Source organism: Chiloscyllium punctatum, chromosome 30 (genome assembly GCF_047496795.1).
Source record: "Chiloscyllium punctatum isolate Juve2018m chromosome 30, sChiPun1.3, whole genome shotgun sequence".
NCBI classification, from domain to species: Eukaryota; Metazoa; Chordata; class Chondrichthyes; order Orectolobiformes; family Hemiscylliidae; genus Chiloscyllium; species Chiloscyllium punctatum.
In genome coordinates, this window is record NC_092768.1 from 13,125,648 (window position 1) to 13,345,166 (window position 219,519).

Genomic DNA, 219,519 nt, shown 5'->3' on the forward strand with positions numbered 1-219,519 from the left:
TTCAAACTTCCAGCTCACTAACTGTCTCCTTGACTTGTCTGGACTTGTCCGACCTGCCTATCTTCTTTTCCATCTATCCACTCCACCCTCTCCTCCTTGACCTATCACCTTCATCTCCTCCCCCACTCACCCATTGTATACTATGCTACTCTCTCCCCACCCCCACCTTCCTCTAGCTTATCTCTCCACGCTTCAGGCTCACTGCCTTTATTCCTGATGAAGGGCTTTTGCCCGAAACGTCGATTTCACTGCTCGTTGGATGCTGCCTGAACTGCTGTGCTCTTCCAGCACCACTAATCCAGTATTAGCCAAAGGTCTATCAACCTTCATCTCAATCACTGTCTGGGGAGAAGAGTACTGTACATTCACACTCCAAAGAGAAACGAAATCTCCTCATCTTGAGTAGAAGACCACATATTTTTAGTGTTGCCCCAATCTCACCTGCAAATGGGAAACACCCTTTTTGGCAGCCACTTGGCCCTCAGCACTTCATATGCTTCAATAGGATTGCTTCTCCTTTTTCTAAACTCTTGAGATACTCTGGGTCTGGATTCAATGGAGGAGGGAGAATCTAATTGAAACTTACAGAATACTGAGAGGCCTGGGTAGAGTGGACCTGGAGAAGATGTTTCTATTGAGAGGCCTGGACCAGAGCGTACAGCCTCAGAGTGAAGGAATGGCCCTTTAGAACTGAGATGAAGAGGAATTTCTTCAGCCAGAGGGTGGGGAATCTGTGGAAATCATTGCCGTAGTGGGCTGTGGAGGCCAGGTCATTGAGTGAATTTATGACAGATAGGTTCTTGGCAAGTGAGGGTGGAGGGGGTCCAAGGGTTATGTGGAGAAGGCAGGAGAGTGGGGTTGAAAAATGTATCAGCCCTGAATGAATGGTGGAGTGGACTTGATGGGTCGAATAGCCTAAGTCTGCTCCTATATCTTATCTTCTCATAGATTGCTGCCACTATCCTCTTTTAGGGCAGGATCCCCAGGGCCCATTGGCCTGGAATGCTTGAAGAAAATCACTTGCTGGTCCAATGGGAAGAGGAGGTTTAGTTGAGTTGTATGTCAGCGAGCTGTTGACAAGGCTCCCTGTGCTCTGAGATATTGGGATCGAGCCTGTGAGGATGTCAGGGGCCACTCCCTCCCAGATCCCGATCCACTCTCCTGTCGAGTCCACCTGACATTATCACCATAGGTGCTGCTTATTGTACACCTCGGTATTATCCCTTTCAGACCCTCACACAGTACTCTCCAGGCAAGAAAACAACTTGGATTTATTAATCACTTCTGCTTGTCACCCTGAGGTTTTGGTACTGCCTGAAAGTCGAAATATTCTACAAAAATAAAAGACAGGAGCGGGAATAGACTACTTGGCCTTTGGAGCCTGCTCTGCCATTTTATAAGATAATGGCTAATCTGTATGTTAGCAGCCAGCCCCATTTCCTATCCTCCCACGATAATCTTTGACCTCTTGTTAGCCAAAGATCTATCGACCTCTGTCTTAATCACTCTCTGGAGAAAAGAGTACTTCACATTCACACTCCAAAGAGAAATAAAAAGTCTCCTCATCTTGAGTGGAAGACCTCTTATTTTTAGTGTCACCCCAGCCTTGCCTGCAAATGGTAAACACCCTTTTTGGCAGCCATCTTGGCCCTCAGCACCTTATGTTTCAATAAGATCGCTTCTCTATTTTCTAAACTCTTGAAATACCATGCAGAATTTGGAGCTTCATGTTTGACCAGTCTCAACTAAGAGGCCTAAACTCTTAACTTCCTGTCATGCTTTTGGAAGCATATCACACTACTAATGTAACCTTACCCCAAGAGTGGTTAATGATCAACCATACTGCTGGGGGCCTGGAGTCACATGTAAGCACAGCACTTAGTGACCCAGAAAGGTTTTTTTCCCAAGACTACGGCTTGTTAGACTCCTAATTCCAGATTATAATTGAATTTATATTCCACCATCTACCATGGCAGGATTCAAAGCCACGTCTACCGAACATGACCTGGGTCACTGGATTAATACTCCAGTGACTGGTGTAATAGACTAATAGTCTAATTAACACCCTTTGGCCATTACCTTCCCCCAACAATGACAAACTTGCAGGATTGATGGAGAGGCCAGATTCCACCTACAAAAGTCAGAGTTTTGGTTGAGTCAGGAGAGTGAGCCAGTTTTCCAGAGATGGGATTAATTTTCAACCTTGGGTTGGGGGAATCTGCACCATGCTGGAAAATCAAACTTTGTCATTCAGCAGAATTGCTTCCAGCTCTGGGTCACACACCCAGGGTTTTCCCAGTGAGGATGAGGAAGCTCGATAATGTGGGACAGCTTGAAAAGGCTGGGATTAGAGAAGGTTAGGATTTATTAAATACACAAAATGATTCCCATCTTTTTTTTTAAGATTAGATTACCTACAGTGTGGAAACAGGCCCTTCGGCCCAACAAGTCCACACCGCCCCGCCGAAGCGTAACCCACCCATACATCTACATCTACCCCTTACCTACACTACGGGCAATTTACCCTGGCCAATTCACCTGACCTGCACATCTTTGGACTGTGGGAGGAAACCGGAGCACCCGGAGGAAACCCACGCAGACACGGGGAGAACGTGCAAACTCCACACAGTCAGTCGCCTGAGGCGGGAATTGAACCCGGGTCTCTGGCGCTGTGAGGCAGCAGTGCTAACCACTGTGCCACCGTGCCGCCCTTAGATCTGTTGAAGGATCAAGAAGCAGAAGACACTCATTTGCAAAAGGACAGAAGGTGACATGTAGTATTATTGTTTAAGCCTATAGTGGAACACACTGCTCGGAGATTTTCATCATGCAATTGGAATTAGCCATAGGGAGATGGTGGTCAGCTGGGATTGGCTAAATGGTTTTTGCAGAGAGCTGCCTTGATGGGCTGAATGGCCTGCTATGCTATATGGATTCTCAACAATGCTAACCTTAGCTGGTTTCACCCAGTATAGGGAATGGCAGCCGAAAGCAGACCCAGCTCATTGAAGCAGTTTTGCTGAACTGAACAGCCAATTCAACAACAGATCTTCAGATCAATTTAAGCTGCTGGGCACAGACACCACTGGCAAATTCTGCCTTTATTTGTACCGTAGCTTATTTGGCAGTGGGAAAGAGGAAGGAGCGGTGGTGGACAAGCAGCATCACACTTAGTGAGGATACTTCCTTGGTCTGGATCCAAGTGAAGTTATAATCCAAACTCTACTAAGTTCTGAGATACAAACCAGTTATTGGGGGGTAGATTAAAACAATTTTCCAACCATCTATCTCCTAAAGTGATCTAATCATCTCAGCCATGAAAATGCTCATCAGAAATACAAGATGCTACTTTAACAGATCTTTTTGCTGATTGTGTTAGAAGTATCAAAACATATGACCTTGCAAAATTTATTACAATTTGCCATTTTCTGCAGATTCACCAATTCTTTAGTAGTTGGGCTCTCCCCAAAAGCCAGCCTGCTCTCTTTATAACTCTGTGGTTTCCACGACAGAGGCAAACATTCAGAAATAAAACATATAAACTGTCAAACAAGGTGCAATGTGACTCTCAGATCAACAGTCTGTTGTGCCCTTGTTCAAGAAGAGCAGTAGAGATGACCCAGGTAATTATAGACCAGTGACCCTTACTTCTGTTATAGCAAAGGTTTTGGAAAGGATTATAAGAGGTGAGATTTATAATCATCTAGCAAGCAACAATTTGATTTCAGATAATCGACATGGTTTTGTCAAGGGCAGGTCGTGTCTCACAAACCTCATTGAGTTTTTTTGAAAAGGTGACCAAGCATGTAGATGAGGGTAGAGTAGTTGACAAGGTATACATGGACTTCAGTAAAGGTTCCACATGGTAGTCTGTTGGAGAAAAATGCAGAGGTATAGGATTGAGGGTAACTTAGCAGTTTGGATTAGAAACTGGCTTTCTGAAAGGAAGCAGCAAATGGTGGTTGATGGAAAATATTTAGCCTGGAGTCTGAGTACTAGTGGTGTGCCACAAAGATCTGTTTTTGGACCAATGCAGTTTGTCATTTTTATAAATGACTTAGACACAGGCATAGGTGGATGAATTAGTAAATTTGCAGATGCCACTGACGTCAGTGGAGTAGTGGACAGTTTGGAAGATTGCAGAAGACTTAGATAAACTGCAGGATTGGGCTGAGAGGTAGCAAATGCAGTTCAATGCAGCTAAATATGAGTGATTCACTTTGGGAAGAATAACAGGAAAGCAGACTACTGAATCAATTGAAAGGTGCTTGGTAGTGTGGATATGCAGAGGGATCTTGTCCATGTACATAGATCCCTGAAAGTTACCACCCAGGTGGCAAGTGTGTTAGGTTCCATTTGTAGAGGGATTGAGTTCTGGAGCCACAATATCATGCTGCAACTATACAAAAACACTAGTGCAGCCACACTTGGAATATAGTGTGCAGTTCTGGTTGCCTTATTTCAGGAAGGATGTGGAAGCATTGGAAAAGGTGCAGACGAGATTTATTAAGATGCTGCCTGGTCTGGAGGGAGGATCTTATGAGGAAAGGCTGAGAGACTCTGATCTGTTCTCATTGGAAAGAAAGTGGCTAAGAGAGGATTTGATACAGACATACAAGATGATCAGAGGGTTAGATAGGGTAGACCGTGAAAGTCTTTCCTAGGGTGATAATGTCAGCTTGTGGCATAACTACAAATTGAGGGGTGACAGATTTAAGACAAATGTCAGAGGCAGATTCTTTACGCAGAGTGTGGTAAGGGCATGGAATGTTCTACCTGCTAATGTAGTCAACTCAGCCACATTAGGGAGATTTAAACAATCCTTAGATAAGCACTTAAATGATTTTGGGATAGCATTGGGGGAAGAGCTGAGAATAGTTCACAGACCAGCACAACATAGAGGGCTGAAGGGCCTGTTCTGTGCTGTATTGTTCTATGCTCTAAACTAACAAACCAGCTCTCCCTGCAGGCAGAATTACCTCAGCATCACATGTAACAGCAGCTGCCTTGTGCAGGCAGAGGGCACATGGGGTAAGAGATGGCTTAGGGATCACCCAGGCAATGGTGGAGATATCAGCATATTTACAATATCCAGGGAAAGATCAATCCAATGAAATCTGCATTCACTGGAGTTTAGGCAGAAGAGAGGGGGATTGAAATGTCTAAAATCTTAAGGCGGCTGAGTAAACAAAGTGTAGGGAGGATATTTCCACTAGAACCAAGTCAGGGACAGGCTGAAGATAGACTGTAGGGCATGTAGCATTGAGATGGGGGACAGACCACTAAAGTAACCATACGTGTGATTTTAAGGTGTATTTTGTCCTGGATTTTACAGCAGATATTCTGAGCAATCTACCAGTCACTGCACTAAGCAGCGTGAGGCCAGTGTTTTTGATGAAATTTGAAATCACTCCCACCTGCTACACACTCAAAACTTAGTATTCGATGTTTTTTCCCCTTCTTGGATTGCACGTGAGATAATTTATGTTCTGAGTTTTCCTTTTGCTAAGGATGTTACTATATTGAAACAGTTAATGTGTAATAAGGACTGTATCTATTATTCGGTTACATTTTTCCAGTAGAGTTGTTATTCCAACCCTGGTTTTTGTTGTATTTTAATTATATTGGACAAAAAAAAAAGTGTTTTGCTTTCAACTCAGTAGTTTGACCAATTAAATTGTGTTTGGAGTGCAGTAACTTACATTTATCTTTAAGATAAAAGTTGGGTCTGGAATATTTTAAGGGTGTCAATAGAGATGGGGGTGCAGGATATTTCTTCAGAGGGTTGACAGCTTGTGGAATTCATTGGAACACAAGGCTGGGTCACTGAACAGATAAACGCAAGATTCATTAAAAAGTTTTAGATTTAAGGCATCAAGGGGTCGGAGGGAAAAAAAAACAGGAAAATGTGACATTCAGATGAGAGCCAAATGCTCTAGTATGTTCATGATGGTGGCTTTTATGGGGAAAAAAGAACATGAAAACATGAAGACCACTGGCAATATGTGGTCTGTGGATGGGATAACCATAGTGGAACATTCTTACACCAATTAGCATAGTAAAGTTAAGGCTGAAAGGTCACTAGCAAGATAACACAAGTAATAAAGCAAGTTTTTCTGTTAAGTGTTATTATGACAGGATTAGGACCATAAATATTTGGGGCATTGACATGAAGATATCTAATTAGTAATTAGTAGAGTCAGCTTGAGACAGGAATAGATGGAATAGCTAAATATCTATCATGACAGGTTAGTCTGGAATGGACGATCACTGTAGCAGAGCTGATAATATCTAATCATGACATAAGGAAAACATTAAGTAGGGTCTGGAATGAAAGACCATTAGCACAAAGTATCTAACCGTGACATTAGAATAACATTAAGTAGAATGTACAACTAAAGAGATATTGGGAACTAACATCACTGGTTTATTGTGTAGCTAGAGTGAGGTACTTTAATATGGTTGGACATGCTGATAAGCTAACAGAATAATGATAAAAAAATGTTTATCATGAGGTTCAGGGGCATTTGAGAATCTGCTTTCTCAGTCACGGTGTTTTGTGTGCAAATAAAAGACCTACTTCTTGAGGAAGTCTGCATCTCCTGGTGATTCTCTATTTTCTCCACAACACATTCTGGTCAGGAATAGGATTTACAGAGTTTTATAATCTATCCTCAAAACATTCAAAAAGTGGTGGTGAATCTTGAACCACTGGGAGCTGGAAGAGCCAATTGACCAATCTGTTGGGGTCATGCCCCAGAGGGTAGTTTAGAGGCAATGCCAATGCAGAGAGGGAATCATGACATTGAGGGAGCAGGGAAAGTTTTCCCCTTTCAAATGCAGGGAAGGTTTTTTGAAAAAAAATCACCCCACAATCCACAAAAGTTCTCATGACTACACAGTTTCCCAGCCTTCAGATCCGTGATGAAGGCCATCGCCCCACAGAAATGTAGACGACTAAAAAAAAAAAACAAAGACAGCAATATATCGCAAAGAAAACTGGTTTTATTTGTCAGTTAAGAAACAGGCCGGCTTTATACTTTTCAATATGAAAAAAAAACAAAAAAAAGAGAAAGGTACGATTCATTTAAAAAAAAACAGTAAAAAGGACACTGACAGCAGCAAATGCAAACAAAAAAAAAACCTTAAAAACCAGAAAGACAGAGCGAATACTCGGTAAGCAGCAGCATGGAAAAACAATCAAGAACATCTATGTCACAATCCTTCAAAAGGTTTATTCAAGGCTCAACAGGAAAAGGGACAGTTGCACGCCACCCCCTCAGCCATCAGGGAACAGAAATACCCTTCCCAATAACAACTCGTGACAAGTCGAGCAAAAAGTGGAACTTTATAGTGGATTGTTCTCACCCTCTCAAGAGTTCCTCAGCTAGGAGGGCTGGATTGGCTGTGTGGAATTAACTCATCCCTGCTCCTCACTGCTGGCTCAGCTATTCTGATTATTTAAAACCAAAAATTAAAAAAAATTTGTGGGAAAATCCCCAAACAGGGCACATGGAAAGGTAGTGAAGGAGGATTATACTTGGACAACACAAACTCAACCGGACAGTTTGAAGGAGCAGTTGAAAGATAAGAAACACCAAAAACATACGGTTTTACTGCATCATGGATTTAGCGATCTCACAGACAAGTTGGTAACGGAGAGGGAAAAGTAGCTTTTCTATACAGCTAGGATAAGTCCTTTTAGGGAGTGAAGGGTTTTCGGGCATATTGAAATTGAATATATCATTTTTGAGACTGTGGCACTGAATTATCGTGTATATCCTTGTTTTCCAGCTCAGCATCACTGGGCATCCATGCAGAGGGCACAATTTCCATAGTACATCACCCAGCTGGGTGGTACATAGAGAACCACACACACAGAAACCTGGTTTCAGACCACAAAGCTACTCCTAAAAATAAAGATGTGGAAAAGTCATTTTCTAAAATCCCACTTACTTGGGAAAAGGTTATGCCTCTGATAAATTTCACCTATTTTCAATGCTTCAACCAGCACAGTCCAACTTGACTTTTTATAAATTGGCTGAGGGTAGAGGCACTACCACTGCAGAGACCCTCCTCCCCCACCACCAGATTTCAACATGCTGCTACTAATTTGCATCATCTGACCCCCTCAAGCAACATGCAATTAGCTCCATTCATCCAGGCTGGCAGGCCCACCACTGAGACAATTGATACCAGTGTCTCCAATCCTTAGTTTCCATCCATTCCAAATGTTCCTCATCTCCCTGCTGGTCAACTTCTCTCACCTACCCCCTCCTCCCCAACTTCAATCAAGTGCGCCTACCAATGCTTTGAACACAAAATGAAAAACAAAATTCACATTACCACACTCCAAGACAACTGCAGCCTGTTTCGATTTCAAAACATGCAAATGGGATTCAGGGAAAAGATCTGTTCAGATGTGATGACACTGTGCTTTAGTTTGGGGACTGATATGTCGGACGCTGTGATTACAATGGCATTTGCCAGCACGGGGGTGGAAGTGGGGGTGGGGGTGGGGTGGTAAGGGGCAAAATGAAAGTTTCCTTTGAACTTGAGTCCTGTGGAACTGGAGGGCCCACGGACCTCGCCTGTTTGAAAACGCAAATTTTTTTTCCTCGCTATTGTGTTTTTAAAAAGGATGTTTTATGTACACAAAGGGCGGGTCGAGTCAAGGGCACTCAGGCCTCGTCTTGCTCGATCTCCTCCTCGAACTCTCCCTCCTCCTCAGCGGTGGCATCCTGGTACTGTTGGTACTCAGAGACCAGGTCGTTCATGTTGCTCTCTGCCTCAGTGAACTCCATCTCGTCCATACCCTCGCCTGTGTACCAGTGCAGGAAGGCCTTGCGCCGGAACATGGCAGTGAACTGCTCAGAGATGCGCTTGAAGAGCTCCTGTATGGCTGTGCTGTTGCCGATGAAGGTGACGGCCATCTTGAGGCCACGGGGTGGAATATCACAGACAGCTGTCTTGACATTGTTGGGGATCCACTCCACAAAGTAGCTGCTGTTCTTGTTCTGCACGTTCAGCATCTGCTCGTCCACCTCCTTCATGGACATGCGGCCCCGGAAGACTGCTGCCACCGTCAGATAGCGCCCATGGCGTGGGTCGCAGGCTGCCATCATATTCTTGGCATCGAAGACCTGCTGGGTGAGCTCGGGCACTGTTAGGGCCCGGTACTGCTGGCTCCCACGGCTGGTGAGGGGGGCAAAGCCAGGCATGAAGAAGTGGAGGCGGGGGAAGGGCACCATGTTGACTGCCAGCTTACGCAGGTCAGCGTTGAGCTGGCCTGGGAAGCGGAGGCAGGTGGTGACACCGCTCATGGTAGCTGAGACCAGGTGGTTCAGGTCGCCATAGGTGGGGGTGGTCAGCTTCAGTGTGCGGAAACAGATATCATACAGCGCCTCGTTATCAATGCAATAGGTCTCGTCCGTGTTCTCTACCAGCTGGTGCACCGACAGGGTGGCATTGTAGGGTTCCACCACCGTGTCTGACACCTTGGGCGAGGGCACCACACTGAAGGTGTTCATGATTCGGTCTGGGTACTCCTCACGGATCTTGCTGATGAGCAGGGTGCCCATACCCGAGCCTGTGCCCCCACCCAGTGAGTGGGTCAGCTGGAAACCCTGGAGGCAATCGCAACTCTCTGCCTCCTTCCTCACTACGTCCAGCACGGAGTCCACCAGCTCTGCCCCTTCTGTGTAATGCCCCTTGGCCCAGTTGTTACCTGCGCCACTCTGGCCTAGAAAACACAAAAAAGTAATGGGGTGAATGAGACAAGCAATTACACACCACCCTGCCCGCCCGCCCATCAGATGGCACAGCCCTGCACCCAGAGGGCAATCTAGAATCCAGACCGTGGCCAAACATTTAATACAAAGAAGGGAAACCAGGCTCCACACTCCAGTGAAATGAATGATGGGATCAGATTGATGCTCCATTTACCATATGCCCAAGATCCAGGCAATGCTGACCCAAAATTTAACAATTAGCTCCCCACTTTTCAATGCGTGAATTACCAGATAACTCCCTGATGGTGAGCAAAGGCAAGGCTAGACTGCACCTGACTCAATGCCCTGCTCCCTGGTTTCACTTGAAGGACACCCCATTGCTGCATAGTCCCTGTGGTGGATCACAAGCCAATGCTCTGGGGATGCTCCAGCCTCAGTAACATTGAGAGAACAGTATCGCACAAAAGCGGAGATTCCCAAAATAGGAATGAGGGAATTTTTGCTACCACCCCCTTCCAAAACATACATCTCATTCAGGAAAACTGCAAGCAGCTTGTACTTACCAAACACAAAGTTATCCGGTCGGAAGATCTGCCCAAATGGTCCGGAGCGAACAGAGTCCATGGTGCCAGGCTCCAGGTCCACCAGGATGGCACGGGGAACATATTTACCCCCTGCAAAGGAAGAGGGGACAGACTTGTTGGGAAAAAACCTTCAACTGCAAATTGCACCCTTTCCCATTTGGTGGATGAACAGAAGTATAATGGAGATGGGGGCCCACACCAAAAGGGGTCCCCATTACCACAACAGAACTGACAGCAATCTCAATTCAGTGATGGATGTGTTAAACATGATGTTCCTGTATCACTAGCAGCAGCTTTTCACAATGAGTACACCATGGGAGAGACGGAATCTACTCCCCAGTAGGAGACCCTGCTTCACCCTCCTCCCATGCTGACAGGAATGCACCAGTGCCAGGCAGGGCAACAGCTTCTGGTCAATTGCAGAAGAGCTCCCGGTTTCCTTCTCTGCCCCCTCCACACCAAAACAAGTATTCCCCAGGGAGACAGTAAGATACGGAGGGCAAGGAGAGAATGGAGGGGAAGTACCAGTCTGCTAGGTGATGCCCCTCCCTGCTCCACACAAGGTGCCAGGCCAGTACCTGATGCCTCGTTGTAGTAGACATTAATACGATCCAGCTGCAGGTCACTGTCACCATGGTAGGTACCAGTTGGGTCAATGCCATGCTCATCACTGATGACTTCCCAGAACTGTGGAGGAGAGCAGAAACAGCAGTTACAGTACAGCCTGCCTTCTTCATTTGCATCTTCCTTTGTGCACAGGAAAGAAAGTGCATATCCGTTTCTCAGAAATCAGAGTCAACTGGCCCAGCTTCAGTTTAAACAAGGCCCTGCAGTTAACTGGTGCATTCTCCAGCACAGCAACTCGACTAACCAGAGTCCACTTGCCACCCATTCTAATCAAGATATAACTCCATGTTACCCTGGGGCCCTTGCAAACATTCTGACAATTGCAAAATGAGTAGGCTTCAATAAAGTGCCTTATTTAATTAAAGGTCACCCTGGGCCCCAGCAATGAACAGGGTCAAAAATGGCACAATTTCTCAGGCTCACCACATGAGAATCACTGCTAAAATTGCAGAAACAAAGGAACAGCACAATGGGCTACAACAAGGAGCATTCATACTCGTTGCCACATCCTGGCGTTTTAAAATAAAAAAATCAGGATTTGAAATTGGAGAGACAGCAGATAATTCCCCAGTCACAAGAGAGTAACGGGCATCACTCCAAACACAGGCACCAGTCAGACACTGCACTGTGCCAGCACTGAACACTGGCATTCAGTGGACCAGGGGAAAAACATCAAGCCTGAGAAACAGACAAAGGAATTGCAGTGCATTGAAATACCCAATGAGTGCCAGACTGATATAGAGGCTGATGCAGGTTTATTAATAGACCATTACATTATTTTCAAACACGACAATACAATGGACGCAATCTCAGGCACACAAAGCAACACCTCCTTTCTCCTTCACCCACAGTCAGTCTCCCAGCAATTTGTGCACCCATTCGCGAACAATCACAGTTCCTGTCTTTCTTGCTGAAAATTCCCTCGATAACATTTTGTAGAAAAGGAAAATCAGAACCCCCAGATCCCCCCACCAACCCCATTTAAGGCACAGAAGGGAGGGGGGGGGGGGGGGAAAGAAGCAAAATATCCTTGGTAACAGGGCGTTGCCAAGGAACATATTCCCACACAGAACACTGAACAGAGCTCCTAGAATGGAAATCAGAAGCTGGGAGCAGATAGAAGATTCCAGAAGGAGAGCTTAATCTCAGACAAAGATCACACAACCGAGGTGCGGAAATGCAGTGAACGTGCAGATTTGATGGGAGGAAATAATTGGATTTTTACTTCGTGTGGAGAGAATCCATTCAAGCGACTAGCATGGGAAAAGCTATGTGCAGAATGTGGGGAAAATAAAATCTGAAGTATGCCAGTGAGCCAAACGAAATATCCAGAACACCTCCTCCCCCCCCCCCCGACTATTTTTCTGTATGAAAACACATTGCTCATAGAATGAAGGATGAGCTCACTTGCCCACCGCACCAATCCCACTGTCTAGACAGCCAGCGTTATGGGAGCATGGCTGCCCGACTCTTGTGGTCTGCTGCAGCAGTTTAACTCAAAACAGCCACATTGGCAAAGGTTTGGGGAAGATAGCTTGAAAATTCAGCAGCTGATTTGAGGTAGCATTAGCATGTAGAGTGTAGTAGCAGGGACACACACACACACACACGGGAACATTTGCAGCAAGCTCCAGACAAGTTGCCCCACCCCAACCAGTCCCTTGCTTCCCCGTCAGACTGAGTGACAAAAGAACAGACAAAAGAGAAAAATCGCATCCATTCAGCTGGTTACTGCATTCCTGCACAAGGAATCAGCAGGGCAAAATCCCAACAAAAGTGATAGGAGAAATAAAATGAACCGCGTTCAAGACATATATTGTTTCTTTGTAACCCCTCAGAGATGAGTACCCTAATTAAACTGCTGAGGGGATGGTTTCAAAGCTATGACTCAATCACATTAGCTCAGAAATAAGACCCAGACAACATGACTGGCTGAGGCTGTGTGAAATTGCTGCATTTGAACAAAGGCGGAGAGCACATGAGACAATCCGGCTTTGTTCCTGTCTGCTTCCCTTCCCAGTCCTTGTCTCCTCGGTGGCCCAGGTTCCCTCAGGCTAGCTACTTTGCAAATCTCGCACACTTTAGAGCTGACCTCAAGCCAGGAACCTTGGGATGCACACAGAAAAGGATGCTAGAGATATTCAGCAGGTTTGGAGACAGACACTGCCTTAAACCTGAATTCCCTTTCCTCTACCCCAGCCTTCCTGACACACTATTTTGCTGTAGACATTTAAGGGGTTTTTAAACATGGCAAGCCTCCCTTCCTGAGGTAACACGTCCAAGTTACAGGATGTACCAAAGTACATCCATATGCCATTTTTCAGGACATACCAGCCTCCCACATTTTATCTTCTACACAAGATCAGCTCTCTGATCTCTTAAGAGTTCATGCTTGACCCTTCACCTCCCCAAAGTGTGGCCCCTGGTCACCAAAAGGAGGAATCTGATTTTCTTCTTGCTCATCACATCCCTCTCCAGCCACCCAACAAATCTCTGAACTGCCGAGGCAGATATAAAGCATAAACCTAAATCTCTCATGTAGTCAGACTCACTGGGATTAGAATGGACGGAAGTGTGATGGCCTGCATGGACATGCAGGGTCTCTGGCCCTGCTGTTAAAAAACTAACTGGGTAGCAACTAGCTCCATGAGCTGCAGATGGTCTGTCACCCGTGCCAGCTCATGAGCATTGAGTCCTGCCATCCCAGGGTTGAGATCTGCCAACTTGGCAGAGAACAGGCACAGGCCTAGTCCTCTGTTGGATAGGATTGTCTTCTTGATACTAGAAAACGTGACGACTGTGCAAAAGCCTTCTGCTTCACCAAACAAAGACACAGTCATCACAGTGAAGGGACAGAGAGGGAGGGAAGAAGAGGCAGAAGTGTACAGATTAAGGAGAGATACTCTTTAATCAATGGTCTGCCCTTTAAAAGGATTGAAAATGGTTCAAACACCACAACGCAACAATCTGGTAGCTTTACTGAAAAGACAAGGAATTACCGTGTAAGCAGTTTTAATTGAAGACAAATCTTTATGGTATTAATTATAGCAAAATCATTTCTGCATCTGTAAGAATTCAGGAGTGTGAGTATGAGAAAGAGGGGGAGACAGCCACACACTGATCTCAGTCTTCTCAAATTAAAAAGTCATAATTTCCATAAAAAGGACAGCCTTTCAATGAGTGTGCCAACTACGGATACTGTTTCCAGGATTACCACTGTCTCTTATCAGAAAGAGATTTCACACAGGGGCGGTCTGGCTCACTCACTTCAAGCACCATCTGTTTGAACCAAAGGGGTCACATTCAGTCCAAGATAATGAAAGGTCTGCACTGTGAGGGGCTACTGACCAATTCAGTCACCACCATTACCATATTCCTAAAAGGAATATGCCCAAAACGTCAATTCTCCTGCTCCTTTAATGCTGCGCTTTTCCAGCAACACATTTTTCAGCTCTAATCTCCAGCATCTGCAGTCCGCACTTTCTCCATATCCCCCCAAACCCAAGCAGCCAATGTCACAGGACCCATGTTGGAATGATTGTTTCAGATATTTTATCCAAACCAGGTCTCTCTCCCCACCTTTCTTCCCCCCCCCAAAGTGGTCAACATCCAAATGGTGCCCATTGACTCACCAACCATGCAGCCCGTAGAATCAGAATTTCACAGCACAAGAGGCTGCTTGGCCCATCATGTCCAACAGTTTGTTTTCATTGCCCTGTCTACAAAATTAGTACCAAATCAATAGACATGAGACCAGGGTGACTTGCCAGACTTGACAGTTATTCCTACTATACACTGCTGAAAGAGAAGGCATTGTGTTGTAGAGAATCATCTTTCAACCACCAGGACCAAGAATACAAAATCTCAGGGATAAAATAACAGTAAAGGAAAACAGAGTAAAGCATAATTGAAAGAATGTGAAATTGCAAAGCTTTCACTCAAAGTTGATAATTACCCAATAGTGAAAGGCATATATAATAGCAGAACCCTCAAACCAACCCACAACTATTGGATTGGAATCAAAACCATAAAAAGAAATGTGTGAGACATAGTTTTTCTTAAAAAAAAGCAAAGAATTCTGTGTAGTGCAAAGATTAGATTAGACATAAATGGAAAAGATGTCACACATTTGATCATGAAACCAGACAACGGTCAAGTGAGTTGGAACAATTTGGAAAAGTTAAAGGGAAATTGGAATAGTGCAAGGCAATGGGATACATGCGGAATACAAAGTGTAAGATTACCCACAATGGGAGTTTGCATATTGTTAATTACACTGTTAACCTCTTCACAAAAGGTGCTACTACATAAGTTATTTGCATGTCTTAGTCCAGGATGTGGTTACTGATCCAGTCTATTGATGTAACTGAATGGTGTGCCAATGGCCTATTGATGAGCAGTGAATGGTGATTAATTGCCCCATTTATCTGTGGCGCATAGACCATTTTATCCTGTTATATACTGTATCGCTTCAGTACTTTATTATTTCCACCTTGCTGCTGACCTACAGAAAACAAATCATAACGAGACCACCGCCCCCCCTCCCATTCCCTGTCAATGCGATTTCTCTTGCATGCCGTCGGGGGTGTGGAGAGAACGCCCTCTCTAATAGTATTAGACTCCACCGTACCTTTGGCATGTGGACACAAGCCTGTAAAACACAGCCGAGCTACATTTGAATAATGCCCTCAGCAGAGGTCACAGGATTACAAATTAGACAGAAGCCTCAAACAGTCTTTTTAATAAAAACTCGTACTGAAACGGTGCTGGGGGACGAACAAAAAAGATCATCGCAGTCAGTGGATTCTGAAAGAGGATCAATCCACTCTGTTCTGCATGTACCAAGTCCTCGTAGCAGCCTCACATTAAGAGAAGAAATGGGTGGGCAGGTCACCTCAGAAGTGGGAAAACCATGTGGTCCCTCACATCTCAAGAGTGTTTACAACAGCAGCAGCACAGGGCAGACAGCACCTTATAAACCCTTCCCCCAGCCATGAACACAACCCAGGCTACCCTCATGTGAACAGGTGAGGAAAAGGATCAGATGCGGAATTTCCGCTGTACAATGTTGCAAACAGCACTTTTCAAGTAAATCCTGCTGATATTTTGAAGCGACCGGGGAGACATCAAACTAAACATTAACTTTTAAAAGCGTGTTCAATAGAAGATGGATTAGTGTGTAATTTAGCTACTGCACCTTGCACTGAAATAGGCGAGAGGGTGAATTTTTATTTTAAAAAAAATCACTTGGCAAGCATTCCTGGAGGGATACTCACGCATTCCTCACAAACACGGAATGGGGACTAGATACTGGACAAACAGTGAGCAAAATTATGTCTACACGTGGGGAATGGTGACTAAACGGACTTTCCTCTCAGTATTCCTCAACCGCCAGTATTGAGGCGACGGGCCGAACAGCCTCCGATAAACTGCACGCATGCCCCTCCGGTGAAGCGGGGAAGATTATGAGGTTGAAATTAAAAACAATCCACTGGGGAGATTAGAATGACGCAGAGCTGGCGATGAAATGAGGTCACTGTTACAGTGTAGCAGGAGATGGAAACCTGGAGCAGAATCTGTCCCAGAAGAGTCCAGCAACCCCCCAGCGCAAATTTCCACAAGTAGCTGAAGGCAAGATATCCCTATGATATACAGATATTTTCTATCTAGATTGAATAGACACTTAGGATCCCAGCTTCTGGGATTGCAGGAGACAGGTCCCAGAATTGAACCTAGCCCGAGAAATCCTGTGTTTCCTTTTGTTACCATTGAACCGTACGATTACAGATGTAACTTTCTGAATTCAGGATTGTATCTCAGTGACTCCCAATTCCCCACACAAAGCTCAATAAACCTTACTGGATGAAGAGGCCAGGGCTGCTCTCTAACCACGAGACACTAGAAAGGGGTGGGGAAGTCAAAGGGCGGGGGAATGAACATTTTCAAAAGAATTTTGAATTCAAAAAAGTGCGAAAGGGCCGTTTGGCGCCTCTCCTCCCGCAGCCCATTGGCTAGCGCTGGTTTTGGCGCCTCTACAATTTCCCTCCAACCGCTCCGCCCAATAGGAGCTCGGTTCACGGCAGTTAGACTAAAAGCTCAGATCCCTTCAGGAATCCAGTCTACAGAGACCAACTGTGATGGATTCCGACAACTGACCCCATTCCCACCCCCCAACCCCCCCGAGACCCTCCTTATTCCCAACCTTCTAGACCCTCAAACAAAAAGTTTCTTCCCTGATCAATCTTCCCCACCCCATCTGAATTCCAGGATCGATTAAACATTAAAACTTTTCACTTTTGGGGTAAAAAAATCAGAGTAGATATTTAAGATTTCCCTTTGTAACAATCCTGAACAGCAACTTGCTCAACCCGTTACTTCTAGATAACGGAGTGCAACATTGTACAATCACATTACAGCGCCTTACCCACTCAGCAGGTTCAATGCAGTGTTAAAACCGGTCGCCGACTAACAACTTAATTCTAAAATAAGCCTTCCTCCCTTGCAGCTCACCATTAATCTCACAAATATCTTTTACACAGCCCGTTCCCCCCTTCCTTTTACTGGATTTAGGCCCTAATAAAATGCAACGTGGAAGATTTAAGAGAACAAAATGTCGAGTGTGGGTCAAAAATGAACATCTCTTCTAACATGCGAATTTAAAAATGATACGGCAAATTGCATTTCCAAAGGACCCCCTGCCTAATCCCTCTAAGAGCATGTGGACACGTCGGTGATAGCATTGACCTGCACGGACTTCCAAATTCCTGCAGCATTTCCACCTCACCAACGCACACGGAGCTCAATCGAAAACAATATTCGGGTTAAGACATTTGCTGAAAAGAAAAATAATCATTGATCGATCTGGAGCCTCTTGCTGAAATGATCGAGATTACATTACCCCCACCCCACCCCACCCCCTCCAGACCAAAGCACGAGTCCGTTTATCGGAACCCAACAAGTCCCGTTGGAAATTGAACATAAATTACAAGAATAAAACCTCCAGATTTTGACTTGGCTTTTTACCTTGGCCCCGATTTGATTGCCACACTGCCCAGCTTGTACGTGCACAATCTCCCTCATTGTCAGACTTTTTTTTTAAAAATCACACAAGAAGAAACCCGAATAAAGACCAGCACACACTTCTCCACAGTGTAACTGCACTGGCAATGTAACTCCAGGCGTCTCGCAACAAAGCTTATAAAGGGGGTGGTGCCGCCACCGCCAGCTCCCCCGTCCTATTGGACGGTGAGCACACGTGGCCCTGGGACTGGCCTGCCATTGGACACGAAATGTTGCAGTAATTAACCAGTGACGTCACGCAGGAGCCGCATGGAAAGATTCTGGGAGTTGGAGTTCCGTTCCACTGTAAGGCCAAAAGCAGCAAGTCATCTCTCTCTGCAAACAGAGATCTCTCAATTCATCAGGGCCTTAGAGTATCCCAGAGAGCACTGGAGGGAGGGTCATTGAATGCGGCTGAGGCCCACTCCAACAGATTTTCATTCTTTCCATTGTGGGAGGTCTGGGATCCCTGGGAAGGCACCTTGGAAAGGTTCATTTACCTACTCTCCCATGGACTCAGCTGTCTTGCCCAGCAGTATCATTGGGATGGTTAAGAGCTGACCATATTGCTGTGGGTCTGGAGGCCTGACCAGGCAAGGACAGCAGATTTCCATCCCTACACCGGATTAGGAATCCAAATGGGGTTTTACACTTGTATGAACAAATTGCTGCAGATGCTGGAATCTGTACTGAAAACAACAAATGCTGGTGATCAGGCAGCATCCATGGAGAGAGAGGAAGCTAATGTTTCGAGACCAGGTGACTCTTCATCAGAGCTGAGTTCATCAGAGTTTTTACAGTTTCTGCTTTGCCCAGTTTCTGTCTCACTTTCACACTCTGCTCCTCCCAGGACTTAGCAAATGCCCCAGCCCCTCCGAACCATCTTCCCAGCACCTTCAGGTAATCTGTCCTAAAAGTGAAGGGAGTAAAGGATCAGTTGGCCCAGTTCCCAAAGAACATGGCCTCACACTTGCCTCGATTTCTCTTGGCTCCTGAGGCTAGTTCAAAATGGTCACACATGCTCCTGAGTTTGTCCACTGACAGTGGATCTGAGCAGAAAACAGTGACCTTATCCATGTACAGGGAGGCTTTGAACTGCAGGTTCCTGCTGCCTGGAATAGTCACCCCTTTTAGGCTCACATCCTTCCTGATGGACTCACCAAAGGGCTCTATACAACACACAAACAAGGCAGGAGAGAGTGGGCAGCACTGCCTGACTCCGGATCTGATCAGGAAGCTTTCTGATTCCCAGCCTGCACTAGCAATGTTGGTGAAGAGCAGTCGGATCCAATTGCAGATCCCCTCCCCAGAGCCCATTTTGGACAGCACAACCCACACGTAGGTGTACAATACCCTGTCCTGCTCCAGGCTGATGAGGCAGGCATCCACCCCCCCTGTCCTGCACATTGGCGATTGTATCGCTGAGCAGCACGAGACTCTCAGAGATTGTCCTGCTCATTACAGCACAGATTTGAATCACTGATCCCAGAGCAGACCTGACCCAGTTGATGATGACCTTAGAGAGGATTTTTTAATCTGCATTCAGCAATGAGCCAATTTCTAATTCCCTCCATCTACCCGTTCTACTTGTAGATGAGGGTGTCTTTTCTCATGGATTCACTCACGGTACCTGCCAGAAGCATATTGCAGTCCCACAGAGCCAAATACAACTCGGACAGTAAGCCATCACTTCCTGGAATTTTATTCTTTTCAAAGGACTGGTGAGCCTTGGTCAGCTCATCCATAGATAACTGCTTGTCCAGCCTCTCCTGCGTACTGTCCTCTAAGACCTCCGTGATACAAGACAGAAATGACTGGGAGGCCGTGCTGTCAGTGGGCTTTGTGTCATACAGACTGGCATAGAAGGATTTGCTGATCCTCGGGATGTCAGACTGAGATGGTGTTACTGAGCCATCTTCTTCCTTCAGGCTGCTGAGCACAGAGCTCTCCTTGTGCACCTTCTGGAAGAAGAAACGCAAACACGCCTCATTCTGCCCTCCAGTGGGAACCCTGGACTGGAAGATTATCTTGGAGGCCTCCAAGGCAAAGAGCAAGGCTTGCTGGCCCTTCACCTCCTGGAGATCCTCTGTGATATCCACCCCCATTGTCTGCAGCAGGAACAGGTTCTACATGGTGTTCTGAAGTTTGGACAGTTTTGCTCACCTCCCTCTCACCTTCTGAACACCTTTGAGGATAAAGAACCTCTTGATGTTCCCTTTTTCTGTTTCCCACCTGTTCGATGGAGACTCAAAGAGGGGCTTCATGGTTCGCCAACCTGTGTAATCCCTTTTGAGCTCCTCAATGTATTCTGAGGTGAACAGTTTCACATTCAGCTTCCATGTCACCCTGTAGGTGACAGTTGGCCAGCAGGAAGCAATGGTCAGAAAAGAACATCCCTCCCTTCGCCACCAAAACCCCAGATCATCCATCCGCATCAATGATGCAGTTGAAGTCTCCAGCTAGAATGACCAGCCTGAGCATAGCCAGCAGCAGGGGAAGCTGCTGCAGGAGAACCAGCCATGTCAGGAGATACAGTACATGGTATTAATCTCAGGGAAGCACTTGAATCATAGAATCCCTACAGTGTGGAAACAAGCCCAACAAGTCCACACCAACCCTCCGAAGAGTAACCCACCCTTTACCCTACATTTACCCCTGACTAACTTACCAAACCTACACATCCCTGAACACGATTTAACATGGCCAACCCGCCTAACCTGCATATCTTTAGACTGTGGGAGGAAACCCACACAGACATGGGGAGAATGTGGAAACTCTACACAGTAACCAGAGGCTGGAATTGAACCCAGGTGCCTGGCACTGAGGCAGCAGTGCTAACCATTGAGCCTCTGTGCTGTTTCTGTACGTTCTGTTTATTCCAAATTTTAAACCAAAAGCAACCCACCCATCTCCCATGTTCATGGGATCCCAAGACCCCATTTCAAAAAGCAAGGAAGTTTCTTCTGGTGGCTTGCCCAATATTTACCCCTCAATCAACATCTCTCTCTCTCTCACTCTCACTCACACAAGAATCAGAATATCTAGCTTGAGCTCTCTACATTAACACTCTCATTGATTCCTGAAACATTTGAGTTTATAGTTTTTGTCAAATGCACTGTATAAATGTCAGTCTTTTTCTCAGCTTATCTGAAATTTTGACAGGACTGATCACACATCCTCCTCTAACACCTCCCTCCCTCTGTCATCATGATCCACCTGCTTGAGACTTTATTGGTTGGGTTCAGTTCTTGGATGTTGAATTCTAACCAGGGAGACAGAGGTCATTACATTCTTTGGCTCCTACAACAATATCTATGGTGTTTCCTTGGAGTTCCATGCTCACCTCTTGCACGACCATTTCCAATCCTTCCTAATTCTCATCCACGTACCCCACTCCTGGTGACACCTCCCAATGTCACTGTATGTGCTTTCCCAGCCAAGCCCCAGTTCTGCCTCCTCTCCCTCGACTCCTCAACCCTCAAAGTTGTCAGACATCCAGTCACAGAGTCATACAGCTTAGAAACAGACCCTTCTAGTCCAACCAGTCTATGCCGACCATAATCACAAACTGAACTAGTCCCATCTGCCTGCACTTGGCCCATATTCCTCCAAGCCTTTCTTATTCATTAATTTATTTCAGTGTCTTTTAAATGCTCTATCTGTACCTGCATCCTCCACTTCTGACAGTTCATTTCACACACGAACCACTTTCTGTGTAAAATAAAATTGCCCCACCTCTACGACTCCAAGTGCCATAATATTAATTAATTAAACTTGTCCACGGGCATCATTGGTAATGCCAGAATTTATTGCCCAGAGGGCATTTTAGAGTCAGCCACACTGCTGTGGGTCTGGAGTCATGTGTAAGCCAGCTAATTTCCCAATGAAGTTATTAGAAAGACAGATGGGTTTAGATGACAGTGGTTACATTGGGCTAGGTTTTAATTAATCAAAAACAGATTTCCACCATCTGCTGCGGTGGGATTTGAACCCATGACCCCAGAACATGAGTGTGGGCTTCTAGATTAAAGGGAAGGGAAATTCTGGAATGTGTTCTCCCCTAAAAATACAGATGGTGAGTCACTTGAGGTTTTCAGGACTGAGTTTGACTTCTGCTCAGGCAGGATTGTGGAAGTAAGGAAGGCGTGCGGAGTTAAGTGTAGATCAACCACAATCAAATTGAGCGTGAGAATGGACTTGAGAGATTGAGTGGACACTCCCTCATTATGTGTACCACATGAGCCAATGTCGTTATGAGACGGGATGATCGATTAATTTTGAATCAATGCAGGAGCTGGTTGTAAACTCGGAACATGTTGAAATCTAAGCAATTGTAGATTGGTCAGACTAAAATGTGTATCTTTAATATTTCCGAATGCTTGGTAAATGAAATAGGTGCATCGCATCCCAGCAAGCCTCTTGGAGTAGGAAGTAAGGTTTCAAAAAGAGAGCAGCTGTTTAAAAATAAATGACCTACATTTTTCTCCCTCTCGGGGAATTGTGAATCACCTCAAATTCTGAAGATTGAGCAGGCAGTGTGAACTGATTCTACTGCTTAAATGATTAATTCCCTTGTTTCATTCTGCAAGGCTGAAACTGCAGAGCATCTCACTGTCAGGACTGAGCACCAGGGACTGGCACTGAGTGGGCAGCATTGAAGTGAGAGGGACAAAGGCAATGTGAGAGGTCGGGCAAAGATTATACAAAATGTAGGACCAGTCGGAGCTGGAATTACTGAAGGGCTCCACTCACAGAAGCTAAAATTTGCAGATGGTCAAGAAACCAGACGAGGCCATTAAACCCCTCATGACATTTCTGGTCCTCTTTAAGAGCAATTCAGTGTCCTGCCCTCATCTTTTCCCCATTGCCCTGCAATGTTATTTTCAGATAATGATCTTATTTCCTTTTGAGTGTCATGATCTAATGTCCCCTTTGTACAACCCAATCGAGTCCAGGGCATTACACAGATTCTGTGGCCACTCCCAGTTCAGCTTCCTACTATCTCTGCACTGGTCAGGAATCAGTGAAGCTCCTTCTTACAGGCAGTTACAAGACCCCACGTCAATCAATTTCAGAGTTCACCGTTCAACGTCAAAATGACTCCTACTAGTTGCATGTCCCCAGTCTGCCCCAATTGTAAAGGCTGGAGGAATGAACTTCCTTAATGGTGCTGTTGTGATGCCATGGTAATATCCCTACCTCCGAGTCAGGAGGCCCAGACTCAAGTGCCATTGCTCCCGAAGTGTGTAATAACAGGTTGGTTAAAAATATCCAATCATGTCCTGTGTTATACAAGTGCCCAGTGCTCTTCTGGTTTGCTATATTGAGTTGTATGACCTGTCTGTCAGTCCTGGCACAGGGGGCTAGTGCCCTTAGCTCTGAGGGACTTGAGCCTAGCGTTCTAGAGTGATACATCTCTGGGGTAATTTTCAGTTGCATCCGCTTGCAGGTGGACCTAAAAGATTCTAGGCTGCTCTGAAGCAGAAAGAAAGTGTAGTTGTACCTGTTATCCTAATCCATATTCAGCTGAGATCACTAATTTAAGTAAAAAGACTACCTAGTCAGCATGCTGATGGTGGGACTTTGCTGTGTGTGAATCAATTGCTATATTCCCTACATTTATTACAGGGCTGTGTAATGTAAGGGGTCTGTTTCCAGAGATCCTGTTCACCCAGCTGCTCAAAACTGGGGTCTCATTAATCTCCAGGGATCATGGTGACTGCTACAGCGTCCTGAGAGCTTCCATGGTGAAGAATCTACCACAATCGCCATCAGTTCAAAGGTCAATCTGTGATGCTTTGCTGCTATAATGTGTTTGAGATTTTGGAGAAGGTTTGTAGCTCAGGTTGCGGATCAGGTTGTCTGCTTGCCCGCTGAGCTGGTGGGTTTGTTCTCAACCATTTCATAACCATGCTCGATAACATCATCAGTGAGCCTCCAGTGAGGCGTTGGGGCTCTGTCCTGCTTGTTATTTATGTGTCTCGATTTGTTGTGGTGGGTGATATCATTTCCGATTCTGGGTCTGAGAGGTTGGTAACTGGGGTCCAAATCGATATGTTTGTTAATGGAGTTCCAGTCTGAATGCCAGGCCTCTAGGAATTCCCGTGCATGTCTTTGTTTAGCGTGTCCCAATCAGACTGGTGTCCCTCTTTATCTGTGTGCATGTATACCAGTGATAGTTGATCATGTCTGTTGGTCGCTAGTTGGTGCTCACTGTCCTGCTGGCTACTCTCCTACCCATTTGTCCAATGTAATGTTTCTTGCAGTCCTTGCAGGGTATTTTGTATATGAATAGGTAAAAACAATGACTGCAGATGCTGGAAACCAGATTCTGGATAAGTGGTGCTGGAAGAGCACAGCAGTTCAGGCAGCATCCGAGGAGCAGTAAAATCGATGTTTCGGGCAAAAGCCCTTCATTAGGAATACAGGCAGAGTGCCTGAAGGGTGGAGAGATAAATGAGAGCAGGGTGGGAGTGGGGAGAAAGTGGCATAGAGTACAATAGGTGAATGGGGGTGGGGATGAAGGTGATAGGTCAGGGAGGAGGGTGGAGTGGATAGGTGGAAAGGAAGATAGGCAGGTAGGGCAGGTCATGGGGACAGTGCTGAGCTGGAAGTTTGGAACTAGGGTAAGATGGGGGAAGGGAAATGAGGAAACTGGTGAAGTCCACATTGATGCCCTGGGGTTGAAGTGTTCCAAGGCAGAAGATGAGGCGTTCTTCCTCCAGGCGTCGGGTGGTCAGGGAGCAGCGGTGAAGGAGGCCCAGGACCTCCATGTCCTCGGCAGAGTGGGAAGGGGAGTGGAAATGTTGGGCCACGGGGCGGTATGGTTGATTGGTGCGGGTGTCCCAGAGATGTTCCCTAAAGAGCTCTGTTAGGAGGCGTCCAGTCTCCCCAATGTAGAGGAGACCGCATCGGGAGCAACGGATACAATAAATGATATTAGTGGATGTGCAGGTAAAACTTTGATGGATGTGGAAGGCTCCTTTAGGGCCTTGGATGGAGGTGAGGGAGGAGGTGTTGGCGCAGGTTTTGCAATTCCTGCGGTGGCAGGGGAAGGTGCCAGGATGGGAGGGTGGGTTGTAGGGTGGGGGGGGCATGGACCTGACCAGGTAGTCACGGAGAGAACGGTCTTTGCGGAAGGCGGAAAGGGGTGGGGAGGGAAATATATACCTGGTGGTGGGGTCTGTTTGGAGGTGGCGGAAATATCGGCAGATGATTTGGTTTATGCGAAGGTTGTAGGGTGGAAGGTGAGCACCAGGGGGGTTCTGTCCTTGTTACAATTGGAGGGGTGGGGTCTGAGGGCGGAGGTGCAGGATGTGGATGAGATGCGTTGGAGGGCATCTTTAACCACGTGGGAAGGGAAATTGCGGGGTCTAAAGAAGGAGGCCTTCTGGTGTGTTCTGTGGTGGAACTGGTCCTCCTGGGAGCAGATACGGCGGAGGCAGAGGAATTGGGAATATGGGATGGCATTTTTGCAGGAGGTAGGGTGGGAAGAGGTGTAATCCAGGTAGCTGTGGGAGTCGGTGGGTTTGTAAAAAACATTGGTGTCAAGTTGGTCGTCATCTGGGTGCTCCGGTTTCCTCCCACAGTCCAAAGATGTGCAGGTCAGGTGAATTGGCCATGCTAAATTGCCCGTAGTGTTAGGTGAAGGGGTCAGTGTAGGGGTATGGCTGGGTTGCACTTCGGCGGGTCGGTGTGGACTTGTTGGGCGGAAGGGCCTGTTTCCACACTGTAAGTCATCTAATCTAATCTAATCTAATCTATTAATGAAGATGGATAGGTCCAGGAGGGAGGTGTCAGAGATGGTCCAGGTAAATTTAAGGAGGAGAAAGTGAGGACTGTAGATGCTGGAGATCAGAGCTGAAAAATGTGTTGCTGGAGAAGCACAGCAGATCAGGCAGCATCCAAGGAGCAGGAGAATCGACATTTTGGGCATAAGACCTTCTTCAGGAATGAGGAAGGTGTGCCAAGCAGGCTAAGATAAAAGGTAGGGAGGAGGGACTTGGGAGAGGGGCATTGGGAATGCGATAGGTGGAAGGAGGTTAAGGTGAGGGTGATAGGCCGGAAAGGGGGTTGGGGCGGAGAGGTCGGGAAGAAGATTGCAGGTCAAGAAGGCCTCCTCCATCGCCAGACCATGGCAACACGACACCTGGAGGAAGAGCGTCTCATCTTCCCCCTAGGAACCCTCCAACCACAACGGATGAATGCAGATTTCTCCAGCTTCCTCGTTTCCCCTCCCCCCACCTTATCTCAGTCCCAGCCCTCAGACTCAGCACTGCCTTCTTGACCTGCAATTGTCTTCCCGACCTCTCCGGCCTATCACCCTCACCTTAACCTCCTTCCACCTATTGCAGTCCCAAAGCCCCTCCCACAAGTCCCTCCTCCCTACCTTTTATCTTAGCCTCCTTGGCACACCTTCCTCATTCCTGAAAAAGGGCTTATGCCCGAAACGTCAATTCTCCTGCTCCTTGGATGCTGCCTGACCTGCTGCGCTTTTCCAGCAACACATTTTTCAGGTAAATTTGAGGTCAGGGTGGAATGTTTTGGTGAAGTTGATGAATTGCTCAACCTCCTTGTGGGAGCACAAGGTGGCACCAATGCAGTCATCAATGTAGCGGAGGAAGAGGTGGGGAGTGGTGCCGGTGTAACTACGGAAGATGGACTGTTCTACGTAGCCAACAAAGAGACAAGTATGACGTTCATTCTGCTGGTTGTTTGTACAGGGACCTTTAAATTCCTCAGGAGCTGTTTCAGTGTAGTGGTAGGTTTCTGGGCTACCATGATGCCTAGGGGCAGGAGTAGTCTGGTCATCATCTCCGAGATGTCTTTGTTGCATAGCAGGGCGGCTAGAGTCTCTTGAAGCGTTGTGTCTTCTTGTTTAGGTCTGTTTTTTAGGAATCGGTGGACTGTGCTTATTGGGTACCCGTTATCCCTAATGCATTGTATAAGTGTTCTTCCTCAGTTTCTCATAGTTCCTGGGGGCTGCAGTGTATTGTGGCTTGTTTAAATAAAGACCTATGCAGCCCCATTTGTGAGTGTTGGGATGATTGCTCCTGTAGTTGAGTATCTGGTCAGTGTGTGTGGCTTTCCTGTAGATGCTGGTCTGCAGCTCTCTATTGGCTTTTCGTTCTACTGTGATGTCCAGGAAGGGGAATCTGTTATTGTTCTCTTCCTCTTTGGTGAACTTTATACCAGTCAGGATGTTGTTTATGTGTTTGTGGGTATGCGTTATGACAGCTGCTAGCGAAAGGCATTATCTTTAGAAACACCGTTCCGAGTGGTTATGGAAATAATGGTGTGCAGTGAGACTGAATGAGCTGGCTGAAAGACTGTCAATAATTTCAATCACCTCAGAAACGTAAAACTTTTGAACATTTTCTATTTTTACTGAGTGTCGCTGACATGTTCTGACACTTTTTTTTTAGATTAGATTCCCTGCAGTGCGGAAACAGGCCCGTCGGCTCAACCAGTCCACACTGACCCTCCGAAGAGTACCCGCCTGGACCCATTTCCCTCTGACTAATGCACCTAACAAAATGGGCAATTTAGCACGGCCGATTCACCTAACCTGCACATCTTTGGACTGTGGGAGGAAACCGGAACACCCAGAGGAAACCCATGCAGACACAGGGAGAATGTGCAAACTCCACACAGACAGTTGCCCGAGACTGGGATTGAACCTGGGACGGTGGTGCTGTGAGGCAGTAGTGCTAACCACTGAGCAACCGTGCCATCCCACTGTTATTACAATAGCCCAGAATTATCTTCTAATTCGCAGTCACATAAAGAAGATACCAATAAATCAGAGACTTATTTGAGTATTTATACAAAACTGCTGACAAAATCAAACCCAACAGGTCTGGCAGTGTCTATGTAGACAGAAACTGAGTGAACATTTCCAGTCCAGAACGACTCTTCAGAAGATGAAGATGGAGTATTGGGAGAACTAGCCATTTGGATACAGAACTGGCTCAAAGGTAGAAGACAGAGGGTGGTAGTGGAAGGTTGCTTTTCAGACTGGAGGCCAGTGACCAGTGGTGTACCAAAAGGATTGCTGCTAGGTCCACTGCTTTTTGTCATTTATATAAATAATCTGGATGTGAACATAGGAGGTAGAGTGAGAAAATTTGCAGATGACACTAATAGTGGAGGTGTAGTGGACAGTGAAGAAGGTTACCTCAGATTACAACAGGATCTTGACCAGATGGGCCAATGGGCTGAGAAGTGGCAGATGGAATTTAATTTAGACAAATGTGAGGTGCTGCATTTTGGGAAAGCAAATCAGAGCAGAAAGTTTACACTTAATGGTAAGGTCCTAGGGAGTGTTGCTGAACAAAGAGACATTTGAATGCAGGTTCATAGTTCCTTGAAAGTGGAGTCACAGGTAGATGGGATAGTGAAGAAGGTATTTGGTATGCTTTCCTTTATTGGTCAGAGTATTGAGTACAGGAGTTAGGAGGTCATGTTGAGGCTGTACAGGACATTGATTAGGCCACTGTTGGAATATTGTGTGAAATTCTGGTGTCCTTCCTATCAAAAGGATGTTGTGAAACTTGTAAGGGTTCAGAAAAGATTAACAAGGATGTTGCCAGGGTTGGAGGGTTTGAGCTATAGGGAGAGGCTGAACAGGCTGGGGCTGTTTTCCCGGGAGCGTCAGAGGCTGAGGGGTGAATTTAAGGAGGTTTATAAAATCATGAGGGGCATAGATAGGATAAATAGACAAATGTATTTTCCCTGGGGTGGGGGAGTCCAGAACTAGAGGGCATAAGTTTAGGGAGAGGGAAAAAATATAAAAGAGACTTATGGGGTAAATTTTTCACACAGAGGGTGGTACATGTGTGGAATGAGCTGCCAGAGGAAGTGGTGGAAGCTGGTACAATTACAGATTTAAAAGGCATCTGGATAGGTATACGAATAGGAAGGGTTTGGAGGGATATGGGCCAGGTTCTGGCAAATGGGACTGGATTAGTTTAGATATCTGGTCGACATGGACTAGTTTGACCGAAGGGTCTGTTTCCGTGCTGTACATCTCTGTGACTCCATGACTCTGTGACTCTAAATGGCACTCGCAGTCCACAAGAACAAAGGGACTGGGTCCCACAGGGATAAGGACCTGGGTACCCCAGGGATAAGGGGACTGAGTCCCACAGGGATAAGGGGACTGAGTCCCACAGGGATAAGGACCTGGGTACCACAGGGATAAGGGGACTGAGTCCCACAGGGATAAGGGGACTGAGTCCCACAGGGATAAGGGACTGGGTCCCACAGGGATAAGGACCTGGGTACCACAGGGATAAGGGGACTGAGTCCCACAGGGATAAGGGGACTGAGTCCCACAGGGATAAGGGACTGTGTCACACAGGGGTAAGGAACTGGGTCCCACAGGGATAAGGGGACTGAGTCCCACAGGGATAAGGGGACTGAGTCCCACAGGGATAAGGGACTGTGTCACACAGGGATAAGGACCTGGGTACCACAGGGATAAGGGGACTGAGTCCCACAGGGATAAGGGGACTGAGTCCCACAGGGATAAGGGACTGGGTCCCACAGGGATAAGGACCTGGGTACCACAGGGATAAGGGGACTGAGTCCCACAGGGATAAGGGGACTGAGTCCCACAGGGATAAGGGACTGTGTCACACAGGGGTAAGGAACTGGGTCCCACAGGGATAAGGGATTGGGTCCCACAGGGATAAGGGGATTGGGTCCGACAGGGATAAGGGGACTGGGTTTGACTGGGATAAGGGGACAAGGTCCCACAGGTATAAAGGGAATGCATCCCATGAGATAAGGTGACTAGGTGCCACAGGGATAAGGACACTTGGTCTGACAGGGATAAGGGACTGAGTCCCACAGGGATAAAGGGACTGGGTCTGACAGAGATCAGAGGACTGCGTCCAGCAGGAATAAGGGACTGGGTCTGTCAGAGATCAGAGGACTGCATCCAGCAGGAATAAGGGACTGGGTCTGACAGAGATCAGAGGACTGCGTCCAGCAGGAATAAGGGGACTGGGTCTGACAGAGATCCGGGGACTGCGTCCAGCAGGAATAAGGGGACTGGGTCTGACAGAGATCAGAGGACTGGGTCCAACAGGAATAAGGGGAGTGGGTCTGACAGAGATCTGGGGACTGGGTCCGATAGGAATAAGAGGACTGGGTCTGATAGTGATCAGGGGACTGGGTCCAACAAGAATCAGGGGACTGGGTCCAACAGGAATCAGGGGACTGGGTCCAACAGGAATAAGGGGAGTGGGTCTGACAGAGATCAGGGGACTGGGTCCAACAGGAATAAGGGGAGTGGGTCTGACAGAGATCTGGGGACTGGGTCCGATAGGAATAAGAGGACTGGGTCTGATAGTGATCAGGGGACTGGGTCTGACAGAGATCAGGGGACTGGGTCTGACAGAGATCAGGGGACTGGGTCTGACAGGGATCAGGGGACTGGGTCAGACAGGGATCAGGGGACTGGGTCCAACAGGAATAAGGGGAGTGGGTCTGACAGAGATCAGGGGACTGGGTCCGATAGGAATAAGGGGACTGGGTCTGACAGAGATCTGGGGACTGGGTCCGATAGGAATAAGAGAACTGGGTCTGATAGTGATTAGGGGACTGGGTCCAACAAGAATCAGGGGACTGGGTCTGACAGAGATCAGGGGACTGGGTCTGACAGAGATCAGGGGACTGGGTCTGACAGATCAGGGGACTGGGTCTGACAGGGATCAGGGGACTGGGTCTGACAGAGATCAGGGGACTGGGTCCAACAGGAATAAGGGACTGGGTCTGACAGAGATCAGGGGACTGGGTCCAACAGGAATAAGGGACTGGGTCTGACAGAGATCAGGGGACTGGGTCCAACAGGAATAAGGGGACTGGGTCTGACAGGGATCAGGGGACTGGGTCTGACAGAGATCAGGGGACTGGGTCTGACAGATCAGGGGACTGGGTCTGACAGAGATCAGGGGACTGGGTCTGACAGAGATCAGGGGACTGGGTCTGACAGGGATCAGGGGAGTAGGTCTGACAGAGATCAGGGGACTGGGTCTGACGGAGATCAGGGGACTGGGTCTGACAAGAAAAGGGGACTGGGTCCAACAGGAATAAGGGACTGGGTCTGACAGGGATCAGGGGACTGAGTCTCACAGGAATAAGGGCACTGGGTCTGACAGGGATCAGGGGACTGAGTCCCACAGGGATAAGGACCTGGGTACCATCTGGATTAGGGATTGGGTCCCACAGGCGTAAGGGGACTGGGTCCCACAGGAATAGGGGGACTGAGTCCCACAGGGATAAGGACCTGGGTACCACAGGGATAGGGGATTGAGTCCCACGGGGATAAGGGGACTGGGTCCCACAGGAATAGAGGTCTGAGTCCCACAGGGATAAGGGCCTGGGTACCACAGGCTACGGATTGAACTTCAGCTGGATCTATGATTCCCTGCAGGATGGGTGTCGTGCTTCAAGTTCTGGGAAGAAATATCCTGGCAATCAATAACCCCAATCAATATCATTAAAGCACATCATCTCTCCAATGTCCACCGTTCTGTGTGTGATCTTTGTATGCTCAAATCCCTGCCATTATCCCACGCTGTAAACAGACCACACCTCAAAAGGTCATTCTCGATTATAGGGAGTTGTTTTTATTAATTCACAGGACGTAGGTATTGCTTGCTGGGCCCAGCACTTACTGCCCCTGTCCCTAGTTGCCCCCTTGAGAAGGTGGGGGTGAGCTGCCTTCTTGAACCGCTACAGTCCACTTGCTTTGGGTTGACCACAGTGCCTTAGGAAGGGAATTCCAAGATTGTGACCCAGCAACACTGATGGAACAGTTATATATTTCCAAGTCAGGATGGGGACTGGCTTGGAGGGGAACTTGCAGGGGGGGGGGTGGGGGGGGTGTTCCCATGTACCTGCTGCCCTTGTCCTTCTTGATCGTAATGGTTTCGAACATGTCTTAATGTGTTACTGCAGTGTATTTCGTAGAAGATGGTGGTTATTGATGCTATTGAGTGTTGGTGGCGGAGGGAGTGGATGTTTGTAGATGTGGTGCCAGTTAAGTGGGGGGCTGGTGTTGAGCTTCTTGAGTGTTGTTGGGGTTTCCCCCATCAGAGCAAGTGGAGAGTATTCCCTCACACTCCTGCTTTGTGCCTTGGAGAGGCAGGAGGGGAGTCAGGAGGGGAGTTACTCACCCCAGTATTCCCAGCCTCTGTCCTGAGGTCCTGTAGGGACAGTATTTATATAGCTGGGCATTGTTCAGTTTCTGGTCAATAGGTAACCCCAGGATTTAACAGTTGGGAATTCAATGATGATAATGCCATTGAATGTTGACGGTAATGGTTAGATTCTCTGTTGTTGAAAACGGACATTGCCTGGCACTTGTGTGGTGCGATTGTTAGTTGACATTTGTCAGCTCAAACCTGAATTGTTAAAAATGTCTTCACTCATGTGGTGAGGGTGTCCCTTTTATTACCCATCCCTAATTGCCCAGAGGGCAGATCAGAATCAACCCCATTGCTGTGAGTCTGGCGTCACGTGTAGGCTTGACCAAGTAAGGATGGCAGTTTCCTTCCCAAAAAGACATTAGTGAACCAGTTGGAATTTTTAATCATTAGACTCTTAACTCCAAATTTTTTACTGAATTCACATTCCACGATCTGCTATGGCAGGATTCAAATGTCGGTCCCAGAACATTACCTGGGTCTCTGGATTAACACTGGAAAAGCGCAGCAGGTCAGGCAGCATCCAAGGAGCAGGAGAATCGATGTTTTGGGCAGGGCTCATGCCCGAAACGTCGATTCTCCTGCTCCTTGAATGCTGCCTGACCTGCTGCGCTTTTCCAGCAACACGTTTTCAGCTCTGATCTCCAGCATCTGCAGTCCTCACTTTCCCCTCTCTGGATTAACAGTCCAGTGATAATACCACTAGGCCATCACCTCCCCAAAGGGCTAGGTCAAGGTACTGCTGCGTTTAGACAAGGATTGATACCAGAAGATGGAGTGGTAGAAGTAGACCATTCAGCCCATCATTGGCTGCTGTGCTATTCTATGAGATGACGGCTGATCCGCTAATCCTCAGCTACACTTAAATACCTTTCTCCCATAATCCTTGATCCCCTTCCTGATTAAAAATGTGTCTATCTCAGCCTTGAATATTTAATGACCCAGCCTGGACAGCGGTTAAAAAAAGTCTAGAGTCACCACCCTCTGTTGAGGGACAAAAATCTTCATCTCTGTCTTAAAATGAGCAAATCTTTACTCAGCAATGATGTCTCTCTCTGGTCCTAGACTATCCCACAGGGGAAACAACCTCTCCACATCTCCCCTGTCAAAGTCCCCTAAAGATCTTCAATGTTTCAATAAAGTGTCCTCTCATTCTTCTAATATTCAATGAGTATAGGTCCCAACCTACTCATCAGACAGTCCCTGCAGTCTCCAGGATTAACCCAGTAAGCTTCAGTATCTGATGAGAGAGGGATGGGATGGGTCCCTGCAGTTCAGGAACTCCTTCGGTATTGAAACAGCTCATTGCCTGGTAAAGTTGTCTGGGGTGGCATGGCGGCTCAGTGGTTAGCACTGCTGCCTCACCGTGACAGGGACCTGGGTTCAATTCCAGCCTCAGACAACTGGCTGTGTGGAGTTTGCACATTCTCCTTGTGTCTGCATGGGTTCCCTCTGGCAGCTCCAGTTTCCTCCCACAGTCCATAGATGTGCAGGTTAGGTGAATTGGCCATGCTAAATTGCCCACAGTGTTCAGGGATGTATAGGTTAAGTGCATTAGTCAGGGGTAAATGTAGAGTAATGGGGAATGGGTTTGGGTGGAATACTCTTCGAATATGGACTTTTAGGTTAGATTCCCTACAATGTGGAAACAGGCCCTTCGGCCCAACAAGTCCACACCGACCCTCCGAAGAGCAACCCACCCAGACCCATTTGCCTACACCTAACAATACGGGCAATTTAGCATGGTCAATTCACCTGACCTGCACATCCTTGGATCGTGGGAGGAAACTAGAGCACCCGAAGGAAACCCACGCAGACATGGGGAGAATGTGCAAACTCCACACAGACAGTTGCCTGAGGTGGGAATTGAACCCGGGTCTCTGGCGCTGTGAGGCAGCAGTGGCTAAACACTGAGCCACCGTTGTTGGGCAAAAGGGCATGTTTCCGTACTATAGGGATTCTATGAATCCCACTTACTACATTTCAGTCCTTTACCCCAGATCTTAGTTCTCAATGTGTCCCTGGGCTGTGGACCCTGAGGCCAGTGGGAATAGCTCCTCCATGTTCAAGCCCCTTTGTCATTTTAAACACCTCAAATTGAAGAAAGGAAGGAGAGCTCCAGTTAAAAATAAAGGAGGCAATGCAGCTCCCCTCCCCCACTCGCTTTGGTCTAACCTTTTCCCTTCGGAACCGAGTGATTCTGCTGTAAGAGTGAGAAGTGAATGTGGGGGCAGGGTGATGAGGAGAGCATGCAGGATTTGGGATTAATTTGAGGAATTTTGCAGGGAAAGAAAAACAGATGGATGAGGATAGAGTCAGAGCTGTAACCCACTGCGAATGTTTCACATCTTAGTACACGCTGTCTCGGAGGCTGTGCAGAAACTGTGTGTGTTTGACTGTGGGTGGTACAGGCTTTTAAAGGGGCAAGGTCTCCCTAAAATAAACCTCTTTGGCAAACTTCAGGCCCCTTCCCGTTGGCAGAGGGCAACATGAGGGTCATTTCAGTTAATACTGACCTCGCTCCCAAGTAACTCAGGCCTGACATTTCTACCCAGATATCTGCATTCAAATCTCAGCCTCCTGACAGTCATTGCTGCACAGCTGCCTGGCTCAATAAGGCATTGAAGCAAGGGTAGGCCATTCCAGCCATCGAAACTGCTCCACCATTCACTGACAGCACAGTTGTACTGATAATCCTCAACTCTACTCCCCGCCTATTCCCCGGAACCCTCGGCCAGTTCTCTGTGGAAAGAATTCCTCAGAGTCATGCCCCATATACGTAGAACATAGACAGTACAGCCCAGGAACAGGCCCTTCAGCCCACCCTGTCTGTGCTGACCATGATGTCATTCTAAATTCAGCCTGGAATCGGATTCCCGGCCTCAGCCTGGACTCGGATTCCCGGCCTCAGCCTGGACTCGGATTCCCGACCTCAGCGTGCATTTGGATTCCCGGCCTCAGTGTGGACTCGGATTCCCGGCCTCAGCCTGGACTCGGATTCCTGGCATCAGCCTGGCCTCGGATTCCCGGCCTTAGGATGGACTCGCATTCCCAGCCTCAGGGTGGACTCAGATTCCCAGCCTCAGCGTGGACTCAGATTCCCGGCCTCAGCCTGGACTCGGATTCCTGGCATCAGCCTGGACTCGGATTCCTGGCCTCAGCCTGGACTCGGATTCTGACTTCAGCGTGGATTTGGATTCCCAGCCTCAGGGTGGACTCGGATTCCCAGCCTCAGCATGGACTCAGATTCCCGGCCTCAGGGTGGACTCGGATTCCCAGCCTCAGCATGGACTCAGATTCCCGGCCTCAGGGTGGACTCGGATTCCCGGCCTCAGCCTGGACTCGGATTCCTGGCCGCAGCCTGGACTCGGATTCCGGCCTCAGCGTGGATTTGGATTCCCAGCCTCAGGGTGGACTCGGATTCCCGGCCTCAGGGTGGACTCGGATTCGTGGCCTCAGCCTGGACTCGGATTCCCGGCCTCAGCCTGGACTCGGATTCCCGGCCTCAGCCTGGACTCGGATTCGTGGCCTCAGCCTGGACTCGGATTCCGGCCTCAGCCTGGACTCGGATTCCCGGCCTCAGCCTGGATTCGGATTCCCAGCCTCAGTGTGGATTTGGATTCCCAGCCTCAGCCTGGACTCGGATTCCCGGCCTCAGGGTGGACTCAGATTCCCGGCCTCAGGGTGGACTCGGATTCCTGGCCTCAGCCTGGACTCGGATTCCGGCCTCAGCGTGGATTTGGATTCCCAGCCTCAGCCTGGACTCAGATTCCCGGCCTCAGTGTGGACCCGAACTCCCAGAACTCTTGGCCTCACTGTGAAACTCTTATTTGTCTACTTTTCTAATTTATTGCTGGACTTTGTATTTCTTCTTTTTCCTGAAGAATTTGTACTTAAGAATCTGTCGCTGGGTACCTTATAGCTGAGTTGGTGCTGTAAGTGTTGACGTGTAAAATTTTCACTGTACTCATGTGACAATAAAGTTAATTCTAACTCTAATCCCACCTGCCTGCATATGGTCCATATCCCTGTATTCCCTGCCTGTTGGACTAAATGCCTCTTCAACACTGTTATAGTATCTGCTTCTACCAGCTCCCCTGGCAGCATGTGTGCAACAAAGGTGCTGCACATATCTCCCTCAAACTTGCCTCCTCTCACCTTAAACCAATGCTCCTGATATTCATGAAGTTCTGGTCGCCACACTATCAGGAGGATGTGGAGGCTTTGGAGAGGGTGCAAAAGAGGTTTCCCAGGATGTTGCCTGGATTGGAACGTGTTAGCCGTATGCGGAAGTTAGACAAACTTGGATTGTTTTCACTAGAGCATCAGAGGCTGAGGGGCAACCTGATTGAAGTATGTAGGATTATAAGAGGCCTGGATAGGGGGTCTGGTGTCCCAGCTGGAAATACCAAACACTTGGGGGGGCAAAGTTTAAAGGAGATGTGCAAGGTGAAATTTTACACTGAGAGTGTTGGGTGCCTTGAAGGTGGCAAAAATAGATAGAGTAGTGACATTACAATGGATTTAGTGGTTATATTTCAAGTGAAAAGCATTGGTGGGAACAGCGAACTGAATCAGAGTGTATTTGGAGGCAGGCAAGTGCAGTTTGCAGATTTACTTTCGGTTTGGTGTGGTTCCTCTGTCCTGAGATCAGTGAATCAGTCACCAGGAGATCCACTTTCCTGGCAGTGGGTAGAACAGTTAGCCACAACCTCGGCCCAGCCTCTGTGCGTTTGCCGTTTATTGAAGTGATTGATGCTGATGTGTTTGTGTGTCGTTTCACAAAAGGCCACGGCCCACTCAAATCCTTTAAACCCTCCCCCCCCCCCTCACCAGCTGCCTCCATTGAGGTAGTTGTCTGATCCCACTGCTGCCTAATCAGATTAGCCTGTCTGACATTATCCCAGCATCCTCCCCCTCGGTTCCTGTTGAAATGCTGATCTCATCACTGACTCAGTCTGCACAACCTGCCTGACTGAAATGTGAGACCAAACACAGCAAAGAGCCCCGTTCAAACACTCAGCATGGCGATCGCTTCCAGGAACAATTAGGTGTTCGCCCACTTCAAAAAATAACGACAGCAGCCATTCCTGAGATTGTACTTTACCCTGTACTCCATCCAACAACAACCTCTACTTACCTAGCACCTTTAAAACACAATACTAAAACATGAGAGAGAGCTTCCACGTCAGATAAAATTTGACATAAGCAGCGATGGGGGCAGGTGACAAATACCTCCATCAGAGATGTGTCTCAACGGAGGACAATAAGATGGAGGAGCAGATCAAGGCCAGTCAGCCCATTCAGTCTGCACCACCATTTAATCATGTTCGATCTGTGAGAGTTCAGGCTGTCTGAGGGAGGGAGTGTGGGGGCTGGCGGAGGGAGGGAGTGTGGGGGCTGGCGGAGGGAGGGAGTGTGGGGGCTGGCGGAGGGAGGGAGTGTGGGGGCTGGCGGAATGAGGGAGTGTGGGGGCTGGCGGAATGAGGGAGTGTGGGGGCTGGCGGAATGAGGGAGTGTGGGGGCTGGCGGAATGAGGGAGTGTGGGGGCTGGCGGAATGAGGGAGTGTGGGGGCTGGCGGAATGAGGGAGTGTGGGGGCTGGAGGAGGGAGTGTGGGGGCTGACGGAGGGAGGGAGTGTGGAAGCTGGCGGAGGGAGGGAGTGTGGGGGCTGGAGGAGGGAGGGAGTGTGGAGGCTGGCGGAGGGAGGGAGTGTGGAGGCTGGCGGAGGGTGGGAGTGTGGAGGCTGGTGGAATGAGGGAGTGTGGAGGCTGGCGGAAGGAGAGAGTGTGGAGGCTGGCAGAGGGATGGAGTGTGGAAGCTGGCGGAGGGAGGGAGTGTTGGGGTTGGCCGAGGGAGGGAGTGTGGAGGCTGGCGGAGGGATGGAGTGTGGAAGCTTGCGGAGGGAGGGAGTGTGGGGGCTGGAGGAGGGAGGGAGTGTTGAGGCTGGCAGAGGGAGGGAGTTTGGAGGCTGGCGGAAGGAGGGAGTGTGGAAGCTGGCAGAGGGAGGGAGTGTGGGGGCTGGTAGAGGGAGGGAGTGTGGAGGCTGGCAGAGGGAGGGAGTGTGGAGGCTGACGGAGGGAGGGAGTGTGGAGGCTGACGGAGGGAGGGAGTGTGGAAGCTGGCGGAGGGAGGGAGTGTGGGGGCTGGAGGAGGGAGGGAGTGTGGAGGCTGGTGGAAGGTGGGAGTGTGGAGGCTGGCAGAGGGAGGGAGTGTGGAAGCTTGCGGAGGGAGGGAGTGTGGAGGCTGGCAGAGGGAGGGAGTGTGGAGGCTGACGGAGGGAGGGAGTGTGGAGGCTGGCGGAGAGAGGGAGTGTGGAGGCTGGCGGAGGGAGGGAGTGTGGGGGCTGGCGGAAGGAGGGAGTGTGGAAGCTGGCGGAGGGAGGGAGTGTGGGGGCTGGAGGAGGGAGGGAGTGTGGAGGCTGGTGGAGGGAGGGAGTGTGGAGGCTGGCGGAGGGATGGAGTGTGGAAGCTGGCGGAGGGATGGAGTGTTGAGGCTGGGGGAGGGAGGGAGTGTTGAGGCTGGGGGAGGGAGGGAGTGTTGAGGCTGGCGGAGGGAGGGAGTGTGGGGGCTGGCCGAGGGAGGGAGTGTGGGGGCTGGCCGAGGGAGGGAGTGTGGGGGCTGGCCGAGGGAGGGAGTGTGGAGGCTGGCCGAGGGAGGGAGTGTGGAAGCTGGCGGAGGGAGGGATTGTGGGGGCTGGAGGAGGGAGGGAGTGTGGAGGCTGGCGGAAGGAGGGAGTGTGGAGGCTGGTGGAGGGATGGACTGTGGAAGCTGGCGGAGGGATGGAGTGTTGGGGCTGGCCGAGGGAGGGAGTGTGGGGGCTGGCCGAGGGAGGGAGTGTGGAAGCTGGCAGAGGAGCGAGTGTGGAGGCTGTCGGAGGGAGGGATTGTGGAGGCTGGCAGAGGGAGGGAGTGTGGGCTGGTGGAGGGCAGGAGTGTGGGGACTGGCAGAGGGTGGGAATGTGGAAGCTGGCAGAGCGAGGGAGTTTGGGGTCTGGTGGAGGGAATGGGGTGAGGAAGCTGGCGGAGGGAAGGAGTGTGGAGGCTGGCAGAGGGAGGGAGTGTGGAGGCTGGTGGAGGGAGGGAGTGTGGAGGCTGAGGGAGGGAGGGAGTGTGGAGGCTGAGGGAGGGAGGGTATGTGGAAGCTGGCGGACGGAGGGAGTTTGGGGTCTGGCAGAGGGAGGTGTGCAGGCTGGGGGAGGGAGGGAGTGTGGGCTGGTGGAGGGAGGGAGTGTGGGGGTTGGCGGAAGAAGAGAGTGTGGAGGCTGGGGGAGGGAGGGAGTGTGGGCTGTTGGAGGGCAGGAGTGTGGGGGCTTGCGGAGGGAGGAAGTGTGGAAGCTGGCAGAGGGAGGGAGTTTGGGGTCTAGCGGAGGGAGGGGGTGAGGAAGCTGGCGGAGGGAGGGAGTGTGGAGGCTGGCGGAGTGAGGGAGTGTGGAAGCTGGTGGAGGGTGGGAGTGTGGAGTCTGGTGGAGGGAGGGAGTGTGGAGGCTGAGGGAGGGAGGGTGTGTGGAAGCTGGCGGACGGAGGGAGTTTGGGGTCTGGCAGAGGGAGGAGATGTGCAGGCAGGGGGAGGCAGGGAGTGTGGGCTGGTGGAGGGAGGGAGTGTGTAGGCTGGCGGAGGGTGGGAGTGTGTAGGCTGGCAGAGGGCGGGAGTGTGGAGGCTGGCAGAGGGAGGGAGTGTGGAGGCTGGCAGAGGGAGGGAGTGTGGAGGCTGGCAGAGGGAGGGAGTGTGGAGGCTGGGGGAGGGAGGGAGTGTGGAGGCTGGCAGTGGGAGGGAGTGTGGAGGCTGGCGGAGGGATGGAGTGTGGAGGCTGGGGGAGGGAGGGAGCGTGGAGGCTGGCGGATGGAGGGTGTGTGGAAGCTGGCGGACGGAGGGAGTTTGGAGGCTGGCAGAGGGAGGGATTGTGGAGGCTGGCGGAGGGAGGGTGTGTGGAAGCTGGCGGACGGAGGGAGTTTGGAGGCTGGCAGAGGGAGGGAGTGTGGAGGCTGGCGGAGGGAGGGTGTGTGGAAGCTGGTGGACGGAGGGAGTTTGGAGGCTGGCAGAGGGAGGGATTGTGGAGGCTGGCGGAGGGAGGGAGTGTGGAGGCTGGCGGAGGGAGGGTGTGTGGAAGCTGGCGGACGGAGGGAGTTTGGAGGCTGGCAGAGGGAGGGATTGTGGAGGCTGGCGGAGGGAGGGAGTGTGGAGGCTGGCGGAGGGAGGGAGTGTGGGGGCTTTCGGAGGGAGGGAGTGTGGAAGCTGGCAGAGGGAGGGAGTTTGGGGTCTGGCGGAGGGAGGGAGTGTGGAGGCTGGGTGAGGGAGGGAGTGTGGAAGCTAGTGGAGGGAGGGAGTGTGGAAGCTGGCGGAGGGAGGGAGTGTGGAGGCTGGCGGAGGAAGGGAGGGAGTGTGGAAGCTGGCAAAGGGAGGGAGTGTGGAGGCTGGTGGAGGGAGGGAGGTAGGGAGGGAGTGTGGAAGCTGGCAGAGGGAGGGAGTGTGGAGGCTGGCGGAGGGAGGGAGTGTGGAGGCTGGCGGAGGGAGGGAGTGTGGAGGCTGGCGGAGGAAGGGAGGGAGTGTGGAGGCTGGCGGAGGGAGGGAGGGAGTGTGGAAGCTGGCAGAGGGAGGGAGTGTGGAAGCTGGTGGAGGGAGGGAGTGTGGAGGCTGACGGAGGGAAGGAGTGTGGATGCTGGCGGAGGGAGGGAGTGTGGAAGCTGGTGGAGGATGGGAGTGTGGAGGCTGGTGGAGGGAGGGAGTGTGAAGGCTGGGGGAGGGAGGGAGTGTGGAGGATGGTGGAGGGAGGGAGTGTGGAAGCTAGTGGAGGGAGGGAGTTTGGGGTCTGGCGGAGGGAGGGGGTGTGGAAGCTGGCGGAGGGAGGGAGTGTGGAGGCTGGGGGAGGGAGGGAGTGTGGAAGCTAGTGGAGGGAGGGAGTGTGGAGGCTGGGGGAGGGAGGGAGTGTGTGGGCTGTTGGAGGGCGGGAGTGTGGAGGATGGTGGAGGGAGGGAGTGTGGAAGCTAGTGGAGGGAGGGAGTTTGGGGTCTGGCGGAGGGAGGGGGTGTGGAAGCTGGTGGAGGGAGGGAGTGTGGAGGCTGGGGGAGGGAGGGAGTGTGGAGGCTGGCGGAGGAAGGGAGGGAGTGTGGAAGCTGGCAGAGGGAGGGAGTGTGGAGGCTGGCGGAGGGAGGGAGGTAGGGAGGGAGTGTGGAAGCTGGCAGAGGGAGGGAGTGTGGAGGCTGGCGGAGGGAGGGAGTGTGGAGGCTGGCGGAGGGAGGGAGGTAGGGAGGGAGTGTGGAAGCTGGCAGAGGGAGGGAGTGTGGAGGCTGGCGGAGGGAGGGAGTGTGGAGGCTGGCGGAGGAAGGGAGGGAGTGTGGAGGCTGGCGGAGGGAGGGAGGTAGGGAGGGAGTGTGGAAGCTGGCAGAGGGATGGAGTGTGGAGGCTGGCGGAGGGAGGGATTGTGGAGGCTGGCGGAGGGAGGGAGTGTGGGGGCTGGCGGAGGGAGGGAGTGTGGGGTCTGGCGGAGGGAGTGGGTGAGGAAGCTGGCGGAGGGAGGGAGTGTGGAGGCTGGCGGAGGGAGGGAGTGTGGAAGCTGGTGGAGGGAGGGAGTGTGGAGGCTGAGGGAGGGAGGGTGTGTGGAAGCTGGCGGACGGAGTGAGTTTGGAGTCTGGCGGAGGGAGGAGGTGTGCAGGCTGGGGGAGGCAGGGAGTGTGGGCTGGTGGAGGGCGGGAGTGTGGGGGCTGGCGGATGGAGGGAGTGTGGGGGTTGGCGGAAGGAGAGAGTGTGGAGGCTGGGGGAGGGAGGGAGTGTGTGGGCTGGCGGAGGGCGGGAGTGTGTAGGCTGGCGGAGGGTGGGAGTGTGTAGGCTGGCGGAGGGCGGGAGTGTGTAGGCTGGCAGAGGGAGGGAGTGTGGAGGCTGGCAGAGGGAGGGAGTGTGGAGGCTGGCAGAGGGAGGGAGTTTGGTGTCTGGTGGAGGAGGAGGTGTGCAGGCTGGGGAGGGAGGGAGTGTGGGCTGGTGGAGGGCGGGAGTGTGGAAGTTGGTGGAGGGAGGGAGTGTGGGGTCTGGCAGAGGGAGAGACTGGGGGCTGGCAGAGGGAGGGAGTGTGGAGGCTGGTGGAAGGAGGGAGTGTAGAAGCTGGCGAAGGGAGGGAGTGTTGAGACTGGTGGAAGGAGGGAGTGTGGATGCTGACGGATGGAGGGTGAGTTGTGGGTGGTGTAGAATGGATGTGTGGAGACTGGCAGAGGGAGGCAGGGTTGAGGCTGGTGAATGGGGTGACTCAGACTCTCTGAAGCTCCCTATCTCTCTCCCCACACTGAAACGCTGAAATGAATCTCTACCCTCTCAAATGGATAATCAAACTGTACTTGCCTTCCTAACCGCCAACTGAACCTACACCTTAACCTGAAGAGAAGCCTGAACTAGGATTCCCCAGCCCCTTTGTGCTTCAGATTTCCAAAGCCTTTCCTTATTTAGAAAATAATCTACACCTCTACATTTCCTACTGAGTTGTGTAACCTTACACTTGTGCACACCGTATTCCATTTGCTGTTTCTTTTCCCACTTGCTGAACCTGTCCAAGTCCTTCTGCAGCCTCCCTGCTTTCTCAACACGATCTGTCTCTGACCATTCCCCTACCACTAGCTCCCCTGCTGTTGTTTGGAGCCCATGTTTCCCTCAATATAGCCACTGTGGATGATTAGCATGATAATAGGCGCTAGGTGAATGTAATTGTGCCTTGCAATACAAAGGAAACTGTGTGACTGAGTCAGTGTGTTTGTGGTGAACGGAGTAAGTGGTTTCACTGAGTAGTTCACAGCTCCTTTGGAAGGTCAGTGTGGCTGTGGTAAACAGAGTAAGTGGTTTCTCTGTGGATTTGTTTTCAATCCCAGGATTCCGAGTGAGCCCTTTCACCCACTCCTTCCATCCTGTTCCCAAGCAAAAGTGAGGACTGCAGATGCTGGAAACCAGAGTTTAGATCAGAGTGGTGCTGGAAAAGCACATCAGGTCAGGTCGCATCCGAGGAGCGGGAAAATCAATGGTCCTGTTCCCAGTCTTGCCCCATTCCCATTGGGGATATTAACCCTTCGAGTTTCTCCCTCCACTCGAAGTAAAACACTGCAGGGGCTGGAATTCTGAAACAAAAACCGGAGATATTCCAGCCTCCCCCCCACGCCGTCCCCCCAGCCCAGGGCCAAGAGAGGCCTACGAGGGAAAGGGGGCAGCTCTGCACTTAGCTACAGGGAATGAATAAGTTCCAGGGTGACACGGGTACCAGTGGGAGTGTGGCAGGAGGCTAGATCACAAACAACAGTGAGACAGATGACAGGAAAGGGGTAGAGTGCTCAGTGGCATAGTGTATAAACAATAATCTCTTCATCAACGTCAGCTTCTTCCTGGCTGTTGTTAGACTGCTGGATGGACTCTCTTGCCTTAAATAATGCTGATCTTGCTCATGTTACCTAGTGCACGGCCTGTGCAATGTAACCTGTATGCCTCAGTCTAAATCTTTAGATCTGTATATTCTTACTTCCTGTGATCTGCCTGTCCTGCTCATAAACAAAGCTTTTCACTTCAGTACGTGTGAGAATCAATCAGTCAATTGAAACGAAGGTGCTGGACATTGACTTCAGGAAGTGAAGTGAAGGACATGTCTGCATCAATGGTGCTGAGTGGGAGATGGTCAAGAGCATCAAGCCCCTGGGAGTGACTACCACCAACGATCTGACTGGTCCATCCACATCAACAAAGCACAACAACATCTCTACTTCCTCAGCAGGTGAAGGAAATTCCACAAGGACTTTTACCAATTTTTATAGATGCATCATAGAGAGCTTCCTATCTGGATGCGTCACAGTGTGGTTTGGCAGGAACGGCAGGTACTTTACTCTAGGGTCTGGGATTTCAAGACCAGGGAGCATATTTTAAAGGTGAGAGGAGAAAGATTTTTAAAAAGACACAAAGAAGATTGATGAGGGCAGAGCAGTAGGTGTGATCTATATGGACTTAAGTAAGCCGTTCGACAAGGTTCCTCATGGGAGACTGATTGGCAAGGTTAGATCTCACAGAATACAGGGAGAATTAACCATGTGGATGCAGAACTGGCTGATGGAATACAGGGAGAACTAGCCATTTGGATACAGAACTGGCTCAAAGGTAGAAGACAGAGGGTGGTGATGGAGGGTTGTTTTTCAGACTGGAGGCCTGTGACCAGTGGAGTGCCACAAGGATCGGTGCTGGATCCTCTACTTTTTGTCATTTACATAAATGATTTGGATGTGAGTATAAGAGGTACAGTTAGTAAGTTTGCAGATGACACCAAAATTGGAGGTGTAGTGGACAGCGAAGAAGGTTACCTCCGATTACAACAGGATCTGGACCAGATGGGCCAATGGGCTGAGCAGTGGCAGATGGAGTTTAATTCAGATAAACACGAGGCGCTGCATTTTGGGAAAGCAAATCTTAGCAGCACTTATACACTTAATGGTAAGGTCCTAGGGACTGTTGCTGAACAGAGAGATCTTGGAGTGCAGGATCATAGCTCCTTGAAAGTGGAGTCACAGGTAGATAGGATAGTGAAGAAGGCATTTGGTATGCTTTCCTTTATTGGTCAGAGTATTGAGTATAGGAGTTGGGAGGTCATGTTGCGGCTGTACAGGACATTGGTTAGGTCACTGTTCGAATATTGCATGCAATTCTGGTCTCCTTCCTATTGGAAACAGGTTGTGAAACTTGAAAGGGTTCAGAAAAGACTTACAAGGATATTGCCAAGGTTGGAGGATTTGAGCAATGGGGAGAGGCTGAACAGGCTGGGGCTATTTACCCTGGAGCACCAAAGGCTGAGGGGTGACCTTATAGAGGTTTACAAAATCATGAGGGGCATGGATAGGATAAATAGGCAAAGTCTTTTCCCTGGGGTCAGGGAGTCCAGAATTAGAGGGCATAGGTTTAGGATGAGAGGGGAAAGATATAAAAGGGACCTAAGGGGCAACCTTTTCATGCAGAGGGTGGTGCGTGTGTGGAATGAGCTGCCAGAGGAAGTGGTGGATCCAATTGCAACATTTAAGAGGCATTTGGATGGGTATATGAATAGGGAGGGTTTGGAGGGATATGGGATGGGTGGTGGCAGGTGGGACTAGATTGGGTTGGGATATCTGGTCAGCATGGACGGATTGGACCGAAGGGTCTGTTTCATGCTGTACATCTCTATGACTCTATAAAGTGTTAGCAGGATAAGGTGGTGGAAGTTATCGGGTAATGTGGGTGCTGGGGGAGGCTGTGTGATGGGAATTTCTTTGGATTAGTAATCTGAAGGCCTGGGCTACTGCTCTGGGTCACCTGAACACATCCGGAATGTGAAGCTGGTTTCAGTAGTGACCATGAAACCATCATCGATTGTTGGTAAAAACAGAAGGAAATCTGCCATTCCTACCTGGTCTGGGCCTACATGTGACTCCAGGCCCACAGTCACATGGTTAACTCTTCACTTCCCTCTGAAATGGCTGAGTAAGCTCCTCAGCTTCAAGGCCTTGAAGGATGACAGGTAGATACTGGCATGGCCACTGATACCCACACCCTGTGAAGAAACAGCCTCAGCAGCTCAGGGTAAGGTCCATTTGGATTTGTTGAGAAACAATATAGTCTCTACCTCAATAGCCTCACACTTATGAGTATTTGTGTGTGTGTGTGTGTGTGTGAGAGAGAGTGTGATGCATATCTGTGTGCCTGTATTTTAGTATGTTCATGCATGTCTGTGTGTGTGTATTTTAGTATGTTTATGCCTGTATGTGATGTGTGACTGTGTGTGTCTGTATTTCTGTATGTGTTTGTGCCTGCATGTGATGTGTGTCTCTGTGTGTGCATAGATGTCTGTTTTGAGTTGTTTTGAGTGGTAAACATTTATATTTCCACTTTGCAAACTGGGTTTCTTTGTATCTGAGTGGAATTAGTTTTGTTTGATAATAAACTATCTTGTATTCATTAAAGAATGTGGTTGATTTTTATTGTTAGATAAACAATAAGCCTGGCCACATCGGGACTCAGGTCGAGCAGTTCAACTGATGTTGTGGCCCAGGCTTGAGGGGGATTAGAGTAAGACAGTGTATTCCTCCCACCCTTGTCAACATCTACATTGAGGAACATATCCAGCTTCTATCCTGTCAGTGTTCCTGAGTCTGTGAAACCCTGTCGATTTGATTGGGGGAGGGGGGTGGGTGTGGCCTTTGCCTTTTAAAGCTCAGGTTTTCCTTTCATTCGCTCTATTTGATGAAAAAAAGCCCCTGGTTATCCCACATTTCTTTACCAGCTTCTTGGTGGTTTAGGGTCTGGCCTACACTTCCATTGGAACAGCCTCCAGTCCCCAGTCAGCTCAGGGGCCTGAATACAGAGACTGACAGAGATTGAGACAGTGATACCTCGAGACTGAAATTTATATTCACTACCACACCCCACCCCTACCCCGTGACAATGCTGCCATCTACTGACAATGAGCAGTATCACACACAACAGCGGCTAAGGTGAGAGGCAGAGAGAATGGTGTAATGTTAACAGCCATGAGCTGGCAGTTGTAGTTAATGCTGTGGTGACAGCGGTTCAAGTCCTACCATGGTATCTCCATGGAATTTGAATTCAATCAATCTCTAATTTAACAACTAATTGTCAGTGATGTTGACCACACAGCTATCATTGAAAACACCCCTCTGGTTTACTGAGGCCCTTCAAAAAAGTACATTTGCTGGCCTAAGTTTGGAGTTTTGAGTTGGCTAAACAAGTGACTCCACTTATTCAAGTGTCAGGCAATGATTATCTCCAACAAGAGAGAATCTGTCCATCACCCATTGCCATCACTGAATCTTCCACTGCCAACATCCTGAGGCTGATCAGGGATAAAGTGTTGCTGGAAAAGCGCAGCAGGTCAGGCAGCATCCAAGGAGCAGGAGAATCAACGTTTTGGGCATGAGCCCTTCTTCAGGAATGAGGAGAGTGTGCCAAGCAGGCTAAGATAAAAGGTAGGAGGAGGGACTTGGGAGAGGGGCATTGGAAATGCGATAGGTGGAAGGAGGTTAAGGTGAGGGGGATAGGTTGGAGTGGGGGTGGGGGCGGAGAGGTCAGGAAGAAGATTGCAGGTTAGGAAGGTGGTACTGAGTTTGAAGGTTGGGACTGAGACAAGATGGGGGGAGGGGAAATGAGGAAACTTGGAGAAATCCGAGTTCATCCCTTGTGGTTGGAGGGTTCCTAGGCGGAAGATGAGGCGCTCTTTCTCCAGCTGTCGTGTTGCTACGGTCTGGTGATGGAGGAGTCCAAGGACCTGCATGTCATTGGTGGAGTGGAAGGGGGAGTTGAAGTGTTGAGCTATGGGGTGGTTGGGTTGGTTGGTCCGAGTATCTCAGAGGTGTTCTCTGAAACGTCCCGCAAGTAGGCGGCCTGTCTCCCCAATATAGAGGAGGCCACATCGGGTGCAGCGGATGCAGTAAATGATGTATGTGGAGGTGCAGGTGAATTTGTGGTGGATATGGAAGGATCCCTTGGGGCCTTGGAGGGAAGTGAGGAGGGAGGTGTGGGTGCAAGTTTTGTATTTCTTGCGGTTGCAGGGGATGGTGCCGGGAGTGGAGGTTGGGTTGGTGGGGGGTGTGGACCTGACGAGGGAATCATGGAGGGAGTGGTCTTTTCGGAACGCTGATAGGGGAGGGAAGGGAAATATATCCCTGGTGGTGGGGTCTATTTGGAGGTGGCGGAAATGACAACGGATGATAGGATGTATATGGAGGTTGGTGGGGTGGTAGGTGAGGACCAGTGAGGTTATGTCCTGGTGGCGATTGGAGGGGCGGGGCTCAAGGGCGGAGGAGCAGGAAGTGGAGGAGATGCGGTGGAGAGCATCATCGATCACGTCTGGGGGGAAATTGCAGTCTTTGAAGAAGGAGGCCATCTGGGTTGTTCGGTATTTGAACTGGTCCTCCTGGGAGCAGATGCGGCGGAAACGAAGGAATTGGGATTATGAGATGGCGTTTTTACAGGAGGCAGGGTGGGAGAAGGTGTAATCTAGGTAGCTGTGGGAGTTGGTCAGTTTATAATAAATGTCCGTGTTGATTCGGTCGCCCGAGATAGAAATGGAAAGGTCTAGGAAGGGGAGGGAGGAGTCTGAGCAGTCCAGGTGAATTTGAGGTTGGGGTGGAAGGTGTTGTTAAAGTGGATGAACTGTTCAACTTCCTCGTGGGAGCACGAGGCAGTGCCGATACAATCATCGATGTAGCGGAGGAAAAGGTGGGGTGTTGTGCCAGTGTAGCTGCGGAAGATGGACTGTTCCACATATCCTACGAAGAGGCAGGCATAGCTGGGGCCCATGCAGGTGCCCATGGCTACTCCTTTGGTTTGGAGGAAGTGGGAGGATTGGAAAGAAAAGTTGTTCAGAGTGAGGACCAGTTCAGTCAGTCGAAGGACGGTGTCAGTGGAAGGATATTGGTTGGTATGGCGGGAAAGGAAGAATCGGAGGGCTTTGAGTCCTTCGTGATGGGGGATGGAGGTGTACAGGGACTGGATGTCCATGGTGAAGATAAGGCATTGGGGACCGGGGAAGCGAAAATCATGGAGGAGGTGGAGGGCGTGGGTGGTGTCCCAAACGTAGGTGGGGAGTTCTTGGACTAAGGAGGACAGGACCGTGTCGAGGTATGCAGAGATAAGTTCGGTGGGGCAGGAGCAGGCTGAGACAATGGGTCGGCTGGGGCAATCAGGTTTGTGGATTTTGGGCAGGAGGTAGAAACGGGCGGTGCGGGGTTGTGGGACTATGAGGTTGGAGGCGGTGGATGGGAGATCCCCTGAGGTGATGAAGTTATGGATGGTCTGGGAGATGATGGTTTGGTGGTGGGAGGTGGGGTCATGGTCAAGGGGGCAGTAGGAGGAGGTGTCCGCGAGCTGGCGTTCAGCGTCAGCGGAGTAAAGGTCAGTGCGCCAAACTACAACCGCGCCTCCCTTGTCTGCCGGTTTAATACTGAGGTTGGGGTTAGAACAGAGGGCTGCACGTTCTGATGGTAAGAGGTTGGAGTGGGTGAAAGGGGTGGAGACGTTGAGGCGGTTAATGTTGCGGCGGCAGTTGGCTATGAAGAGATTGAGGGCGGGTAAGAGGCCAGCACGGGGTGTCCAGGTGGAAGGAGTGTGTTGGAGGTGGGAGAAGGGATCGTCAGAAGGTGGGCGAGAGTCCTGGTTGAAGAAGTGGATGCGGAGGCGAAGGCGGCAGAAGAATTGTTCGATGTCTCGCGGCGAGACATCGCCTCCTCCTACTGCCCCCTTGACCATGACCCCACCTCCCACCACCAAACCATCATCTCCCAGACCATCCATAACCTCATCACCTCAGGGGATCTCCCATCCACCGTCTCCCACCTCATAGTCCCACAACCCCGCACCGCCCGTTTCTACCTCCTGCCCAAAATCCACAAACCTGACTGCCCCGGCCGACCCATTGTCTCAGCCTGCTCCTGCCCCACCGAACTCATCTCTGCATACCTCGACACGGTCCTGTCCCCCTTAGTCCAAGAACTCCCCACCAACGTTCGGGGCACCACCCATGCCCTCCACCTCCTCCATGATTTTCGCTTCCCCGGAACCCAATGCCTTATCTTCGCCATGGACATCCAGTCCCTGTACACCTCCATCCCCCATCACGAAAGACTCAAAGCCCTCCGATTCTTCCTTTCCCACCGTACCAACCAGTATCCTTCCACTGACACCCTCCTTCGACCAACTGAACTGGTCCTCACTCTGAACAACTTTTCTTTCCGATCCTCCCACTTCCTCCAAACCAAAGGAGTAGCCATGGGCACCTGCATGGGCCCCAGCTATGCCTGCCTCTTCGTAGGATATGTGGAACAGTCCATCTTCCGCAGCTACACTGGCACCACACCCCACCTTTTCCTCCGTTACATCGATGATTGTATCGGCGCTGCCTCGTGCTCCCACGAGGAGGTTGAACAGTTCATCCACTTTACCAACACCTTCCACCCCAACCTCAAAGTTACCTGGACTGCTCAGACTTCTCCCTCCCCTTCCTAGACCTCTCCATTTCTATCTCGGGCGATCGAATCAACACGGACATTTACTATAAACCAATCGACTCCCAGAGCTACCTAGACCTCACCTCCTCCCACCCTGCCCCATGTAAAAACGCCATCCCATATTCCCAATTCCTTCGTCTCCGCTGCATCTGCTCCCAGGAGGACCAGTTCCAATACCGTACAACCCAGATGGCCTCCTTCTTCAAGGACCGCAATATCCCCCCAGACGTGGTCAACGATGCCCTCCACCGCATCTCTTCCACTTCTCGCTCCTCCGCCCTTGAGGCTCGCCCCTCCAACCACCACCAAGAACAGAACCCCACTGGTCCTCACCTACCACCCAACCAACCTCCATATACAGCGTATCATCCGTCGTCATTTCCGCCACCTCCAAACGGACCCCACCACCAGGGATATATTTCCCTCTCCGCCCCTATCAGCGTTCTGAAAAGACCACTCCCTCCGTGACTCCCTTGTCAGGTCCACTCCACCCACCAACCCAACCTCCACTCCCGGTACCCTCCCCTGCAACCGCAAGAAATACAAAACTTGCACCCACACCTCCCCCCTTACTTCCCTCCAAGGCCCCAAGGGATCTTTCCATATCCACCACAAATTCACCTGCACCTCCACATACATCATTTATTGCATCCACTGCCCCCGATGTGGCCTTCTCTATATTGGGGAGACAGGCCGCCTACTTGTGGAATGTTTCAGAGAACACCTCTGGGACACCCGGACCAACCAACCCAACCACCCTGTGGCTCAACACTTCAATTCCCCTCCCACTCCCCCAAGGACATGCAGGTCTTGGACTCCTCCATCGCCAGACCATAGCACCACGACGGCTGGAGGAAGAGCGCCTCATCTTCCGCCTAGGAACCCTCCAACCACAAGGGATGAACTCAGATTTCTCCAGTTTCCTCATTCCCCCTCCCCCCACCTTGTCTCAGTCCCAACCCTCGAACTCAGCACCACCTTCCTAACCTGCAATCTTCTTCCTGATCTCTCCGCCCCTACCCCCACTCCGGCCTATCACCCTCACCTTAACCTCCTTCCACCTATCGCATTTCCAACATCCCTCCCCCCAAGTCCCTCTTCCCTACCTTTTATCTTAGCCTGCTTGGCACACTCTCCTCATTCCTGACGAAGGGCTCATGCCCGAAACATCGGTTCTCCTGCTCCTTGGATGCTGCCTGACCTGCTGCACTTTTCCAGCAACACATTTTCAGCTCTGATCTCCAGCATCTGCAGTCCTCACTTTCTCCTAGCTGATCAGGGTTAGTCAACATGGCTTTGTGCATGAGAAATGGTGTCTCACAAATTTGGCTGAGCTTTTTGAAGAAGTAACAAAGAGGGTTGATGAGGGCAGAGAGGGGGATGTGATCTATATGGACTTCAGTAAGGCATTCAACAAAGTTCCTCATAGGAGACTGGTTAGCAAGGTTAGATCTCACAGAATACAGGGAGAACTAACCATGTGGTGCAGAACTGGCTGAAGGTAGAAGACAGAGGGTGGTGGTAGAAGGTTGCCTTTCAGACTGTGACTGGTGGTGTGCCACTGGTGCTGGGTCCACTGCTTTTCCTCATTTATATAAATGATTTGGATGTGAACATTGGAGGTATAGTTAGTAAGTTTGCAGATGACACCAAAATTGGAGATGTAGCGGACAGCGAAGAACATTACCTCAGAAAACAATGGGATCTTGGTCAGATGGGCCAATGGGCTGAGGAGTGAAAGATGGAGTTTAATTTAAATAACTGTGAGATGTTGCACTTTGGAGAGGAAAATCAGGGCAGGATATACACACTTAATGGTAAGGTCCTGGGGAGTGTTGCTGAACAAAGAGACCTTGGGATGCAGGTTCATAGTTCATTGAAAGTCGAGTCATGGTTAGATAGGATAGTGAAGAAAACATTTGGTATGCTTTCCTTTATTGGTCAGAGTATTGAGTATAGGAGTTGGGAGGCCATGATGCAGCTGTACAGGACATTGGTTAGGGCACTTTTGAAACATGAAGTATAATTCTGATCTCCCTCCCATCAGAAGGATGTTGTGAAACTTGAAAGGGTTCAGAAAAGATTTACAAGGGTGTTGCCAGGGTTGGACGATTTGAGCTATGGGGTGAGGTTGAATAGGCTGGGGCCATTTTCCCTGGACCGTCAAAGACTAAGGGGTGACCTTATAGAGGTTAGATTACTTACAGTGTGGAAACAGGCCCTTCGGCCCAACAAGTCCACACCTCCCCACCGAAGCGCAACACACCCATACCCCTACATTTACCCCTTACCAAACACTACGGGCAATTTAGCATGGCCAATTCACCGGACCTGCACATCTTTGGACTGTGGGAGGAAACCGGAGCACCCGGAGGAAACCCACGCAGACACGGGGAGGACGTGCAAACTCCACACAGTCAGTCGCCTGAGGCGGGAATTGAACCCGGGTCTCTGGCGCTGTGAGGCAGCGGTGCTAACTACTGTGCCACCGTGCCGCCCATGAAATCATAAGGGGCATGGATCGGGTAAATAGACAAGGTATTTTCCCTGGGGTGGTGGAGTCCAGAACGAGAGGGGCATAGGTTTATGGTGTCATAGAGTCATAGAGATATACAGCACAGAAACAGACCCTTCGGTTGAATCTGTCCATGTCGACCAGATATCCCAACCCAATCTAGTCCCACCTGCCAGCATCCGGCCCATAGCCCTCCAAACCCTTCCTATTCATATACCCATCCAAATGCCTTTATCACAATCCCTTCCATGGCTAAAAATCTTTCTTTTAAGTGCAATGAGCTGAAGTAATCAGGAGCAGACATTTTCTAAGCATCTTGCTGAGAGATGTTATTACATACCTCTGAGAGGGGTAATATTTAAAAAGGACTTAAAGGGCAACTTTTTCATGCAGAGGGTGGTATGTGTATACTCCCCACTTGCCTGGATGACTTCAGCCCCAACAACTCCTGAGAAACTCAACATCGTCCAGGACAAAGCAGCCGGTTGATTGGCACCACATCCACAAACATCCCCTCCCTCCACCATCGATGCTCAGTAGCAACAGTGTGTACCATCTAGAAGTGGCACTGCAGAAGTTCACCAAAAATCCTCAGCCAGCACCCTCTGAACCCATGGCCATTTCCATCTTGGAGGACAAGGGCAGCAGATGCATGGGAACACTGTTCCCATTAAGCCAAGCACCATCCGGATTTGGAAATATATTGTCGTCCCTTCAGTGTAACTGGGTCAAAATTCTAGAACTCCCGAATGATATTGTGGGTTAACCCACGGCACATAGTCTGCAGCGGTTCAAGCAAGCAGTTCACCACCACCTTCTCTGCAGTCAAGTTCGATTCCCTACAGTGTTAAAACAGGCCCTTCAGCCCAACAAGTCCACACCAACGCTCCGCAGAGTAACCCACCCAGATCCATTTCCCTCTGACTAATGCACCTAACACTCGGGGCAATTTAGCATGGCCAATTCACCTGGCCTATACATCTTTGGACTGTGGGAGGAAACACATGCAGACACAGGGAGAATATACAAACTCCACCCAGCCAGTCACCCAAAGCTGGAATCAAACCTGGGAACCTAGTGCTGTGAGGTAGCAGTGCTAACCACTGTGCCAACGTGCCGACCAAGTTGTTGTGTGTCTTCACAGACCTGGGATGTGACATGTTAGATATGCACGCTTACATAGACAATCAAATACGCACATTCACACAGACAGACACGGAGACAGACCGTCAGATGCATGCACACACGGACAGTCAGATATACACATTCACACAGACAGACATTTAGATACGCACACACACACACACAGATATACACAAACACGCGGACAGGCATGCAGGGAGACAGTCAGGTACACACACATAGCGACAGACACTTGGACAGGCAGTTAGATACACACACTCACCTAGACAGACACAAATGCAGACAGACAAACAGATACCCATACACTCGTATGTACATAGACAGACACACAAACACAAGCAGGTACACACACAGACAGTACGCAACCGGAGGCACACACTGTCACAAGCAGATAGACTCATAAACACACACACACACACACACACACAAACTGTCACACATGGACACACAGACAGAAACATACTCAGACAGACACACACAGACAAACTTATACCCAAAGAGATGACACAAGTCTATATTAACTGACTCACATAAACATGCACACAAAAATGCATACAAAAATACATACACAGGCACACTCTCACAGAGACTCACACTGACAAACAAACACACACGCAAACCAAGTCCTTTCACCAATGGAAACTCCATAAAGTGGCAAGAAAAAGATCGGAGAAGGCGGAATTCCAGATTTCTATTCGTGTTTCCACTCACTAGCAGCTGTGATTGATGGGGGTTATTTGTGGTTAGCTTTTCCATCTCAGTGCCTCTGCTCCAGTTGAGATATCACTGAGTTGGCCAGTATTCCTGGAGGTAAATATTCCATCTTCTGAATACTCCATCGTGGGTCCTCTGAGGAAAAGGAATTCTTGGGCAAATGCAGCAGGAAGGCCTCATGGAGTGATGCCTCCCCTGGCTGTCTATCACTGATACTTTGATGCTGGGAAGGAGAATGGTACCGGGAAGGAGAATGGTGCCAGGAAGGAGAATGGTGGGAATTGGTCGGGTTCGGAAGACGAGGTAATAGATTTGGTTTGGGGAAAATTGGTCGGAAAATCACTGATCCAGAATGGTACTGGTGCAGGTTGAGGTGTGACATGCAGTGAAATTGGGATCCTAGTGGGAAATCTCCCATCACACTGCAGTTACAACAACAACCTACATTGAGATATCTTCTTTGAAAGCATAAGGTGTGGGAGCAGAAGTAGGCCATTCAGTGAGATCATGGCTGATCTGATATTCCTCAACTCCACCTTCCTGCCTTTTCCCCATACTCCTTCATTCCCTTCTTGGTTAAACATCTATCCATCACAGCCTTGAATATACTGAGTGCACCAGCCTCAACAGCCCCCTGCAGTAAGGAATTCCATAGATTCACACTCATTGGAGAGAGAAGAAAATCCTCCTCATTTAATGGGTAAGATCTCAATCTCAGATGATCCCCTCTGGTTCCAGACTCTCCCACAAGGGAAAACAATCTCTTTACATCTCCCCTGCCGAATCCTCTAAGAATGTTTTTATAAGTTCATCTCTCATCCTTCTAAGCATAGAATCCCTACAATGTGAAACAGGCCCAAGAAGTCCACGCCGATCCTCTGAAGAGTATCCCACTCAGACCCATTCCCCTACTACTCTGCATTTACCCCTGCACCTAACCTACACGTCTCTGAACACTGCAGGCAATTTAGCGTCGCCAATTCACCAAGCCTGCACATCTTTGGACTGTGGGAGGAAACCGGAGCACCCGGACGAAAACCACGCCGACACAGGGAGAATGTGCAAGCTCCACGCAGACAGTTGTCCAAGGTGGGAATTGAACCCAGATCCCTGTGCAGTAACAGTGCTAACCACGGAGCCACTGTGCTGCCCCTAACTTCTTAACTTCACCAAATACAGGCTCAATCTACTGAGTCTCTCCACATTCTATCGTCAAGATACACGACAGAAACTCATCAAATATCCTGAGACAGAACCTTCCAATTCCACACCACTTGCCTCTGATAGAATTGGATGTGAATATATGGTTAGTACACTTGCAGATGACACCAAAAACTGGTGGTGTAGTAGACAGTCTAGAAAGTTACCTCAGAGTGCAATGGGACCATGATCAGATGGGCTGAGGATTGGCAGATGGAGTTTCATTCAGATACCAGTAAATGTGAGGTTCTGCATTTTAGAAAGGCAAACCAGGGCAGGACTTATACACTTAATGGAATGGTCCTGGGGAGTGTGGCTGAACAAAGACACCTTGGAGTGCAGGTTCATAGCTCCCTGAAAGTGGAGTCACAGGTAGATAGGACAGATGGGTCAGAGCATCGAGCATAGGCATTGGGAGGTCATGTTGTGGCTGTACAGGACATTTTAGTTGTAGTGTGGAACGGCAAGGTGTGTAGGCCCAGCTTTGGAGGGCCGAAGGGCCCCGTTCCTGTACTGTACTGTTCCTTATTCTTTGTTCTGACATTGTTGAGGCCCTTAAGAGTATTATGTACAATTCTGGTCACCCTTCTGTAAGAAAATGAAAGGGTGCAGAAAAGATTTACAAGGATGTTGCCAGGGTTGGGCGGATTTGAGCTATGGAGAGAGGTTGAATAGGCTGGGGCTGTTTTCGGAGGCTGAGGGAAGACCTTATGGAGGTTTGTAAAATCAGGAGGGGCATGGATAGGGTTAATAGACAAGGTCCTAGGATCGGGAAGTCCAAAACTAAAGGGCATAGGTTTAAGGTGAGAGGGGAAAGATTTAAAAAGAGCCTAAGGGGCAACTTTTTCTTACAGAGGGTGGTTTTGCATGGAATGAGCTGCCAGAGGAAGTGGTGGAGGCTGGTACAATTGCAACATTTTAAAGGCATCTTGATAGGAAGGGTTTAGAGGGATATTGGTCAAATGCTGGCAACTGGGACTAGGTCAGATTAGGATGTCTAATCGGTGTGGGTGTGTTAAACTGAAGGATCTGTTTCCGAGATGTATGACTCTATGACAAGGACATCAGATAAGTAGGAATACCTCAAGTTCCCCTCCAAACCACTTACCTTCCTGACTTGGAAATATATTCTGGATTAGTGGTGCTGGAAGAGCACAGCAGTTCAGGCAGCATCCAAGTTCAACTAGCTTATCTCTCCACGCTTCAGGCTCACTGCCTTTATTCCTGATGAAGGGCTTTTGCCCGAAACGTCGATTTCGAAGCTACTTGGATGCTGCCTGAACTGCTGTGCTCTTCCAGCACCACTAATCCAGAATCTGGTTTCCAGCATCTGCAGTCATTGTTTTTACCTTGGAAATATATTGCCATACCTTCAGTGTCACTGGGTCACAATCCTGGAATTCCCTCTCTAAGGGCATTGTGGGTCAACCTATCGCACATGGACTGCAGCAGTTCAAGAAGGCAGCTCAGCTCCACCTTCTCAAGGGGTGCAGCTAGAGACGGGAAAGGAATGCTGGGCCCAGCCAGTGACACTACATCCCATGAGTGATTAAATAAAATTCCTCTGCACTGGGTATGAGGTGAGTGAACCTTCTCTGGACTGCCTCCAATGTCAGTCTCTCTTTCCTTCGATAAGTGAACCATAACTGCTCACAGTGTTCCAGCTGGGCTCTGACTAGTGTCTTGTTAAGTTTGAGCGAAACCTTCCTGTTTTTATATTCCACCCCCATTGTAATAAAGGCATTGCATTCCATTCGTTGTGCCTGTTATCCGCTGACTGTAATCACTCGTGTTTTCTGGTTTAAGGATGATGACTCCCGGATCCCTCTGTCCTGTAGCTTTCTGCAGTCTTTCTCCATTTAAATCATATTCAGCTCCTCGAATCTTCCTGCTAAACTGCATAACCTCATCTTTCCCCACATTCTATTCCATTGTCAGGTTTTTGCCCCCTTATCTAACCTGATTATATCTCTCTGCAGGCTCTCTGTTATCCTCACCATTTACCTTCCCAGCTAATTTTGTGTCATTCACAAACTGGGTTGTAGTAGATTCACTTGCATCACCCAAGGCATTATTATACATTATAAGTAATGGTAGCCCGAGCACTGATCCCTGTGGCACTCCACTAACTACAGACTGCCATCCTTAAAAAGCCCCTCTCATCGCACTTTTCTGTCTCATATTGGTTAGCCAATCCTCTCTCCATGGCTAACACATGACCTCCAACACCATGGACTCGAATCTTGTTAAGGAACCTCACATGTCGTACTTTATGAAACGCTTTATGAGAATCCAAATATATTCCATCCATGCTTCCCCTTTATCTATTGTGCCTGTTATCTTCTCAAAGAATTTAGTAAATTTGTCAGGGATGACAAAATTATTTGTCAGAGATGATTTCCCCTAATGCAGTCATGCTGACTGTCTTTGATCATGTGATATTTTATAGATTTTATTTATTATTGTCCCATGTACCTAGGGAAAAGTTTTTGTTTTGCATGCATTATGGGGAGATTATACCTTACAAAGTATACTCTGTAAGTACTACCTTACAGAGCAGACTGAGGAATCCAATGTTACAGCTGCAGAGAAGGTGCACAAAGAGCGAGATCAACATTAAGTTTAAAACTAAATCAGAAGTCTAATAACAGCAGGTGTTCTTGAATCTGTTGGTACATGTATTTAAGCCTTTGTATCTTCTGCCTGACAGAAGAATTTGGAAGAGATTATAACTGGGGTGGGAGGGATCTTTGATGATGTTGGCTGCCTTTCTGAGGTAGTGGGAATTGTTGAGGGAGTCAATGGATGGAAGGTTGGCTTGCGTGATGTCTGGGCTGTGTTCACAACCCTCTGTGGTTGCTTATGGCCCTGGGCAGAGCAGTCCCTGTCCCAAGCCAAGATGCAGCTAAATTGAATGCCTTCTATGATCATCGATAAAAATTGTTAAACTGTATTTCTAAATAGTCAAGATTAGAGTGGGGCTGGAAAAGCACAGCAGGTCAGGCAGGGCTTGCTGGTGAAGGGCGTTTGCTCGAAACATTGATTTTTTTTTGCTGCTTGGATGTTGCCTGACCTGCTCTGCTTTTCCAGCACCACTCTAATCTTGATTCTGACCTCCAGCATCGACAGTACTCACTCCCACCTATGCATTTCTAGATAATCTGCTGTTAGATCCTTTAGAATAATCTTGAATGTAAACGTGATAAAATCGCTGAAGACTTGAATCTCTGATGCAGTTTGAGCCACAGAAGGCACTGATCAATAACTTGGTCAGGGAGGTAGATTATCAAGGGGCATCCTCAATGAGGAGAGAGAGAGAGAGAGAGACACACACACATAGATGGAGCGCAAGAGGAATGGGGAAGATTAGATATCCTACAGTGTGGAAACAGGCTCTTCGGCCCAATAAGTCCACACCAACCCCCCGAAGAGTAACCCACCCAGTCCCATTTCCCTCTGACTAATGCACCTAACACTATGGGCAATTTAGCATGGCCAATTCACCTGATCTGCACATCTTTGGACTGTGGGAGGAAACCCATGCTGATACAGGGAGAATGTGAAAGCTCCACACAGACAGTCATCCAAGGCTGGAATCGAATCTGGGACCTTGGTGCTGTGAGGCAGTAGTGCTAACCACTAAGCCACTGAGAGAAGTCCTGAGCTCGTGACTTAGGCTGCTGAAGTCATGGTGTCCAACTTCGATGGGATTAAAAACAGGGAATACTCGAAAGGCCAGAATTGGAGGAGGCCAGGGATCTTAGAGGGAGGAGATTAGAGAGAGTGAGAGGTTAGATTTCCGAACACAAGAATTCCTAAATGGGATCACTGCCAGATTGTGAGGCAGTTTCGGTTTTGGCAATCGACCGTGTCTATCGTAACTTATATTGCCAGTGTCGCCTGGCACTCCTGGCGATGGGGTGAAACAGAGCTTGATGATGTGAGGGTTTCTGGCTGGCAGAGAGGGCACCGGCTGCTATCGGGTTAACCAGGTGATGCCTGAGCTCCAATCAGCACAGAGCACCATGTCGGAGCACAGGGAACTGCAGATAACCTTTTGACATTTCTCTGATGTGAATTCATTCCATAGATATAATTTAAAAAGGGGTAGAAACAGTCCTGTTCCCGAGTACGAGACAAGGTTGGTAATCTGATTGGCATGGACGTGTTGGACCAAAGGGTCTGTTTCCATGCTGTATGACTGTATGCTGTATTCCTGATGAAGTGCGTTTGCCCGAAATGTCGATTTTACTGCTCCTCGGATGCTGCCTGAATTGCTGTACTTTTCCGGCACCACTAATCCAGAATCTGGTTTCCAGAATCTGCAGTCTTTGTTTTTACCCTGTATGTGGTTAGAATCCCTACAGTGTGGAAGAAGGCCATTTGGCCCATTGAGTCCTCACCAATCTTCCGCAGAGCATCCCACCCAGCCCTATCCCTGTACTTCCCATGGCTGGCTCACCTAGCATGCATATCCTTGGACACAATGTAGCACATCCAATCCACCCTAACCTTCATATCTTTGGACTGTGGGAGGAAACTGGAGCTCCCATAGGAAACCCATGCAGACACAGGGCGAATATGCAAACTCCACACAGGCAGTCACCCAAGGCTGGAATTGAACCCAGGACCCTAGCGATGGGAGGTAGCAGTGAGCCATCCCTTCGTTCCTCATTACATCTGACTTGAAAGTGGGATTCGATTAATGAGACGGTTGTTTTTGACCAGCGCTCACTTGATGGGCTGAATCATCTTTTTCTGTGCTGTAGAACTCTCTGATTCCGCTCCTGGGATACTCTGGCTTCTCACTCAGCTAGCCCCTCACAAAGCCCGTCCTCAATGCAGGGGTTCCACATAGAGACTATCAAGGAGGAGTGAGGCTGGGGGTGTTGGGGGTCGGGATGTCTGACCAGGAGACAGATACCCTCCCCCACTCCAGAGAAGAACAAGCTTCAGGCCTTCGTTTCACAGGGGCTCTGCTTTCGAGCAAGTTATGAAAAGTCTGCAAAAGGATACTGATTGTCACATAGATTGTTATGGCCCAGAAGGAGGGCATTTGGCCCATAGTTCCTGCACTGGTTCTATCCCCTCATGCCAAATCTCCTGTCTTTTCCCCTATCCCTGCTCACCATAGCCATCCCATGCCCCTCTGGAATGCCTTCACTATATTTCTAGTCCCTCACTCCGAAAAAAAATGTTCTCTCACATCAGCTTTTGCTTCATATGCGCCTCCCTTTAAATCTCATGGTCGTTTTTTTCACAAAACCAGCAGAAACAGCTTCTGTTCAGTCCAGACCCCGCTCATGGTTTTGAAAATCTCAAACAAATCTCTGCTCAACACAACACTGCCACCTCTTCAACACAAGTAAATAAATTGGGGTAATATGTGGGAAGGGATGAAGTTGTCTACTTTGACAGGAAGGATAACAAGCTGCTCTACTATTTGAAGAGAGAAAAATGGCAGAATCCTGTGTTACAGTGGTATCTGGGTACCCTAGTGAACACAGTCATAGAGTCGTAAAGCATGGAAACAGACCTTTCAGTCCAACCAGTCCATGTCAACCATAGTCCCAAACTAAACTAATCCCACCTGCCTGCACTTGGCCCACATCCCTCTAAACACTTCTTGTTCATGCACTTACTTAAATGTCTTTTAAATGTTGTAACTGTACCCACATCTACCACTTCCTTAGGAAGTTCAATCCACACACAAACCACTCTCTGTGTAAAAAAAAATTCCCCTCATGTCTTTTTAAAATCTTTCTCCTCTCACCTTAAAAATATGCCCCTACTCTTGAAATCTGGCACCCAAGGGAAAAGACACCTGCCATTCATCTTATCTATATCCCTCATGATTTTATAAACATCTACAAGATCACCTCTGAACCTTCTACATGAATCACAAAAGGTTAGTGTCCAGGAACAAACTGGGAATCCCAATGGGATGTTGCTGCTTATTAAAGGGGGAATGGAAAAGGATGTTCCGGTTAAGGTGAAGATGAGGAGAATTGTGGTTTTCCTTCTGAGGGTCTGTGATCAGACAAGGGAACTCGAGGGGCCTAACTCCTGCTCTTAACCTGTCTGGAAAAGCAAAGCAAAAGCAACGTTCTCGTTCCATTCAGTCAAGATCCAAGGACTGACAGCAGAGTGTCACATCAATCCCTGTTCACGCTTTCCCCTTAATCTTCAACTCTAAGGGATTGCGAACCAGACAGATATCGACCTGAGATGCGGTTCAATAATTTACCATCTACAGTAGATGGATTGTGTGAATAACAGCAGTCAGTGGCTAGTTGGGACGTGGAGAGTTGGTAATAATGGGGCATCAATGTGAGATTATCCCCTAGTTGTTGGGAACATTTCTTCAAACAGCGCTGTGAAGACATTGAATTAACTTTCCACAAACAGTGTCATTTGCCCATTTCTCTTGCAAACGCTGGTCCCTGTCGGTCCTATTAACACGAAGCCGTCCAAATCTCTGCGGCTTGAGACCTTATTGGACCCAGCCCTGCTTCTCCATCACCATCACCCCCTCCCCCACTTTATTCTTTCATAGCAAGGCCAGCATATGTAGGCTGTCCCTAACTGCCCCTTGACTTGCTCAGCCATTACAGAGGGCAGGGAAGAGTCACCCCTGCATTGCTGTTGTCCTGGAGTCACGTGGAAGTTAGACTGGTTAAGGATGGCAAATTTACTTGCCTGCAGTGCATTTGAGAAGCAGATGGGTTCACTGGGAGGTCACGGTCACTGAGATTAGCTTTCAGTTCTTGATCTATAAATACCATTGAATTCAAATTCCACCAGTTGCTGCTAATCTGGGATTCGAACCCACGTGCTCAGGGTTAACCTGAGTTTCTGGACTAATAATCCAGTGACATTATCACTGCACTCTAAAAGTGAAATCTTTGAGCAGCATTTTGATCATCTGATTTAACACTACCCGTTATAGCCTGGTATCAAACTCTGCTGCACAATGCCCCTGTGAAGTACTTTGTGATGTTTGATTCCATAAAAGGCAGCTATATAAACACAGCTTGTTACTGCAGTTGCTGTGAAACTCTTGAGGAAAGCCCAGGAGAAACTACACACTCCGTCGTGACCAAAGAGGTAACCCTGCCATTAGGGGGTGCTACTGAGATCAGCCTGGACATAAATGAAAGTTACAAAGCCTTTGATGTTCCTCCAAAAGTGTCTAATCGGTCCGTACCAGGCTGAGTGGGAGATAAGGTGGAAGCTGTGCGCACAGAGAAAAATGTCATGTGTTGCTACATCTCAAAGCCCTTAAGGCCTGTGATTGACATGACAGTTTGTGTCAGTTGGCAGCGGAGTCTAATTCCTTGCATGGTTTCCCTGAAGGTGCTGAGTCTTCCCGCTAGTTAGTTTCTGTGGGCGCTCCCCACTCCCCAGGCTCCTTAAAGTTCATTTGGAGGGGGCGACCGTCTCTGCTGAAGTCAGTCTCGATTGTTCCCTGCCTTAGTTTCCCTCCATAGCTGGCACTACCCTTCGATATGCCAGAGGGGCAATGGAGTGCCAGCCACATCGCAGTAGAATCACATACCATTGAATCACAGGCCATTCAGCCTGCCATGCCCTTGCTAGCTTTTTGAAATATTTAAGAGTGATTCCGTGAGGAGCACTGCCCTGCCTTCTCCCCTTGAGCACTGCGCGTTAAGAATATAAGATCCAGGAGAAAGAATTAGGCCATTCAGCCCATCGAGTCTGCTCTACCATTCAATCATGGCAGATAAGTTTCTCAACCCCATTCTCCCGTTTTCTCCCTGTAACCCTAGACTCCCTTGATACTCAGGAACCTATCTATCCCAGTCATAAATATACCCAATGACCTGGCCCCCACAGCCTTCTGTGGCAGTGAATCCCATTGATGTCCCACTCTCTGGCTGAAGAAGTTTCTCCTTATCTCTGTTCTAAAAGGCCTTCCCTTTACTCTAAGGCTGTGTACTCGGGTCCTAGTCTCTCCTACAATGGAAACATCTTCCCAACATCCACTCTGTCCAGGCCATTCAGTATTCTGTATGTTTCAATTGAATCCTCCCCCCATCCTCCTAAACTCCATCGAGTATAGATCCAGACTCCTCAAACGCTCCTCATGTGTGAAGCTTCTTATTCCTGGGACCATTCTTGTGAACCTCCTCTGAGCCTGTTCCCGTGCCAGTACATCCCAAAATCATCCACAATACTTCAAATGTGGTCTGGCCTGACCCTTACAGAGCTTCAGAAATACATCCCTGCTTTTATATTTAAAGTCCTCTCAAAATTAATGTATCATTGCATTTTCCTTCCTAACTATTGACTCAACCTGCAAGTTTACCTCGAGAGAATCCTGGACAAGAACTCCCAAGTCTCTTTGCACTTCAGACTTCTGAATTTTCTCCCCATTTAGAAAATAATCCATGCCTCTATTCTTCCTACCAAAGTGCATGAGCTCACACTTTCCCACATTGTACTCCATCTGCCACCTCTTTGCCCACACTCCTAACCTGTCCAAATCCTTCTGCAGCCTCCCTGCCTCCTCAATACTGCCTGTGCCTCCACCCATCTTTGTATCGTCCGCAAACGTAACATTCTTCCTGTTTACATAATGCTCCCCTGACTGAACCAGCCTCCACCACACTCTCAGGCAGTGCGTTTCAGTTCATGGAATTCTCTTCTCCAGAGAAAAATGGAGGTGCTGAAGGTAACGTGAGGTAGATTTTGGATAGACAAGAGAGTTACTGGTTATGGGGTGCAGGCCACAGTCAGATCAGCCACGATCTTATTGAATAGCAGAGCATGTTTGAAGTGCCAAATGGCCTATTTCTGCTGTAAGTCCTATTATATTGTAATGCTCCCCTTTCCTCAAAGATGCCAACTGTCCCTTGGTTGACAGCAGTCTCGGTGACCTTCCATGGAAATGGTGGTTCTGAGCTGCAGTGGGAAACCTGGGGGGGTGGGGGTGGTTTGTGACTGCAAAGACACCAGCAGCATCAGCCTGGCTCAGGCCGTTTAGCCCAGGCAGAACAGAGCAGGCACGAGGACCCTTTAAGTCCAAGAAAAGAAACATTAATCAAGGGGTTGGACAAACAGTGGATGTGATTAGAATCTAGACACCCTGCAAGCTTTGATATGTTGGCTTTGGCAAAATCCTTCCATCCAGTGGTTAGCACTGCTACCTTTCAATGCCAGGGACCCACCATCAAGCGGGTGTCTGTGTGGAGTTTGCACATTCTCCCCATGTCTGGGTTTCCTCCAGGTGCTCCAGTTCCCTCCCACAGTCCACAGATGTGCAGGTTAGAGTGGATTGGCAATGCTAAATTACCCACAGTGTCCAAGGGTGTGCAGACGAGGTGGGTTAGCCAAGGGAAATGCAGGGTTACAGAGTTGGAGTGGGTCTGGATGGGATGGTCGATGAGAACTTGATGGGCTCATCCTCATTGAGGTCCTGCATGCTGTCAGACATAACCCCAAATTTATCTGCTGAGAGTGCTGGACCAAAATTTGTTGAATTTAAAAACAAACTATGTTTCCCCTCGTGTGTGTAAGATGGTGGATTTGAAGATTATAAGTTACTGAAGCAGCAGGAGGCCACTCAGCTAGTCTAGCCTACTCACTCATTCAACACCATCATGGCTGACCATCAGCCTGAACCTCACTTTTCCACCCTCTCCCCATTTCCTCACTCCTCGAGAGTCAGGAATCAGCCTATTTCCTGGCCTTAAATACTTTCACTAACAGGTTTTGTGGAGTTTGAACTTTGCAAGATAGAATGCTTTACACTTAATGGACAGAAGGCCAAATAGTCTGTGACCTGTTAATAAGCCTCTCTATAAATTCAAGTCTTAGTTTATTCTAATGCTCCATTATTTTAATGTCAGCTTTCTATATATCACTGGCTATATATCTGCCTGTCCATCACAATTCTTCAATGGTCTGACCCAGAGGCTGGAGTTGTTTGTGAGATGCACAAAGAGAGGGAAACAAGGAGAACATTAAAACATGACCCTTGTTGCCAAGACGACAAGGCCAAGCCAAGAACGTGAGCCATTCGTCTCGCCTTTCCAACTTGTGGTTAGGCATTAACATCTTGTTCCCGAATGTCAGTCAAACGTTCACCCATATCTCCCACTTCACAGCTAGCCAAACTGTTTCCAGACAAACAAACTGGATTCAGTCAGCTGTGAAGGCTGAAGGCGACTTGAGGAATCAGCGACACTTAGACTCAAATTTAACCCAGATTAACAGGCGAGGGATCATTCTGGTAATGGGCTGTCTCCCCATCCCAGTCCAGGAAGAAATATCTCCAGGTTTTCCTAATCAGTTCAGACAAACGATCACTGGACTCGAAAGGTTCACACTGTTTTAGATTAGATTCCCTACAGTGTGGAAGCAGGCCCTTCAGCCCAACAAGTCCAAAGAGTAACCCACCCAGACCCATTTCCCTCTGACTAATGTACCTAACCTGCCAACTCACCTAACCTGCACATATTTGGACTGTGGGAGGAAACTGGAGTACCCAGAGGAAACTCATGCAGACACAGGAAGAATGTGCAAACTCCACACAGACAGTTGCCCAAGGCTGGGATTGAACCTGGGACCCTGGTGCTGTGAGGCATCAGTGCTAGCCACTGAGCCACCATGCATCTCCATGGATGTTGCCAGACCTCACCAATCAGAGTATGCCAAGGTTGAAATTCTCTTCCTGAAATGTGCTCCCCACTGAAAATGATCGGGTTTATTGGGGCCCATTAACAGAAATGGTGGGAAGGTGGAGTTGATGGAGCACAGTAGCCATGATCCTATCCAATGGCAAAACAGGCTCGATGGGCTGAACGGCCTATTTCTTATTTTCACGGCATGAATTCCTGACAATTAGTCTGAGGGAAAAGCATAGCCCTTCTCCAGAGGGGTCAGAAGCTGATTGGAAAGTGAAAGTGTTCAAATCATAGATAATCACAAAGTAGATGATGGCGAAGCAAGTTATCTTCCTGACACAGACCATTCTTTCAGAAGGTGCCCACACTCCATCAAACACAATGTCTTATGTGATTCAAAACTTCTTGTCTCCATTATCCAGCCCTCACACCGACTGAATGTTGGAAACGTCCCTGAGATGAGTCTAGAACTAGTCTTTTGTTACTCTACCCAGCAGTAAAGGTTTAACAAGAGGTTTAACAATCATAGAATCCCTACAGCATGGAATCAAGCCCTTCAGCCCAACAAGATAAATGTGAGGCGCTGCATTTTGGGAAAGCAAATCTTAGCAGGACTTATACACTTAATGGTAAGGTCATGGGAGTTTTGCTGAACAAAGAGACCTTGGAGTACAGGTTCATAAGTCCTTGAAAGTGGAATCGCAGGTAGATAGGATAGTGAAGAAGGCGTTTGGTATGCTTTCTTTTATTGGTCAGCGTATTGAGTACAGATTTTGGGAAGTCATGTTGCAGCTGTACAGGACATTGGTTAGGCCACTGCTGGAATATTGCATGCAATTCTGGTATCATTCCTATCAGAAAGATGTTGTGAAACTTGAAAGGGTTCAGAAAAGATTGACAAGGATGTTGCCAGGGTTGGAGGGTTTGAGCTATAGGGAGAGGCTGAACAGGCTGGGTCTGTTTTCCCTGGAGCATCGGAGGCTGAGGGGTGATCTTATAAAGGTTTACAAATCATGAGGGGTATGGATAGGGTAAATAGACAAAGCCTTTTCCCTGGGTTGGAGGAGTCCACAACTAGAGGACTGCAAGGCAAAAGTGAGGACTGCAGATGCTGGAAACCAGAGTCTAGATTAGAGTGGTGCTGGAAAAACACAGCAGGTCAGGCAGCATCTGAGGAGCAGGAAAATCGACGTTTCAGGCAAAAGCCCTCCATTCCTGATGGCGGGTTGGACTGAAGTTCTGTTTCCATGCTGTACATCTCTATGACTCTATACGTCAACACCTCCGAAGAGCATCCCATACCCCCCTCATATTTACCCCTGATTAATGCACCTAACCTACACAGTACAGTCAATTTATCTTTCGATTGTAGGAGGAAACCCATGCAGACATGGGGTGAATGTTCAAACTCCGCGCAGACTGAGGCTGGAATCGAACCCAGGCCCCTGGCGCTGTGAGGCAGCAGTGCTAACCACTGTGCCACCTGTATTTTGATGGCTAACACCAGAACATCACTGTGAGCTTCAGTCTTAGCAATCTCTCTCTGCACAGTCTAACAAACACAGAAACACTGAAAATAGGAGCACTCAGCACTTTGAGCCTGCTATGCTATTCATTCTGATCATGGCTGATCAGCTAACCCAATAACCTGTTCCTGTTTCTCACCATTTCCTTTCATCCCTTCAGCCCCAAGTTCTATTTTCAACTCCTTCTTGAAATCCTACAATGTTTTGACTTTGCCTGCTTTGGTGGTGAATTCCACAGGCACCCACACTTAGGTGAAGAAATTGTTCCTCATCTCAATCCGAAATGGTTTACCCATTATCCTCAGACTGTGACCCCCTGTTTCTGGACTCCCTCAATGTCTGGAGCATCCTTTCACTAACTACCCTGCCTAGCTGTGTTAGACTTAGAAACAAGGCCTACTTGTAGTGACATTTAGAGTCATACGGAAATGGGTCCAACTCATCCATGCTGACCAGATATCCTAAATTAATCTAGCCCCATTTGCCAGCATTTGGCCCATATCCTTCCTATTCCTATACCCATCCAAATGTCTTTCAAATGTTGCAATTGTAGCAGCCCCCACCACTTCCTCTGGCAGCTCATTCCACACACGCACCACCCTCTGTGGTGAAATGTTACCCCTCAGGTCTCTTTTATATCTTTCCCCTCTCACCCTAAACCTATGCCTTCCAGTTTTGGACTCCACCACCTTGTCTGTTTACCCAATCCATGCCCCTCATGATTTTATAAACCTCTATAAGGTTACCCCTCAGCCTCCGACACTCCAGAGAAAACAGCCCCAGCCTCTCTGTGTAGCTCAAACTCTCCAACTCTGATAACACCTTTGTAAATCTTTTCAAGTTTCACAATATCCTTATGATAGGAGGGAGACCAGAATTGCATGGAATATTCCAAAGTTGATCTCGCCAATGTCCTGTTCAGTATAACATGATGTACCAATGTTCTCCAGTCTTTCTTGAATGAAGGAGGCTGATGTACTCTGATATTTGAAGTGGTTGTCTCGTATCTGACATACACACTAACAGCTAACGTTGAAGCTGAGAGCTGGTATTAATGAAACACTGACATTGACATTGTTTCAGCACTCACAGAGAAACAGCAAAAGCCATACCTTTATGCACCTACAATGAGGCTAATGCACTCCCCCTTTATTTAGATGCTTGCTTTCAACGACAACATAGTTGGGAAATCTCAACCCACTGTTAACTTCTGGTTTCCCTGTCAAACAAAATCCCTCCTCCTCTGTCCCATAAATGTGAAATGATCCCGTTCTGGAGCACAGAGTTTGAAACTCAAACCACCATCTGACAGAAAACAATTCTCCTCATCCCTGGGTGAGCCCTCAGTTTAAAACACTACCCCATGGTTTGGGATTGACTCACATGAGCAAACAGGGTGGCTGAGTGGTTCACACTACTGCCTCACAGCGCCCGGGATTCGGGTTCGATTCCACCCTCAGGTGACCATCTGTGTGGAGTTTTCACATTCTCCCTGTGTCTGCATGGACTACCTCCTGCAATCCAAAGGCATTCACACTAGGTGGATTGGCCATGGGAAATTGCTGTGTAGTGTGCAGGCTATGTGGATTAGCATGGTTACAGGAGTGGGTCTGGAGGGTCAGTGTAGACTCAATGGGCAGAACAGCCTCTTTCTGCCCTGTAGTTGTTCTATAATCTTCTCCTTGTTAAAATATTCAGGATCCTATGTACTTCAATCAATTTGCACCTCACTGTCTAAACTCCAGTGAAAACTGGTCCAATTTGCAAAGAAAGAAAATTTACAGCCCAGGAACAGGCCCTTCGGCCCTCCAAGCCTGAGCCAATCCAAAGGTACTGTCTAAACCTGTCAGTCAATTCCTAAGCATCTGTATCCCTCTGCTCCCCACCTCATGCATCTGTCCAGACACATCTTAAATGAATCTACCGTGCCTGCCTCTACCACCTCTGCTGGCAACACGTTCCAACCACCCACCACCTTCTGTGTGAAGTACTTGCCATGTGTAGCCCCCTTAAACTTGCCACCTCTCACCTTGAAAGCGTGACCTCTTGTTATTGAATCCTTCACCCTGGGAAAAAGGTTTGTCTCTATCCACCCTGTCTATTCCCTTCATGATTTTGTAGACCTCCTTTTTTCTAATGAAAATAAACCGAATCTACTCAACCTTTCTTCATAGCTAGCACCTTCCATAACAGGCAACATCCTCGTAAACCTTCTCTGCACCCTCTCCAAAGCGTCCACATCCTTTGGGTAATGTAGTGACCAGAACTGTACACAGTATTCTAAATGCAGCCGAACCAATGTCTTGTACAATGTTAACATGACTTGCCAGCTCTCATACTCAATACCCCATCCAATGAAGGCAAGCATACTATACCCACCTGTGCAGCAACCTTCAGGGTACAATGGACCAGATCTCTCTGCCCATCAACTTTTCCCAAGGCTCTTCAGTTCATTGTATAATTCGCCCTCGAATTAGTCTTGCCTAAATGTATCATCTCACATTTGTCTGGATTGAAAACCATCTGCCACTTTTCCACCCAACTCTCCAGTCTATCTATATCCTCCTGTATTCTCTGACAGTCCCTTATACTTTCTGCTACTCCACCAATTTGTCCAACCTTTCCCCAGAAGACAGGCCACCCCGCCCATTTAACCAACAAGAAACAGAAAGAACAATTTATTTCTCTTCCTTCCTTCATACTTTCAATTCACATCCTTGACTTCTTTCTCTTTCTATCCTTTCCCTTGATCATATCCATGAGCCTGTCTCTATTCTCCATGTGAACTTTGAACTATGACCCGATGACTACTATCTCCAGTAAATGTTACCTTAATTGATTGGCTTTAATGACGATGCTGACTCACTTTGCTTTACGGGTGGATTCTCTGATAAGTAGCATCCATTCAGTGACTTTTGTTTTCTGCCTGACTTTCCCTGTGGGCTGTAGAAGGAATGCGGACTATAGATGGTTTCGTCACATTGTCCCACCCACAGATTTATCAAGCAAATGACCTAGTCTCACCCTGAGTGCATCGCCCACATGATTTCCAATGGATGAGAGGCACTGGTGAATTAGCTGAGAGAGGGCAATGGGCAGAAATCAGTGGGCGGTTTCCTTGCCCATGTTTGACCAAATGCCAAGAGATTCCATAAGGTTAATGCAAGGGATTCACTCTCCTCTGTACGATCATCCCGACTGGGTCTGTCCTGTCCATTTTATTCCCTGCAGAACATAGAACAAAGAACATTACAGTGCAGTACAGCCCTTTGGCCTTCGATGTTGCGCTGACCTGTGAAATTAATCTGATGCCCATCTAACCTACACTGTTCCATTATTATCCATATGCATGTTAAATGCCCATTTAAATGCCCTTAACGTCGGCGAATCTGTTACTGTTGCAAGCAGGCCATTCCACAAGCCTATTAGTCTCTGATTAAAGAAACTACCCCTCATATCTGTCCTAAATCTGTGACCCCTCAGTTTAAAACTATGTCCCCTTGTGTTAGCCTTCACCATCCGAGGAAAAAGGCTTTGACTGTCCATCCTATCTAACCCTCCGATTAACTGATACATCTCGATTAAGTCACCTCTCAACCTTCTTCTCTGCAACAAAAATACCCTCAGTTCCCTCAGCCTTTCCCCATAAGACCTTCCTTCCATACCAGGCAACATCCTAGTAAATTTCCTCTGAACCTTTTCCATAGCTTCCACATCCTTCCTATAATGCGGTGACCAGAATTACACGCCACACTCCAGGTGTGTCTTGTACAGCTGAAGCATGACCTCGTGGTTCCCAAGCTCAATCCCCCTCCCAGTAAACACCAACACACCATATGCCATCTTAACAACCCTATCAACCTGGGTGGCAACTTGCAGGGATTTATGGACCTAGACACCAAGATGTCTCTGTTCGTCTACACTGCCAAGAAATTTACCATTAGCCCAGTACTCTGAATTCCTGTTACTTCTTCTGAAGTGAACTACCTCACACTTTGCTGCATTAAACTCCATTTACCACCTCTCAGCCCAGCTCTGCATCTTATCTATGTCGCTCTGTAACCCACAACATCCTTTGGCATTATCCGCAACTCTGCCTACCTTAGTGTTACCCGCAAATTTACTAACCCATCCTTCTACATCCAGATCATTTATTAAAATGACAAGCAGCAGTGGCCCCAAAACACTGGTAACTGAGCTCCAGGATGAACATTTCCCATCATCCATCACCCTCTGTCTTCTTTCAACTAGCCAATTTCTGATCCAAACTTTCTGTATCGATTTGGTACCACTTTAAATATTTGTAAGTCAGAGACAGATAGACTCATAAGGGTCATAGAGAGGTATAGCACGGAAACAGACCTTTGGTCCAACCCATCCATGCTGACCAGATATCCCAACCCAATCTAGTCCCACCTGCCAGCACCTGGCCCATATCCCTCCAAACCCTTCCTATTCATATACACATCCAAATGCCTCTTAAATGTTGCACTTGTACCAGCGTCCACCACTTCCTCTGGCAGCTCATTCCATACACGTACCACCCTCTGATTGAAAAAATTGCCTCTTAGGTATATTTTATATCTTTCCCCTCTCACCCTAAACCTATGACCTCTAGTTCTGGACTCCCTGACCCCAGGGAAAAGACTTTGTCTATTTTCCCATCAATGCCTCTCATGATTTTATAAACCTCTATAAGGTCACCCCTCAGCCTCCGACACTCCAGGGAAAACAGCCCCAGCCTGTTCAGCCTCTCCCTGTAGCTCAAATCCCCCAACCCTGGCAACATCCTTTTAAATCTTTTCTGAACCATTGGCCTGCACCAATCCAGATCCTCTATCTAAACCTGCCATCTATTTTCTAAGGATCTGTATCCCTTTGCTCCCTGCTCATTCATGTATCTGTCTAGATACATCAAAAATGATGCTATCATTCCTGCCCCTACCACCTCTGCTGGCAATACATTTCAGGCCCCCACCACCCTCTGCATAAAGAACTTTCCACACATATCTCCCCTAAACCTTTCCCCTCTCACTTTGAACTCGTGACCCCCAGTAATTGAGTTCCGTACTCTGGGTAAAAGCTTCTTGCTATCCACCCTGTCTATACCTGTCATGATTTTGTAGACCTCATTCCCATGCTCACCGTAACCCTTAATTCCTTCACTGTTCAAAAACCTATCTATCTCTGTCTTAAAGATATTCAGTGAGGTAACCTCAGCTACTTCACTGGGCACTTGAGTAGTTTCCTAATAGTTTGTATCTGAAGGGGACATGCTGGGCCATTTCAGAGGGCAAGTTAAATACTGACCACAAAGCTAGGGGTCTGGATTCACATGTGGATCTCACACGTAGCTAAAGGTGACAGATTTCCTTCCCTATAAGACATGAGGGAATCCCACAGCTAGAGAAATCCTGGGAGTTGTTGTTAAAGTGTTGTAATCAACGCAAAACTGAATTTTCGTGAGGAAGAGTCATATTGGACTGGAAATGTTAACTTGGTTTCTCTCTCCATAGATGCTGCCAGACCTGATGAGCTTCCCTACCATGTCTGTGTTTGTTTGGGATTTTCACCATCTGCAGTATTCTGCCTTAATTTCTGTCTTGGAACATTTCAGATCCATTGTTCCATGATGACCAGAAATGGCAGGACAATTGATATTGGGGATGGTCAAGAGGCAAGTGGAATTAGGCGAGTCGAGATAACTTGAGGATTGTTGGGCTGGAAGAGGAGATAGCTATGGAAAGGGGGAGAAAACATGGAGGGATTTTGGAAGCATTCAGCTCCCGACAGTAGGGGTGTTGTAATAGGCAAAATTCAGAACATTAACTATTCCTAGAAACAACGATAACGAGGGGCTTATCTCACCTACTTGGCAGGTTTCTATGTATTTTCATGAACAGTTTAAATGGACACATGAAAGACATTAATTAGTTGATGCTTTTATCTTTGTTTCCTCTCTCTGGATGGTTTGCTGCATTTCTTTATCTCCGCCGGTGCCAGCCGCAGATGTAACTGTCCTGAAACTGAGGAAACACGACTGCCAGTTCTCAATAATCTCCCTGCAGGTAGATCATTGCAAACGTCAAAGGCTGACGTCTATGAAATCTAATCACCTTCCTTTGTTTCCAAAGCCTGTCGAGCTTGTGCAATAGTTCCAGTGGCTGGGTTTGCCAGGCAGAGCGACACCCACAGCGTGGCTTCAATCCCTGTTTCAACTGAGGCCTCTGTTAATGATCCTGTCTTCTCAGCCTTGCCTGAGGTGTGGTGACCTCCAGTTAAACCACCACCAGTTACCTACCTCTCTCTCATGAGGTAGCAGCATTACGGGGAGTATTTGGGAGGAATGGGGTCATGGCTTGGTAGGAGTTGGCTGTAATGATTTTACAGCCAATTCTCCAGTCCCTCAGGAATTCAAATCAAATGTTTCTGTCAGATAGTTAATCAGATGAGTCTTGAGAAACTGTCTGACTTTAACTCAGAATTGGAGACCTTTGCAGAGTGGACATTGGAAAGTCAACTTCCCATGATTCCCATGAAGGTCAAGACTTACATGGGGCCTTGAAAGACACCCTGGCTCACACATTGGGCTGTGTGCCAGATCTCCACTGATCCTGAGGCTCAGAGATCACAGAGCTGACATTGCAATGCAAAACTGAGGGAGTGCTGCATGATCAGGGGAATTGTCATCACAGAAGGCCAATATTAAATCATGCAGCTACATATTAAGGATCCCACAGAAGAAGAGAATTGGTTTTCCCATTGCCCTGAGCAATATTCTTTCGTCAGTCAACAACAGATTAATGAAATGCACACTTCATCTCAGCTCGACTGCACATTTTGCTTTTAGATCTGTCATTGCTCTATTGAAAGAATGGAACTGCCTGATGTACTTTCAAAATCCTGGCGTTCATAAGGTTGCAATCAGTTTGCGATTATTTGTTTGACCAGCTCTGCTACACTTATTTGTTATTTAACTGTAAGCATTGGGCTGGAGCACACATGTATAAAATTAATCAGTCACTAATAAAGTTTTACAAAGTAATGAATATGTGAAAGCAACATTCAGCTTAGAGCAGCTATTGTTCTTTCAAGAGTCGAAAATTGACTGATATCAGAGTTTGGATGATTTGCAATGGGTTCCCAAAATGGGGAGGGATGGGGGTGGGGGGGGGGGGGACTAATTCCCTTAAAGCTATCCTTTCCAGAAAGAAAAGGCAACAAAAAATCAACTGGAGCCAATCTTTGCCTCGCTCTATACTTATTGACAGAGCTGTGCATTACAAGCGTAGATCTCCAAATTCAACAAGCACATTTTCAGACTTGGTTTATTGATAGGGACTCAGCTGAATCCCCAGTTAATGTCCTCTTGGATCCTCCAATACTCACCCTCCCCTCCCCATTCATCAATACATGCAAGGAATCCATCGATTTCACCGCATTGGAGACCATTCATTCAGCAGCCTCTGACACTGCCTGCTAGGTCACCCCTGCCCCATACCATATCCTCCCTAGATATTCTCCTGACTTCCTTCACACTCTTTCTAGGCTCGGTCCATCCATGAGACCCATCTCCTGCTCCCTCAACTCTATTTCCCACAGAACTGTTGTCCTTCCAGCTCTCCCCATACCAGCTGAAACGAAATCAGAAATTGCTGGAGAAACTCAACAGGTAGCATCTGTGGAGAGAGAGAAAGCAGAAGTTAATGTTTCGGGTTCCAGCAACCTTTCCTCAAAGAATTCACTACTTCCCTGCAAACTGCTTTCTCTGCAGATGCCCTATTGAAAGGAAAAAGGCAGGAAGAGACCATCTTCAGGGACACGGAAGAACAAATCCTCAAGAGTGAATGAAAGACTCCCCCAAGAATCAGTCTACCCACGACCTTACATCATTATCAGAAGGAGTTGAGAGAAAACTAAAAGAAAATACCTCATCGAAGTTTGTGATCCAGACTGGAGCCCGAACTATGCTTCTCTGTATGGATTTTCCCTTCCCACCCATTGTATTTAAGTCTTGTATCTTTCTGTTTGCATGTGAATGGGAAATTGAAAAAAAGGAATGGTGTATAAGTTATTGAGAGTGATGCGTTGGCCATTGAAGTATCATGTGTCATTGAGCGGCAGTACGCAGGTGATAGTTGCGTGTGTGTGCAATCTCAGAGGATATACTCCAGAGTATTGTCAGCAGATTTATGGAGACATAAGAGAACCTGGGTCTCACCCTGAGCATCCACAACATCCATCAGCAACCTGGCCCAAAACTGTGGAGTGAAGCCCTCAATCATCAACATCCTAGAGAACATTGGCCACTTCCAAAACCGCGGGAGTGTCCTGTCAGCCAAAGCAGTTATTGATGAAGAGATCCAGCACCTCCTTCAGTGTGTGAGCACAGCCTTCAGCTGCCTGACGACAACAACATCCGATCCGACACCAGGTTCATAGTTTACACAGAGCTGTGGTGGTTCCCACACTCCTGTATCTCTCTGAGACATCGACTGTCTACAACAGGGACCTCAAGGTGCTGGAGCAGTCCCACCAACGCTGCCTGCGCAAGATGCTGCAAATCCGCTGGGAAGACAGACACACCAACACCAGTGTCCTTGACAAGGCCAACATCCCCAGCATCGAGGCACTGACCCCCTGCTTGATCGGCTGCGATGGGCTGGGCACATTGTCCCCATGACCGATACGAGATTCCCCAAGCAATTGCTCTCCTCCCAGCTCTGAAACTGCAGGCAAGTCCCAGGTGGATTCTGGAAGGCCTCATTGGGGAAATGCGGCATTCCCACAGAAACCTGGGAATCACTGACCTGAGACAGTCCAGAGTAGAGGAGGAGCATCCGAGAAGGCGTCGGGAAACTGGAGATTTGCTGTTGGGAAAAAGTGGAATCCAGGGGAAAGGACCGCACTGCCACACCAACGCCGCACCCACCCCCTTCCTATGATCATCCCATGCCCCGAGTATAACAGAGCCCATCGATCTGTCCAGCCACCTACAGACTTACCCTGAGAGTGGGGGAGAGTCATCCTCATCTGTGAGGGATCACCAGTGATACATGTATCCCTCTTTCCTTTGTTTGTTTACAATAGAGTTATTCTCTGGCACAAACGTGGTATGTACTCTCCAACTATAGGGAGAGGTCACAAAAGCCATAGCACCAAGTCATCCCATGCCAGAGGGGCACCCAGAGGAGAAAGAACAGGGGAGGAGGGCTGGGGGAGGTGGGGGAGACCATCTCATGGTGGGGGAGGGGGTGGGAGTATTCAAGTGAAAGTGAGGGTCACTGAAGAATCAGATTTTCATGACCTTAATCCATGCCCCCTCATGATTTTTTCTGATAATTTCTCTGGTTCGGAATGGGATATGTGTGTTACTGAGGGCACCATGCCCTGGGGAAGCTGGTGATGAGATGCCAGGGAGCAGTCGATGGCAGTATTGAGATTATTGACAGGGTCTCAGCACATCTCTGCCCTGTGCCTGGTTCAGGAGCCATTGTAGATCTAGACTATGGAGAAGAGAATATAGTCTCCTTTGTCATGGAGTTTTTAAGTTCTTTTTCATTAATTCGGGGTGTCACTGGCTGGGCCAAGCATTTATTAGCCACTCCCTAGTTGCTGTTGAGAAGTTGGTAGTAAGCTGTCTTTTTGACAGTCCATGTGCTGCATGCCCTTAGGGTAGGAATTCTTGGATTGTGATCCAGCGACACTGAAGGAATGGCGACCTATTTCCAAGTTGTGTTGGTGAGTGGCTTGAAGGAGGACTTGCAGGATATGGTGTTTCTATATATCGACTGTCCTTGTCCTTCCAGATGGAAATGGTCATGTGTTTGGAAGGCACCATTTGAGGATCTTTGGTGAGTTTCTGCAGGGCATCTTGTGGATGGTACACACTGCTGCAACTGACCGTCGGGGGTGAAGGGAGGGGTTGTTTGTGGATATAGTGCCAATCAAGCAGGGGCTGCTTTGTCCTGGATGGTGTTGACCTTCTTGAGTGTTGTTGAAGCTGCCCACGTCCAGGGCAAGTGGGGAGTATTCCCTCACCCTCCTGACTTGTGCTTTGTAGATGGTGGGATAGGGTTTGGGGAGTCAGGAGGTGAGTTACTCGCTGCAGGATTCTTAGCCTCTGACCTCCCCTTTTAACCACTGTATTTATATGGCTAGTCCAATTGAGTTTCTGATCAATGGTAACCTCCAGGCTGTTGATAATAGGAGGGATTCAGTGATCATTGAATGTCAAGGGATGGTGGTTAGATTGCCTTTTAGTGGAGATGGTCATTGCCTGACATTTGTATGGCACGAATGTTACTTGCCAGTTGTTAGCCAATGCCTGGATAGTCCAATATGTCACGGCACTGTGCCAATGACAGCTGGCAGGGAAATAGAGAAAATAAAAGATCAGAGGGTAATTAAAACACGCAGACAGGCAACAGGAACCTGTGTAAATCCAGATAAAAAGAGGTACAGGAAGGAACTAAGGGCAGGGACAGCAAAACTGGGAGTTAAGAAACATTAAAAAGCAAAGTTGGAAACAATCCAAGAAAACAAGGCTGTAAGGTCAGGGGCAACAGTAGCTTTACCCTGCTACCTACTTGCCCAATATTGTACTATTAAATGGGGCTGGAAATTCTAACCGAGGGGATACACTGAGCACTATCCTTAATCCCATTCATTCCCCAACAACCATCTTACATCAAATTACATCCAGATAAAGGTACAGTCTCCACAGCCCATAAGCTGCTGTCTCATTACAGAGAGAGAGAGACAACTGGTGCTGAGTTTAACCTGAGGGTCACTATGCCTCAGGCGAGGGGACAGCTGGAGGGGGTAGGAACTTTCTCAGTGAGTGGGGGAATCGAACCCACTCTGCTGAGGTCTCTCTGCATCGTGAACCAGCTGTTCATAAGGCAGCTGGCTGATGTCAAGAGGGCAGACAGCAACAAACAGTGACGTGGAAAATGAGTGGTCATGGAGTCATGTTGCAGTGCACAAGGAGGCCATTCTGCCCACTGTATCTGGTACTAGCTCTTTGTCCAATCTGTCTCACATACCCGCTCTTTCTCCAAAGCCTGCCTGCAAATCTCCCTGCAGTGAATCTGCCGTGTGCCTGTTTGCATCTGCAATCCTCCCTTGTAGTTTGTACTACCCTCCTAAAAGGTCCCAGGAGAAAAACCCTGAGAATTGTCATTTTACCACCAATCTTGGCAATCTACTCCCTCCACTAATCTCATACCCAGCTGCTCCCTGTCCCTTTAATCCCACTGGGATTTCATTAACAAATTGGAAGAGGGAAGAAGAAAGAGGGGCACTCATTGACTGGAGCAGAAAATCCAACAGTGCAAAGCGGGCAGCTAGTTTCCCCAAGGGAAGGGGAAGTGAGAGAAAACGAGGGAGAAAGCAGCACATGGACACAGTAATCCAAGTTCTGTGTTTGTGTAAACATTGATGGGCTGTGGATGAATCATTAGTCATGAAATAATGGGAGTTTGAGCTCATATTTTCCACAAAGCTCAGCTAAGCCCTGGCTTCCTCGCTGAAAGGAGTGCTGAAGATAATAAATGACTCCTCTGCTGATTAAAACCTAGGCAATTGCATTAAACAAGAGTATAATTATGACTGAGGGTGTGCCAGACGAACACAAGTCTGGCAAAAGGTTGTTCCTCCTTCATTTTACAAAGTTTGATGAGAATGGAGAGGCTGTGTAGTTCAGTGCTGTAAATATGTCACAGAATGTTTAACACTGACAATACGATGACCAAAAAAAAACACAGAAAGGACAGCTCGCTGTTCCCCAAGGCTTGAGATTTTACAACATGGAAAGGGACCCTTCAGCCCATGGAATCTATGCGGGCACCAAACATCAATCTAATCTCATTGCATTTTCCAGCAACCACTGACCTTGTATTCTGTGGTGTTTCAAGTGATTGCTTCTGGATTGTTTTTGAGATTTCTTGCCTTTATCACCCTTTCAGGCAGTGAGTTCCAGACAGCAACCGCCCCTTCCCCCACCCTCTGGGTGAAAACCTTTCTCCTCAGACCCTTCGGAATCTCGTCCTCCTTCCCTTCCCTCAGTGGAGCACACCCGATGGGCTGCCTCTACCCCTGCACCTTCTGCTGTTAAAACCCCTCTATTCCAGGGGAAGGTTTCTCCCTACCTACCCTGGCTGTGCCCCTCAGGACCTTGTACATCTCAGTCTGATTCCCATTTCCTGCTCCAGGGGAAAAATCCCAGTCTCTCTCTATAGCTGAGTCATTGTGTCCCAGGCAACATCCTCTGCACCTTCTCTTGTGCAATCACGTCCTTCCCATAGTGTGGTGACCAGAACTGCACACAGTATTCCAGCTGTGGACTAACTAATGTTATATACTGCTCCATCATAACCTCCCTGCACTTGTATTTAATAAAGGAGAAAGTGAGGACTGCAGATGCTGGAGATCAGAGCTGAAAATGTGTTGCTGGAAAAGCACAGCAGGTCAGGCAGCATCCAAGGAACAGGAGAATCAACGTTTCGGGCATAAGTTCTGAAGAAGTCCATTTTCAGCTTGTATGTAATAAAGCCAGTATCCCAACCATACTATCCTCCAGACTAAAGCTGTCCTCCTTGCTGTTTCCCACTCCACCTAGTTTCCTGCATTCTGAAAACACACTGATCAAAGCTTCCACATTCATGTCTGCCCAGAGGCTCCCTGAAGATAATTCTGGACTTCCTTGAATTATGGGATCCTCACTGTTCTTCCCAGGATTCCCTTCTTTTTTGCCTCAGGCAGTCATAGAGGTGTACAACATGGAAACAAACCTTTTGGTCCAACTCATCCATGCCAGTATCCCAACCTAATCTAGTCCCACCTGCCAGCACCCGGCCCATATCCCTCCAAACCCTTCCTATTCATATACACATCCAGATGCCTTTTAAATGCTGTAATTGTACCAGCCTCCACCACTTCCTCTGGCAGCTCATTCTTTACATGCACCACCCTCTGCGTGAAAAAGTTGCCCCTTAGGTCCCTTTTAAGTTTTTCCCCTCTCATGCTAAACATAGGTTTTCTAGTTTTGGATTCCCACACTTCAGGGAAAAGACCTTGTCTATTTACCCTATCCATGTCCCTCATGATTTTATAAAAATCTATAAGGTCAACCCTCAGCCTCCGATGCTCCAGGGAAAACAGCCCCAGTCTATTCAGCCTCTCCCTGTTGCTCAAGCACTCCAACCTTGGCAACCCCTTGAGTTTTTTCAAATTCATTCGTGGGATAAGGGTAGTGACTGGCTAGGCCAGCATTTATTGCCCCTCCCTAACTAAAGAGTCACCCACATTTCTGTGGATCTGCAGTCATGTGTGGACCAGACCAGGTAAAGATGGCAGATCTCTTTCCCTAACGGCATTGGTGAACCCTAATGGGCTTTCCCTGATAATCAGCAATGGATTTATGGTCACCATTCGACTCTTAATTTCAGATTAAAAAAAATTAGATTCAAGTTTCATTGGCTGTGGTGGGATTTGAAACTGGGTCCCCAGAATGTTATTTGGGTCTCAAGAGTAATAGGAGAAAGTGAGGACTGCAGCTGCTAGAGATCAAAGCTGAAAATGTGTTGCTGGAAAAGCGCAGCAGGTCAGGCAGCATCCAAGGAGCAGGAGAATTGACGTTTCGGGCATGAGCCCTTCTTCAGGAAAGAAGAAGGGCTCTCAAGAGTAATAGTCCAGCAAGAATACCACTAGACCATCATGGATTGCAGTAGTTCAAGAAGGCAGTTCACTACCATCTTCTCAAGGGGCAACTAGGGACAGACAATATTACTAGTCCAGTCGGCAATGTCCACATTATATTAATGAATTTAAAAACTCTGTTCTCCAGCCCCAGAGCAATGTGATTGATTCTTGTCTGCCCCATGGTCTGGCAGGTTGCTTAGCTCAGGGGCAAATAGGGATGGGCAACATTTAATATCCTTTCTAGCAATGACCACAACCGGCAAAGATCAAGTGGTTCAGAAGGGAAATGGGAACATTGCTGGTTGTTGAAAGGGGACTAGTCTTACTCCAGCTGTCTCGGGTCTTGGTGAGACCACAACTGGAACATTGTGTCAAGGTTTGGTCTTTCTATTTAGGAAAGACTATAATTGCATTGGAAGGAGCTCAGAGACGGTGCACTCAACTGTTCCCATGGATGGGGAGGTTTAATAATGAAGAAAGATTGGGCAGGGTGGAGATTTGAAGAGTGTGAAGTGTGCTATTGAAATGTTTACTTCTGTGGGGTCGTGTTATGCTGAAAAGATACTTAGAACATAGAACATAGAACATAGAACATAGAACATAGAACATAGAACATAGAAGAATACAGCGCAGTACAGGCCCTTCGGCCCTCGATGTTGCGCCGATCAAAGCCCACCTAACCTACACTAACCCACTATCCTCCATATACCTATCCAATGCCCGCTTAAATACCCATAAAGAGGGAGAGTCCACTACTGCTACTGGCAGGGCATTCCATGAACTTACGACTCGCTGAGTGAAGAACCTACCCCTAACATCAGTCCTATATCTACCCCCCCTTAATTTAAAGCTATGCCCCCTCGTAATAGCTGACTCCATACGTGGAAAAAGGTTCTCACTGTCAACCCTATCTAACCCCCTAATCAAGGCAGATACGAGAAATAGGGGACACCGTTTAAAACATAAGGGATCTCCCATTTAAGGCAGATGTGGGGAGATCTATTCTTTTCAAAGTTAAAAATAACACCACACCAGGTTATAGTCCAACAGGTTTATTTCGAAGCACTAGCTTTCAGAGTGCTGCTCCTTCATCAGGTGGTTTAACTTTTCTTTTCACAGAGTTGTGAAACTGTGGAGTTCTCTTATCCAGAAAGCAGTGGAGGCAGGTCATTCAATATTTCCAAAGCTGCGACTGGAAGGTTTTTTTTTACTAACAAGGGAGTTCAAAGGTAACATGGAGTTCAGCAATCACAGAGTAACAGAGGCTAACAGCATGGAAACAGACCCTTTAGCTCAACCAGTCCATGCAGAGCATAATCCCACCTGTCTGCCTCCTGGCCTATATCCCTCCAAACCTTTCTTATTTAGGTACCTATCCAAATGTTTTTTAAACGTCGAATAGTACCAATGTCCATGACTTCCTCAGGAAGGTCATTCCACACATCAACCACTCTCATGTTAAAAAAATTGCCCTTGATGCCTTTTTAAAATCATTCTCTCATTTTCAAATGTGCCCCCTAGTCTTGAAATCTTCCATCCTGGGGAAAAGGCAACTACCTTAACCCTCTCTGTAGTCCTGATAATCTTAGAAACTTCCATCAGGTCATCTCTCAACCTCCTACACTCCAGTGAAAAATGTCCCAACCTACAACTCAACCTTCCATACCCAGCAACATCCTGGTTGATCTCTTCTGACCCCTCTCCACCTTAGTAACATTCTTCCTGCAACTGGGCCACCAGAACTGGACACAGCAGCCTCAAAAAGGGCCGAGCGGCCCATTTCTGCTCCAGATTTGTACATTTGTAAGTCCTGATGTTAGTTACCAGCCAATGGGGAGAAAAGCAGTGAGTTGTTGAGATCTGGAAGGGTGGCAGAACCAGGTTGAAAGATAATTTTCAACTACTTGAATTGGAAATGGTTGGACAGTTAAGGGGAACGTTTATGGGATGGGGCTAATCGATAGTTCTTTTGAAGATGCAAATAGCCTCTCACTGTGGTGTAAACCTGACTAATTGCATTGAGGAGTGAAACCGCAAAGTAATCTTTCTCTCAAAGGGTGGGAGACATCTGGAACACTTACAGCCAACTATCTGTCGGACCCGCAGCAATTAAATTTTCAGGAGGAGACATTTATTAGTTACAAGCATCGAGCGATAAGGATCAAAGGCAGTTCAATGGAATTGTGGTACATATCAGCCTTGGTCTCACCTCTTGTTCCCTACACCCCCAAACTCTATCGGTGGAGAATCCATTAGCTTTTTGAATCAGGCCTGGATTTGACACCATTCGCTGCCAGAAACATAATGCAAGAGACGTTGTTGCCAACTGCAAATGGTTTCTGCAGCTATCGCTTTGAGATAAGCAGCTAGAGAATAAATGCCCCCTCACACTTTAACGAGAAACTGTCAGCATTATTGGCAATACAAAAGTTGCTTAACCACTCATCAATCACTCCAGCTGTCTCAGAGTTAATTCCCTCCATTTCCTCCTTCCCATCCCGGGCTGCGAAAGCTGAAGGTGAGGCAGAAAAGGGAAAATCGCTTCCCAAAACGATATAATGTCAGTGAAATATTGAGAGTGTGCTGTCCCCTTGTCACAGCACAAAATCCAGCAGTGTGACCATTCTCATTTAATCTTCAGAAATGTCTCACCTTTTTAGTTGCAAAAGAAATTTAAGCTGGAGAGGGCCTGAGACCTCCATATGTTTTTCGCTTTTCCCTGGGAAATGGCCAGCAATTACTTTTCCCCGTCAAATCAGTGTCTTACTGTTCTACCTCAAATGGCAGTTTGGAGTCAACCCTGAGCTCTGAGAAAGATGTAGAGATATTTCAGTGTAATTTGGACAAGTAAAATGAGTGAGCAAATACATGGGAAAGGCAGTATATTGTGGATAATATGATTTTATCTACTTTAGAATTAGAATCCAAATCCCTATGGTGTGGTAACAGGCCCTTCGGCCCAACAAGTCCACACCAACCCTCCAAAGAGTATCCCACCCAGATCCATTCCCCTACACCGATTATTCCTCTTAAATGTTGCAATTGTACCAGCCTCCACCACATCCTCTGGCAGCTTATTCCATACACGTACCACCCACTGCGTGTAAAAGTTGCCCCTTAGGTCTCTGTTATATCTTTCCCCTCTCACCCTAAACCTATGCCCTCCAGTTCTGGACTTCCCAACCCCAGGGAAAAGACTTTGCCTATTTATCCTATCCATGCCCTTCATAATTTTGTAAACCTCTATAAGGTTACCCCTCAGCCTCTGACGCTCCAGGGAAAACAGCCCCAGCCTGTTCAGCCTCTCCCTGTAGCTCAGATCCTCCAACCCTGGCAACATCCTTGTAAATCCTTTCTGAGCCCTTTCAAGTTTCACAACATCTTTCCGATAGGAAGGAGACCAGAATTGCACGCAATATTCCAACAGTGGCATAACCAATGCCCTGTACAGCCGCAACATAACCTCCCAACTCCTGTCCTCAATACTCTGACCAATAAAGAAAAGCATACCAAATGTCTTCTTCAATATCCTATCTACCTGATACTCCACTTTCAAGGAGCTATGAACCTGCACTCCAAGGTCTCTTTGTTCAGCAACACTCCCTAGGACCTTACCATTAAGTGTATAAGTCCTGCTAAGATTTGCTTTCCCAAAGTGCAGCACCTCGCATTTATCTGAATTAAACTCCATCTGCCACTTCTCAGCCCATTGGCCCAACTGGTCAAGATCCTGTTGTAATCTGAGGTAACCCTCTTCGCTGTCCACTACACCTCCAATTTTGGTGTCATCGTCGTGCAGCCAAATAGCAAGAACAAGGCACTTTATCTGAATAGTGATAGTTTGGGAAGGGGGAGTTGAGTGCAACCAATCCTGGATCTCCTTGAACAACCAAAAGCAGAAATTCCTGGAAAAGCTCAGCAGGTTTGGCAGCATCTTTGCAGAGAAATCAGAATTAATGTCTTGGGTCCAATGTCCCTTCCTCAGAACAGGTTGGAGGATTTGAGCTATGAGGAGAGGCTGAATAGGCTGGGGCTGTTTTCTCTGTAGTACTGGAAGCTGAGGGGCAATATTCAATATGTTTTTAAAATAATGGGGTACGTGAATAGGGTGAATAGTCAAGGTCCTAGGGTTCGGGAGTGTAAAACTAGAGGACATAGGTTGAAGGTGAGAGGGGAAAGATTTAGAGGGGACCTAATGGTAATTTTTTCATGCAGAGGGTGGTGCGTGTATGGAATGAAATGCCAGAGGAAATGGTGGAGGCTGGTACAATTGCAACATTTAAAAGATATCTGGATGGGTATATGAGTAGGAAGGGTTTAGAGGGATATGGACCTAATCATGGCAAATGGGACTAGATTAATTTAGGATATCTGGTTGGCATGGATGAGTTGGACTGAAGGGTCTGCTTCCATGTTGTTAGAATTGCACAACATTTCAGAGTTTAGATTCAGTGTTTAGTTTTTTTGGGTTGGTCAGTTTCAGTGCAAGTTGAGGTGTTTCTGCTGGTTTTTCAAATTGAGTGAAAGCTGCTAATGTACACCAATACCACTGCCTACCCTCGGCAGTGAGCTTGCGGATACTCTGATATGCCTTTATTGGCCAATGCATTGAGTACAGGAGTTGGAAGGTCATGTTGCAGCTCAACAGGATATTGATGAGGCCATTTTTGAAATGCCCAGTTCTGGACCCCTGCTATAGGAAAGATGTTGGGAAAGATTTACAAGGATATTGCCAGATTTGGAGGGTTTGAGCTATGGGAAGAGGCTGAATAGGCTGGGGCTGTTTTCCCTGGAGCATTAGAAACTATGGGGTGACCATACAAAGGTTTATAAAATCATCAGGGGTGAGGAAAGAGTGAATAGCCAAGGTCTTTTCCCCAGGATAGGGGAGTCTAAAACTAGGGGACATAGTTTTAAAATGAGAGGGGAAAGATATAAGAGGGACTTAAGGGGCAACTTTTTCACACAGAGGGTGGTACATGTATGGAATGAGCTGCCAGAGGAAGTGCTGGAGGCAGGTACAATTACACCATTTAAAAGGCATCTGGATGGGTATATGAATAGGAAGGGTTTTGAGGGATATGGGCCAAATGAGAATACATTAATTTAAGATATCTGGTCAGCATGAACAAGTTGGACTGAAGGATCTGTTTCTGTGCTGTACACCTCTCTAACTATATGTCCTTGAAGGATGATCTGGTTATTGAGGGGGTGCAAGATAGATTTCCCTGGGATGGCAGGATTGACAAATGAAAAGAGACAGTTTGGTCAGGACTATATTCAGTTGAGTTTTGAAGAATCATAATCATAGGGTCATACAGTACAGAAACAGATCCTTTGGCCCAACTTGTCCATTCTGACAAGATTTCCCAAATTACACTAATCCCATTTTCCTGTGTTTGGTCTGTAGCCCTATAAATCTTTTCTCTTCAATGAATAGGGATCGCATAAATCCCTATAAAATTCTAACAGGACTCGGCTTTGTTAAATAAAGGAAGGATATTCCCGATGATGGGAGAGTTTGGAGTCAAAGGATACATTTAGGACTATGGGGAGGGGTAAATGTAGTGAGGAGCCTTGGAATTCTCTGCCACAGAATATTGTGGACAAGCAGGAGGCTGAAAGAACACAGCAAGCCAGGCAGCACTAGGATTTGGAGAAGTCGCCGTTTTGGTTTTAACTCTTCTTCAGGATTGGGGGTGGGTGTGGGGAGAGCTGCAGATAAAGGGGATGGGGAGGGCCAGGGGGGTGAAGTGGGATTGGTGAAGACAGCATGGTAGATCAATGGAAGGTGTGAATCCGGTTGGTGGCAGGGAGCAGTGAAAAGGGTGGGGAGGGGCTGGGAAGGGAGTCAGAGGAAGGGAAGGGAGCAGCTGATGCAGTAAACTAGGTTGGAGGAGAGGCAGGTGAACCTGTGTCTCACCTGGAAGGACTGTTTGGGGCCCTGGATGGAGGTGAAGGAGGTGGTGTACCAGCAGGTTTTGCATCTTTTCTGGTTGCAGGGTTTGGTACCTGGGTGTTTGGGGGGATTGGTGGGGAGTGTGGCACAAACCATGGATTGGTGAAAGGAACAGTCCTTGAAGAAGCCAGAGAGGGGTGGGGAGGGGAAGATGTTCTTGGTGGTGGGTTTGAGTTGGAGTTGGTGGAAATGTTTAAGGATGATGTGTTGGATGTGGATCAGGTGCTCCCCGATGTGGTCTTCTCCACATCGGGGAGACCAAATTTAACCTTAGGGATAGTTTTGCTGAGCATCACAGCCAGTTTCACAGGGGCCAACTGGTCCTCCCAGTCACCGCCCATTTTAATTCCCCTTCCCACTCCCTTTCTGACATGACCATTCTCGGACTCCTCCATTGCCACAATGAACCAAACTGCAAATTGGAGGAACACCACCTCATCATCCCCCTGGGCACCCTACAGCCCGGAGGAATCAACATTGAGTTCTCCAATTTCAAATAACCTCACTTCCCTTCCCCTGATTCCCTTCCCAGCCCCTCCCATCCCTTCCACTCCTCCCTGCAACCAACTGGATTCATCCCTCCCATTGACCAACCAGGTCGTACCCTTGACCTGTCTTCACCTATCCCACTTCATCACCCTACCTCCATCTGCAGCTCCCCCCACACCCACCCCCAGTCCTGAAGAAGGGGTACACCTGAAACATTGATTTCTCCATCTCCTGTTGCTGCCTGGCTTGCTGTGTTCTTCCAGCCTCCTGTTTGTCTACCTTGGATTCCAACATCGACAATTTTTTTGGCTCCAACAGAAAGTGGTGGAGGCCATAACACTGAGCATTTTCAAGATGGAGTTTGATATAATTCTTCGAGCTAAAGGCATCAAAAGGTATGGAGGGAAATCAGGAACAGGAAACTGAGTCATATGATCAGCCATGATCAGATTGAATGGTAGAGGAGGCTCAATGGGGCAAATAGCCTAAAAACAACAATGAATCGCTCAGTCTTTCTCCATAACATAACTTTCTTGATAGAATGAGGATGTGATTATGATCAACCTCTAGTTTATCTCAGCTACAATTCAATTGATTTCTTCAGCCTGCTGACTACATGTGGAAATAATGCTTTGTCTGTGGTCCTGTTATTAACAGTAGCACAGGAGCCATACTCCATGGTGTATATGGCAGGGGCAGCCTAATGTAGTGCCAATGGCAGGACTCACATAATGCTCTCATGCATTGTCTCTCTGTCTCTCTTTCGAGATGCTCATTTGTCATTGGTTGCTGATTAACCTTTGCAGAATGAAGCTTTCCATCTCTGCACATTCTCTTGGCTTTGGGCCATGTTCCAGGGTAGATTTCCAGCCTGGCAAAGATTTCCCACATAAAGAATAAAGAAAGATCTGCAATTGAAAACTGGACTCAGGAATGTTGACCATGCGATGGACATCGTCCTGTTTTATCATAAATTGTGATCAAAGTCCATCATGTTCACTAATCCCCTTCAGGGAAGGAAATCTGCCATCTTCACATGGTCTGGCTTACATGTGTGATAGGGTTGAACCCTAACTAGGCGAGAATGAGGACTGCAGATGCTGGGGAGATCAGAGTCTAGATTAGAGTGGTGCTGGAAAAGCACAGCAGGTCAGGCAGCATCCGAGGAGCAGGAAAATCGACGTTTTAGCCAGGAGCCCTTCATCAGGAAAACACCTGGTGTTTTTTCCAGCACCACTCTAATCTTGAACCCTAACTAGCCTCTGAAATGACAGAGCACCAAAATCAGTTCAGGGGCAGCTTAGGGATGGGCAACCTGCTGGCATTACCAGTGATGCCCACATGCTGTAAAGGAATCTTTAAAATAAAACACAATCCGGGCATTGGAGATTCAGTTGGCAATGGAACCTGACAGAAGTTTATCAAATCCTGAGGGGCACGGATAGACAAGGTCTTTTGGCAGGGTTGGGGAGGTCAAAACTAGAGGGCATAGGCTTAAGGTGAGAGGGGAAAGATTTAAAAGGGACCCAAGGGGCAACTTTTCCACGCAGAGGGTGGTGCGTGTATGGAATGAGCTGCCGGAGGAAGTGGTGAAAGCCCGTGCGGTTACAGCATTTAAAAGGCATCTGGATGGGTACATGGAAGGGTTTAGAACATAGAACAGTGCAGCACAGAACAGGCCCTTCAGCCCACGATGTTGTGCCGACCATTGATCCTCATGTGAGGTAAACCTAATGTACGAACCCTCAAATTTCTGTGACCATATGCATGTCCAGCAGTCTGAAATATCCCCAATGACCTCACTTCCACAACTGCTGCTGGCAACGCATTCCATGCTCTCACAACCCTCTGCATAAAGAACCTGCCTCTGACATCCCCTCTATACTTTCCGCCAAACAGCTTAAATCTATGACCCCTCGTGTTAAAAAGTCTCTGGCTATCAACTCTATCTATGCCTCTCATTATCTTGTACACCTCAATTAGGTCCCCTCTCTGCCTTCTTTTTTCCAATGAAAAAAGTCAGAGCTCAGTTAACCTCTCTTCGTAAGATAAGCCCTCCATTCCAGGCAGCATCCTGGTAAACCTCCTCTGAACCCTCTCCAAAACATCCACATCTTTCCTGTAATATGGCGACCAGAACTGGACACAGTATTCCAAGTGCAGTCTAACCAAAGTTTTATAGAGCTGCAACAAGATCTCACGACTTTTAAACTCAATCCCCCTGTTAATGAAAGCCAAAACACCATATATATGCTTTCTTAACAACCCTGTCCACTTGGGTGGCCATTTTAAGGGATCAATGTACCTGCACACCAAGATCCTGCTGTTCCTCCACACTGCCAAGAATCCTGTCTTTAACCCTGTACTCAACTTTCAAGTTTGACCTTCCAAAATGCATCACTTCGCATTTATCCAGGTTAAACTCCATCTGCCACCTCTCAGTCCATCTCTGCATCCTGTCAATGTCACGCTGCAGCCTACAACAGCCCTCTATACTGTCAACGACACCTCCAACCTTTGTGTCATCTGCAAACTTGCTAACCCATCCTTCAATCTCCTCATCCAAGTCATTAATAAAAATTACAAAGAGTAGAGGCCCTGTGGAACAACACTCACCACTGACTTCCAGGCAGAATATTTTCCTTCCACTACCACTCGCTGTCTTCTGTCGACCAGCCAATTCTGTATCCAGACAGCTAAATTTCCCTGTAACCCATTCCTCCTGACCTTCTGAACGAGCCTACCATGGGGAACCTTATCAAATGCCTTGCTGAAGATCGTTTAGATGGTTTAGGGCCAAGTGCTGGCAAATGGGACTAGATTAGGTAGGGATATCTGGTCAGCATGGACGAGTTGGACCGAAGGGTCTGATTCTGTGCTGTACATCTGTATGACTCGATGCCAGAGGCTACAAAAACATGAAATGCCATCAGAAAGCTTCTTGTGTGGCTCCAGTTTGCGAAGCTGGCAATTTCTAGTCTTTAATTAAAAATCAGGTTATTCATTTCACTGGGGGTGGAAAGTGTGATTTACTGCCATGTCAGCTGGCCTGTAAAATAAGGGGCTGACGTAAAGCTGGGGAGGGGAGAGTTTGATCCAGATCGCTGGTGTTTGTAGCTTTCAGAGGGCTGGGGGAGGCTGGAGGAACCAGTGCAGTGAGTGGCAACAGCTGCCCATTCATTTTGCAACCTCCTCCTTATCTCCCAACAGAAAGAAAAACTTATTCGGAAATGTCGAGTCACCTCCCTGTGCCCCTACACTGAGTGATGTGAAGCTTTGAACAGGGGGTGTGGGGCTGGGTTGGTGAGGAGGAGGAGGAGGAGGAGGAGGAGGGAGAAAATGAGATCTGCTGGGTGGCGTAAAAGGCTGTGAAGAAGAGAGAGAGAGAGAAAGAGACCAGAGCAGGCAGCCTATATACCAAACTCCAGAAATCTCTCAACTGTCTAACAGCAGCAGCCAGGTGCTGGACTCAGCTATTCATAGCGCATTTTCCATCATTGGATTGGCAACAAACAGAGAGAGGGAGTCACATCCCTGAATGAGGAGTGAGAGATTCAAGGACAGCCTGAAGCTGGCATAAAGACCAAGTCGCAGAGGCAGAAGAGGATTGTGCGCTTTCACAGGCAGCACCCCCCTCCATCCTCCTCAGGCGCTCAGCTTCCCAAGGTTACAGCCAGGCACTGGCGGACTCACCTCGGGAGGGGAGCGGAGCGGAACATGCCAGGGGGAGTTTCGGTGACCAGGAGGAGGCGCTCTGTCAAGGGACAGCTCTGAGTGTGAACGCTGTGGGAAAGGTTGCGGGACCCAGACCGAGACTGGCCCCGGCGTGAACTCTGACTGAGCAAAACAAACTTGACACAAATTAATTAAACATCGTGACTTTGTTTTGTTTAGTAGAAGACATAGAGTCTGGATACCAACTGACTGCGAGGTGGGAGGGGGGGGAATTGGTGGGAGACATTAAAACACACGCCCAGCCTCATTGAATTGGTTTTGGGTGAAAAAAACAGAAGATTTTGAAGGATCGCTGGAGCCGAAACGTTAACTCTTGATATCTCTCTGTCTCTCCCTTCCACACACGCGGCTGTGCTTTTCCAGCAATATTTGTTTTTGTTTCTGATTATCAGCATTTGATTCAATTATTGAAGATTTGTCCGTCTGTGTGCGCGCGTGTGTATGTGTTTTATCCGAAAGAAAAAGGGATTGTGTTGGGGTTGGTAAGTGGAGCATTTTAATATCAGAACTTTTGTTTTGTTTTCCTCTGAGGGGTCGGTGGTTAATTTTGCAAACCCAAGGGGGATTGAGAGCTGGGGAAGGGGAGTAAAGATGGGGCACGTCCTTCTGGAAATTGCGGCTCTCTTTCTCTCAGTGAATGGCTTGCTGTGTGTCATCCTGACCTGCGCCTTGCCCCTTTGGAAAGTGCCCGCTTTTCAAGGTGCCAACCTAGTGACTGCCCAGCAGACCTGGGAAGGGCTGTGGATGGACTGTGTCTGGCAGGATACCGGCGAGATGATCTGCAGCACCTTCGATTCCATGCTGGCCCTGGACCACGGGTTACAGGTAGCCCGGGCTCTGACCACCACGGCCGGGGTGCTCGGGGCACTGGGCATTCTGACTAGCATCGCTGGTGCCAGCTGGACCCGGCTGGTCGAGGGGGAGCCCTGCAAAGCCCGGCTCCTGTCAGCCGCCGCCTGCTCGCTGCTGCTCTCCGGGATCCTGCAGCTGATCCCGGTGGCTTGGACAGCCAACGAGATCGTCATGGAATTCCGCAGCCCGGCCGTCCCGGAGGGAGTCAAGAGGGAACTTGGGCAATCTCTGTACATTGGCATGGGCGCGACTGCCCTGTTCACCGCAGCCAGTGGGCTGCTGTGGTTCTCCTGTTCCAAAGCCAGGGCACAGGCAGCTCGTCCAACAGAGTACAGGCCTGGCCAAGCAAGCTACAGCGAGAGCCAGTATGTGTAAGGGAGCGGAGGTACAACATCTCGCCCCCAGCCCCGGACAGGAACGGCAGAAAATGCGGGAACCCCCTTGCAATATGATACTGTAGTCTCATCTCTCAGTCACATTTACTGTGTTTAAAGCAAGTCTTCCAAACTGGCACAGCATTCCGCATATCCAATCTATGTATACATATTGGAAACTCGATACAGCTCAAACAACTTATAAAAATAAATTGCACTTTATTTTAACTGTAATGATTCTGACTGTGATTGTAACTGATACCAGTTGTGGCTGTAATGATTCTGACTGTGATTGTAACTGATACCAGTTGTGACTGTAATGATTCTGACTGTGATTGTACTGATACTGGTTGTGACTGTAATGATTCTGACTGTGATTGTAACTGAGACTGGTTGTGACTGGAATGATTCTGACTGTGATTCATTGTGACTGTAATTGTTCAGTGCGGAGTGGAGGTGGGGAGGGGTGAACCAGCTGGGGCAGAAATGAGAATCTGGCAGGAGAAAAACAAAGCAGAGAATGACAGGTTTCTCTGCCATTCATTCACTGGGTGCTGGGGCTGGGGAGTTGGTGTCTCTCTCGTCTTGCGACCCGGAGTCAAAGTTTCCTTTCTGCACTGTGACCGGATTCGGCCTTACTCAAAGTTAAAGTGCGGACAGAAAGTTCTGCCATTTCATTCTCACAGCTGCCCAGGGAGCTGAACTGGTGCATGTCTGTCTGTGTGTGAATAAATGTGTGTACTTGTGTGTGTGTGTGTGTATATACCAATATACGTGTATGTGTGCAAATATGTATGTGTCTATGTGTGTGTCTGTGTATATCTATGTCTGACTGTTGGTGTATCTGTGTGTGTGCATGCCTGTGGGGTGTGCTTGGATATATCTTTGAACGTTTTAAAAATTCTGTTGTGGGATATGGGTGTCGCTGGCTGGGCCAGTATCTATTGCCTGTCCCTAGTTGCCCTTGAGAAGGTATTGGTGAGCTGCATTCTTGAACCACTGCAGTCTACCTGTGTGTGTATGTGTCTATGTCTTCATGTGTGTATAGCCAGGGAGCTCTCTGCTGGACAAAACACATGAGTAAGCTACAGGCAAACACATGAAGTTGAAGGTAGTGGGAGATGGTGGGGTTGTGGTATAGCACTGGACTGGTACTCCCAAAGATACCAGGCTTCATTCCCGAGGTACATGGGCTCCAATTCCACACCATTTGGTGGGAATTTAAATAAAGTTTATACATTTGCCAGTTTAGACTCATCTATATAACAGTAAATCAGCCTGGTTCACTGATGCCATTTAGGGAAGGAAAGTTCACTCCTGACCAAGTATTCTCTGTGTCTCACAAAAATGTACTTATGGAACAAATTAATTCATGCCAGCAAATAGTTCTCTTAGTTAGCTGATCTCTTCACCATCCACGCATTGCGATATTGAAAGTTGATATATTTAGAGCAAAAACCTTTTCCTGCTCTTTGTCAATCCTCTTCCCATGTCATCCTGGTCTCTCACTGTCACTATGGCAGACTCTGTTAGAATCTTCCTCTGTCTACTCTGCTTCATCATGGAATTTCAGGACAAGGGCCCAGTGATAAACATGTGATTGGGTGACTAGGAGGTGCACGTCTGATGTTCCACCTGTATCTGCTGCCCTTGTCCTTCTAGATGGAAGTGGTTGTGGGTTTGGAAGGTGCTGTCTGAGGATTGCTGGTGAACTTCTGCAAGTGCATCTTGTAAATGGTATATACTGCTGCTACTGAGCATCAGGGGGTGGAGGGAGGGGATGTTTGGTGAATTTCTGCAGGGCATCTTGTAGATGGTACACACTGTTGTTACTGAGCGTCGGGGGGTGGAGGGAGGGGATGTTTGGTGAGTTTCTGCAGGGCATCTTGTAGATGGTACACACTGTTGTTACTGAGCATCGGGGGGGTGGAGAGAGGGGATGTTTGGGGAGTTTCTGCAGGGTACCTTGTAGATGGTACACACTGCTGTTACTGAGTGTCAGGTGGTGGAGGGAGGGGATGTTTGTGGAAGTGGTGCCAATCAAGCGGGGGGCTGCTTTGTCCTGGATGGTGTCGAGCTTCTTGAGTGGTGTTGAGGTTGCACCCATCCATGGCAAGTATGAAGTGTTTCCTCACACTCCTGACTTGTGCCTTGTAGATGGTGGGACAGGTTTTAGGAAGTCAGGAGTTATTCGCTGCAGTATTGCCAGTCTCTGACTTGCTCTTGTAACCACTGTGCTTATGTGTTGAGTTCAATTCAGTTTCTGGTCAATAGAATTAATGTTTTATACCTTGTATTCAGAAACCTGGTGGGCACGGATTCAGTGTAAAGGACTACAGCTTGAATACTTTAAAGATGATTTTTAGTCTCATTCTGGACTATGTAAATTCTGTATTCCCAAGCTAGTCTTCTTTTCTTATCATTTCCATTTTGTAACAACAGTTAAAGTATCTATGCCTAGGTACCCTGAACCTAAAATGGACCCGAGAGATAACATTCCAAACTTGTCACTGCACAAGTGCACATGACAATAAAGACTATTTATTCTATTCTAGTGTCTGTAAGGACTCCTAATCTCCCAACCATTTAAGTTACTAGCCTGGAGCAGTAATCCATTCCCAATAATCCATATTGCCTTAATACCAGTCATGATCTCAATGTAATTTACTCCTAATGACCCTGAAATACATTAATAGCAGGAATAATCTTAGAGAGGATTATTCTCAATAACACTGAGATACATCAACTTCAGGAATAATGTTCAAGTGAATTACTCTCAATTACACTGAGGTACATTAATATCAGGCGTAATCCTTGAATAATGAAAATCCCAGTTAATTTGAGTCATGTTGCTATCTGGAACAGCATCACTCTGTGAAGTTACTATATCAGATTGCTGGTAGTGTCAGTGGAAGGGGTTTAATGGATTTGGTTTTTACTCAGTTTCACTACAGTGTAATAATACACACAAGGATTACTAACCAGAGGAGCTACATATAATCTTATTCTCCAACATTATGAGCAGGCATTCACAGAATTTCACTAGCTTATTCTTCTTTCATTTCCCAATAAACATTCCTGTTTATTCAAAACATAAAAGTGTGGAAAATCATTCCCTACCTCCTCCCTTGAGGCCCATTGTAGGTTAACACCGCTGGCCTTGTAGGTTTTAAGTTGTAATATTGTCTATTTGTAAAACAATTATCCTTCTGGAAGGTAAGATACACACTGATAGAGATCGAAATAACCCCCTTCATCATTCACACTGTTAGAGAGACAGTAATAGTTTCAAAACTGTGCAGGAGCAGGAATTCAGTTTGAGGACTGAAAGTACACATTTCTTAGTGCACAGGTTTCAGAACAGAAAGGGTTAACATCTGTGACTGCCATATGAAGGGCTTTTGCCCGAAATGTCGATTTTCGTGCTCCTTAGATGCTGCCTGACCTGCTGTGCTTTTCCAGCACCACTCTAATCTAGAGTTTGATTTCCAGCATCTGCAGTCCTCACTTTTGCCTAATTGATTTTAACACTTATAAACCACTCAAAAACTCCACAAACCTTAACACTCTACTTCAGAGGGTCTTATATTCCATTTTTTACATTTCAGTTCTTTCCTCTGCCTTTTTTTTCAAAAGTCCAGCTCTGTCACATTTCTCTGACCCAATCCAATCTGGCATCTCTCTCCGTCCACACTACTGTACTGTATCATAACCCACCCCCTCCAACAACACACAGGACCTTGAATAAGAGGAGAGAGATTTAAAAAAGACAAAAGGAGCAATTTTTTTACCCAGAGTGTGAAATTAACTTCTTAAGGGAGTGGGTATAGATTAGATTAGATTACCTACAAGGTGGAAACAGGCCCTTTGGCCCAACCAGTCCACACCAACTCTCCAAAGAGTAACCCACCCAGACCCAAAGGGTTAGAGTTCAGGTTAGGGTTAGTGTTAAGGATAGGGTTAGGATTACAGCTGGGAACGGAGGGATGAGATTTGCTTTGTTAGGGTTAAGGTTAGGGTTAGTGTTAGGGTTAGTATTAGGGTTTGAGTTAGGGTGACAGTTAGAGTTAGGGCTAGAGTTAGGGTCAGTGTTAGGGTTGGTATTAGGATTAGGGTTAGAGATCGGGGTAGGGTTAAGGTTATGGTTAGGGTTAGAGTTAGTATTAGGGTTAGTGTTAGGGCTAGAGTTAATGTTAGTACTAGAGTTAGAGTTAGGGTTAGGGTTAGGGTTAGAGTTCATGTTATGGTTTTGTTTATGCTTCGTGTTTGGGTTAGGGTTAGAGTGAGAGTTAGGGTTAGGATTACGATAGGGTTAGAGCTAGGATTCCGATTGAGAACAGAATGATGGATTTTGCTTTATTACATATTCCAACTAAATTACTGCTTGCACCATCATAACGATGCCTTTAAATACATCAAAGTTTTGTCCCTGTTTGTCTCATTTCCTCATAGGCTCATCTATGTAGAAGAACATGAGAGAAGAGGCCATTTAGACCTTCAAAACCATCCCACTTTTCAATGGCTAATATAGCACTATTCCCAGTAACCCCCATTGTCCCATGTGTCTTAACACATTTCTTTACTAAAGCTCCATCAACTTCAGATTTACAGTTTACCCCTATTAGTGGATGGGACTTGCAAATATTCAGGAAATAGAAATGTCGCCTCAGTTCACCTGGAAAGGTCTGACTCCAATTATCAGGCTGTGTTCTGAGTGCTGCGATCCTCAATCAGTACAAATTCTGTCAATTTTGATTAATTCACTTTTCAGTTTTTGAACTGCAGGAAATACCGCTCAGACATTGCCTTATCCTGCTAGAGAGCAATGTTTCCCGCTGTATTATCGAGGTAGTCCCTAGAACAGCAATTAGGTCAGACATTACCAAATCAACCTGTAATTTAATTTTTCATTGCCTCAAGGATTCTTCATTTGAAAAACACTGAGCTTTATTTTCCACTGCCTCAGCATAAAATATCCTCACACTCAACAAGGTAAGCCTGCATTCCTGACATCAGCAAAATCTCCAGAGAAACACGGAGCTGGATGGAATTTCAGTCAGTGCTGATGGCTGAAGGCAGGGGCACCACAACTGGGGAGGCAAGGGAACATGGAATAACCCTGAGTTCCAACGGTTTGCATTGACACCGAACTGATCCTCTATGTCCAACGCGTCAATGCAACGTCCAAAGGAATTTGAAGGATCTTGGTTCTGATTGTGCAGAGAGCTGGTCACATCTCATCTTCTGCCTCAGAACACTTCCACCCCAGGGCATCAATGTGGGCTTCACCAGTTTCCTCATTTCCCGTCCCCCCCACCTGACCCCAATTCCAACCTTCCAGCTCAGCACCATCCTCATGACCTGTCCTACCTGCCAATCTCCCTTCCCACCTATCCGCTCAACCCTCCTCTCTGACCTATCACCTTCATCCCCACCCCCATTCACCTATTGTACTCCTTGCTACCTTCTCCCCAGACCCACTCCCCTCCCATTTATCTCACCACCCCAAAGGCTCCCTGCCTTCATTCCTGATGAACGGCCTTTGCCTGAAACATTGATTTTCCTGCTCCTTGGATGCTGCCTGACTTGCTGTGCTTTTCCAGCACCATTCTAATCTAAACTCTGGTTTCCAGCATCTGCAGTCCTCATTTTGCCTTGAGAGATGGTCACGTTAACATGGAGTGGGGAGGGCTGGATCCATCCCCAGTACATGGATCCTTCAGCTCCCCCGTCAGCTTTAAGCAATGTTACAAATCCTGAGGTGACGTTATCTGCAGTAGGTCTCTGTGCCATTCAGTACATTGCCAACCAGGGCAGCTTCAGATCTACTCACCGTGGGAGTACACTGGGCATTTGCTCAACCAATCAGCAAGAGCCTGGTGAGGTTCCAGGTCTCTGTATAAAAAGGAAAGTGATGGTGAGATCTCCAGTGATATACAACAGCAACTCCCAACCCAACCCTATTGGCTGACTGGCAGAAATGGCAAGTTGCTATGGTTTGAGATGGGACTTCTGATTTTGCGGCCTGCTCACCATTCCCTCCAGGCCTGGAATCCAGACTTTCAGATGTTAGATTAGATTAGATTACTTATACTGTGGAAACAGGCCCTTCGGCCCAACAAGTCCACACCAACTCGGCGAAGCGCAACCCACCCAGACCCATTCCTCTACATTCACCCCTTCATCTAACACTACGGGCAATTTAGCATGGCCAATTCACCTAACTTGCACATCTTTGGACTGTGAGAGGAAACCAAAGCACCCGGAGGAAACCCACGCAGACACAGGGAGAATATGCAAACTCCACACAGTCAGTCGCCTGAGGCGGGAATTGAACCTGGGTCTCTGACGCTGTGAGGCAGCAGTGCTAACCACTTAACCATTTCACTGCCTGGGTGCCGAGGTCAGTCTGTGGTAGATGGTGCAGGCATGGATTGGAATGGCGAATGTAAGGATCAGGGCATGGATAGAACAGCCTTTATTATCACGTGCACTCAAACAGTTTGTAACATTGCCTTTTGGCGCCATCTTAGGTACAGAGAGCCAAGGTACAGAGACTTTTAAGTGCAGCTACAGAGTACAAATAAATATAGATTAGCACAAAATACAGAATGATAATAAGTGACCATCAGTATTAAAGTTCCAGTCCGTGCCCGTCGGCCCCAGGGTATGAGGCCACGCTGCCTCTACATGCCGGCCTCCATCCAGGACTCACTCTGCCGTGGGGCTCAGGCTGTTCATTCCGCTCCACCATGGGACTTATCCTGTTCGCTCCGCCGTGGGTCTCAGCTCATTTGCTCTGCTCCACTGTGGGACTCCGGCCATTTACTCCGCTCCACCATGGAGCTCAGCCCAATCACTCCACTGTGGGGCTCGGCCTGTTCACTCTGCTCCACCATGGGAGCACCCTTTCTCCCTGCTTTGCCGTGGGACTTGGCCCATTCGCTCCACCGTGAAACTCGGCTAGTTTGCTCCTCCGTGGGAATCAGCCTGTTCGCTCCGCTGTGGGGCTCGGCCTGTTCACTCTGCTCCGCTGTGGGGCTTGGCCCATTCACTCCGCTCCCATCGTGGGGCTCAGACTGTTCGCTCCAGTCTGCCGTGATGCTCAGCTTGTTCTCCCCGCTCTGCTGTGAGACTCAGCTAGTTCACTCCACCGTGGGACTCGGCCTGTTCATTCTGCTCCGCCATGGGACCCGGCCCATTCACTCCGCTGTGGGACTTGGCCTGTTTGCTCCACCGTGGGACTAGGTCTGTTCGCTCCGCGATGGGACTTGGCCCGTTTGATCTGCCGTGGGGCTTGGCCCATTCGCTCTGCGGTGGGGCTCGTTCCTTTTGCTCCACTGTGGGACTTGACCCATTTGCTCCGCTGAGGGACTCGGCACGTTCACTCCATCGTGGGACTCAGCCTGTTTGCTCCATTGTGGGGCTCGGTCCATTCACTCCGCCCTGCGCTCTACTGTGTGGCTGGCCTGTTTGCTCTGCCATGGGGACCCGGCCTGTTCAGGTCTTCAGCATCAGTCACATTTCCCTCTGAGCCACTCCTTATTCTGAGTTGGAGATATATATCACAGTTCCTTCAGGGTCACAAGGTCCAAATCCATGTAACTCCCTCCCTAAGGGCATTGCGGGTCTACCTGCAACTCATGGACTGCAGTGGTTCAGAAAAAAGCACTTTCTCAATGGGCAATAAATGCTGGGCCCCGCCAGCAACGCTCACATCCTGTGAACAAACTTAAAAAAAAATTGATTAGCCATTTTGCTAACTGTGGAGAATAGTTAAATTGATATTGTGAGCCGTGGTGTGGTGCACTCAGAACAGAACCCTGCATTTCTTCCGTCTCAGTGACAAGAACATCCACTAATTCAGGAACTGAAATAAGTCAAAAGTGAAAGTTATTCTTTCCATGCAGCAGCTGTCTTCATCCTTTTTCTTGATCCATAAATAACTTCATCATCATTCCCCGCAGTCTCACTTTCAGCCAGAAATTCCGTGGCTGGGGTTTGTTCTGATTCAACTACGGAACTGGCCAGTGCTAGAAAACAGTTTCAGTTTCCTATTTCTTTGAGTAAGGAGTGAGCAGAAATACTAAAAACATTGAAATATCTGCAGTGTTTGGGCAACTTCCCTGACCACATCCGAGAGGTAAACTGGCCCAGACAATAAGCAGAATCTTCAGACATTACTGTGCACAGGAGATTGCAATGTTACTGCACTCGAAGGTGCATAGGAGGAATCAAAAACTAGAGGTGATGTGGAAATGCTGGTGATGGACTGAGGTGGACAAAGGGCAGAAATCACATGACACCAGGTTATAGTCAAACAGGTTTATTTGAAATCACAAGCTTTTGGAGTCACCTGACGAAGGAGCAGTGCTTCAAAAGCTTGTGATTTCAAATAAACCTGTTTGACCATAACCTGGTGATATGTGACTTTGTGCAAAACCAGAGGGCATAGGTTTAAGGTGCACAGGGAAAGATTTAAAAAGGTTGAGTGGCAACTTTTCCAAGCAGGGGATGGTGCGTGTATGGAATAAGCTGCCAGAGGAAGTGGTGGAGGCTGGTCCAATTATTGCATTTAAAAGGATGGTTATATGAATAGGAAGAGTTTGGAGGGACCTTAGTCAAATGCTGGCAAATGGAACTAAATTAATGTAGGGTATCTGGTCGGCATGGACCAGTTGGACCGAAGGGTCTGTTTCAGGGTTTCAGCCTATTCTCCCTGCTCTGCTGTGGGACCCGGCCCATTCACTCCACCGTGGGACTTGGCCTGTTTGCTCCACCGTGGGGCTTGGTCCATTCGCTCCACTGTGGGGCTCAGCCCATTCGCTCCGCCGTGGGACTACATCTGTTCGCTCTGCGGTTGGACTCGGCCAGTTTGCTCCGCCCTGGGGCTTGACCCATTCGCCCCGCGGTGAGACTCGGCACGTTTGCTCCGCCACGAGACCCAGCTTGTTCGCTCCGCCGTCAAGACCCGGCCTGTTCAGGTCTTCATCCGCTGCATCAGTCACATTCCCCTCTGAGCCACACCTCATTCTGAGATGGAGATATATATCACAGTTCCCGACTCTAACGGTTTTAATTTGGAGTGTGCAGTCAAAGAATGTCTCGCAGTTTCCTGATGAGGTTTACAGCTTTGCTGGAGCAATTCTCAGTAAGAACTTGCTCCTTTCAGATTTTACATCAAGGGACAAAGCCTTCAACAAATGAGAAGGCACACCGTGTAAAATGGATGTATATCGTGTGCCCATCTTATGAAATTAAAACATAATTCCAGTTTTGGATTTGTCTGGCATGATGTGTATGAAGGGGTAATACCTGATTACGAACCCCTCAATGGCTGCTGTCAAACATTGGTTAGAGGCCAGGAATCCTGCAGCAAAATGTGAAGTCCATAAAATCGGGAATACGATCCAGCCTAATGTGCTCTGATGACGAGTCATCAGACTTGAAATGTTAGCTTTGATGCTGCCTGACCCGTTGTGATCTCCAGCATTTGTTGTTTTCAGTACAGACTCCAGCATCTGCTGTTCCAGCCTAAAGCCAACCACCGATATAGAAGAAGATGGTTCTGAGGCACGGGCTGGGACCCATCCTGCTGTGGCTGGCTGTGTCTAATAGCTGCAGGATTGTAGTGTGATAGGGTGGTTTCCCAACTCCACTCTACATCCTGGGGGAAGAGTTCTTTGTGCATGGAAACACTCAGAATTTCATCTTTCTTTGGGAAATGGGTTTTAAACTCCTGTTTCCCTTGGTACTCACAACCTCAGTTTGGTAGAATTGGAGGAAGGACTGGTGGTCTTTTTCTTTAGCTTTTTTTAACACTGTGAAGTGACAACTGGGTGGAAACAGCACACCCGTCAGGACTGGGGTCTGCTCAGAATTCTAGCCCCTTCCCCAGTTGACACTTCACTATCACTTACCCAGACCCAAGGATTTTCAGAAGAAAACAAAGAGCTGCAGATGCTGAATATCTGACACAAACACAGAAATAGCTGGAGAAATTCAGCAGGTCTGGCAGCATTTCGGGAGTTGACAGCTTGGGTCCAGTGACCCTTTCTGAGAACTGTCCCGGTGACTGTACTCCCAGACAGGAATTCTCTTTCCTCTCCACAGGTGAAGCCAGGTCCTTGCTGAGACTTAAACCACATTGGGTCAGGAGTCACGAGTTGGTGAGACCAAGTGAGGATGGGGGAATTTCCTTCCCTGAAGGACATTTGAGAACCAGATTGATTTTTCTGACAATCAATAGTGGTTTCATAGTCAGCTTTAGATCGAGTCATTACAGCACAGAAACAGACCCTTTGGTTCAACCAGTCCATGTCGACCATAATCCCAAATTAAACAAGTTCCACCTGCCTGCTCCTGGACCATATCCCTCCAAAACGTGTGTCCATCCAAATGAATTTTAAATGAGCCCACTTGATGTTCTTGTCCCCACATCAAGCACTTCTTAACAAAGCTCATTCCACACACAAACCACCCTCTGTGTAATTTTTAATTCCAGGTATTTACTAAATACAGAGTCCACCATCTGCTGTGGCAGGATTTGAACCAGAACACTAGCTGAGTTTCTTGACTAGTAGCCCAACAATAATACGACTAGGGCTAAGCCATTGCCTCCCCTGTGGCTTAGATCCGCAATGTTGCCTTATTGCCTCTTGGGGGAGAAAGCGAGACACATCAGCACTAGTTCATGAGGGTTCAGGAGAGCACAACATAACTGTATTGGTTCCTGGGTTCAGGATTACAACACTGTCTGTGAGATAGCATCCGAATTTCATATTCTCCTTTGTGTGTGTGTGTGTGTGTGGAGAAATTATCCTGAGAACAATTTTCACTCAGCATTTGGCCCGTCAATAAACTGCGCTCTCTTCTAATCACGTGTGGAAAGAAAAGGGGAATAAAAACACAAATTATGCTAACGCTTGTTAAATCATGTTGACACCTTGCTGATAGCTTTGTGGTAAAAAGGTCAAATAACAAGTGTGTGGTTTCTCCTACATGACTGTGTACATTGAGGCTCCTCTCAATTCCTGTTGTGCTCAAACATACAATATGCAAAAACCGACAGAATAAGTGAGACAAAGAGAACAAAAGAGCAAAAGAGAGGTACAGCACAGGAATAGGCCCTTCGTCTCTCCATGTCTGTGCCGAACATCATGCCCTGACTAAACTTACAGACAAATCTTCTGCCCTTATTTGGTCTGTATCCCTCTATTCCTTCCCTATTCATGTAACCATCCAGATGCCTCTTAAATGTTGCTAATGTACCTGCTGCCATCACCTCTTCTGGTTCCTACCGCTCTCTGTGTGAAAAACTTCCCTCACACATCTCCCTTAAACTTGCCCCCTCTCCCAGTGACCCTGTCCACCCTTGTAATTGAAACTTCAACCCTGGAAAAAAGCCTCTGGTTATCCAACCTATCTCTGCCTCTCATGTTGTAGACTTTATCAGGTCTCCTCTCAGTCGCCGTCTTTCCAGTGAAAACAATCCTAGTCTTTTTAACCTTTCCTCATAGGCAATGCCCGCGAGACCAGGTGACATCCTGGTGAACCTTCTCTGCACTCTCTCCAAAACTTCCATGTCCTTCTAATAATGTGGTGACCAATACTCCAAATGCAACCTAATAATATAGCTACAACATGGTTTGCCAACTTTTGTAATCCATGACCTGCTGAACGAAGGCAAGCATACCATATGCCTTCTGCATCACTTTGGGCACCTATGTTGCCACCTGTGTATTGTTATGGCCCAGGCCAGACCCCTCAAAACATTTTAACAAGGGAGCCCTTGTTTTAAGCTGACGTGAGGTGAATATTCCAGGAGCGGTGCAGCTGGTCAAACCACTTGGTTTTAAACACAACAGAATTTACTTTCACATGAACAAAAGAAAACCAAGCTTAGAATAATATAACTATGTGAAAATGAAGAGCTGTTTTGATTTCCTGCAATGTCCCATAAAACACCCCTTGGCAAAAAGGTAAATTCAAACACAGGCAATGACAGGAGAGAGGTTGCAGAGAGAGAGAAAATCAACATGGAACCACGTCTTTGGGTCCCCAGCTAAAACTTGACCAGCAACTTCAAACTAACTGCTTGCTAAAACCAAGCCAAAGCAAACCAGAAAAAAAAAACCCTGAGTTGGGCGAACTGGCCACTTCCCTTTCATTGTACAAGGTATTTTAGTTTCATAGAATCATAGAAGTGTACAGCACGGAAACAGACCATTTGGTCCAAATCGTCCATGCCGACCAGATATCCCAACCCAATCAATTCCCACTTGCCAGCACCTGGCCCATATCCCTCAAAACCCTTCCTTTCCATGTACCCACCCAGATGCCTTTTAAATGCTGTAATTGTGTCGGCCTCCACCACTTCCTCTGGCAGCTCATTCCATACACGTACCACCCTCTGCATGAAAAAGTTGATGCTTAGATCCCTTATTTATCTTTCCCCTCTCACCCTAAACCTATGCCCTCTAGTTCTGCACTCCCCTACCCCAGGGAAAAAAACTTTGTCTATTTCTCCTATCCATGCCCCTCATGATTTTATAAACTTCTGTAATGACACCCCTCAGCCTCAAACGCTCCAGGAAAAACAGCCCCAGCCTGTTCAGTCTCTCCCTATAGCTGAAACACTCCAATCCTGGCAACATCCTTGTAAAACTTTTCTGATCCTTTCAAGTTTCACAACATCCTTCTGCACGCCCAGTTCCATCTGTTTGTTAATGTTCTTAAGGATTCTCTGCCATTTATAGTGTAATGTACACCTCAATTTGATCCTTTAAATGAAAAGCCTTGCATTTGTCTGGTAGTTTCAGAGGCTGTTGCTGAATCTGGGGAGAGAGGCGACTTCACATTCCCATCATCAGGCGAGTCAGGGGAGAGGGGTTCTGACCTCACACCAGAATATAGCTTGGTTCCCATGGAAACAACCTATGCAGATAGACATGGAGGTGAATTTTCTGTTTCTGGGAGGCTTGTCAGGGTGGGGATTGGGTAGGTGAACTGACCAAACACAGACTGTCACTATTGCAGAGGTTGGCCAGTCAGAACATGTGTCTGGGTCAGGGCAGGAAGCAGAGGCCAATAGCAACATGGTGCTGGTTGAGCTCAGGACCTTTGCTGCAGCCAGAGAGATTGACTGAAAGGAAGATGCACAGGGTGAGGTTGACCCTGCTCCTGTCTGTTTCTGGGGGGGAAATGAAACACTGCGAATACCTGTAGATATTCACTGGAGGAAGCATTTTGAATTGTGATGATCGTACTGACAGAAATCAAATAATAAAACTGTTAGATGGAGCGGCAAATATAGGCCATTCAGCCCAATGAGTCTGCTCTGCCATTCAATGGAACATGGCTGACCTGATAATCCTCAGCTCCACTTTCGTGCCTTTTCTCCCACAACTCTTGCTTCCAAACCTCATTAAAAATCTCGCTCAGCCTTGGGTATACCGAATGACCCAACCTCGACATCCCTCTGCGGTAGCGTATTCCACAGATTCACTCCTCTCAGAGTGACAAAAGAAAGACCCCTTCTCATTTCAATGCAACCCGTTCTCCTGGGATGATGCCCCTCTCACCCGAGACTCTCTCACAAGGAGAAACCTCTCCACATCTCCCGTCTCAAATCCCCTAAGAATCTTGTATGTTCCAATCCATTCGTCCCTCCTCCTTCTATATTCCAAGAAGTACAGGCCCAACCTAGTCAACTTCTCCTCATAATATAGTCCCCCCAGACCTGGGATCGGCCTACGAACCTTGACTGGACTGCCTCCAATGTTGGTACACCTTTCTTTAGAAAACGCAACCCAAAACTTTTCACAGCATTCCAGCTGCTGTTGACTGGTGCCTCATAAATGTTTTAGCAAAAGCTCTTGGCTTTTACATTCCATTCCCTTTGAAAGAAAGTACAGTGTTTTGTTCGCCTTCCTGTTGGATTCTGGGTAATCCAGGTGGAGGACAGAAGAAAATTGTGCGTGTAAAGAATCGCCCCCACTTTGAGGATTTTTTTTTCTGTGTTGGAGCTGATTCCCTCAGATTCTTGGAGCGGTAATCACTGTTTTATAAGCTATGCATTGTTTTGGAACTTTGGGAAAAGAAGATTAAAACAAGGTACTTTGAAAGAATGGAGAGAACAGGGACTCGGAGGGAAGTGAGAATGAAAGGGAGCAGTCAACTTGCACATTGGACTGTCCGGACAGTGAACTTCCACAGTCACCTGTTATTTTCAAGAATCTCTACACTTGGGAGTTAGGTTGAAGAAGAATAAACAAGCAGTGGAATTCACAGTCGACTTTGGAGAAATTCACAACAGGCGAACAGCTAAGTGGTTTATCCAGTCTAATCATACTCTGTTTGACTGCAAATCTATTATAGTGAGGAGGGTGAATTATTTTTTGTTTTATTGAGATTTGTCGATAGATTAAACTTTTTTTAAAATGTAAAGCATGGATCTCAAGTTATCCCAGGGCTGAGGAGTGGCAGATGGAGTTTAATTTAGATGAATGCGAGGTGCTGCATTTTGGAAAAGCAAATCAGGGCAGGACCTACACACTTAATGGAAAGGTCCTGAGGAGTGTTGTTGAACAAAGAGACCTTACAAGGGTGTTCCCTGGGTTGGAGGATTTGAGCTACAGGGAGAGGTTGAATAGGCTGAGGCTGTTTTCCCTGGAACATCGGAGGCTTATAGAAGTTTGTAAAATCATGAGGGACATGGATGGGGTAAATGGGGTGGGGAAGTCCAGAACTAGAGGGCATAAGTTTAGGAGAGAGGGATCGAAGGGGCAACTTTTTCACACAGAGGATGGTGCATGTATGGAATGAGCTGCTAGATGTCTCTTAAGTGTTGTAATTGTTCCCACTTCCATCCAACATTTGGGCCATATCCCTCTCAACCTTTCCTATTCATATAACCATCCAGAAGCCTTTTAAATGGTGTAATTGTACTCGGTGGAAGCTGGATGAGTATATGAATAGGAAGGGTTTGGAGGGATATGGGCCAAGTGCTAGCAAATGGGACTAGATAAGGTTGGAATTTCTGATCGACATGGATGAGTTGGACCAAAGGGTCTGTTTCCGTACTGGACTATGACTCTCTATGACTCAGTGGTTTTAGAACAGTAAGACGGTGCTATTTTCTGTCGATTATTAAGGTGCAAAGATGGCCTTGAGTAGAGTGATGAGCTCTTCCTGTCAGATGTTTGTCTTTATTCATTTGTGGGACTCAGGCCAGCATTGATATTTGCCCTTGAGAAGGTGGTCGTGAGTTGCCTTCTTGAATCGCTGCAGTCTCCTTGCTGTGGGTTGACCCACAATGCAAGTAGGGTAGGAATTCCAGGACTTTGACCCAACAACTATGAAGGAACGGAGGCATATTTCCAAGTGAGGGGCTCGGAGGCAAACTTGCAGGTGTGGTGTTCCAAGTACCTGCTGCCCTTGTCCTACTAGATGGAAGTGGTCATGGGTTTGGAAGGTGCCATCTGAGGATATTTGGTGAGTTTCTGCAGGGTATCTTGTAGATAGTACAAGGTGTGTGAGATTAGGGGAATTTCCACATTACTGATGATTGTGTCTGCAGGAAGTGTGTTTGGTTGTGAATCCTATCAGGTCGTATGGATCGGTTGGAGTTTCAGTTAGAGGCAATGAGGAATTTACAGGAGCTGGGGTGTGTGATGGATGGCATTTATAGGAAGGGAGAAAAACCACTGATACAGTCAGGTAGATGGGTTATCGCCAGGAAAGTAGGAGAGGAAGGTAGGTAGTGCAGGAGTCTCCTGTGGCTATACCCCTCAAGCAAGTATGCTGCTTTGGAAAACATAGAGGGTGATGGATTCTCAGGGGAATGTAGCATGAACAGCCAGGTTTCTGGTCCCAAGATTGGCTCTAATGTAACGAGGGGTATGTCGGGTTCCAAACAATCGATTGTGATAGTCAGAGGCACAGAATGATGTTTCTGTGGCCAGCAGCAAGAAATCAGAATGGTGTGTTGCCTCCAGGGTGCCAGGATCAAGGATATTTTGGAGACAGTACAGAATATTCTCAAAGTGGAGCGGGACCAGCAGGAGGTCGTTGTACACATTTGAACTGATGACATAGGAAGGGAAAAGGACAAGATTCCATGAAAAGAATATAGGAAATTAGACAGGAGGTCAAAAAAGAGGTCCTTGAGGATAGTAATATCTGGATTACTCCCAGTGCTACAAGTTAGTGAGGGTAGGAATAGGAGGATAGAGTGGATGAATGCGTGGCTGAGGAGCTGGGGCAGGGGGAGAAGGGTTCACATTTTTGGATCATTGGAATCTCTTCTGGGTTAGAAGTGACCTGTACAAGAAGGATGGATTGCACTTGAATTGGAAGGGAACTAATATACTGGCGGGGAGATTTAAACCAGTGGAGGTTGGGAGCCAGGGAGATAGTGGGGAAGATCAGTCTGAGGCTAGTGCAGTTGGGAAAAGAAGCAAGTCAAATAGCCAGGGCAGGCAGGAACAAAGCAGAGAACAAGGAAGAACTGATAAATTAAACTGCATTTGTTTCAATGCAAGAGACCTGACAGGAAAGGCAGATGACCTGAAAGCGTGGGACTGGGATATCATAGCAGTTACAGAACATGATGGATAGGACTAGCAGCTTAATGTTCCAGGGTATAGATGGCATAGGAAAGTTAGAAAGGGTTGCAAAACAGGCATTTTTAATGAGGGATAACATTACAGCAGTATTAGGGAGGAAATTCCAAGGAGTACATTCAGGGAAGTTATTTGGATGAAACTGAGAAATAAGAAGGAGATGATCACTTTATTGGGATTGTATTATAGACATTCCCAATAGTCAATGGGAAATTGAGAAGCACATTTGTAAGGTGATCTGTAAGAATAATGGGTTGGTGATGCTAGGGGAGTTTAAATTTCCAAACATTGACTGGGCCTGCCCTAGTGTTAAGAGTTTGAATGGAGAGGAATTTGTTAGGTGTGTTCAAGAACACTTTCTGATTCAGTATGTGGATGTACCTACTAGAGCAGGTACAAACTTGACTTACTTTTGGGAAATAAGGCAGGGCAAGGTGTCAATGGGGGAGCACTTTGGGGCAAGTGATCATGATTCCATTAGTATTAAAATAGTGATGGAAAAGGATAGACTGGATCTAAAGGTCAGAGTTCTCAATTGAAGAAAGGACAATTTCGATCGGATTAGGCAGCAACTTACAAAAGTTGATTGGTGGCAGATATTCACAGGTTAAAGGACCACTAGAAAATGGGAAACCTTCAGAAATCAGATAACAAGAGGGGAAAGATTGAAAAGGGACCTATGGGGCAGCTTTTTCACGGAGGATGGTGTGTGCATGGAATGAGCTGCCAGAGGAAGTGGTGAAGGCTGGTACAATTACAGCATTTAAGAGGCATCTGGCTGGGTATATGAATAGGAAGGGTTCAGAGGGACCTAGGCCAAGTGCTGGCAAATGGGACCAGATTAGATTACTTACAGTGTGGAAACAGGCCCTTCGGCCCAACAAGTCCACACCGCCCTGCCGAAGCGCAACCCACCCATACCCCTAACCCAACACTATGGGCAATTCACCTAACCTGCACATCTTTGGAGTGTGGGAGGAAACCGGAGCACCCGGAGGAAACCCACGCAGACACGGGGAGAACGTGCAAACTCCACACAGAGAGTCGCCTGAGGCGGGAATTGAACCCGGGTCCCTGGCGCTGTGAGGCAGTAGTGCTAACCACTGTGCCACCATGCCGCCCATTAGGTTCGGATATCTGGTCGGCATGGACTAGTCGAAGGGTCTGTTTCCATGCTGTCCATCTCTATGTGTTTTTGGGATTCATGGATGAGAACTCCCTAACCACTCCACTCTGTAGCTTTCTGCAGTCTTTCTCCATTTAAATAGTGTTCAGCTCCTGGATTCTCCTGTCACATTTCCCCAAATAAACTGTTGCATTTTGGAGCAGGCCTTTGAACTCAGGGACATGTTTACTCGCTGAAAGTTGAATTTGAAAAACAGAAGAAAGGCCCAAACAGACACATCGTTATACAGTCAGAGAGATCAAGAGCATGGAAACAGACCCTTCGGCCCAACCTGTCCATGCCGCCCAGTTTTCCCAATTTAAACTAGTCCCATTTGTCTGTGTTTGGTCCGTATCCCTCCCTCTCTGTCCCATCCATGTACCTGTCTAAAAGTTTCTTAAATGATAAAGTTGCACTCGCCTCCACCACTAACTCTAGCAGCCTGTTCCAGACACTCACCACCCTCTGTGCCTTTCTGTATCTCTCCCCTCACCAGGCTGCCCCTCTGGACCTTTCTGTATCTCTCCCCTCTCACCTTAAACCTATGCCCTCTCGTTTTAGATTCCCCTATACTGGGGAAAAGCTGTGGCTTATCTATGCCCCTCATGAGTTTATAGATCTCTATAAGGCCACCCCTCAGCCTCCTACGCTCCAGGAGAAAACAAGTCCCAGTCTGTGCAACCTCTCCTTATAACTCAAACCTTCAGGTCCAAGTAGCATCCTAGTAGATCTTTAATGATCTCCTTTGGAGATTAGGGATACCAGTTGCAAAGGGGAAACTGCTGAGTCTGAGTGACCCACACCACCCCTTTTCCAACTTTGGAATTAGACATCAGAGACTTCCAAATGTTCCCAGAGGAAGCCGAGTTGAAAGGTTGGCATGTGAGGGAGATTGGTGATAGAGAAATGGGCTGGAACAGGAATAAAGCAAGCTCCTCAGTCAAGAAGGAAATTCCCAAAGGATGCAAGCTAGTTTCCATACTGGCCGATGTCATCCCTCTGGCCTTACAGACTGAACGGGGCAGGGGCGATTCCCAGAAAGGCAGTTAATAGCAGGTGTAGGTGCTGCCTCACCTGGTTGATGAGCTGCTGCCTGAGGACAGGAGATTCCTGAATGAAACGACACAATCCCTCCCTCAGGTGAGAGAGGGCCAGTCACTCCTCCTGCGATTGCAGGGGAAGGTACCGGGGATGGGGGCAGGGGTGGGAGATAGTGGGGAAGTGTTTGGAGTAATGGAGGAGTGAACGAGGGTGTGGTGGAGGGAGTGGTCCCCATGGGATGCTCACGTGCAGGGGAGGGCAGGATGTGTCTGGTGGGGGAGGGGCAGAATGGCGGAGGATGGTCCTTTGAAGGTGGAGACTGGGGGAGGGGGTTGGAGTGGATAATGAGGACTCAGGGAACCCGATCGTTGTTCCGGCAGGGACGAGAATGAGATGAGGTGAAATGAGGAGACCAGGAGTGAGCATGTAGGGGGAGAGCCAGGCTCTGGGAGTGAGTGTGGAGGGCAATGAGAAGGATCACTCAGGGTGGGCAGGAGTAAGGGGGGTCTGTGAGGGTGGGTAGTAAGAAGGGAGGAAGAAGGGTAGGTGTTAGTGAGGCATTGCAGGAGCAAGCAAGGGAGAATATGGGGGAGGATTGGGGAGAATATGGGGGAGGATTGGGGAGAATATGGGGGAGGATTAGGGAGAATATGGGGGAGGATTGGGGAGAATATGGGGGAGGATTGGGGAGAATATGGGGGAGGATTAGGGAGAATATGGGGGAGGATTAGGGAGAATATGGGGGAGGATTGGGGAGAATATGGGGGAGGATTGGGGAGAATATGGGGGAGGATTAGGGAGAATATGGGGGAGGATTAGGGAGAATATGGGAGAGGATTGGGGAGAATATGGGGGAGGATTGGGGAGAATATGGGGGAGGATTAGGGAGAATATGGGGGAGGATTGGGGAGAATATGGGGGAGGATTAGGGAGAATATGGGGGAGGATTAGGGAGAATATGGGGGAGGATTAGGGAGAATATGGGGGAGGATTAGGGAGAATATGGGGGAGGATTAGGGAGAATATGGGGGAGGATTGGGGAGAATATGGGGGAGGATTAGGGAGAATATGGGGGAGGATTAGGGAGAATATGGGGGAGGATTGGGGAGAATATGGGGGAGGATTGGGGAGAATATGGGGGAGGATTCGGGAGAATATGGGGAGGATTCGGGAGAATATGGGGGAGGATTCGGGAGAATATGGGGGAGGATTCGGGAGAATATGGGGGAGGATTAGGGAGAATATGGGGGAGGATTGGGGAGAATATGGGGGAGGATTGGGGAGAATATGGGGGAGGATTAGGGAGAATATGGGGGAGGATTCGGGAGAATATGGGGGAGGATTCGGGAGAATATGGGGGAGGATTAGGGAGAATATGGGGGAGGATTGGGAAGAGTGAGGGGGGTTGAGGAGAGTGGGGCGGATTGGAAAGAGTGAGGGGGTTGAGGAGAGTGAAGGGGCATTGGAGAGAATGAGGGGGGATTGGGGAGAGTGAGAGGGTAGGGGAGAGTGAGGGGGGTGTTGGGGAGAGTGACGGGGTGTTGGGGAGAGTGAGGGAGAGGATTGTGGAGAGTGAGGGGGTTGAGGAGAATGAGGGGGGTTGAGAGTGAGGGAGAGGATTGGGGAGAGTGAGGGGGTGCTGGGGAGAGTGAGGGGATGTTGGGGAGAGTGAGGGAGAGGATTGTGGAGAGTGAGGGGGGGGTTGGGGAGAGTAAGGGGGTGCTGGGGAGAGTGAGGGGGTGCTAGGGAGAGTCAGGGAGAGGATTGTGGAGAGTGAGAGGGGTTAAGGAGAGTGAGGGTGTTGGGGAGAGTGGGAGATGTTGGGGAGAGTGGGGGGTGTTGGGGAGAGTGAGGGGGGATTGGGGAAAGTGAGGGGGGTTGAGGAGAGTGAGGGAGAGGATTGTGGAGAGTGAGGGGGGTTGAAGAGCGTGAGGGGGGTTGAGGAGAGTGAGGGGGGTTGAGGAGAGTGAGGGGGTTTGGGGAGAGTGAGGGGGGATTGGGGAGAGTGAGGGGGGATTGGGGAGAGTGAGGGGGTGCTAGGGAGAGTCAGGGAGAGGATTGTGGAGAGTGAGAGGGGTTAAGGAGAGTGAGGGTGTTGGGGAGAGTGGGAGATGTTGGGGAGAGTGGGGGGTGTTGGGGAGAGTGAGGGGGGATTGGGGAGAGTGAGGGGGGTTGAGGAGAGTGAGGGAGAGGATTGTGGAGAGTGAGGGGGGTTGAAGAGCGTGAGGGGGGTTGAGGAGAGTGAGGGGGGTTGAGGAGAGTGAGGGGGTTTGGGGAGAGTGAGGGGGGATTGGGGAGAGTGAGGGGGGATTGGGGAGAGTGAGGGGGGATTGGGGAGAGTGAGGGGGGTTGGGGAGAGTGAGAGGGGTTGGGGAGAGTGAGGGAGAGGATTAGATAGAGTGAGGGGGGATTGGGGAGAGTGAGGGGGGTTGAGGAAAGTGAGGGCAGTGTTGGGGAGAGTGAGGGGGGATTGGGGAGAGTGAGGGGGGTTGAGGAGAGTGAGGGCAGTGTTGGGGAGAGTGAGGGTGGATTGGGGAGAGTGAGGGGGTGTTGGGGAGAGTGAGGGGGGTTGGGGAGAGTGAGGGGGGTTGGGGAGAGTGAGGGAGAGGATTGGGGAGAGTGAGGGAGAGGATTGGGGAGAGTGAGGGGGGCTTGGGGAGAATGAGGGGGTGTTGGGGAGAGTGAGAGAGAGGATTGTGGAGAGTGAGGGGGGTTGAGGAGAGTGACGGGGGTTGAAGAGAGTGAGGGGGGGTTGAAGAGAGTGAGGGGGGATTGGAGAGAGTGAGGGGGGATTGGGGAGAGTGAGGGGGGATTGGGGAGAGTGAGGGGGGTTGGGGAGAGGATTGGGGAGAGTGAGGGGGTATTGGGGAGAGTGAGGGATTTTTTGGGGAGAGTGGGGGTGAGTGCGGGGAGTGAGGGGTGAGTAGGGAGAGTGAGAGGTGAGTGGGGCGAGTAAGGGGAGAGTGCAGGGTGAGTGAGGGTTTTTTGGGGAGAGTGGGGGTGAGTGGGGGGAGTGAGGGGTGAGTGGGGGGAGTGAGGGGTGAGTGGGGGGAGTGAGGGGTGAGTGGGAGTGGGGAGAGTGAGGGGTGAGTGCGGGGAGTGAGGGGTGAGTGGGGTGAGTGAGGGGTGAGTGGAGGAGTGGGGAGAGTGAGGGGTGAGTGCGGGGAGTGAGGGGTGAGTGGGGGGAGTGAAGAATGAGTGGGTGCAGTGAGGGGTGAGTGCAGGGAGTGAGGGGTGAGTGGGGAGAGTGAGGGGTGAGTGGGGGGGTGAGTGGGGAGAGTGAGGGGTGAGTGGGGAGAGTGCGGGGAGAGTGCGGGGTGAGTGTGGGGAGTGTGGGGTGAGTGAGGGGTGAGCTGGAGGACTGAGGGGTAATGGTGTGAAGGAGAGGATGCGTGAGTGGAGGGGGGATGGAGTGAGCAAGGGGGGGAGTGAGGGGAGATGGAGTGAGTGAGGAGGGCTGTGAGGGGCTAGTAGGGGAAGGGGATGTAATGAGTGAAGAGGGCTGTGAGGGGTGAGTGGGGGTGGCGGGAGTGAGGGGTCTGTGAGGGGGGAGTGAGGGTGGAGAGAGTGAGAGGGACTGTGAGGGGGGAGTGAGGGTGTAGGGAGTGAGGGGGATTGTGAGGCGGGAGTGAGAGTGGCGAGAGTGAGGGGGACTGTGAGGGGAATGGGGGTGGAGGGAGTGAGGAGGGCTGTGAGAGGGGTGTGGGAGTGGAGGGAGTGAGGAGGGCTGTGAGAGGGGTGTGGGGGTGGAGAGAGTGAGGGGGACTGTGAGGGGAAGTAGGAGTGGAGAGAGTGAGGGGGTCTATGAGGGTGAGTGGGGGTGGAGAGAGTGAGGGGGACTGTGAGGGGGAGTGGGAGTGGGGAGAGTGAGGGGGACTGTGAGGGGGAGTGGGTGTGGAGGGGATGAGGGGGACTGTGAGGGTGAGTGGGGTGGAGAGAGTGAGGGTGAGTGGGGGTGGAGAGAGTGAGGGGGACAGTGGGTGGTGGGGATGAGGGACTGTGGGTGGTTTGGATGAGGGGGTGTGGGTGTGGAGGGGATGAGGGGGTCTGTGAGGGGGAGTGGGAGTGGAGGAAGTGAGGGGGACTGTGAGGGGAAGTGGGGTGTTGGGGATGAGGGGGACTGTTTGGAGGAGTGGGTGTCGAGGGGATGAGGGGGAGTGGGGGTGGAGGGTGAGGGGGACTGTGAGGGGGAGTGGGGCTGGCGGGGATGAGGGGGACTGTGAGGGGGAGTGGGGGTGTTGGGGATGAGGGGGAGTGGGGGTGTTGGGGATGAGGGGGACTGTGAGGGGGAGTGGGGCTGGCGGGGATGAGGGGGACTGTGAGGGGGAGTGGGTGTGAAGGGGATGAGGGGGACTGTGAGGGGGAGTGGGGGTGTTGGGGATGAGGGGGACTGTGAGGGGGAGTGGGTGTGAAGGGGATGAGGGGGACTGTGAGGGGGAGTGGGTGTGAAGGGGATGAGGGGGACTGTGAGGGGGAGTGGGTGTGAAGGGGATGAGGGGGACTGTGAGGGGGAGTGGGTGTGAAGGGGATGAGGGGGACTGTGAGGAGGAGTGGGGGTGGAGGGGATGAGGGGGACTGTGAGGAGGAGTGGGGGTGGAGGGGATGAGGGGGACTGTGAGGGGGAGTGGGTGTGAAGGGGATGAGGGGGACTGTGAGGGGGAGTGGGGGTGGAGGGGATGAGGGGGACTGTGAGGAGGAGTGGGGGTGGAGGAAGTGAGGGGGGACTGTAAAGCAGATCCTGGAGTCGGTATAAGATATGAGCCAGAACTGGACCACCCTGGGGGCAGGGAGAGGTTTCTGCTGAAAATCCCTCCAGCAATTCAGTCGCATTCCCCCTCCCCCATGGTGTCTAAAATACCCGCAGCTCATTGAGGATTCCATACAAGGTTATCCTTTGCCAATGCCACTCCGAGTTCCCGGTCACTTTGATCCCCCTCCCCTGAGGGAGATGACGTAGAATAACTTCTCAAACAATGCTCGAACTGCAAACGTACCAACCCCAGACCAGGGTGTTGCAGCATTTACTGGAAAGCCGTGAGCAGTTTCCAGGTAATGAAATCTGCTTTCAGTTTCGTTCTCCCTGCTCCGCTGTTTAAGAGCGGCAGAGTTCCTCGCCGGCTGTCAGATCATAATCTCTTTCGCTGCAGCAGGAAGGTAAAGTGCATGGTTTAATGAATGTGGGTCCTTGTTTGTTCTGTTTACACCTGTACCCCCCCAGGACTTGGTACACGTTAACATTTGAAAACAAGTTTCAGTCGCTGGGGAAGGTGCAGTCTGAGGTGACTGCAGAATGATGTGGAGATGCCGGTGTTGGACTGGGGTAGACTAAGTTAAAAATCACACAACTCCAGGTTCTAGTCCAGCAGGTTTATTAGGAAGCACTAGCTTTCGAATCGCTGCTCCTTCATCAGCTGTGGAGCAGGATCATAAACCACAGAATTTATAGCGAAAGATTTCGGTATCGTGCAACTGAAACGATGCCTAGATCGCTTTTAAATCTTCTATCTTTAACGATGGGTTGTCGGTTCATTAATATGTATATCCCAGAACTTTTTGGGACAGGGTGGTAGTGAGTTGTTGTTTGGACTGGAGGCCCGTGACCAGTGTGCAACAGGTTTCGGTGCTGAGCCCACTGTTATTCGTCATTTATGTAACTGATTTGCATGTGGGATTTGGAAATCTGGTTTGTAAGTTTGAGGAGGACAGTGAGATATAGTGGATGGTGTAGAAGTTTATCAGGGAATGCAGCTGGGCCAGTGGGTTGAGGAATGGAAAATAGAGTTTAATTTAGATAAATGCAAGGTGTTGAGTTTCTGATAAAACAGACCAGGGCAGGACTTACACAGTTAATGGTTAGACCCTGTGGTGTGCTATAGAATTCAGAGATCTGGGGATTGAGGTTCACAGCTCCTTGGAAATGGATTCACAGATAGACAGGGCAGTGAAAAAGACTTTCTGCATATTTACTTCCATTGCATTGAGTACAGGAGTTGTGATGTCTTGTTGCAGCTGTAAAAGACGTTGGTGAGGCCACATTTAGAGTACTGTGTGCAGTTCTGGTCACCTTGCTATAGAAAGGATATTATTAAACTAGAAAGAGTGCAGGAAAGATTTACTAGGATCCTCCCTGGACTGGAAGGTTTGAGTTATAAGGAGAGGTTGAATAGACTGGGTCATTTTTCCCAGAATGTAGGAGACTGAACAGTAACCATATAGAGGTCTATAAAATCATGAGAGGCATAGATAAGGCATGATTTGGTGATGCCGGTGTTGGACTGGGGTGTACAAAGTTTAAAAAATCACACAACACCAGGTTATAGTCCAACAGGTTTAATTGGAAGCACACTAACTTTCGGAGCATCGCTCCTTCATCAGGTGGTAGTGGAGGACACATTTGTAAGGCACAGATAAAATTCTGTGGACTCCACTACCACCTGATGAAGGAGTGTCACTACGAAAGCTAGTGTGCTTTTATTCCTGATGAAGGGCTTTTGCCCAAAACGTCGATTTCGAAGCTACTTGGATGCTGCCTGAACTGCTGTGCTCTTCCAGCACCACTAATCCAGAATCTGGTTTCCAGCATCTGCAGTCATTGTTTTTACCTTTATGCTTCCAATTAAACCTGTTGGACTATAACCTGGTATAGATAAGGTAGATAGGCAACAGCATTTCCCTCGGGGAGTCTAAAACTAAAGGGCATAGGTTTAAGGTGAGAGGGGAGAGTGAGAAAAGGGTCAAGAGGGGCAACATTTTTCACACAGAGGGTGGTAGGTGTCTGGAACAGGCTGCTAGAGGTAGTGGTGTGTGGCCATTTGGTATGTGAGCTCAATGGACCAGAGACCACAAATGAGATGAAATTATGCAAAGCGATATCGCGGAAGAGAAAATAACCCAAGCTGACACAGAACAGATTCTCTGCACAGATGGCCAACTGCACTTCCTGAACAGAAAGTGTAGGCATATATTTATAGGGGTACAACACAAACGTGATGATTGTGAAGCAGTTACAGTACAATGGTGAAAATTGTAAAGAGATTAAAACAAGAATAAACAGAATGGAAATTAATCAAGCATCCGGCAGCAGCAATTGAATTAATACTGGGCACAGGAGATTCCAGCCATCTCCATGAGTGGGTGAGAATGTCTTCTGGAGGACTTTTCATTGTATGTCCCATACGAGCAAATATGTGCAACTGTCCCTTATCCTGGTACCTGGGCGTGTCCAATGTATTCGTCCTGCGAGCAATGTCTTCCAGGCCTCAGTTTGCCTGTTTAGATTAAATTAGATTACTTACAGTGTGGAAACAGGCCCTTCAAGTCCACACTGCCCCGCCGAAGCGCAATCCACCCATACCCCTACATCTACCCCTTACCTAACACGACGGACAATTTAGCATGGCCAATTCACCTGACCTGCACATCTTTGGACTGTGGGAGGAAACCGGAGCACCCGGAGGAAACCCACGCAGTGGACAATGTGTAAACTCCATACAGTCAGTCGCCTGTTTATGTGATTTCAGTTTCAACAGGAAATGAGCCTTACCTTAGGATGCTGAGACTGCAACGCTAATCGGGCGGGGAGCTGATTGTGAAATGCTATTTTAGGGAGCCATGATTTGGAGATGCTGGTGTTGACTGTTAAAAATCACACAACACCAGGTTATAGTCCAACAGGTTTAATTGGAAGCACTAGCTTTTGGAGTGCTGCTCCTTCATTAGGTGGTTGTGGAGGACACAATTGTAAGACACAGAATTTATAGCAAAAGTTTACAGTGTGATGTAACTGAAATTATACATTGAAAATACCTCAATTGTTTGTTAAGTCTCTCATCTGTTAGAATGACCATATTAGTTTCAGTTCTTTCATATGTAAATCACAAAACCTTTTTTAAGAAGTTACATTCTCAAGTGAACTGTTACAATTGGCCTCATCTTCCACCTCCGAACACTTCAACCCCAGGGCATCAATGCGGACTTCACCAGTTTCCTCATTTCCCCTTCCCCCACCTCACTCCAGCTCCAAACTTCCAGCTCAGCACTGTCCCCATGACTTGTCCTACTTGCCTATCTTCCTTTCCACTGATTCACTCCACCCTCTTCTCTCACCTATCACCTTCATCCCCACCCCCATTCACCCATTGTACTCTTTGCTACCCTCTCCCACCCTCCTCCCTGACCTATCACCACCATCCCCACCCCCATTCACCAATTGTACTCTTGCTACTTTCTCCCCACCCCCACCCTTCTCTCATTTATCTCTCCACCCTTCAGGCACTCTGCCTCTATTCCTGATGAAGGGTTTTTGCCCGAAATGTCGATTTTCCTGCTCCTCGGATGCTGCCTGAATTGCTGTGCTTTCCCAGCACCACTCTAGTCTAGAATCTGTAGCAATTGGTGTCAGCCCAGATAATGTATTGAAGATATTCACACCCCTGTGTGTTGTCTGTGTCATAATGTTTAGACTGATTCTAATCTAAAGAATGAATTGACAGAGTCTTACATGGATTCATGCTGTATTCAAGCAAAGTACAATGTAACTCTGCAAGTACAAATCCACCCCTCACATGTATATGTGTGTGTGTGTGTGTGTGTGTGCATGTGGGCTTTTGTGTGGGGGGAGGGAGTTGTCACTATCTGTGAGAGAGAGTATATGTGTATCTGTGTGATTGTAAAGGTGTCTAAGTCTGTGAGAGGGTGCATGTGTGGGAGTGTGTGTGTCTGTGTGCATGTGTGTGTGTATATAGTGCAGTGTTTATAATGACGTGGGTTCATGTCACACTACAGGTGACCCCATTGCACTGTACACACACAGACACTCCTATACACACATACACATACACACACACACACACACACACACACAAATTTGTAGGGTGAATTTGTACTTGCAGAGTTACATGAATCCATGTAAGATTCTGTGAATTCATTCTTTAGATTAGAATCAGTCTAAACATTATGGCACAGACAACACACAGGGGTGTGAATACCTTCAATACATTATCTGGGCTGACGCCAATTGTTACAGTTCACTTGAGAATGTAACTTCTAAAAAAATGTTTTTCCATTTACATATGAAAGAATGAAACTATCATGGTCATTCGAACAGATGAGAGACTTAACAAACAATCAAGGTATTTTTGAATGTATAATTTCAGTTACATTACACTGTAAACTTTTGCTATAAATTCTGCATCTTACAATTGTGTACCTGATGAAGGAGCAGCTCTCTGAAAGCTAGTGCTTCCAAATAAACCTGTTGAGTTCTAACCTGGTGTTATTTTAGGGAGTTTATTCTCTGGTCTATGAAGGGGTTTGGCCATGTCTGGTTTTTATGTTAACCTGTTTGGTCAAGACTGGAGCACTCTGAGTAGTTTCTGTGTGTGGTGGCAGGCTTGATTTGTGTGTTTTACAGAGCAGCTTCTGTGTTTATTATGTGGCCATGTTGTGGGTGAGCAGGGTGGCATATCTTTTTCTCACCTGGTGGGCATGAGTATAATTTTATTATTTAAAAAACATTTTGACAGGTACATGGATGGGACAGGGATGGAGGGATATGGCCCAGACACAGGCGAATGGGACTGGTTTACATTGTGAAAACTGAGCGAGATGGGCCAAAGGACATGCTCTTTGACTCTGTGAGAGACAGAGAAAGAGGGGAGAGGAACAGAATGATGGAGATGGGGTGAAGAAAAAGAGGGAAGAGAAAAAAGGGGGAGAAAACCATGGACGGGGAAGAAATGAATAGAGAAAGAGATGTGCGATAGAGAGAGAAACAAAGAAGGAAAAGGATACAACAGTCTGCGTCCCTGATGAAAGGCTGTGCCCCCCGTGTATCAGCCTGTGCCCCCCCCCCGTGTATCAGCCTGTGCCCCCCCCCCCCCCGTGTATCAGCCTGTTCCCCCCGTGTATCAGGCTGTGCCCCCGGTGTGTCGGTCTGTGCCCCCGTGCGTCGGTCTGTCCCCCGTGCGTCAGTCTGTCCCCCCCACACCCCAGTGTGTTGGTCTGTTCCCCGTGTGTCAGTCTGCTCCCCCCGTGTGTCAGTCTGCTCCCCCCGTGTGTCGGTCTGCTCCCCCGTGTATCAGTCTGTTCCCCTCTGTGTGCCAGTCTGTTCCCCTCTGTGTGCCAGTCTGTTCCCCTCTGTGTGCCAGTCTGTTCCCCTCTGTGTGTCAGTCTGTTCCCCTCTGTGCCAGGATGTGCCCTTGACTGAAATCACCAGTCTCCTGTTGCCTGATTGTGTAAAAGTTTCCAAATAGAGAAATGACTATTCAGTGAGGGCAGAGTCACCGTCCTGACCCTGGGTCTCACTATCACACTGTCTTGGGCAGATCAGCTGCTCTTTTTCAAAATATTTTCATGTGTCTGTATGTTTAATGAAGAATGAGAGATAACTGCAGAGTTTTTCATATTGCAGGTTTGTCAGAATGGCGTCTGGTGGCTACATGCAGGCACCCATGTGTCTGATCGAAAACATCCAAGATGGCAAGCTTGTGCTCAATGGGGAAGCGTTCCAGCTTCTCTCCAGCATTAAGGAGAAGTTGGTGGTTGTGTCTATCGTGGGATTTTACAGGACCGGCAAGTCCTACCTGATGAACCGATTGGCAGGACAGAGTCACGGTAAACTTCAGGACTTGTCACTTGATGAAGAATTAAATATGCTTGATTCGGCTGACAGCCTGAGCAATGAATGTTGAGAGCGAGAGAGAGAAATGAGGAAGGGGTTGCTGGTTTGTGTGTTACTGTGGGCTGTGACCGTGAGGATGGGGAGGGGGTGATGGTTGGTGTGTTACTGTGGGATGTGGGCTGTGACCGTGAGGATGGGGAGGGGGTGATGGTTGGTGTGTTACTGTGGGATGTGACTGTGAGGATGGGGAGGGGGTGATGGTTGGTGTGTTACTGTGGGATGTGGGCTGTGAGGATGGGGCGGGGGTGATGGTTGGTGTGTTACTGTGGGATGTGGGCTGTGAGGATGGGGCGGGGGTGATGGTTGGTGTGTTACTGTGGGATGTGGGCTGTGACTGTGAGGATGGGGAGGGGGTGATGGTTGGTGTGTTACTGTGGGATGTGACTGTGAGGATGGGGAGGGGGTGATGGTTGGTGTGTTACTGTGGGCTGTGACTGTGAGGATGGGGAGGGGGTGATGGTTGGTGTGTTGCTGTGGGCTGTGACTGTGAGGATGGGGAGGGGGTGATGGTTGGTGTGTTACTGTGGGCTGTGGGCTGTGAGGATGGGGAGGGGGTGATGGTTGGTGTGTTACTGTGGGCTGTGACTGTGAGGATGGGGCGGGGGTGATGGTTGGTGTGTTACTGTGGGATGTGGGCTGTGAGGATGGGGAGGGGGTGATGGTTGGTGTGTTACTGTGGGATGTGGGCTGTGAGGATGGGGCGGGGGTGATGGTTGGTGTGTTACTGTGGGATGTGACCGTGAGGATGGGGAGGGGGTGATGGTTGGTGTGTTACTGTGGGATGTGGGCTGTGACTGTGAGGATGGGGCGGGGGTGATGGTTGGTGTGTTACTGTGGGATGTGGGCTGTGACTGTGAGGATGGGGCGGGGGTGATGGTTGGTGTGTTACTGTGGGATGTGGGCTGTGACTGTGAGGATGGGGCGGGGGTGATGGTTGGTGTGTTACTGTGGGCTGTGACTGTGAGGATGGGGAGGGGGTGATGGTTGGTGTGTTACTGTGGGATGTGACTGTGAGGATGGGGAGGGGGTGATGGTTGGTGTGTTACTGTGGGCTGTGACCATGAGGATGGGGCGGGGGTGATGGTTGGTGTGTTACTGTGGGCTGTGACTGTGAGGATGGGGAGGGGGTGATGGTTGGTGTGTTACTGTGGGCTGTGACTGTGAGGATGGGGAGGGGGTGATGGTTGGTGTGTTACTGTGGGATGTGGGCTGTGACTGTGAGGATGGGGCGGGGGTGATGGTTGGTGTGTTACTGTGGGCTGTGACCGTGAGGATGGGGCGGGGGTGATGGTTGGTGTGTTACTGTGGGCTGTGACTGTGAGGATGGGGAGGGGGTGATGGTTGGTGTGTTACTGTGGGCTGTGACTGTGAGGATGGGGCGGGGGTGATGGTTGGTGTGTTACTGTGGGCTGTGACTGTGAGGATGGGGCGGGGGTGATGGTTGGTGTGTTACTGTGGGCTGTGGGCTGTGACTGTGAGGATGGGGAGGGGGTGATGGTTGGTGTGTTACTGTGGGCTGTGGGCTGTGACTGTGAGGATGGGGAGGGGGTGATGGTTGGTGTGTTACTGTGGGCTGTGACTGTGAGGATGGGGAGGGGGTGATGGTTGGTGTGTTACTGTGGGCTGTGACTGTGAGGATGGGGAGGGGGTGATGGTTGGTGTGTTACTGTGGGCTGTGACTGTGAGGATGGGGAGGGGGTGATGGTTGGTGTGTTACTGTGGGATGTGGGCTGTGAGGATGGGGAGGGGGTGATGGTTGGTGTGTTACTGTGGGATGTGGGCTGTGAGGATGGGGCGGGGGTGATGGTTGGTGTGTTACTGTGGGCTGTGGGCTCTGACTGTGAGGATGGGGCGGGGGTGATGGTTGGTGTGTTACTGTGGGATGTGGGCTGTGAGGATGGGGAGGGGGTGATGGTTGGTGTGTTACTGTGGGATGTGGGCTGTGAGGATGGGGCGGGGGTGATGGTTGGTGTGTTACTGTGGGATGTGGGCTGTGAGGATGGGGCGGGGGTGATGGTTGGTGTGTTACTGTGGGATGTGGGCTGTGAGGATGGGGCGGGGGTGATGGTTGGTGTGTTACTGTGGGCTGTGGGCTCTGACTGTGAGGATGGGGAGGGGGTGATGGTTGGTGTGTTACTGTGGGTTGTGGGCTCTGACTGTGAGGATGGGGAGGGGGTGATGGTTGGTGTGTTACTGTGGGCTGTGGGCTGTGAGGATGGGGCGGGGGTGATGGTTGGTGTGTTACTGTGGGCTGTGGGCTGTGAGGATGGGGAGGGGGTGATGGTTGGTGTGTTACTGTGGGCTGTGACTGTGAGGATGGGGCGGGGGTGATGGTTGGTGTGTTACTGTGGGATGTGGGCTGTGACTGTGAGGATGGGGAGGGGGTGATGGTTGGTGTGTTACTGTGGGATGTGACTGTGAGGATGGGGCGGGGGTGATGGTTGGTGTGTTACTGTGGGCTGTGGGCTGTGACTGTGAGGCTGGGGAGGGGGTGATGGTTGGTGTGTTACTGTGGGCTGTGACTGTGAGGATGGGGAGGGGGTGATGGTTGGTGTGTTACTGTGGGCTGTGGGCTGTGACTGTGAGGATGGGGCGGGGGTGATGGTTGGTGTGTTACTGTGGGATGTGGGCTGTGAGGATGGGGCGGGGGTGATGATTGGTGTGTTACTGTGGGCTGTGACTGTGAGGATGGGGCGGGGGTGATGGTTGGTGTGTTACTGTGGGCTGTGACTGTGAGGATGGGGAGGGGGTGATGGTTGGTGTGTTACTGTGGGATGTGGGCTGTGACTGTGAGGATGGGGAGGGGGTGATGGTTGGTGTGTTACTGTGGGATGTGGGCTCTGACTGTGAGGATGGGGCGGGGGTGATGGTTGGTGTGTTACTGTGGGATGTGGGCTGTGAGGATGGGGAGGGGGTGATGGTTGGTGTGTTACTGTGGGCTGTGACCATGAGGATGGGGAGGGGGTGATGGTTGGTGTGTTACTGTGGGATGTGGGCTGTGACTGTGAGGATGGGGAGGGGGTGATGGTTGGTGTGTTACTGTGGGCTGTGACTGTGAGGATGGGGAGGGGGTGATGGTTGGTGTGTTACTGTGGGCTGTGACCATGAGGATGGGGAGGGGGTGATGGTTGGTGTGTTACTGTGGGCTGTGACCGTGAGGATGGGGAGGGGGTGATGGTTGGTGTGTTACTGTGGGATGTGGGCTGTGACTGTGAGGATGGGGAGGGGGTGATGGTTGGTGTGTTACTGTGGGATGTGGGCTGTGACTGTGAGGATGGGGAGGGGGTGATGGTTGGTGTGTTACTGTGGGCTGTGACTGTGAGGATGGGGAGGGGGTGATGGTTGGTGTGTTACTGTGGGCTGTGGGCTGTGAGGATGGGGCGGGGGTGATGGTTGGTGTGTTACTGTGGGATGTGGGCTGTGACTGTGAGGATGGGGAGGGGGTGATGGTTGGTGTGTTACTGTGGGCTGTGACTGTGAGGATGGGGCGGGGGTGATGGTTGGTGTGTTACTGTGGGATGTGGGCTGTGACTGTGAGGATGGGGAGGGGGTGATGGTTGGTGTGTTACTGTGGGCTGTGACTGTGAGGATGGGGCGGGGGTGATGGTTGGTGTGTTACTGTGGGCTGTGACTGTGAGGATGGGGAGGGGGTGATGGTTGGTGTGTTACTGTGGGATGTGGGCTCTGACTGTGAGGATGGGGAGGGGGTGATGGTTGGTGTGTTACTGTGGGATGTGGGCTGTGACTGTGAGGATGGGGCGGGGGTGATGGTTGGTGTGTTACTGTGGGATGTGGGCTGTGACTGTGAGGATGGGGAGGGGGTGATGGTTGGTGTGTTACTGTGGGATGTGGGCTGTGAGGATGGGGCGGGGGTGATGGTTGGTGTGTTACTGTGGGCTGTGACTGTGAGGATGGGGAGGGGGTGATGGTTGGTGTGTTACTGTGGGCTGTGGGCTGTGACTGTGAGGATGGGGCGGGGGTGATGGTTGGTGTGTTACTGTGGGATGTGGGATGTGACTGTGAGGATGGGGCGGGGGTGATGGTTGGTGTGTTACTGTGGGCTGTGGGCTGTGGGCTGTGACCATGGGGAGGGGGTGATGGTTGGTGTGTTACTGTGGGCTGTGGGCTGTGAGGATGGGGAGGGGGTGATGGTTGGTGTGTTACTGTGGGCTGTGGGCTGTGACTGTGAGGATGGGGCGGGGGTGATGGTTGGTGTGTTACTGTGGGATGTGGGATGTGACTGTGAGGATGGGGCGGGGGTGATGGTTGGTGTGTTACTGTGGGATGTGGGCTGTGAGGATGGGGCGGGGGTGATGGTTGGTGTGTTACTGTGGGATGTGACTGTGAGGATGGGGAGGGGGTGATGGTTGGTGTGTTACTGTGGGCTGTGGGCTGTGACTGTGAGGATGGGGAGGGGGTGATGGTTGGTGTGTTACTGTGGGCTGTGACTGTGAGGATGGGGAGGGGGTGATGGTTGGTGTGTTACTGTGGGATGTGGGCTGTGACTGTGAGGATGGGGCGGGGGTGATGGTTGGTGTGTTACTGTGGGATGTGACTGTGAGGCTGGGGAGGGGGTGATGGTTGGTGTGTTACTGTGGGCTGTGACTGTGAGGATGGGGAGGGGGTGATGGTTGGTGTGTTACTGTGGGATGTGGGCTGTGACTGTGAGGATGGGGAGGGGGTGATGGTTGGTGTGTTACTGTGGGATGTGGGCTGTGAGGATGGGGAGGGGGTGATGGTTGGTGTGTTACTGTGGGATGTGGGCTGTGACTGTGAGGATGGGGAGGGGGTGATGGTTGGTGTGTTACTGTGGGATGTGGGCTGTGAGGATGGGGAGGGGGTGATGGTTGGTGTGTTACTGTGGGCTGTGGGCTCTGACTGTGAGGATGGGGAGGGGGTGATGGTTGGTGTGTTACTGTGGGATGTGACTGTGAGGATGGGGCGGGGGTGATGGTTGGTGTGTTACTGTGGGCTGTGACTGTGAGGATGGGGAGGGGGTGATGGTTGGTGTGTTACTGTGGGCTGTGACTGTGACTGTGAGGATGGGGCGGGGGTGATGGTTGGTGTGTTACTGTGGGATGTGGGCTGTGAGGATGGGGAGGGGGTGATGGTTGGTGTGTTACTGTGGGATGTGGGCTGTGACTGTGAGGATGGGGAGGGGGTGATGGTTGGTGTGTTACTGTGGGCTGTGGGCTGTGACTGTGAGGATGGGGCGGGGGTGATGGTTGGTGTGTTACTGTGGGATGTGACTGTGAGGATGGGGCGGGGGTGATGGTTGGTGTGTTACTGTGGGCTGTGGGCTGTGACTGTGAGGATGGGGCGGGGGTGATGGTTGGTGTGTTACTGTGGGATGTGACTGTGAGGATGGGGCGGGGGTGATGGTTGGTGTGTTACTGTGGGATGTGGGCTGTGACTGTGAGGATGGGGCGGGGGTGATGGTTGGTGTGTTACTGTGGGATGTGGGCTGTGACTGTGAGGATGGGGCGGGGGTGATGGTTGGTGTGTTACTGTGGGCTGTGACTGTGAGGATGGGGAGGGGGTGATGGTTGGTGTGTTACTGTGGGATGTGGGCTCTGACTGTGAGGATGGGGAGGGGGTGATGGTTGGTGTGTTACTGTGGGCTGTGACTGTGAGGATGGGGCGGGGGTGCTGGTTGGTGTGTTACTGTGGGATGTGGGCTCTGACTGTGAGGATGGGGAGGGGGTGATGGTTGGTGTGTTACTGTGGGATGTGACTGTGAGGATGGGGCGGGGGTGATGGTTGGTGTGTTACTGTGGGCTGTGGGATGTGACTGTGAGGATGGGGAGGGGGTGATGGTTGGTGTGTTACTGTGGGCTGTGGGATGTGACTGTGAGGATGGGGAGGGGGTGATGGTTGGTGTGTTACTGTGGGCTGTGACTGTGAGGATGGGGCGGGGGTGATGGTTGGTGTGTTACTGTGGGCTGTGACTGTGAGGATGGGGAGGGGGTGATGGTTGGTGTGTTACTGTGGGCTGTGGGCTGTGAGGATGGGGAGGGGGTGATGGTTGGTGTGTTACTGTGGGCTGTGGGCTGTGAGGATGGGGAGGGGGTGATGGTTGGTGTGTTACTGTGGGATGTGGGCTGTGAGGATGGGGCGGGGGTGATGGTTGGTGTGTTACTGTGGGCTGTGACTGTGAGGATGGGGCGGGGGTGATGGTTGGTGTGTTACTGTGGGCTGTGACTGTGAGGATGGGGAGGGGGTGATGGTTGGTGTGTTACTGTGGGCTGTGGGCTGTGACCGTGAGGATGGGGAGGGGGTGATGGTTGGTGTGTTACTGTGGGATGTGGGCTGTGACTGTGAGGATGGGGAGGGGGTGATGGTTGGTGTGTTACTGTGGGCTGTGACTGTGAGGATGGGGCGGGGGTGATGGTTGGTGTGTTACTGTGGGATGTGGGCTGTGACTGTGAGGATGGGGAGGGGGTGATGGTTGGTGTGTTACTGTGGGCTGTGACTGTGAGGATGGGGAGGGGGTGATGGTTGGTGTGTTACTGTGGGATGTGGGCTGTGAGGATGGGGAGGGGGTGATGGTTGGTGTGTTACTGTGGGCTGTGGGATGTGACTGTGAGGATGGGGAGGGGGTGATGGTTGGTGTGTTACTGTGGGCTGTGACTGTGAGGATGGGGCGGGGGTGATGGTTGGTGTGTTACTGTGGGATGTGGGATGTGACTGTGAGGATGGGGAGGGGGTGATGGTTGGTGTGTTACTGTGGGCTGTGACTGTGAGGATGGGGAGGGGGTGATGGTTGGTGTGTTACTGTGGGATGTGGGATGTGACTGTGAGGATGGGGAGGGGGTGATGGTTGGTGTGTTACTGTGGGATGTGGGATGTGACTGTGAGGATGGGGAGGGGGTGATGGTTGGTGTGTTACTGTGGGCTGTGACTGTGAGGATGGGGCGGGGGTGATGGTTGGTGTGTTACTGTGGGATGTGGGATGTGACTGTGAGGATGGGGAGGGGGTGATGGTTGGTGTGTTACTGTGGGCTGTGACTGTGAGGATGGGGAGGGGGTGATGGTTGGTGTGTTACTGTGGGATGTGGGATGTGACTGTGAGGATGGGGAGGGGGTGATGGTTGGTGTGTTACTGTGGGATGTGGGATGTGACTGTGAGGATGGGGAGGGGGTGATGGTTGGTGTGTTACTGTGGGCTGTGACTGTGAGGATGGGGAGGGGGTGATGGTTGGTGTGTTACTGTGGGATGTGACTGTGAGGATGGGGAGGGGGTGATGGTTGGTGTGTTACTGTGGGATGTGGGCTGTGACCATGAGGATGGGGAGTGGTATAAATTTTGAAGTTGCACCGTAGTAGTCTGTTCTGACCAGTGATGATCAAAGGTGAGAAAGTAATGTTGGGGAGTCCGGTGTTGTAAACTCTCGAAATGTATTTGATCCCCTTGGGCAGCACCTCTGTGGGTCCCTGTTACACCGAATTTCTGGCTGGACCTGCCAAATTTTGTATTCGGCATAATAGAAGTGAACATGTTGGAATGATGCAACATCCTGTAATCTTGGTTTTCTCTGACCTTGACCCACATGTCCATGTCCCCTGTTTCTGCAACAGATCCACTGGATCACCATAATCACCTGAATAAGCACCACTGGATTCTCATGGTCAATCTGTCCATTTCCACAAGGCCCTCTGATTTCACTCCAGCTTATAGGTCCCTATACATTTTTGGATGACCCTTTGGCTTTGGGCAAAGTGGGAGAATGGCTTGATGACCTGTATTCAAATGATGGGCTGAAGGGCCTTTATCCGTGCTGCATGGTCTCAGTTGCTGTCAGATTATGCAAGAAGAGCCCTTTTGGTTCAGCCATGTCCACCAGAGACGGAAACTGGAAATCCCAGTCATGGTACCTGCTTATAAAGGAGACTATCCTGTTCCAACCAGCACTGCTGCACATTGTGATTGATTAAACAATACACGGGTGGGGGTCATGGCGTTTTCTCTTCGGGGTGGGGAGCCTCGAACTAAGGGTCACTGTTTCAAAATCTGAGGTCATCCATTTACAGCTGAAATGAGGCAAAACATTCCGAATGAGGGTCCACTCGCATGTTTGAAGCTCTCTTCCTCAGAAGCTGATGGAGGCTGAGGGAGATAGATTCTCAATAAGCTAATGGGGGTGAAAGGCTATTGGGGTTTCTTTTTCATTCATTCACAAGACACAGGGTATACTGGCTGGGCCACCATTCATTATCCATCACTAATTGCCCAGAGGTCAGTTAAGAGTCGACGACATTGCTGTGTGGCGTTGAGTTACACATACATCAGCCTAGAGAAGAATGGCACGTTTCCTTCTCTGAAGGACATTAGTGAACCTGAAGGGTTTTTCTACAATGGTTTCATGGTCACCATTAGATTCAAATCCATCCCCTGCTATAGTGGGATTTGAACCCAGATCCTCTAGACATTAGCTGTGTTTCTGGATTAATAGTCCAGCGATAATACCAGCAGGGCATCACCTCTGCCCAGCAGGGGGAGCTGGGCTGGAGTAAATGGTGATCAGATGGAGGATGATTTTCTTGAATGACAGGGCAGCTTGATGGGTTGAGTAGCCTCTACCAGCTGCTCATTCATCAGTTTGCATGTTCCCATGGGCTGTGTTTATAAATGTCCACTGTGCAGAGCTCTCAGTTTATGTACTGGAGTGATAAATAAATGCAGGATGAGTGAGGGGGTGGAATGTGGTGATACATCACGTTCAGTTTCAGGTGGAAATTAAGAAATGTTGCCAATAGATAAGTGGGGACTCTGGGAAGTTTCTCTTTGCAGGTCGCAATACAGTTAACGACGCTTTCAGGACTTCCATCTTACTGATAGTTGAGAATCTCACAATGAATCCTTGTGATTATAACTGTGTCACTTCCAGGTTTCTCTCTCGGATCAACTGTCCAATCCCACACCAAGGGTATCTGGATGTGGTGCGTGCCTCACCCTGAGAAACCGAATCACTGCCTGGTGCTGCTGGATACAGAAGGTCTGGGAGATGTGGAGAAAGTAAGGGGACGTTGTTGTTTCCATGCATAACGTTGTAACAAAACAATGTGATCAGATCCCTGTGTGTAGACACGATGATGTCAAGCTGCTGTGTGTTGGATTGAGGTGGACAAAATCAAAAGTCGCATGACACCAGAGAATTGTACAAAAGGTTTATTTGAAATCCAACCTTTCAGAGCGCTGCTCCTTCGTCAGGTGACTGCACTGTAAGGCAGTCAGTACTGGTGGAGTGCTGCATTGTCGGAGGGTCAGTACTGGTGGAGTGCTGCACTGTCGGAGGGTCAGTGCTGAGGGAGTGCTGCACTGTCGGAGGGTCAGTGCTGAGGGAGTGCTGCACTGTCGGAGGATCAGTGCTGAGGGAGTGCCGCACTGTCGGAGGGTCAGTACTGGGGGAGCGGGCACTGTCGGAGGGTTAGTGCTGAGGGAGCGGGCACTGTCGGAGGGTTAGTGCTGAGGGAGTGCCGCACTGTCAGTATCCAATCCTAACTTTATGCCTCAATTAACATCAATAAAACAGATTAGCTGGTCATTCTTCATTTTGCAGTTATTGGGATCTTGCTGTGTACAAGTGGCCTGCTGTTTTTCTTCGTTGTGATGTAACGACTTTCCTAATTGGCTGCAAAGTGCTCGGTGGTAGGTGAAGCTGGGGATGTGAAAGGTGCTACAGGAATGCAAGTCTTTCGCTCCTGTTTGTTCATGGTGATGCCAGTGAGCTCAGTGGTGTGTATTTCTCATTGTGTCCATGTTTTCACAGGGTGATCACACTAACGACTGCTGGATCTTCTCCCTGGCTGTGCTCCTGAGCAGCACGTTTGTGTACAACAGCGTGGGGACCATTGACCAGTACGCACTGGAAAAACTCCAGTATCCTTTTATCCTGTTCTAGCCTCTTCACTCAGAGAGTGGCGAGAAGGAGGAACTCACTTACAAACCTGCAGCAAGGTTAGAAATCACACAACACCAGGTTATAGTCCAACAGGTTTAATTGGAAGCATTAGCTTTTGGAGCGCTGCTTCTTCATCAGGTGGTTGTGGAGAATAAGATTGTAAGACACAGAATTTATAGCAAAAGTTTACAGTGTGATGTAATTGAAATTGTATATTGAGAAAGACCCGGATTGTTTGTTAATTCTCTCATCTTTTAGAATAACCATTTTGGTTTCAGTTCTCTCATATGTAAATTGCAAAACCTTTTTTAAAAGTTACTTTCTCAAGTGCACTTTAATTATTGGTGTCATGTTGGCCCAGATAAGGTATTGAAGGTGTTAATTCCCTTTTAACTTTGTACACTTCAGTCCAACACTGGCGTCTCCAAATCAAACCTGGAGCAGTCAAGAAACAATATAAATATCGCTGAAAATGTGTTGCTGGAAAAGCACAGCAGGTCAGGCAGCATCCAAGGAGCAGGAGAATCGACGTTTCGGGCATGAGCCCTTCTCCATGGAAGAAGTGCTTATGCCCGAAACGTCGATTCCCCTGCTCCTTGGATGCTGCCTGACCTGCTGCGTTTTTCCAGCAACACATTTTCAGCTCTGATCTCCAGCATCTGCAGTCCTCACTTTTTCCTCAAACAATATAAACAACCAAGGGAGAAAGGAAGAGTGGGAGGAGATCCTGACTTTCTGAAAAACGAAGTCCCTGTGGATCAATGTTGGAGTTAGAGAGAGAGAGAGACCCCTTATAAACATGCTCTACCTTGTGGCAGCTGCTATAATTACAGGATTAATAACATTTAATGGGGAATTTCTGGTCAGCATGTTTCCTGGAAAGTGTCGGACTTTGGCTCAATCTACTAACTTACTTTCTTCTATGTGTGAGCCAAGTCCTGTGTGTTCTTTAAATGAAGCAATAGGAGAAGATATTCGGTCTCACACTTTAAGTTTATTTTAGCAGTAAGTAGATAAAGTATACAGAGCTCTGGGTCTAGACCTTCCCGTCCCTGACAAACAGCAGAGTGTGGATTAGTGGTGCTGGAAGAGCACAGCAGTTCAGGCAGCATCCAACGAGCAGCAGAGTGTGTCAGTTCACGAAGTCTGACCCCTATCCTGCCCCTGACCCAGTCTTTTATACTGTACAAAACGTCATGTAATCACAGAACATTGTGCAAGCATTGAGGTGTGGTTGTCTTCTTGATTGACTGTTGACCTGACTCTGTTCTCCACCTTCTCGCGTTCCCGGATATCTGACCCCATGTGACCTCCTTTTGTAGGTGGTGGTGCGAAATAGTTCTTGTTTTTTTTAACCACAGCTTACAACATGTCCTGCATCTGCACTCACAGGGCGGCAACACCCCCGCTGTCTGCATTGCTCTCCCAGCCGCCACCAAGGCCGCCAGTACACACTGCTCTTTGTTAAAAATCATTCCTATTGTGTGTTTACATCAGCATATCTTTACAAGTCAGATGTACTCAGTATTTTTCCACTGTCTGTTCATACATAAAAGGGTTACACTACACACTGCTAGTTAATGGTTAAGTATAACATTGTACTATAAGTACTGAAACAAATATATCATTAAAGGCTTCTGAATGCCTCGAACTAAGCCATATATTTACAAAAGAAATCCTGGTTATCCAATATACTGGAGTCCTAGAGTGTAGGTTTGCTCGCCGAGCTATAGGTTTGATATCCAGACGTTTCATTACCTGGTTTTTTTTATTTCAAAAATATACTTTATTCATAAAATGATTTGACGGTCTGTACATTTGATCATGCTATACATATGTCCATATTTACAAACACAGATTCGAATTTATCAGTGTCATATACAGGTCTGTGTATTTCTCAATCTTATGCATATATTTGGCTGAGGCATCAGCAGAGCCCAAAAAACGTCCGCATGGGCCCCCTGTCATTCCCTGGCTCGGTAACATCATCAGTGATGATCTCCAAGTGAATTGAAGCTGTTGTCTCCTGCTTTCTATTTATATCTTTCTCCTGGATGGGGTTCCTGGGGTTTGTGATGTCATTTCCTGTTTGTTTTCTTGAGGGGTTGATAGATGATATCTAGATCTATGTGTTTGTTTATGGCGTTGTGGTTGGAGTGCCAGGCCTCTAGGAATTCTCTGGCATGCCTTTGCTTAGCCTGTCCCAGGATAGATGTGTTGTCTCAAGCCAGAAGTTTAACAGAACAAAACGGTCGCAGAATACTCCGAGAACTAATCAATGACGCCCACCACAGACTCTGAAAATACAACCGGGAAACTGCCCGCCAAAAACGGTTATTCAAAAAAGCAACAAATCAAGAATGGACAGACACGATAGAACAAGTCATAAACACCAAACAACGGCAAACACAGATAAAGAAAAATCGGGACTTGAAGAATAAACTGGACAAACTCTCAAAAAAAAGACAGAACCGATAACAGAGGGGCATGGATAAAGAACTTATCAGACTGGACCCTATCAGACACAGAAAAAGTGGTACGAGTCAAAGGATTAAATTTCAATTACCGAGACGCTGACAAGAAGGATTTCCTAATGGCATTAGAAACCACATTGAAGGACAACAATCTCATGGAAGAAACACAACAAACGATCAGACAGACAGTTGCACCTACTCTGAGCCGAAAGAGGGAAGGAAACAAACTGAACACACAAGAAAAGAAAGCCCTAGAAAACCTCAAAAAAGACAAAAACATCGTTATATTACCTGCAGACAAAGGTCGGCTCACAGTCATCCTGAACAGAAGGGACTATATAGAGAAAGCCAATGCACTACTCGCAGACACCAACACCTACCAACAGGTGGTGCTAGACCTGACCCCACAACTAGGAAACAAAATTACATATCTCCGAAGAAAATTACACAATTCCGGACAATTAAACAAGATAGAATTCCAGAAAATGAAACCCGACGGGACCAACGCCCCACGATTCTACGAACTACCAAAAATCCATAAACCAGGAGCCCCCCTCAGACCTATAGTCGCACTACCCGGAACACCAACTTACAGACTGGTCAAAGACCGACACGCAAGACTGAAATACCTAGTAGAAGAGTCACAGCACTCCATCCACTCCACCCAGGAATTCCTAAAAATCATCAAAAACACCAAAATAGAGGAAGTCGAAGCAATGATCTCATTCAACGTAACAGCACTGTTCACCTCCATCAACATCGACCTGGTAAACACTTACCACACTTTTAGAAGAGACCATCTCACACACACACACACACACACACACACACACACACACACACACACACACACACACACCAACCACACACCAACCACCATTACCAATGAACGCATCATGAAGCTAGTGGACCTGTGCCTCACCACCCACTTCACTTTCAACAACATATTCTACAAACAAACCAACGGCCCACCCATGGGATCTCCGCTATCAGGATTCATAGCAGACACAGTAATGCAAAGACTAGAACAAACAGCCTGACCAACCATCAAACCAAAAATCTGGGTCCACTACGTAGATGACACATTTGTCATCACAAAACGAAACAAGATAGAAGAGACATTTAAGATCATCAACAACACCCTCACAGGCATAAAGTTCACCAAGGAGGAAGAAACCGACAACAAACTCGCATTCCTGGACGTCACAGTCGAAAGAACGGACAGCGGAGAACTACAAACCTGTGTATACAGAAAACCGACAAACACTGACCAAATACTTAACTACACCAGCAACCATCCTAACACACACAAACGAAGCTGTATCAGAACACTATTCCAACGTTCCACCACACACTGCAGCACAGACGAACTTCAGAAAACAGAGGAGAACCACCTATATAACGTATTCAAGAAGAACGGATACTCAAAAAATACAGTCCGCAGATTCCTCAAGAACAAACCACGACAAGCAGACCAACCACAGCCAGAAACCCGAACCACCTTACCATACATCAAAGAAGTTTCAGAAATGGCAGCCAGAATACTAAGACCCCTCGGAATCCTAGTAGCACACAAACCCACCAACGCTCTCAAACAAAAACTAACAAACTTAAAAGACCCAGTACATCCCATGGACAAAACCAACATCATCTACAAAATTCCATGCAAGGACTGCCACAAACACTACATAGGACAAACAGGAAGAAAGTTAACCACCAGGATACACAAACACCAGCTAGCCACAAAAAGACACGACCCTCTCTCCCTCATAGCCCTACACACGGGTGAAAAAAGCCACCATTTCGACTGGGACAACACATCTATCCTGGGACAGGTTAAGCAAAGGCATGCCAGAGAATTCCTAGAGGCCTGGCATTCCAACCACAACGCCATAAACAAACACATAGATCTAGATGCCATCTATCAACCCCTCAGAAAACGAACAGGAAATGACATCACCACAAACCCCAGGAACCCCATCCAGGAGAAAGATATAAAAGAAAGTAGGAGACAACAGCTTCGCTTCACTTGGAGGTCGCCACTGATGATGTTACCGAGCCAGGTAATGAAACGTCTGGATATCAAACCTACAGCTCAGCGAGCAAACCGACACCCTAAACCTCAACCTGAGCTACAAACCTTCACAAACTTTGCAAAATACTGGAGTCCTTTGAGGAAATAATATGAGCTGTGGATGCAGAGGAATTGTAAACGGTTAGTGTGCAGGTACAGCGAATAATTACCATCCCCAATAGAATGCGACCATGCATTGTTATGATGTGGAGGATCCAGTGTTGGACTGGGGTGGACAAAGTTAAAAATCACACAACATCAAGTTATAGTCCAACAGGTTTATTTGGAAGCACTAGCTTTCAGAGCGCTGCTCCTTCATCAGGTGGTTTCATCGTTTATTGTGAGGAGACTGGAACACCAAGGGAGAGGAGGAGTAAGAATATCTGTGGAGTGCGAGGCAGAATTAACATTTCAATGCTGATATGACTCTGCATCTGGTGCACTGTATTGTTCATCTTATTTAAGGAAGGATCTAAATATACTGGAAGCAGTTCTAGCGTAGACTAATACCTGAAGTGGTGGGTTGTCTTAAGAGGAAAAGTCAACAAAATTAAAAATCTCACAACACTGGGTTATAGTCCAAAAGGTTTTTTTTTTGGAAGCACTAGCTTTCGGAGCGCTGCTTCTTCATCAGGTAACTAGTGACAGGCAAAGCATATACTCCCTGGAGTTTCAAACAGTAAGAGGTGTCTTGATTGTAACATATAAGATCCTGAGGGGTCTTGACAGCAAGGACGTGAAGAGGATGTTCCCCTTGTACAAGAATCTAGAGCGAAGATTAAAAAGGAATCACTCATTTAAGACCAGAATGAGGAGAAATGTTTTTCACTCAGTGTGTCATCAGCCTTTGGAACTCACTTCTACAGAAGGAGGTGGTGCAGACAGGCAGGAGGCTGGAAGAACACAGCAAGCATCAGGAGGTGGAGAAGTCAGCATTAATGTTGACTTTTGCCAAGTAAACTGGTTTTGCCAAGTAAACAGCAACTGTTTGCAAGAGACCACTTCCAAAGACTATCTTGTAGGTCATGTGATGCAGTAGGCAGTGAGCAAGAGTCTCTGATTTCAAGTCCCATTCCAGGACTTAGTAGCCAGGGGTGGCAGTGTTCAGAAGGCAGCCAAACAGGCAGAGTATATCAACCTGTGAATTCTTCCATCATGTCTTCCAACCAATAACAGGCTGTTATAGTCAAATCGAAACCTGGAAAACAGGACCAAGACTGACCATTCAGCTTTGAACCTGCTCAACCATTGAATAGGATCATCACTGTTCCTGCTTTCTCCCAATAACCTTCAGGTCTGGGAGCCATACCTAACTTTTTTTTTGTTGAAAACATTCAATGATTTAGCCTCAACCGCTTTCTGTGGCAATGAATTCCACAGGTTCCCCACTCTCTGGGTGAAGACATTCCTCTTCATAAAATTATAGAATGCCTTTAGTGTGGAAGCAGGCCATTCGGCCCATTGAGTCTACACCACCTCTCCAAAGAACATCCCACCAAGACCCAGCCTATCCTTGTAACCCTGCATGCCTCATGGCTATTCTACCCTTCACCTGAACAACCCTGAACTCTGTGGGCAGTTTCCCATGGTCAATCCTTTGGACTGTGGAGGAAACCTAAATCCTAAACGTCCAAATCTGTATCCTCAGACTAGTTCTGGACTCCCCGGTTGTTAGGAACATCCTCCTGTGCTTATCCTATCTATTGCTCTTGGAACTATCCCAGTCTCTCTAGAACAGTAGCATTCCACCGCTGCGGAGAGGTGCTGCCTTTAACGTAGTACATCATCAGTTCCTTAACAGAATCCAGTTTTGTTTCCAATCTGACAGAGCTGATCAAAGTGAAGGCTGATCAAGGAGGTGATGATGACGATGAAGAGTTGGATTTACTGAAGGTCTCACCGGCCTTTGTCTGGGCAGTGCGGGATTTCACCCTGGAACTGAAAATCGATGGTCGGAATGTCACAGCCGATGAGTATTTGAACCACGGCCTACAACTCAAAAAAGGTGAGAATCCAATGGATGCAATGTCTCTCACCCGAGTGAGATTGTGTTACACCTTTCACCAGACACACAGTCACTCTCTCTCACTCTCTCTCTCTGTCACGCTAACACACACACACGCACACTCTCTCTCTGTCTTTCTCTCTCACTCTCTCTCTCTCTCTCTCTCACACACACGCTTTCTCTTTGTCACACATGCGTTCTCTCTCCCTCTCTCTCTCACATACACGCGAGCTCCCTCTGTCTCACACACACACACACACTCACACGTGCTCTCTGTCTCACACACGCATTCTGTCTCTCTCTCTCTCTCTCTCTTGCTGTCTCACACACGTGCTCTCTCTCTGTCTCACACATGCACTCTCCCTCTCTCTCTCACACACATGCGCTCTCTGTCTCTCTCTCTCTCTCACATGCGCTCTCTCTCAACACACACACGAGCTCTCCTTTTTCTGACTCTCACTCACACACATGCGCTCTCTCTCTCACGCCCTCTTCTCACACATACACGCACACACTCTCTCTCACACACACACGCTCTCTCACACACTCGCGCTCTCTCTCTCATTTACATACACGAGCTCTCTCTTTCTCTCTCTCACACACACGCTCTCTCTCACACATGCGTGCTCTCTCTCACAAACGCACTTTCTCTCAGACACGTTCTCTCCCTATCTCTGTCTCACATGTGCTCTCTCTGTCTCTCACACACATGCTCTCTCTCACACACACATGCACTCACATATACGTGCACACTCTCTCACACACACATACACGTGCACTCTCTCTCATGCACACAACACATGTTCTTGTGCACATGCACGTTCTTGTATGCGTGCACACACACTCTTTCATGCACGCACGCAAACACACACACACACACACACACACACACACACACACACACCACTCCCCCATCCAACACACAACCCGTACTGAAAATCTCAAACTCTCCTCCAAAATGTGCTCATCCCGTGTGAGTGGAAATTTTCTTAGATTGAGATGGGTTGACATTTCTGGGTAGGGGGTGAAATCACTCCACAGCAGCTGGTATCCTGTCACTAAGTCCCCCTATGTTTACACATGGAGAATCCTTGGCACTGATGCAGCTCCCTCAGAGCCTGCTCTCAGAGTGAACAGAACCCGTGACACTCCTGTTTATATCTGTCAGCCAGGGCTCCCTGATTGGATCAGATTAACAGTCCCAGTCGGGAAACTCTGATTCTATGAGGTCCAGCTGGATGACATCATTCCAATCACTCCCAGGGCTATCAGCAATACACAAACAAAGTGGGATATGGGAAGGTGCTGTCGGTGCTTTGTATCATGGAATTCTGCCCAGTCATACTAACACCCAAAGTGGCTGTGGTTTTGTTTCTTTTGACTGAATGCAGGTGTTGCAAAGAAAGTGATGGAGTATAACCAGCCCCGGGAATGCATCAGGAATTACTTTCGGTCCCGCAAATGTTTTGTTTTTGTTCAGCCGACTGCCAGCACCAATCTAAACCAGGTGGAGATGCTGCCGGAAAGCCAGCTTGACCCACAGTTCCGTGCGGTGTGCCAACAGTTCTGCCAGTACATCTACAGTCAATCACAGCCAAAAACAGTTAAAGGTGGCCACAGGATTAACGGTCGAAGTAAGTGCAGCACAATGCGACAGGTATGTCTGTCAGCTCAATCAGGGATTGATGGGACATCCACCAGGCTATTTCATCCCTTCGGTAAAAACAATGACTGCAGATGCTGAAAACCAAATACTGGATTAGTGGTGCTGGAAGAGCACAGCAGTTCAGGCAGCATCCAACGAGCAGCGAAATCGACGTTTCCTGATGAAGGGCTTTTGCCCGAAACGTTGATTTCACTGCTCGTTGGATGCTGCCTGAACTGCTGTGCTCTTCCAGCACCACTAATCCTGTATTTCATCCCTTCGACAAGCAAGTACTGACTCGACTGAGGTCCCTCTCTCCACATTGGCTGCTCAGCAGCACGTGGGAAACCAGCAAAGGAATACTTTCCAATTCACTTTGTCATCTGAATCTTCCCATCAAACACTTCCAGGTCAATTCTGGATGGAATTGGGCTCCTTGATCATTATGGTACAGTCCAATTGCCAATCCCACTGTGCCAATTTCCATTGTAACCTTCTGAGAACAGCTTTAGCCTCTAAATGAAACAGTCAATTTACCATCGGTCAGTGCTTGATAAGGGGTAGTTAGAATCATAGAGTCTGAGGGATGTACAGCACGGAAACAGGCCCTTTGGTCCAATACGCCCATGCCAACCAGACATCCTCACCTAATCAAGTCCCATTTGCCAGCACTTGGCCCATATCTCACTAAACCCTTCCTATTCATATACCCATTCAGAGGCCTTTTAAATGTTGCAATTGTACCAGCCTCCACCACTTCCTCTGGCAGTTCATTCCATACACGCACCACACTCTGCGTGAAAAAAGTTGACCTTTAGGTTCCTTCTATATCTTTCCCCTCTCACCGTAAATCTATACCCTCTAGTTCTGGACTCCCCACCCCAGGAAAGACACTTTGTCTATTTAACGAGGTAAATATTCCTGATGAAGGGCTTTTGCCCGAAATGTCGATTTCGAAGCTACTTGGATGCTGCCTGAACTGCTGTATTGCATGCAATATTCCAAAAGTGGCCTAACCAATGTAATATACAGCCACAACATGACCTCCCAACTCCTATACTCAATACTCTGACCAATAAAGGAAAGCATACCAAACACCTTCACTATCCTATCTACCTGCGACTCCACTTTTAAGGAACTTATGGCTGCCCCCTTTAACCCGCCATAATTACAAAAGCTTGGTAATGAACTCTTTGTTCTCTTTTCTCTCGCAGTGTTGGCCATTTTGACTCAAACCTACGTGGAAACTATTGACAGTGGGAAGGTACCTTGCATTGAGGATGCTGTGACCTGTATGGCTAAGATTGAAAACACAGCCGCCTTCCAGAATAGCCTCACTCACTACCAGCAGCAGATGAGGCAGAGGGTGCGGATGCCAATGGAAACCACAGTGTTGACAGAAAAACACACCCAGTGTCGAAACGAGGCCATCCACCTTTTCTTGAAGAGCTCCTTCAATGACCAAGATCAGGAATATTACAAGAAACTACTGGTGAGGGTCAAAGCATGTTTACAAAATGCAACGAGGACCTTAGGGGGAGTGAGGAATTGGAATAGCCATTGTAATAACCTTCCACAGCCCCTGTGGTCTTTAGTAGGAACACTTATGTTGTACTTTCCATCTCTCAAGGAGTCATCCTGTCCAAACCATTTTGATTATTTCCCAAACACATCCTGCACCTTACACTGTTCAGACCTGAACTGTCACTTTTCTGGACAATTCCTGCCCTCTACTGATAAGACCCTCTTCCCCATTGCCATTTTTCCACCCACCCCAGAAACACACAGCACAGATTGGACCGCCCTCTCAGGGTGTAGTTGTACACTAGTTCATGTACTCCAGAGTGCTGATTTAATAACGTGGAAACATAGATCCAAAACCCACCAGGGCAGTTGGGAAAATGAATTCAAGAAATAAATGCATACTTTGCAGCACAGAAGCAGGCATAGGCCATTCAGCCCATTGAGTCTGCTCCACCATTGAATGGCTCATCTGATCATCTCCACTTTCCTGCCTTTTCTTGATAACCCTGTTTCCCTTCCTGATTAAAGATCTCTCCCTCTCAGCCTTAAAGATACTGAATGACTCAGCCCTGACAACCGGGAAATAATTACTTAGCTCCACTCCCCTCAAGAGAGAAAAAAAATCCTCATTTTTGTCTTAAATATGCAATCCTTATTCTGGTTTGGTCCTAGACTCTCCCACACAAGGGGATAAGACCCTGTCCACATCTCCCCCTCTCGGGTCAGCTCATCTAAGCACCTCGTATGTTTCAACAAGGTCATCTCTCATTTGCCTAAACTGCAATGTATAGAAACCCTGCCAACTTAACCGCTCCTCATAAGACAGTTTATCCATATCCGGGAGCGTCCCCACATATCTTATATTGTGCTCTGATATCCGTGATAGTCCCTCCATACCTAGGAGAGTGCTCCATTCCTGCAATTGTCCATCCATACCCAGGACAGTCCCACCATGTCTGGAAGAGTCCCCTTATATCCAGGCTATCTGCTCCATCCCTGTGTTGGGTATCTAATATCAGTAAAGGTGTCCATGAGGTGGATTGTTGGAAGGAGTGGTGGTGAGACAAGTAAAGAAATTAAAGGTGGTTCTAGGATGCCCACCATCACCCTCCGTTTCATCCTCCGTTTCTGCATGAGCTTCATGGACAAATCCCGAACTCTTTCCCAACCTGACATTTATCCAGCTTGTCAGGTTCGACTCGGACACATTACATTTTGTTAACCAGCGTCCCAGGAACTGAGAAATTTTCTTCAATGCTCTGACTATCTCCTGCTTTCCTTTCAGGCATCTTTGATCATTGTAATCAGGCTATTAATTGTTTGTATTTGATATTCTCCTGCACTGCTCCCTCACCAATCACGAATGGTTCCTTATTGTTCAAATTGAATGTTCATAATAGGTGCCCGTTAGAAAGATTCATCTACGGCTAGGAGCAATGCAGTTAGCATAGATTTTGCCATAGCATTGTGGTCTCCGTCTCTTTGATAAGTCTCTTGCGTGCAGTCAGGTTTAGTCATTAAAAGGCGTTGCTTGAAAACTCGGTGTCCAGAAATGGGAGGCTGAGTCTAAGTGGATTTTCAGAGCTGTGAGATGGAAAGTAACAGCAAGGGAGAAGGAACAGAAACAGCAGCTTACAGCCTTGAATTACTGCTTGTATCAAAAATGGCTCCGCATTTTCCAATCCCTCCTGCTTTGGGCGATTTGAGGTAGAATTAAAACTGGAACTCAGTGGCAAAACTATGAAACTGCAACAGAATTAATCAATAAACCAGAGCAAATAAGCATTAACACCCTGCTGTAAATGCTGCAGGAAGAGTGTCACAAGCTGTTCTACTGCCTAGGTCTTACTGAGCAGCAGGGAAGTCAGACTATTGATATTTCTAAAGCTTTCAAAATGCATTGTTTTTTTCCTATCTTAATGTTAGTTTTGAGCGGTGTATGTTCAACATTGGAGCTGAAGGGGGAGAAGGATCAGCACGTAAACACAGTAATATGTTCAGCTGAATCCTGTGAATTTGGGCAGATGAAAAATGGTTTCATTAGATCTGATGTAAGAGATTTTGCCATGACAGCACATCCGCTGGGAGAAGAGAACGGTGGCTCAGTGGTTAGCACAGCTGCCTCACAGTGCCAGAGACCAGAGTTCAATTCCCGCCTCAGGCAACTGTCTGTAGAGTTTGCACCTTCTCCCCGTGTCTGCGTGGGTTTCCTCCAGGTGCTTTGGTTTCCTCCCACAGTCCAAAGCTGTGCAGGTTAGGTGAATTGGCCATGCTAAATTTAGGTGTTAGCTGAAGGGGTAAATATAGGGGAATGGGTCTGGGTGGGTTCCTCTTTGGAGGGAGCGGTGTGGACTTGTTGGGCCGAAGGGCCTGCTTCCACACTGTAAGTAATCTAATCGAAAAAAAACTTATTCTCAAGAAAGCTACTGACATGTGCAGGAGTTCCGAGGTTGTCAGTCTTCTGCAGGGAAAGCAGTGCTCTTATTCCAAGAAGCTGACTCATCATATGACAGGCAAGTGTTTAGCTTCACAGATGGTGTGAAGTGGTTTAATCATCTCAGGAGGACAAATGATCTCAATGCAATGGTCAGAATAAAGATTTGGATCCCGAAATTACGCAAAATTCACTCATTTCAGTCGGAGCAAGTCAAAAGCCCCAGACATGCTAGAGGCAATTTTCAGTCTTCATATGCCAATAACCCACTGCTGGCTGAACAAATCCCAGAGGATCACAGCAACACTGTTACAGTGGCTTCCCAGTGATTACTATCTTGGATGAGGTGAGAGAATGAAGCTGAGTCAGCATCAGGTGTGGAGAATAGCTGCTGCCCTGAAAATGAATCCGAGACCCCACAAACCCAGGGGACCTTGGGGGGGAGAAAAGCAGAGAAGAAAAATAAGGTCAGGAGTTGACAGTGGGTGATGAGCAAGCGAAGAGGCATTCGTTGGATAACAGCAGAAGAAAACGCAGTGATCAGGAAAAAAAGATGGAACGCGATAGATCAAAGATGCCTGAAGTCAAGCACATTGGCCATCTACAGACATTTCACCCGAACCCTGGCAAGGCCAGAGCTGTAGTAGAAATGCAGCAGAGATCCAGCAACCAACAGATGTGAAAGCAATGCAGCAATTAGCTGTAAATGTGTGATGTTTCCTAATGCTCTTGCCTAACCTGTCATAGAGATGTACAGCATGGAAACAGACCCGTCAGTCCAATTTGTCCATGCCGATCAGATATCCTAAATTAATCTAGTCCCATTTGCCAGCACTTGGCTCATATCTCTCTTAAACCCTTCCTATTCATATACCCATCCAGATGCCTTTTAAATGCTGCAATTGTACCAACCTCCACCACTTCCTCTGGCAGCTCATTCCATATAAGTACCACCCTCTGTATGGAAATGTTGCCCCTTAAATCCATGGAATGTGCTGCCAGAGGAGGATGGAATGAGCTGCCAGAGGATGTGGTGGAGGCTGGTACAATTACAACATTTAAGAGGCATCTGGATGGATATATGAATAGGAAGGGTTTGGAGGGATATGGGCCGGGTGCTGGCAGGTGGGACTAGATTGGGTTGGGATATCTGGTTGGCATGGACGAGTTGGACCGAAGGGTCTGTTTCTGTGCTGCACATCTCTATGACTGTTATATTTTTCCCCTATCCTGGGGAAAAGACCTTGGCTATATTCACCCTTTCCTCACCCCTGATAATTTTATAAACCTTTGTACGGTCACCCCTCAGTTTCTGACACACCGGGGAAAACAGTCCCAGCCTATTCAGCCTCTCCCTATAGATCAAACCCTCCAACCCTGGCAACATCCTTGTAAATCTTTTCCACACTCTTTCAAGTTTTTCAACATCCTTCCTATAGCAGGGGTCCAGAATTGACCATGGCATTCCAAAAATGGCCTCATCAATATCCTGTTGAGCTGCAACATGACCTTCCAACTCCTGTACTCAATTCATTGGCCAATGCAGGCACATCAGAGTATTCACAAGCTCACTGCCGAGGGTATTGATGTACATCAGCAGTTTTCACTCAATTTGAAAAACCAGTAGCAACACCTCAACTTGTGCTGAAACTGACCAACCCAAAAAGCTAAACGCTGAATCTAAATTCTGAGATGTGTTGTGCAATTCTAAGACACCTCATTCCAAACTAGCACCCAGTGTAGGAATGAAATTCCCCAGAAAGGAACATCACTACAGGAATGAACGGATACCAGACAAACAACAGCAACTCAAACACATCATTGAAAGATCAGAACAGTTTAGAGACAATAGATGAAATGCATTTGCAGGGACTGATGAAAGTGAGACTGATGAGCTTATTGGTTTTCTGAATGAATGATCATGTTTTGTGCACCGAGTATATTGGGTGAGTACTTGTAAATGCATGAGTAGCACATGAACAAATCCCTTTTTTTTAGTTATGGAAAGGGCAATGTTAGAAACAAAGCAATTTGTGCATGAGTTGGCTTGCCGTAGTGGCTTGCGTGAATGTTGTATGGACTAATGGCAGACTTTAAAACAAGTATAAAATACATTATTTGAAGTAGCTGTGTTGTCATCTCTTCATTGTTATTCTGAAATGAATCTCTCAGATTTTAACAATTGCATTAATGGTTCAGGCTAACATCTATTGGATATCTAACAGAATCAGGTATCCACTGCAATGCTAACCTTTGATCTAGTTACAATATCTGGATTATTTTGTCAGATTGAGGTGGAGCAGCATTATTTTGAGGTTTGCAACAAGAATGAAGCTGTTTCCATGGAGACGTGTACAAAACTGCTGGAGACCCTGTCCTCTGAGATCAAGGAGAAACTACAAAAGGGATCGTACACATGTACAGGAGGGTATGAGCAGTATGAAAATGATCGCAAGAAGATGATTGAGAAATTCCATGTAACTCCAGGAAAGGGGAATAAGGTAAATATTAATCACTCATTTGGTTCTGCTTTCTGATCAGGGGAATCTATTGAAATTTTACACCAGCTGAACATCTATTGCCATCATCAGTGCGTCAATAACTAGAAAAACACAGGGCCAATTCTCGCATTAAAACAGTGAGCTCTTATAACTCAAGAGAAAGACAGGTCAACATCTCAAATGTCAATCAGTCAGCTTCCCATCTCCGACAGGTCAACTTCTCACTAAAAAGTCATTGTTGAAATTCTACACAAACGAATCTTGCATCCTCTCAGAATTTCTTTACTTGAATTTTAAATCCCACAGGCTGAAGAAGCCTTGAACTCATTCATGAAAAGCAAAACTTCAGAAGCTGATTCAGTGCTGCAGGCTGACAAGAGGCTGACAGACCAGGCCAGAGAGCTGGCAGGTAAATAAGTTACAGTAATTTTCATCTGGAAGGAGTCCAAGATCGGTACCAAGCGATTTATTATGACAAACATAGAAATTGCTGGAAAAGCTCAGCAGGTCTGAGAGCATCTGCAGAGAGAATCAGAGTTAACCTTTCAGAATTGAGGAAGGGTCACTCGACTCGAAACATTAACTGTGATTCTCTCCACAGATGCTGCCAGACCTTCTGGTTTTTTTCAGCAATTTCTATTTTAGTCTCTGATGGTACAGCATCCGCAGTTCTTTTGGGTTTTATCTTGCGATTTCCTGTGTTTTGTTTAAAGCTAGCCTATTTTTTCATGGACAACCTGTTCAGAGATGTTATGGAACACCTTAGGAGCAGGTGGGACTTGAACCCGGGCCCCCAGACCAGGAGTAAAAACACTACCACTGCGCCACACAAGACAGAAAGTGGCAAGGCAGTAGAAGTAGTGAAATGTGTCACTCCCCCAATCCGAGATCAACAATCACTGAAGTGCACAACAGGGCCATCACAAGTCTGACAGGATACACAACATAAATGATAAGAAAGAGGAGAATTTAAAGCTGGGGAAACACTGTTAAAACAGCAGGGATCATGCATGTAAGACTGAGATGAGGAGAAGTTTTTCCAAACAAAGGCCTGAGAGTCTTTTCTCAAAAGGTGATGGAAGTAGAGTCTTTGAATACTTCTTAAGCAGAGATTGAGAGGATCCTGATAACCAAGGAGGAGCAAGACTATTGCAGGTACCCAGAATGTGGAGTAATCAGAGCAGCCGTGATGTAGTTGATTGGGGGAGCAGTCTCAAGGGGCTGAATAGCCTATCTCCTGCTCCTGTTTCTTGTATTCTCATGTTCAGAGAAGAAGAGCACATGACCTATTCTGACTCAAGCTGGCTCTTTGAAAAATCTTACCAATTTTATAAACCCTTCCCCCGCCTTCAACTATCCAACCACCTTGTCCCTCTCTTTCCCTTCCCATCCTGAAAACCAGTCCTTTTTTTGACCTGTTCTAGGAATCTGAGTCCACCATACTTTCAGATAGATTTTTTTAAGTGAAATCTCTGGCCTCTAGTTACTGACACACACTGCCTGAGGGAACAGCTTCTTCCTAATATTCTATCAAAACTCCTCAGAGTTACAGATACATGACTGGTTGGGCTTATGTTGAAGTACTTACAGCTTGCTGCAACATGTAAGCGCATTGGAAAAAGATACACTCTCAATTACTCAATGTCACTTATTATTCCCTTGGGAGGAAGATACCACTACTTTTTTTTAAAAATGGTGCATCAAATTAAATATGGCAGCCACTTCTGACAATTTAGAATTTACTTTGAATGAGTGTGGGTGCCAATGATCATGTCTGCTTGTGTGAAATGTGTACGTGGAATTATCTGCTCCTACCTGTGTCTGTGTGTCACTCTGTAGGGTGTGCATGGTGTCTTTACAAATGTGTATATTTTTAAATGTGTATATGTGTGTGCATACATATGTCTTTATGTGGATGTGTGAAGTGCTGCACTTTGGGAAATCAAATATTAAAGAAAATTTAATGATCGAACCCTGTGCAGTATTGATGTAGAGAGGAATGTTGGGGTTCAAGTCCATAGCTCCATGAAAGTGGCCACACAGACAGCATTGTAAAGAAGCCGTATGGCATGCTCGCCTTTATTGGTCGGGGAATTGAGTACATGAGTCACGATATCATCTTGCAGCTTTACAAGATTTTGGTTAGGCCACACTTAGAGTATTGCATACAGTTCTGGTCACCACAATCCAGGAAGGATGTGGAGGCTTTGCAAAGGGTGCAGAAGAGGTTTACCAGGATGCTGCCTGGATTAGAGGGTGTGACCTATAAGGAGTGTCTGGAAAACTCAAGTTGATTTTTCTGGAGCAGCAGAGGCTGAGGGAGACTTGATAGAAGTCTCTAAATTTATGAGATGCATAGATATGGTTGATGGTCAGAATCATTTTCCCAGAATTGAAATATCTAAAACTTGGGGGGGGGGGGGGGCATGCATTTAAGGTGAGAAAGGAAAAGTTCAAAGGAGACACTTTTTTTGCACAGAGAGTGGTCGAAGTATGGAATGTGCTACCAATCATGGTGGTGAAGGCAACTACGATAGGAGCGTTTAAGGGTCTTTTAGATAAACTAGGAGAAAGTAAGGACTGCAGATGCTGGAGATCAGAGTCAAGAGTGTGGTGCTGGAAAAATGCAGCAGGTCAGGTGGCATCCAAGGAGCAGGAGAATCGATGTTTTGGGCATAAGCCCTTCATCAAAAATGAGGCTTGAGGGCTGGGCAGCTGAGAGATAAGTGGGGTGGGTGGTGAGGCTGGGGAGAAGGTAGTTGGGAATGTGATAGTAGATAAAGGTGGGGTGGAAGTGATAGGTTGGAGAGGAGGGTGGAGTGGACAGGTGGAGAGGAAGATGGAAAGGTCGAACTGGTCAGGAGAGTGGTGCTGAGTTGGAAGTTTGGGACTGGGATAAGGTTGGGAGGGGAAAATGGAGAAACTGGTGGAGAGGCCCAAGCTGGAAGATGAGGTGTTCTTCGTCCAGGTGTCAGATGGTAAGGGTTTGTCGATGCAGAAGGCCCAGGACCTACATGTCCTTGGTGAAGTGGGAGGGAGGTTTCAAGTGTTCAGTCACAGGGCGGTGGGATCGGTTGGTGCGGGTGTCCCAGAGATGTTCTCTGAAACGATCCGCAAGTTGACGTCCTGTCTCCCTGATGTAGAGGAGACCACATTGGATGCAACTGATACAGTAGATGACATTGGTAGACATACAGGTAAACTTCTGTCGGATGTGGAAGGGTCCCTTGGACAGAGGTTGAGGGGGTGGGGGAGGGAAGTTTGGGCACTAGTTTTGCACTTCTTGCAGGGAAAGCTGCTGGGAGCGGTGGGTGGGCTGGTGGGAGGGCATGGATCTGACAAGATAGTCACTTTTAGATAAGCACATGATTGTGCAAGATATGGAGGAATATGGACCAAGGGCAGGCAGAAGAGATTAGTTTAATTTTGTGTCAGGTTCAGCACAACATTGATGGACCTGTACCTGTGCTTACAGTTCTGTGTGTATGTATGTCTATATGTGTGTAAGCATGTCTTTATATCTGTGTATGTATTTAATATGTGTGCATATGTATGCGTGTCTGTTTGAGTGTATATTTGTGGATGGGTGTATCTGTTCCTGCATGTGCAGTGTATGTGACTATGTGCATATATAACATATGTGTCTGAGTGTGTAGGCATGTTTAAATGTGTGTGGGGGTAATCATGTGTTTGCGAGTGTATGTGTGCACATGCTTGCAATGATGTTTAAATGCCACTTCTGACAATTTCCTGTTCTGCTTTTGAAGTTGAGCGGCAGAAAGCTGCTGAGATTAAACAAGAGGCGAAGGCTCAGGAAGAAGCATTGAAGACCCTCGAGGAAATCAGGAACAACGAGAAGGCGTTTTATGAAGAAAGTACCAAACAACTGCACTTGAAGATGGAGGAAGAGAAGAAGAACTTTCAGCGAGAGCAGGCGGTAGCACTAGATTGCAAACTGAAAGAGCAGAAGGAATTAATGGAGAGACAGTTTCAATCAAAAGCTGAGATGATGGAGGAGCAAATCGAGACCCTGAGGAAGCAACAAGAATCTGCCAGCTCCTCCACTAATTGGGAAAATTTTGCTTCAATAGCTAAGGGTGTATTAGACACTGTAATTAATGCTTATGCATCACATAAAGCCATGAAGCTGTTGACCAAGATATAATCCTCCAATACATTACCCCAGGTTAGAACAGGTATTGTTTTGCTACATATTGGGGTGTATTTTAGCCTTTATTGCATAACTGATCACATGCCCTTAATATAGCCTACGCAATCTTAATTCTGCTGTCGTAAAATAGGATCAAATTGAGCATGGGCTGTTGTTTCTTGAGGGACAGAATTGAAAGGGAGGGATAGTTTCTCAATCTTAGGTTGATTCTGGAGTTGAGTGGATTGGTTTATGAGGAGAGACTGAGTAGACTGGGATTATATTCATCAGAATTTAGAAGAATGAGGGGGGATCTTCGAGAAACATATAAAATTTATGAAGGGAATAGATAAGATAGATGTAGAGAGGATGTTTCCACTGGAAGGTGAAGCTGGCACAAGAGGACATAGTCTCAGAATTAGGGAGAGCAGATTTAGGATTGAATTGAGAAGGAACTTCTTCACTCAGAGGGTTGTGAATCTGTAGAATTCCCTGCCCAGTGAAGTAGTTAACACTACTTCAGTAAAGGTTTTTAAAGCCAAGATAGATTTTTTTTTGAACAACAAAGGTTATGGTGAGTGTGCAGGTAAGTGGAGCTGAGTCCATGAAAAGATCAGCCCTGATCTTATTGAATGGCGGAGCAGGCTCAAAGGGCCGGATAGCCTATTCCTGCTCCTAGTTCTTATGTTCTTATGTCATCTAACTTTGGTTAGAGGCACGGAAGAGGATGCAACTTAGTTTAACAAGGAGGATGACAGAAATGGGGGGGGTTCACAGATCAGGAAAGAATTGAAAGGACAGCTCTCCTTTCTCAATGGAGGCTGAAGGCTGAGCAGGTGACCTAAGCTTGACGTGTGATTGGATATCCAGCATGGAAACAATCCAACAAGGCCTTGCTGATGCTCACATTCCTCCTATCGTCATCCCTCATGGTAACCATCTATAGGCTTCTCCCTGATATTGCTGTCTCGTTTCCTTTAAATGCATCGAGATAATTTAGGGTACACATTCTTCCCAATCTCAGGTTGGGAAGAGGTTTCCCTGTTGATGGCCTTGAGCTCTACTCTTCACCACAAAAGAAAACATTCTCCATCCAAACCTCTCATCATTTTAAAGGCCGCTGTTAGGTCAGCCCTCAATCTTCTCATTTCGAGATTGGTCTGACCCTGATCAGTTTAGTCAGACATTCTGAGCATCATCCTTGTAGCCTTTTCTGTAGCCTCTCCAGTGCTTCTACAATTTTTAAATAATGGTCAGACTCCCAAACTGCACTTTGGACTATGAGGTTCAGCACATCATTGCGGCTTGTCAATGTAGCCCTCAAGAAATAAAAACTCAGTCTTTAGCTAGCTTTACTTTCTGGCTTTGCTGATCTGTGTGGGGATTCTTAAATCCTAGATTCCTTTGTTCTTCCATTCCAGCGAGACGCCAGGATATAGGTGCCTTCCTCCTTATTCCAACAAAATGCATTTATTTGGATCGAACATCATTTGCTAATTATTTGTGCCTCTGCCAGTTTATTAATGCCTTCCTGTAAATTGTTACAACTCTCCTCAGGATTGACTATTCTGCTCACTTAGAATTTAGTTTTGAGGCATGCCAAAGTCTTTTTCCCTAAAGTGAATTGAAAAGAACATGATGCATAGCAGGGTGTAGATTAGAGTGGTGCTGGAAAAGCACAGCAGGTCAGGCAGCATCCGAGGAGCAGGAAAATCGACGTTTCGGGCAAAAGCCCTTCATCAGGATTAGAGGCAGGGTGCCTGCAGAGTGGAGAGATAAGTGAGAGGGGGTTGGGGTTGGGGAGAACGTAGCATAGAGTACAATAGGTGAATGGGGGTGGGAATGGAGGCGCTGGTCCTTGTGAAATATTACTTCCCAGTTTCGGTCACTCTGACTAACTCGCTTCACTTCACTCTAAGCTTTTCTGCTGTAAAACCAGTATGCACTCTATTCTGCCAAGCTTCCCCACCTTATTCGTTTAGTCTATTATGGGTCAACTGTTCAGGGCCTTTTTAAAAATCTAGATAACTCACATCTACTGCGTGACCATTCTCTGTTGTTTCTTCAAAACATTTAAGGTTGATCAAGCTTAAATTTCCATTCATGATCTATGCTGACGATTCATAATAAATCAAATGAAATCAATTCATTATCCAGTTCTTCATTTCAAGAAGTTTTCTCTCCTTTTGTGACATTTCCATTATTTATCCAACTGACTGGTCTATAAGTCACCAGATATATTTTGTCCCCTTTCTTAAATACTGGAGTTTTGAGTTCTCTGGCTTCTTCACCTTTCCCGAATGGGTTGTTAAATAAGATGCCTCTCCATCTCCATCCTGATACTCTTTTTTAAAATTCATGGATGCTATTCAGGTGGAAGATTATTGTCATCCAGGCCGTAAAGGCTAAAATCTAGGCTAGTACCATTCCCTGTCAACTACTTGAACATGGCTTTTGAGCGTTCATTCTGAAAGTATTGTTGCTGTGGGAATGGAGGAGTGGGAAACAACACATGAACACATCAGCCTTAAACCAGGAACGCCACCAGTTCCTTAATCTCCAGCTTATTTATTAATGGTAATCTTAACCCTGGTATCCCTCTAAACATCTACAATGAGCCTCAGTGGAAGCAATGCAGTGAGTCATCTGGCCTCACAGCCCCTTACTTTATAAGTGGGGGATCCTTCCTAAGTATTGAGCTGTCTCAGGGAAGCCCAAGTGTTGCTGTTTTAAAATGTTTTGTGCAAAGAGCACTTAGTCAGGCAAGTCTTACAGTTAAATGGTGTGTAAAATACACATGGACTAGTTTTAGGTGTGCTCATCATATTTTTGAACTGAATATTATTTTAGTGAATGAATATAACAGTGAACATAAGACACGGCTAGAAACATTCACCATTTCAAAACTAATTTTGGACATGACTGCTGTTGTTGATTTTTTTTGTGTGTGATTTTGTTGAGTTTTCTTTCATTAGAATAAGAAACTCAAAGCTACATTGGTGACGAGAAAATTGCTGGGATGGTAAAGATGGTGGATGGTGGCCTAAGACTACAAAAGGATATATGTGGGCTGTGGACTGATAAGTGGCAAATGGAATTCAATCCAGATAGGTCTGAGGTGATGCACCTGGGCAGCACAAACAGGCAAGGGAATACGTGATGAGCAGAAGTACTGAGGATCAGATGGGCCAGGGTATGTACACAGGTCTCTTAAGATATCAGGATAAAATGGTTAAGAAAACATGTGGGATGCTTCCTTTAAGAGCAGGGATGGATATGCTGGAATTTATAACATATTGTTTAGGTCACACCTGAATTTACCAGGATGTTGCCTGAGCTGGAGAGCTTTGGTTATGGAGAGAGATTGTACAGACTAGAGTGTTTCCCTTGGAGCAGAGGAGACTGGGGAAGGGGGGAAATGACGGAGTTACATAAAATTATGAGCGGCATAGACCGGAGGGAATCAATGACCAGTATAGATTTCAGGGAAGGGGAAGGAGATTTAGAGAGCATGTGAGGAATCGAGCTAGTTCAGTTTGGGATGAACTGGGGGGCCTGGATGAGTTGGACTGAAGGGTTTGTATTACTATATTAAAGCTTTCTCGCCCAGCGGGTGGTAGGAATCTAGAACACCTTGCCTGTAAAGAATGGTAGAGGAAGAAATCTATATGATATTGAAAACGTATTTCAATGTGCATTTGTGATGTCACACCTGACAAGGATGTGAGCAAAGTTCTGGAATGTGAGATTAAAATAGTTAGGTTGTTTTTAACTGGCACAAATTGATGGGCTGAATGGTCTTTCTCTATGTTATATACCTGCATAGCTTGAACATTTGGATAGGACACGTCTGCATTTTTATTGACAGAACGATAAAGTTCTGCTGTAATTACTCTGTCAGTATGTTCAGCGAGTTGTGGGAGTGGGGTTCAAAGCTCAATTCGACTCCAGTTTCACCCAGCGGCCAGGAATATTTTTATTGGAGGGTCAATAATGTCACTGGATGAGTAATACAGAGACCAAGGTGAATGCTTTGGACACACTGGTTCAAATCCCAGCCCAGCAGCTGCTGAAATCAGAAGCTAGTCTGTGATGGTGACTGTAGGCAACTACAAAAGCCACCTGGTTAGGGAAGGAAACTTGCTGCCCTTACTTAGTCTAGATGTACACAAGACACTAGACCCACAGCCATGGGGTTGACTCTGAACTGCCCTCTGAAATGTTTCTCCCATACTATTTAGTTGAAGGGCAGTTAGGGTTGGGCAGCAAATGGTGATCTTGCCAATGACACACTCAACCCCTGTAGGAATGTAGAAGAAAGAGGGTATAATGGGAAAGCACACTGGCATAGTTTTCCCCCCTCCTCCACCACACACACTCTGCCCCCTGTTCGTGCAGCTTACTCATTCGTACTCAGGTGAAACCAGGTCTGTTAATAATGTGACATGTCACTGTTTGATGTCACTGACAGAGTTCAGGAAGCTGAGGTTTGATGCAGTATGGCTGAACTCTGCCCTCAGCAATGACCTCTCATCATTGTTAGCTCCTGCATCCAAATCAATGCAGAGTTGTGACAAATCTCCCAGTGAAGGCAATCGCACTTACATCTGGTGTGAACACCTGAGTGAAGACCTGACCAGGGCTGAGAATCGTCTTACTATACCAGGTCATCATACCTCAGGTGAGGGGAGAGGTTAAGGAGGAGAGTCTTTCAGCCATGGATGGGAATTGAACCCACACTTTTGGCATTGCTGCTTCACAAAAACAGCCAACTGAGCTAACCAGTCTCCCCTAGGCTGAATATAATGGTGCTTTGTAAATTGGTTTTAAAAAGTGCATTTAATGCAGTACAATGTATTTATGATCCTTCTAAACAATGTTATACACTCTGCCTTTGTAACTGAGGTCATGTTGAGTTTGGACGACAGTATTTACCTGACTTGTTGGCAGCCTGCAAAGTCACAGTTGTATTTTTTTTTCCAAATACCTCTGCTTAGCTGCTGTCTGCAGTGAGAAGCTCTTTTCTCTGTTGTATGGCTCTCTCTAACTCTGGAAAAATTCCTGCCCCAGATTTTCTCTGAATCTGACATTATTATCTTGCAAAACTTTTCTCGTTCTGTTAAGATCACAAAATAAAATATTGAAAATGACATGAGTCTCCATTGTTTCCTTGCTTTATTTCTTGCAGATTAATATTATCTTCATAATGTACCTTCTCGTATCTGTTCACCTGTCCCACTTAGCCGCTCCTGTGAACCAAACTACGATAAGGTGGGAAATTCCATAAAATGGGATGAGAAATTGATCTTACACTCAGTCCAAGAGAGAGAAATGGCTGGAGGTCTGACTCAGCTGAAGAGTCATACAGTATGGAAACAGACCCTTCAATCCAACCAGTCCAGGAAAATCCACAGCATACCACACCACGTTATAGTCCAAAAGGTTTACAATATCTTGGGAGTACAGTACAAGCTTTCAGAGCACTGCTCCTTCATCAGTAGCTAGTGGAGTAGGACCATAGGGGACAGAATTTATAGTAAAAGACCATAGTGATATACACCACAATCCTAAACTAAACAAAAAACTGAAAGAACTTTGGATGTTGGCGATCAGAAATAGAAACCGAAAATGCTGGAAAAGGTGTGGCAGCATCTGTGAACAGTTAACGTTTCAGATTGAGTGACCTTTCCTCAGAAGTAAACTTGTCCCACCTGCCTGCACTTGGCCCATAACCCTCCAATCTTTTCCAACTCATGTCCTTATCCAAATTTTTTTTTAAACATTGTAACTGCACCAATATCCACCACTTTAGCTGGAAGTTAAACTACACAACAGGAACCACTCTTTGGATAAAACCTAGATTCTCTTTAAAGAGTCATAGAGATGTACAGCATGGAAACAGACCCTTCGGTCCAACCCGTCCATGCCGACCAGATATCCCAACCCAATCTCGTCCCACCTGCCAGCACCTGGCCCATATCCCTCCAAACCCCTCCTACTCATATACCCATCCAAATGCCTCTTAAATGTTGCAATTGTACCAGCCTTCACCACATCCACTGGCAGCTCATTCCATACACGTACTACTCTCTGCGTGAAAAAGTTGCCCTTTAGGTCTCTTTTATATCTTTCCCCTCTCACCCTAAACCTATGCCCTCTAGTTCTGGACTCCCCAACCCCAGGGAACAGACTTTGTCTATTTATCCTATCCATGCCCCTCATAATTTTGTAAACCTCTATAAGGTCACTCAGCCTCAGAAGCTCCACAGAAAACAACCCCAGCCTGTTCAGCCTCTCCCTGTAGCTCAAATCCTCCAACCCTGGCAACATCCTTGTAAATCTTTTCTGAACCCTTTCAAGTTTCACAACATCTTTCCAATAGGCAGGAGACCAGAATTGCACACAATATTCCAACAGTGGCCTAACTAATGTCCTGTACAGCCACAACATGACCTCCCAACTCCTGTACTCAATACTCTGACCAATAAAGGAAAGCATACCAAATGCGTTCTTCACTGTCCTATCTACGTGCGACTCCACTTTCAAGGAGCTATGAACCTGCACTCCAAGGTCTCTTTGTTCAGCAACACTTCCTAGGACCTTACCATTAAGTGTATAATTCTGGATTAGTGGTGCTGGAAGAGCACAGCAGTTCAGGCAGCATCCAAGTAGCTTTGAAATCGACGTTTTGGGCAAAAGCCCTTCGTCGATTTCGAAGCAACTTGGATGCTGCCTGAACTGCTGTGCTCTTCCAGCACCACTAATCCAGAATCTAGTTTCCAGCATCTGCAGTCATTGTTTTTACCTCATTAAGTGTATAAGTCCTGCTAAGGTTTGCTTTCCCAAAATGCAGCACCTCACATTTCTTTTTAGATTAGATTAGATTAGATTACTTAGATTAGATTAGATTAGATTAGATTAGATTACTTACAGTGTGGAAACAGGCCCTTCGGCCCAACAAGTCCACACCGACCCGCCGAAGCGTAACCCACCCATACCCTTACATTTACCCCTTACCTAACACTACGGGCAATTTAGCATGGCCAATTCACCTGCACATCTTTGGACTGTGGGAGGAAACTGGAGCACCCGGAGGAAACCCACGCAGACACGGGGAGAAGGTGCAAACTCCACACAGTCAGTCACCTGAGGCGGGAATTGAATTTATCTGAATTAAACTCCATCTGCCACTTCTCAGCCCATTGGCCCATCTGGTCCAGATCCTGTTGTAATCTGAGGTAACCCTCTTCGCTGTCCACTACACCTCCAATTTTGGTGTCATCTGCAAACTTACTAACTGTACTCTCATGCCCACATCCAAATCACTTATGTAAATGACAAAAAGTAGAGGACCCAGCACCGATCCTTGTGGCACTCCACTGGGCACGGGCCTCCAGTCTAAACAACAACCCTTCACCACCACCCTCTGTCTTCTACCTTTGAGCCAGTTCTGTATCCAAATGGCTAGTTCTCCCTGTATTCCATGAGATCTAACCTTGCTAATGAGGAACCTTGAACAGCTTACTGAAGTTCATATAGATCACATCTAATGCTCTGCCCTCATCAAGCTTCTTCATGTCTTTTTTAAAATCTTTCTCCTCTCACCTTTAAAATATGCTCCCTGGTCTTGAAATCCCAGACCCTAAAGTACCTGCCGTTCACCTTATCCTCATGATTTTATGTACCTCTATAAGGTCACGCCTCAATCTCCTACTCTCCAGTCAACAAACAGTCCCAGCCTATCCTGCCTCTCGATTTAACTCAAAAACCTTCCAGATTAGAGTGGTGCTGGAAAAGCACAGCAGGTCAGACAGCATCCGAGGAGCAGGAGAATCGACGTTTCGGGCAAAAGCCCTTCATCAGGAATAGGAGGGTGCCTGCAGAGTGGAGAGATAAATGGGGGGGTGGGGGAGAGAAAGTAGCATAGAGTACAATAGGTGAATGGGGGTGGGGGGGGTGGGGATGGAGGTGATAGGTCAGAGAGGAGGGTGGGGGAGTCTGGGCAACGTCCTGTTCCAGTAAGTATCTGGGAGTGACAACCTTTCCGCCCATATCCAGGAGGCGGGCCATTCACAGATTCCTTTCCAGCAAACTAGGAAATGAAACTGAAAAAGGTTTGCAAATACCAGTTTCGGGAGAGTTGGCAGTCGTGCTGGAGGCTTTGCGTGTTGCTGGGGTGGGGTGGACCAAGAGATTGTGCAGAACGTTAAAGATCGACCTCCCTGTTGCTGAGGGTGCCTGCCTCGCGAAAGAACCGAGGAGGGGGGGCAAGTTGAGAGAGTGTGCTACCTGGGCCGACCCGATGAAAGCGTTCACGGAGGCTGAGCCCTCCCTGAAGGATGCACAGAGAACGGGCAGCTGTCTCCGGGAAGGTCCGAGCCATCAGCAGGAGCTGAAACTTTACTGTAAAACCCACCGGCAGATGCTCTCCGAGACTTGCAGAGCCCACAGGAACCACGAGGTGCTCCCTGTCCAAGAGGCAGCTGAGGAACTGAAGGTGAGGGGCGGCTGGGAGGAGCTGGGCTTTTAATAGAGTTTCTGCTGTGTATATTCCCCATTTCCTAGTCACCCTGGGGAAAGTGCAGGGGAGTGCTGTCCTGATTGAGTTCATGTACCTGCTAAATAACAACTTCCTGCTAAACTGGGTAAATTCATACTCTCCTGACATCAGTTCAATGTCTGCACTTTAGGTGAACCCAGCAACTGTCCTCCATCGCCCAGCTCTCAATCCCAGATTTGCTGCTTGCATTTAAATCCTACCAGGTGCCTTGATGGGGATTGAACCCACATTCCCTGGGCATGAGTCAGGACCTCTGCATTGTTAGTCCAGTGACACCACTACAGTGCTCCACCCTCCCTACCATGAGGCAGATTCTCCCACCCAGCTGGCTTAGGACAGAGGTTGGTGGAAGATGGAGTGGGCAATGATACCAAAGAGTAGAGACTTTGTCAAGTACAAATTGAGACAGAAAGCTTTACCTTTCCTTGCCTCTGTCGGTAATCTGTGTCATTGATAAGTGCTGAAAATGTGTTGCTGGAAAAGCGCAGCAGGTCAGGCAGCATCCAAGGAGCAGGAGAATCGACGTTTCGGGCATGAGCCCTACTTCAGGAATGAGGAAAGTTTTTCTCGTCATTGATAAGTGGCAGGGACCCAATTGGAAATCCTCAAACATGGAACTGTAAGGGAAATGTCTATGAGTTAGGGGGGAAACAATGCTCAGTGATTATAGAGAGAAAAGGGAAGCTGGGAGGGCGGTCAAGGTTTGCTTACTTTTTGAGACAACATGATGGCAGATTTGAAAGGGAAGGCAGTGCCTAACAACAGACCATAAGACACAGGAGCAGAATTAGGTCATTTAGCGCATCAAATCTGCTCCACCATTCGATCATGGCTGAAATTTTCTCAACCCATTCTCCTGCCTTCTTCCCATCACCCTTGATCCCCCCCTTACTAATCAAGAACCCAGCTATCCATATCTTAATACACTCAATGATTTGACCTCCACAGCTCCCTGCAGCAATGAATTCCACTGATTCCCTGGCCTCTGGCTGAAGGAATTCCTCCTCATCTCCATTCTCTAGTGTCATCCCTTCATTCTGAGGCTGTACCTTTGGGTCGTAGTCTCTCCTTCTTGTAAAAACATTTTCTCCATGTCCACTGTAACCAGGCCTCTCGGTATTCTCTAAGTTTCAATCAGATCCCCCTCATTCTTTTAAACTCCATAGAGGGCAGACCCAGAGTGTTCAATCTCTCTTCGTATCAGAAGCCCTTCATCTCTGGAATCATTCTTGTAAACCTTCTCTGGATCCCCTCCATTGCCAACACAACCTTCCTTAGATACAGGGCTCAAAACTGCTCATAATAATCCAAATACAATCTGACCAGAGTCCAATACAGCCTCAGCAGTACATCTCTTCTTTTGTATTTTAGCCCTGTCAGAATGAAAACTAACATTGCATTTGCCAACTGCCAATTGAACCTGCAATTTAAACTTAAAGGAATCCTGAACGAAGACTCCTAAGTCCCTTTGTGCTTCAGATTTCTGAAACCTTTCCCCATTGAGAAAATAGTCCATGCCTCAATTCTTCTTACCAAAATGCATAACCTCATACCTTGCCACATTGTATTCCATCTGCCACTTCTTTGCCCACACACCTAGCCCTTCTGTAACCTCCCCACTTCCTCAAGACTACATGTCCCTCTACCTATCTTTGTGTCATCTGCAAATTTAGCAACAATGCCCTCAGTTCCATCATCCAGATTGTTAATGTACAACATATGGTCCGAACATTGACCCCTGCAGAACACCATTGGGCACCAGCTGCCATCCTGAAAAAGACCCTTTATCCCTATTCTCTTTATTCTGTCAGTCAGCCAATTCTCTATCAATGCCAGTACCTTGCCCAAGTCATCATGAGCTCATATCTTGTTTAGCAGCCTCCTGTGCTGCACCTTGTCAGCAGCCTTCTGGAAATCCAAATAAATCACACCTACACGCCCTCCTTTGTCTAACTTACTCATGACCTCCTCAAAGCATTCTTCCAGATCTGTCAAGCATGATCTCCCCTTGATGAAGCCGTGCTGACTCTGTCCAATTTTAGCTGAAAATGTGTTGCTGGAAAAGCGCAGCAGGTCAGGCAGCATCCAAGGAGCAGGAGAATCGACGTTTCGGGCATAAGCCCTTCTTCAGGAATGAGGAAAGTGTGTCCAGCAGGCTAAGATAAAAGGTAGGGAGGAGGGACTTGGGGGAGGGGCATTGGAAATGCGATAGGTGGAAGGAGGTCAAGGTGAGGGTGATAGGCCGGAGTGGAGGTGGGGGCGGAGAGGTCAGGAAGAAGATTGCGGGTTAGGAAGGTGGTGCTGAGTTCGAGGGATTTGACTGAGACAAGGGGGGGAGGGAGGGGAAATGAGGAAACTGGAGAAATCTGAGTTCATCCCTTGTGGTTGGAGGGTTCCTTGGCGGAAGATGAGGTGCTCTTCCTCCAACCGTCGTGTTGCTATGGTCTGGCGATGGAGGAGTCCAAGGACCTGCATATCCTTGTTGGAGTGGGAGGCGGAGTTCAGGTGTTGAGCCTTGGGGTGGTTGGGTTGGGTTGGTTGGTCCAGGTGTCCCAGAGGCGTTCTCTGAAATGTTCCGCAAGTAGGCAGCCTGTCTCCCCAATGTAGAGGAGGCCACATCGGGTGCAGCGGATGCAATAAATTATGTGTGTGGAGGTGCAGGTGAATTTGTGGCGGATATGGAAGGATCCCTTGGGGCCTTGGAGGGGAGTAAGGGGCGAGGTGTGGGCGCAATTTTTGCATTTCTTGCGGTTGCAGGGGAAGGTGCCGGGAGTGGAGGTTGGGTTGGTGAGGGGTGTGGACCTGACGAGGGAATCATGGAGGGAGTGGTCTTTTCAGAACGCTGATAGGGGAGGGAAGGGAAATATATCCCTGGTGGTGGGGTCCGTTTGGAGGTGGCGGAAATGACGGCGGATGATACGCTATACATGGAGGTTGGTGGGTGGTAGGTGAGGACCAGTGGGGTTCTGTCCTGGTGGCAGTTGGATGGGCGGGGCTCAAGGGCGGAGGAGCAGGAAGTGGAGGAGATGCGGTGGAGAGCATCATCGATCACGTCTGGGGGGAAGTTGCAGTCTTTGAAGAAGGAGGCCATCTGGGTTGTACGGTATTGGAACTGGTCCTCCTGGGAGGAGATGCGGCGGAGATGAAGGAATTGGGAATATGGGATGGTCTTTTTTCAGGGGGCAGGGTGAGAGGAGGTGTAGTTTAGGTAGCTGTGGGAGTCGGTCGGTTTATAGTAAATGTCCGTGTTGATTCGGTCGCCCAAGATAGAAATGGAAAGGTCTAAGAAGGGGAGGGAGGAGTCTGAGACGGTCCAGGTGAATTTGAGGTCGGGATGGAAAGTGTTGGTAGAGTGGATGAACTGTTCAACCTCCTTGTGGGAGCACGAGGCAGCGCCGATACAATCATCGATGTAGCGGAGGAAAAGGTGGGGGGTGGGGCCAGTGTAGCTGCGGAAGGTGGACTGTTCCACATATCCTACGAAGAGGCAGGCATAGCTGGGGCCCATGCGGGTGCCCATGGCTACTCCTTTGGTTTGGAGGAAGTGGGAGGATTGGAAAGAAAAGTTGTTCGGAGTGAGGACCAGTTCAGTCAGTCGAAGGAGGGTGTCAGTTGAAGGATACTGGTTGGTACGGCGGGAAAGGAAGAAGCGGAGGGCTTTGAATCCTTCGTGATGGGGGATGGAGGTGTACAGGGACTGGATGTCCATGGTGAAGATAAGGCGTTGGGAGACCGGGGAAGCGAAAATCATGGAGGAGGTGGAGGGCGTGGGTGGTGTCCCGAACGTAGGTGGGGAGTTCTTGGACTAAGGGGGACATGACCGTGTCGAGGTAGGCAGAGATGAGTTCGGTGGGGCAGGAGCAGGCTGAGACAATGGGTCGGCCGGGGCAATCAGGTTTGTGGATTTTGGGCAGGAGGTAGAAACGGGCGGTGCGGGGTTGTGGGACTATGAGGTTGGAGGTGGTGGATGGGAGATCCCCTGAGGTGATGAGGTTATGGATGGTCTGGGAGATGATGGTTTGGTGGTGGGAGGTGGGGTCATGGTCAAGGGGGCAGTAGGAGGAGGTGTCCGCGGCTCTCCAAGGCCCCAAGGGATCCTTCCATATCCGCCACAAATTCACCTGCACCTCCACACACATAATTTATTGCATCCGCTGCGCCCGATGTGGCCTCCTCTATATTGGGGAGACAGGCTGCCTACTTGCGGAACATTTCAGAGAACACCTCTGGGACACCCGGACCAACCAACCCAACCACCCCGTGGCTCAATACTTCAACTCCCCCTCCCACTCCACCAAGGACATGCAGGTTCTTGGACTCCTCCATCGCCAGACCATAGCAACACAACAGTTGGAGGAAGAGCACCTCATCTTCTGCCTAGGAACCCTCCAACCACAAGGGATGTACTCAGATTTCTCCAGTTTTCTCATTTCCCCTCCCCCCACCCTGTTTCAGTCAAATCCCTTGAACTCAGCACCGCCTTCCTAACCTGCAATCTTCTTTCTGACCTCTCCGCCCCCACCTCCACTCTGGCCTATCACCCTCACCTTGACCTCCTTCCACCTATCGCATTTCCAATGCCCCTCCCCCAAGTCCCTCCTCCCTACCTTTTATCTTAGCCTGCTGGACACACTTTCCTCATTCCTGAAGAAGGGCTTATGCCCGAAACGTCGATTCTCCTGCTCCTTGGATGCTGCCTGACCTGCTGCGCTTTTCCAGCAATACATTTTCAGCTAAGATCTCCAGCATCTGCAGTCCTCACTTTCTCCTCTGTCCAATTTTAACCATGCACATATAGAGTCATAGAGTCATACACAGCATGGAGACAGACCCTTCGGTCAAACCCGTCCATGCCAACCAGATATCCCAACCCAATCTAGTCCCACCTGCTAGCGCACAGCCCAAACCCTTCCTATTCGTATACCCATCCAAAAGCTTCTTAAATGTTGCAACTGTGCCAGCCTCCACCACTTCATCTGGCAACTCATTCCATACACCTAAGTTTTCCAGTAGGTCTCTTTTATATCTTTCCCCTCTCACCCTAAACCAATGCCCTCTAGTTCTGGACTTCCCGATCCCAGGGGAAAGACTTTGCCGATTTAGCCTATCCATGCCCCTCATAATTTTGTAAACCTCTATAAGGTCACCCCTCAGCATCCGACTCTAAGTACTCTGCAATCTCAACCTTAACGATAGACTCCAAAACCTTACTTATGACTAGGGTCAGGCTAACCAGCCAATTTTCCAGTCCTCTGGGGATTTTCTTTGACTCCAGTGATTCCTGAAAGATCACCACCAATGCCTCACAATTTCTTCAGCTATCTCCCTCAGAATGCTGGGGATTGGCCCATCTGGTCTGGATGATTTATCCACCTTCAGACCTTTCCACCTCCTCAGCACCTTCTCCTTAGTGATAGCCACTATACTCACCTCTGCCCCTGACTCCCTTGAAGTTCTGGTATGCTGCTGGTGTCTTTCACCGTGAAGACTGCTACCAAATACTCAGTTCCTCCACTACTACTTCATTTCTATTCCTACTTCTCCTCGGTTCCTCACAGAGGAAATAGTTAACAGTCTCAGTTTTAATCTGGGAGCTGGGAATCAGCACAGTTTGAGAATTAGGGCGAGACCGTTTGGGAGAGATGCTAGAAAACATTTCCGCACACAAAAGGTAGTAGACAGTTAGTACTCTCTTCCACATTAGCAGTGGATGTTGGATCAGTTGTTCATTTTAGATCTGAGACAGATCACTTTTGTTAAATGAAGGTTTTAAAGAATATGGATCAAAGTGGGAATACGGAGTTCAGACACAGATCAGCCTTGATCTCATTGAGTGGTGGAACAGGCTTGAGGGGCTAAATGGCCTCCAATGGGGGAGGAGCTGGCCTAGTGGTATTATCAGTGGAGTGTTAACTCAGAGGCACAGGTAATGTTCCTGGGATATGGGTTCAAATCCCACCACAGTTGTCAAATTTAATTCAATTTTTAAAAATCGAGAAGTAAGGGTCTAATCGTGCATCTATTGCCACTTGTTGGAAACACCCATTTAGTTTGTGAATGTCCTTTAGGGAAGGAAACTGCTATCCTTACTTGGTCTGGCCCACGTGTGACTCCAGATGCACAACAATGCCTTCTGGGCAATTAGGGATGGGCAATAAATGCTGGCCTAGCCAGTGCCTCCCTCATCCTATGAATAAATACATTCTGAAAAAAATGGTCCTTTGTCTGTTGAATAAGGAGCAACGCATCTGGAGGGAAAAAAATGATGAGCCTGGAGAGAGCAGAAGGGGAAACAATAGACAATCAGGGGAAGGAAGGAAGGCGCAAGAAACAGAGAAAATCTTGCTCCGATCACTGTGAATGGGCTTACTTCAGTAGGCCTAGGTGGGATAGGCTGGGCATCTCCAATGTCACTGGAATTACACACCTCCCACTTTAGAAGCTGACCACAATTAATAATACAACCTGACCCAGGGCCCAATCAAACAAGGAAAAGTAAAATCGCACTTGTTAAATCCAGTATATTTTTAAAAAGGCAATCACAATAATGCTGTTTTCTTACTGGAGAGAGATGACTGGTAGTGAGCTGATCCTGAGGGTGACCACACCTCAGGCCAGGGGGATGGTTGAGGAAGCTCAGCCACACTGTTTGTGTCACTCTGCACCAACTAAGGGCTGCGGTTGTCTTTCTCAAGCATGTTACCATGAGTTTTTACAACAATTGACAATGACCACCTTAGATATTTAATTCCCGATTTTGATTTAGTTCCAATTCCATCATCTGCTCTTGTTGATTTTGTAACTGGGTCCCCAGGTGACAGTCGCACTGTGCCATCGCCTCTCTGGATGAGCTGTTGAAACATTCTGTGATGTAACAGGGCCCTCTGTATTCACGTGCTAGAGATTCCAGTCAGCGCTGCTGTATCATCGTGCAGTTAATGTCCATAAACATAATTGAAGAAACACTTTGAGGTCTGGCCTGAACGTATCTAAACCAATGCGCCCCTACAGAAGCAGTCTTTAATAGTTATGTTACTTTGTTTAAAATAAGCACAGTAATGCCCTCTGATAAAAACAGCAATGATTTGAACATTAGCTGAATGTTTTGAGTCTAATATTCACATTCCTAATAATTGTTTGCAGGCTTACAGACTTGATGTCAGCACAATTAATGGATGTGTCCCATTTTCAGCAGGAACTGCTGCAAACTTTACTGTGTCCACTCCAGAACAAGAAGAGGGAATGCAGTATCTCAAAGAAGACCTACGAGAGAAGGTTAGCTTGCATTAAGGTACGTTTAATACATTGTTAATATAAAATTTTAAACTCTTGCTCAAATATCCAAGCCTCTTTAATCAAAGATAAGCCTTAACGTAACATCTTTACTCTGAGGTGTTTGTGTAAAAGGGTCATAAATCTAGAATAGTGATCAAGAAATCCTGTTGGAAATCAGGAGCAACCCTTTCACTTGGAGAGAGCTCACTACCACAGGGAGTGACTGAGACAAGTCAAATCGATGCATTCAAGACGAAGCTGATTTGATTTGATTGATTACTGTCACGTGTACCGAGATATAGTGAACAGTATTGTTTTACAGGGCAAAAGTGAGGACTGCAGATGCTGGTGATCAGAGTCTAGATTTGAGTGGCGCTGGAAAAGCACAGCAGGTCAGGCAGCATCTGAGGAGCAGGAAAATTGAGGTTTCGGGCAAAAGCCCTTCATCAGTGTTGTTTTACAGGCAGATCATATACTATACAAGTGCATCAAGGTAACTGGTATGAAGTTGTGGGTGTAACCTTTAGGAGAGTTGAAAAGCTGGCAAGGACTTAGAGAAGCTCAGAGAGTCCAGAACAAGGTAACAATGTAACCTTTGGTCAAAACAGCTAGAGTAGATGGGTTGCCATGAGACAAAAACAAATCCAAATTCGGCCAATCTGTTTAAATTATGCCCCAAGATATCAAGCTCCAATCAATTAATTTAGTATTTTGATAATATTAAAACCAATGAAACGATCCAGTGTCTTGGGGTGTAAATAACAGTTATTTTGATCAGTTAGCCAAAAGAGAGATCTGCTAAGCCACCAACAAGGACAAACTGCCAGCAGAACAGCTCTCTGAAAGACACCGGTCGATAAGTTTGTGCAGCAGAACATCGACCTGGAGAGAGAATTACAGAGGAAACTCGGCTAGCTGACTTGTTTTGAAAATTGGTCTTTTTTTGGTAAATCATAACTGGGATTTTTCTGTTAGACTAGTATTGTAGAGGGGGAGGTTAAAGATAGGTTTAAGAGACATGAGTTGAAAATGGTCGTTAGTTAATAGTCTCTGTTATACTTAACGAATAATTTTTACTTTAACTAGTGACCTCTGGGATAGCCCTTTGCCTCTCGAATTTTAACAGATTACAGCACGGGGTGAATCTTTTCTGTGTGGCTGATTTAAATTAGCAGAGGGGTTTACCCCTTGTCATAACATAACAAAAAAGAATACAGGTTACAGTGTTACAGCTGCTGTGAAGGTGCACAGAGAGAGAAAAATCAACATTAACCTTGAAATAATAGATGAAGGAGAAAGAAATGGATGGTTATGTTGACACACTGAGCAGAGCAGTGTAGAGTGAGCAGAGTCAGCTGAAGTATAAATGCTGGTATGGACCTATCAGGCCCAATATTCCATTTCTGTGCGGCACATATTTTCTTTGCAAGAACATTGCCCCCTTCAGAATGCAAATGCAGCTGAAATTTTGGTTTCACGTCCTCATTTGGGAAACTGATTCTTCAATCACACAGGGGAAGCCTCATGATAAAAGGAAGCAGTTGCCTGAGACTGCCTGGAACCCACGTAGATTTGACAGGCTAGAAGACTCAACAACACCTCTCCTTCCTCAATGGCTGAAGACTATTGAAATCTCACTAGACATTCCCCTGTCCACACAGTACTGGCCAGGCCAGCGTTTATGGGCAAAAGCCCTTCATCAGGATTCCCTGATAAAAGGCTTTTGCCCAAAATTGGGACTGTCCTGCTCCTTGGATGCTGCCTGACTTGCTGTGCTTTTCCAGCACCGCACTATTGACTCTGATCTCCAGCATCTGCCGTCTTCATGTTCGCCCAGGCCAGCATTTATGGCTCATCCTGAATGGCCTGCAGGGCAGTTGAGAGTCAACCACATAGCTGTGGGTCTGGAGTCATATTTAGGCCAGACCAAGAAAGGATGGCAGATTTCTTCCTCTATAGGACTTTATGAATCAGGTGACAATTGATAGCAATTTCACGGTCATCATTAGACATTCAATTCCAGATTTTTATTGAAGTGAAATATCCAGGATTCAAATACAGTAACCGGGAACACTATCTGGCTCTTCGGACTAATAATCCAGTGACAATCCCTCCAGGACAACACCTCCCAACCACTCAAAGCATTGACTCTCTCCACAGATGCTACCAGACCTCGTGAGTTTCTCCAGCCTTCTCTGGGCTTGTTTCAGCTCATTCTGTAGGTTTGAGATTGGAGTCTGTTTGCTGGTGTTGTCAGTAGCTGTGAGTTTTCCTGTGCTCTGTAATGTAAACCTTATTTGCAAACGTATACATGTCAGGAATCAGGAATGGCTTGAAACACATATCATTTCAGTCCCAGAACTTGATCCACTAATCTGGTCATTTCAATTTTTCTCTTCCCACAGCAGCGAACAAACGAGGCAGAGCAGCACGTGAAGAAAGAGTTTGACAAACTTTACCAGTTTCTGCATAAGGAGGAGAAGATTGCCTTGCAGAAACTGAAGCAGGAAAAGAAGAGAAAGACCCTGTTGATGAAAGGAAAGATTGAGAAGATAACCGAAGAAATAGCAGTGCTGTCCACCTCCATTCAGGAGATGCAGCAGTTACTGGGAGAAGAGGACAATGTGTGGTTTCTCAGAGTCAGTGCCTCCTTGGACAGTCACTTTCTCTTCCCTGCCTTTTCCCGTTTGTCCCAACAGAAGCTGACATTGTCATTTAAGGCTCTGTTCCCAATACCATCGTGGATTCCAGTCTCACTCCACTCTGATCAGCTCACCCAGGCTGACACTGCAGGGCACTACAGAGAGAGCACTGCACTGGCCTTTGGATGTGACACTACACCAAGTCACAGCCGGGTGGATGTAAAAAGATCCTATTTGAGAAATTTATGGCAGGGGAAAGCTGGACTGAGCAAACTGAAATTGGTTACTCTGTGTTTGTGTTGCCCACACAGTTGAATAGTCAGTGGGCTTTCGGCTCAGGCATGACAAATGACCATTAGTCTTAGTGACATATCAAAGTCTTCAGGAGAAGAGATGGGGAGATAGAGAGAGGACAGAAAATGAAAAAGCTTATATCTGCTGGAGTCTTGAAGAGGTGACTGGATTGAAATGTTTAAGATCCTGAGAGGTCTTGATGAGATGGATGTGGAGAAGATGTTTCCTCTTGTGGAGGATTCTAGAACTAGACTCATAGTTTGAAAATAAACTGAATCCTATTCAAAACCAAGAAACATTTTCTGTAAGAGACCTGTGAGTCTTTCAAACTCTCTCCTTGTAAAAGGAATGGGAGCAGAATCATTGAATCATAGAGATGTACAGCTTGGAAACAGATCCTTCAGTCCAACTCGTCCATGCCAACCAGATATCCTAACCTAATCTTTTAACTTTTTTCCCCTCTCTACCTAAACCTATGCCCTCCAGCTCTGGACTCACCCATGCCAGGGAAAAGACCTTGTCTATTTACCCTATCCAAGCCCCTTATGATTTTATAAACCTCTATAAGGATCACCACTCAACTGTCGTTAAATACTTTTAAGGCAGAGATAGAGAGTCACAATAAACCAGGGATGGTATAAGGTTATCAGGGCTAGGCGAAAATGTGGAGTAATAAGATCAGCCATGATCTCATTGAATGGAGAAACAGACTTGATGGGCCAAGTGGCCTACATCTGCATTCATATAAAGTATCTCTTCTGTTTTCATGGGAATATGAAACCCACTATTCTTTGAAACTGATTATTTTACACAGGGAATATTTGAATGTATAAGGTAATTGTAGTTGACTCCATTGTGAGTTTGCTGAAGGATATCAGCTGTAGCAAGTCATAAAATTCACACTGTCAGCATAAAGGGCTGATTTTCGTTGTTTAAAGTCTGAAAACCTTACTATTTATCTGAATCCCTACTCTGTGAAAGCAGGCCATTCAGTCCATCATGTCCACACCAACCCTTTTGAAGGCCATCCCACCCCTCGACATTTCCGATGGCCAATTCACTTAACCTGCACATCCTCAGACTGTGGGAACAAACCCACACCGACATGGGGAGAATGTCTGTGTGGAGTTTGCGCAGTCACCTGAGGGTGGAATCAAACCTGGGTCCCTGGTGCTGTGATGTTGCAGTGCTAGCTACTGAGCCACCGTGTCTCCCTTAAATATGTGATATGTTTGTAACAAAGTTCTGAAAGAGTAATTGCTATCTTTTGCTTCTTTCAGAGATATCCAGAGATGGTGAAAAGCTGCAGGTAAATAGATTTAATGAGAACCTATTTTTCTTCTCTGATGTTGAATGCTCATAATTTGCTGCTGTTACCTTGCACTGCTCTGTTCATGTAGAGTGAAGAGATCTACCCCAGCTCCAGTGAAGACTGGTCCTGTTGTCAATGTAGAGAAGGCCATTGGATCTCTGCAGTATCGAGTCTGGAAGAAGATGTTGACAGTGATTAGCACAGGTTAGTTTTCTGGCATGAGGCAGTGGATGGACTGATCTCCCCAGGAACATACAGAGAGACAGAGTTTGAATTGCTCAGCTCAGCAGCTCTCTTCTGCTGTGGTAGGAGCTGTATAACGAGGTGAGACTGATTGCCCTTGACATCAAACTCACAGAGGGTTGTGAGCGTTTTGAACTCCTTACCACAGAGAGCTGTGGGCAGAGTTTTGTTGTGTATTTTAAGGCTGAGATAAATAGATAATTTTTGAGGCATCAAGAGTAATGGGGAAAGGGGAGGAAAGTGGACATGAGGAATATCAGATCAGCCATGAACCTACTGAATGGTGGAGCAGACTCGAGGGGCCGAATGGCCTACTCCTGTTCCAATTTCCTGTGGTTATATGGTCATATGAACCTTCCCTTCATCATAAGATCAGGAGTAGGATGGTCAAAGACATCTGCTCAATGATCAGCACCTTTCATGACTCTTCACATTCTGAAGCATGATCAGATGCATCATGGACAATATTTAGGTTTGCTTTCATAAGGGGTAATTAACTTTTGCGCCACCCAATTACCAGGTAACTAGAGAAAATCTGACCCATCTCCCCTGGACATTTAGTGGTATTACCAATGCTGAAACCACAGCATTACCACCAAGGAGGTCACCATTGACCAGCCTGAACAAGCCTTATAAATATTGTGCTCACAAGAGCAGGTGGGGAGTTCAGGATTGTATACTCAGAAACTGATCTCCTGACTCTCCAAAGCCTGTACATCATCTACAAGGCACAAGTCAAGAATATGATGGAATACTCCCCACTTATCTGGATGGGTGCAGCTCCAACAACACTCAAGATTCTTGACACTGTGCAAGTCAAAGCAGCCGGCTTGATTGATATCCCATTGCCACCTTAAGCATTCACTCTACCAATACTCAGGTTGAAGCAGAGTGTACCATCTACATTTACACTGCAGCTGCTCACCAAAGCACCTTCTACAGACTTCTTCCAACTAGAAGGACAAAGACAGCACTGCAACCTGCAAGTTCCACTCCAAGCCACTCATTGTGGAAACATATCACTGTCCCTTCAGTGTCATGAGGTCCAAATCCAGGAACTCCCTCTCGAGCGCCACTGTGGTGTCCGTGTATCCCGTGGGCTGCAATAGTTCAAGATGGCAGCTCACAACCACAGTCTCCGCAGCAACTAGGGGTCGGCAATAAATGCTGACTTAGCCTGCGACAGTGCCCATCGCAGAAATGAATAGGTTATTGGGAAATCAGACGCTAATTAGAGAAGGTCAATGAATCCAGTGTAAGTGAGGGTGGGAGTAACATTGCCATGTTTCTGTCTATCATTTCATGAATGATATTACTCATCAGCTTCTCAGGGAGTGTTCAGGTCACCCACAGAACGTGTTAAGAGTTTCTGTTTAATTCTATTCCCTCAGCTCCAGTGACCTTGGACCCTTGTACAGCTCACCCATATCTCCTCCTGTCCGAAGAGTTCACGAGTGTGAGGCACACCACGAAAAGACAGCAGTCACCCCCGGACTCCCCACAGAGATTTGATCCTTGCCTGTGCGTCCTGGGACGTGAGGGATTCACATCTGGGGAACATCACTGGGAGGTGATGGTGGGGCAAAAGACCGAGTGGGATGTGGGTGTGGTCAGAGAATCTATCAACAGGAAAGAGGCCATTGACCTGAATCCAGATTCCGGAGGCTGGATAATCGCATTGAGAAATGGATATCAGTACAGAGCTGCTACCAAAACGTGGAAACACTTAGATCTGAGGGAGAAACCAAGGAAGATCCGAGTCTGTCTGGATTATGAGGGAGGGAAGGTGTCCTTTTATAACTCAGAGAACAAGACCCATATCTACACTTTCACTGCGACATTCACTGAGAAACTCTACCCCTTCTTCAGTCCTGGTCGAAATGATGGTGGTAAAAATGCTGAACCACTGAAAATCTGTCCCCGTAGAGTAATAATCCAAGAGGAATAGGATTTTTGTTTGAATCAAAGGGAAATTTTGCAAACACTGGAAATGGGAAATAAAAGCAGAAACTGCAGTGGATTAGGCAGCATCTGTAGAGAGAGGAATGACATCAGTCTTCCAGATACTGCAGTCATTAAGTGTGCGAGTTTGACAACTTGACTCCCAAACGGTAGCTTCTGTTTTCTTTTGGCATGTACACTTCCTGCATCTCCATCTTTTGTTCCTGTTGTTGTCCTGTTACTATCCCATGTAGACTGGGCTCATCATTGTTTCCACCATCTCCTGCCTCCCATCCTATCAGAGTAACTGAAATAACTCCGCCCATCACCCTTTATTTACATGTGGAGAATCCTTGGACTGATTCAGTTCCCTCCGAGCCAGCTCTCAGAGCAAACAGAACCTCAAACATTTCTGTTTATTAGTTTTTTTTCTCTTCTTCCTCAGAGGCAGCTCTCAAGTGAACAGAACCTTTGACACGTTGTTTATTTTAAAATTCTTTTTCTCTTTTTATTCTATTACACCCACAGTACCGCCTAACTGTGGTAGCATATATGTTTTCCCAGCATCCATGTTGGTTGTGTGCAGGTGTGAGACACAGTGAGAGACACAAGGTGTATGATTCTTTATTCAATATCCACCACCAGGAAGAAAGGAAACACCCAAGTGGCCAGTGACAAGCACTGCCCTTCACCTCAAAGGGTAATGCTGTGTGATCAAACAGTGAAGGGGAGGGCAGAGATCAAATCAAAATAGAGTTGAAGGGGGAAATAATGCACTCCACTCCCTGCGGTGCCCACCTCTCCCTGAACACTCTTGTTTATATCTGTCAGCCAGGGCTCCCTAATCAGGGAACTCATATTCCATGAGGTCTACCTTGTTACAATCATTATATTATCCTCCTGTATGTACCCCTCCCTCAGTACCTATCTAAAACATGTTATTCCCCTAACATCTTCTATCTTTGATAAAGGGCCTGGAGGGCTAACTCTGTCTCCCTCTCTCTGCAGATGCTGAGTATTTCTAGCATTAGATGCTTTTACTTTAGTAGCATTTCTTTCTGAAGTCGATCAGGAAACACAAGGCTGATCAAGGGATAGCTGTATGCTGTTTTTCAGAATCTTTCTTTAAATATCTGAGTGATATAAATATCTTCTTACCTCCTCCAGATTCCAGAGTTCAGGAAACCAATGTATAAGCAATTGTTTGTTTTTAATATTGGGATAAAGGAATATGTTTTCAGAATATTATGTCAAATGGTTCTAATTGATTGATATTAATATTTCAAAGAATGAATCAGCACAGAAGAATCTTCCATCCTATTGCCTGTTCCACTTCTTTGGAAGACCATTCTATTAGCCGATGCTCCTGGCCATTTTCCTTTATGACACTGAAAACATTTCTCCTTTGAGGATTAGTCCAATTCCGTTTTGAAAGTTGGGCTCATTGTTTTTTAAGCTTAACTGTGGCTATATGCCAATGGGCAAAAGTGAGGCCTGCAGGATGCTGGAATCAGAGTTTAGGTTAGAGTGGTGCTGGAAAAGCACAGCAGGTCAGGCAGCATCCGAGGAGCAGGAAAATCAACGTTTCGGGCAAAAGCCCTTCATCAGCAAGCCCTTCCAGCACCACTCTAATCTAGACTCTGCTTCCAGCCAATGTCAGGAGGGAGAAAGTGAGGACTGAAGTTGCTGGAGATCAGAATCAAGAGTGTTGTGCTGGAAAAGCACAGCAGGTCAGGCAGCATCCGAGGAGCAGCAGAATTGACGTTTCGGGCATAACTGATTCTCCTGCTACTCGGATGCTGCCTGACCTGCTGTGCTTTTCCAGCACCATACCCTCAATTCCAGCCAATTTCACCTTGCTGAATAATATCACCAATAAGACGCTCCAAGACATCTTCCTTATCTGTCGATACAATGTGAGACATTGAGAATTTGCAGCATCTCGAGAAGGACTTGAGCCAACGTTCGCATGCTGACAGAGGGCTAAAAGCAGGAGCAGTTACTCCAGAAGTTGCTCAGAGTCTGGGTACTTGCTTGAGGTTCTGTCAAAGCAGAAACATATAGAACATAGAACAATACAGCGCAGTACAGGCCCTTCGGCCCTCGATGTTGCGCCGATCCAAGCCCACCTAACCTACACTAGCCCACTATCCTCCATATACCTATCCAATGCCCGTTTAAATGCCCATAAAGAGGGAGAGTCCACCACTGCTACTGGCAGGGCATTCCATGAACTCACGACTCGCTGAGTAAAGATATACATCACTAGTGTCCCAAACTCAACAATAATCCAGAAATTGTAATAAGGAAAGGCCACAAACAATTGAGTGTTGAGAATAATTTTAACCAAGCTGCATAGGCAGGGACTTCACAGGTTTGGATGGAATTCTGGTTGAGTTCAATAATAAGTAAAAGTGGATGGAGTACAAAAACTGTTATATTCTTGTCTTTTGCTGTTCTTAAAATAAAATAAAGGAAAATGCTGGGAAAAGATCCTTTAATCTGCTCTCTAAGTTATAATTCAGTCTCAGGATTTATTAAGATATCTATATCTCCCAATAATTAAGATTTTTACTCATTGTATTCTTTTGTGGGATGAAAGGAAGCATTTGTGGCCTGACCCTAAATGACCTGGAACTGATTTGCGCTATTTCAGGGGTGGACGAGAATCCCCCATGGTACTCTGAGTCTGCAGTCACATGCAGACCAGCCCAGGAAGAGTGGCAGATTTCCTTCCCGAAGCCAAATGGCTATTTACAGCAATCATTCCATGGTCAATGTCACTGAAAACTATTGTGATATCCTGGACGTATTTAAGTTCCAGCTGCCAAGGTGGGGTTTGAACCTGTGTGCCTCCGCAGCACCAGCCTGGGCCTCAGGATTTCTCATCCAGTCACGTCATCCTTATGTCCCTATTTCATAGCATCTAACATTTTGTATGAGTGTCACCATCCTCTCGATCTACACTGTGAATCCCTCCGTGACATTTTCTCTGAATGGCACTGACAGAACTGATGTGACTCTGCAAGTTCACTCAACTCAGCTAGATGATGTTCCTTTTGCTGAGAATCTGTTCTGGTTTGTTTATCTGTTTATTTTCACTCTCACGCTGACATTAGATTTTGGTTAGTCTCTTTGTCACGTTTTGAAGATTCCCCCTCATTGGGAAGGCGCTATATATTCCATGGGAATGTGATCCTTCCTCCTGCACTCTCTCCCTGGAGCTGAAATCTTTGGAATTATTTTGAGATATTTGACAAATGTAGGCCTGGAATAAATATGGCTGCTGAATGGATAATCAACATCGATGTTCAAATTGAAGGTTAGATTTATTAAACCACGTTAGGGTTCAGTGTTTACTGACTTGGGTGGGAATATGTTTAATGTGTTGCAGGTGGATTTTAGACAATGTTTTTGTACAAGGACACAGTAAGAGTAGTTAGTTACCTTTGCATCCCATGAGTATGTGAGTGCTACGGTAGTAGCTGATCTTCTTGGTCAGCTTCTCCTTCCCCACATCTTCATATCTCTTTGAAAATAAAAACAAAACCCTGACAATGCTGGAGATCTGAAAGAGAAACTACGTGCTGGAGAAACTCAGCAGGTTTGGCAGCATCTGTGGACAGAAAGCAAATTTAATGCAATATGACCCTTCTAGGAACAATGGAAATTGGTCAGATTTGTTCTGCTTTTTTGTGTACATGACATATGCAGGTGTGTTGGGTATATACTGGTGTGTTGTAAGTGTACTAGAGTTCTGCAGGTTCTGGAGCACAGCTTTCAATTTCTGTTGTCTGAATGTCACCAGGCCCCATAGCCTTTGCAGTATCCAGTGCCTCCCACCATTCCTTAATATCACATGGACTGAATCGAATTGGTTGAAGACTAGAATCGCTGATGCTGGGGATCACTGGAAAAGGCTGAGATGGATCATCTATCAGGCATCTCTGACTGAAGATGTATTCAAATGCTTCAGCCTTACCTTTTGTATAATATGTTGGGATTTCCCCATCATTTAGGATGGGGATACATTTGGAGTCTCCTCCTCCTCCTGGGAGTTATTTAATTGTCTACTTCGACACAACATGTGACTCCAGACCCACTGCAACGTGGTTGACTTTGGTTTTTGAAAGGACCAGGCGAAGCATTCAGATGTATCTACCACTGCAGAGGTTCAAGAAGGTTAAAAATCACACAGCACCAGATTATAGTCCAACAAGTTTGTTTGGAAGCACTAGCTCTCGAAGCGCTGCTTCTTCATCATGTCATCAGGTGTGATGCTTAACTTTGTCCACCCCCAGTCCAACACCGGCTCCTCCACATCAGAGGTTCAAGAAGGCAGCTCACCACCGCCATCTCCAGGGCAATTAGGAATGGGCAAGAAAGGAGGTAATACCTGTTTCGCTGGTGCAGAGCAACTAACTCGCAACCACTGTTCCAGAGACGCCTGCAAAATTAAATCTCAAACTCAGTAGAGTGGGGAATAATTGGAGAGTAGAAACAGAGGAATTAAAACCCAATACTGGTCCCTCAGCACTGCACTGAGGTGTCTGGCTCTGTGCTTAAGCCTGTGGATTGGAAGAGACAGTGCAGAACTCCCACTGATCAGCGAATCCAGGGAATTCCCTGAGATGGCAGAGGGTGAAACTACACAAAGTAAAACACAATGTGTGTGAAGTGTGGCCGAACATCGCGCTGCAGCAATTAGCAAGTTGTCAGGCTGTTGAATTTGGAATGAAGGTAATGACAGAAAGTTTTATTCAAAAAACGAATCAGGCTTGACAAACTGTACAGTGCCGAAGCTGCCAGCAGATGGCGGAATTGCTCATTATTTCCTTTGGGCGGAGTAAAGGCGCTTTGCAAATGGTGAGCAGCAGCCTCAGAGTTCCCTCGTGTCCGATGAGAACATGCAGAAACACTGAGTCTTCGGTCCTGCAGATCTCTCTCTCTTCAGGCAGGACACAAGACAGCAAGAAAATGAAACACTGGCAACCCATAACAGCCACTACAGAGGGAGCAGACAACAACAACTTGGATTTGTGTAGCGCGTTTAAATGCAGAGAAACGAACTGAAGCTGTTTCGTTCAAAGAAGTTGGCACTGAGCCGCAAAAGGCAATGCTGGGATGGGATGGGTTGAGTGACAGGGTTATGAAGGGCTTTTGCCCGAAACGTCGATTTCGAAGCTCCTTGGATGCTGCCTGAACTTCTGTGCTCTTCCAGCACCACTAATCCAGAATCTGGTTTTCAGCATCTGCAGTCGTTGTTTTTACCATGGGTGACAGGGTACCTGGTTGGAGATCATATTCCCCAGCTCGGGGGGATCGTCCAGAGGCTAGAATGGGAGCGGTGCGGCGATTGAGTGAATTGTCAAGCTGGAGGGAGTTTCTGAAGTCAGGTAGGTCATGGGAGGGGGATTTAAAACGAGACATGTAAGCTTGAGGTAATGCTAGACTGGTAGCTAACCAAGGAAGTTGAAGAGAGGATTAAGTTGAAATAAAAAGCGTATTAGAAGATAAAAGTCAGCTATAGCGCGGAAGAGTAGATAGATTCCAAACCCGGAGGTGGGTGAGGGATCAGGGTGATAGAGCACATGGTCAGACGGTTTTCAGCAATGGTTCTGGGTCCCATGGAGAGGTCACTGCCGACCCTCTCAGGTCATAACCGCCCCCCCCCCCCCCCCCGACTAGCTGGTATTGGGAGACCACAGACACCACTTCACTGTGTATTCTAACATTTTCTGAGTAAATTATATTTTCAAACCACAAGTTCCAGGCTGGAGAAGTTACAGGTACTTTTAAATGCAGTTCAGGAGCAATTCTAAAATCCTAGACTTATCAAATCTCTCCAGCGTAGTTGGAAATGTTTTAATTGTTCCTCCCACCAGCTGGGCTGTGGAATTTTAGCTCTCTCCCTCAACAGAACTCGTTTCATTCAGCGCCTGCGGCAGTACTTCCACCACACGTGGGTTGGACTGGATGGCTGATAACGCAGCACAAGATACACCTAGCTGTTTGTCTGGAATGGAGAATTCGATCCTCTCTTCAATGGAGTTAGCCAAGGTTTCTGCATTGCGCAATTTGATTCAACTGCTTCCAGTTTTCAGGCTCACAAGAGGTAATATACACACACAAAAACACATAGTGAATAGGCAGAGCGCACCCTCCTGTGTTAGGAGCATAACAGCATTAATATGTTGGTGTTTAATACTCACACCAGCTAATCTTTATAAGGTGAGTAGGCCTTCTTGGGTAGATTGTTAGTAACATAGGGACTTCCACAATGTCCGCATTGTTTTTTGTTGTACCTGAGTAATCTCTGAGTTGTCTGAGGGTGTATTTAACCCACAGCATCCATTTACTGGTGGTCACTTTTAACAGTGTGTTTATTAATTATGATGTAGATTTATATTATTTTACAGTTACTGGTATTCACCCATAGGGGTATTGTCCCCTTGTTTAAATGTGAGTTCAGGCTATTTCCATTCATTTGAGTCCAAGAGAAAATTGAGTAATGTTAAGGAATTGCACTGTGAACGCTGATTACTTAAACCAGCAGCAACATTTTAAAAACCAAAATGGAATACTGTGGATGCTGGAAAGCAGACCGAGAAAGCTGGAACCACCCAGAAGGATCTGTGGGGTCAGAAGGAGATTTTTTTTCCGAATGCATCTAGAAATGGTCAGAATCAGAACAACTGAACACAGTGATAATGATTAACAAGCAACATTGATTCAGGCTGCAGGCTCCACGGATGCTGCCAGTGTTTCAAACAGGAGCCTTTACTCTGTTACATGGGAAAGGCAGAAGCAGTATCATGACGAGGAGCGATCACTCTTCCACTCAGGCTAAGCATTTTTCATCAACCTGCACAGATGTGCCATGCCACACATCTGGAGGAGGTGGGACTTGAATCCGGACCTTCTGCCTCAGAGGTAGAGACACTGTCACTGCACCCCAAGAGCTCTATAAAACCCTGCAGGATTACAGAACAAATGGACGCTGGTTTCAGGCATGTGTTACCACGATAGGTCATTGTGAATTTATGCAAATTCCCTTCACCTCATTCACTCTGACAGGTTACCTGTGTAGGGGTCCAGCGCATTACAAAACAAAAAAAAAGTTATGTTGTATTCAGCTATTAGCATGAACCCTAGCCTTACATCATGTCCTTCTTGTCAACATTCCCACTTCCCAAGTCTCATGCCGCCTGATCCTCCTGCTCACTGTTTATTTTTCCCAGCTCCTACACTCCTCCAAGTGTGACCTCTTTCCCCCTGCAAATCTTTCAGGTCTGCCCCATAGCTCCCCATGGTTTTTTTTATTATTATTCACTTACGGTATTTGGTTAGACCAGCATTTATTGCCCATCCCTAATTGCCCAGAGTTGAGAAGTGACCACATTGCCCTGGGTCTGGAGTCATGTGTAGGAGTTGGGTGTAGTCCTGACCAAGTGAGAATGACTGACAGATTTCCTTTCCTGAAGGACATTGGTGACCTAGATGTGTTTTTCTGACAATCGACAATATTTTCATGGTCGTCATTAGATCCTTACTACCCGGTTTTTATTGAACTCCAATTCCACCATCTGCCGTCCTTTAAAAATTGTAATTGTACCCACATTCCCCCATTTCCTCTGGAAGTTCATTCCACATGCAAATCACCATATCTTACGCTCACCAGTCTTGTGTTGATCAGTGAGTGATACTAATTTAAAACCACTGCTGCCAAACTTCACACTCCAACCTGTCTGGTCTTCTCACAGTTCAACCTGGCTTCGATAGAATAAAAGCCAGACTCCCACAAAATACTTTAAGCAAGTAGCCTAGACCCTAACTATTTCTGATGTTAAAGGCAGTTGTGAAGTTGATATTCCAGGTGTGATGCAGCAGGTCAAATAACGTAGCTTTAAGCAAAACAGAACTTAATTAAACACCACAGTTGAAACACGAACAAAAGAAAACACAATTTTAGAATAACATAACTAGTGGAAAATTTAACTGACCCAACACAGCAACCTAACGAAGGAGCTGTTCCTATTCCTGTAACATCCCATAAACACAACCCTTGACAAACACAGGTTCTTACGGACAGGAGAATTTTTGGAGAGAAAAGTCAGCCAGGAATCATCTGCTGAAGCATGGAACCTTTTTGCACTGCAGCAGCTCCTGTGACTGTTACAACTGAACCAAACTCAAAATAAAAACCTGAACTAGAAGAACTGGCCACTCCTGTGCCATTGTTAAAATAGACATTTCAGCACCTCTGCCTTTACAATCGCTTTTGAAATAAAACCCAGAGACAAAATAATCTTTTTAAAGTGACAGCATCATCACAGCTTCCAGATTCCCCTCCAATCCACTCTGTCACAAAACAGCGCTAATTTCCTGAAACCTAAAGTACTTTCTGAAATCAGCACTGTTTGCCACTTTGGTTGCGCTCTAGTCTGTGTGTGTGTATGAGCCAGGTCTGTACGCTGAAAGCAGCTAATGTTTAGCTCTGTGGCCAGGTCAGGCACATGCAAGAAAAATGTCGATAGTAACACCTGGAACTCTTCATTATCTTACATGCTTAACTTTTTAGCTCTCAATTCTCTTACTACTTCATACCTAAGACATTTTTGTCCCTAAGTACCTTGGTACCAAAGATGACACCATGTGTGGTGACCCTATACACTTTTCAGTGTACTCCTGTACTTCTGTACTTGGGTTCATGTGACAATAAAATCTAAAATCTCGCAGGGTTGGAGCAATTTATTATCTAGTATAGAAGATTGATTAACCAACAGGAAATAGAGAGGCAGGATAAATGGGTCAGCTTCTGATTGCCAACATGTAATTAATGGTACATCACAGGGTTCAGTAATTGGGTCCCAACTATTTACAATCGATATTAGTGACTTAGATTCAGGGATAGAATGTGCAGATGACATTAAAATAGTTGGGGAAGTAAGTTGCAATGAAGAAATAAGAAAATTTACAAATGGAAATGGATCAGTAAGTTGAATAGGCCAACATTTGGCAGATGGAATTGGAAATGGATTAAGTGTGAAGTTATCTGTTTCGGTCAGAGGAATAGAAAGGCAATTTGTTTTCTAAATCCGAAGAAACTTCAGGGCATTATGATGCAGAGGGATCTGGGTGTTTTCATGCAAAAATGGCAGAAAACTCGTGTCGGTACAGCAGGTAACAGAAAAGCAACTATAAGTTTGTCATTTCACACGAAGGAAACAGAGTATAGAAGTAAGGAAATGTTGCAGCAACTGTATAAGGCACCAGTGAGGCCTCACCTGGAGCAGAGTGGTCAGGTTTTGTCCTATTACTTGAAGAGGGATATAGTTGTCAACATTTCAGAGGAGGTTCACTAGATTGATTCGAGAGATTAGTGGGTTGTCTTATGAAGAGAGATCGAGCAGTTTAGGCCCATACTCTCTGGAGTTTAGAAGAATGAGAGGAGATCTAATTGAATGATTAAAGATGATTAACAAAGCAGATGGTAGAGAGGATGTTTCCTCTTGTGAGGTAATCTAGAGCGAAAGTTTGAGGATAAGGAGTATCATCTTTAAAACAGGGATAAAGAGAAATTACTTCTTTCAAAGGGTGGTGAAACTATGGAATTCATGACCCCAGAGTGTAGTGAAGGTCAGGACATGGAGCAAATTTAAGAAGATACACAGATTTTCAATTAGTTAAAGGGTTGAAGGGTTATACAGTGTGGGTAGGAAGGTGCAGTTGAGATGGAGATGAAATCAGTCATGGTCATATTAAATGGCAGAAGAGGCTTAAGGAGCTGAATTGTTTACTCTGCTCCTAGCTCTTCTGTTCTTATTCCGGGAGGAACATAAGGGAACCAAACTTGTTTATCAAGAATCCATTGATATTACTCACTTTTCCCCGCCCTATTCTGGGCTGTGGTTTATAATGCTGCTGATGAAATCAGGAAATAATACTGGGTAAATATTTTACTTAACACTGTGCTATCGTGGCACAGTGATCCGCCTTTCACGATGGAAGCTGATCTTTCCTGTGCTGTTTGCTATGATCTGTATAAAGATCCTGTCTTACTCGACTGTGATCACAGCTTCTGTCGATCCTGTGTGACCCAGTACTGGGAGAAAGCTGACACTGCCTGCTGTCCTGTCTGTAGAAAGGAGACTTCCTCCAGGACCCTGAGACCCAACCGCACTCTCTCCAACATCGTGGAGACATTTGTAAAAAGCGGTGGAGGTGGTGAAATTCAGCAGGAATGCAGCCGACACAAGGAAAAGATTACATTATTTTGTAAATCTGACAATCAGCTCATCTGTCTGGTTTGTCAGTCTTCAAAAAGTCATCAGAACCACGAGGTGCTGCCAGTGGAAGAAGCTGCTGAAGAGTTGAAGGTGAGGAGACACTGAGTAAAATAAAATACAGCAACAAATAACAGATTTGGATTTGAGAGGCTCCCGATGCTTAAAGCATATTTTTGTAATTACTCTGTCTTTGAGTGAAATGCCACTTATCTTGCTGTTTCAACCTAATAGCTCTCAGGATTTGAATTTTATCTGTACAGCCTTTAACCTTTAGACATTATATCTTGAAAAAAAAAACAAATTCATTGATGTTTTTGATCAGGAGGAACTGCAGACCTCCCTGAAGCCAATTCAGGACAAGAAGAAGGAATGTGAAACTGTGAAAAGTGATTATGAGAAAACATTGTCCCACATTCAGGTAATTCTGATGTTGCATTGTTTGATATCCTGTCTAGAATTATAAAATTGTTTCGTGCAGCACTCTCATCCTCATACTGCAGAAAAGGCGGTAGAAACCAGAATGGTGCTCAAACTGAGATGTTACACCTATTGGGAAAGATGCCACATAATATAGATAAATGTGAGGTTATCCAGTTTGTTCATTCAAAATAGGAAGTCATATTATTATTTGAATGGCAATAGATTTGGAAAGGAGGAGGTGCAATGAGACCCGGGTGTGCTTGTGCACCAGTCACTGAAAGTAAATATGCTGGGGGGGCATCGGGCAGAAAAGTGGACAGACAGTTGCTGGTCCTCATTGCAGCTTCAGCTGCAGGGTTGTCTTGATGTAATTGTACAGGGCCTTGATAAAACCATACCTGGAGTATTGTGTGCTGTGTTGGTCTCCCTATCTGAGGAAGGATGTTCTGGTGTGGAGACACTACAACCCAGATTGATCCCTGGGATGGCAGGGTGGACATATGAAGAGAGAATGGATTTGTTAGTCACTGGAGTTTAGAAGAATGAGAAGGGATCCTATAGAAACCTATAAAATTCTAATAGGGCTGGACATGGTAAACACAGGAAGGATGTTCCTAAGGTTGGATGAATTGGCCATGCTGTGGGCGGTACAGTGGCAGAGTGGTTAGCACTGCTGCCTCACAGCGACAGAGACCCGGGTTCAATTCCCACCTCAGCTGTCTGTGTGGAGTTTGCAAATTCTCCCCGTGTCTGCGTGGGTTTCCTCCCACAGTCCAAAAATGTGCAGGTTAGGTGAATTGTTAGGTGAAGGGGTATATGTAGGGGAATAGGTCTGGGTGGGTTGCTCTTCGGAGGGTCGGTGTGGACTTGTTGGGCTGAAGGGCCTGTTTCCACAATGTAAGTAATCTAATCTAATGACTGGCGAGTCTCGAACCAGCAGGTTACAAGGATACAGGGTAGTCCATATAAGGTTGAGGTGAGCAGAAATATCTTCACCTCAGCAAGTGGAAATTTCTGCCATGTTGAGTAGGGTAGGCCAAAACATTGAATACTTTCAAGAAGTAGTTAGATATTGCTCTTCGGAGGAAAGGGATGGGGAGAAAGCGGGAAAGCATGATCATGTTAAATGGCAGAGCAGGCTCGTTAAACCGAATGGCCCACTCCTAGATTTGAATGTTTCTATTCAATGGGCTCTGGCTCTCTTCTCTGGGAAAGCAAAGGCTGAGGGGTGATTTGGTGATGAGGTCATGCTCAGGTTTAGCATGGAGAAGATGTTTCCACTGAAACTATAACTCAGGATCCTCTGTGTGCTCTAGTCCTCAGTCATGACTTGGAGATACCGGTGTTGGACTGGGGTGTACAAAGTTAAAAATCACACAACACCAGGTTATAGTCCAACAGGTACTATAGCAGGAGTGATGCTCTGAAAGCTAGTGCTTCCAATTAAACCTGTTGGACTATAACCTGGTGTTGTGTGATTTTTTAACCTCGTCCTCAGTGAGTTCATTCAGGAATTCAACAACTTTCTCATCCGTTAGTGCTTCCTCTGCTGGGTAAACCTATAACCTGTTCTATGGAAAGGTAAATTAATGTAATTTCACTGCATTAGAGAATAATTTCATTGTATTTAAAAGAAAACAATAAATTATTTGTTTTGGGAATCAGATTGGAAATGTTTTTCTCTACTATATTCACAAATGAAAAAATCTGCACAGGCTGAACAACCTTTCAGAAGTCTTAATAAATTATGAGCGGTTCTGTAAAATCATGTTTTGTTTCAGTCCATTAAAGAATAATTATCCCTATATTTGAAGAAATCTCAAATGACCTTATTGAGGATAAACCAGATTGGAAATGCTATTCTCAATAACATTCTGAAGTGAGCTGCAGTTTGATTTGATTTCAAGAATGTCCCAGATTGTTGTTGAAAGTTTCTCAGGCTGAACAACATTTTAATTTGTTTTTGTTTGATCTGATTATTATTTCCCAAAGGACCAAGGCGTAAAAACAGAGAAACAGATTACAGCTGAATTTGAAAAACTTCACCAGTTTCTCCGTGAGGAAGAGAGGATTATGTTGGAAGATCTGAAACTGGAGAAAGAGAAACACAGTCAGGAGATGAAGGAGAGGATTGCAAAGATAACAGAGGAAATCTCATCCCTTTCAATCACTGTTCAGGATATTGAACAAGAGCTGAGGGAACAGGACAGCATCACATTTTTAACAGTAACTATTTATTTTTCTTTCCTTTTGTCTCTTTTCTTTGAGAGTGTCTTGATTTTTTTTACTTCAAAAATATACTTTATTCATAAAAATATTTTGATGATCTGTACCATTGGTCGTGCCATATATACGTAAACATTCCATTTCTTTACGTTCAGAGATCAAGTAATCATTCATATAGACAGGTCTGTACATTTATCATCCATATGTTTAGCTGAGGCATCAGCGGAGCCCACTAACTGTGTGGGCCCCCTGTGCTGAGGCAGGTAGATGTTACACGGTGGTCTTTCCCCACCGCACCTTGGCAGCAGCTATCCCAAGCTTCAGCGTGTCCCTCAACACATAGTCCTGGACCTTGGAATGTGCCAGTCTGCAACACTCAGTCGGGGTCAACTCCTTCAGCTGGAAAATCAACAGGTTTTGGACAGACTAAAGAGTGTCTTTGACCGAGTTGATGAATTGCAGATTCTGTCATTAAAATGTAGAGTATTAACCTCACTGAGTAATAGCACGCCAATGACCTGTGATATAGGAATTTCCCTTTACTCATGGTGATTCTGAATCACTGTTGATTTTTGTCTTCGGGTTGCTGTGATTAGATGTCTTGTTTCTTCTTAAGTGATTTTACAGGAGTCCAGCAACACTCAAACCTAACCTTCACATACTAACACTGCACACAGATATTGGTCTACATCACCTCCGAGTCTCTTCCACAATGTTCCAGTGGAACCCATCAGAAGCTTAAGGAACAACATCTCGCCTTCCGTTCAGGCATTTTACAGCCTTCAGGATGCAACACTGAGTTCAACAACTTTAGGCCATCAGCTCTGTCCTCTAAGAAAGTAATTCACCAAATCCCACCCTGTCTTCTCCCTGTAACCCTGCACATCTTTCTTTATCAGATAATAATCCAACTCCTTTTTGAATGACCCCCCCACACTCTCAGACAGTACGCTCCAGACCCTAACCCATCGAGTGACCCTCCCTCCCCCCACACTCTCAGGCTGTATAGTGTATTCCAGACCCTAACCACTCGTTGTATGAGAGAGCTTTTCCTCATGTCTCCATTAACGTGATTAACAGCCACTGTGATGGAATCTTCATCCCTGGAGCCATTCTCATAATTTTTGTTGCACTTTCTGTTGAGACCTTCATATCTTCCCTTATATTTGATGCTCAGATTTGGACCCAGTAATGTGGAGTAAGTGACATTGCACCGAGGACAGAATGAGGTTTTTCAATCACGCTCTATATTTAAAATGTACTTTTCTATTGACTCCAGTTTGTTTGTTTCGTTTGGTGATAAAATGTTCTGTTGACTAACTATAAAAATTGTCCTTGTTTGACAGAAATTCACGGATACAAAGAAAAGGTAAATCTTACATCCTTGATTTGATTTTTGTTTCTAACATATCCCCCTCCCACTCTGGAATGACCCAACATTGACCTTTATCTCCTGTTTCAGAGTGAAGCAAACTCTCCCAGAGCCACAGAAGGTTTACCCTTTAATAAATGTGGGCAAGTACATTGGCTCCCTGCAGTACAGAGTGTGGAAAAAGATGCTGACAGTGATTAATACAGGTGGGTGTGAGCTTCCTGACACCAGCTCTTCAACAACTCTCACAATTATGAGTAGAAGCTATAGTCTGAATGCTGACCTATGTTTTAACTCGTATAACATGTACCACAAAACAGTAGGTTCTTGTTGAGATATGATTTGGAGATGCCGGTGTTGGACTGGAGTGTACAAAGTTAAAAATCACACAACACCAGGCTATAGTCCAACAGGTTTAATTGGAAGTACTAGCTTTTGGAGCGACGCTTTTGTCAACCACCTGATGAAGGAGCGATGCTCCGAAAGCTAGTGCTTCCAATTAAACCTGTTGGACTATAAGCTGGTGTTGTGTAATTTTTAACCTTGTTGAGATAGATGTTTTGAAGTTTATTAACAACAATATTGGTATTGCTATAATTTCACAGATTTGCACATAGTCAGGGTTCAGTGATTATTGGTGTTTGGTGCTTACTGATATTACTGTACATAACATCATTTTGGGTGGCACGGTGGATCAGTGGTTAGCACTGCTGCCTCACAACGCCAGAGACCTAGGTTCAATTCCCGCCTCAGGCAACTGTCTGTGTGAAGTTTGCACATTCTCCCTGTGTCTGTGTGGGTTTCCTCCGGGTGCTCCGGTTTCCTCCCACAGTCCAAAAATGTGCAGGTTAGGTGAATTGGCCATGCTAAATGCCCATAGTGTTAGGTGAAGGGGTAAATGTAGAGGAATGGGTCTGGGTGAGTTGCTGTTCGGAGGGTCGGTGTGGACTAGTTGGGCCGAAGGGCCTGTTTCCACACTGTAAGTAATCTAATTTAATCTAATCACAACTGACTAACTGAACACACAATACTTTTTTCGTCACACTGTAAGAGCAACTGACGATGAAGCTGATACCTTTAACCAAAACACAAATTGCTGGAAAAATTCAGCAGGTCTGGCAGCATCTGTGCAGAGAAATCAGAGTTAATGTTTCAGGTTTTGTTCCTCAGAATACCTTTATACCAGAATGTCACTTGATATGGTACAATGTAACTATCCCAAAGATATTTTGCCTGTGGGTCTGTAATCTACATAGTAATGCAACAATGATTACATAGATGATTACAGCGCAGTACAGGCCCTTCGGCCCTCGATGTTGCGCCGACCTGTCATACCAATCTGAAGCCCATCTAACTTACACTATTCCATGTACATTCTTATGCTGTTTAAAATCTTCCCTGAGGAATGAATTTTAAAATTCTGGTTCATTTCTGATTTTCCCAGTCACTAAGCAGCTGTAAAAGTTACAGCCATGACAGGAAGAATGAGCTGATACTCTCAAGTGCTCCACAAATGGTATCACTAGTGTAAACTATTAACTTGGAGGCTACCAAGTTAACCTCTTCTTTCTCTTTGGTACTGAGATCAAGAATGACAGACTTTCACAAGTTTTCTTATCGAAACTCAAACTATTCTGTTTATTATAATACAAAAAATATTCTTAAAACAAATTGCAGGACCTATTAATATCTAAACAAAATCCAGTATCAGAACTACATTCCCCTCTGATTCCAAACAATTGCACTCAGACATGCACAGGAAGAATGGTCCTGTTCAGGAGGTATTTTACAAATAAGGTAAAACACTGTTATTGGCCAAGAGTCTGTAAAAGAAAGGATGGAGGTTGATGCCCCTGAGTTTCTTGTTAACAAAATAGCACTGCTGACCGCTCTATATTGATAGAAGACCTTTCAAACAGAGCTTTAGTTTGAAGGAGGATCAAGATGCTTTCAAAGTCTTGGGCAAATGGTCCCAGTTCCTTTTCTTGTAGTTGAGCAGGTCATATAAATTGTTGACTTTATTAAGTTTCCAGATTTGATACAGGAGAAGCAGAGAGAAAGAGAGCAGCTGTCTGACCCTTTCTGTTGCTTCTCCTTCTCTGACTCTCTAGGTATTGGAAATAAAAGTCCCAGCCAAGGTTGCTAAGCAACTGCCAATTTAGAGGCATATGTTACAAAAATTAAGGGCAATCAGTGCTTTTTATTCCAGAATGTGTCCAAACGGTTCAATATCTTGCAGCTCTTCGCACTGTCCATATATATGTGTTTGTTTGTTTGTGTATGTGTTCATTCCCAACAAGTGAAAGACTAACCATTTGTTTGTGATCATCTGTTCCCAGCTCCAGTGACCTTGGACCCTAATACTGCCAATCTTTACCTTCTCCTGTCTGAGGACCTGAGCACCATGAAAAACACTGGGAAATGGGAGCAGCTTCCGAACAATCCAGAGAGATTTGATCGATGTCCCTGTGTTTTGGGAATGGAGGGATTCACATCAGGGAGACATTCCTGGGAGGTAGAGGTGGGGAACAAGCCTCAATGGAATATCGGTGTGGCCAAGGAATCCATCAACAGGAAGGGACAGATCTACCTCAGTCCGAGTAAAGGATATTGGGCAGTGGTGCTAAGAGATGGGAATGAATACTTGGCTTGTGATGAGCCATGGAAACATTTAAGGCTGAGTGTGAATCCGAGGAAGATCCGAGTCTGTCTGGATTATGAGGGAGGGGAGGTGTCCTTTTATAACTCAGAGAACAAGACCCATATCTACACTTTCAATGGGACATTCACTGAGAAACTCTACCCCTTCTTCAGTCCAGGTTTTAATATCGAGTGTAAAAATCCAGAACCACTCAAAACCTGTCCCCAGTCAGTAACCATCCAGGAGGATGATGGATCAGTCCATTTCTCCAACTCGAAATAACGTCTTCTGCTTGCTACACCACTCTCAGACTCAGCACCAGTAGCTTCTCAGAGGCACTGGAAGGTTCACTGGGACATCAGCTGCCCAGTACCCCCATTTCCTCTCCAGCCCTCCCCTCCATACTTTTGACTCACTGGTGAATGTGAGAGTCTGACAATGGGGCAGATTCTGGGAAAATCCCACACACAACACCGCAATTATCATAGATAAATGCCACAATTACTGAGAAATGCCCATAGAGTCTGGGACATGCATAAGAAACAGGAGCAGGAATCAGCTTTCTGGCCTCTCAAGCCTGCTCCACCATTCATAAAGATGTGCAGGTTAGGTGAATTGGCTATGCAAAAATTGCCTGTAGTGTTAGGTGTAGGGAAATGGGTCTGGTTGGGTTGCTCTTCGGAGGGTTGGTGCGGACTTGTTGGGCCGAAGGGCCTGTTTCCACACTGTAAGTAATCTAATCTAATCTAATCTAATCTAATCATGGCTGATCTTGTGTGGACTCGGCTCCACTTACCCGCCCGCTCACCGTAACCCTTCATCCCTCTACTGTTCTTTGCCTTGATAGGCATTCAACGAAGTAGCCTCAACTGCTTCACTGGGCAGAGAATTCCACAGATTCACAACTCTCTGGGTGAAGACGTTCCTCCTCAGTCCTCAATCTGCTCCCCCTTATTTTGAGGTTATACCCCATAGTTCTAGTTTCACCAGCTAGTGGAAATAATCTCCTTGTATCTATCTTATCTATTCGCTTCATAATTTTGTATGTTTCTACAATACTCCCCCCCCCCCCCCCCCCACCATTCTTGTAAATTCCAAAGAGTATAGTCCCAGTCTACTCAAACTCTCCTCATAAGCCAACCTTCTCAATTCCAGAATTAGTGTAGTGAACCTCCTCTGCACACCCTCCAGTGCCATGCAGTATATCCATGTAGTAATCTAAATGTCTAATCTTTGAAGCAACTGTCAGTGATTCAGTGAAAATAGTTGGATATCTGTATTGGAGTTTATTAGTAAGCAAATATTACAATGTACAAATATTAATAAGCAATGACCTGAGCCATAGGGACAGAATAGGGTCAGACACAATAGCCTATTGCTTTGAGAATAATAGCCAGTGGCTAATTTTAGAGTCTGCCGGGTTGACGTTGCCATCAGGACTGTGTAACTATTCCATTTCTTTCTGATCCTGAATGTTCTTGACGTGTTTATCTGCTCTCTATCTCTGCAGGGAGGTTTCCCTTAACTTTATTGATTTATGTTTCACCATACATACATAAATTGAATGATCGCTTTAGTGTCCCATGTATTTGTTAGTTATATTTGTTACAAATGCAGTGAAAAGTGTTGTGTGATGTCACTACTGTCCAACACCATCTTAAAACATAGAAAATAAACCAGGACACAGTATATAGCAGCTTACAGCAATACTTTGTTGAGACACTTGTGACACAATCTGATAACTTGAACATCTCTCTGTTTACACTGTGTGTTTTTTCTGTGATGAGTTTATAATGTAAGAGATCGGGATCTATCATAAAGTTTCTCACAATTATTCCTGCCTGACAGCAGTGCTGAGTGACTGTACGAGTTTTATAGGTGACCAGTTTCCGGTTAACATCAGTGAATATAATAGACCAGGGATGGACAGAGTTTATCTGGAATTCCTGTGGTGAAGCTAAAATGAATTGGTAATATTTGTTAGGCTAATGATGAAGCAGATGGGAAATGTGGAAATACTTAATGCAGCGAAATGTTGGGATCTGAATGCATGATCTGTGGTGATTAGCTGAAGATATCCCCATGGCACCATTTTGTAGCTGTAACAATTCATGGGCCTTGGAGTCCATGTGGAGGAATCCAAGGGATTCAGCCAGCTGATGAAACTACCTTAGTAACTTATTTATGCTGATCAGTTTTCCCTCTGCTTTCGTAACCTGGACTGTGATACAAAACGAACTTTGATCCCAAATCAGGGACATAAACTTTATACCAATAAATATTTTACTTAGAGCACAGATCGTCAATCCTTCAGGATGGAAAATGATCTTTCCTGTGTTGTTTGCTATGATCTGTACAAAGATCCTGTCTTAATCGATTGTGATCACAGTTTCTGTCGATCCTGTATAACTCAGTACTGGGAGCAAGTGGTCACTGCCCCTTGTCCTGTCTGTAGACAGGAGGCTTCCTCCAGGACCCTGAGACCATTCCACATCCTCGCTGATATCGTGGAGACATTTATAAAAAGTGAGAAAGCTGGTGAAATTCGGCGGGAATGCAGCCTACACAAAAAGCAGTTAAAATTATTTTGTCAAACTGACAATCAGCCCATCTGCATCAGCTGTATGATTTCAAAAGATCATCAAAACCACGAGGTGCTGCCAGTGGAAGAGGCTGCTGAAGAGTTTAAGGTGAGGAGACACTGGGTAAAATAAAATGCGGAAAACAGAGAATGGAATCCTGAACAGGGAACATTCGGAGAGTCAGATTTGAGTGTTGCTGAATATTTAAGCCATGTTAAATAATGTGTTTGTATTTAATACTCAATTGTTGAATGCCCTACCTTGTGAAAACTGCTTCTGGAACTAGGGATGGAAAGGGAGAGATTATAAATAAAACAGTCAATGCTGTAGGTATCCAGCAGTCTGGCAGTACCTGCAGAAAGAGAAACAGTGTGTAATGGCTCACATCAAATCAATGTGCAAGGGATAAGGAACAGGCGAGAGAGAGGGGATTTGAGGACATTTTTGTTTACCTAGACTGTGGTAGGAATTTGGAACACTCTGCCTGTAAGGGTAATAGAGTGAGAAATTCACAAAACATTTAATTAAAATGTAGATGTACGTTTTGGATACATAGGTGTACATGATCAAGTGCTGAAAAATAGCATTAGAATAGTTAGGTGTTTGTTTTTTGCAGCCACAGACTTGATGGGCTGAAGGGCCTTTTCGTTGCTGTACCTTTGTGATTCTATGACTCAATGAATCTGATCCATGGTGCAAAGTCTCAGTGACTGAGTAAAGTAACAGGTACCAGGAAACTGAAGAAAATTAATTCCTCTGGGTATTTCCTGAAGGAGCAGATGGGTATTTACTAGGATTTCAATGGAAAGAGAGGGGGAGGGGTGAGTTACAGAGGTAAGGAAAGCCCCTGTGAACCAGAGAACACCCACAGGAAAGGACTCCTAGAGAAGGACATTCAAAAGGAGCAAAGAGTAATATTTTTCAAAAGAAGAAATTGCAGTTGGAAAATAAACCAAAAGGGAATATTTGGCCTTAAAGATAAAGCTTAACTGAATGGGATAGGAGAAATAGAATTTAAACAGATCGGTAAAAACATTGAGTTGGAACCTGCACAAATTTCTGTGTGTTTTATTTTCTTACGTTTATTATTTTTGGTTTGGAGCTGTGACCCGTGAGCTGAAGATAACCTTCAGATTGTAGGCAGCAGCTTGTGTAAGAAATGAAGGAACAAACATGTTTTTTGCGAGGTCAGGCCTGAAAATTAATTGGAGGATGATGCTTGTTAAGAAGTGTTCACAGTATGCTTAACTAAGATGATTGGCCATTAGCAAGGTCAGTATCTGGGAATTGGTTTCAGGGAATCTTAAAGCAGAATTTATGCTCCAGCAGACAGTAGATATTGAATGGTGTCTGGGCCGGCCAGCCTCACCAGGGTAACAGTTCTCTGCGTTTGAGTCAGAAGGAGTTTAGCTGTTAATGGTGCAGCATGAAGGTTTGAAAACTCCCAGCTTAACCTCTCATGACCAGCTATTGGGAGTTCAGAGAATAGAAATACAGTTATATGTGCACTTCCAAAATGCAGCACCTTACATTTATCGAAATGAAACTCCATCTGCCACTCTTCGGCCTATTGTACTCTCAGGTAACCTTCTTCACAGTCCATTAAGCCTTCAATTTTGGTGTCATCTGCAAACTTGCTCTTATGTTCACATCCAAATCATTTATATAAATGCTGAAAGGCTGTGGACCCAGCATCAATCCTTGGTCACTGGCCTCCAGTCTGAAAAGCAACTCTCCACCACTACCCTCTGTCTCCCATCTTTGAGCCAGTTCTGTATCCAAATAGCTACTTCTCCCTCTATTCCACGTGATCAACCTTGCTAACCAGTCTCCCATGGGGAACCTTGTCGAACACCTTACTGAAGTCCATATAGATCACATCCACCGCTCTGCCTGTGTCAATCCTCTTTGTTACTACTTCAAAAAAACTCAATCAAGTTTGTGTGACATGATTTCCTACACACAAAGCCATGTTGACTATCCCTAATCAGTCCTTGCCTTTCCACATACATGTACATCCTGTCCCTCAGGATTCCCTCCAATAACTTGCCCACCACTGACGTCAGGCTCACCGGTCTATAAGTTCCCTGGCTTTCTTAAGCCACCTTTCTTAAACAGTGGCACCACGTTAGCCAACCTCCAGTCTTCCAGCATCTCACCTGTGACTATTGATGATACAAATATCTCAGCAAGAGGCCCAGCAATCACTTCTCTAGCTTCCCACAGAGTTCTTGGGTTACATCTAATCAGGTCCTGGGGATTTATCCACCTTTATATGTTTGAAACATCCGGCACTTCCTCCTCTGTAATATGGACATTTTTCAAGATGTCACCATCTTTTATCTCACATTCTGTATCTTCCAGGTACTTCTCTACAGTAAACACTCATGCAAAATACTTGTTTAGTATCCCACCCCGCCCCCCCCCCATTTCATGAGGTTCCACACAAAGGCTTTCTTGCTGACCTTTGAGGGACCCGATTGTCTCCCTAGTTACCCTTTTGTCCTTAATGTACTTACAAGAGTGCTTTGGATTCTCCTCAACCCTATTTGCCAAAGCTATCTCATGTCCCCTTTTTGCCTTCCTGATTTCCCTCTTAAGTATACTCCTGCTTTTACACTCTTCCGAGGATTCACTCGATCTCTGCTGTTTATACCTGACACATGCTTCCCTTTTTTTTGACCAAAACCTCAATTTCTTTAGTCATCCAGCATTCCCTACACCTACCAGCCTTGCCTTTTACCCGAACAGGAACATACTGTCTCTAGACTCTCATTATCTCATTTCTTCTCATTTTCCAGCCGTCTCTTTACCTGCGAACATCTGCCCCAATCAGCTTTTGAAAGTTCTTGCCTAATACCATCAAAATTGGCCTTCCTCCAGTTTCAAACTTTAATTTTTAGATCCTGTCTATCCTTTTCCATCATTTTTTAAAACAAATAGAATTATGGTCGCTGGCCCCAAAGTGCTCCCCCACTGAACTTCGGACACCTGCCCTGCCTTATTTCCCAAGAATAGGTCAAGGTTTGCACCTTCTCTAGTAGGTACATCCACATACTGATTCAGAAAATTTTCTTGTACACACTTAACAAATTCTTCCCAATCTAAACCCTTAACACTACTGCAGTCCCAGTCTATGTTTGGAAAGTTAAAATCCCCTACCATTATCACCCTATTATTCTTACAGATAACTGATCTCCTTACAGATGCGTTTCTCAATTTCCTGCTGACTTTTGGGAGGGGTGGGGAAGGGACGGAGTCTATAATACAATTCCAATAACGTAATCATCCCTTTCTTATTTCTCAGTCCCACCCAAATAACTTCCCTGGATGTATTCCCAGGAATATCCTCCCTACATACAGCCATAATGTTAGCCCTTAATAAAAATGCCACTCCCCCTCCTCTCGTGCCTCCCTTTCTATCCTTCCAATAACATTTGTATCCTGAAACATTAAGCTGCCAGTCCTGTCCATCCCTGATGCACATCTCTGTAATTGCTATGGTATCCCAGTCTCATGTTCCTAACCATGCTCGTAGTTCATCTACCTTCCCTGTCCACCCTCTTGCATTGAAATAAATCCAGTTTAATTAATCAGTTCTACCTTGATTTCTGCTTTGTTCCTGACTACCCTGACTGTTTGACTCGTTCCCTTTCCCGACTGTATCAGTCTCAGAATGATCTCTTTCTTCTCTATCTTCGTCACCCCACCTTACTAGTTTAAATCCTCTCAAGCAACTCTACCAAAGCTCCCTGCCAGTATATTAGTCCTCTTCCATTTCACGTGTAATCCGTCCATCTTATACAGGTCACTTCTATCCCAGAAGAGATTCCAATGATTCTCCCCTGCACCAACTCTTCATCCACTCATTCATCTGCTCTATCCTTCTATTCCTACCCTCACTAGCTCGTAGCACTGGGAGTAATCCAGATATTACCACCCTTAAGGACCTCCTTTTTAAATTCCTGCCTAACTTTCTATATTCCCCCTTCAGAATCTCATTGGAACAAATAACAAAGGAAAGAAAAACAATCTATACAACGACCTCCAGCTGGTCTCACTCCACTCTGAGAATATTCTGCACTCTCCCCAAGATATCCTTGATACTGGTACCAGGAAGGCAACACACCATTCTGATTTCCCACAGTCAGCTGCAGAAAAGTCTGTTTGTGCCTCTGACTAGGGAGTCCCCTATCACAATTGATTGTTTGGAACTTGACATACCTCTTGTTACATTAGAGCCCGTCTCAGTATGAGAAACTTGGCTGTTTGTGCTACACTCTCCTGAGAGTCCATCACCCCCTATGTTTTCCAAAACCGCATGCCTTTTTTAAGATGGGGATAGCCACAGGAGACTTCTGCACTACCTGCCTCCCTCTCCTATCTTTCCTGACTGTATCTGCAGTTTTTCTCCCTTTCTATAACTGCCATCCATCACATCCCCTAGCTCTGGTAAATTCCTCATTGCCTCTAACTGATGCTCCAACTGATCCATGCAATATGATAGGATTTGCAACCAAACACACTGCAGACATAATCATCAGGAACATGGAAATGCTCCCAATGTCCCACATCTGACAGGAAGAGCACATCATTCTACTGAAGGCCATCTTTACACCTTAACAATCTACAGAAAATAGCATAGTATTTTGGTGGCACGGTGGCACAGTGGTTAGCACTGCTGCCTCACAGCGCCAGAGACCCGGGTTCAATTCCCGCCTCAGGCGACTGACTGTGTGAAGTTTGCACGGACTCCCCATGTCTGCGTGGGTTTCCTCCGGTTTCCTCCCACAGTCCAAAGATGTGCAGGTCAGGTGAATTGGTCATGCTAAATTGCCTGTAGTCTTAGGTAAGGGGTAGATGTAGATGTAGGGGTATGGGTGGGTTACGCTTCGGCGGGGCGGTGTGGACTTGTTGGGCCGCAGGGCCTGTTTCCATACTGTAAGTAATCTAATCTAAAAATTTCTGCTCTAAAAAAACACTGCTCCATGCTAACTTAGTACCTATGTTTTATGATTAGATTCCCTACAATGTGGAAACAGGTCCTTCGGCCCAACCAGTTCACACTGACCCTCCAAAGAGTAACCCACTCAGACCCATTTCCCTCTGACTAATACACCTAACACTATGGGCAATTTAGCATGGCCAATTCTCCTGACCTGCACATTTTCGGACTGTGGGAGGAAACCAGAGCACCCAGATGAAACCCACGCAGACACAGGGAGAGTGTGCAAACTCCACACAGACAGTCGCCTGAGGCTGGACTCGAACCTGGGACCCTGGCGCTGAGAGCAATCAGTGCTAACCACTAAACCACTGTGCTGCCAAAATTGAATTGAATTTGTTTTTAGATTCCCAACAAACCCTCTGAAGAGTAACCCACCCAGACCCATTCCCCTACATTTACCCTGACTAATGTACCTAGCACTGGACAATTTAGCATAGCCAATTCACCTTTACTGCACATATTTGGATTGTGGGAGGAAACCCACGCAGACATGGGGAGAATGTGCAAACTCCACACAGACCATTGCCTGAGGTGGGAATTGAACCAGGGTCACTGATGCTGTGAGGCAGCAATGCTAATCACCGAGCCACCGTGTTGCCTTTTATCTTTTTAAATTTTAATCACAAGACAGATATTGCATTGCTTTTGAATATAGACAGAGGTGTTTGGAGCAGGACAAAACACACCTTTGTCACAATATGAACAGTGGACAACTGTCTTTGACTCAGAAGTAATTGTCTAATGTCCATTTGGCCAAGAGGAGAGATGATGAACATGGTATTGATGGCCAACTCCCAAAATAAGCTATAATGAGAAGGGACAGGAGGAGAAGAAGGGCCAGAGAGAGCCAAAGAGATGAGGGGGAAGACCGAGTATTCTCCTGAGAGAGGAGCAAAGGCTGTTGACACCGGGACTGTCGAAGTTGACCAGAGACCACCACAAAAGGACGTAGAACCATTGGAATGTGGAAGTGCATTGCCTCAACTCCTACCTTCCCCAGAATGGCTTCAAGATTGATAAAGCGTTCTCATTGGCCACGGACTGTTCATTTCCTTTCTTTGCTTAATTAACTAATGAACCATATCTAAACTGCTGCTTCTCAACGAACTATAAGAAAATACAATAAATCATCAACGTTGATTAACGATGATCACTAGACATCTAAAATGTGTACCCTCATTCAGTTAAAAATCTGCCCAAAGTGGGAAATTCAACTTATTATAACTGAGACAGATTCTGTGAGGCGAATTTATTGTGTCATATTAATAAAGCAAAAAAGTGAAAACAACACATCGATAAAAAATACCAATCAGTAACTTGGAGATACTCCTGCACTTGGGAGAAGGAAGTGAAGAGATTTTCTGCGTGAATTCAGTCACTGATGAGATTGAATTGGCATAGACCAGTGAAATTATTAAGTTCAGCATCAAAAACAAAGTGTTGGAGAAACTCAGCAGGTTTGGCAGCATCTACAGAGAGAGAAACAGAGCTAGTTTTTTTCAATCCAGTACAATTCTTCTGTAGAACATCTTCAGAGTTCTTGAAAAGACTCAAGTCAGAATCAAAGCATTAACTCAGTTTCTCTCTCCCCAGATGCTGCCCAACCTGTTGAACTTCTCAAGCAGTTTTTGCATTTATTTCAGATTTTTAACATCTGCAGTACTTTATTTTTAGTTAACTTAGAGCAGTTGTTTAAACTAAGAACTAGGGAAACATGTCTCATACATTATGAAATTAATATCAACCAAATAAAATAGTTGAAAGTGCTTCTATGTATACACATTCAAATAACATTAATCCTTGATTTGGAGATGCCGGTGTTGGACTGGGGTGAACAAAGTTAAAAATCACACACCACCAGGTTATAGTCCAACAGGTTTAATTGGAAGCACTAGCTTTCGGAGCACTGCTCCTTCATCAGATGGTTGAAGCCACATGATGAAGGAGTAGTGCTCCGAAAGCTAGTGTGCTTCCAATTAAACCTGTTGGACTATAACCTGGTGATGTTTTGATTTTTAACATTAATTCAGGCTGTTGTTACAGAACAGGGATAAGCTAGGATGATCTTCAGAGGGTTGGTGCAGACTGAAATGGCAATTTCTGCACTGTAGAAATGGGAGTGATAGTTCACTATGGTTGATTGTAAAGGATATTGTTGAGGAAAGGGTGGATGTTTCTCTCTTTGCTGTTATCTAAAGGGCATTCAGAATTGCCAATTTATATATAACGTGGGTATCTATATGTATGTGTGTGTGTGTGTATACATATATTTCTGTAAATTTTCTTGTTATTCCTTTTTCTTTTGAAACAACCAAACTGCAAAAACACAAACTAAGGCAGTGCTCATTCCAACATCTGACTTGTCCACTATTACCATCAGCGGGGATCGCAACTGTCTGTCCCTGTCTAATTCTCACTGTATAAAAATCTATTCTCCTCAGGTCTGAAATTTCTAAAAGATCCCAGTTCTCTGGCTTTGGGGCAGGTTGGGATGGGGCAAAGAGAGTTCAAAATAGCCAGTTCTCTCTGTTCAAAGAAGTGTTTCTTGCTGGCACCGTTGCGTGGCCCAGCACTAACTTCATGTACCAGACTCTCAGCCTGCAAGGATGGGTGAGATTTGGGCCCTTAGCACTGGACTGGAAGGAGTGAGGTAAAAACAATGACTGCAGATGCTGAAAACCAAATACTGGATTAGTGGTGCTGGAAGAGCACAGCAGTTCAGGCAGCATCCAACGAGCAGCGAAATCGACGTTTCGGGCAAAAGCCCTTCATCAGGAATGAGTGAGGGGTGATCTCATTGAAATATCAAATCCTGGAGACGACTTACGAATAAATACGAATATCGTTTATTATCATGTCCATTCAATGCAGTGAAAAGTGTGCACCGTCGCTTGTACATGGTGCCATTCACAGAATATATAAAGGATGATAATTTAAAGAAAGTCCAACTTTCCTTCTTCGCTGTTTTACCAGCGCTAAAGTCCCCCCCTCTCCCCCACCTTCTGGGCTTTTCAGCCCACGCGAGTGACCTGCTCCGGGCTGCACAGTCCATGCAGTGCCTCTGTCGGGGTTTCCACGAAAACCCCCACTCCATGCCTCACAGGGCCCAAGCGACGACTCAGCAGCCGCCTCCGGAGCCCATGCAAAGCGCCTCCCACCAATCAGCTCCCTCGGCCAGCCGTCGCTCCGAGACTCAGTCCCCAACCACGCTCCGGGTATGCGGTCAGGACAGGGCAAGTCCTTACAGGATCCCTCCCCTCTGCTGGAGAGATTAGAACAAGGGGGCACAGATTAAAATTAACCCCTTTGAAGATGGAATTGAGATATTTTTCCACCCACATGGTTGTTAATCTGTGGATTAGTGGTGCTGGAAGAGCACAGCAGTTCAGGGTGGGTCGAGAGTGTGATGCTGGAAAAGTACAGCATGTCCGGCAGCATCCTCCCTGTTTGAAGGGCTTTTGTCTGAAACGTCGTTTTTCCTGCTCCTCGGATGCTGCCTGACCTGCTGCACTTTGCCAGCACCACACTCTCGACTCTGTTAACCTGTGGGGCCTGGGTCACTGAAATAGGCTGTGTTAGCTTGATAATGTGTTAGACAGTGGAGGGGGCGTTAAGGATTATGGAGGGAGTTGGGTCGGGACCTGTTCAGCCATCATCTTATGGAACAGTCGGATGTCTTAAGGGGCTGAATGGCCTACTGCTACCTTCTAAATCCTCTGTTCCTCGATGCAATCTATAGACTTCTTCATCAGCTTAACCCCCACTCTGTTGGGTCACCTCTCAATTTATAATCAAGCGAATGAGAGCTGAAAGAATGTTCAACAAGTCAACTATGTGTTATTTAAAGTTCTCGTTGCTTTTGACACAAACATGTACAAATTAATGAGCTTTCTTTGTTCAGGACAAATTGAGGACTTTGATGAAACTGATTCTGGACAAGCAGCAGGAATGTAACACTGTGCAGAGTGATTATGAGAAAACATTTACTCACATTCAGGTACATTTAACATCATTTTGCTATTTTAAGAAAAACTGTCCAATGTCCATTACCAAAATTATATCTCACTTTTGCACATCACAGATCATTGCTGACACTTCCCTGTTGTCCATGAAATCTAACTTAAAGAATTTACAGCAGCTTGACTCTCAGAGTTTGATCTTCAGAATGATTTGTCATGCAATATCAATTAACTAGATTGTACATCATGAAGGAAAACTTTTCTCTGTATGGTCATGAAGAGACAAGCTCACTTAATCTAAACTTGCACTGTTTTCCACAGCGTCAGTGTGTAAATACAGAAAAACAGATTCAAACCGAATTTGAAAAGCTTCACCAGTTTCTTCATGAGGAGGAGAGGATTGTGTTGGAAGATCTGAAACTGGAAAAAGAAAAAAAGATTCAGGAGATGAAGGAGAGGATTGCAAAGATAACAGAAGAAATCTCATCACTTTCAGTCACTCTCCAGGATATTAAACGAGAGCTAAGGGAACAAGACAATGTCAAGTTTTTAAAGGTAGCTGCTTATTGATTAGCTTTTGCTTCCCGCATCCCTTCTTTGAGATAGTTTCCAGATTTGGCAGGATGAACCATCCAAATCCTGAATATTATGTTGATTTGCACAGTCTAGTACCTAGCACACAGTTCCATGCCTGATTTCATACTCCATACAGGACTCCATCTACACTTCATTCTCTCACCCCATCAGCATATCCCATTCCATTCTTAGTCAGATCTGTCTTCCCATCTAGGTAACTCGGCAAATTTACTTCACCTACTCCATGTTGTAATGAGTTCCAGAATACAAATGCTCTCTTGCTGAAGACTCTTTTGGATATTCTTCATTTTCATGTGAATGTGTGTCCAACAATACTCAAGAGACACTAGACACCATTCAAAGCAAAGCAACTCATTTGATTGTCACCCTACCCATTGTTGATGTATATTTTGTTGCACAAATCTGGATGACACAAGTTTCTGTACATGCTTTATTTTTGGACAGCCACCGAGAGATTCTAAATGTCTCCTAAAGTAGTTGTACATTTACTTGGGGTGACACTTCTCCATGAATCTCTGCTCTACACACAAAGGCAGTATTTTTTAATGGGAATAATGCAAAAGGTCTATAAGTCACATGCTTGATTGTCATTACATTGTTTAAGATAGGTAATTATAATTTTACTAGGCCTAGTGATTGCCGATGTCCTGTGATAACTAGTGGATGGATTACACTGGTTATTGTATTCTTCATAATTATGTGTTGATGGGCGGAGATTTAAACAGAAGGACTTTACTTGTTCTCATTGTGGGGTTCACATACCTACGTTAAAAGGAAGGGGAAGCATGATAATGGGAGAGGAGCCAGTTAATAGGGTTATGACCAAGACTATCAGTCTTGCTCAGGGAGGACAAGTACCTTTGCCTCAGACTGTAAGTGGAATCCACATGTATGGCTCCAGAGGATGCAGTTCTCTGAGAGTCAGCCAGCGCCCCCTACTGTGATGTCCTGCCTCATTCTATATGGACATGCATGCATTTGGTACTGCAGTAAGTCCTTTAGCAGTGGAATGTTTAACCCTTGAGTCCCCAGTATGTCAGGAAAAAGAATTAAAATGGAACTGATCCCTTTGTGGCTTTCTAACTTCCTCACCATCACCTTCAACAGTCAGTCGTTCCACTCCCAGTGTCCAGTGACAGCAGTATGTACCATCTACAAGATGCACAGCAGTAACTCAGCAAGGCTCCTTTCAAACCCACAACTACCACCAACTTCTATTTTGTTCAGTTGTGAGATGTGGGTGTGGCTGGCTGGGCCTGCACATTGTTTTTCCCATCTCTAGTTGCCCAGGGGAAGTGGGTGGTGAGCTGCCATCTTGAGCCTCTGCAGCCTATTGCCTATCAGTAGACGCACAGTGTCCTGTTAGGGAGGGAACTCCAGGTTTGTGACCCAGTGACACTGAAGGAACAGTGATATATTTGCAAGTCAGGATGGTGAGTGGCTTGGTGGGGAACTTGCAGGGGGTGGTGCTCCCATTTATCTGCTGCTGTTCTTTCGGGTGATGGGTATCACATTTTTGGAAGGTACTATTCAGAACCTTTGGTGAATTTCTGCGATGCATCTTGTGGATTGTACACACTGTCACTACTGAGCATCAGTGGGGGAGTGACTGAATGTTTGTGGATGTCATGCCATTTCAAGCTGCTTCGTCGTGGATGGTATCAAGCTTCTTGAGTGTTGAGGGAAGTGCACTCATCCAGGAACTGGGGATGATTCCAACACAATCCTGATTTCTGCCGAGAAGGATAAGAGACCCGAATGTACAGGATCACCTGCGGGTCACCCTCTAAACCATGCACCATCCTGACCCAGGACTGTATCACTTTGCATTCACTGTTACTGGGTCAAGATCCCGAACTTCCTCTTCAACAGCACTGTGTGTCCCAGGGACTGCAGAGGTTCAAGAAAGCAGCTCACCACTACCTCCTCCAGAAGCTGTTTGATTAAAAACAAATAAAATATTTGCAACTGCACAATAGGGATGACAACTACACAGACTTGAGTTAACTTGTGTTACTTGATTTGAGAAATTACGTGAGCAGGGGTGGCTATTCCCTAGTATTATTATCACTCAGCTGTTAACTCAAAAACTCAGATAATGTTCTGGGGACCCAGGCTCAAATGCTGCCATGGTAGAAATTGAATTGTTTAGAAATCTGGAATTACTAGTGTAATGTCAATGGACTGCTGTAGATTGTCAGGATAACAACCATCTGGTTCTTTTCAGAAATCTGCCAACCATCTGTGGTCTTACCTACATGTGACTCTAGCCTCACAGCAATATACTTAAAACTTAATTGTGCTGTGAGCAGCTGGGGGTGGGTGGTAAATGCTGGGATTCTAGTGATGCCCACACCCTGTGAATAAATTTTAAAAATCGACCTTTTCATCATTTATAAAAACAAGTTGGATTCAGGAATACAAAGTATGATTTCAAAATTTACCAGACCACAAATTGGGAAATTAGCTCAAAGAATTGCAAAAAAAAATGAGGAAAGACTTTAATAAACTTGCAGAAAAGGTGTGCATTTGGTTAAGGAACTTAAATATAGATAAGTGTGAGGTGATTTATTTTGAAAGGGAGGATATAAAAGCTACATTCAGCTGAGGAACTAAACAGCTAAATGGGGTAGAGGGCACAAGGGTCTGGAGTAGCAGATGCACAAATTAATAAGAGGAGTGAGTCTGGTCAATCAGGCCAGAGAACTAGCAAATAGTACCCTAGACTACATTTCTAATGGCAGAATCCTGAAAAGCAGAGAGGTTATGTTAAATGCTGTTAGAGAATTCTTCAAATATCCATGAACAGTAAGACTCCCATATTATAAAAAGGCACAGAGAAGCAGTAATAATAATTCACTAGGACTGACAGGTTACACAGATCAGAGTTAAAAATCCCACCACACCAGGTTATAGTCCAACAGGTTTAATTGGAAGCACTAGCTTCCGGAGCACCGCTCCTTCATCAGGTGGTTGTGGAGGACACAATTGTAAGAGACAGAATTTATAGCAAAAGTTTACAGTGTGATGTAACTGAAATTATACATTGAAAAATACCTTGATTGTTTGTTGAGTCTTTCATCTGTTCGAATACCATGATAGTTTCACTTCTTTCATGTGTAAATCACAAAACTATTTTTTAAAAGCTGCATTCTCAGGTTAACTGCAACAATTGGTTTTAGCTAGACAATATGTTGAAGGTGTTAGCCCCCTGTGTTCTCTGTCTGTGCCATAATGTTTAGACTGATTCTAATCTAAAAAGTGAGATAACAGAGTCTTAAACAGATCAGGAAAGATTCAATTGGCTGAGACCTTTTAACAAAAAAAGAACACTGAGGACCTGACTGACAGATGGAAGTCTCCTTATTGAAAGGGTTTTGACAGTGTTCCACCCAGATCCTGGAGAGGTTCTCCTACTTCTTATAATTCCACATGGGCATAACAAACCCCGTTAAGCCTCTGGGTATGGAGGGATGAGCTGGCTCTCCTTCTTCATTCACTCCCCTCCTCCATTTCTATTAACAAAACTAATTTAAAAACAAATCCCTTCTGTGTCACAAAAGGAGCAAACTTAACTGGACTTGTTTGAGTTTATAAAGAGTGAGTTTATTAACTACTGACACACATACATGCAGACTTAAAATAAGAAGTGAGTCCAAAATGTAAAATAAAATGGAATAGTCTATGAATTGTTCACAAATGGCAGATGGTTGAATGTTGAAATTCCAATGTTGAATGTTAGCACTGCTGCCTCACAGCGCCAGAGACCCGGGTTCAATTCCCGCCTCAGGCGACTGACTGTGTGGAGTTTGCACGTTCTCCCCGTGTCTGCGTGGGTTTCCTCCGGGTGCTCCGGTTTCCTCCCACAGTCCAAAGATGTGCAGGTCAGGTGAATTGGCCATGCTAAATTGCCCGTAGTGTTAGGTAAGGGGTAGATGTAGATGTAGGGGTATGGGTTTGGTTACGCTTCGGCGGGGCGGTGTGGACTTGTTGGGCCGAAGGGCCTGTTTCCACACTGTAAGTAATCTAATCTAATCAATGCTGCGGATGTCACCAGCTGTGTTGATATTGACGGATGAGCAGTCGATCTTCATGACCCTTTGTTTTACAGAATGGTTTATATTCTCTAGGTTGGCTTTTACTCAATCATGACTAAATTCCAAAATTCAAAGTGAATTCTCCATTCCTATCTTTTGCTCTCCTATTCTCTTTCATTTGGCTGTTATCTCTGACATCTAGCTTGCAGACTGAGAGAGAGTCATGACCTGCAACACAAATATTGGCTTGGGGATAGTGACCTGCAAAGTATGCTCATGTCTAGTATGCACAACAATGTTCAGTCCCACTGGCATGCACCAGTAGAGTTGAAAGTGGTGTTCTAACCTCAGTGCTTCAAAAGGAAGAAAGTGCATCCGCAATTTGTGACATATTCCTTATGGGATGGCTTGCTGTTTAGCAGGGTTCAAGCACATTTTGAAATTCCAAGTTAAAGAAGTCCAGAGCACTTTGGAATTCTGACCCATGATCATGGCACAAGACAGAAGGCGAGTCCATATCAAGAGGCCATTAACATGAGGTAGTCAATGATAGTTCCAATACGACACTCAGGAGAAACATTTTTATCCAGACAGTAATTAGAATGTGGAACCTGTGACCATAGAGGATTACTAAAGCAAATAGCATTGGTGCATTTAACTGTGAGCTGGACCCAAGTAAATACACAAAGGCAATGGTAGCAAATTATTCACCAAGTATTAAAGTGTTCATTGCTTTTGTTCCACAGAGATTTCAGGATATACAGAAAAGGTAAAATTTACATCCTTGATTTGACTTTTATTTCTAACATATTCATCCCTCATCATGGAATGACCCAAACCTGACATTTATCTTCTGTTTCAGAGTGAAGCAACCCCTCCCAGAGCCACAGAAGGTTTACCCTTTAATAAATGTGGGCAAGTACATTGGCTCCCTGCAGTACAGAGTGTGGAAAAAGATGCTGACAGTGATTAATACAGGTGGGTGTGAGCTTCCTGACACCAGCTCTTCAACAACTTTTACAATTATGTGTCGAAGGGAGCTGTCTCTTTGTAACCATTTTTTTTGTAAACAACTGAATTTTACTTTGGTTATTCTGTTGTAAATACAATAATTGTCAGACCTGTTTCTATTTGACATTTTTTTACTGAATAATTGCCCAGGCCCAGAAATTCCAGTGGGGATATTTTGGGGGCAGATGCAGAATCTGTTAAATTTCTATCTGCTCCAGGGAGGTGTTCCTGGCCCAGTTTCAAACTCTGGAGCCTTGGAGATTTCCATATACTGAGCCAGTGCCAATGTAGAAGCTTTACTATTTATTTACAGATCTGAGACCTGTACCACGAGAAGGACAAGGGCACGCAATACATGGGACCATTACCACCTGCAAATTCCCCTTCAAGCAACACACCATCCTGACAGGGATCTACATCGCTATTCTTTTGCTGTCACTGAGAGACATAGGGAGAGACTAAGAGAGAGAAAATGCAGGGAGATGGAGCATGAAAGGGAGACCGAGGAGCAAAGAAGAAGTGGAAGATAGAGGAAGCGGAAAGGGGAGAGGATTGGTAAACTGGGGAGGGAGAGGGGCTGCTGTGGAGATGGAAGGAGAAAGAGACTGAAGTGAGGAAGAGGGATGGGGGGAATGGAATAGAGTGAGACAGAGGAGAGTGGAGAAAGATAAAAATGGTTGAGAAGCAGGAGGAGTGTGTGGAGAGGGAGTGGAAAGAGAGAGGGAAGGAGGGAGAGAGGGAGAGAAGATGAATTTCTAATTCTGGTTCATTGCTAACTTCCTTAGTCACTATATTCGACTGTGAAGGTTACAGTGAGTCTTACTAACATCTTATTTGTCTTCATCCATTCCCAGCTCCAGTCACCTTGGACCCGAATACAGCAGCCCCTTCCCTTAGACTGTCTGAGGACCTGTGCACTGTGAGATACATCGGAAGTCGGCAGCAGCTTCCCAAGAATCCAGAGAGATTTGATCCCTACGTCTTCGTCTTGGGATCAGAGGGATTCACATCAGGGAAACATTCCTGGGAGGTGGACGTAGGGAACAAAACTGAGTGGAATGTGGGTGTAGTCAAGGAGTCCTGCATCAGGAGGGAGAAATTTAAACTGACTCCAGGTGATGGGTACTTGACAGTGAACCTGAAAAATGGACACGAGTATTTAGCTTGTGATAAACCGCCAAAACTCTTAGAGCTGGGTGTGCAGCCCAGAAAGATTCGTATCTGCTTGGACTATGAGGGAGGGAAGGTGTCCTTTTATAACGCAGAGAACAAGACCCTTATTTACACTTTCACTGGGACATTTACTGAGAAACTCTATCCTTCCTTCAGCCCATCAATCACTTATGGGGATAAAAATGCAGAAGCACTGAAAATCTGTTCCCAGAGAGTAACAATCTGGGAGGATGAGAATTTTATCCTTTCCTCCAAATAAAATATTGCACAATATTCCCAGATGTGACACTTAGGCAGCAATGAAGCTTATTGAAAAATCAAAGTTCACCAGCCCGATATTGTATCCATTAATTATTCGTCTAATAAGAGATCCTGGCAGTGACAGAGGGGTCTGAGAAACTACCTGGAAATATCACCAATAATCACCAATAAATGAGCAGAGCCTGGGAAAATGTTTAAACACCAATAATCACTGATAAATATGCACAGACTCTGAGAAAATTCACTAACAACTGGAATAATCAGTATACCTGTATCTTGCTATCGCACAATCCTTAGCAACAACAGGATCCCATTACTTAATCCCAGCTTAGGCAGCAAACCTATTGCTTTAAATATAATGTCGGATGTATGATGTTGGCAAGTGCAGAATTCTTAGTGGATCAGGACAGTGTTACTGTTCCACATTTTTTCCTGATCCTGAAAGTATATCCTGACCTGTATTTCTGCTTTCTGTCTCTGAAGATGACTTTTATTTGGGAGGTGGGGAGCTCCCTCTGTTTCAGTGACATGTGCCAGTCACTGAAAGTCATTGTGTACAGATCATTGCTTTGTAGAAATACCTTATGCCATAAGCTTAAAACAGGTGTATCATCAATCAAAAGATCTGTTATTTAAACCATGCGTGCAATCCTTATGATGAATTTGTAATCTATGTGATTAGGATGTATAATAAAATTCCTTACCATTATTTCTGTCTGACAGCTGTTTAGCGTGACTGCACTTGGTTTATAGGTGATTAGTTCCCAGTTAATGTCAATGAATTTAACAGACCAGTGGTGGACAAGGTTAATTAGGAATTCCTGCAGTGAAGGTGATGTGAATCAGTTAAACGTGTTCAGGTGGCTATGAAGCAGATATGAAGCCAGGAGATATTTGATGTGAAGTGAGGAGATATTTGTTGGGAAGTGAGGAGATATTTGTTGTGAAGTGAGGAGATATTTGTTGTGAAGTGAGGAGATGTTTGATGTGAAGTGAGGACATATTTGATGTGAAGTGAGATAAACTTGATGTGAAGCATTGTTATCTGAAATGTCCTGCCTGAAAGGACGGTGGAAGCAGATTCGGACTCCAGCTTCTCTCCTCTGTGTGTCCGGGCTCACTGTCAGCTTCACTCTGTCTGAGAACAAGGTGGGTGTCCAACACACATATTCACTGCCATCTGATCCCTCACCTCACTGGAGGCTGCTTTTGTTTTCATTGGACCAGAGGGACGTGTTGGGATGTATAAAATAATGAGAGGTGTTGTCAGGGAGAAAGGTTTCCCCTTGGCGGAGGGATCAATGACCAGAGAGGGAGAGTGATGTGGGAACGGGGAGGCACAGAGTTAGGTAAAGGGGCAGAAGATTTCGAGGAAATGTGAAGAAAAGCATATTGCCCCAGAGGGTGGTGGGAGACTGGAACTCACAGCCTGTTCAGGGGTTTGATGGAAGAAACCCTAGTCACTTCAACACAATTCCAAACACACTCATCTCTAAACTCTGGGAATGAGGTCTCTGCTCGACCCTGTGACTGGATTCTTGACTTGCTGACCAACAGGCCGCTTTCCGGTCCATCACGGAAGCCAGCTTCCCATCCATAGACTCCATCTACACTTCCCATTGCATCATCATCAAAGACCCCTCCCAACCCAGTTGTACTGTCTTCCAACCTCTTCTGTCAGGCAGAAAGTACAGAAGCTCGAACACTTGCATCAACAAGTTCAGTATCAGCTTCTTCTCTGCAGTTATTAGACTGCTGAATAGACCTCTTTAATGTCACATAATGTTGATCATGCTTTGTGCACACCCTATGCAGTTGTAACCTTGAAGATCTTGCTCTGACTAAGCAGCCTATGAAGTGTATGTCCTTATTTGCTATGATCTGCCTGTACTGCTCGCAAAGCAAAGCTTTTCACTGTTCTTCGGTACATGTGACTGCAATAAATCAAAGCAAAGGCTGCAGTCAGTAAGAACAGGCGACTACACCAGTTCCACGATAATCCTCAAACTGGTGCACTGACAGGCTGCATACTCAGCTGCCCACTTCTACACACACAATTCTGTGGCCAAATTCCACATCAACTCCATGTACAGGTTTGCTGACACCAGCACCATTGTGGGCTGGATGTCAATGATAAGATGGAGTACAGGAAGGAGACAGAGAGTGTAACAATACAATATAACAATAACATTCCATCGATGTCAGCAAAATGAAGGAGCTGGTCATTGACTTCAGGAAGCGGAGTGGAGGGCCCACCCCTATTCGCATCAATGGTGCTGAGGTGGAGATGGTCAAGAATGTCCAGGTCCTGGGAGTTACACTCAGCAACAATCTGTCCTGGTCCACCTACATTGGCACTATGGTAAATAAGGCACAGAAATGCCTCTACTTCCTCAGGAGGCTAACGAAATTCAGCATGCCCATAAAGACTCAGAAATTTGTATAGTTGCACCACAGAAAGCGTCCTATCCAAGTGCATCAGAGCATGGGTAGGGCAACTGCTCTACCTAAGACTGGAAGGAACTACAGAGAGTTGTAGACACAGTCCAGTCACCGTGCAACGTAGCTTTCCATGCATTGACTGCATTTATAATTCCCGTTACCTCAGGAAAGCAACCAACATGATCACAAACCCCTTCCACATCAGTTATACTCTCCTCCACCCTCTTCCATCAGGTAGAGGATATAAAAGTTTGTATAAACATAGAAACTTTCTTAATTTCAAAAATATACTTTATTCATAAAATATTTGGATGATCTGTACAATTGGTTATGCCATACATACGCAAACATTCCATTTCTTTGCATATAGAGATTAGAATTAATCATTCCTATATACAGGTCTGTATGTTTACCATCCATATATTTAGCTGAGGCTTCAGCGGAGCCCACTTACTGCATGGGCCCCCTGTTCTTCTTTAGGCAGGCAGACATTACACGGTGGTCTTTCCCCACCGCACCTTAGCGGCAGCTGCCCCGAGCTTCAGCGTGTTCCTCAGCACGTAGTCCTGGACCTTGGAGTGTGCCAGTCCGCAACACTCAGTCAGGGTCAGCTCCTTCAACTGGAAGATCAACAAGTTTCGGACAGACCAAAGAGCATCTTTCACCAAGTTGATGATCCTCCAGGCACAGTTGATGTTGGTCTCAGTGTGCGTCCCGGGAATAGACCGTACAGCATGGAGTCCCGCGTCACGGAGCTGCTCGGAATGAACCACGACAAACACCACTGCATTCATCTCCAGACTTCCTTTGCGTAGGCACTTCCAGAAGAGGGTGTTTGACAGTCTCGTCCCCTCCACAGCCGCTTCGAGGGCAGCGTGCGGTGCGGCAGAGAGTCCAGGCGTGCATAAAGGATCTCACAGGCAGAGTCCTTCTCACCACCAGCCAAGCCATGTCTTGGTGCTTGTTGGAAAGTTCTTTGACAGTCTGGTCAGGAAACTGCTCAACAAGATCTGCCCTCTCCTTTTCCTGAAGGGTCTCAAGGACACTACGTGCTGACCACTTCCTGATGGACTTGTGGTCAAAGGTGTTTTTCCTCATAAATTTCTCCACTAAGGACAGGAGGTACGGAACGGTCCAACTACTTGGAGAGTTCCGCAGCAGCGGGGCCAGGCCCATCCTGTGCAACACCAGGGACAGGTACAACCTCAGTACGTAGTGACGCTTGGTGTTTGCGTACTGGGGATTCGTGCACAGCTTGATGCAGCCACACACAAAGGTGGCCATCAGGGTGAGGGTGGCTTTGGGTGTGTTTTTACCCCGGTGCCCAGATCTTTGTACATCGAGTCCCTTCGGACTCTGGCCATCTTTAATCTCCATATAAAATGGAAGATGGCCCGGGTGACTGCGACGGCACAGGTTCTGGGAATAGGCCAGACCTGTGCCACATATAACAACGCTGACAGTGCCTCACACCTGATGACCAGGTTTTTACCCACGATGGAGAGCGACCGTAGCTTCCATCTGGCCAGTTTCTGCCTCACTTTCTTGATACGCTCTCCCCAAGATGCCCCAGCCCCTCCGAACCAAATACCTTCAGGTGGTCAGTCCTGACAGTGAAGGGGATGGAGGATTGGTCGGCCCAGTTCCCGAAGAGCATGGCCTCGCTCTTGACTCGATTTACCTTGGCTCCTGAGGCCCGTTCAATCTGGTTACATATGCGTCTGTGCACGGACACTGGATCTGAACAGAAAACGGCGACACCATCCATGTACAGGAAGCCTTAACCTGCAGGCCCCCTGCAGGTACTGTTAAGGGAAAAGTCTAACAAGGCCTCAGCACACCGCTGTCTGCAGCTCCAATACTTTGCCGAGTACGTGTTTCCCAGCTGCAAATGCAACTTTCCTGAAATTCTATCTTCAATCCATTTCCTGATTTACAGCTTTCTTGGCACTGTATGTTGGCCCAGCCAGCACAGCCATATCCTCTGAATGAATAAAAAAGTCCATTTCGACGACGGTCCCTATATCTTCCCTACCAGAAGAAAGATATAAAACACTTCCAATTCTTCATTTTCCTTTATTTGTTCCCCAAACATAAGTTCCTGAAGACAGGCATTCATTTTGTTTCTCTATTTTTAATATCTGTAGACACTCTTACTATCTGTAGACAGTGAGGAGGGCTGTTGTCGGCTGCAGAGGGACTTAGATATGATGCAGAGCTGGGCTGAGGAGTGGCAGATGGAGTTCAACCCTGCCAAGTGTGAGCTTGTCCATTTTGGAAGAACAAATAAGAATGCGGAATACAGGGTTAATGGTAGGGTTCTTAGTCAGGTGGAGGAACAGAGGGATCTTGGGGTCTATGTACATAGATCTTTGAAGGTTGCCACTCAGGTGGATAGAGTTTGTAAGAAGGCCTATGGAGTATTATCGTTCATTAGCAGAGGGATTGAATTCAAGAGTCGTGAGGTGATGTTGCAGCTGTACAGGACTTTGGTTAGGCCACATTTGGAGTACTGTGTGCAGTTCTGGTCGCCTCACTTTAGGAAAGATGTGGAAGCTTTGGAGAGGGTGCAGAGAAGATTTACCAGGATGTTGCCTGGAATGGAGAGTAGGTCGTACGAGGATAGGTTGAGAGTTCTCGGCCTTTTCTCGTTGGAACGGCGAAGGATGAGGGGTGACTTGATAGAGGTTTATAAGATGATCAGAGGAATAGATAGAGTAGACAGTCAGAAACTTTTTCCCCGGGTACAACAGAGTGTTACAAGGGGACATAAATTTAAGGTGAAGGGTGGAAGGTATAGGGGAGATGTCAGGGGTGGGTTCTTTACCCAGAGGGTGGTGGGGGCATGGAATGCGCTGCCCGAGGGAGTGGTAGAGTCAGATTCATTGGCGACCTTTAAGTGGCATTTGGATAGGTACATGGATGGGTGCTTAATCTAGGATAGAAGTGTGGCACAACATCGTGGACCGAAGGGCCTGTTCTGTGCTGTATTGTTCTATGTTCTATGTTCTATGTTCTACTATCTGCGTTTCTATTGGTTATAGCTGCTGTGCCACAACATAGACAGTGAAGAGGAACTCTCGACTATCAGGCCTGTTGTGCATTTTGACAAGGAGGGCCATTGATATGACACATCTGGCCACTTTGTGGATCCCACTTCATTAATCTTTTAGTCACAGCGGCAAAAACCTGTTGAGCAATTGCAAAGCCGAGGACCCTGTGTTTCTATTCCTTGGGTCACCTTCATTGCCTCACTTGCAGCATTACCCTCTTGTTCCTGATCATCGACCTGACCAGAAGACACTGCCCCGAGGGGTGTGACTGCCTCCTCATACAAATAACTCATTGCCCCTGCTTGATGTATCACCGCCATGACACAGGACCGATCCTACCATATTTAATGTGTTTGATTAGACAGACACAAATGCATGTACAAAATAGGAGTGGAAGTAAACCATTTGTTCCCCCAAGCCTGCTCCATCATTTAATGAAATCATGGTTGATCTGTTTGTGTTTCAATGTCGCATTCCCATCTTCCCCAACCAGCCTTGAATCCCTGCCGAACAAGAATCTATCCACCTCTGTTTTTGAGATATTTAATAATCCCACCTTCACAGCATTCTGAGGCAGAGAGTTCTAAGGTCATACAATCCTCTGAGAGAAAAACATTCCCTTCATCTCAGAGGGTGAGCCCTAATGTTAATGCAGTGCCCTCTGGTTCTGGATTGGCCGAGAAGGGGAAGGTCCTTGTTAGCTTCACCTTGTCAAGATCATTCAGAGCCTGATATGCTTTAAATAATTCACTCCTCACTCTTCCTATCTCGAGTGGAAATAAGCTCAGTCTGTCTAACCTATCCTCAAAACTCACTCATTCCAGGTATCAATCGAGTAAACCTTCTCTGTACTGTCTCTAACACATTTAAATTTTCCTTAACAAGGACACCAAGGTTACACGCAAAGGCTGAATCTCATCATATTTTGGCAAAGTGTTATTCTCAGTGGGTTTTCTTGGAGGGATTCTCTCTCTGTGAGCTCCAGCAGGTTTTCTCACACTACCGTCCCAAATGTGCCTCATTAACTCCCTGCCCTGCCCATGGGGCACTGCACTTGTCTGGTGTAAACTGGGCTCTGACACTCACTGTGGCCGGAAGAGCTGGTCATTGCTGTTGTGTCCCGGGATACACTGTCATCACTGTCGGCAGTACCATCTTGAGACCCCCAAAAGGATGCCATCTTGTGAGCCACAAAATCCCCCAGATGTGTCATTTCCTGTCCCTCCTTGTCAGAATGATGGGTGTGACAGTCGAGAGTTCCTCTTCACAGTCTATGTCATGGCACAGCAGCTATAACCCAGAGCTTCCCACAGCACAGAGGTGACATGGTTAAAGCTGCCTGGTACCAACTGCGTATCCCCCTCCCAATCACTGTTTCAGCATCAGGCCACAGACCTCAATGGCCCACACTCACAGTTTACAGGTTCCTGCCACCCTCCTTCGACTGACTGAACTGGTCCTCACCCTGAACAACTTCTCTTTCCAATCCTCCCACTTCCTCCAAACCAAAGGAGTAGCCATGGGCACCCGCATGGGCCCCAGCTATGCCTGCCTCTTCGTAGGATATGTGGAACAGTCCACCTTCCGCAGCTCCACTGGCCCCACCCCCCACCTTTTCCTCCGCTACATTGATGACTGTCTCGGCGCTGCCTCGTGCTCCCACGAGGAGGTTGAACAGTTCATCCACTTTACCAACACCTTCCACCCCAACCTCAAATTCACCTGGACTGTCTCAGACTCCTCCCTCCCCTTCCTAGACCTTTCCATTTCTATCTCGGGCGACCGAATCGACACAGACATTTGTTATAAACCAACCGACTCCCACAGCTACTTAGACTACACCTCCTCCCACCCTCCCCCCCTGTAAAAACGCCATCCCATATTCCCAATTCCTTCGTCTTCGCCGCATCTGCTCCCAGGAGGACCAGTTCCAAAACCGTACCACCCAGATGGTCTCCTTCTTCAAGGACCGCAATTTCCCCCCCAGACGTAGTTGACGATGCCCACCACTGCATCTCTTCCACTTCCTGCTCCTCCGCCCTTGAGCGCCGCCCCTCCAATCGCCACCAGGACAGAACCCCACTGGTCCTCACCTACTACCCCACCAACCTCCATGTCCACACCTCCCCCCTTACTTCCCTCCAAGGCCCCAAGGGATCCTTCCATATCCACCACAAATTCACCTGCACCTCCACACACATCATCTATTGCATCCGCTGCACCCGATGTGGCCTCCTCTATATTGGGGAGACAGCCCGCCTACTTGCGGAACGTTTCAGAGAACATCTCTGGGACACCCGGCCCAACCAACCCAACCACCCCATAGCCCAACACTTCAACTCCCCCTCCCACTCCACCAAGGTCATGCAGGTCCTTGGACTCCTCCATCGCCAGACCATGGCAACACGACGGTTGGAGGAAGAGCGCCTCATCTTCCGCCTGGGAACCCTCCAACCACAAGGGATGAACTCAGATTTCTCCAGTTTCCTCATTTCCCCTCCACCCACCTTGTCTCAGTCAAATCCCTCGGACTCAGCACCGCCTTCCTAACCTGCAATCTTCTTCCTGACCTCTCTGCCCCCACCCCACTCCAGCCTATCACCCTCACCTTGACCTCCTTCCACCTATCGCATTCCCAACGCCCCTCCCCCAAGTCCCTCCTCCCTACCTTTTATCTTAGCCTGCTGGACACACTTTCCTCATTCCTGAAGAAGGGCTGACACCCGAAATGTTGATTCTCCTGTTCCTTGGATGCTGCCTGACCTGCTGCACTTTTCCAGCAACACATTTTCAGCCCTGCCACTGAATCCCCAGTGCCCACTGGAGGTCACATTCATCACTGTTCACTTTGGGGCTCAATCAAATATATCATTGATTATTTATGAATATTTTAATATGTTAAATTCATTGATGGAAAGGAACCTCTCCTATTGATGAACTCTGCAGTGTTGTGATACAGCCCTCTCAGTTTGAGGTGTGGGCAGTTAATGGTGCCCACACCTGGGCAATGCCAACGGTGTTCTTGAACCCTCTTGGTCAGGCTGCAGCACTGACCTAGTGACGGGAAAAGGAGGTGAAGTGGTGTAATCTGTCAGAGATGGCACCGGTCGCAGTCTTGGGACTTTTGTGGGTGGACAATTGGGAAACCCCACACAAGAACCTGTGGCTCCCTGGATGGGGCCAGCCACATGACTATCCAACACAGCTGCTACCATGATGGCCCCTGGGAGGTCCCAGGTCTCAGTCCAGCTGTTGGGTATAGTCCCGGGACATTCCCATCCAGCTCTGATACTGTGCCTCACTCATCCGGAGGAGATGGCATCGAGGATGAAGACTCGGACCCTTCTCAGTCTGTGATATACCCCGAGGAGCCCTTCAGCAGTGACCTCTTCATCTGGTGGAGGCTGTTCAGCTTCTGCTGCAGGTTGCTGCTGGCCCAGGGTTTCCTGGTGCATCTGTCCCTCCTGTAACTCCCTGCCCCGTTGTTACATGTTAGCAACTGCAGGAATGATACCGGCTGTGGCTGGCTCCATCGGTCACACTGGCAATGACCCTGCGTCAGGAACGTAGGAACTGAAGAGGTTCTTAGCAATGGGAACAGTCTACAGTCCCATCTCAGAGAAATGGCAGCTGAGCATGTTCCTCTATTGAGTGAGACAGTGTTGCTTTCTGACAAGGAAGGCCATGAAAGAGGGCCATGACACATCTTGCCACTTTGACATAGGACCTTATTTCGAGGAGTGCTCCACTGGTCAGACTGAAGAGAGGCAGCAGCTGCACGAGCCTGATACCCTTCTCCCCCAGACCCACATCACCCACACAAACCATCATTGTATCTCAGAGAGTCTTCCATTATCCTGACAGTTCAGGTGGAGAAGGAATCAGCTCTGTGCCCCTTTCCACCCTCCCCTTCCCCACTGAGGCCATGTTGGTAGTGACTGACCATCAACCCCCTCCCACAGCATCCCAGGGCCTCCATGCCCTACCATCTCCTCCCTTGACATATCAATAATCCTCCCCATCATTGTCCTTGTCCCTTCCGCATCTCAGGCTGCGGCATACAATCCCCAGCATTGATCCCTCCAGCTCCCTTCACTGACAGAACTCCATGTTAAGCCCACCATGCCGCTCCACAATGGCCATTCCCCTGGTGTGCAAGACTGACCAGGGCCCACTCCTCAGGCTGCACTAAGACTGACCCCTGACCATGACAGCTCCAAGTGGCTGACTGACCATGGCCCAGCCCCTGGACTGTGATTGGACACTGTCCATGACTGACTGCACTGGGACACCCTGACTGACAGCAGCCTGACTGGACTCGACTGAGGACCACTCCCCTTTGACTTGGGGATGTGGCCATTTGCTTGAGGTACATGCAGTCTGTCTGCTGTCCGGGCAGATGGGCCGTGCTCTCGGTGGGAGATTGATTCTGCACTGTGCTGTACAGCAAGATGCCCAGCCCCTTGGCTGACTCCTGCAGACAACCTGCCTGGCTCTGTGCCTGCACCAGACTATAAAGCAAGGCAGCAGGACTGGGAGCTTTAAAGTGGGACTGAGGGGGCAGAGTGCTAAAAGGGCAGGGTGAGGCAGGGATGCTGTGAGCATCCAGGGAGGCGCAGAGTGAGTGTGCACTAAGAGAGCTGGGAAACAGCCCTGAGGGAGCTTGGACCAATCCGCGAGCTGGGTGCCTGTCCCTATGAGGAGTGTCCGTCTGCCACTTCTCAGCCTAGAATTCACACAGTTTGGGTTATGAATGGAGATTTGACACACTGTTTCCCCAGTGAATTTGTACATGTCTGTGTGTTCAGTCTGGAGCTGAGTGCAATGGAATCTCAGTCCCCACCCTCAGAACCTTTCCCTCCCCTGTATCCAACCCTC

General features: G+C 47.1%; 6 protein-coding genes across 8 annotated transcripts; 5 read left to right on the forward strand and 1 right to left on the reverse strand.

The window, feature by feature from the left end:
- Positions 1-6,985: 6,985 nt before the first annotated feature.
- Positions 6,986-18,123, reverse strand: LOC140455191 (tubulin beta chain). Its single transcript, XM_072549904.1, has 4 exons — positions 17,966-18,123; positions 10,894-11,002; positions 10,295-10,405; positions 6,986-9,742 (listed from the first exon to the last, which is right to left on the reverse strand). Exons 1-4 carry the CDS (start codon positions 18,020-18,022, stop codon positions 8,682-8,684), a joined length of 1,338 nt encoding a protein of 445 aa, XP_072406005.1. The 5' UTR covers positions 18,023-18,123; the 3' UTR covers positions 6,986-8,681.
- Positions 18,124-92,117: 73,994 nt separating this feature from the next.
- On the forward strand, positions 92,118-93,292 carry LOC140454987 (claudin-4-like). The gene has a single exon (XM_072549662.1). The coding sequence runs from the start codon at positions 92,448-92,450 to the stop codon at positions 93,081-93,083; it is 636 nt and encodes a 211-aa protein (XP_072405763.1). The 5' UTR covers positions 92,118-92,447; the 3' UTR covers positions 93,084-93,292.
- Positions 93,293-116,719: 23,427 nt separating this feature from the next.
- On the forward strand, positions 116,720-156,458 carry LOC140455192 (guanylate-binding protein 3-like). Of its 2 annotated transcripts, none has more exons than XM_072549905.1 (10): positions 116,720-117,067; positions 122,325-122,527; positions 131,483-131,610; positions 132,365-132,474; positions 138,853-139,049; positions 140,441-140,683; positions 141,909-142,186; positions 146,941-147,153; positions 147,460-147,562; positions 150,921-156,458. In XM_072549905.1, exons 2-10 carry the CDS (start codon positions 122,335-122,337, stop codon positions 151,316-151,318), a joined length of 1,863 nt encoding a protein of 620 aa, XP_072406006.1. In that variant the 5' UTR covers positions 116,720-117,067; positions 122,325-122,334; the 3' UTR covers positions 151,319-156,458. The 2 variants fall into 2 exon arrangements, with proteins under 2 accessions (XP_072406006.1, XP_072406007.1); XM_072549906.1 differs by having other exon boundaries at positions 116,720-116,962.
- Positions 156,459-159,402: 2,944 nt separating this feature from the next.
- On the forward strand, positions 159,403-176,020 carry LOC140455194 (zinc-binding protein A33-like). 2 transcript variants are annotated; one of them, XM_072549908.1, is made up of 6 exons: positions 159,403-159,800; positions 167,056-167,154; positions 169,544-169,777; positions 171,355-171,383; positions 171,475-171,590; positions 173,021-176,020. In XM_072549908.1, the coding sequence occupies exons 1-6, from the start codon at positions 159,606-159,608 to the stop codon at positions 173,575-173,577; spliced, it is 1,230 nt and encodes a 409-aa protein (XP_072406009.1). In that variant the 5' UTR covers positions 159,403-159,605; the 3' UTR covers positions 173,578-176,020. The 2 variants fall into 2 exon arrangements, with proteins under 2 accessions (XP_072406009.1, XP_072406010.1); XM_072549909.1 differs by having other exon boundaries at positions 159,715-159,800; positions 167,007-167,154.
- A 7,553-nt stretch (positions 176,021-183,573) lies between these two features.
- On the forward strand, positions 183,574-192,713 carry LOC140455195 (zinc-binding protein A33-like). The gene is made up of 6 exons (XM_072549911.1): positions 183,574-183,949; positions 184,182-184,277; positions 186,272-186,505; positions 187,852-187,874; positions 187,968-188,083; positions 190,217-192,713. Exons 1-6 carry the CDS (start codon positions 183,575-183,577, stop codon positions 190,798-190,800), a joined length of 1,428 nt encoding a protein of 475 aa, XP_072406012.1. The 5' UTR covers position 183,574; the 3' UTR covers positions 190,801-192,713.
- Positions 192,714-192,833: 120 nt separating this feature from the next.
- Positions 192,834-209,528, forward strand: LOC140454989 (zinc-binding protein A33-like). Its single transcript, XM_072549663.1, has 6 exons — positions 192,834-193,208; positions 202,010-202,105; positions 202,389-202,622; positions 207,448-207,470; positions 207,564-207,679; positions 208,567-209,528. Exons 1-6 carry the CDS (start codon positions 192,834-192,836, stop codon positions 209,142-209,144), a joined length of 1,422 nt encoding a protein of 473 aa, XP_072405764.1. The 3' UTR covers positions 209,145-209,528.
- Positions 209,529-219,519: the final 9,991 nt, after the last annotated feature.

What these genes read in the sequence shown, in the direction of transcription:
- LOC140454989 (XM_072549663.1), top strand. Translation starts at nt 192,834, where the DNA reads ATGGAAAATGATCTTTCCTGTGTTGTTTGCTATGATCTGTACAAAGAT. An exon ending in AGGCTGCTGAAGAGTTTAAG is followed by an intron (nt 193,209 to 202,009) that starts GTGAGGAGACAC and finishes TTCTTTGTTCAG; the next exon opens with GACAAATTGAGGACTTTGAT. An exon ending in AAACATTTACTCACATTCAG is followed by an intron (nt 202,106 to 202,388) that starts GTACATTTAACA and finishes TGTTTTCCACAG; the next exon opens with CGTCAGTGTGTAAATACAGA.
- LOC140454987 (XM_072549662.1), top strand. Translation starts at nt 92,448, where the DNA reads ATGGGGCACGTCCTTCTGGAAATTGCGGCTCTCTTTCTCTCAGTGAAT.
- LOC140455195 (XM_072549911.1), top strand. Translation starts at nt 183,575, where the DNA reads ATGGAAGCTGATCTTTCCTGTGCTGTTTGCTATGATCTGTATAAAGAT. An exon ending in ACAGCATCACATTTTTAACA is followed by an intron (nt 186,506 to 187,851) that starts GTAACTATTTAT and finishes CTTGTTTGACAG; the next exon opens with AAATTCACGGATACAAAGAA. An exon ending in GCTGACAGTGATTAATACAG is followed by an intron (nt 188,084 to 190,216) that starts GTGGGTGTGAGC and finishes ATCTGTTCCCAG; the next exon opens with CTCCAGTGACCTTGGACCCT.
- LOC140455191 (XM_072549904.1), bottom strand. Translation starts at nt 18,022, where the DNA reads ATGAGGGAGATTGTGCACGTACAAGCTGGGCAGTGTGGCAATCAAATC. An exon ending in CTACTACAACGAGGCATCAG is followed by an intron (nt 10,406 to 10,893) that starts GTACTGGCCTGG and finishes CTTCCTTTGCAG; the next exon opens with GGGGTAAATATGTTCCCCGT. An exon ending in ACCGGATAACTTTGTGTTTG is followed by an intron (nt 9,743 to 10,294) that starts GTAAGTACAAGC and finishes TGTGTTTTCTAG; the next exon opens with GCCAGAGTGGCGCAGGTAAC.
- LOC140455192 (XM_072549905.1), top strand. Translation starts at nt 122,335, where the DNA reads ATGGCGTCTGGTGGCTACATGCAGGCACCCATGTGTCTGATCGAAAAC. An exon ending in TACGCACTGGAAAAACTCCA is followed by an intron (nt 132,475 to 138,852) that starts GTATCCTTTTAT and finishes AACAGAATCCAG; the next exon opens with TTTTGTTTCCAATCTGACAG. An exon ending in CCACAGGATTAACGGTCGAA is followed by an intron (nt 140,684 to 141,908) that starts GTAAGTGCAGCA and finishes TTTCTCTCGCAG; the next exon opens with TGTTGGCCATTTTGACTCAA.
- LOC140455194 (XM_072549908.1), top strand. Translation starts at nt 159,606, where the DNA reads ATGAAAGCGTTCACGGAGGCTGAGCCCTCCCTGAAGGATGCACAGAGA. An exon ending in ACAATGTGTGGTTTCTCAGA is followed by an intron (nt 169,778 to 171,354) that starts GTCAGTGCCTCC and finishes TGCTTCTTTCAG; the next exon opens with AGATATCCAGAGATGGTGAA. An exon ending in GTTGACAGTGATTAGCACAG is followed by an intron (nt 171,591 to 173,020) that starts GTTAGTTTTCTG and finishes CTATTCCCTCAG; the next exon opens with CTCCAGTGACCTTGGACCCT.